The sequence below is a fragment of the Bombina bombina genome, chromosome 2 (genome assembly GCF_027579735.1).
Source record: "Bombina bombina isolate aBomBom1 chromosome 2, aBomBom1.pri, whole genome shotgun sequence".
In the NCBI taxonomy this organism is placed as follows: domain Eukaryota; kingdom Metazoa; phylum Chordata; class Amphibia; order Anura; family Bombinatoridae; genus Bombina; species Bombina bombina.
In genome coordinates, this window is record NC_069500.1 from 940,288,483 (window position 1) to 940,576,840 (window position 288,358).

At 40.4% G+C, this 288,358-nt stretch overlaps 1 protein-coding gene across 1 annotated transcript; it reads right to left on the reverse strand.

The window, feature by feature from the left end:
• Window positions 1-296: 296 nt before the first annotated feature.
• On the reverse strand, window positions 297-183,730 carry CCNI (cyclin I). Its single transcript, XM_053703414.1, has 7 exons — window positions 183,398-183,730; window positions 160,609-160,765; window positions 94,646-94,780; window positions 57,009-57,083; window positions 34,475-34,615; window positions 8,371-8,601; window positions 297-1,967 (listed from the first exon to the last, which is right to left on the reverse strand). Exons 2-7 carry the CDS (start codon window positions 160,720-160,722, stop codon window positions 1,512-1,514), a joined length of 1,152 nt encoding a protein of 383 aa, XP_053559389.1. The 5' UTR covers window positions 160,723-160,765; window positions 183,398-183,730; the 3' UTR covers window positions 297-1,511.
• Window positions 183,731-288,358: the final 104,628 nt, after the last annotated feature.

Here is a 288,358-nt window from a genome sequence, read left to right on the forward strand (position 1 = left end):
TTAAGTAATGGGTACCACCATTTTGGAACCTGTGTTTGGCTGCAGGTATCTGAAAGAGTTGCTGCACATGTGCAAACCATCAGCACTGGAATGCAGTAAAAGCTAGATTTCAACATGGCGGCACCCATGACTATAGGGAGACGGGGAACAACCTCAAAACTATGCTTATAAAATATATTTATTGTTAAAAGTCCCTTTAAGGTTTACAGTCCATTTAAGAAGTATCATTTATGCTTTAAATTGTGCTCTTACATCTCCTGATTGCAGTAAAGACAAAATAATAAAACAGAGTACAGTTTTGTTGGGGCAACTTTTTATTGTAACCAGCAGGACTATGTATGGGAGCATAGATTCCATTGGCCATGCCTTTCTCAGACTGTGCAAAGAGCTCTACAGAATATCATTAACATAGTAACAAGTTTACAGAAAATTAAACACACATGCTTAAACAATGTGTCTGCTAAATGCTAACTTCAAAAAACAGTATTATTTAAAGATGTGAACATGGGTAGAACTTTTTTCATGGCCAAAAACTTGTATAATTTTAATGATTTTTGCAAGTGATTCTAATGGTTAAAGCCCATGAATATATTGCAATAACTTGTTACAATTCCAAAGTGGATATTATTTATTAAACTATGGGTATGCTTGTTAACCCAAAATGACATTGTTATTGCAGATTTGCAGCTCAAATGATTTATTATTTTTCATATATAAAATCATGTCATTATTGTAGCCAATTCTACAATCCTTGTTTGTACAATAAAGTGCGGACAGGTTATGATCAGATATTTAACAAATACTACCCATATTTTTGAGAAGTGATTTTAAATAAGGTTAAAGTAATAGTTTCATAAGACCAAAACAGTAAAGTATTTGTTTTAAATGAATGAAACAATATAGATTACCTTATTATTATTATTATGAGAACGTTCTTTGATTATTTAGGAAGAATAAAAAAACATTTAGTTTTTAATTTAAGGTCAGTACAAACAGAAAAGGCAGAGAGATGTAAGATAGAGAGTTATGCAGAATCTAGAAAGACTGGAAAGAACACCGAAAGACAAATCTAAAATATAATAGCCTTGCACAAGGAATATCAAAGAGTACAGCTTACCGCAGAAACATCAAAATAAAACGATAGAACTGACAACACTAGAACTTAACAATTTTTTCTACCTTTTTTTGTTGCTGTTTTTGGCCGTTTTGATATTTTTTTTATGTACATTTTAGTTTTTTGTTGTTTTCATCTATTTTATTTATTTTTTTAATGACATAAAATGGAGCTAGGGTTTAGCAGCATGAGAAAACAGTTAGGATTTGTATTGCTCTATTCCAACCTAGTGAGGCATGGCCTTTAACCCATAGTGCATGGCACACAATACGGTTTTAACACCTTCAGGGCTGGAGAGGTCTGCAATGCACTGCACTGAAAGGTGACCTTCAGCACATGAAGATATCAAAAGGAATCTCATATGGCACCTGGTTTTGCCAATCAAAATAGTTGTATGCTACATGACAGATACAGCCTGTAATTGTGGGCATGGAGATATGGAGACATCTTGTCTTGATAGGCCACCACTACAACCCACTATCTCCACGCCCATAACCTCCCCAGTGCAATCTTCGTTGTATAGCCTCTTGATCCCATCATAGAACTCGTCCACTTCCATTACCTCCACCTTTCGCTTGGCGGAGGCTTGCTTGCAGCCAGTCGGAGCGGCAAGCCGTTGGTATAGGACAGTTGTTCCCTTGATGCGAGCTCCTGGTGTGCTTTTGCCCTGCTGGTTGACTCCGGGGCCTGATGAAGGGGAGGGGCGGAATCGAAACGCTCCTCTGTTACAGGTTACCAGGGTCTGCTTGAGGGGACAGTAGACATAAACAGCGTTGGGAGGCAAGGGAGCCAGCAAAGGAGAAAGGTGTCGTGCAGCAACATCCCGACAATGGAACAGCTGGGAGCTATCCATCTGTGGAACCAGAGAACATACATTTATGTAATAAAGTTGAGGTAAAATAAAAGTTGACACTGTTTGTACCTTAAAGTCCTAAGAGTGCAGTTACTTTGTTGCATGCTTACTGCACCCAGATTATATACTCCAAAAAGGGGGACTTGCACCAACACCTCAATAGTCATCAGCCAGGGTGTAAGGAAATGAAAATCATAATACATACAATGAAAAATGTGCACTCATTGGACTTTAAATAGTGTGGTAAAATGTATTATAGGTGACGTTTCAGAGCAAACATTCACCTTCATCAGCTCAACATGAAACAGTGAAGGTGCAAACAATTTAAAGACTAAACCCCCCCCCCCAATAAAAAAAAATGCGCCAAAATGGTTGTCATGACAACAGCCTCAAACTAAATCTGGTAAATTCATCATATAATTATGTGATCAAACATTATAAAGACATATATTACATCATATACAAGTGAATAAATATGTGTATATATAATCCAAGCATAGTCAATATCAATCCTAACAGATATGAACTCCACTACAAATTACAATATGTGCCTATTTACTTTCATCCACTAATTCCTATAATCCAATCATAAAAATGATAATATATATAGATCATATCATTATATCATATAAATAAAGCATACCTATAGTCATGATTAGGAAAATTTATGATCTGATAAACAAAAGATGCTGGAGGATTGCTGACAATACCATTGGTGTATTACTGGAGATCAGTTTGATGGATGACTGTGAGAATCCAGCTTGCCTGATTTGCGCCTTACACTTATTGGTGCAATATAAAATGTGACTGGATCTATTGATTTTCTATTATCTATTAGTCCTGATCCAACTGTACTTGGCCTTGTGGCCCCCTGTCTATTTTTGGCATCTGAACTATACTAAAAACTTAATTTTAAGATAACTTAGAATATTATTTGTATCCTTGCTCACAGAATAAAAAGCTGTAAGGCAATCAGGTTAACATGTGGAGCATACAGATGTTAGTCGCTGCATACTCGCTGCTCATGTGCTTGAGTGACAGTCCAGTATGTGCAAAGTTAGTGCACACCAATCAGCATCTCTGTATGCTCTGAAATCAGTTGTGGCGGATTAAATGGTAGAATAATAGCAGCATCATTTTCATTTAAATATGCTACAAAGTGGCAGAACAACCATATTCGCATGTGCAACTGAGCCCTAGAGGACCACCACTCTGGGGGGGGCCCATCAGGTGCGACTTGGCCCTGGAGTTCCGCCACTGTATGTATGTACGTACGTATATATATATTATATAGTATCTCACAAAAGTAAGTACACCCCTCACATTTTTGTAAATATTTCATTATATCTTTTCATGCGACAACACTGAAGAAATTACACTTTGCTACAATGTAAAGTAGTGAGTGTACAGCCTGTATAACAGTGTAAATTTGCTGTCCAATCAAAATAACTCAACACACAGCCATTAATGTCTAAACCGTTGACAACAAAAGTGAGTACACCCCTAAGTGGAAATGTCCAAATTGGGCCCAAAGTGTCAATATTTTGTGTGGCCACCTTTATTTTCCAGCACTGCCTTAACCCTCTTGGTCATGGAGTTCACCAGAGCTTTGCAGGTTGCCACTGGAGTCCTTTTCCACTCCTCCATGACAACATCATGGAGCTGGTGGATGTTAGAGACCTTGCGCTCCCCCACCTTCCGTTTGAGGATGCCCCACAGATGCTCAATAGGGTTTAGGTCTGGAGACATACTTAGCCAGTCCATCACCTTTACCCTCAGCTTCTTTAGCAAGGCAGTGGTCGTCTTGGAGGTGTGTTTGGGATCGTTATCATCTTGGAATACTGCCCTGCGGCCCAGTCTCCAAAGGGAGGGGATCATGCTCTGCTTCAGTATGTCACAGTACACGTTGGCACTCATGGTTCCCTCAATGAACTCTATCTCCCCAGTGCCGGCAGCACTCATGCAGGCCCAGACCATGACACTCCAACCACCATGCTTGACTGTTGCTGCCCCACACGCTTGACACCATCTGAACCAAATAAGTTTATCTTGGTCTCATCGGACCACAGGACATGGTTCCAGTAATCCATGTCCTTAGTCTCCTTATCTTGAGCAAACTGTTTGCAAGCTTTCTTGTGCATCATCTTTAGATGAGGCTTCCTTCTGGGACAACAGCCATGCAGACTAATTTGATGCAGTGTGCGGCTTATAGTCTGAGCACTGACAGGCTGGCTGCACTCATACGTCTATTTCCCAAAGACAACTTCTGGATATGACGCTGAACACGTGCACTCAACTTCTTTGGTCGACCATGGCGAGGTTTGTTCTGAGTGGAACCTGTCCTGTGAAACCGCTGTAAGGTCTTGCCCACCATGCTGCAGCTCAGTTTCAGGGTCTTGGCAATCTTGTTATAGCCTAGGCCATTTTTATGTAGAGCAACAATTCTTTTTTTCAGATCCTCAGAGTTCTTTGCCATGAGGTGCCATGTTGAACTTCCAGTGATCAGTATGAGAGAGTGTGAGAGCGATAACACCAAATTTAACAAAGCTGCTCCCCATTCACACCTGAGACCTTGTAACACTAACGAGTCACATGACACCGGGAGGGGAAATGGCTAATTGGGCCCAATTTGGACATTTCCACTTAGGGGTGTACTCACTTTTGTTGCCAATGGTTTAGACATTAATGGCTGTGTGCTGAGTTATTTTGAGGGGACAGCAAATTTACACTGTTATACAGGCTGTACACTCACTACTTTACATTGTAGCAAAGTGTCATTTCTCCAGTGTTGTCACATGAAAAGGTATAATAAAATATTTACAAAAATGTGAGGGGTGTACTCACTTTTGTGAGATACTGTGTATGTATATATATATATTATTATTTTTATTTATGCTTTATTTATTTATATGGAAATAGCAGGATATAGCGAGATAGTTAATGTATCTAGAGAAGTCAGCTAATAGTCATATGCAATGGATGTGAGATGTTATGGTGGCGTTGACAGCGGTGCAGTTTTTTGCCATTGATGTTGGGCGGGGTCCTCATTGATTCTTGCACCTGAGCCTTAAAGGACCAGTCAATGCAGTAGATTTGCATAATCAACAAATGCCTGATAAGAAGACAATGCAATAGCACTTAGTCTGAACTTCAAATGAGTAGTAGATTTTTGTTAAATAAATTGCAAAGTTATGTCTATTTCCACTCCCCCTGTATCATGTGACAGCCATCAGCCAATCACAAATGCATATACGTATATGCAGTGAATTCTTGCACATGCTCAGTAGGAGTTTGTGACTCAAAAAGTGTAAATATAAAAATACTGTGCACATTTTGTTAATTGAAGTAAATTGGAAAGTTGTTTAAAATTGCTGCTCTATCTGAATCTTTAAGTTTAATTTTGAGTTGAGTGTCCCTTTAAAGTTTCTAGGTACTCCCCTGGCTACAAAGATATTCAAAAAATGCTTGTGACAAATAGCCACATTCTTTTTTATGCTTTTATGCCCCTTCTAAATCTAAGTCGGTTCACAGGGACTCAGTCAATTTAATGGGACAGTAAAGTAAAAATTAAATGTGCATGATTCAGGTAGAGCATGTCATTTTAAACAACGACCCAATCTATTTTCAATTTTACTTAGTACTCTTGGGGCTAGATTAGAAGTGGAGCGCTAATTTAACGTGCGCCCGTGAAAGGGCAAATTTGCCCATTTACGAGCGCACGTTAAATAATCAGCCATTACAAGTAGCTGGTTAATACTACAGCAAGCTTGCTGTAGCACTTTGCGCTAAGCGGAATTAACCAGAGGTCAGACCTCTGGTTAATTAAAAAAATGTCCCCCAATTCCCCCCCCCCCCGCCAAAAAAAAGTGGACAGTTCCTTTATTTAAAGGGACAGTCTACACCCGTATTAACATTAGCCTATACCTTAGATCGAGTTCCTATTTTCCTAGCTCACCCCCTCTACCCTAATGAGTCTGCTTCACAAACTGAGGTATTCAAAATCAAAACTTTGATTCTAATCGTTAAAAATGGCAGACAAACTCCACCCATTCCCTTCTCCTGCTACCATGTACTCCCCTTCTCTTTGTATCTCATACTCGTTCACATATAACCACCTACGTAATTACCTTGTAAACACGCATGCTCCTATTTACGGAAGTGATATAGAGGAAGTCCGTCTGTGCTGCAGGAAAATAACTAAGCCGAGTGTTTTTTCATTCCTTTTTTGTTTTTTTGGTTCCTCAGAAGGTGCGCATGCGCTAAACAACGAAAGCGCGATCCTGTTTTTTAATCAGTGATCTAATTTTGATTGGAGTGTTTTAAAGTATAGAGTCTATGATGTAGTTAATAGGCGGAGCTGGTCTGCCATTTATAACGATTAGAATCAGAGTTTTGATTATGAATAACTCCGTTTGTGAAGCAGACTCGTTACGGTAGAGGGGGTGAGTTAGGACAATCTGAACTTTATCTAACGTATAGGCTAATGTTAATACGGGTGTAGACTGTCCCTTTAAATTGAAAATGAGCTTCTTTTTTTTCTTTAAATAACTACACGAAGCAGTTATAAGTGGTTAAAGTGAGGAGATGTGGGGGGGAAAACGTGCCTTTACATAGCGGTTTATGGGGACTGTGTTTTAAAACTGTAAATATATATGTATATGCTTATATACATATATATTTATGTGTAAATATGTGTATATACATATATAAACACATAAATATATGTGTATATACATATATAAACACAAATATATGTGTATATACATATATAAACACATAAATATATGTGTATATACATATATAAACACAAATATATGTGTATATACATATATAAACACATAAATATATATACATATATAAACACATAAATATATATACATAGATATATACATATATATATATATATATATATATATATATATATATATATATATATATAGAGAGAGAGAGAGAGAGATATTATTTTAAATATGCTGACCAACGTTACACTAAGTTCTTTGCCGTCCATCGGCATCAGAACAAAGGCTCCCATTGTAGCCTATGAAAGTGCCCTCTCATAAGTGCAAAGCTTCCATGCAATGCGTTTGCTTGGCGCTTTACTTGTAATACCAGCGCACATTTGCGTGCGCCGATATTAATGAGTGGAGCGCAAATATCGAGCTTGCGAAAGCACACTTACACTTGTAATCTCGCCATTGATATTCTTTGTTAAAGAGTAATTCTAGATAGGCTCAGGAGCGTGCATGTGTCAGCCATTTGGCAGCAGTGTTTGCAAAAATGTTTATTGTTATATTATTCATAGTTGCAAACTCTGCTGCCATAGTGTATATGTAACATTCTATGGCAGCAGTTTTGGATGTATAACAATGGTGATCCAGAGGGGGGATTTTGTTCAAGGTAAAAAGGCAAGCACAAGTTTGCAAGCACACAGCTAGATTAAAACTTACTCTTCCATTCTGATTTTAATCTAGCTGTGTGCTTGCAAGATACTGCCAGACTTTCTAAGTGTTGTGTTAATATTTTTGGTTTGTAGATTTCCCTATAGGCTTTGCACCTAGGCTTCTCTGGTCACCGAGAGCTGTGCAGATGTCTGTGAGTGCTGGTAGTTGAACATACTGGTTATCCCTCAATATATGTTGTAGAAACGGTATTAATTTGATTTTAATAAATATTGAGTTTTTAATCACTGTATTTCAGTGTACAACAGACATATTTCCAGCTACTTGAATGTAGATAATCATATTGGTTCTGGTATGCTGCGATCAGTGAGCTGGAGCACTGTGTATCTCCAGTGTGGATCTACCAGCACAACAAAGTGCTGCATAAAGACGCAAGTACCCTGTTTAATTTGCTTGATGTTGCTCACCTACTGCAAATGAGGGCCTCATTGGACCCCCATTTGTATAACATTTCCATAAACCCTAATACTGCTGCTAGATTACTTAAATCTAGCTTTAAATAGAGAATGTGATCTAATCCTATGTTGATGCCTGTCAGGAATGAAGCAATAGACTGCATAGTAGCTTTTATTCGGATGTTTACCTAGTTCCATTTGTCTTTATTAAAGGGACACTCAAGTCAAAATAAAACTTTCCTTATACAGATAGAGCACACCATTTTAGACAGCTTTCTAATTCACTTCTATATACGTAAATGCATTTTGTGATTGGCTTATTGCTATCACATGATGCAGTGGGAGGAAAATAGAACTAACTTTAAAATTTGTCAGAATGAATTCTACTACTCATTTGAAATTTAAACTAAGTGCTTTTTTATTGTGTATTTACTGAATATGTTATTCTACTGTGCTTAGTAGTTCTTTAAACACATTCTCTAATATACATGATAAACATTTTGGCTTTGTTGTCCCTTTACTAGAAGCCTAAAAGAAGACACTGCTTACCTGCGCAGTCTGGAGTAGCTTGATGGTAAGTGCGAGCCAATCAGGAAGCAGCATTTCCATGTTTAGGCTGAGAACAGCCAACGCCAGCATGGAACCCTTGAACTGCAGGAGCTCATAAGACGCCATACACTGAAGAAGTTGTTTAGTAAGCAGCGCCACGTGCAGTGATGGATTCATCTCTGGCAACCTGTCTAGTAACTCGGGGTTGGTAGTTAACGCCATAGCATGGAACTGATAAGAAATAAGACACATACACACGGTATTACAAGGGATTTTTAAATAAAGAAAAAAAAAAAGAAAAAAGACATTAAATTTTAGTATAAATTAGTGCTTTGCTTTGATGCTCACAAAACTCTGATGGCGACAGCCACGCTACTTAACCCCTAAATTAGGAAATGGCAGCCAACGTACAGGGTAAGTTGAACATTGTTAAAGGGTTAAAAATGCCACAATTTTTGATGCAGTATTAAAAGCAGCAGGATCTCTCTCCTTAGAACTTCATCCTTTTCTGCCAGCAAATAAATGCCTCTCTGGCAATCAGAAGGAAAAACAGAATTTATGTTTACCTGATAAATTTCTTTCTCCAACGGTGTGTCCGGTCCACGGCGTCATCCTTACTTGTGGGATATTCTCTTCCCCAACAGGAAATGGCAAAGAGCCCAGCAAAGCTGGTCACATGATCCCTCCTAGGCTCCGCCTACCCCAGTCATTCGACCGACGTTAAGGAGGAATATTTGCATAGGAGAAACCATATGGTACCGTGGTGACTGTAGTTAAAGAAAATAAAATATCAGACCTGATTAAAAAAACCAGGGCGGGCCGTGGACCGGACACACCGTTGGAGAAAGAAATTTATCAGGTAAACATAAATTCTGTTTTCTCCAACATAGGTGTGTCCGGTCCACGGCGTCATCCTTACTTGTGGGAACCAATACCAAAGCTTTAGGACACGGATGAAGGGAGGGAGCAAATCAGGTCACCTAAATGGAAGGCACCACGGCTTGCAAAACCTTTCTCCCAAAAATAGCCTCAGAAGAAGCAAAAGTATCAAACTTGTAAAATTTGGTAAAAGTGTGCAGTGAAGACCAAGTCGCTGCCCTACATATCTGATCAACAGAAGCCTCGTTCTTGAAGGCCCATGTGGAAGCCACAGCCCTAGTGGAATGAGCTGTGATTCTTTCGGGAGGCTGCCGTCCGGCAGTCTCGTAAGCCAATCTGATGATGCTTTTAATCCAAAAAGAGAGAGAGGTAGAAGTTGCTTTTTGACCTCTCCTTTTACCTGAATAAACAACAAACAAGGAAGATGTTTGTCTAAAATCCTTTGTAGCATCTAAATAGAATTTTAGAGCGCGAACAACATCCAAATTGTGCAACAAACGTTCCTTCTTTGAAACTGGTTTTGGACACAGAGAAGGTACGATAATCTCCTGGTTAATGTTTTTGTTAGAAACAACTTTTGGAAGAAAACCAGGTTTAGTACGTAAAACCACCTTATCTGCATGGAACACCAGATAAGGAGGAGAACACTGCAGAGCAGATAATTCTGAGACTCTTCTAGCAGAAGAAATCGCAACTAAAAACAAAACTTTCCAAGATAATAACTTAATATCAACGGAATGTAAGGGTTCAAACGGAACCCCCTGAAGAACTGAAAGAACTAAATTGAGACTCCAAGGAGGAGTCAAAGGTTTGTAAACAGGCTTGATTCTAACCAGAGCCTGAACAAAGGCTTGAACATCTGGCACAGCTGCCAGCTTTTTGTGAAGTAATACCGACAAGGCAGAAATCTGTCCCTTCAGGGAACTTGCAGATAATCCTTTTTCCAATCCTTCTTGAAGGAAGGATAGAATCCTAGGAATCTTAACCTTGTCCCAAGGGAATCCTTTAGATTCACACCAACAGATATATTTTTTCCAAATTTTGTGGTAAATCTTTCTAGTCACAGGCTTTCTGGCCTGAACAAGAGTATCGATCACAGAATCTGAGAATCCTCGCTTCGATAAAATCAAGCGTTCAATCTCCAAGCAGTCAGCTGGAGTGAAACCAGATTCGGATGTTCGAACGGACCCTGAACAAGAAGGTCTCGTCTCAAAGGTAGCTTCCAAGGTGGAGCCGATGACATATTCACCAGATCTGCATACCAAGTCCTGCGTGGCCACGCAGGAGCTATCAAGATCACCGACGCCCTCTCCTGCTTGATCCTGGCTATCAGCCTGGGAATGAGAGGAAATGGCGGGAACACATAAGCTAGATTGAAGGTCCAAGGTGCTACTAGTGCATCCACTAGAGCCGCCTTGGGATCCCTGGATCTGGCCCCGTAGCAAGGAACTTTGAAGTTCTGACGAGAGGCCATCAGATCCATGTCTGGAATGCCCCACAGGTGAGTGACTTGGGCAAAGATTTCCGGATGGAGTTCCCACTCCCCCGGATGCAATGTCTGACGACTCAGAAAATCCGCTTCCCAATTTTCCACTCCTGGGATGTGGATAGCAGACAGGTGGCAGGAGTGAGACTCCGCCCAAAGAATAATTTTGGTTACTTCTTCCATCGCTAGGGAACTCCTTGTTCCCCCCTGATGGTTGATGTACGCAACAGTCGTCATGTTGTCTGATTGAAACCGTATGAACCTGGTCCTCGCAAGCTGGGGCCAGGCCTGGAGAGCATTGAATATCGCTCTCAGTTCCAGAATATTTATCGGTAGAAGAGATTCTTCCCGAGACCAAAGACCCTGAGCTTTCAGGGATCCCCAGACCGCGCCCCAGCCTATCAGACTGGCGTCGGTCGTGACAATGACCCACTCTGGTCTGTGGAACATCATCCCTTGAGACAGATTGTCCAGGGACAGCCACCAACGGAGTGAGTCTCTGGTCCTCTGATTTACTTGTATCTTCGGAGACAAGTCTGTATAGTCCCCATTCCACTGACTGAGCATGCACAGTTGTAATGGTCTTAGATGAATGCGCGCAAAAGGAACTATGTCCATCGCCGCCACCATCAACCCGATCACTTCCATGCACTGAGCTATGGAAGGAAGAGGAACGGAATGAAGTATCCGACAAGAGTCCAGAAGCTTTGTTTTTCTGGCTTCTGTTAGAAAGATCCTCATTTGCAAGGAGTCTATAATTGTTCCCAAGAAGGGAACCCTTGTTGACGGGGATAGAGAACTCTTTTCCACGTTCACTTTCCAGCCGTGAGATCTGAGAAAGGCCAGGACAATGTCCGTGTGAGCCTTTGCTTGAGGAAGGGACGACGCTTGAATCAAAATGTCGTCCAGGTAAGGTACTACTGCAATGCCCCTTGGTCTTAGCACCGCTAGAAGGGACCCTAGTACCTTTGTGAAAATCCTTGGAGCAGTGGCTAATCCGAAAGGAAGCGCCACGAACTGGTAATGTTTGTCCAGAAATGCAAACCTTAGGAACCGATGATGTTCCTTGTGGATAGGAATATGTAGATACGCATCCTTTAAATCCACCGTGGTCATGAATTGACCTTCCTGGATGGAAGGAAGGATAGTTCGAATGGTTTCCATCTTGAACGATGGGACCTTGAGAAATTTGTTTAAGATCTTGAGATCTAGGATTGGTCTGAACGTTCCCTCTTTTTTGGGAACTATGAACAGATTGGAGTAGAACCCCATCCCTTGTTCTCTTAATGGAACAGGATGAATCACTCCCATTTTTAACAGGTCTTCTACACAATGTAAGAACGCCTGTCTTTTTATGTGGTCTGAAGACAACTGCGACCTGTGGAACCTCCCCCTTGGGGGAAGTCCCTTGAATTCCAGAAGATAACCCTGGGAGACTATTTCTAGCGCCCAAGGATCCAGAACATCTCTTGCCCAAGCCTGAGCGAAGAGAGAGAGTCTGCCCCCCACCAGATCCGGTCCCGGATCGGGGGCCAATATTTCATGCTGTCTTGGTAGCAGTGGCAGGTTTCTTGGCCTGCTTTCCCTTGTTCCAGCCTTGCATTGGTCTCCAAGCTGGCTTGGCCTGAGCAGTATTACCCTCTTGCTTAGAGGACGTAGCACCTTGGGCTGGTCCGTTTTTACGAAAGGGACGAAAATTAGGTCTATTTTTTGCCTTGAAAGGCCGATCCTGAGGAAGGGCGTGGCCCTTACCCCCAGTGATATCAGAGATAATCTCTTTCAAGTCAGGACCAAACAACGTTTTCCCCTTGAAAGGAATGTTTAGTAGCTTGTTCTTGGAAGACGCATCAGCCGACCAAGATTTCAACCAAAGCGCTCTGCGCGCCACAATAGCAAACCCAGAGTTCTTAGCCGCTAACTTAGCCAATTGCAAAGAGGCGTCTAGAGTGAAAGAATTAGCCAATTTGAGAGCATTGATTCTGTCCATAATCTCCTCATAAGGAGGAGAGTCACTATCGAGCACCTTAAGCAGTTCATCAAACCAGAAATATGCGGCAGTAGTGACAGGGACAATGCATGAAATGGGTTGTAGAAGGTAACCCTGCTGAACAAACATCCTTTTAAGCAAACCTTCTAATTTTTTATCCATAGGATCTTTGAAAGCACAACTATCCTCTATGGGAATAGTGGTGCGTTTGTTTAAAGTAGAAACCGCTCCCTCGACCTTGGGGACTGACTGCCATAAGTCCTTTCTGGGGTCGACCATAGGAAACAATTTTTTAAATATGGGGGGAGGGACGAAAGGAATACCGGGCCTTTCCCATTCTTTATTAACAATGTCCGCCACCCGCTTGGGTATAGGAAAAGCTTCTGGGAGCCCCGGCACCTCTAGGAACTTGTCCATTTTACATAGTTTCTCTGGGATGACTAAATTTTCACAATCATCCAGAGTGGATAATACCTCCTTAAGCAAAATGCGGAGATGTTCCAATTTAAATTTAAATGTAATCACATCAGATTCAGCCTGCTGAGAAATGTTCCCTAAATCAGTAATTTCTCCCTCAGACAAAACCTCCCTGGCCCCCTCAGATTGGGTTAGGGGCCCTTCAGAGATATTAATATCAGCGTCGTCATGCTCTTCAGTAACTAAAACAGAGCAGCCACGCTTACGCTGACAAGGGTTCATTTTGGCTAAAATGTTTTTGACAGAATTATCCATTACAGCCGTTAATTGTTGCATAGTAAGGAGTATTGGCGCGCTAGATGTACTAGGGGCCTCCTGAGTGGGCAAGACTCGTGTAGACGAAGGAGGGAATGATGCAGTACCATGCTTACTCCCCTCACTTGAGGAATCATCTTGGGCATCATTGTCATTATCACATAAATCACATTTATTTAAATGAATAGGAATTCTGGCTTCCCCACATTCAGAACACAGTCTATCTGGTAGTTCAGACATGTTAAACAGGCATAAACTTGATCAGAAAGTACAAAAAACGTTTTAAAATAAAACCGTTACTGTCACTTTAAATTTTAAACTGAACACACTTTATTACTGCAATTGCGAAAAAACATGAAGGAATTGTTCAAAATTCACCAAATTTTCACCACAGCGTCTTAAAGCCTTGAAAATATTGCACACCAATTTTGGAAGCTTTAACCCTTAAAATAACGGAACCGGAGCCGTTTTAAGCTTTAAACCCCTTTACAGTCCCTGGTATCTGCTTTGCTGAGACCCAACCAAACCCAAAGGGGAATACGATACCAAATGACGCCTTCAGAAGTCTTTTATAAGTATCAGAGCTCCTCTCACATGCGACTGCATGCCATGCCTCTCAAAAACAAGTGCGCAACACCGGCGCGAAAATGAGACTCTGCCTATGCTTTGGGAAAGCCCCTAAAGAATAAGGTGTCTAAAACAGTGCCTGCCGATATTATTATATCAAAATACCCAGATAAAATGATTCCTCAAGGCTAAATATGTGTTAATATCAATCGATTTAGCCCAGAAAAAGTCTACAGTTTAAATAAGCCCTTATGAAGCCCTTATTTACAATCGTAATAAACATGGCTTACCGGATCCCATAGGGAAAATGACAGCTTCCAGCATTACATCGTCTTGTTAGAATGTGTCATACCTCAAGCAGCAAGGGACTGCAAACTGTTCCCCCAACTGAAGTTAATTGCTCTCAACAGTCCTGTGTGGAACAGCCATGGATTTTAGTTACGGTTGCTAAAATCATTTTCCTCATACAAACAGAATTCTTCATCTCTTTTCTGTTTCTGAGTAAATAGTACGTACCAGCACTATTTGAAAATAACAAACTCTTGATTGAATAATGAAAAACTACAGTTAAACACTAAAAAACTCTAAGCCATCTCCGTGGAGATGTTGCCTGTACAACGGCAAAGAGAATGACTGGGGTAGGCGGAGCCTAGGAGGGATCATGTGACCAGCTTTGCTGGGCTCTTTGCCATTTCCTGTTGGGGAAGAGAATATCCCACAAGTAAGGATGACGCCGTGGACCGGACACACCTATGTTGGAGAAAAGGACATTTATGCTTACCTGATAAATTGATTTCTTCTACGATACGACGAGTCCACAGATTCATCCTTACTTGTGGGATATTATCCTCCTGCTAACAGGAAGAGGCAAAGAGCACCACAGCAGAGCTGTCTATATAGCTCCTCCCTTCTCTTCACCATTCGACCGAAAGTATAGGAAGAGAAAGGTGCAGAGGTGACTGAAGTTTTGAAAATAAAATAAATTCTGTCTTAAATAGACAGGGCGGGCCGTGGACTCATCGTATCGTAAAAGAAATCAATTTATCAAGTAAGCATAAATTTCCTTTTCTTCTACAAGATACGAAGAGTCCACGGATTCATCCTTACTTGTGGGATACAATACCAAAGCAACAGGACACGGATGAATGGGAGGGACAAGACAGATACCTAAACAGAAGGCACCACTGCTTGAAGAACCTTTCTCCCAAAAATAGCCCCCGAAGAAGCAAAAGTATCAAATTTAGAAAAAATATGAAAGGAGGACCAAGTCGCAGCCTTACAAATCTGTTCAACAGAAGCATCATTTTTAACAGCCCATGTGGAAGCCACACAGTAGAATGAGCCATCATTTTTTCAGGAGGCTCGTATGCCAGGCGGATGATGCTTTGCAGCCAAAAAGAAAGAGAGGTAGCCGTAGCTTTTTGACCCCTACGCTTTCCAGAATAAACAATGAATATAGAAGATGTTTGACGGAAATCCTTGGTCGCTTGTAAGTAAAACTTCAAGGCACGAACCACGTCCAAGTTATGTAACAGACGTTCCTTCTTAGACAAAGGATTAGGACACAAGGAAGGAACAACAATTTCCTGATTAATATTCTTATTTGAAACAACCTTAGGAAGGAATCCAGGTTTAGTCCGCAAAACCACCTTATCAGAATTAGGGTTGCACCGATACCGATACTAGTATCGGTATCGGTACCGATACCAAGTATTTGCATAAGTACTTGTACTCGTGCAAATGCACCGATACTTAAACCGATACCTCCACTTCCTACCCATGTGCTATCTTGTGGTGTTTTTTCAAACTGCATGTTCTCATTTCATTTTAAACTGGAGTGGAGACTAAACTAAAAATTGTTTACTACTGTTCTGCCAATACAAATTGCTGTTATTTGTATTATTGTAGGAGACATCACTGTACCTCGTTCAGACAAACCCCTGAAGAACTGGTCAATTAATAAACAGATTTCCAGCTCTGGCTAAAATGGCCCAAAAATATCTTTCTGCACCATGCAGTAGTGTGGAAAGTGAAAGACTCCATACAAATGTCAGATTGATGTTATATAACAGCCCTACAACCCAATTGCATCACCCCTTTAAATGTAATATTTTATTGTAATATTTTTTATTTATAAACATGTTCAGTGAACTTTGTGACAAATAAAACTTTTATTATTTCATAATGTCTTTTGAATTACAGCCCTTTACAATTATAAAGAAGGAATCTTAAATAATTAGTCTGTATTGTGCTTGGTAAACTGTCACATGACATTAAAAAAAATAAAGTATCGGTAATTGGTATCGGCGAGTATTTGAAAACAAGTATCGGTACTTGTACTCGGTCATAAAAAATGGTATCGGTGCAACCCTAATCAGAATGGAATATAAGATAAGGCGAATCACATTGTAACGCAGAAAGCTCAGAAACTCTTCGAGCAGAAGAGATAGCAACTAAGAACAAAACTTTCCAAGATAAAAGCTTAATATCTATGGAATGCATGGGTTCAAACGGAACCCCTTGAAGAACATTGAGAACTAAATTCAATCTCCATGGCGGAGCAATAGGTTTAAACACAGGCTTGATTCTGATTAAAGCCTGACAAAAAAACTGAACGTCTGGGACATCCGCCAGACGCTTGTATAGTAAAATTGACAAAGCAGAAATTTGTCCCTTTAATGAACTAGCTGATAATCCCTTATCCAATCCTTCTTGGAGAAAGGACAAGATCCTAGGAATCCTAACCCTACTCCATGAGTAGCCCTTGGATTCACACCAATAAAGATATTTACGCCATATCTTATGGTAAAGCTTTCTAGTGACAGGTTTTCGAGCCTGAATCAAAGTATCAATGACCGACTCAGAGAATCCCCGCTTAGATAAAATCAAGCGTTCAATCTCCAGGCAGTCAGCTGCAGAGAATTTAGATTTGGATGTTGGAACGGACCTTGAATGAGAAGGTCCCGTCTCAATGGAAGTTTCCACGGTGGCAGAGAGGACATGTCCACTAGATCCGCATACCAAGTCCTGCGTGGCCATGCAGGCGCTATTAGAATTACCGAAGCTCTCTCCTGTTTGATTCTTGCAATCACACAAGGCAGGAGAGGAAATGGTGGAAACACATAAGCCAGGTTGAACGACCAAGGTACTGCTAGAGCATCTATCAGTACAGCTTGGGGATCCCTTGACCTGGACCCGTAATGAGGAAGTTTGGCATTCTGACGAGATGCCATCAGATCCAATTCCGGTGTGCCCCATTGATGAATCAATGATGCAAACACCTCCGGATGGAGTTCCCATTCCCCCGGATGAAAAGTATGACGACTCAGAAAATCCTCTTCCCAGTTCTCTACTCCTGGGATATAGATTGCTGATAGATGGCAAGAGTGAGCCCCCGCCCATCGGATTATTTTTGAAACCTCTATCATCGCTAGAGAACTCCTTGTTCCCCCTTGATGATTGATATATGCTACAGTCGTGATATTGTCCGACTGGAATCTTATGAATTTGGCCAAAGCCAACTGAGGCCACGTCTGAAGCGCATTGAATATTGCTCTCAGTTCCAGAATATTGATTGGCAGTAGAGACTCCACCTGAGTCCAAACACCCTCAGCCTTCAGGGAATTCCAGACTGCACCCCAGCCCAAGAGACTGGCATCCGTCGTCACTATTACCCATGCTGGCCTGCGGTAGCACATTCCCTGGGACAGATGATCCTGTGACAACCACCAAAGAAGAGAATCTCTGGTCTCTTGATCCAGATTTATCTGAGGAGATAAATTTGCATAATCCCCATTCCACTGTCTGAGCATGCACAGCTGCAGTGGTCTAAGATGAAAGCGAGCAAACGGAACGATGTCCATTGCTGCTACCATTAAATCCAATGACCTCAATACACTGAGCCACTGATGGCCGAGGAATGGACTGAAGTGCTCGGCAAGTATTTAGAATCTTTTATTTTCTGACCTCTGTCAGAAATATTTTCATGTCTACCGAGTCTATCAGAGTTCCCAAGAATGGAACTCTTGTGAGTGGAACTAGTGAACTCTTTTCTATATTCACTTTCCAACCGTGTGTTCTTGCCAACACGATGTCCGTGTGAGATTTGGTCAGATGATAAGTTGACGCCTGGATCAAAATATCGTCCAGATAGGGCGCCACTGCTATGCCCTGCGGTCTGAGAACCGTTAGAAGGGACCCTAGCATCTTTGTCAAGATTCTCTGAGCTGTGGCCAACCCGAAAGGAAGGGCCACAAACTGATAATGTTCGTCCAGAAAGGCGAACCTTAGAAACTGATGATGATCCTTGTGGATAGGAATGTGAAGATACGCATCCTTCAGGTCCACGGTGGTCATATATTGACCCTCCTGGATCATTGGTAAAATTGTTCGTAAAGTCTCCATCTTGAACGACATTGTTTAGACATTTGAGATCTAAAATCGGTCTGAAAGTTCCCTCTTTTTTGGGAACCACGAACATATTTGAGTAAAACCCCTGTCCCTGTTCTAGTTTTGGAACTGGGCAAATTACTCCCATGGTATAGAGGTCTTTTACACAGCATAAGAACGCCTCTCTTTTTGTCTGGTCTACAGACAAACGTGAAAGATGAAATCTCCCTCTTGGGAGCAAGTCCTTGAATTCCAGCTGATATCCCTGGGTCACAATTTCCAATGCCAAAGGATCCTGAACATCCCTTGCCCAAGCCTGAGCAAAGAGAGAAAGTCTGCCCCCTACTAAAATCCGGTCCCGGATCGGGGGCTGCCCCTTCATGCTGTCTTGGTAGCAGCAGTGGGCTTCTTGACTTGTTTATTTTTATTCCAGGCCTGGTTAGGTCTCCAGACTGACTTGGATTGAGCAAAATTCCCTTCCTGCTTTGTGGAGGAAGAGGAAGCAGAGGGTCCTCCTTTAAAGTTTCGAAAGAAACTAAAATTATTTTGTTTACCCCTCATCTTAACAGACTTATCCTGAGGCAGCCATATCTTACAGAGTAAAAGAATTGGACGCACTAGAAGTACTTGGTGTCGCTTGAGTGGGCGTTAAAGGTTGTGACACTTGGGGAGAATTGGATGGCATATCCTGATGCTCTTCAGACTGAGAACCATCCTTAGAAATACTTTTATCACCTAAAATATGTTCTTTACAGTGTAAGGCCCTTTCAGTAGAAGGACACAATGTAAGAGGGGGTTCCACACTGGCTTCTAAACACATAGAGCATTGACTTTCCTCAATGTCAGACATGTTGAACAGGCTAGTAATAACCACAAAAGTCGTTAAACACTTTATTTATTGAGTAAAATTTTTTTTTGAAAAACGAATACTGCACCTTTAAGAATAAAAAAGCGCACAATTTTTCCAAATCTGCTTAAAAATTATAACAAACGTTCAATTTCAAGGTATTCCTATCCTAAATTGCAGTCGGATATTGCACCACAAGCAAGGGCAAATTAAACCTCCTAAATGATTAATTTAACACAAAACCGTTAATGAAAAAAAACTTAAACAAACCCCTGCACCTCGCCACAGCTGTGGCACCTACCTGCCCCCAGGGATCTGACAAACTGATCAATATCACGCCGGTAGACAATCACTCAGTTTGGGCCCAACCGAAGCTGAAGTTTGCTGTCCTTCTTGACAAACTAACTGCGCATCTGAGGCGCAAAAATTAGGCCCCACCCATCATGTACGATGTACTCTCAGCCTAAACAACCGCATGTAAAGAGGTGTAAAACTAGCCATGTGGATAAGCATGTGGAAGCCACTGCTCTGGTAGAATGAGCAGTAATTGATTCAGGAGGCTGCTGGCCAGCAGTCTCATAGGCCAGACGGATGATGCTTTTCAGCCAAAAGGAAAGAGAGGTTCTGACCTCTCCTCTTACCAGAATAGATGACAAACAATGAAGTTGTTTGTCTGAAATCCTTAGTTGCTTGTAAATAGAACTTTAAAGCACGAAGCACATCAAGATTGTGTAACAGACGTTCCTTCTTCGAAGAAGGATTAGGACACAGAGAAGGGACAACAATTTCCTGATTAATATTCTTATTAGACACAACCTTAGGAAGAAAAACTACCTTATCAGCGTGGAACACCAAATAAGGTGAGTCACACTGCAAAGCAGATAACTCTGAAACTCTTCCAGCAGAAGAGATAGCTACCAAAAACAAAACTTTCCAAGATAAAAGTTTAATATCTATGGAATATAAAGGTTCAAACGGAACCCCTTGCAGAACTGAAAGAACTAAATTCAGACTCCATGGTGGAGCCACAGGTCTATAAACAGGCTTGATTCTGACTAAAGCCTGACTAAACGCTTGAACGTCTGGTACCTCTGCCAGACGTTTGAGTAAAAGAATAGACAAAGCAGATATCTGTCCTTTAAGGAACTAGCTGATAATCCTTTCTCCAATCCTTCTTGGAGAAAGGACAATATCCTGGGAATCCTAATCTTACGCACCAACAAAGATATTTTCGCCAAATCTAATGGTAGATTTTCCTGGTGACAGGCTTTCTAGCCTGAATCAGGGTATCGATAACCGACTCAGAGAAACCACGCTTAGATAGAATTAGGCGTTCAATCTCCAAGCAGTCAGACGCAGAGAAATTAGATTTGGATGTTTGAAAGTACCTTGAAGTAGAAGGTCCTGCCTCATTGGCAGAGTCCATGGTGGAACGGATGACATGTCCACTAGGTCTGCATACCAAGTCCTGCGTGGCCACGCAGGCGCTATTAGAATCACTGACGCCCTCTCCTGCTTGATTCTGGCAACCAGACGAGGAAGGAGAGGAAATGGTGGAAACACATAGGCCAGATTGAAGAACCAAGGCGCTGCTAGAGCATCTATCAACACCGCCTGGGGATCCCGGGACCTGGACCCGTAAAGAGGAAGTTTGGCATTCTGACGGGACGCCATCAGATCCAATTCTGGAGTGCCCCATAGCTGAGTCCCACTCCCCCGGATGAAAAGACTTAGAAAATCCGCTTCCCAGTTGTCTACTCCTGGGATGTGAATTGCTGAGAGGTGGCAAGAGTGATATTTTGGTTACTTCCATCATTGCTAGGGGACTCCTTGTTGCCCCTTGATGGTTGATGTCAGCTACAGTCGTGATGTTGTCCGACTGAAATCTGATGAATTTGGCCGCAGCTAGCTGAGGCCATGCCTGAAGAGCGTTGAATATCGCCCTCAGTTCCAAAATGTTTATCGGGAGAAGAGCTTCTTCCCGAGACCATAAGCCCTGAGCTTTCAGGGAGTCCCAGACAGCACCACAGCCCAACAGACTGGCGTCGGTCGTTACGATGATCCACGCTGGTCTGCGGAAACACATTCCCTGAGACAGGTGATCCTGAGACAACCACCAGAGAAGAGAATCTCTGGTCCCCTGGTCCAACTGTATTTGAGGAGACAAATCTGCATAATCCCCATTCCACTGTTTGAGCATGCATAGTTGCAGTGGTCTGAGGTGTATCTGAGCAAAATGGACTATGTCCATTGCCGCTACCATTAGTCCGATTGTCTCCATGCACTGAGCTACAGACGGCCGAGGAATGGAATAAAGAGCTCGGCAAGCAGTTAAGAGTTTTAACTTCTGACCTCCGTCAGAAATATTTTCATTTCTACCGAGTCTATTAGTGTTCCTAGGAAGAGAACTCTTGTGAGGGGGGAGAGAGAACTCCTTTTGATGTTTACTTTCCACCCGTGAGACCTCAGAAAGGCCACTACGATTTCCGTGTGAGACTTGGATCTTTGGAAAGTTGACGCCTGAATTAAGATGTCGTCTAGATAAGGCGCCACTGCTATGCCCCGCTGTCTTAGCACCACCAGGAGGGACCCTAGTACCTTTGTGAAAATTCTGGGAGCAGTGGCCAACCCGAAAGGGAGAGCCACAAACTGAAAATGCTTGTCCAGAAAAGCAAACCAGAGAAACTGGTGATGATCTTTGTGGATAGGAATGTGTAGATACGCATCCTTTAGATCCACGGTAGTCATATATTGACCCTCCTGGATCATTGGTAATATTGTCCGAATGGTCTCCATCTTGAATGATGGGACTCTGAGGAATTTATTTAGAATTTTGAGATCCAGGATTGGTCTGAAAGTTCCTTCTTTTTTGGGAACCACAAACAGGTTTGAGTAAAACCCCAGCCCTTGTTCCGCAATTGGAACTGGGTGGATCACTCCCATTGTATCTAGGTCTTCTACACAGCGTAAGAACGCCTCTTTCTTTGTCGTGTCTGTAGACAGACGAGAAATATGGAACCTTCCCCTGGGAGGGGAGTCCTTGAATTCTAGAAGATATCCCTGGGATACAATCTCTAAGGCCCAGGGATCGTGTACGTCTCTTGCCCAGGCCTGAGCGAAGAGAGAGAGTCTGCCCCCTACTAGATCCGGTCCCGGATCGGGGGCTACCCCTTCATGCTGTCTTGGGGGCAGCTGCAGGCTTCTTGGCCTGTTTACCCTTGCTCCAGCCCTGGTAAGGTTTCCAGGCTGCCCTGGGTTGTGAAGTGTTACCCTCTTGCTTTGCAGCAGGGGAGGATGAAGCAAGACCGCTCCTGAAATTTGAAAGGAACGAAAATTATTTTGTTTGTTCTTTGTCTTAAAGGACTTGTCCTGAGGGAGAGCATGGCCTTTTCCCCCAGTAATTTCTGAGATAATCTCTTTCAATTCAGGCCCGAAAAGGGTCTTTCCTTTAAAAGGGATGTTCAGCAGTTTGAATTTTGACGACACATCGGCCGACCAGAACTTGAGCCATAGCGCCCTGCGCGCCAGAATGGCGAAACCTGAATTCTTTGCCACTAACTTAGCTAGTTGGAAAGCGGCATCTGTGATAAAAAAATTAGCCAGCTTAAGAGCCTTAATTCTGTTCATAATATCCTCATATGAGGTCTCCGTCTGGAGTGAATCTTCCAGCGCCTCGAACCAGAAAGCAGCTGCAGTAGTTACAGGAACAATGCACGCTATAGGTTGGAGAAAAAAACCTTGATGGACAAAAATTTTCTTAAGTAGACCCTCTAATTTTTTATCCATAGGGTCTTTAAAAGCACAACTGTCCTCAATTGGTATGGTTGTGCGTTTAGCAAGTGAAGAAACAGCCCCCTCCACCTTAGGGACCGTCTGCCACGAGTCCCGCGTGGTGTCACATATGGGGAACATTTTCTTAAAAACAGGAGGGGGAACAAACGGAATACCTGGTCTATCCCACTCCCTAGTTACTATATCCGTAATCCTCTTAGGGACCGGGAACACATCAGTGTAAACAGGAACTTCTAGGTACTTGTCCATTTTACACAATTTCTCTGGAACCACCAAAGGGTCACAGTCATCCAGAGTAACCAATACCTCCCTGAGTAATAAACGGAGGTGTTCTAGTTTAAATTTAAAAGCCAACGTATCTGAGTCTGTCTGAGGAGCAACCTTTCCCGAATCGGAAATTTCTCCCTCAGACAGCACCTCCCTCGCCCCCATTTCAGAGCGTTGTGAGTGTATATCGGATACGGCTACTATGCTATGCGTCAGAATGCTCATAATCTGTTCTTAAAACAGAGCTATCACGCTTTGCAGGTAACACGGGCAGCTTAGATAAAAATACTGAGAGGGTATTATCCATAACTGCCGCCAAATCTTGTAAGGTAAAAGAGTTAGACGCGCTAGAGGTGCTAGGCGTCGCTTGGGCGGGCGTAACTGGTTGTGACACTTGGGGAGAGGTCAACGGACTAACCTCATTACCTTCTGTCTGAGACTCATGTTAGGCCACATTTTTAAGTGCAACAATATGGTCTTTAAAATGTATAGACATATCAGTACACGTGGGACACATTTTGAGAGGGGGTTCCACCATGGCTTCTAAACACATTGAACAAGGATTTTCCTTGGTGACAGACATGTTTAACAGACTAGTAGTAAGACAAACAGGCTTAGAAATCACATTAATCAAGCAAAAAACACACTTTGCAAAAAACGTTACCGTGCCTTTAAGAAATAAAAAAGGTACACAATTTTCCAAAACAGTGAAAAATGCACCAAACTTTCTGAAATTTTCACAGTATGTACCTAAAGCATTGGTAAGATTGCACAACTAGCAAAAAAATCAATTAACCCCTTAATGCCCAAACCGGATCAATAGTAAGCTAACAGACCGGTTAAAACAAATTTAGCACCTTGCCAACAGACCGGTTAAAACAAATTTAGCACCTTGCCACAGCTCTGCTGTGGCCCTACCTTCCCTTAGGAGTCGGATTTATGGGGAAAAAGCTTCTTATGGGTCTTCAAACTGTAGCAGGAGCCACCAAGTGAACACAGCCTGAAGATCTAGTCAATCTAACTGCGCATCTGAGGCGCGAAATTAGGCCCCTCCCACCTTACTCCGGTGCTGTGAGGCCTAAAGAAACACTCCTAGGAGTTATAATATTAGCCATGTGGGTAACAACCCCTGAAAGAAACCCAAAGGGACCTTCTAAGTGTCTCAAAAAAGATATTTATAAGTAAAAACCGTTTGCCATAAAAAAGTGTCAACACATAAAATAGTGTCATCCAGCATAAATTAGCCCTGTCATGTAAGCTTGTAATTCCATACTTAGTCTCTGAATAAAGCTTACCCTTCCCTCATGGGGATCTTATCAGTCCTTTTCTAGCATTATCACAGTCTTGTCTAGAAATAAATGACTGAACATACCTTATTGCAGCCTAATCTGCAAACCGTTCCCCCTAACTGAAGTTTTCTTGTACTCCTCAGTCCTGTGTGGGAACAGCAGTGGATTTTAGTTACAACATGCTAAAATCATCTTCCTCTCTGCAGAAATCTTCATCCCTTTTCTGCTGGAGAGTAAATAGTACAAACCGGTACCATTTAAAAATAACAAACTTTTGCTTGTAGAACAAAAACTACAAATCTAACACCACATTCACTTTACCCTTCCAAGAGAGACCCTATTGCTTAGAGCCGGCAAAGAGAATGACTGGGGGGTGGAGCTAGAGGGGGAGCTATATGGATAGCTCTGCTGTGTGCTCTCTTTGCCACTTCCTGTTAGGAAGGAGAATATCCCACAAGTAAAGGATGAATCTGTGGACTGGATACACCTTACAAGAGAAAATTGTTATTGTTTAAAAAAATAATAGATCATCACTTTATTGCCCATTCCCCAGTATTGCATACCTCTATGACTACCTGTATCTGAGCCCCTGCAGACTGCCCCTTATCTCAGTGCTTTTTACGATCTTGCAATTTAGCCAATCAGTACTGGTTTTTGCATAACCAATATCATTCTCCACGGGAACAAGCACAATAGTATCTATATGACACACATCAACTAGCACTGTCTGGCTGTTTTGCAAGATTTAAAAAGCGCTGAGATAAGGGGTGACTTGCAGGGGCTTACAAACAGGCAAACTAGAAGTTATAAAGTATATTAATATAACAATGTTGGTTATGCAAAGCTGGGGAATGGGTAGTAAAGGCGTTATCTATCTTTTTAAACAAACAAAAATCAAGTAGACTGTCCCTTTAAATTTTAGTTTACGTTTTTGCATTAAATAAAGAGACATGATGTTTGAAAACAGATTTTATCCTTGAGGGAAGATAGTTGTAAGAACCGTACAATTTTCCTCTAAACCTTTCCATGTGTAAAGTTTTATTTTTCAATTGTACAAAATAAGACTGTTGCCATATCTGCCCACAGAGGATATTGATCTTACAATCTAAAAGCACGCTATTCTCTTTTTTTTACTCATGCATGAAGTCTGCGCTTTCATAGTCTGTGCTTACATGTAAAGATGGAGGTCTGAGACATTGAACTCTTAAACAAACAAAACCATTAGTCCACCAAAATATATCACAATCTACTAACGGCAATTTCTAAGTGTTAGCCAACATGAAACATGAAAAGTTAAAGAGACAAAAAAGACAATTTTTTTGATTTGATTTATCTAAAGAAAAAAAAATGGAATGTGCTGAATAATTGATCGTTTTTGTAGTTACAGCTGTGGTAGTCTTGCAAATTCCACCTCTATGGTTCATTGCATCATTGCAGCCCTTTGCTATGATAGAAATTTGCCTTTTGTGTTTTTTTTTAACCCCTTAAAGGGACAGTAAAGTCATAATTAGACATTCGTGATTTAGACAGAGCATACAATTTTTAAAAACTTTCCAATTTACTTCTTATTTAATTTGCTTCCTTCTCTTGTTATCCTTTGCTGAAAGGTTTATCTAGGTAAGCTCAGGAGCAGCAAAGAACCTAGGTTCTAGATGCTGATAGGTGGCTGCATATATAGTTCTCAGAGATCCATGCTCGGTTCCAGCACTTACTAGACCCCCAAAGCAGGCACAAGAGACAGGGACTTCGTTCAACACCTTTATATGTGTTAACACACACAGAGAAAACAAGGGCCTTGCCCAAACGTTTTGGCTCACACAAGAGCCTTTGCACATTATTGCAAACTGTCTCGTGACTGCATTGGGGTTCTAGTAAGCGCTGGAACCGAGCGTGGACCTCTATGAGAACTCTGTACATGGTAAACAACAGTGCACCGGGGTTGTTGCTCTGATGGTGTGTGCCGCTTAAAAACCAGTAGTGCATTGCTGCTCCTTCAACAAAATGATACCAAAAGAATGAAACAAATTTGATAATAGAAGTAAAATTTTTGGGGTTTCATGTCCCTTTAAAGACCAACGATGTACCCTGGTCTTTCTATGGGTTTTGCGTTACTAATAGTGCGGTCTCACTACCAGCGGCGAGAGGAGGGAGGGTATAATAGTGCCGTGGACCCGCGTTATTATATACAACAAAACCTTTAACAACCAGTGACGTACATGGTACGTCACGGTCATTAAGGGGTTAAATTATACTTTTTTAAATGTACTCTCTCTACTGCACTACTGGGAGCTAGCTGGTGATTGTTCAGCTAGCTCCCAGTAGTGCACTGTTGCTGAGGAGATGGCTTTAAAGTATACTGTAAAATTGTTTTTCCCTTAATGTATTTCCAATGACTTGTTATTCCAGCTGCAAAGTATATAAAATGTATAAGAAATTGCAGGTTTATTTGTGTATATGAAATAGCTGGTTTTGTGCTTTGAGACCACAGCCTATTTCGATGGGTTGAGCATGCAGGTGTGTACACACACACACACATGATTCCTTGTCTTATATTTGTCTGTAAACCAAAGCTCAATACTGGGGGCCTGATATTCAAAAGCTCATCAGCATGGAGAGAAATCATGCAAAATCTTTAGGATTTTGTTTAGAACTTATAGTGTAATGTAGGCGTCTCTCCTTTACTACAAGAACCCTGCATAGTATGATAACACAGAATTTATGCTTACCTGATAAATTACTTTCTCCAACGGTGTGTCCGGTCCACGGCGTCATCCATAACTTGTGGGAATATTCTCTTCCCCAACAGGAAATGGCAAAGAGCACAGCAAAAGCTGTCCATATAGTCCCTCCTAGGCTCCGCCCACCACAGTCATTCGACCGACGGACAGGAGAAAAAAACAGGAGAAACTATAGGGTGCCGTGGTGACTGTAGTTAAAGAAAGAAATTCATCAAACCTGATTAAAAAACCAGGGCGGGCCGTGGACCGGACACACCGTTGGAGAAAATAATTTATCAGGTAAGCATAAATTCTGTTTTCTCCAACATTGGTGTGTCCGGTCCACGGCGTCATCCATAACTTGTGGGAACCAATACCAAAGCTTTAGGACACGGATGAAGGGAGGGAGCCAATCAGGTTGCCTAAACGGAAGGCACCACGGCTTGCAAAACCTTTCTCCCAAAAATAGCCTCCGAAGAAGCAAAAGTATCAAATTTGTAGAATTTGGCAAAAGTGTGCAGGGAAGACCAAGTCGCTGCCTTACATATCTGATCAACAGAAGCCTCGTTCTTGAAGGCCCATGTGGAAGCCACAGCCCTAGTAGAGTGAGCTGTGATGCGTTCAGGAGGCTGCCGTCCGGCAGTCTCGTAAGCCAATCGGATGATGCTTTTCAGCCAAAAGGAAAGAGGTAGCAGTAGCTTTTTGACCTCTCCTCTTGCCAGAATAAACGACAAACAGAGAAGACGTTTGTCTGAAATCCTTTGTTGCTTCTAAATAGAACTTTAAAGCACAAACTACATCTAAATTGTGTAACAAACGTTCCTTCTTTGAAATTGGATTCGGACACAAAGAAGGCACAACTATTTCCTGGTTAATATTCTTGTTGGAAACAACCTTTGGAAGAAAACCAGGTTTAGTACGCAAAACAACCTTATCTGAATGGAACACCAGATAGGGCGGATTACACTGCAAAGCAGATAACTCAGAAACTCTTCTAGCAGAAGAAATAGCAACCAAAAACAGAACTTTCCAAGATAACATCTTGATATCTATGGAATGTAGAGGTTCAAACGGAACCCCTTGAAGAACTGAAAGAACTAAATTCAGACTCCAAGGAGGAGTCAAAGGCCTGTAAACAGGCTTGATCCTGACCAAAGCCTGAACAAAAGCTTGAACATCAGGCACAGCTGCCAGTCGTTTGTGTAATAAGACAGATAAAGCAGAAATCTGTCCCTTTAGAGAACTCGCTGATAATCCCTTATCCAAACCTTCTTGGAGAAAGGAAAGGATCCTAGGAATTTTGATCTTACTCTATGAGAATCCCTTGGATTCACACCAACAGATATATCTTTTCCATATTTTATGGTAAATCTTCCTAGTTACAGGTTTTCTGGCTTGTATCAGAGTATCTATTACAGAATCCGAGAACCCACGCTTAGATAAAATCAAGCGTTCAATTTCCAAGCCGTTAGCTGAAGGGAAACTAGATTTGGATGTTCGAATGGACCTTGTACTAGAAGATCCTGTCTCAAAGGTAGCTTCCATGGTGGAGCCGATGACATATTCACTAGGTCTGCATACCAAGTCCTGCGTGGCCACACAGGAGCTATCAAGATCACCGAGGCCCTCTCCTGCTTGATCCTGGCTACCAGCCTGGGAATGAGAGGAAACGGTGGAAACACATAAGCTAGGTTGAAGGTCCAAGGCGCTACTAATGCATCCACTAGAGTCGCCTTGGGATCCATGGATCTGGACCCGTAGCAAGGAACCTTGAAGTTCTGACAAGACGCCATCAGATCCATGTCTGGAATGCCCCATAATTGAGTCAACTGGGCAAAGATCTCCGGGTGGAGTTCCCACTCCCCCGGATGGAATGTCTGACGACTCAGATAATCCGCCTCCCAGTTTTCACACTCCTGGGATGTGGATCGCAGATAGGTGGCAGGAGTGATCCTCCGCCCATTTTATGATTTTGGTCACTTCTCTCATCGCCAGGGAACTCCTTGTTCCCCCCTGATGATTGATGTAAGCAACAGTCGTCATGTTGTCTGATTGGAATCTTATGAATCTGGCCTTTGCTAGTTGAGGCCAAGCACTGAGAGCATTGAATATCGCTCTCAGTTCCAGAATGTTTATCGGGAGAAGAGACTCTTCCCGAGACCATAGCCCCTGAGCTTTCAGGGAGTCCCAGACCGCGCCCCAGCCCACTAGACTGGCGTCAGTCGTGACGATGACCCACTCTGGTCTGCGGAAGCTCATTCCCTGGGACAGGTGGTCCTGAGTTAGCCACCAACGGAGTGAGTCTCTGGTCTTCTGATCTACTTGAATCACTGGAGACAAGTCTGTATAGTCCCCATTCCACTGTTTCACCATGCACAGTTGTAATGGTCTTAGATGAATTCGCGCAAAAGGAACTATGTCCATTGCTGCAACCATCAACCCTACTACTTCCATGCACTGAGCTATGGAAGGACGTGGAACAGAATGAAGAACTTGACAAGCGTTTAGAAGTTTTGACTTTCTGACATCTGTCAGGAAAATCTTCATTTCTAAAGAATCTATTATTGTTCCCAAGAAAGGAACTCTTGTCGACGGAGACAGGGAACTTTTTTCTATGTTCACTTTCCATCCGTGAGATCTGAGAAAGGCCAGAACGATGTCTGTGTGAGCCTTTGCCTTTGAAAGAGACGACGCTTGTATCAGAATGTCGTCCAAGTAAGGTGCCACTGCAATGCCCCTTGGTCTTAGAACCGCTAGAAGGGACCCGAGTACCTTTGTGAAAATTCTTGGAGCAGTGGCTAGCCCGAATGGGAGAGCCACAAACTGGTAATGTTTGTCCAGAAAGGCGAACCTTAGGAACTGATGATGATCTGTGTGGATAGGAATATGTAGATACGCATCCTTTAGATCCACGGTAGTCATAAATTGACCCTCCTGGTTTGTAGGTAAAATCGTTCGAATGGTTTCCATTTTGAACGATGGCACTCTGAGAAATTTGATTAGGATCTTTAAATCCAGAATTTGTCTGAAAGTTCCCTCCTTTTTGGGAACTACAAACAGGTTTGAGTAAAACCCCATTCCTTGATCCACGGTTGGAACTGGGTGTATCACTCCCATTTTTAGCAGGTCTTCTACACAATGTAAGAATGCCTGTCTCTTTATTTGGTTTGAAGATAAGTGAGACATGTGGAACCTTCCCCTTGGGGGTAGTTCCTTGAATTCCAGAAGATAACCCTGAGAAACTATTTCTAGTGCCCAGGGATCCTGAACATCTCTTGCCCAAGCCTGAGCGAAGAGAGAGAGTCTGCCCCCTACTAGATCCGGTCCCGGATCGGGGGCTACTCCTTCATTCTGTTTTGTTAGCAGCAGCAGGCTTCTTGGCCTGCTTACCCTTGTTCCAGCCTTGCATCGGTTTCCAAGCTGGTTTGGTTTGCGAAGCATTACCCTCTTGTCTAGAGGCTGCAGAGTTGGAGGCCGGTCCGTTCCTGAAATTGCGAAAGGAACGAAAATTAGACTTATTCTTGGCTTTGAAAGGCCTATCTTGTGGGAGGGCGTGGCCCTTACCCCCAGTGATGTCTGAGATAATCTCTTTCAATTCTGGCCCAAAGAGAGTTTTACCCTTGAAGGGGATATTAAGCAATTTTGTCTTGGAAGATACATCCGCTGACCAAGACTTTAGCCAGAGCGCTCTGCGCGCTACAATTGCAAACCCAGAATTTTTCGCCGCTAATCTAGCTAACTGCAAAGCGCCATCTAAAATAAAGGAGTTAGCTAACTTAAGTGCGTGAACTCTGTCCATAACCTCCTCATACGGAGTCTCTCTATTGAGCGACTTTTCTAGTTCCTCGAACCAGAACCACGCTGCTGTAGTGACAGGAATAATGCATGAAATAGGTTGCAGGAGGTAACCTTGCTGTACAAAAATCTTTTTAAGCAAACCCTCCAATTTTTTATCCATAGGATCTTTGAAAGCACAATTATCCTCGATAGGAATAGTAGTGCGCTTGGCTAGTGTAGAAACTGCCCCCTCGACCTTAGGGACTGTCTGCCATAAGTCCTTTCTGGGGTCGACCATAGGAAATAATTTCTTAAATATAGGAGGGGGAACAAAAGGTATGCCGGGCTTCTCCCACTCCTTATTCACTATGTCCGCCACCCGCTTGGGTATAGGAAAAGCGTTGGGGTGCACCGGAACCTCTAGAAACTTGTCCATCTTGCACAATTTTTCTGGAATGACCAGGTTGTCACAATCATCCAGAGTAGATAACACCTCCTTAAGCAGTGCGCGGAGATGCTCTAATTTAAATTTAAATGTCACAACATCAGGTTCTGCCTGTTGAGAAATTCTACCTGAATCTGAAATTTCCCCATCTGACAAAACCTCCCTCATGGCCCCTTCAGATTGGTGTGAGGGTATGACAGGGCAATTATCATCAGCGCCCTCCTGCTCTACAGTGTTTAAAACAGAGCAATCGCGCTTTCTCGGATATGCAGGCATTTTGGATAAAATATTTGCTATGGAGTTATGAATTACTGCCGTCAATTGTTGCATAGTAATAAGCATTGGCGCGCTAGAAGTACTAGGGGTCTCCTGCGTGGGCAAAACTGGTGTAGACACAGAAGGAGATGATGTAGAACTATGTCTACTCCCTTCATCTGATGAATCATCTTGGGCAACTTTACTATCTGTGGCGGTACTGTCCTTACTTTGTTTGGACGCTATGGCACAATTATCACACAATTTTGAAGGGGGAGACACATTGGCTTCCATACATACAGAACATAGCTTATCTGAAGGCACAGACATGTTAAACAGGCTTAAACTTGCGTGGGCAAAACTGGTGTAGACACAGAAGGAGATGATGTAGAACTATGTCTACTCCCTTCATCTGATGAATCATCTTGGGCAACTTTACTATCTGTGGCGGTACTGTCCTTACTTTGTTTGGACGCTATGGCACAATTATCACACAATTTTGAAGGGGGAGACACATTGGCTTCCATACATACAGAACATAGCTTATCTGAAGGCACAGACATGTTAAACAGGCTTAAACTTGTCAATAAAGTACAAAAACCGTTTTAAAACAAAACCGTTACTGTCTCTTTAAATTTTAAACAGGGCACACTTTATTACTGAATATGTGAAAAACTATGAAGGAATTGTTCAAATTTCAGACCTTTAACCCATAAAATGAGTTAACCGGAGCCGGTTATAGATTTAACCCCTCTACAGTCCCAGCTACAGCCTTTGCTGCGACTTTACCAAACCCAGGGGGGAATACGATACCAAATGAAGCCTTCTAGGAACCTTTCCAACTACTTTCAGACCCACACACATGCAGCTGCATGTCCTGCTCTCAAAAGTAATTGCGCAATAATGGCGCGTAAATGAGGCTCAGCCTACTACAGGGAAGGCCCTTCCTGACTGGAAAGGTGTCTAAACCAGTGCCTGGCGTAAAAAAACGTTCCCCAAAGTTTATAAGTGTGAATTTCAAGCATCAAGCTGTATAAAATGCCCAAATAAAGCAATCGATCTTGCCCATAAAAGTGTCTACCAGTTTTATAGCCCATATTAAGCCCTTTATTCTGTTTGAGACTAAGAAAATGGCTTACCGGTCCCTATGAGGGGAAATGACAGCCTTCCAGCATTACACAGTCTTGTTAGAAATATGGCTAGTCATACCTTAAGCAGAAAAGTCTGCTATTTCCCCCAACTGAAGTTATTTCATCTCAACAGTCCTATGTGGAAACGGCAAACGATTTTAGTTACTGCTGCTAAAATCATATTCCTCTCACAAACAGAACTCTTCATCTTTTTCTGTTTCAGAGTAAATAGTACATACCAGCACTATTTCAAAATAACAAACTCTTGATAGTAGAATAAAAAACTACAACTAAACACCACATACTCTTCACCATCTCCGTGGAGATGCTGCCTGTGCAACGGCAAAGAGAATGACTGGGGTGGGCGGAGCCTAGGAGGGACTATATGGACAGCTTTTGCTGTGCTCTTTGCCATTTCCTGTTGGGGAAGAGAATATTCCCACAAGTTATGGATGACGCCGTGGACCGGACACACCAATGTTGGAGAAATAGCTTTCAAATTAAAATTTGTGTTTCTACCAATTTTTTTTTTTAGGGACCTAGCCGTACTGACGAGATGTCTTAGATCATCTCACCTAAGCGGAGAGCTTTTGACCAGCAGGCCCTTAGAGAGAGAAATGGAAAATTATAATTGTATTAGTTATCACTAACCAGGAGTGTAATTTCTTCTGCTGGCTGAGTTTGAATTGCCTGTCAATAGCCTGGACTTAAGTATAGAAACTTTTAGAATAGGTGGGGACACCACAGGCTAAATCAGCTATTTCAAATGCCCAAATAAGGGTAAAGGAGCTACTTGTAAACCATTTAATATACTCCAGCAGGTAAAATAGATAATTAGGAACAAATTAAAGTGATTATAAACTTTAATGAATTAAAGCCCAGTATCAAAAAATAATCTTAAAAACAGGGGCACTTTACAAACATGATTATTTTTAAAAATACTTACCTTTGCATTATGGTAAAGATAACGCCGATCCTTCGCCTGCATCTCCTGCTTTCTTTAGCTTATGGATGACGAATCTGACATACTCCAATCGTTGCATGCCCCCTTTGGTGTCCTCGTGGGGCATGCAACGATTGGAGGAACCCGGATTAGTCTTCTATATGCTAAAGAAAGCAGGAGATGCGGGAGGAGGATCAGCATTATGTTTACCATAACACAAAGGTAAGTATTTAAAAAAATAAGCGTCTTTGTAAAATTTAATGAATTAAAGTGCTCCTGCTTTTAAGATTATTTTTTGATACTGGACATTAATTTATTAAAGTTTACAATCACTTTAAACGGGAGAAAAATTTGAGGTAAACTGTCCCTTTAACTAATGTGTTTAATCCCTGTGCATCGAGTAAACAAAGTTATATGCAAGCAACAGTGCAATAATGCATACACACACACACAAATTTATATATAATATTGAAGCTCTACTCCACGGCTCATACTATATTTTATATGTTGTAAGCAAAGTGTGTGGCTTAAATGAAAATAATAATCCCTATAAACCCTTGGGGAAAATGTAATTCTAATAAAAAACGGTACTTAATATTTACAATGTGCAGGAAATCCAGGGGCGTAGCTGTGTGAAGGTCCCAGTTGAGTTTGTCCAGAATGATCCTCTCCATCCTGAGGACTTCAGATGGAGAACAGCCACAAGAGCTGTCCTGTGTCAAGGTCCTGAGAACAGGAATCCGCTGGAACAGATAATTAGAGAGATTGGTTAATAAAAAAGTAAATTTATGCTTACCTGATAAATTAATTTCTTCTATGGTACAACGAGTCCACAGATTCATCCTTTACTTGTGGGATATTATCCTCCTGCTAACAGGAAGTGGCAAAGAGCACCACAGCAGAGCTGTCTATATAGCTTCTCCCTTAGCTCCACCACCCAGTCATTCGACCGAAGGTACAGGAAGAAAAAGGAGAAACTAAAAGGTGCAGAGGTGACTGAAGTTTAAAATAAAAAAAACATAATTTATGCTTACCTGATAAATTTATTTCTCTTGTAGTGTAGTCAGTCCACGGGTCATCCATTACTTATGGAATATATCTCTTCCTAACAGGAAGCTGCAAGAGGATCACCCAGCAGAGCTGCTATATAGCTCCTCCCCTCACATGTCATATTCAGTCATTCGACCAAAGCAGACGAGAAAGGAGAAACCATAGGGTGCAGTGGTGACTGGAGTTTAATTAAAATTTAGGTCTGCCTTAAAGACAGGGCGGGCCGTGGACTGACTACACTACAAGAGAAATAAATTTATCAGGTAAGCATAAATTATGTTTTCTCTTGTTAAGTGTAGTCAGTCCACGGGTCATCCATTACTTATGGGATACCAATACCAAAGCTAAAGTACACGGATGAAGGGAGGGACAAGGCAGGAACATTAAACAGAAGGAACCACTGCCTGAAGTACCTTTCTCCCAAAAATAGCCTCCGAAGAAGCAAAAGTGTCAAATTTGTAAAATTTTGAAAAGGTGTGAAGCGAAGACCAAGTCGCAGCCTTGCAAATCTGTTCAACAGAGGCCTCATTTTTAAAGGCCCAGGTGGAAGCCACAGCTCTAGTAGAATGAGCTGTAATCCTTTCAGGAGGCTGCTGTCCAGCAGTCTCATAGGCTAAACGTATTATGCTACAAAGCCAAAAAGAGAGAGGTAGCCGAAGCCTTTTGACCTCTTCTCTGTCCAGAGTAAACGACAAACAGGGAAGAAGTTTGACGAAAATCTTTAGTTGCCTGCAAATAGAACTTCAGGGCACGGACTACGTCCAAATTATGCAAAAGTCGTTCCTTCTTTGAAGAAGGGTTAGGACACAGTGATGGAACAACAATCTCTTGATTGATATTCCTGTTAGTAACTACCTTAGGTAAGAACCCAGGTTTAGTACGCAGAACTACCTTGTCTGAATGAAAAATCAGATAAGGAGAATCACAATGTAAGGCAGATAACTCAGAGACTCTTCGAGCCGAGGAAATAGCCATCAAAAACAAAACCTTCCAGGATAACAGCTTGATATCAATGGAATGAAGGGGTTCAAATGGAACGCCTTGAAGAACATTAAGAACTAAGTTTAAGCTCCACGGCGGAGCAAAAGTCTTAAACACAGGCTTAATCCTAGATAAAGCCTGACAAAAAGCCTGAACGTCTGGAACTTCAGCCAGACGTTTGTGTAGGAGAATAGACAGAGCAGAAATCTGTCCCTTTAACGAACTAGCAGATAAGCCCTTTTCTAAACACTCTTGTAGAAAGGACAATATCCTAGGAATCCTAACCTTACTCCATGAGTAACTCTTGGATTCGCACCAATATAAATATTTACGCCATATCTTATGGTAAATTTTTCTGGTAACAGGCTTCCTAGCCTGTATTAAGGTATCAATAACCGGCTCCGAGAAGCCACGCTTTGATAGAATCAAGCGTTCAATCTCCATGCAGTCAGCCTCAGAGAAATTAGATTTGGATGTTTGAAAGGACCCTGAATTAGAAGGTCCTGTCTCAGAGGTAGAGACCACGGTGGACAGGACGACATGTCCACTAGGTCTGCATACCAGGTCCTGCGTGGCAACGCAGGCGCTATCAGAATCACCAAAGCTCTCTCCTGTTTGATCTTGGCAATCAAACGAGGAAGCATCGGGAATGGTGGAAACACATAAGCCATGTTGAAGACCCAAGGGGCTGCCAGAGCATCTATCAGCACCGCTCCCGGGTCCCTGGACCTGGATCCGTAACAAGGAAGCTTGGCGTTCTGGCGGGATGCCATGAGATCCAGATCTGGTTTGCCCCAACGAAGAATCAGTTGAGCAAAGACCTCCGGATGAAGTTCCCACTCCCCCGGATGAAAAGTCTGGCGACTTAGAAAATCCGCCTCCCAGTTCTCTACGCCTGGGATGTAAATCGCTGACAGGTGGCAAGAGTGAGACTCTGCCCAGCGAATTATCTTTGAGACTTCCAACATCGCTAGGGAACTTCTGGTTCCCCCTTGATGGTTTATGTAAGCCACAGTCGTGATGTTGTCCGACTGAAATCTGATGAACCTCAGAGTTGCTAACTGAGGCCAAGCTAGGAGAGCATTGAATATTGCTCTTAATTCCAGAATATTTATTGGGAGGAGTTTCTCCTCCTGAGTCCATAATCCCTGAGCTTTCACGGAGTTCCAGACAGCGCCCCAGCCTAGAAGGCTGGCGTCTGTTGTTACAATCGTCCAATCTGGCCTGCGAAAGGTCATCCCCTTGGACAGATGTGGCCGAGAGAGCCACCATAGAAGAGAATCTCTGGTCTCTTGATCCAGACTTAGTAGGGGGGACAAATCTGAGTAATCCCCGTTCCACTGACTTAGCATGCACAATTGCAGCGGTCTGAGATGCAGGCGCGCAAATGGTACTATGTCCATTGCCGCTACCATTAAGCCGATTACTTCCATGCACTGAGCTACTGACGGGTGTGGAATGGAATGAAGTACACGGCAAGCATTTAGAAGTTTTGATAACCTGGCCTCTGTCAGGTAAATTTTCATCTCTACAGAATCTATAAGAGTCCCTAGAAAGGGAACTCTTGTAAGTGGTAATAGAGAACTCTTTTCCACGTTCACCTTCCACCCATGCGACCTCAGAAATGCCAGAACTATCTCTGTATGAGACTTGGCAGTTTGAAAACTTGACGCTTGTATCAGAATGTCGTCTAGGTACGGAGTCACCGCTATGCCTCGCGGTCTTAGTACCGCCAGAAGTGAGCCCAGAACTTTTGTAAAGATTCTTGGAGCCGTAGCTAATCCGAAGGGAAGAGCTACAAACTGGTAATGCCTGTCTAGGAAAGCAAATCTTAGGTACCGATAATGATCCTTGTGAATCGGTATGTGAAGGTAGGCATCCTTTAAATCCACTGTGGTCATGTACTGACCCTCTTGGATCATGGGAAGGATGGTTCGAATAGTTTCCATTTTGAATGATGGAACTCTTAGAAATTTGTTTAGGATTTTTAAGTCCAAGATTGGTCTGAAGGTTCCCTCTTTCTTGGGAACCACAAATAGATTTGAATAGAATCCCTGCCCGTGTTCCGTCCGCGGAACTGGGTGGATCACCCCCATTAGTAAAAGGTCTTGTACACAGCGTAGAAACACCTGTTTCTTTATTTGGTTTGTTGATAACCTTGAAAGATGAAATCTCCCTCGTGGAGGAGAAGTTTTGAAGTCCAGGAGATATCCCTGAGATATGATCTCCAACGCCCAGGGATCCTGGACATCTCTTGCCCAAGCCTGGGCGAAGAGAGAAAGTCTGCCCCCCACTAGATCCGTTTCCGGATAGGGGGCCCTCTCTTCATGCTGTCTTGGAGGCAGCAGCAGGTTTCTTGGCCTGCTTGCCCTTGTTCCAGGACTGGTTAACTTTCCAGCCCTGCCTGTAACGAGCAACAGCTCCTTCCTGTTTTGGAGAGGAGGAAGTTGATGCTGCTCCAGCCTTGAAGTTACAAAAGGCACGAAAAATAGACTGTTTGGCCTTTGATTTGTCCCTGTCCTGAGGTAGAGCATGGCCCTTACCTCCCGTGATGTCAGCTATAATTTCTTTCAAGCCGGGCCCGAATAAGGTCTGCCCTTTGAAAGGAATATTAAGCAATTTAGATTTAGAAGTCACGTCAGCTGACCAGGATTTAAGCCATAGCGCTCTGCGCGCTTGGATGGCGAATCCGGAGTTCTTAGCCGTAAGTTTGGTTAAATGTACGACGGCATCAGAAACAAATGTGTTAGCTAGCTTAAGTGCTTTAAGCTTGTTCATAATTTCATCCAATGGAGCTGTGCGAATGGCCTCTTCCAGAGACTCAAACCAGAATGCCGCCGCAGAAGTGACAGGCGCAATGCATGCAAGGGGCTGTAAGATAAAACCTTGTTGAACAAACATTTTCTTAAGGTAACCCTCTAATTTCTTATCCATTGGATCTGAAAAGGCACAACTATCCTCCACCAGGATAGTGGTACGCTTAGCTAAAGTAGAAACTGCTCCCTCCACCTTAGGGACCGTCTGCCATAAGTCTTGTGTGGTGGCGTCTATAGGAAACATTTTCCTAAATATGGGAGGAGGGGAAAAGGGCACACCAGGTCTATCCCACTCCTTGCTAATAATCTCTGTAAGCCTTTTAGGTATAGGAAACACGTCAGTACACACCGGTACCGCATAGTATCTATCCAACCTACATAATTTTTCTGGAATTACAACCGTGTTACAATCATTCAGAGCCGCTAATACCTCCCCTAGCAATATGCGGAGGTTCTCAAGCTTAAATTTAAAATTAGAAATCTCTGAATCCAGTCTCCCTGGATCAGATCCGTCACCCACAGAATGAAGCTCTCCGTCTTCACGTTCTGCAAACTGTGACGCAGTATCTGACATGGCTCTCACCTCATCCGCGCGCTCTGTCCTTAACCCAGAGCTATCGCGCTTGCCTCTTAATTCAGGCAATTTAGATAATACTTCTGTCATAACAGTAGCCATGTCTTGCAAAGTGATTTGTAAGGGCCTCCCTGATGTACTTGGCGCCACGCACCTCCTGAGCGGGAGGCGAAGGTACTGACACGTGAGGAGAGTTAGTCGGCATAACTTCCCCCTCGTTGTCTGGTGATAATTTCTTTGCATGTAAAGATTGACTTTTATTTAAAGTAGCATCAATGCAATTAGTACATACATTTCTATTGGGCTCCACATTGGCCTTTAAACATAGTGAACAAAGAGATTCATCTGTGTCAGACATGTTTAAACAGACTAGCAATGAGACTAGCAAGCTTGGAAATACTTTTCTAAATAAATTCAATATAAAAAACGCTACTGTGCCTTTAAGAAGCACAAAAAGCTGTCACAGTTGAAATAACAATGAACCAAAATAGTTATAGCAACCAATTTTTCACAGTAAATGTATTAAGTTAGCAAAGGATTGCACCCACCAGCAAATGGATGATTAACCCCTTAATACCCAAAAACGGATTAACAATTTAATAATTAACGTTTTTCTCACAGTCAAAACACACTGTCACAGGTCTGCTGTGACTGATTACCTCCCTCAAAATGAATTTTGAAGACCCCTGAGCTCTCTAGAGACGATCTGGATCATGGAGGATGAAGTAGACAGATTGTGACTGAATTTTTACTGCGCAAAAAAGCGCTAAAATAGGCCCCTCCCACTCATATTACAACAGTGGGGAAGCTCAGAAAACTGTTTCTATGCAGAAAACAAAGATGGCCATGTGGTAAAAATCATGCCCCAATAAGTTTTATCACCAAGTACCTCACAAAAAACGATTAACATGCCAGTAAACGTTTTAAACATACATTTGAAAAGTTATGAATTGTTATTAATAAGCCTGCTACCAGTCGCTTTTACTGCAGTTAAGGCTCATACATTATTTCAGTATTAACAGTATTTTCAGAGTCAATTCCATTCCTTAGAAAAATACATTCAGTGTACACACACTCATCAGCCTAATACCAGTCGCTATCACTGCATTTAAGGCTGAACTTACTTTACATTGGTATCAGCAGTATTTTCTCAGTCAATTCCATTCCTCAGAAAAATAATTACTGCACATACCTCATTTGCAGGGGGGGCCTGCATGCTATTCCCCTCCTCTGAAGTTACCTCACTCCTCAGATGAGAACAGCCAGTGGATCTTAGTTACGTCTGCTAAGATCATAGAAAACGCAGGCAGATTCTTCTTCTAATGCTGCCTGAGAATAAACAGCACACTCCGGTGCCATTTAAAATAACAAACTTTTGATTGTAGAAATAAACTAAGTTAAAAAACACCACAGACCTCTCACAGCGACCTATCTAGTTAGGCTGCAAGAGAATGACTGAATATGACATGTGAGGGGAGGAGCTATATAGCAGCTCTGCTGGGTGATCCACTTGCAGCTTCCTGTTAGGAAGAGATATATTCCATAAGTAATGGATGACCCGTGGACTGACTACACTTAACAAGAGAAATATAATCTGTCTTAAAATGACAGGGCGGGCCGCGGACTCGTCGTACCATAGAAGAAATTAATTTATCAGGTAAGCATAAATTTACTTTTCTTCTATAAGGTACGAAGAGTCCACGGATTCATCCTTTACTTGTGGGATACAATACTAAAGCTACAGGACACGGATGAACGGGAGGGACAAGACAGATGGTTAAACAGAAGGCACCACTGCTTGAAGAACTTTTCTGATAGCCCCTTCTCCAATCCTTCTTGGAGAAAGGACAAAATCCTAGGAATCCTGATCTTACTCCATGAGTAGCCTTTGGATTCGCACCAATAAAGATATTTACGCCATGTCTTATGATAAATTTTCCTAGTGACAGGCTTTTGAGCCTGAATCAAGGTATCTATGACCGACTCAGAGAAACCCTGCTTGGATAAAATCAAGCGTTCAATCTCCAAGCAGTCAGCCGCAGAGAAACTAGATTTGGATGCTGGAACGGACCTTGAATCAGAAGGTCCTGTCTCAGTGGCAGAGTCCATGGTGGAAGAGATGACATGTCCACCAGGTCTGCATACCAAGTCCTGCGTGGCCACGCAGGTGCTACCAAAATCACTGAGGCTCTCTCCAGTTTGATTCTGGCAATCAAACGAGGAAGGAGAGGAAATGGTGGAAACACATAAGCCAGGTTGAACGACCAGGGTACTGCTAGAGCATCTATCAGTACTGCCTGAGGATCCATTGACCTGGACCCGTAACAAGGAAGTTTGGCGTTCTGACGAGACGCCATCAGATCCAATTCTGGTGTGCCCCATTGCTGAATAAATTGTGCAAACACCTCCGGATGGAGTTCCTACTCCCCCCGGATGAAAAGTCTGACTACTTAGAAAATCCGCTTCCCAGTTCTCCACTCCTGGGATATAGATTGCTGATAGATGGCAAGAGTGAGTCTCTGCCCATCGAATTATTTTGGTAACCTCTATCATCTCTAGAGAACTCTTTGTTCCCCCATGATGATTGATATATGCTACAGTCGTGATATTGTCCGACTGGAATCTTATGAATCTGGCCGAAGCCAGCTGAGGCCACGCCTGAAGTGCGTTGAATATCGCTCTCAGTTCTAGAATATTTATTGGGAGGAGAGCCTCCTCCTGAGTCCACAAACCCTGTGCTTTCAGGGAATTCCAGACTGCACCCCGCCCAATAGGCTGGCATCCGTCGTCACTATGACCCAAGCTGGCCTGCGGAAACACATTCCCTGGGACAGATGATCCTGTGACAGCCACCAAAGAAGAGAGTCTCTGGTCTCTTGATCCAGATTTATCTGAGGAGATAAATCTGCATAATTGCCATTCCACTGATTGAGCATGCATAGTTGCAATGGTCTGAGATGCAAGCGAGCAAACGGAACTATGTCCATTGCCGCTACCATTAGACCGATTACCTCCATACACTGAGCCACTGACGGCCGAGGAATGGAATGAAGAGCACGTCAGGTGGTTAAAATCTTTGATATCCTGACATCCGTCAGAAAATTTTTCATGTCCACCGAATCTATCAGAGTTCCCCGGAATGGAACTCTTGTGAGAGGGATAAGTGAACTCTTTTTTATGTTCACCTTCCACCCGTGAGATCTTAGAAAAGCCAACACAATGTCCGTGTGAGATTTGGCTAGTTGGTAAGTCGACGCCTGAATTAATATATCGTCCAGATAAGGCGCCACTGCTATGCCCCGCGGCCTTAGAACCGCCAGAAGGGACCGTAGCACCTTTGTGAAAATTCTGGGAGCTGTGGCCAACCCGAAGGGAAGAGCCACAAACTGGTAATGCTTGTCCAGAAAGGCGAACCTGAGGAACTGGTGATGATCTTTGTGGATAGGGATGTGTAGATACGCATCCATTAAGTCCACGGTGGTCATATATTGACCCTCCTGGATCATTGGTAAAATAGTCCGATTGGTCTCCATCTTGAAGGATGGGACTCTGAGAAATTTGTTTAGGATCTTGATATCTAAAATCGGTCTGAAGGTTCCTTCTTTTTTGGGAACCACGAACAGATTGCAGTAAAACCCCTGCCCCTGTTCTGCTTTTGGAACTGGGCAGATTACCCTCATATTATATAGGTCTTCTACACAGTGTAAGAACGCCTCTCTTTTTGTCTGGTTTACAGACAACCGTGAAAGATTAAATCTCCCCCTTGGAGGAGAATCTTTGAATTCTAGAAGATACCCCTGGGTCACAATTTCTAATGCCTAACATCTCTTGCCCACGCCTGATCGAAGAGAGAAAGTCTGCCCCCCACTAGATCCAGTCCCGGATCGGGGGCTGCCCCTTCATGCCGTCTTGGTAGCAGCAGCGGGCTTCTTGGCCTGTTTACCTTTATTCCAGGTCTGGTTAGGTCTCCAGACTGACTTGGATTGAGCAAAATTCCCCTCCTGCTTTGTGGCAGGGGAGGGGGTAGCGGGACCACCTTTGAAGTTTCGAAAGGAACGAAAATTATTTTGTTTGGCCCTCATTCTATTTGTCTTATCCTGAGGAAGGGCATGGCTTTTCCTCCAGTGATGTCGGAAATGATCTCTTTCAGTTCAGGCCCGAATAGGGTCTTACCCTTGAAGGGAATAGCTAATAGCTTAGATTTTGATGACACATCAGCAGACCAGGACTTAAGCCATAATGCTCTACGCGCTAAAATGGCAAAACCCGAATTCTTTGCCGCTAATTTAGCCAGTTGAAAAGCGGCATCTGTAATAAAAGAATTAGCTAGCTTAAGAGCCTTAAAGGGACACTGTAACCAAAATTTTTCTTTCGTGATTCAGATTGAGCATGAAATTTTAAGCAACTTTCAAATTTACTCCTATTATCAAATTTTCTTCATTCTCTTGGTATCTTTATTTGAAATGCAAGAATGTAAGTTTAGATGCCGGCCCATTTTTGGTGAACAACCTGGGTTGTCCTTGCTGATTGGTGGATAAATTCATCCACCAATAAAAAAGTGCTGTCCAGAGTACTGAAACCAAAAAAAAGCTTAGATGCCTTCTTTTTCAAATAATGATAGCAAGAGAACGAAGAAAAATTGATAATAGGAGTAAATTAGAAAGTTGCTTAAAATTGCATGCTCTTTCTGAATTACAAAAGAAAAAATTTGGGTTTAGTGTCCCTTTAATTCTATCTAAAATATCATCCAATGGGGTCTCAACCTTAAGAGCCTCCTCAAAAGCCTCGAACCAAAAAGCAGCTGCAGTAGTTACAGGAACAATGCACGCTATAGGTTGCAGAAGAAAACCCTGATGAATAAATATTTTCTTTAGAAGACCCTCTAATTTTTTATCCATAGGATCTTTGAAAGCACAACTGTCCTCAATAGGTATAGTTTTACGCTTAGCTAGGGTAGAAATAGCTCCCTCCACCTTAGGGACCGTTTGCCACGAATCCCGAATGGTGTCAAATATGGGAAACATTTTCTTAAAAGTAGGAGGGGGAGAGAACGGAATGCCTGGTCTATCCCATTCCTTAGTAACAATGTCCGAAATCCTCTTAGGGACCGGAACAACATTAGTGTAAGTAGGAACCTCTAGATACCTATCCATTTTACACAATTTCTCTGGTGGAATTACAATAGGGTCACAATCATCCAGAGTCGCTAAAACCTCCCTGAGCAACAAGCGGAGGTGTTCAAGCTTAAACTTAAAAGCCGTCATATCTGAGTCTGTTTGAGGTAACATCTTTCCTGAATCAGAAAGCTCTCCCTCAGACAGCAATTCCCCCACCCCCAATTCAGAACATTGTGAGGGTACATCGGAGATGGCTAATAAAGCGTCAGAGGGCTCAGCATTTACTCTCATACCGGACCTACTGCGCTTCCCCTGCAAACCAGGCAGTTTAAATAATACCTCTGTGAGGGTAGTAGACATAACTGCGGCCATATCTTGCAGGGTGAAAGAATTAGACTCACTAGAAGTACTTGGCGTCACTTGTGCGGGCGTTAAATGTTGTGACACTTGGGGAGAAGTAGATGGCATAACTTGATTCTCTTCTGACTGAGAATCATCTTGAGACATACTTTTATCAACTTGCATTGCATAAACTTGCATTACAAGTTTAAGGCTCCAAGGAGGGGCAACAGACAAACACAGGCCTGACAAAAAGATTGCACATCTGGCACGTCCACCAGACGCTTATGTAGAAAAATAGAAAATTCAGAAACTGACCCTCTAGGGTACTGATAAACCCTTCTCTAAACCTTCCTGGAGAAAGGCCAAAATCCGAAGAATCCTGACCCTACTCCAAGAGTACCCCTTAAGAGTATTCCTTAAGATATATACGCTACACCTTATGGAAAAGCTGTCTAGAAACAGACTTTCGAGCCTGAATCATGGTCATAACGACCCACTCAGAAAAACCACGCATAGACAAAACTAAGCGTTCAATCTCAAAGCAGAACGGTTCAGAGAAACGAGATTTGAAAGAAAAAAGGAACCCTGATCCGAAGATCCTTCCTTAGAGACAGTCTCCAAAGTGGGAGATACAACATCTCCACTAGATCTGCAAACCAGACACTGCAAGGCCACACAGGGGCTAAGAAATCTGACCTTCATCAGAATCACTGACGCTCTCTCCTGAACCGAGTAATGACTTGTGGAAGAAGAACAAACGGCGGAAAAACAGGTACGCCAGTCTAAATCCCTCAGGGCTGTTAGACCATCTATCAGAGTGGTCTGAGGGTTTCTTGATCTTGAACCGTACTTTGGAAGATTGGCATTCTGCCAATACACATCCAATCCAACTCCAGCACCCCCCATTTGAAGGTTAAGCTGGAGAACATCTCTGGATGGAGTTACTACACCCCAGCATGAAAAATCTGTCTGCTCAGGAAATCCGCTTCCCAGAAGACCACTCCTGAAAGAGGTAGGCAGATAGACAGTAATAGTGAGCTTCTGCCCACAGAACAATCCAAGCCATTTCCTTCATGGCTAAGGAACTCTGAGTTCCTACCTGATGGTTTGAAACTGTAACCACAGAAGTTATGTTGTCTGACTGGAAACTTGATAAACCACTTTTCGTTCCTGGATGGAATTGAACTCAGCAAAAACAAACAAAAACAAAACAAGATGATCTCTGAATAAGAGCTTGCTTGTTGAAAGATGTCGCCTGAATCAATAACCAAGAACAGCGCTACAACAATTTCCCAAGACCTAATCACTGCTAAGAGAGCGCCCAGAACCTGATACATTCTGGGAGCTGTGGCAAGGTAAAATGGAACACAAACTGAAAAGAATTGCTAGAAAAGCAAATTCCAGAAACTTTACATGATTCCAGAAAATGGAAACATGAAAATACGCAGCCTTCAGGTCTATGGTAGCAATAAAATGACCCTCTTGAACTAATGAAGGACGGTACTCTATGAACTTTTCCTAGACACTGCAGGTCCAGAAAAAATAGGAAGTTCCTTATATTAGGGAACCAAGCCCATATCTAATAGAACCTTGGGCCCTATTCCTGTAGGAACCACACTCCCAGGGAAGAAAATGTCCTTACGCAATTCAAAAAAAAAAAAGCCTCTCTCTTATCAAATCAGCAGATAGACCTGAGAGGTGGGACCTGCCTCTGGGAGGAAGGTATTGAAAACCACTCAGAAACCTTGAGACACTATGGTCACAGCATATCCTCTGAAGGAAGCAGAGAAAATGAGCCTCCCCACTTGGTCTAATCCCAGATCAGAGCAAACACTTCAAACTGAGCTATACTCAGCTGCGGCTTGTTACTCAGACCCTTAGGTCTATTCTTCTTGACTATTGGTAGAAAAGACCCTTTTCCACTCGAAAATCAGAAATATTTCTGACAGACCAGGAACAAAAACAAAGTTTTACCCTTGTAAGGAAGCAGTAGAAAATTGAGCTGAGAGGGAATCCACAAACTACTATAGTCAACACGCCCTGCGGGCTAGAACAGCGAAACCAGAACCTGGTTCCCAGCTTAAAAAATGGAAGCATCAGGAAGAAAAGAATTGGTTAGCTCAAAAGCATTGATTCTGTCCTGAAACTCCAAGGAGGTCGCTACCATAATCCTAAAAAGGACAGCTATCCCTGACAGGGATCAAAATTCCTTTAGTCAGAGTAGAATTAGCTCTGTCTACTACAAGCTCTGTAAGACATGAATCTTTAATGGAGGCAATAGCAGGAAAACATAATCTTACAAACAGGAGACATGGAACGTTATCCCTGGCTTCTCCTGCTCCTGTGCAAAAAGAAAACTCCATTGCCCAGCTTGGAGCAGAACACTCTTTCACCGAAGAAGGAAAAGCATAGTAACTAAGGAGATTACTAGATATCCCTGAGTAGACAACGACAAAGTCTGAGTCAAACAAATAAGCCAAAACCTCCTTAAACAATACAGAAGTGCTCAAACTTAATCTGAAGGATACTACTTTAGCACCAGATGAAGGAATTATACTGTACAATCTGAGATTTTACTCTCAGAGGCTACAGACATATCCTCCTCATCATCACCAATGAGGTAGGGCAATCTGAGTAGCAGCAGAAACACTACTATCTGAATCTCTAAATCTTCCTCTTGAGATTTCCCTTTAGTAAAGGAAAATCAGATCAAGCTGCAGATGCCGCTGAAAATACCTGGGCTCCAATTTCTGCTGGAAAAAACTCCACCAGGAGATAACGAAGAACTGCAGGGCACTGCATGTGACGCCATAGAGGCTTGGGACGGTTATGGAGAATACTGTGGGTGGTATTGTCGGACAGTCTCATCCTAAGATACAAAAGGCTCAAGGGTAAACATTCTAACAATTATTCAGTACAGAATTGTATACCGAAACAATTTATGCAAATCAGCATGATGCAACAAAACATACACACCCATGCTGGCATACAAAAAGAACCCTGATACAGCCCCCAAGAGGGACTAAACACACCAGGAAGCTGAATCTAGAAAAAAAGTGAAAATAAAGATTTTACATTTAAAGCAGCACCGTCTCTTTAAATGGAATCCGTTTATCGCGTAATACTCAGAGAGAAAAACACAACACACTGGCCCTTTAATTAGACTAACAAATAATGGAGCTAAAACATTCCCCCTCTTCTCTCACTTCAACAGTAGTCCGTTAGCACAAAAGGTCTTTAGGAAGATAAAGACGGCTGGATACATAACAGCCGTAACAGATCTAAAGAGCAAACTACATGCTGTATTTACAAATGAACGCAGTCGATGCCGCTCTGGGGAAGAAGAGGGAGGAGCTGACCAGGCTGTAAGAAGCTTCCCAGCCGAACAGAAATACATAACAGAGCCACAAGCCGCAATGAAGCAATGCAGTGCGAAATTGGGCTAAAAGTAAATGCACACACAAAAATGCGCCCTAAATAAAAGGTACCAATGAGGCGGCTCTACCTTACAAGACCCTTAGGCTATGGAGGGAGTTAACATTAGCGGAGTCTTCTCTTCCGAATATAAAATAAACCAGAATCCGGCTCAGAAAGAACAAATGCTCCACAAGTGAAAATAAACAACCAGATGTATATTTTGTGCCTTGAGTAAACTAAAGGCCAATAAGAAATGAACCGCTTCCTGAGTTCCGGGGGAGGAGCGTGTGTGCAAGGCCAGGTGAGCACCTGCTCTCTGTTCCCCTGCAAGTCATTGGCGGTGGATCTTCGCGCCGAAAGCCTTAGACCTTGGGCGGCTTGCTTAGTCTAACCACTAGCACTACCGGAGCTCTAAAAGTGCATTTTCCATCGCACTTTGCTGTACAGCATAACGCTTGAAAAGACTGTCTTCTCCATATCGTTTCTCCTCAGTTTACCTGTCCTGGACTTCTAACCTATGAATTAGCCCCTTAAGTGCAAAGGTAAACAGCCGGTAATATTCTTCTCTCCCCCCCCCCCCCCCGGTGCTGGGTGAGGGGGGACTTAACTGTCTCCCCGGACTACACTTGATACTGCCAGGTCAGAGGCCATCTAGAACCTGCTGGACAAAGGGATAAGCACAAGCTCTCCTTCCCTTACGGGGACCAAGCAGAAACTTTCATTCACATCGCCCAGAAGTACCTGGGACTCGGACTGTCAGGTAGTTGCGGAGGTATATTTTAGTCGCACGGCTAATATCTCCTCGGCTCGCCACCTGCAACAACTGTGTTTCTTACCTACCAGCTGGGCCGGGTCCCTTGCCTGATCTCTTTTTGGAGGCTGCCACTCCTGCTTGGATCATCTCCCCCTCCCACCGGTGCTGCGAGAGGGGGATGTTGTTAGACTTGTCCACACTGCGAGCGGCAGCTAAACTCCCACGGGAGGATCTGGGTCTGTGTCCCTTTCTTGCACGAGCGGATTGCCTTTGCCTGGACCCCGGGCTACTGTTCCTGGATACAAGGGGACTTATCCTGCTTCTGCGTCCCGGAACTGCTGCTCTCATACCCGCACCACACGGGAGTTGCTGTCTTCGTGCTGGGTTTCTCTGGCGGGCTCTGTTTTGGAGCGGCTTGCTTGGCTTCTAGATGCGGAGGGTTGGTTGTTTTCTTCCCACGGTTTGCCGCGGTCGCTCGAGCCTGTCCTACTTTCTCCCCTCGCTGGTATGGTGAGCAGGGGTTTTCCTTGGCGGCTGGTCTGATAGTGCGTTGAGGATCCGGCTGAACGTCACTTCAAATCAGCTCTGCTTCTCCCCTTCCCAGGAGTGTCTTTTACTGCTGCTGAAATTCAAGACATCGTTGCTGTTTGGGAAGTGTCTGAACTTGCCTCTGTACTTCGGAGGCTCTGTCCTGCAACCAATACACCATAAGGGACGAGGAAACGCTTTACCTGTGTAACCAAATACTTTAACAGGTCCCTTGAACGATGTCTGTCTGCAAGTAACTCTTTATTTGTTATTACTGGGACTGTTTTTTATTATTCTTTTTTTTCTAGTTGATTAAGGCTGCTCTTTTTTCCTCTCCTACTTGCTATCATATAAGAGGAGTTTTTTTTCCTATGGTTCTGATATAATTGTGCAGATCATAAGTATTGAATATTAATTATTGGTCCTAAAATCTCTCTTATTTAGATCGAACCCAGGCATACTGTTATTACATCCCTTAGTAGGATTTATATAGTGAGAAGGGAAGAGAGGGAAAAAAGGGGAAAAAAAGAGAAGAGAGAAATCATTTATTTGCCTATTCATTTATTTCTTCTCATCTGATATTAGATGGTTTTTTGTTTTTGTTCTTTGGGGTTTTTTTTTTTTTTTTTTGCTTTGTCTCTAGCAGTCTGGGGGATACACACAGTTACAAGTTAAAACTGAGACTTTTCTCTTTTTCTATTACTTTTTTAAACTTTTAAATTTTTGCTGAAAAGTTTTTTCTTATTTTTCTTTTGATAAGCAGGAAACTGCAGTTAAAAGTTGCCTCTTTCAACCGAATCTAGTATATTTACAGAGCTAATCAAGTAATATATACTCTGTTCAGTCTGATTCATCAGGTCTTGCATGAATAAGATTTAGGTCTTGAAACAAATGTCTAGGCCTTTCCTTGCTCAACCTTGATCTAAACCCTCTTCTGATCCATTCACCGTCAAAATATTGGCTGTAATAGCCCCCCCTTTTTTTTCCATGGTAGGCTCTAATAACTGACTTAAAGTCTTTATTCACTTTTTACACCCCTTTTTTTTCCCCTCCCCCTATCACCCACTTCCTATCACTCCCCTCCCCCCCCCTTTTTTTTTTTCTCTCTTTTTCTTCTTTTCTCCCTCACCTTTTCTAAGCACCTCACCTATTTACTTCGAAGCACGTAACAATTTCACTTCTACTACGCACAATTTTTTAGGGTCCCATCCACCACTCCTTCACTTTCACTGAATAGTTCAGTGCACTGATCACCATTTAATTACCTTTTTTTCACTTATTAATCACATGGATAAATTCTTATCCACTCACGCAAAAACTTCACCTTCAGTTATGGCAGCCCGCCAAAGGGAAAGGAGGAATAAGAACATTCTTGAGACTTTGGCAGATATACACACTGCTACCCCTAATCCGTCACATGCAGGGGAGCCGTTGGATATCCAGGCTTTGGTCTCTAACATATCTGATGCTTTGACCCCTAAATTTGATTCCCTTAGGATTGAAATTAAACAGGACATTACCTTGTTGTCTAAAGAGGTTAGACAATTCTCTGCTAGACTTTCAGAAGTAGAGCAGAGAACTTCTGATGTAGAAGACCTGACACTGAGTCATAACACCAAGCTAGAAGTTATGAATACCACTCTTTTAAAAATCCAGGGTAAACTAGAGGATTTAGAAAATCGTTCTCGGAGGAACAATTTTAGAGTTATTGGGGTACCGGAAGAAAACCAATATGATGACTTAAACAAATTATTAACGGTTACCATACCCCAACTCTTAAATATTCCACACTCGCACCCACAAATTATAGTAGAAAGGGTACATCGGTTAGGCTCATATACAGCTGACAAAGAGCACACAAGAACTAGACCCAGGCCTATTATAGCCAAAGTACTAAATTTCCAGGATAAAGTTACACTTCTACACTACTACCGTAAAAATCAGCCCATTTATTTGGGAGAGGCAAAAATTATGATTTTTCAAGACTTTTCTGCAGAAACTGCTGCAAAAAGAAGAGAGTTGGCCCCAATATGTACTAGATTAATTAATCAGGGGATTAGAGCTACTATAATTTACCCAGCCAGATTGAAGATCATGGTAGATGATCAAACGCATTTTTTTGATTCATCCAAAGAGGCTGAGAAATTTTGTACCAAGACCCTCCCACTGGAAAATAGGGGCTTGACATGATTCCTTTTAATGTTTCTAATACTCATCTATTAGTAACTAACTATGTGTAGAAGATGGTCCAACATGCTAAGGGGTTATTACTTGTGTGGGGGTTTTTTTTTTTTTTGTTTTTTGTTTTTTTGTTTTTTATTGTGTTTTGTTGTCTTTTTTTCCCTTATTCTCTTAAATGGCAGATATTTTAGGCAAATTTAAGCTGACCTCTTGGATTATTGGGGGTATCACTTCTCCTATTAAGCGAAAAACAATAATCTCGCACTTAAAAAAAATAAATACTAACATTGCCTTCTTGCAAGAAACCCACCTAAAACCAGAAGAAGTTTTAAAACTTAAATTTTCTTGGGTTAAAGAAGTCCTTTCATCCCCTAGCAAACACAGGAAAGGTGGGGTTGCAATTTTGCTTGGGAAAAAATTAAATTATCAGGTTCTCCACACTAAAACAGATACAGAGGGGAGGTTTCTTCTGGTGAAGATCAAACTAGATAAGGTGCTATTTACACTCTAACATTTATGCTCCTAATGTTTTCAATCCTCTTTTCTGGGAAACACTCCAAACTAATATCATGGCATATGCGGAAGGTTATCTTATAGTAGGAGGGGATTTCAACATGGCACCACAATATCCCTTAGATAGGCTCAGACAAAACTCTTCTAGCCCAAAAACCAAAAGAGATAACCTAGAGTCAAAACTATTTAATAGACTTTTTCAGAATCTCAGAGTTAGAGATCTCTGGAGGTCACAGAACCCCGATACCAGAGACTTTACATGTCTCTCTAAAGCCCATAAGTCACTCTCAAGGATCGATATCTTCCTTGTGGATGAAAGGCTATGTAAATCAAAAATCATCTCTGGGATTCTCCCTATATGCATTTCAGACCATGCCCCCATCTTTCTTGATTTTCAGCTTAATGATTTTGCTCCTAGGAGTTTGCGGTTCCATTTCCCCGCGTATATGGCAACAGATTTTAAGTTTAAAACTTGGCTTGTTTCTAAGTTTGAAGAATATGCTCTTTTTAATCATGAATACTCTGATCGGCCTACCATATTCTGGGAAACGGCGAAAGCTGTCCTCAGAGGGGAGATTTTAGCCTATGTCATTAATAGGACAAAGAAAGTCAAACTAAGAGAAAAGGAAATCCTGAGGTCAGTGTCCAATGCATATAATAATCATTTAATAGAGAAATCACCGGCTAGTTGGGCAAGGTATACTTTAATGTTACAGGAAAGGGATTCCTTTCTACTATATAGGACCTCCCAGCAAGACCTGAGACTTCAGGCTAAACTATTCAGATATGGTAATAAAACCGGGAAATTCCTGGCAAGACTAGTTAAGAGGGATAAAGGTTCTTCTTTGATTCTTTCATTACAAGATAGAGGTAAAAATTTAACAACTTCAGAGGAACTCCTAAAGACCTTTTCAGATTATTACCAAGACCTTTATTCCCTCAAAAATTCTAACTACTCTGAGCGTGAAGATTTCTGGAGCAAAATCTTGCACCCAACACTTACACATGAAAAGACCAAAATTCTTAATTCTCCAATTTCGGAGCTTGAAGTATTTAAAGCAATTCAGGATCTTTCATTGAATAAAGCCTCAGGCCCAGATGCTCTCCCTAATGAGTTTTATAAGATATTATCTCCGGTAATTGTTTCTCACTTAACCTCATTATATAACGATATGTATATCAAGGGTAGTCAGCCCTCCTCCAGCTTTACTGCCTCCTATACTACTTTAATTCTAAAACAAGGGAAGGATCCTGAAAAAAAGGAATCATACAGGCCTATAGCCTTATTAAATACAGACTATAAAATATTCACCTCCATTTTAGCATCTAGGCTTCAGTCCCTTCTCCCTACCATCATACATAAGGATCAGGCTGGATTCATGTTCCAACGTAATTCTTCGGCTAAAATAAGAGAAGTTTTTCTCACCATCGATTATTTTAGAACTAGGGAGGGGTTGGGGGGTGGGGAGAGGGGGGACACCTCGGACTTAGCGATTATTGCAATAGATGCAGAAAAAGCTTTTGACTCAGTCCATTATGACCACTTATTCTATTCCCTTCAACGCTTTGGTCTGAATGGTAGTTTTCTCAAATGTATTACTAATTTATATAACTCTGCCTCTACAAGGATGTTAGTCAATGGATTGATTTCTTCGGATATACCCCTTAAAAGAGGTACCCGGCAGGGATGTCCCCTCTCCCCCCTCCTCTTCAACCTCTCCATCGAACCTTTTGCTATTTACGTCAGACATCATCTTGAAGGGATCAGGATAGGTAAGAAGGAAATGAAAATTGCTTTGTATGCGGATGATATCCTTATCTATATTAGAAACACCTATTCTAATATCCCAAAACTTCTTTCGACTATAGATCAGTTTGGATCCTTTTCCGGGTATAAGGTGAATACTACCAAATCTGAACTTATGTGGATTAAATACCCCAACAAGCCCCCGGTAAACATACCATTTAGGATTGTCTCCGAATCTTTTAGATATCTGGGTATTGTAATCTCTCCCGACCCTGACATGTGGTATCGTCTTAATATCTCACCGATATTAAATAAAATAAAGGAGAGTTTGAAGAATTGGCATAATCTCCCCTTATCTCTATCAGGCCGAATAGCTCTATATAAGATGGTCTGCCTTCCCAAATTTCTTTACGTTCTCCAAAACACTCCATTGATTCTTAAGAGAAATGATATTCTAAAGATCAATTCTGCTCTGAGTTACTTCATCTGGCAAAGTAAAAAACCCAGAATCTCATTAGCTAAACTTTCCCTCCCTAGAAAATTTGCAGGGCTGGCTTTACCAGATCTTAAAATTTATAATTATGCTTTTCTTGTGCGTCTAGTGATGGATTGGATTTTCAGTAAAGACTATGTCACAGATAACGAATTGGAAAAAAATGTAATTGCTCCATTCCTGCCTTCAGCAATAATCCATTGTAATTCTAGTGTACTACCTAATGAGGTGAAAAAAATGAGAACTATATTTAATCCGCTTCAGGTCTGGCGAAAAGTTACTAAATTAATGGATCTAGACTATGGGGTATCTAAATATATGCCATTAATAGGTAATCCACAATTTCAAGCAGGACTCCAAACATCACCCTTTCAAAGGTGGTCTATGCTAGGCCTACATAATGTTTTTCAATTATTAGATTCTGATAACAAGTGTATTAAAACGTTTAGTTCCCTTCGTGAGGAGTTCAATTTACCTCAAAAGGATTTTTACGCGTATCTACAAGCAAGACACTTTCTATTTGATCTAACAAATAAGTTCGGCTGGAATTGGACTTTAGGACACATGGAAAACTGGCTTGTGTTAGCCAAAAATGGACACATGTCAGTTTCCCCTTGCTATCAAACCTTGAGTTCTTTAAAGGGTACCATTAATTTGGAAAATATTTCTTCAAAATGGGCCACAGTTTTGTTTAGCTCTCCGCAGAACCATGTCAATACTGATTTCATTCAATATTCAATCTCTGCAGTAACACAAACTACTCTCTCCGCTACGTGGAGAGAATCTCATATCAAGCTACTTTTTATGACATATTTTACTCCTGATAAAGGTTTCAGATATGGAAATCTCAGCTTTCATACTTGTCCTAGATGTTCACTACTAGCGGCTAACCTTGTACATATGCTATGGGAGTGTCCAGGGATTAGACAATTCTGGCTTAAGTTACAATATTGGCTTAATAATAAATTGGGGATTTCCCCTCTGACATTAAAATTGACATATATATTGTTCCTTCAGTAGGACTCAAAAAATCAGCATGTAAACCATAGATTGGTTAACATGGCCATCTTAGCGGCTAGATACCTAATTTTTAAAAAATGGAAAAGCAAGAAGACCCCCAGTATTCCGGAGGTCAAGAATTGTCTGAAAAAACAATGTATCCTAGAGCAGGTCGATACCAACTTAACTGATGAACAAGACATTTCTGTATTCTTTTCAAAATGGTCATCTTTTATCAAAACCCTTTCCCCTAATGAAATTGATTATTTAATTTATCCATTTCGAAATTCTGAACTTGTACTGTTAAAGCTTTGGTAAACAGTTCTATGCCATTTATGTTCATTCATCTTATCTCCCTTTCTTTTTTTTTTTTTTTTTTTTTTTTTGTTTGTTTGTCCGTTTGTTTGGTTTTTTTTATGTTTGTGGATTTGTTTTGAGTTGAGGGGTGTCCCCCATATTGGGTTATGTGGAGCTACTAGAAAAAGTTAGAGGTTCTATTTTTTGCACATCGGGCAAAATCAGTTATCTGCCCTAGAGAAATTGTTGTTTCTTTTTTTTTTGTTTAAGACATGTTGGTATTTATTTATTTTTCTACTTTTTTGCTTTATCTGCAATGTCTGGATTTATTTGTACTATGCCTATTACGATACCAGATGTAATTAATTCATTTGTTTTGTATACTTATTTTGAACCTCAACAATAAAAAAAAAAAAAAAAAAAAAAAAAGAAATGAACCGCTTCCTATTGATGAAGGGAGTTAATTTACAATCTCCTGTCACATGCCTAACAGTGCCTGCATTCTTTAACAATCACTCAGGATTATGTAAAGTCCAATTAATAAATTGCAGAGAGCTCAACGACTCTGAAGTGCCAGCCTCCTAGCCCCAGAAGACAATAGGCACTTACTTGCATCTAGCCGTCCGGCAGGAGGACCGCTCACACAACGTGGAAGGACAACAACTCCTTACAGAGGTCTGTGAAACAGAAAGATCAGAGCAAACCTACTCAGGCTTTCTATACTAGGGCAGCAAACATGTTAGGAAAACTCAGTAAGGCCCACCTCACAAGTTCCTAACTGCTTTAAAGCCACCAATGCCCTACGGCTATATCCAATCTTGAGAGATAAAGTCAGAGCAAACCTACTCTGGCTTTCAAAATAATAAAATCTTAATTAAAGAGAAATAAATCCATTCTTCTTCAGTAACCAAAAACTTCACATCTTCCTTGTACTGAAGGCAAAGAAAATGACTGGGGGTTGTGGGAAGGGAAGTGATACTTAACAGCTTTGCTGTGGTGCTCTTTGCCTCCATCTGCTGGCCAGGAGTGATATTCCCAACAGTAATTGATGATCCCGTGGACTCGCTGTGTCATTAGAAAGAAACATTATTACAACTAGCATTATTTTAGTGTTAAGCGTTACTTTATAAACACATAAAACTTTTTTTTTTCCTTTTAGATAATTTTTCAAGTGAAATCTGGATTTTTAACACAATTCTGTACCTTTAAAAGCAAAATAAGCATGTGACAATATTGTCATTGATTTTATATTTCTACATGAAGCAATAGACAAATGTGAACTATAAATGCAACAGCAAAAATACAAAAGGTGACAAGCTGACTATACCTCATCCTCCTCTATGGTTTTGGCCGCAAGGAAGAAGCAGCTAATTGCAATGCACCGCAAGTATTTTGGACGGGCCTGACAAATAATAAAAAGACACAACAAAATAGTTATAGAGCTGTAAAACAGTTGTGTGTGAAGTAAAACTTTCTTCACAGAAATGCCAAGACACAAAAAATCACATGTAATAGTTATGACATCATCAGCATTGCGTGTCACTTTTTTTTTCTTTGTTAGAACAGTAGTTACCAATTCGCCTTTTCAAGAAACCTCTGTCAAGATGTGGTTTAAATTGCATTATATAATTCAGTAGATAAGCATTAGTAGGGAGTGCACCACTGGCTGATGAAAGGCAATTTGTTTCAAATTAAAGGGACATGAAACCCCAAATTTTTCTTTTAGGATTTAGGTAAAACATTCCATTTTAAACAACTTTCCAGTTTACTTCTATTATCAAATTTGTTTCATTCTCTTGGTACCATTTGTTGAAGGAGCAGCAATGTACTACTGGTTTCTAATTGAACACATGGGTGAGCAAATGACAATCGGTATATATATGCAGCCACCAATCAGCAGCTAGAACCTAGGTCATTTGCTGCTCCTGAGCTTACCTAGATAAATCATTCAGCAAACGATAACAAGAGAAGGAAGTCTCCATGTTTAAAGGGACATCATAGTCAAACTTGAAATGTGCATGAGTGCATTTTAGTTTTAAAGCAATGCATTTGCACACAGTATACTTGCATTAGCAAAAAAGCTCCTAGTAAAAGCTATCACTGTCTCAGGGGCATACTTAAATATGCTGTGAATGCTCAGTCTACGAGTTTTAAACACCATGTCTGTGCCTTATATGATGTAAAATATGTCAATTGTGACATGATTACATTCCACCGCTGGCTCTCTGAGTAGGCACAGTGTTTAAAGGGACATTCCAGCCTAAATTGGAATACACAGATGCATTTCATTGTTGAATAGAGGCATGTTTGCAATATACATGTATTGGCAAAATTGTTTCTTGTAAAAGCTATAGCAGTGTTAAGAGTGTAGTTACGTATGCTCCCTGAACAGCATTTAGAACACAGCACTTGCTAAGAGAACCTAAGGTGCTAGTATCATCTGGCAATGTTTCAATTTACATAAATACTGACTGACATACAAGCCCCCACTGGCTTTCTTAGCAGCTGCAGTATTTAAGATGCTGGTGCACTGGGAATATCTAGCTATGCTTCACATGCACCTGCAGAGAAAAATGCTAACACTAAAACAAACAGTGATAACTTTTACTAGAAGCATTTGCCATTATATGTTTATTGTACATTTGTTTCTGTCCAAAGATATAATTCATCTATGTGCGTTTCAGTTTTGACAGGAATGTCCCTTCAAATAAAGAAGTGCATCATGTGTGTGTATACCACTGAAACAGCTCTACTTGTGGTCAAAATTGAAATTTACAGTGGACTATAATGTCCCTTTAATCTAAGCAGGCCTTATTTGGTTAGTTTATAGTTTCAGCTTAATTCTACACATATAAGGATTCCAGGTGCTAACAGGAGAATATTCCTATCTTTAAAGGGATATGAAACAGTGCTCCTTTAGTTAAAAACAGAATTTATGTTTACCTGATAAATTACTTTCTCCAACGGTGTGTCCGGTCCACGGCGTCATCCTTACTTGTGGGATATTCTCTTCCCCAACAGGAAATGGCAAAGAGCCCAGCAAAGCTGGTCACATGATCCCTCCTAGGCTCCGCCTTCCCCAGTCATTCGACCGACGTAAAGGAGGAATATTTGCATAGGAGAAATCATATGATACCGTGGTGACTGTAGTTAAAGAAAATAAATTATCAGACCTGATTAAAAAAACCAGGGCGGGCCGTGGACCGGACACACCGTTGGAGAAAGTAATTTATCAGGTAAACATAAATTCTGTTTTCTCCAACATAGGTGTGTCCGGTCCACGGCGTCATCCTTACTTGTGGGAACCAATACCAAAGCTTTAGGACACGGATGAAGGGAGGGAGCAAATCAGGTCACCTAGATGGAAGGCACCACGGCTTGCAAAACCTTTCTCCCAAAAATAGCCTCAGAAGAAGCAAAAGTATCAAATTTGTAAAATTTAGAAAAAGTGTGCAGTGAAGACCAAGTCGCTGCCTTACATATCTGATCAACAGAAGCCTCGTTCTTGAAGGCCCATGTGGAAGCCACAGCTCTAGTGGAATGAGCTGTGATTCTTTCAGGAGGCTGCCGTCCGGCAGTCTCGTAAGCCAATCTGATGATGCTTTTAATCCAAAAAGAGAGAGAGGTAGAAGTTGCTTTTTGACCTCTCCTTTTACCAGAATAAACAACAAACAAAGAAGATGTTTGTCTAAAATCCTTTGTAGCATCTAAATAGAATTTTAGAGCACGAACTACATCCAAATTGTGCAACAAACGTTCCTTCTTTGAAACTGGATTCGGACACAAAGAAGGCACGACTATCTCCTGGTTAATGTTTTTGTTAGAAACAACTTTCGGAAGAAAACCAGGTTTAGTACGTAAAACCACCTTATCTGCATGGAACACCAGACAAGGGGGAGAACACTGCAGAGCAGATAATTCTGAAACTCTTCTAGCAGAAGAAATTGCAACCAGAAACAAAACTTTCCAAGATAATAACTTAATATCAACGGAATGTAAGGGTTCAAACGGAACCCCCTGAAGAACTGAAAGAACTAAATTGAGACTCCAAGGAGGAGTCAAAGGTTTGTAAACAGGCTTGATTCTAACCAGAGCCTGAACAAAGGCTTGAACATCTGGCACAGCTGCCAGCTTTTTGTGAAGTAACACAGACAAGGCAGAAATCTGTCCCTTCAAAGAACTTGCAGATAATCCTTTCTCCAAACCTTCTTGAAGAAAGGATAGAATCTTAGGAATTTTTACCTTGTCCCAAGGGAATCCTTTAGATTCACACCAACAGATATATTTTTTCCATATTTTGTGGTAGATTTTTCTAGTTACAGGCTTTCTGGCCTGAACAAGAGTATCAATGACAGAATCTGAGAACCCTCGCTTTGATAAGATCAAGCGTTCAATCTCCAAGCAGTCAGTTGGAGTGAGACCAGATTCGGATGTTCGAACGGACCTTGAACAAGAAGGTCTCGTCTCAAAGGTAGCTTCCATGGTGGAGCCGATGACATATTCACCAGGTCTGCATACCAAGTCCTGCGTGGCCACGCAGGAGCTATCAAGATCACCGATGCCCTCTCCTGATTGATCCTGGCTACCAGCCTGGGGATGAGAGGAAACGGCGGGAATACATAAGCTAGTTTGAAGGTCCAAGGTGCTACTAGTGCATCTACTAGAGTCGCCTTGGGATCCCTGGATCTGGACCCGTAGCAAGGAACCTTGAAGTTCTGACGAGAGGCCATCAGATCCATGTCTGGAATGCCCCACAATTGAGTAATTTGGGCAAAGATTTCCGGATGGAGTTCCCACTCCCCCGGATGAAATGTCTGACGACTCAGAAAATCCGCTTCCCAATTTTCCACTCCTGGGATGTGGATTGCAGACAAGTGGCAGGAGTGAGTCTCCGCCCATTGGATGATTTTGGTCACTTCTTCCATCGCCAGGGAACTCCTTGTTCCCCCCTGATGGTTGATGTACGCAACAGTCGTCATGTTGTCTGATTGAAACCGTATGAAATTGGCCTTTGCTAGCTGAGGCCAAGCCTTGAGAGCATTGAATATCGCTCTCAGTTCCAGAATATTTATCGGGAGAAGAGATTCTTCCCGAGACCAAAGACCCTGAGCTTTCAGGGGTCCCCAGACCGCGCCCCAGCCCACCAGACTGGCGTCGGTCGTGACAATGACCCACTCTGGTCTGCGGAAGCTCATCCCCTGTGACAGGTTGTCCAGGGACAGCCACCAACGGAGTGAATCTCTGGTCCTCTGATCTACTTGTATCGTCGGAGACAAGTCTGTATAGTCCCCATTCCACTGACTGAGCATGCACAGTTGTAATGGTCTTAGATGAATTCGCGCAAAAGGAACTATGCCCATTGCCGCTACCATCTCCGTGTGAGCCTTTGCTTGTGGAAGGGACGACGCTTGAATCAGAATGTCGTCCAAGTAAGGTACTACTGCAATGCCCCTTGGTCTTAGCACCGCTAGAAGGGACCCTAGTACCTTTGTGAAAATTCTTGGAGCAGTGGCTAATCCGAACGGAAGTGCCACAAACTGGTAATGCTTGTCCAGGAATGCGAACCTTAGGAACCGATGATGTTCCTTGTGGATAGGAATATGTAGATACGCATCCTTTAAATCCACCGTGGTCATGAATTGACCTTCCTGGATGGAAGGAAGAATTGTTCGAATGGTTTCCATTTTGAACGATGGAACCTTGAGAAACTTGTTTAGGATCTTGAGATCTAAGATTGGTCTGAATGTTCCCTCTTTTTTGGGAACTACGAACAGATTGGAGTAGAACCCCATCCCTTGTTCTCCTAATAGAACAGGATGAATCACTCCCATTTTTAACAGGTCTTCTACACAATGTAAGAATGCCTGTTTTTTTTTATGTGGTCTGAAGACAATTGAGACCTGTGGAACCTCCCCCTTGGGGGAAGCCCCTTGAATTCCAGAAGATAACCTTGGGAGACTATTTCTAGTGCCCAAGGATCCAGAACATCTCTTGCCCAAGCCTGAGCGAAGAGAGAGAGTCTGCCCCCCACCAGATCCGGTCCCGGATCGGGGGCCAACATCTCATGCTGTCTTGGTAGCAGTGGCAGGTTTCTTGGTCTGCTTTCCTTTGTTCCAGCCTTGCATTGGCCTCCAGGCTGGCTTGGCTTGAGAAGTATTACCCTCTTGCTTAGAGGACGTAGCACTTGGGGCTGGTCCGTTTCTGCGAAAGGGACGAAAATTAGGTTTATTTTTGGCTTTGAAAGACCTATCCTGAGGAAGGGCATGGCCCTTGCCCCCAGTGATATCAGAGATAATCTCTTTCAAGTCAGGGCCAAACAGCGTTTTCCCCTTGAAAGGAATGTTAAGCAATTTGTTCTTGGAAGACGCATCCGCTGACCAAGATTTTAGCCAAAGCGCTCTGCGCGCCACAATAGCAAAACCAGAATTTTTCGCCGCTAACCTAGCCAATTGCAAAGTGGCGTCTAGGGTGAAAGAATTAGCCAAGTTGAGAGCATGAATTCTGTCCATAATCTCCTCATAAGAAGAAGAATTATTATTGAGCGCCTTTTCTAGTTCATCGAACCAGAAACACGCTGCTGTAGTGACAGGAACAATGCATGAAATTGGTTGTAGAAGGTAACCTTGCTGAACAAACATCTTTTTAAGCAAACCTTCTAATTTTTTATCCATAGGATCTTTGAAAGCACAACTATCTTCTATGGGTATAGTGGTGCGTTTGTTTAGAGTAGAAACCGCCCCCTCGACCTTGGGGACTGTCTGCCATAAGTCCTTTCTGGGGTCGACCATAGGAAACAATTTTTTAAATATGGGGGGAGGGACGAAAGGTATACCGGGCCTTTCCCATTCTTTATTTACAATGTCCGCCACCCGCTTGGGTATAGGAAAAGCTTCGGGGGGCCCCGGGACCTCTAGGAACTTGTCCATTTTACATAATTTCTCTGGAATGACCAAATTCTCACAATCATCCAGAGTAGATAACACCTCCTTAAGCAGAGCGCGGAGATGTTCCAATTTAAATTTAAATGTAATCACATCAGGTTCAGCTTGTTGAGAAATTTTCCCTGAATCTGAAATTTCTCCCTCAGACAAAACCTCCCTGGCCCCCTCAGACTGGTGTAGGGGCACTTCAGAACCAATATCATCAGCGTCCTCATGCTCTTCAGTATTTTCTAAAACAGAGCAGTCGCGCTTTCGCTGATAAGTGGGCATTTTGGCTAAAATGTTTTTGATAGAATTATCCATTACAGCCGTTAATTGTTGCATAGTAAGGAGTATTGGCGCACTAGATGTACTAGGGGCCTCCTGTGTGGGCAAGACTGGTGTAGACGAAGGAGGGGATGATGCAGTACCATGCTTACTCCCCTCACTTGAGGAATCATCTTGGGCATCATTTTCTCTAAATTTTGTGTCACATAAATCACATCTATTTAAATGAGAAGGAACCTTGGCTTCCCCACATACAGAACACAGTCTATCTGGTAGTTCAGACATGTTAAACAGGCATAAACTTGATAACAAAGTACAAAAAACGTTTTAAAATAAAACCGTTACTGTCACTTTAAATTTTAAACTGAACACACTTTATTACTGCAAATGTGAAAAAGTATGAAGGAATTGTTCAAAATTCACCAAAATTTCACCACAGTGTCTTAAAGCCTTAAGAGTATTGCACACCAAATTTGGAAACTTTAACCCTTAAAATAACGGAACCGGAGCCGTTTTTATATTTAACCCCTTTACAGTCCCTGGTATCTGCTTTGCTGAGACCCAACCAAGCCCAAAGGGGAATACGATACCAAATGACGCCTTCAGAAAGTCTTTTCTATGTATCAGAGCTCCTCACACATGCATCTGCATGTCATGCTTCCCAAAAACAAGTGCGCAATAGAGGCGCGAAAATGAGACTCTGCCTATGATTAGGGAAAGCCCCTAGAGAATAAGGTGTCCAATACAGTGCCTGCCGGTTATTTTACATAGTTCCCAAGATTAAAATAATTCCTCAAGGCTATGGGGTATAAAATATGCTTATATATAAATCGTTTTAGCCCAGAAAATGTCTACAGTCTTAAAAGCCCTTGTGAAGCCCTTTTTTTCTTTATGTAATAAAAAATGGCTTACCGGATCCCATAGGGAAAATGACAGCTTCCAGCATTACATCGTCTTGTTAGAAATGTGTCATACCTCAAGCAGCAAAAGTCTGCTCACTGTTTCCCCCAACTGAAGTTAATTCCTCTCAACAGTCCTGTGTGGAAACAGCCATCGATTTTAGTAACGGTTGCTAAAATCATTTTCCTCTTACAAACAGAAATCTTCATCTCTTTTCTGTTTCAGAGTAAATAGTACATACCAGCACTATTTTAAAATAACAAACTCTTGATTGAATAATAAAAACTACAGTTAAACACTAAAAAACTCTAAGCCATCTCCGTGGAGATGTTGCCTGTACAACGGCAAAGAGAATGACTGGGGAAGGCGGAGCCTAGGAGGGATCATGTGGCCAGCTTTGCTGGGCTCTTTGCCATTTCCTGTTGGGGAAGAGAATATCCCACAAGTAAGGATGACGCCGTGGACCGGACACACCTATGTTGGAGAAATAAAACATGTTAAATCAAAGTTAGGGTGACCATATTGCCGCTTTAAAAGGGACAAATATGAAAAATACATATGTTAGGGCTGTTTCCAGGGCTGTTTAAAGAAATGTTTTTTATAAGAACTCTGGCATATGCATTTTACATATGTGTCCTTTTTCAAGCAGCAATATGGTCACCCTAATCAAAGTAAACATAAAAAGAAACAGATTGTTTTAAAAACGGCAAACAATTTACTTTTTTTTGCTAAATAAGCACTTCACAGTGTATATGTAGCCAGTGCCCATGGCTAAATAAGAAAGATTACATTACAGAAATTAGGTTTCATGGCCACATGATTTTTGCTTCAAAAGTCCTATACTGGACATGGGCAATAAATTAATTGTAGCTAGCAGATAGGTGTCTCCTAGCAGCACTTCAAAGGGAAAACTGCAATTCTACATTCTTGTAGAGACCACGGCCTCCTTTTGGGTTTGTGACAGGAAGTAATAGACACAGTGTTCTGTCAGAAGACCGAATTCATCAGACTAGGGAACTTTCCGTCAGCTGTCTGATAAAAAATATGCATTGCGCATGCGCTGCTCTTAGTCATAGCATTCCAATGCCACTATGTCACAGCCCATCAGAACAGTTAACGGAACAGCCGCACACACTAACAACATTTCTGTATTGAAAGTTCTGCAAGTGGGAAAGTAATAGGAATCAGCTGTAGTTTCCCCCTGTATCTCTGCTCAGATGTTGTACTGAGGGTCAATAGGTGGAGCTGTTACCTGAATTTATATCTGGAATGATGGAGACTTGGAAGTGGCAAAACAGCGGGAAGAAATATTGTTTCCGTATAGCTAAAACGTTTGTATGTTGGAATCCTGGATGAGTGTCTCATTTCTGACAGACACAAAGAGATTTTAATGCTGGAAAGTATTGGGGGAACGCAGAGTTTTTAAACTTACATTTTTTTCTTTAGGGAGTCTGTTCTATGTAAATTAATAGTAACATGGTACAGTAACATAAGTAGAGACATGGGAAATGAGGGTGTGGGAGAACAGTATAAAAGAGCAGTTTGTTTTTCTTTTCACTATTTTTTTGTTTTGTTAGAAGAAAAAACAAAGTCTCCATCATTCCAGATATAAATTCAGGTAACAGCTCCACCTATTGACCCTCGGTACAACATCCAAGCAGAGATACAGAGGGAAACTACAGCTGATTCCTATTACTTTCCCACTTGCAGCACTTTCAATGCAGAAATGCTGTTAGTGCGCATGGCTGTTGCATTAACTGTTCTGATGGGCTGTGACATAGTGGCATTGGAATGCTATGACTAAGAGCAGCGCATGCGCGGTGCATATTTTTTATCAGACAGCAGACAGAACGTCACTTCCGTTCGCTAGTCTGATGAATTCACTCTTCTGACAGAACAAGGGTACAAATAAAATTTTAAAAAAAGTAATAAAGGATAAAATCCTTTTCTAAAATAATGATAATGCATATTGCAATGACTTTTATTACGTATAACCCTCTCTTTAGTGCTTTTTTATTATGGCAATGAAACAGACTGTTTTATATCCCTTTAAATTACAATATAGGAGGTACAGCTTTGGGAGGCAGCTATTTATACCACAGATCTTTCACCGTGTACATTAAAGGGACAGTAAACACTTTTTAATTTAAAGACATTTCTTTTTTTCTTGCTATAGAATAATGTTAGATACATTTAATTATATTTTAAAACAAATTAACACTCTTACTGCAACTGTTTTTCATTTCTACCTCTTCCTCTACCTACCACTTGCCTTACTTGGGTGAGCCAATCTGGGCTTGAGTCAGCCACACCGTTCCTTCTAAGGTGTGCATGTGTGTGTGTCGGTGCGCACAGACCTTTACATTCCAACGCACACGGTTTGTTACAAGTGTGCACAGCACAAGAAGGAGTTTTATTATTGTTTTTAATGGGGATCTTTTTTTTTTTTTTGCACTAACCTACGCTATATTCCTTAACTAACCTGCACTAGATATTTAGCAGAGGAAGCATAGGAGATGGGTGGGATATGTGAGGCTGCCCTCTAAAAGGATTTACCGCCCTCGTCAGACTGTAGCTTGTAAGTGACTGACAGGACAGCATAGGATTTTGGAACCAGAGTTTGAGATCCCAGCTGCTAAGGTAAGGGAAGATGAACACTTGAAACACTGGGTGAGTGCAATATGAAATTTCTACTTTCACTTGGTCTGTTGTTGAAGTAGCTATCTGCTTCATGGTATAGCTAGATAGCATCATTTTGTTTTATTTAAAAAATATCACCTAGGAGATCTGCTACACATGCTTGATGTTGTCAGAGCTCTCACAGTTTCTGTGTGTGTTTAAAAAGTAAGATGACCAGACAACACCTCCATTAATGCACAGACAGGGAAGGCCAATCCCTTATAAGCAAATATTTAGAGTGAGTCCAGCCAATAATCAAAATAAAAATTACCTTTATTAATCCATGTGGGTCATGATACAGTCAGTCAGACAACCCTTCAAGCCATACAGGCCCTTAATCATGTCTGTGTCGCTCGGAACTTCATCTGACTGTATCTTGACTCACATGGATTCATAAAGGTCATTTTTATTTTTGGCTGGACTCACTCTATATGTGTTCCTTTCTGTGCATGTTTATTTGTAAGTGTATGTGAGTGTTTCTCTGCACAAATTTGTGTGTGTCTGTGAGTGTTTCTCTGCGTGAGTGTGTTTGTGTGAGTGAGAGTTTCTGTGTGAGAGAGATAGAATGTGTGATTGTTTCTGTGTGTGTGTTTGTGCATGAGAAAGTGCTTCTCTGTTTATGCGTGTGAGTCTGTGTTTGAGAGAGAGAGAGAGAGAGAGAGAGTGTTTCTGTGTGTGTGACTGAGAGAAAGTGTTTCTCTGTGTGAGTGAGTGCTTCTCTGTGTATGCGTGTGAGTAAAGAGAGTGTTTCTTTGTGCGAGTTAGAAGTTCTTCTGTGCGTATTTCTCTGTGTTAGTGTTTGCCTGTATGTGTGAGAGAGTGTGTTTGTGTGACTGTTGGTCTGTTTTTTCTTTGTGTGAATGTGGGGGTTTGTGAATTTTTAAGTGTTTCTCTAAGTATTTTTTACTACCTTTACAACATTTTCAAGTTTGACTACACTGAAGAATAAAGTGCGCACACATTTTAGTCACTTGCCAAATTTTTACACACACTGCTCATAAAAACATAATTTATGCTTACCTGATAAATTTATTTCTCTTGTAGTGTATCCAGTCCACGGATCATCCATTACTTGTGGGATATTCTCCTTCCCAACAGGAAGTTGCAAGAGGATCACCCACAGCAGAGCTGCTATATAGCTCCTCCCCTCACTGCCATAGCCAGTCATTCGACCGAAACAAGACGAGAAAGGAGAAACCATAGGGTGCAGTGGTGACTGTAGTTTAATTAAAATTTAGACCTACCTTAAAAGGACAGGGCGGGCCGTGGACTGGATACACTACAAGAGAAATAAATTTATCAGGTAAGCATAAATTATGTTTTCTCTTGTTAAGTGTATCCAGTCCACGGATCATCCATTACTTGTGGGATACCAATACCAAAGCTAAAGTACACGGATGATGGGAGGGACAAGGCAGGAACTTAAAACGGAAGGAACCACTGCCTGTAGAACCTTTCTCCCAAAAACAGCCTCCGAAAAAGTGTCAAATTTGTAAAATTTTGAAAAGGTGTGAAGCGAAGACCAAGTCGCAGCCTTGCAAATCTGTTCAACAGAGGCCTCATTTTTAAAGGCCCAGGTGGAAGCCACAGCTCTAGTAGAATGAGCTGTAATCCTTTCAGGGGGCTGCTGTCCAGCAGTCTCATAGGCTAAGCGTATTATGCTCCGAAGCCAAAAGGAGAGAGAGGTTGTCGAAGCTTTTTGACCTCTCCTCTGTCCAGAGTAAACGACAAACAGGGCAGATGTTTGACGAAAATCTTTAGTAGCCTGTAAGTAAAACTTCAAGGCACGGACTACGTCCAGATTATGCAAAAGACGTTCCTTCTTTGAAGAAGGATTAGGACACAATGATGGAACAACAATCTCTTGATTGATATTCCTGTTAGAAACCACCTTAGGTAAAAACCCAGGTTTGGTACGCAGAACTACCTTGTCTGAATGAAAAATCAGATAAGGAGAATCACAATGTAAGGCAGATAACTCAGAGATTCTTCGAGCCGAGGAAATAGCCATCAAAAACAGAACTTTCCAAGATAAAAGTTTAATATCAATGGAATGAAGGGGTTCAAACGGAACTCCCTGAAGAACTTTAAGAACCAAGTTTAAGCTCCACGGGGGAGCAACAGTTTTAAACACAGGCTTAATCCTAACCAAAGCCTGACAAAATGCCTGGACGTCTGGAACTTCTGCCAGACGCTTGTGCAAAAGAATAGACAGAGCAGAGATCTGTCCTTTTAAAGAACTAGCTGATAAGCCTTTGTCCAAACCCTCTTGGAGAAAGGACAATATCCTAGGAATCCTAACCTTACTCCATGAGTAACTCTTGGATTCACACCAATAAAGATATTTACGCCATATCTTATGGTAGATTTTCCTGGTGACAGGTTTCCGAGCCTGTATTAAGGTATCAATGACTGACTCGGAGAAGCCACGCCTTGATAGAATCAAGCATTCAATCTCCATGCAGTCAGTCTCAGAGAAATTAGATTTGGATGACTGAAAGGACCTTGTATTAGAAGGTCCTGCCTCAGAGGCAGAGTCCATGGTGGAAGAGATGACATGTCCACTAGGTCTGCATACCAGGTCCTGCGTGGCCACGCAGGCGCTATCAGAATCACTGATGCTCTCTCCTGTTTGATTTTGGCAATCAGTCGAGGGAGCAGAGGAAACGGTGGAAACACATAGGCCAGGTTGAAGAACCAAGGAGCTGCTAGAGCATCTATCAGCGTTGCTCCCGGGTCCCTGGACCTGGATCCGTAAACAAGGAAGCTTGGCGTTCTGGCGAGACGCCATGAGATCCAGTTCTGGTTTGCCCCAACGATGGACCAGTTGAGCAAACACCTCCGGATGGAGTTCCCACTCCCCCGGATGAAAAGTCTGACGACTTAGAAAATCCGCCTCCCAGTTCTTTACGCCTGGGATGTGGATTGCTGACAGGTGGCAAGAGTGAGACTCTGCCCAGCGAATTATCTTTGAGACTTCTAACATCGCTAGGGAACTCCTGGTTCCCCCTTGATGGTTGATGTAAGCCACAGTCGTGATGTTGTCCGACTGAAATCTGATGAACCTCAGTGTTGCTAACTGAGGCCAAGCTAGAAGAGCATTGAATATTGCTCTTAACTCCAGAATATTTATTGGGAGGAGTTTCTCCTCCTGAGTCCACGATCCCTGAGCCTTCAGGGAGTTCCAGACTGCGCCCCAACCTAGAAGGCTGGCATCTGTTGTTACAATCGTCCAATCTGGCCTGCGAAAGGTCATACCCTTGTACAGATGGACCCGAGAAAGCCACCAGAGAAGAGAATCTCTGGTCTCTTGATCCAGATTTAATAGAAGGGACAAATCTGAGTAATCCCCATTCCACTGACTTAGCATGCATAATTGCAGCGGTCTGAGATGCAGGCGCGCAAATGGCACTATGTCCATTGCCGCTACCATTAAGCCGATTACTTCCATGCACTGAGCCACTGACAGGCGTGGAATGGAATGAAGGACACGACAAGCATTTAGAAGTTTTGATAACCTGGACTCCGTCAGGTAAATTTTCATCTCTACAGAATCTATAAGAGTCCCTAGGAAGGAAACTCTTGTGAGTGGTGATAGAGAACTCTTTTCCACGTTCACTTTCCACCCATGCGACCTCTGAAATGCCAGAACTATCTCTGTATGAGACTTGGCAATTTGAAAGCTTGACGCCTGTATCAGGATGTCGTCTAGATACGGAGCCACCGCTATGCCTCGCGGTCTTAGAACCGCCAGAAGTGAGCCCAGAACCTTTGTAAAAATTCTCGGGGCAGTGGCCAACCCGAAGGGAAGACCTACAAATTGGTAATGCCTGTCTAGAAAGGCAAACCTTAGGAAACGATGATGATCTTTGTGAATCGGTATGTGAAGGTAGGCATCCTTTAAGTCCACTGTGGTCATGTACTGACCCTCTTGGATCATGGGTAGGATGGTCCGAATAGTTTCCATTTTGAATGATGGAACTCTGAGGAATTTGTTTAAGATCTTTAGATCCAAGATTGGTCTGAAGGTTCCCTCTTTCTTGAGAACCACAAACAGATTTGAATAAAATCCCTGTCCTTGTTCCGTCCGCGGAACTGGATGGATCACTCCCATTACTAGGAGGTCTTGCACACAGCTTAGGAATGCCTCTTTCTTTATCTGGTTTGCTGATAACTTTGAAAGATGAAAGCTCCCTTGTGGAGGAGAAGCTTTGAAGTCCAGAAGATATCCCTGAGATATGATCTCCAACGCCCAGGGATCCTGAACATCTCTTGCCCACGCCTGGGCGAAGAGAGAAAGTCTGCCCCCCACTAGATCCGTTTCCGGATAGGGGGCCGTTCCTTCATGCTGTCTTGGGGGCAGCAGCAGGCTTTCTGGCCTGCTTGCCCTTGTTCCAGGACTGGTTAGGTTTCCAGGCCTGTCTGGAATGAGCAACAGTTCCCTCTTGTTTTGAAGCGGAGGAAGTTGATGCTGCTCCTGCCTTGAAATTTCGAAAGGCATGAAAATTAGACTGTTTGGCCTTTGATTTGGCCCTGTCCTGAGGAAGGGTATGACCCTTGCCTCCAGTAATGTCAGCAATAATTTCCTTCAAGCCAGGCCCGAATAAGGTCTGCCCCTTGAAAGGAATGTTGAGTAATTTAGACTTTGAAGTCACGTCAGCTGACCAGGATTTAAGCCATAGCGCCCTACGCGCCTGGATGGCGAATCCGGAATTCTTAGCCGTTAGTTTAGTCAAATGAACAATGGCATCAGAAACAAATGAGTTAGCTAGCTTAAGCGTTCTAAGCTTGTCAATAATTTCATTCAATGGAGCTGTCTGGATGGCCTCTTCCAGGGCCTCAAACCAGAATGCCGCCGCAGCAGTGACAGGCGCAATGCATGCAAGGGGCTGTAAAATAAAACCTTGTTGAATAAACATTTTCTTAAGATAACCCTCCAATTTTTTATCCATTGGATCTGAAAAAGCACAACTGTCCTCAACCGGGATAGTGGTACACTTTGCTAAAGTAGAAACTGCTCCCTCCACCTTAGGGACTGTCTGCCATAAGTCCCGTGTAGTGGCGTCTATTGGAAACATTTTTCTAAATATAGGAGGTGGGGAAAAGGGCACACCGGGTCTATCCCACTCCTTGCTAATAATTTCTGTAAGCCTTTTAGGTATAGGAAAAACGTCAGTACACACCGGCACCGCATAGTATCTATCCAGCCTACACAATTTCTCTGGAATTGCAACTGTGTTACAGTCATTCAGAGCAGCTAATACCTCCGCAAGCAATACACGGAGGTTCTCAAGCTTAAATCTAAAATTAGAAATCTCTGAATCAGGTTTCCCCGAGTCAGAGATGTCACCCACAGACTGAAGCTCTCCGTCCTCATGTTCTGCATACTGTGACACAGTATCAGACATGGCTCTAACAGCATTTGCGTGCTCTGTATCTCTCCTAACCCCAGAGCTATCGTGCTTGCCTCTTAATTCAGGCAATCTAGATAATACCTCTGACAGGGTATTATTCATGATTGCAGCCATGTCCTGCAAGGTAATCGCTATGGGCGTCCCTGATGTAATTGGCGCCATATCAGCGTGCGTTCCCTGAGCGGGAGGCGAAGGGTCTGACACGTGGGGAGAGTTAGTCGGCATAACTTCCCCCTCGACAAAACCCTCTGGTGATAATTCTTTTATAGATAAAAACTGATCTTTACTGTTTAAGGTGAAATCAATACATTTAGTACACATTCTCCTATGGGGCTCCACCATGGCTTTCAAACATAATGAACAAGTAGGTTCCTCTGTGTCAGACATGTTTAAACAGACTAGCAATGAGACTAGCAAGCTTGGAAAACAGTTTAAAACAAGTTTACAAGCAATATAAAAAAACGTTACTGCGCCTTTAAGAAACACAAATTTTCCCAAATTTTGAAATAACAGTGAAAAAATGCAGTTACACTAACGAAATTTTTACAGTGTATGTAAACAGTTAGCAGAGCATTGCACCCACTTGCAAATGGATGATTAACCCCTTAATACCAAAAACGGAATAACAAATGACAAAAACGTTTTTTAAACAGTCACAACAACTGCCACAGCTCTACTGTGGCTTTTTACCTCCCTCAATACGACTTTTGAGCCCTTCAGAGAAGTCCTGGATCATGCAGGAAGAAGCTGGATGTCTGTGTCTGTAATTTTTTCTGTGCAAAAAAACGCTAAAATAGGCCCCTCCCACTCATATTACAACAGTGGGAAGCCTCAGGGAACTGTTTCTAGGCAAAATTCAAGACAGCCATGTGGAAAAAACTAGGCCCCAATAAGTTTTATCACCAAACATATGTAAAAAACGATTAAACATGCCAGCAAACGTTTTAAAATACACTTTTATAAGAGTATGTATCTCTATTAATAAGCCTGATACCAGTCGCTATCACTGCATTTAAGGCTTTACTTACATTACTTCGGTATCAGCAGCATTTTCTAGCAAATTCCATCCCTAGAAAAATATTTTAACTGCACATACCTTATTACAGGAAAACCTGCACGCTATTCCCCCTCTGAAGTTACCTCACTCCTCAGAATATGTGAGAACAGCAAAGGATCTTAGTTACTTCTGCTAAGATCATAGAAAACGCAGGCAGATTCTTCTTCTAAATACTGCCTGAGATAAACAGTACACTCCGGTACCATTTAAAAATAACAAACTTTTGATTGAAGAAATAAACTAAGTATAAAACACCACAGTCCTCTTTCGACCTCCATCTTAGTTGAGAGTTGCAAGAGAATGACTGGGTATGGCAGTGAGGGGAGGAGCTATATAGCAGCTCTGCTGTGGGTGATCCTCTTGCAACTTCCTGTTGGGAAGGAGAATATCCCACAAGTAATGGATGATCCGTGGACTGGATACACTTAACAAGAGAAAATTAGAGGGAACATTGGTCAGCAGAGAACAAGACTAGTCACGATCATTTAAGAAAATATCTTGAAATTTTAATATAAACGGTTTTAGTTATGCATAGTAAAAAAAAAGGGGCAATTTACTTTCATTATCTATTTTGCCCCCTTAAGTTTTATTTCTCTGTAGTGAAAAAGCACCCTACATACTTCTCAAGGCTAACACTGCTGCATATATTTCCCTAATTCCCTTTAACAAATAAGAACTGCAATACAATACACTTTATAATAACAATTTGACCATGGTTAGCCTTGTCAGCTGCAGTCTCAAGGCCAGATTGGCTCCTCCAAATAAGGCAAGTGGTGGGTGGAGTTTAGCTATAGGAAAACAACTACAGATAAAGTCAATGCCAATTTGTTTTTAAATATGTTTAGACTTGGTTAATATATTATTCTATAGAAAGACAACAGAACATATCTATGGATATAAAAACATAATTTATGTAAGAACTTACCTGATAAATTCATTTCCTTCATATTGACAAGTCCATGAGCCAGTGACGTATGGGATACACAATCCTACCAGGAGGGGCAAAGTTTCCCAAACCTGAAATAGCCTATAAATACACTCCTCACCACACCAACAATTCATTTTAACTAATAGCCAAGTAGTGGGGTGATAGAAAAAGGAGTAAAAAGCATCAAAAAAGGAACTGGAAATGTAATTGTGCTTTATACAAAAAAACATAACCACCATAAAAAGGGTGGGTCTCATGGACTCTTGCCAATATGAAAATTTATTTATCAGGTAAGTTCTTACATAAATTATGTTTTCTTTCATGTAATTGGCAGGAATCCATGAACTAGTGACATATGGGATATGAATACCCAAGAAGAGTCACTAGAGAGGGAGGGATAAAAATAAAAACAGCCATTTTCTACTGAAAAAATTAAATCCACATCCAAAAAAATAAGTATTTTTCTCATAATTGAAAAAACTTAAAATATAAGCACTAAAATAGCTGCCTGAAGAACCTTTCTACCAAAAACTGCTTCCGAAGAGGCAAATACACGAAACGGTAGAATTTAGTAAATGTATGCAAAGAAGACCAAGTTGCTGCTTTGCAAATCTGATCAACTGAAGCTTCATTCTTAAAAGCCCACGAAGTGGAAACTGATCTAGTAGAATGAGCTGTGATTCTCTGAGGCTGGGCCTGACCCGACTCCAAATAAGCCTGATGAATCAAAAGTTTTAACCAGGATGCCAAGGAAATGGCAGAAGCTTTCTGACCTTTTCTAGGACCAGAAAAGACAACAAATAGACTAGAAGTCTTCCTGAAATCTTTAGTAGCTTCAACATAATATTTCAATGCTCTTACAACATCCAGAGAATGTAAGGATCTCTCCAAAGAATTCTTAGGATTAGGACACAAAGAGGGAACAACAATTTCCCTATTAATGTTGTTAGAATTCACAACTTTAGGTAAAAATTTAAATGAAGTCCGCAAAACTGCCTTATCCTGATGAAAAATCAGAAAAGGAGACTCACAAGAAAGAGCAGATAATTCGGAAACTCTTCTAGCAGAAGAGATAGCCAAAAGGAACAACACTTTCCAAGAAAGTAGTTTAATATCCAAAGAATGCATAGGCTCAAAAGGGGGAGCCTGTAAAGCCTTCAAAACCAAATTAAGACTCCAAGGAGGAGATATTACTTTAATGACAGGCTTGATACGGACCAAAGCCTGCACAAAACAGTGAATATCAGGAAGCTTAATAATCTTTCTGTGAAATAAAACTGAAAGAGCAGAGATTTGTCCCTTCAAGGAACTTGCAGACAAACCTTTATTCAAACCATCCGAAAGGAACTGTAAAATTCTAGGAATTCTAAAAGAATGCCAGGAGAATTTATGAGAAGAATACCATGAAATATAAGTCTTCCAAACTCGATAATAAATCTCCCTAGAAACAGACTTACAAGCCTGTAACATAGTATAAATCACTGAGTCAGAGAAACCTCTATGACTAAGCATTAAGCGTTCAATTTCCATACCTTCAAAATTTAACGATTTGAGATCCTGATGGAAAAACGGTCCTTGAGACAGAAGGTCTGGTCTTAAAGGAAGTGGCCAAGGTTGGCAACTGGAAATCCGGACAAGATCCACATACCAGAACCTGTGAGGCCATGCTGGTGCTACCAGAAACACAAACAATTGTTCCATGATTATCTTGGAGATCACTCTTGGAAGAAGAACTAGAGGAGGGAAGATATAAGCAGGTTGGTAGAACCAAGGGTCTGCTAACGCATCCACCGACTCCGCCTGAGGATCCCTGGACCTGGACAAGTACCTGGTTTCTTGTTTAGATGGGAAGCCATCAGATCTATTTCTGGAAGACCCCACATCTGAACAATCTGAAAAAACACATCTGGATGGAGAGACCACTCCCCCAGATGTAAAGTCTGACGGCTGAGATAATCCGCTTCCCAATTGTCTACATCTGGGATTGACATATGCCACAGTTGTGATATTGTCTGTCTGAAAACAAATTAATGGTTCTCTCTTCAACAGAGGCCAAACCTGAAGAGCCCTGAAAATAGCACGGAGTTCTAAAATATTGATTGGTAACCTCGCCTCTTGAGGTTTCCAACCCCTTGTGCTGTCAGAGATCCCCAGACAGCTCCCCAACCTGAAAGACTTGCATCTGTTGTGATTACAGTCCAGGTTGGACGAACAAAATAGGCCCCTTGAACTATACGATGGTGGTCTAACCACCAAGTCAGAGAGAGTCGAACATTGGGATTTAAGAATATTAACGGTGATATATTTGTATAATCCCTGCACCATTGTTTCAGCATCCAAAGCTGGAGAGGTCTCATATGAAAACAAGCAAAGGGGATAGCGTCCGATGCTGCAGTCATGAGACCTAAAACTTCCATGCACATAGCCACTGAAGGGAATGATTGAGACTGAAGGTTCCGACAAGCTGAAATCAATTTTATTTGTCTCTTGTCTGTTAGGGACAGAGTCATGGACACTGAATCTATCTGGAAACCTAAAAGGTGACCCTTGTCTGAGGAGTCAAGGAACTTTTTGGTAAATTGATCCTGCAACCATGTCTTTGAAGAAACAACACTAGTTGATTCGTGTGAGATTCGGCAGAATGTAAAGACTGAGCTAGTACCAAGATATCATCCAAATAAGGAAACACTGCAATACCCTGTTCTCTGATTACAGAGAGTAGGGCACCAAGAACTTTTGAAAAAATTCTTGGAGCTGTCACTAGGCCAAATAGAAGGAGCGACAAATTGGTAATGCTTGTCTAGAAAAGAGAATCTCAGAAACCGATAGTGATCTGGATGAATAGGAATATGAAGATATGCATCCTGTAAGTCTATCGTGGACATATAATGACCTTGCTGAACAAAAGGCAGAATAGTCCTTATAGTCACCATTTTGAAAGTTGGCACTCTTACAAAACGATTCAAAATGTTCAGATCCAGAACTGGCCTGAATGAATTTTCTTTCTTTGGGACAATGAATAGATTTTAATAAAACCCCAGACTCTGTTCCTGAAACGGAACTGGTATGATTACCCCTGAAAGCTCTAGATCTGAAACACACTTCAGAAAAACCTGAGCCTTCACTGGATTTGCTGGAAGGCGTGAAAGAAAAAAACTTCTCACAGGAGGTCTTACTCTGAATCCTATTCGATACCCTTGAGTGACAATATTCTGAATCCAATGATTTTGGACAGAATCTGCCCAAATATTTTGGAAACATTTTAATCTGCCCCGGTCATGATACAATCATGTGGAGTAGTTGCTATCTGGATCGGCTACTCATCGTAAATTATAACAAGGGTGGTGTCTTTGACAAGGCAAAGAAGGTTTAGTTTAAGTATGCAGCAGAAAGACTTTTTGGTCAGAAATGCCCTGGGGACCAAAGCCATTAACATCCTGATCAGCAGCTCTCCACATATCTAAAGGAATTTGATAATAAGTAAGATATTGTGTTTCTATTACTTTTATGTCCCCTATTCTTTTTAAAGAATTGTAACTTTGCAATTGTATGTTATTTTGAATGTCTTTATAAATTTCGCACTGTGTAACCTGTGTTGATATTTTTGTTATTAAACACATAGAAAATCTCATTCTGTCTTTTGGGCTCTAATATCCAAATTCACACTCCTGTTTAGACAGGTTAAAGGCACGTTACAGAATTGTTAAATTGTGTGAGTTTTTGGGGGTTCCCAAAACGCCCCTTTAATTTAGACGTTTTGGTGGTGACAGAAATTATTAGACCAGTGTGGACAGTATTTGGGGGTTAACTTGGTGTCCCTTTTAAGGTCCTTTTGTAGAGTTGCAAGGTTAAGGAAACCAGAGCTGTGTGCCATTAACCCCTTTATGCCCACACCCCTCTATTGTGACATTGAGAAGGTTTGATTTGTCACAGTCCCCACCAGCTGAGCTGGAATGAGGGCCGCACCATCAGCAGACTTGGGGGCTGGCTTTGGTTTCTTAAAAGGCTTGGATTTATTCCAACTTGAAGAAGGTTTCCAATTGGAACCAGATTCTTTGGGGGAAGGATTTGGTTTGTTCCTTATTCTGTCGAAAAGAACAAAAATAATTAGAAGCTTTAGATTTACCCTTAGATCTTTTATCCTGAGGTAAAAAACTCCCTTCCCCCCAGTGACAGTTGAAATAATTGAATCCAACTGAGAACCAAATAAATTGTTACCATGGAAAGAAAGAGATAGTAATCAAGACTTAGATACCATGTCAGCATTACAATACGTGAGCCACAAAGCTATTCTAGCTAAAATAGCTAAAGGCATAGATTTAACATCAATTTTGATGATATAAGAAATAGCATCACATATAAAATGATTAGCATGTTGAAGCAAGCGATCAATGCTAGACAAATCAGGATCTGTTTCCTGTTGCGCTAAGCTTTCCATCCAGAAAGTTGATGCAGCTGCAACATCAGCCATATAAATGGCAGGCCTGAGAAGATAGCCAGAATATAAATAAGCTTTCCTTAGATAAGATTCAAGTTTTCTATCTAAAGGATCCTTAAAGGAAGTACTATCTTCCATAGGGATAGTAGTACGTTTGGCAAGAGTAGAAATAGCCCCATCAACTTTGGGGATTTTTTCCCAAAACTCCAATCTGACTGCTGGCAAAGGATACAACTTTTTAAACCTAGAAGAAGGAATAAAAGAAGTACCAGGCCTATTCCATTCCTTTGAAATCATATCACAAATAGCATCAGGAACTGGAAAAACCTCTGGAGTAACCACAGGAAGTTTATAAACAGAATTTAAACGTTTACTAGTTTTAGTTTCAAGAGGACTAGTTTCCTCAATATCCACAGTAATCAACACCTCTTTTAACAAGGAACGAATATACTCCATCTTAAAGAGATAAGTAGATATCTGAGGTAGGATCTTCTGAATCAGATAGATCCTCATCAGAGGAGGATAATTCAATATATTGTCGGTCATTTAAAATTTCATCAAATTTATGAGAAGTTTTAAAAGACCTTTTACGTTTATTAGAAGGCGGGATAGCAGACAAAGCTTTCTGAATCGCATCAGCAATAAAATCTTTTATATTCACAGGGATATCATGTACATTAGATGTTGAAGGAACAACAGGCATTGTACTAGTACTGATGGACACATTCTCTGCATGAAAAAGCTTATCATGACAACTATTACATACTACAGCTGGAGATATAATCTCCGCTAACTTACAACAGATACACTTATCTTTGGTAGAACTGTTATCAGGCAGCAGGGATCCAACAGTGGTTTCTGAGACAGGACCAGATTGAGACATCTTGCAAATGTAAGAGAAAAAACAACATATAACACAAAATTATCAATTTCCTTATATGGCAGTTTCAGGAATTGGAAAAAAACAGCATAGCCCTCTGAGCATAGAAAAAAGTCAAGAGGCATATCGGAAGTGGGGTTTAAATAATTAAATTATTTGGCGCCAAGTATGACGCACAACGCAAAATGAAATTTTGGGGCACTAACAACATCTGGAAATGACATAACTCACGTCATGGCAGACGCAACCTTGTGCAAGGAGACCTGGCATCAACTAAGACACTGGAAATGATGAATTTGCGTCATCGAATGTACCTTTGCGCCAAAAAAATTCTCGTGCCAAGAATGATGCGATAAATATCAGCATTTTGCGGCCTCACAAACCTAATTTTGCCCACAAAAATTTATGAAAAACAGTCAAGTTTGAATTAAAGACTATACCCCAGGTAAGAAAAAATAACTTCCTAAATATGTTTTCCCAATTTTTAAAATGAAAGTCTGCAAAAGGAAATATACATAAACCTGACTTATGGCAAATATAAGTACAATACATACAGTGGATATAAAAAGTCTACACACCCCTGTTAAAATGTCAGGTGAGACAAAGATAAATCATTTCAGAACTTTTTCCACCTTTAATGTGACCTATAAACTGTACAACTCAATTGAAAAAACAACTGAAATCTTTTAGGTAGAGGGAAGAAAAAATATAAAAATAAAATACTTTGTTGAAGCACCTTTTGATTTTATTACAGCACTCAGTCTTTTTGGGTATGAGTCTATCAGCATGGCACATTTTGACTTGGCAAGATTTGCCCACTCTTCTTTGCAAAAACACTCCAAATCCGTCAGATTGCAAGGGCATCTCCTGTGCTCAATCGGATTCAGGTCTGGGCTCTGGCTGGGCCATTCAAAAACTTTAATCTTCTTCTGGTGAAACCATTCCTTTGTTGATTTGGATGTATGCTTTGGGTCGTTGTCATGCTGAAAGATGAAATTCCTCTTCATGTTCAGCTTTCTAGCAGAAGCCTGAAGGTTTTGTGCCAATATTGTCTGGTATTTGGAACTGTTCATAATTCCCTCTAGCTTAACGAAGGCCCCAGTTCCAGCTGAAGAAAAACAGCCCAAAAGCATGATGCTGCCACCCCAATGCTTCACTGTGGGTATCGTGTCCTTTTGGTGATGTGCAGTGTTGTTTTTGCGACTAAGAAAATTTCAGAAAAGACCAACTAGAGCAGCTGAACTTTATTTGGGGTTAACCAGAGGCTCTTTAAATGATGACAGGTGTATGCTGACTCCTATTTAACAAGATTTTGAATGTGATTGCTCAATTCTGAACACAGCTACATCCCCAGTGCACACTTATGCAACCACATTATTTTATTTTATTTTTGTTTTCTTCCCTCCACCTAAAAGATTTGTTTGTTTTTCAATTGAGTGGTACAGTTTATAGGTCACAATTAAAAGGTGGAAAAAGTTCTGAAATGATTTATCTTTGTCTTATTTTTTTACATCACAGAAACCTGACTTTTTAACAGGGGTGTGTAGACTTTTTATATCCACTGTATATTTAAAACTTTATATTAATACATAAGTGCCAACCATAGCTGAGAATGTCTTAAGTAATAAAAACATACTTACCAGAAGACACCCATCCACATATAGCAGATAGCCAAACCAGTACTGGAACTGTTATCAGTAGAAGTAATGGAATATGAGAGTATATCGTCGATCTGAAAAAGGGAGGTAGGAGATGAATCTCTACGACCGATAACAGAGAACCCATGAAATAGACCCCCGTTAGGGAAATCATCATATTCAATAGGTGATACTCCCTTCACAACCCTCTGACATTCACTGTACTCTGAGAGGAATCAGGCTTCAAAATGCTGAGAAGCGCATATCAACGTAGAAATCTTAACACAAACTTACTTCACCACCTCCATAGGAGGCAAAGTTTGTAAAACTTAATTGTGGGTGTGGTGAGGGGTGTATTTATAGGCATTTGGAGGTTTGGGAAACTTTGCCCCTACTGGTAGGATTGTATATCCCATACGTCACTAGCTCATGGACTCTTACCAATTACATGAAAGAAACATTTTTTTTCTTTCATGACTCAGAGCATACATTTTTAACCATATTTTCCAATTAACTTCTATTACCAAATTTTCTTTGTTTTTTTGGAATCCTTTGTTAAAAAGCAGGAAGGTAAGCTCAGGAGGGTGCACATGTCTGAAGAACTAAATGGCAGTAGTTTTACAAGAATGTTATACATTAACAAGAGAACTAGGTGGAAGCACTTTTTCCTGTAATGTAGTACTCCAGACATGTGCAAGCTACCTATCTAGATATAGCTCTTCAACAAAACATGAGAATGAAGTAAATTTGATAATAAAAGTAAACAGGAAACTTTTTTTAAATTGCATGCTTCATGTTCTTTTAAAGTGAATGTAAATTTTCACAAATGAAAGCCCTGTTTTTAAAAAATCCAATTAAAAACGGGGACACTTTCATTCATGAACGTTTACATTGCAGCCATTTTTTTAAAATAGTTAGCTTTTATTCCTAGCAAGCGTGGAACACCCGAGCAGCGATTCCCCCGCCCTCAAGTCCTCTCTTCTTACGTCAGAAATGACGAAATCGGCTTCCTCCATTAACGGCTTACACCTCAGAGCAAACATTACCTGAGGCCACGCCGTGATTGGAGGAAGTCGGATTCGTAATTTCTGAAGTAAGAAGAGACAATTTGGAGGCGGAGGAATCGTTGCTCCGGTGTTTCAAGCTTGCAAGGAATAAAAGGTAAGTATTTTAAAACGCTGTAATATAAACTTTCATGAATGAAAGTGCCCCTGTTTTTAATAGTATTTTTAAAAACAGGGCTTTCATTCCTGAAAATTTACATTCACTTTAAGTTATTGTTAAATTATTTTTTTTTGCAGTTGTTATCTGTAAAAGTATATTACAAAGTTATTTTATTACGCATAACTAAACATTTTATTTTAAAAGCTCAAGGTGTTTACTGTCCCTTTAAATTGCATATCTGATAACAAAAAAGTGCTGCCACATAACTTCTACATATTGGTCCCTTACAATTAAATTTATATTTGATTCAATTTATTCCTCTATTTTTAGTGCTCTATAGTTTTGAGAATGAGATGATACAAAACCTTTTGAAAATGTTAGTTCTTACTCAATACTGGTTTTCCATTATCAGAACCTTATTATTTCATCATGTTACAGATTTCTGAGTCTGGTGATCACACAGTCGTAGAGATGCACATTTCGATTGTAAATTTCATAGTGTGACTTTGCTGATCTATAGTGTGATCTGGGGAACAGACCTCAAATAGTGTGTCACTCTGTCTCATATTAATAGTAGTTGATAATAGTTTATGTATTTGTGTTTAGCTTTTCTATAGACAAGAGAATCGGGTATTTAAAGGGACAGTTTACTCAAAAATGTTCTCCTCTTTAATTTGTTCCCAATGATCCACTTTACCTGCTGGAGTGTATTAAATTGTTTATAAGTATTTCCATTGCCCTTATATTGGCATTTGAAAAGGAAATTTATGCTTACCTGATAAATTGATTTCTACTATGATACGACGAGTCCATGGATTCATCCTTTACTTGTGGGATATTATCCTCCTGCTAACAGGAAGTGGCAAAGAGCACCAAAGCAGAGCTGTCTATATAGCTCCTCCCTTGACTCCACCCCCCAGTCATTCGACCGAAGGCATAGGAAGAAAAAGGAAAACTAAAAGGTGCAGAGGTGACTGAAGTTTTAAACCAAAAAGTATAATCTGTCTTAAATTGACATGGCGGGCCGTGGACTCGTATCATAGAAGAAATCAATTTATCAGGTAAGTATAAATTTCCTTTTCTTCTATAAGATACAACGAGTCCACGGATTCATCCTTTACTTGTGGGATATAATACCAAAGCTACAAGACACGGATGAACGGGAGGGACAAGACAGACACCTAAACAGAAGGCACCACTGCTTGAAGAACCTTTCTCCCAAAAATAGCCCCAGAAGAAGCAAAAGTATCAAATTTGTAAAATTTGGAAAAGGTATGAAGGGAAGACCAAGTTGCAGCCTTACAAATCTGTTCAACAGAAGCATCATTTTTAAAAGCCCATGTGGAAGCCACCGCTCTAGTAGAATGAGCTGTAATTCTTTCAGGAGGCTGCTGTCCATCAGTCTCGTATGCCAAACGGATGATGATTTTCAGCCAAAAAGAAAGAGAAGTAGCCGTAGCTTTTTGACCTCTATGCTTTCCAGAATAGACAACAAACAGAGAAGATGTTTGAAGGAAATCCTTGGTCACTTGCAAGTAAAACTTCAAAGCACAAACCACGTCCAAGTTATGTAACAGACGCTCCTTCTTAGAAGAAGGGTTAGGACACAGAAGAAACAACAATTTCCTGATTAATATTCTTATTTGAAACAACCTTAGGAAGGAATCTGGGTTTAGTACGCAAAACCACCTTATAAGCATGGAATATAAGATAAGGCGAGTCGCATTGTAACGCAGATAGCTCAGAAACTCTTCGAGCAGAAAAAATAGCAACTAAAAACAGAACTTTCCAAGATAAAAGTTTAATATCTATGGAATGCATGGGTTCAAACGGAACCCCTTGAAGAACATTAAGAACTAAATTCAAACTCAATGGCGGAGCAACAGGTTTAAACACAGGGACATCTGCCAGACGCTTGTGTAGCAAGATTGACAAAGCAGAAATCTGTCCCTTTAAGGAACTAGCTGATAACCCCTTCTCCAATCCTTCTTGGAGAAAGGACAAAATCCTAGGAATCCTGATCTTACTCCATGAGTAGCCTTTGGATTCGCACCAATAAAGATATTTACGCCATATCTTATGATAAATTTTCCTTGTGACAGGCTTCCGAGCCTGAACCAAGGTATCAATGACCGACTCAGAGAATCCCCGCTTAGATAAAATCAAGCGTTCAATCTCCAGGCAGTCAGCTGCAGAGAAACTAGATTTGGATGTTGGAACGGACCCTGAATGAGAAGGTCCTGTCTCAGAGGCAGTTTCCACGGTGGCAGAGATGACATTTCCACAAGGTCTGCATAACAGACGCTATCAATATTACCGAAGCCCTCTCCTGTTTCATTCTTGCAATCAGACGAGGTAGAAGAGGAAAAGGAAGAAACACATAAGCCAGGTTGAACAACCACAGTGCTGCTAGAGCATCTATCAGTACTGCTTGAGGATCCCTTGATCTGGACCCGTAACAAGGAAGTTTGGCATTCTGGCGAGATGCCATCAGACCCAATTCCAGTGCGCCCCATTGATGAATCAATTTTGCAAACACCTCCGGATGGAGCTCCCACTCCCCCGGATGAAAAGTCTGACGACTTAGAAAATCCGCTTCCCAGTTCTCCACTCCTGGGATATATATTGCTGATAGATGGCAAGAGTGAGTCTCTGCCCATTGAATTATTTTGGAAACTTCTATCATCGCTAGAGAACTCTTTGTTCCCCCTTGATGATTGATATATGCTACAGTCGTGATATTGTCCGACTGGAACCTTATGAATTTGGCCGAAGCCAGCTGAGGCCACGCTTGAAGTGCGTTGAATATCGCTCTCAGTTCCAGAATGTTTATTGGTAGTAAGGACTCCTCCTGAGTCCACACACCCTGAGCCTTCAGGGAATTCCAGACTGCACCCCAGCCCAAGAGGCTGGCGTCCGTCGTCGCTATGACCCATGCTGGCCTGCAGAAGCACATTCCCTGGGACAGATGATCCTGTGACAACCACCAGAGAAGAGAGTCTCTGGTCTCTAGATCCAGATTTATCCGCATAATCCCCATTCCACGGTCTGAGCATGCACAGCTGCAGTGGTCTGAGATGTAAGCGAGCAAACGGAACTATATTCATTGCCGCTACCATTAGTCCAATTACCTCCATACACTGAGCCACTGATGGCAGAGGAATGGAATGAAGTGCTCGGCAAGTGGTTAAGATCTTTAATTTTCTGACCTCCGTCAGAAAAATCTTCATGTCTACCGAGTCTATCAGAGTTCCTAGGAATGGAACCCTTGTCACAGGAACAAGTGAACTCTTTTTTTATGTTCACCTTCCACCCGTGAGTTCTTAGAAAAGCCAACACGATGTCCGTGTGAGATTTGGCTAGATGGTAAGTTGACGCCTGAATCAAAATATCGTCCAGATAGGGCGCAACTGCTATGCCCCGCGGCCTTAGAACCGCCAGAAGGGACCCTAGCACCTTTGTGAAAATTCTGGGAGCTGTGGCCAACCCGAAAGGAAGGGCCACAAACTGGTAAGGATCTTTGTGGATAGGAATGTGAAGCTACGCATCCTTCAAATCCACGGTGGTCATATATTGACCCTCCTGGATCATTGGTAAAATTGTTTGTATAGTCTATAGAAAATTTTTAGAGTTTTGAGATCTAAAATCGGTCTGAAAGTTCCCTCTTTTTTGGGAACCACGAACAGATTGGAGTAAAATCCCTGCCCTTGTTCTACTTTTGGAACTGAGCAGATTACACCCATGGTATATAGGTCTTCTACACAGCGAAAGAACACCTCTCTTTTTGTCTGGTTTACAGACAAACGTGAAAGATGAAATCTCCCCCGGGTCACAATTACCCCTGGGTCACAATTCCTAATTCCCAGGAATCCTGAAAGTCTCTTGCCCAAGCCTGAGCGAAGAGAGAAAGTCTGTCCCCTACTAGATCCGGTCCCGGATCGAGGGCTGCCCCTTCATGCTGTCTTGGTAGCAGCAGCGGGCTTCTTGGCCTGTTTACCTTTATTCCAGGTCTGGTTAGGTCTCCAGACTGACTTGATTTGAGCAAAGTTCCCCTCCTGCTTGGAGGCGGATGAGGAAGTAGAGGGACCGCCTTTAAAGTTTCAAAAGGAACGAAAATTATTCTGTTTGGTCCTCATTTTAAACATCTTGTCCTGAGGAAGGGCACGACCTTTACCTCCAGTAATGTCAGAAATTATCTCCTTTAGTTCAGGCCCGAATAGGGTCTTACCCTTAAAGGGAATAGCTAAAAGCTTAGATTTAGATGACACATCAGCAGACCATGACTTAAGCCATAACGCTCTATGCGCTAAAATGGCAAAGCCTGCATTCTTAGCCGCTAATTTAGCCATTTGGAAAGCGGCATCTGTAATAAAAGAATTTGCTAGCTTGAGAGCCTTAATTCTATCCAAAATGTCATCTAATGGGGTCTCAATCTTAAGAGACTCCTCTAGAGCCTCAAACCAAAAAGCTGCTGCAGTAGTTACTGGAACAATGCACGCTATAGGTTGCAGAAGAAAACCCTGATGAATAAACAACTTCTTTAGAAGCCCTTCTAATTTTTTATCCATAGAATCTTTGAAAGCACAACTGTCCTCGATAGGTATAGTTGTATGCTTAGCCAGGGTAGAAATAGCTCCCTCCACCTTAGGGACCGTCTGCCACGAATCCCGAATGGTGTCAGATATGGGAAACATTTTCTTAAAAGTAGGAGGGGGAGAGAACGGAATGCCTGGTCTATCCCATTCCTTAGTAACAATGTCCGAAATTCTTCTAGGGACTGGAAAAACATTAGTGTAAGTAGGGACCTCTAGATATTTATCCATTTTACACAGTTTCTCTGGCGGGATGACAATCAGGTCACAATCATCCAGAGTCGCTAAAACCTCCCTGAGTAACATGCGGAGGTGTTCAAGCTTAAACTTATAGGCCGTCACATCTGAGTCTGTTTGAAGGAACATCTTTCCTGAATCAGAAACCTCTCCCTCAGACAGCAATTCCTCCACCCCCAAATCAGAACACTGTGAGGGTACATCGGAGATGGCCAATAAAGCATCAGAGGGCTCAGCATTTACTCTAATACTGGACCTACTGCACTTACCCTGTAAACCAGGCAGTTTAGATAATACCTCTGTAAGAGTAGTAGACATAACTGCAACCATATCGTGCAGGGTGAAAGAATTAGACACACTAGAAGTACTTGACGTCGCTTGTGCTGGCATTAAAGGTTGTGACACTTGGGGAGAAGTAGATGGCATAACCTGATTCTCTTCTGACCGAGAATCATCCTGAGACATACTTTTATCAGCTAAAATATGCTCTTTGCAATGTAAGGCCCTTTCAGTACATGAGGGACACATTTGAAGTGGGGGTTCCACAATGGCTTCTAAACACATAGAACATCGGCTTTCCTCAATGTCAGACATGTAAACACAGGCTAGTAATGAACACAAACAGGCTTGAAAACACTTTATTTTGTGAAAAAAATATCTGAAAAAACGGTACTGCGCCTTTAAGAGAAAAAAAAGCATACAAATTTTCCAAAACAGCTTTAAAACAATAAAATTATCTCAATTTTTTTATAAAATGTATCCCAACTTGTCAGCTAAGATTGCCCCACAAGGAAAGGAATACTTAACCCTTAAGAACCAAAAACGTTATACCAAAAACGTTATAGCTACACAAAAACACCCCCTGCTGTGGCGCCTACCTGCCCTCAGGGGTCTGCAGAATCGGATTAACCCTTCGATTAGGCCCAAACTTTCCTGAAAGGCCCACCGGAGTTTGAGCTTGCTCCTTGCATGGGAAATACAACTGTGCAACTGAGGCACGAAATAGGCCCCGCCCATCTAACTTGATGTCTCACAGCCTTAACAATAACCGCACCAGATCGGTCTAAAACCTAGCCATGTGGGTTCATATACCCATCTAAATGAAGCCATGTGTACCCTCGATTGTTAAATAAATTGAAAACGTTTGCCACAAAAAAACCTTATATTAACTCCCAACAAAGAATCGTTTGCCCACAAACATCATGTCATCAGTGTTAAACATATTTTACAGCCCAACATACAGGTCCAGTAATACCCCTCTCTATACATTAGGATTACTGCTTACCCTTTCCCTCATGGGGATACTGTCAGCAAATTCTGAAATAACACAGTCTCTTCAGAAAAAAATGACTGAACATACCTCAATGCTTGTAACACGAAAAACGTTCCTCACACTGAAGTTTCTTAAGTACTCCTCAGCCATTCTGTGGGAACTACTCTGGATCTTAGTAACAACTGCTAAGATCATCAGTCTCCAGGCAGAAATCTTCATCCATCTGCTGCCTGGGAAGAAATAGCACTCGCCGGTACCATTTAAAATAAAAAAAGTCTTGCTTGAAGAAAATAAAAAACAGAATTTATGTTTACCTGATAAATTACTTTCTCCAACGGTGTGTCCGGTCCACGGCGTCATCCTTACTTGTGGGATATTCTCCTCCCCAACAGGAAATGGCAAAGAGCCCAGCAAAGCTGGTCACATGATCCCTCCTAGGCTCCGCCTTCCCCAGTCATTCGACCGACGTAAAGGAGGAAAATTTGCATAGGAGAAACCATATGATACCGTGGTGACTGTAGTTAAAGAAAATAAATTATCAGACCTGATTAAAAAACCAGGGCGGGCCGTGGACCGGACACACCGTTGGAGAAAGTAATTTATCAGGTAAACATAAATTCTGTTTTCTCCAACATAGGTGTGTCCGGTCCACGGCGTCATCCTTACTTGTGGGAACCAATACCAAAGCTTTAGGACACGGATGAAGGGAGGGAGCAAATCAGGTCACCTAGATGGAAGGCACCACGGCTTGCAAAACCTTTCTCCCAAAAATAGCCTCAGAAGAAGCAAAAGTATCAAATTTGTAAAATTTTGTAAAAGTGTGCAGTGAAGACCAAGTCGCTGCCTTACATATCTGATCAACAGAAGCCTCGTTCTTGAAGGCCCATGTGGAAGCCACAGCCCTAGTGGAATGAGCTGTGATTCTTTCAGGAGGCTGCCGTCCGGCAGTCTCGTAAGCCAATCTGATGATGCTTTTAATCCAAAAAGAGAGAGAGGTAGAAGTTGCTTTTTGACCTCTCCTTTTACCAGAATAAACAACAAACAAAGAAGATGTTTGTCTAAAATCCTTTGTAGCATCTAAATAGAATTTTAGAGCACGAACTACATCCAAATTGTGCAACAAACGTTCCTTCTTTGAAACTGGATTCGGACACAAAGAAGGCACGACTATCTCCTGGTTAATGTTTTTGTTAGAAACAACTTTCGGAAGAAAACCAGGTTTAGTACGTAAAACCACCTTATCTGCATGGAACACCAGATAAGGGGGAGAACACTGCAGAGCAGATAATTCTGAAACTCTTCTAGCAGAAGAAATTGCAACCAGAAACAAAACTTTCCAAGATAATAACTTAATATCAACGGAATGTAAGGGTTCAAACGGAACCCCCTGAAGAACTGAAAGAACTAAATTGAGACTCCAAGGAGGAGTCAAAGGTTTGTAAACAGGCTTGATTCTAACCAGAGCCTGAACAAAGGCTTGAACATCTGGCACAGCTGCCAGCTTTTTGTGAAGTAACACAGACAAGGCAGAAATCTGTCCCTTCAAAGAACTTGCAGATAATCCTTTCTCCAAACCTTCTTGAAGAAAGGATAGAATCTTAGGAATTTTTACCTTGTCCCAAGGGAATCCTTTAGATTCACACCAACAGATATATTTTTTCCATATTTTGTGGTAGATTTTTCTAGTTACAGGCTTTCTGGCCTGAACAAGAGTATCAATGACAGAATCTGAGAACCCTCGCTTTGATAAGATCAAGCGTTCAATCTCCAAGCAGTCAGTTGGAGTGAGACCAGATTCGGATGTTCGAACGGACCTTGAACAAGAAGGTCTCGTCTCAAAGGTAGCTTCCATGGTGGAGCCGATGACATATTCACCAGGTCTGCATACCAAGTCCTGCGTGGCCACGCAGGAGCTATCAAGATCACCGATGCCCTCTCCTGATTGATCCTGGCTACCAGCCTGGGGATGAGAGGAAACGGCGGGAATACATAAGCTAGTTTGAAGGTCCAAGGTGCTACTAGTGCATCCACTAGAGTCGCCTTGGGATCCCTGGATCTGGACCCGTAGCAAGGAACCTTGAAGTTCTGACGAGAGGCCATCAGATCCATGTCTGGAATGCCCCACAATTGAGTAATTTGGGCAAAGATTTCCGGATGGAGTTCCCACTCCCCTGGATGAAATGTCTGACGACTCAGAAAATCCGCTTCCCAATTTTCCACTCCTGGGATGTGGATTGCAGACAAGTGGCAGGAGTGAGTCTCCGCCCATTGGATGATTTTGGTCACTTCTTCCATCGCCAGGGAACTCCTTGTTCCCCCCTGATGGTTGATGTACGCAACAGTCGTCATGTTGTCTGATTGAAACCGTATGAACTTGGCCTTTGCTAGCTGAGGCCAAGCCTTGAGAGCATTGAATATCGCTCTCAGTTCCAGAATATTTATCGGGAGAAGAGATTCTTCCCGAGACCAAAGACCCTGAGCTTTCAGGGGTCCCCAGACCGCGCCCCAGCCCACCAGACTGGCGTCGGTCGTGACAATGACCCACTCTGGTCTGCGGAAGCTCATCCCCTGTGACAGGTTGTCCAGGGACAGCCACCAACGGAGTGAATCTCTGGTCCTCTGATCTACTTGTATCGTCGGAGACAAGTCTGTATAGTCCCCATTCCACTGACTGAGCATGCACAGTTGTAATGGTCTTAGATGAATTCGCGCAAAAGGAACTATGTCCATTGCCGCTACCATCAAACCTATTACTTCCATGCACTGCGCTATGGAAGGAAGAGGAACAGAATGAAGTATTTGACAAGAGTTTAGAAGTTTTGATTTTCTGGCCTCTGTCAGAAAAATCCTCATTTCTAAGGAGTCTATTATTGTTCCCAAGAAGGGAACCCTTGTTGACGGAGATAGCGAACTTTTTTCTACGTTCACTTACCACCCGTGAGATCTGAGAAAGGCCAGGACAACGTCCGTGTGAGCCTTTGCTTGTGGAAGGGACGACGCTTGAATCAGAATGTCGTCCAAGTAAGGTACTACTGCAATGCCCCTTGGTCTTAGCACCGCTAGAAGGGACCCTAGTACCTTTGTGAAAATTCTTGGAGCAGTGGCTAATCCGAACGGAAGTGCCACAAACTGGTAATGCTTGTCCAGGAATGCGAACCTTAGGAACCGATGATGTTCCTTGTGGATAGGAATATGTAGATACGCATCCTTTAAATCCACCGTGGTCATGAATTGACCTTCCTGGATGGAAGGAAGAATTGTTCGAATGGTTTCCATTTTGAACGATGGAACCTTGAGAAACTTGTTTAGGATCTTGAGATCTAAGATTGGTCTGAATGTTCCTTCTTTTTTGGGAACTACGAACAGATTGGAGTAGAACCCCATCCCTTGTTCTCCTAATGGAACAGGATGAATCACTCCCATTTTTAACAGGTCTTCTACACAATGTAAGAATGCCTGTTTTTTTATGTGGTCTGAAGACAATTGAGACCTGTGGAACCTCCCCTTTGGGGGAAGCCCCTTGAATTCCAGAAGATAACCTTGGGAGACTATTTCTAGTGCCCAAGGATCCAGAACATCTCTTGCCCAAGCCTGAGCGAAGAGAGAGAGTCTGCCTCCCACCAGATCCGGTCCCGGATCGGGGGCCAACATCTCATGCTGTCTTGGTAGCAGTGGCAGGTTTCTTGGCCTGCTTTCCTTTTTTCCAGCCTTGCATTGGCCTCCAGGCTGGCTTGGCTTGAGAAGTATTACCCTCTTGCTTAGAGGACGTAGCACTTGGGGCTGGTCCGTTTCTGCGAAAGGGACGAAAATTAGGTTTATTTTTGAAAGACCTATCCTGAGGAAGGGCGTGGCCCTTGCCCCCAGTGATATCAGAGATAATCTCTTTCAAGTCAGGGCCAAACAGCGTTTTCCCCTTGAAAGGAATGTTAAGCAATTTGTTCTTGGAAGACGCATCCGCTGACCAAGATTTTAGCCAAAGCGCTTTGCGCGCCACAATAGCAAAACCAGAATTTTTCGCCGCTAACCTAGCCAATTGCAAAGTGGCGTCTAGGGTGAAAGAATTAGCCAAGTTGAGAGCATGAATTCTGTCCATAATCTCCTCATAAGAAGAAGAATTATTATTGAGCGCCTTTTCTAGTTCATCGAACCAGAAACACGCTGCTGTAGTGACAGGAACAATGCATGAAATTGGTTGTAGAAGGTAACCTTGCTGAACAAACATCTTTTTAAGCAAACCTTCTAATTTTTTATACATAGGATCTTTGAAAGCACAACTATCTTCTATGGGTATAGTGGTGCGTTTGTTTAGAGTAGAAACCGCCCCCTCGACCTTGGGGACTGTCTGCCATAAGTCCTTTCTGGGGTCGACCATAGGAAACAATTTTTTAAATATGGGGGGAGGGACGAAAGGTATACCGGGCCTTTCCCATTCTTTATTTACAATGTCCGCCACCCGCTTGGGTATAGGAAAAGCTTCGGGGGGCCCCGGGACCTCTAGGAACTTGTCCATTTTACATAGTTTCTCTGGAATGACCAAATTCTCACAATCATCCAGAGTAGATAACACCTCCTTAAGCAGAGCGCGGAGATGTTCCAATTTAAATTTAAATGTAATCACATCAGGTTCAGCTTGTTGAGAAATGTTCCCTGAATCTGAAATTTCTCCCTCAGACAAAACCTCCCTAGCCCCCTCAGACTGGTGTAGGGGCACTTCAGAACCAATATCATCATCGTCCTCGTGCTCTTCAGTATTTTCTAAAACAGAGCAGTCGCGCTTTCGCTGATAAGTGGGCATTTTGGCTAAAATGTTTTTGATAGAATTATCCATTACAGCCGTTAATTGTTGCATAGTAAGGAGTATTGGCGCACTAGATGTACTAGGGGCCTCCTGTGTGGGCAAGACTGGTGTAGACGAAGGAGGGGATGATGCAGTACCATGCTTACTCCCCTCACTTGAGGAATCATCTTGGGCATCATTTTCTCTAAATTTTGTGTCACATAAATCACATCTATTTAAATGAGAAGGAACCTTGGCTTCCCCACATTCAGAACACAGTCTATCTGGTAGTTCAGACATGTTAAACAGGCATAAACTTGATAACAAAGTACAAAAAACGTTTTAAAATTAAACCGTTACTGTCACTTTAAATTTTAAACTGAACACACTTTATTACTGCAATTGTGAAAAAGTATGAAGGAATTGTTCAAAATTCACCAAAATTTCACCACAGTGTCTTAAAGCCTTAAAAGTATTGCACACCAAATTTGGAAGCTTTAACCCTTAAAATAACGGAACCGGAGCCGTTTTTATAATTAACCCCTTTACAGTCCCTGGTATCTGCTTTGCTGAGACCCAACCAAGCCCAAAGGGGAATACGATACCAAATGACGCCTTCAGAAAGTCTTTTCTATGTATCAGAGCTCCTCACACATGCATCTGCATGTCATGCTTCCCAAAAACAAGTGCGCAATAGAGGCGCGAAAATGAGACTCTGCCTATGATTAGGGAAAGCCCCTAGAGCATAAGGTGTCCAATACAGTGCCTGCCGGTTATTTTTACATAATTCCCAAGATTAAAATAATTCCTCAAGGCTATGGAGTATAAAATATGCTTATATATAAATCGATTTAGCCCAGAAAATGTCTACAGTCTTAAAAGCCCTTGTGAAGCCCTTTTTTTCTTTCTGTAGTAAAAATGGCTTACCGGATCCCATAGGGAAAATGACAGCTTCCAGCATTACATCGTCTTGTTAGAATGTGTCATACCTCAAGCAGCAAAAGTCTGCTCACTGTTCCCCCAACTGAAGTTAATTCCTCTCAACAGTCCTGTGTGGAAACAGCCATCGATTTTAGTAACGGTTGCTAAAATCATTTTCCTCTTACAAACAGAAATCTTCATCTCTTTTCTGTTTCAGAGTAAATAGTACATACCAGCACTATTTTAAAATAACAAACTCTTGATTGAATAATAAAAACTACAGTTAAACACTAAAAAACTCTAAGCCATCTCCGTGGAGATGTTGCCTGTACAACGGCAAAGAGAATGACTGGGGAAGGCGGAGCCTAGGAGGGATCATGTGACCAGCTTTGCTGGGCTCTTTGCCATTTCCTGTTGGGGAGGAGAATATCCCACAAGTAAGGATGACGCCGTGGACCGGACACACCTATGTTGGAGAAACTAACATTTTATCACCTCTTTCACTTTACCCTTCCTATTACTTAGAGTAGGCACAGAGAATGACTGGAGGGTGGAGTCAAGGGAGGAGCTATATAGACAGCTCTGCTGTGGTGCTCTTTGCCACCTCCTGTTAGCAGGAGGATAATATCCCACAAGAAAAAGGATGAATCCGTGGACTCGTCGTATCTTATAGAAGAAAAAAAGTATTTGGAAACACATTAAAGGAATAACACTTTTATAGTATACTGTCACTTTAAGCTTATTGGTTTTTAACAGCATTCAGAATCTAGGTTTCTGATATAAACCTATGCACATGAACAATTGCTGACTACTGCAATTCAACTGTTAGACATGCAAATAATAGTAGATATGTGGTTACCTTTACTGTAGCCAAGAAACGATCCAAAAGACTGATGGCCAGAGCAAGGGTTTCTGGGTAAACAAGGAACTGGCACTTCAGCTCAGCCAGCCAAAGGATTACTTCATCTCGCTGTTCTGGAGAAATAGCTGCATCCTGTAAAAGCAAAATAAATATGATGTAATATACACTATGCTTTATTGCGATCATGCCAAATATGTATTTATACAAAGTAAAGAATGGATATAGTAGATCCAGCAAATAACGCTTTAAAAAATGAAAAAAAGGGACCGGTAAACATTTTGGTTTGTGTAATATTACTTAATTTACTGAAAACTAAAGTTGAAAAATTGTAATTACTTAAAGGAACATTAAAGTAAAAATAGAACTTTTATGAAGCAAAAGAGCATTCAGTTTTAAGAGACTTTGGAATTTACTTCTTTTAACACATTTTGAACATTCTTTTTATATACACACTCCTACTGAGCATGTGCGCAAGTCCTTAAGGTATACGTATACTAGTGTGTGATTGGCTGATGATATGGGGGCTGACAAATAGGGGGGATAAATTTGTCAGAAAACATATCTGTTTATTTGAAATTCAGAGTAATTGTTATTGCATTGTGTTTTTAGTATGCACATGTTAATTATGTAATCCTACTGTATTTAGTTGTCCAATTAAAAGGGACACAAAAGTCAAAATTAAACTTGCATGATTCAGATAGAGCATGTCATTGTGAGAAACATTTCAATTTAGTTCTATTAACAAATTTGCTTCATTCTTTTAGTATCCTTTGTTGAAAATCATACCTATGTCGGCACAGAAGCAACAGTGCACTACTGGGAGCTAGCTGGTGATTTGAGGGTATGTACATATGCCTCTTGTCAATGCCCCCCAGATGCTTTCAGCTAGCTCCCAGTAGTGCTGCAAATTCTCGACACTTAGCAACACATTCACAAGGCCATATTCACTTATCAAATTCATCAGCTAAGAGGATTGGATCAATCCCAAATAACACTTTTCAACTTCTTACCTAGTAGCCCAAACAAAGGTTTTAAATCTACCATTAGTTTTGCACATGGGCAAAACACACTGAACTTACCTGCCACCATATTAGATGGCAATAGGAAGCAATGCTACCAAACAGATACAAACTTTAACTACTCAAAGTTAAAAAATAATAAGCACTTTTACACTAATAAAAATTAACCAAATTAATAACCAAACACACATGCCCACTAAACTGATAATGCCCCTGTCCAAAGAAAGACATACACACAATTGCAATACAATTTTTAAACATTTGGAGCCACCATAATTTTGTGGGCAGTTATCTCATCTATAATGAGATCTTGCCACACTTTAAGAATGTCACATTCCAACAAAATGTCAGAAGTAACATTATGGAATGTAGGATCAGGACTAATTCCTGAATGGCCTACCAGGATGTCAGGAGAGTTCCCTGTGGGCTGCAGCAACTGGGGCTGGAAAGCTACAATTTAAAAGGGTGATTAATGGATGCAATTGGGTTGTAGGGTACCTATATAACAACAATTTAAATACAAAATAATAGAATATAATTCTAATATAAAATATTTAGGGAAGGAGTATCCCAGTAATCCCCTTTTATAAAAATGGGGTGTACACATTATACTGAGTCAACATAAAACAGGGCTGGTCTACAAATTTTCTAGGGTTGCACTGATTAGGACTATGGTTATGTCTAACTGGACACCAGACCAGAGCTGCTTAGTGGAGAGGTAAGCTGAACAGGTATATATATATATATATATATATATATATATATATATATATATATATATATATATATATATATATATATATATATATATATAAAAATTCAAATACAGAGCCCACTTCACTACCTTTCAGTCAATGAGCAAAGAATAAATGTATATTATATTTATCACAAGTTTAAATTTATTTTTGTAACCTTTTAAATTTTTAAAAACATTTATGACACCTTTAAAGGGACACTGAACCCAAATTTTTCTTTTGTGATTCAGATAGAGCATGACATTTTAAGCAACTTTCTAACTTACTCCTATTATCAAATTTTCTTCATTCTCTTGGTATCTTTATTTGAAATGCACAAATGTAAGTTTAGATGCCGACCCATTTTTGGTGAACAACTTGGGTTGTCCTTGCTGATTGGTGGATAAATTCATCCACAATAAAAAAAAGTGCTATCCAGAGTTCTGAACCAAAAAAAAAAAGCTTAGGTGCCTTCTTTTTCAAATAAAGATAGCAAGAGAACGAACACAAATTGATTATAGGAATAAATTAGAAAGTTGCTTAAAATTGCATGCTCTATCTGAATCACAAAAGAAAAAAATTTGGGTTCAGTGTCCCTTTAATTGCTCTTCTTTCATATTGATAATATATTTGTATGTATATCTTTTCCATTTATATTATGCACTCTTGGGTACATACTAAAATCACACAAAATGTAAAAATATGCTATAGGCAGTGTTTCTATCTCATGACCCACGCTATATTTGTTATGCGTTATGTTTTTTATTTAGAAAAATGCTGTTTCAACTATCTAAGTTTAGGCAAACAGGAAACAGCTGCTAACCGAACATTTATTTTTTCCAAAAATCATTGCAAAAAAAAAATAAAATTCTACAGCTTCATGCAGTTTTCACCATGGTATAAAAAAACATAATTTATGCTTACCTGATAAATTCCTTTCTTCTGTAGTGTGATCAGTCCACGGGTCATCATTACTTCTGGGATATTACTCCTCCCCAACAGGAAGTGCAAGAGGATTCACCCAGCAGAGCTGCATATAGCTCCTCCCCTCTACGTCACTCCCAGTCATTCGACCAAGGACCAACGAGAAAGGAAAAGCCAAGGGTGAAGTGGTGACTGGAGTATAAATTAAAAAATATTTACCTGCCTTAAAAACAGGGCGGGCCGTGGACTGATCACACTACAGAAGAAAGGAATTTATCAGGTAAGCATAAATTATGTTTTCTTCTGTTAAGTGTGATCAGTCCACGGGTCATCATTACTTCTGGGATACCAATACCAAAGCAAAAGTACACGGATGACGGGAGGGATAGGCAGGCTCTTTATACAGAAGGAACCACTGCCTGAAGAACCTTTCTCCCAAAAATAGCCTCCGATGAAGCAAAAGTGTCAAATTTGTAAAATTTGGAAAAAGTATGAAGCGAAGACCAAGTTGCAGCCTTGCAAATCTGTTCAACAGAGGCCTCATTCTTGAAGGCCCAAGTGGAAGCCACAGCTCTAGTAGAATGAGCTGTAATTCTTTCAGGAGGCTGCTGTCCAGCAGTCTCATAAGCTAAACGAATTATGCTACGAAGCCAAAAAGAAAGAGAGGTAGCGGAAGCTTTTTGACCTCTCCTCTGCCCAGAGTAAATGACAAACAGAGAAGACGTTTGTCGAAATTCCTTAGTTGCCTGTAAGTAAAATTTTAGAGCACGGACTACATCCAGGTTGTGCAGTAGACGTTCCTTCTTTGAAGAAGGATTTGGGCATAAAGAAGGAACAACAATCTCTTGATTGATATTCCTGTTAGTAACTACCTTAGGTAAGAACCCAGGTTTAGTACGCAGGACTACCTTATCCGAATGAAAAATCAAATAAGGAGAATCACAATGTAAGGCTGATAATTCAGAGACTCTTCGAGCCGAGGAAATAGCCATTAAAAATAGAACTTTCCAAGATAACAACTTTATATCAATGGAATGAAGGGGTTCAAACGGAACGCCCTGTAAAACATTAAGAACAAGGTTTAAACTCCATGGTGGAGCAACAGTTTTAAACACAGGCTTAATCCTGGCCAAAGCCTGACAAAAAGCCTGGACGTCAGGAACTTCTGACAGACGTTTGTGTAACAGAATGGACAGAGCTGAGATCTGTCCCTTTAATGAACTAGCAGATAAACCCTTTTCTAAACCTTCTTGTAGAAAAGACAATATCCTAGGAATCCTAACCTTACTCCAAGAGTAACCTTTGGATTCACACCAATATAGGTATTTACGCCATATCTTATGGTAAATCTTTCTGGTAACAGGTTTCCTAGCCTGTATTAAGGTATCAATAACTGACTCAGAAAACTCACGTCTTGATAAAATCAAGCGTTCAATTTCCAAGCAGTCAGCTTCAGAGAAGTTAGATTTTGATGTTTGAAGGGACCCTGTATCAGAAGGTCCTGTTTCAGAGGTAGAGACCAAGGTGGACAGGATGACAAGTCCACCAGGTCTGCATACCAAGTCCTGCGTGGCCACGCAGGTGCTATTAGAATCACTGATGCTCTCTCTTGTTTGATTCTGGCAATCAATCGAGGAAGTAACGGGAAGGGTGGAAACACGTAAGCCATCCTGAAGTCCCAAGGTGCTGTCAGAGCATCTATCAGGACTGCTCCTGGATCCCTGGATCTGGACCCGTAACGAGGAAGCTTGGCGTTCTGTCGAGACGCCATGAGATCTATCTCTGGTTTGCCCCAACGTCGAAGTATTTGGGCAAAGACCTCCGGATGAAGTTCCCACTCCCCCGGATGAAAAGTCTGACGACTTAAGAAATCCGCCTCCCAGTTCTCCACTCCCGGGATGTGGATTGCTGACAGGTGGCAAGAGTGAGACTCTGCCCAGCGAATTATCTTTGATACTTCCATCATAGCTAGGGAGCTTCTTGTCCCTCCCTGATGGTTGATGTAAGCTACAGTCGTGATGTTGTCCGACTGAAACCTGATGAACCCCCGAGTTGTCAACTGGGGCCAAGCCAGGAGGGCATTGAGAACTGCTCTCAATTCCAGAATGTTTATTGGCAGGAGACTCTCCTCCTGACTCCATTGTCCCTGAGCCTTCAGAGAATTCCAGACGGCACCCCAACCTAGAAGGCTGGCGTCTGTTGTTACAATTGTCCAGTCTGGTCTGCTGAATGGCATCCCCCTGGACAGATGTGGCCGAGAAAGCCACCATAGAAGAGAATTTCTGGTCTCTTGATCCAGATTCAGAGAAGGGGATAAGTCTGAGTAATCCCCATTCCACTGACTTAGCATGCACAGTTGCAGTGGTCTGAGGTGTAAGCGTGCAAAGGGTACTATGTCCATTGCCGCTACCATTAAGCCGATTACCTCCATGCATTGAGCCACTGACGGGTGTTGAATGGAATGAAGGGTGCGGCAAGCACTTTGAAGTCTTGTTAGCCTGTCCTCTGTCAGGTAAATCTTCATTTCTACAGAATCTATAAGAGTCCCCAGGAAGGGAACTCTTGTGAGTGGAACGAGTGAACTTTTCTTTTCGTTCACCTTCCATGCATGTGACCTTAGAAATGCCAGCACTAACTCTGTATGAGACTTGGCAGTTTGAAAGCTTGAAGCTTGTATCAGAATGTCGTCTAGGTATGGAGCTACCGAGATTCCCCGCGGTCTTAGTACCGCCAGAAGAGCACCCAGAACCTTTGTGAAGATTCTTGGAGCTGTAGCCAATCCGAATGGAAGAGCCACAAACTGGTAATGCCTGTCTAGGAAGGCAAACCTTAGGTACCGATAATGATCTTTGTGAATCGGTATGTGAAGGTAAGCATCTTTTAAATCTACAGTGGTCATGTACTGACCCTCTTGGATCATAGGTAAAATTGTCCGAATAGTCTCCATCTTGAACGATGGAACTCTTAGGAATTTGTTTAGGATCTTTAAGTCCAGGATTGGTCTGAAAGTTCCCTCTTTTTTGGGAACCACAAACAGATTTGAGTAAAACCCCTGTCCCTGTTCCGATCGTGGAACTGGATGGATTACTCCCATTAACAAGAGCTCTTGTACGCAGCGTAGAAACGCCTCTTTCTTTGTCTGGATTGTTGACAATCTTGACAGATGAAATCTCTCTCTTGGAGGAGAGTATTTGAAGTCCAGAAGGTATCCCTGAGATATTATCTCTAGCGCCCAGGGATCCTGAACATCTCTTGCCCAAGCCTGGGCGAAGAGAGAAAGTCTGCCCCCCACTAGATCCGATCCCGGATCGGGGGCCCTCAATTCATGCTGTTTTAGGGGCAGCAGCAGGTTTCCTAGTCTGCTTGCCCTTGTTCCAGGACTGGTTAGGTTTCCAGCCTTGTCTGTAGCGAGCAACAGCTCCTTCCTGTTTTGGTGCAGAGGAAGTTGATGCTGCTCCTGCTTTGAAATTACGAAAGGAACGAAAATTAGACTGTCTAGTCTTGGCTTTGTCCTGAGGCAGGGCATGGCCTTTACCTCCTGTAATGTCAGCGATAATCTCTTTCAACCCGGGCCCGAATAAGGTCTGCCCTTTGAAAGGTATATTAAGCAATTTAGACTTAGAAGTAACATCAGCTGACCAGGATTTTAGCCACAGCGCCCTGCGTGCCTGAATGGCGAATCCTGAATTCTTCGCCGTAAGTTTAGTAAGATGTACTACGGCCTCCGAAATGAAAGAATTAGCTAGTTTAAGGACTCTAAGCCTGTCCGTAATGTCGTCCAGAGTAGCTGAACCAATGTTCTCTTCCAGAGACTCAATCCAGAATGCCGCTGCAGCCGTGATCGGCGCAATGCATGCAAGGGGTTGCAATATAAAACCTTGTTGAACAAACATTTTCTTAAGGTAACCCTCTAATTTTTTATCCATTGGATCTGAAAAAGCACAGCTATCCTCCACCGGGATAGTGGTACGCTTAGCTAAGGTAGAAACTGCTCCCTCCACCTTAGGGACCGTTTGCCATAAGTCCCTTGTGGTGGCGTCTATTGGAAACATTTTTCTAAATATCGGAGGGGGTGAGAACGGCACACCGGTTCTATCCCACTCCTTAGTAACAATTTCAGAAAGTCTCTTAGGTATAGGAAAAACCTCAGTACTCGTCGGTACCGCAAAATATTTATCCAACCTACACATTTTCTCTGGTATTGCAACTGTGTTACAATCATTCAGAGCCGCTAACACCTCCCCTAGTAATATACGGAGGTTTTCCAGTTTAAATTTAAAATTTGAAATATCTGAATCCAGTCTGTTTGGATCAGAACCGTCACCCACAGAATGAAGCTCTCCGTCCTCATGTTCTGCCACCTGTGACGCAGTGTCTGACATGGCCCTAATATTATCAGCGCACTCTGTTCTCACCCCAGAGTGATCACGCTTACCTCTTAGCTCTGGTAATTTAGCCAAAACCTCAGTCATAACAGTAGCCATATCCTGTAATGTGATTTGTAATGGCCGCCCAGATGTACTCGGCGCTACAATATCACGCACCTCCCTCTGAGCGGGAGATGTAGGTACTGACACGTGAGGCGAGTTAGTCGGCATAACTCTCCCCTCGTTGTTTGGTGAAATTTGTTCAATTTGTACAGATTGACTTTTATTTAAAGTAGCATCAATACAGTTAGTACATAAATTTCTATTGGGCTCCACTTTGGCATTGCAACAAATGACACAGGTATCATCCTCTGAATCAGACATGTTTAACACACTAGCAAATAAACTTGTAACTTGGAAATACAATTCAATTAGAATAATATTAAAACGTGCTGTGCCTTTAAGAAGCACAGAAGATCTATGACAGTTGAAAATTAATAAATTGAAACAGTTATAGCCTCAATCCTTGTAAATAACACAACTTTAGCAAAGGTTTAATCCCATTAGCAAAGATAACAAATTCTGAAAGCAGGAAACAAATTACAGAATAAACGTTTTTTATCTCAGTCAAACTATAATTCTCACAGCTCTGCTGAGAGAAATTACCTCCCTCAAAATAAGTTTTGAAGACCCCTGAGCTCTGTAGAGATGAACCGGATCATGCAGGGAATACAATGAGTTGCTGACTGAAATATTTGATGTGTAGTAAAAGCGCCAAAAAACGGCCCCTCCCCCTCACACACAGCAGTGAGGGAGAACAGAAACTGTCAGAAAACAGATTAAGCAACTGCCAAGTGGAAAAATAGTGCCCAAACATTTATTCACTCAGTACCTCAGTAAATGAAAACGATTTTACATTCCAGCAAAAACGTTAAACATAATCTCTAGTTATTAAACAGCTTTATGTATTTCTTACAGTGTAATTCTAGTGAAGTACCATTCCCCAGAATACTGAAGTGTAAAGTATACATACATGACATTATATCGGTATGGCAGGATTTTCTCATCAATTCCATTGTCAGAAAATAAAAACTGCTACATACCTCTATGCAGATTCATCTGCCCGCTGTCCCCTGATCTGAAGTTTACCTCTCCTCAGATGGCCGAGAAACAGCAATATGATCTTAACTACTCCGGCTAAAATCATAACAAAAACTCTGGTAGATTCTTCTTCAAACTCTGCCAGAGAGATAATAACACACTCCGGTGCTATTTTAAAATAACAAACTTTTGATTGAAGATATAAAACTAAGTATAATCACCATAGTCCTCTCACACATCCTATCTAGTCGTTGGGTGCAAGAGAATGACTGGGAGTGACGTAGAGGGGAGGAGCTATATGCAGCTCTGCTGGGTGAATCCTCTTGCACTTCCTGTTGGGGAGGAGTAATATCCCAGAAGTAATGATGACCCGTGGACTGATCACACTTAACAGAAGAAACCTCAACTAAATAAAAAAGGTCTTGTAAAAAAAAAAATACAAAAAAAAAAGGTGCAAAGGTGTTTTAAGACTTTCTTTATTATTATAATTTTAAACAAGCAGGTATAAAGAGTATTGTATATAGCATGTGTTTAATTAAATGATTACCAAACTATTTGTTTTTTGTCACACTATTGTTTTTTTAAAGGGTAAATAAAGAGCTTTACATTGCGTACAAATAGCTCATTTTACTTTATTTTGGCATTTGAAATAGCTAAGTTTGCCTGTGTTATCCCTACTGAAATGCTCTATAGTTAGGGACACTCAAGTCAAAATAAACTTTTATGATTTAGAAAGAGCATGCAGTTTTAATACTTCCATTATCAAATTTTGCACAGTCTTTTTATATTCACACTTTTTGGGGAACAAGATCCTACTGAGAATGTGCACAAGCTTACAGGATATACATATACTAGTCTTTGATTGGCTAATGTCTGTCACATGATAAAAGGGGCCGGCAAATGGGAGAGAGAAAATAATTTGGCAGAAAAAAAAAATCCTTTAATTTAATATATTTTTTTATTTTTAAAAAACATTGACTTGTTTTTGGCCACAAAAAAGGCCTTTTTTTCCCCAAGCATTGTTTCCCCACACTGAAGGACCTGAGATAAACTAGCTGAATTGTCTGCCACACAAACTACTCATGGAAGAGTACCACAGGGAAAAAATCAAGTTGTTACTAGAAGTCTTTCACCGAATTTTGATGGCCTACATTGTGTAAAAAATGGAGGTTTGTTTAGCTATAAAGTTACAATGCTTAATAAATCACCAAATTTAAATATATATATATATATATATATATATATATATATATATATATATATATATATATATATATATATATATATATATATATATATATATATATCTCAAGCACACCATATGAAGATGTGTAGCTCATAAAAAAGGATGACCAATCAAAAATGTCTATTTCAGGAGAATTTTGTTTTTAATCTAAGACTTTTGAGTTTTGCTCAGGAGGATGATAAAAAGCACTACCTAAATTTCAGAAAAATAAAAAAATGGTAAGGCAACCTGGATTTATATATTTGACCCATTAAAGGGACATTTAACCAACATTTCTTTTGTGATTTAGATAAGAGTGTACAATTTTTAAACAACCAATTTACTTCTCTTATCTAATTTGATTTCTTCTTTTGGTATCATTTGTTGAAAAACAAACCTAGGTAGGCTCTGGTGTTGGGAGCTAGCTGCTGATTGGTGGTTGCACATATATGCCTGTTGTCATTGGCTTACAAATGTACTCAGCTAACTCCCAGCACTGCATTGCTGCTCCTTCAATAAAGGATAGCTAGAGAATTAAGCAAAATTGACAAAAGAAGTAAATTGGAAAGTTGTTTAAAATGGTATGTTCTATCTGAATCATGAAAGAAAATTATTGGGTTTTGTGTCCCTAGTTTTAAGGTTACAAATCATATTTTTACTGCAGAATTCACATCTGCAATTGCTGTTACATCCTCATTCTGCTTTGTTTGGCTTCCCTAACAACATGTAACTATTTTGTGAAACTAAGTGAGCCTGAGAGCTGTCTGTAATGCCAAATCAATCAACAATGTCAGGTTTTCACTTGGGAAATAAGCAAACATATCATGATTAAAGGCTACATTTGTTGTGTTAACCTGAATATTTTCCATTTCCTTTTTTTTCACATATAAAATCAGGGCTTAATAAAAAATGCTCAAAATCTAGAAGCCATTCCAAAATATTTAAAATTCTGGACTTGCACAGAAGAGGTTAAATCACTGCATTGCGGCACATACAGAAGTGACTTAACACTTGGTTGTCCAGAACATAGAAAGGGCAATCAAGTGACTATATTACTGCTAAATAACATTTCAGTGTCTTATGGAAGGCTAAAACAGCAGTATAACCGTTGATTGCCCAGAACATACTGGCAATACAAGGGACAGCTCATTGTTGTGCAGCACACTTACAGAAGTAATTAAAGGGACAGTATACTGTAAAATAGTTTTTTCGCTTAAAGGGACATTATACACTCATTTTTTCTTTGCATAAATGTTTTGTAGATAATCTATTTATATAGCCCATAAAGTTTTTTTTTTAAATTAATGTATAGTTTTGCTTATTTTTAAATAACATTGCTCTGATTTTCAGACTCCTAACCAAGCCCCAAAGTTTTATGTGAATACCGTCAGCTACCTTCTCCAGCTTGTTCCTGTTTGTGTAAAGGGTCTTTTCATATGCAAAAGAAGGGGGAGGGGGGAGTGTCTTATTTGCCACTTGCAGTGGGCTTTCCAGCTACCTTTTCAACAGAGCCAAACTGACAGCTTCTAAGTAAGTTTTTAAACAGTTTTATACTGGATTTTTATATCCGTATCTGTGCATCTTATTCTTTATAGTAGTGTCTATTACATGCAGTTATATGAAAATGAGTGTATACTGTCCCTTTAATTTGTTTCCAAGTGCTTTTTTTTTTTTACCAACTGCAGAGTATAAAATGTATGAGAATTTGATTTTTAAGGTTTATTTGTGTATATGAAATAGCCAATTTTGTGTTTTAAAGCCACAACCTAATAAAATGGGTTGAGCTTGTAGGTATAATCAGGGATCTAATTACGTTATCACATTTTGTAGATAACATGCTTCTTTATCTTATATCTGTCCAATATATCCAATACTTGGAGAGAACAATTGTAAATTAACATTTTATTATCTTACCTCTTCTATACCACACTGAGAGTAATTTCTTCTGTTGGCTGTGTTTACACAGCTTATCTACAGCTTGGACCTAAGGCCAGAAAATTTCAGAATATGTGAGGATACCAGTCTAAATAAACTATTTCAAATGGCAATATAAGGGTAATGGAAAAATAATTTAATACACTCCAGCAGGTAAAGTGGATCATCAGGAACAAATGGGGGGGGGGGGGATTTTCGAGTAAAGTGTCCCTTTAAACCAGTGATTTCCCAAAAAGCTTGTTCCTGTGATTTGACCCTTACTTCCTTGGTTTAGCTGTGCGCTGCATACAGCTCCTCTTAGCACTCTGATAGTGGAGTTGAATGGAAGAGCAGTAAGCCTGGGTGTTACTGAGTTCCTCCTCTTTACCACCACTGAGGTTAGTTATCACTGATTAGGAGGACTCCATTTATGATAGTGATTAAATAGTTAATCTGGAAAAGAATCAGAACTGCTTTAATAACTGACACTGCCAAACTTACAGTGGGGAGCGAGAAGTACCATTTTCTTGCAGCCAGAAGAGGCAGCATGGGGGGAGGTCCATGATTGCGAATGAGGTGGTGTTGGAGGTTTCAGTAAGAGTAATCTGGAGGTGTCTGAGGGGTTAATTCAATGAAAAGGACCATTTTGTTGACACATGATGTAAAGTCTTAAAGGGACATAAAAGTGCAAAAGGAAAATGGTTTAACGTATTAGAGCAGTTTATTGTTGCACAATTTCTTGCATATAGCTATGAGGTTAAGCCCTACAAATAGCTGAATACGTCTGGTGAGTCAAAGATAAGAGGCATATGTGCATAGCCACAAATCACCAGCTAGCTCCAAGTAGTGCATTGCTGCTCCTGAGCCTACCTAGGTATGTGTTTTCAACAAAAGATACCAAAGGAACAAAGCCAATTTGATAATAGAAGTAAGTTAAAGTCTCAAAATTGCATGCTCTATATGAATCCTAAAATAATTACTTTACTTTCATGTCCATTTGCCAGCTGTCAGAGAAATCACAGTGGAAAAAAGTGTTTGGTGTAAAATAGCTGCCATTATTCATTTCAGGCTGCTGCAATACAGCAATCAGCTACTCAATTGCTGAAAGCCCCAATTTATTGGGAAAGGGTTGATGCTATGAAGATACAGATATTATTTACTGTTTGCATAGAATCCAGCCCAGATGGCTCATAGGCCGACTCCCATGCCAGTGACAAGCCCCATATGCATTAAATAAATCTTAAAGGGACATTATACACATTTTTTCTTTGCATACATTTTTTGTAGATGATCTATTTATATAGTCCATGAAGTTTTTTTTTTTTTTAAATGTATAGTTATGCTTATTTTTAAATAACATTGCTCTGATTTTCAGACTCCTAACCAAACCCCAAATTTGTATGTGAATACAGTCAGCTACCTACTCCAGCTTGCTCCTGTTTGTGTAAAGGGTCTTTTCATATGCAAAAGAAGGGGGAGGGGGGTTTGTCTTAGTTCCCACTTGCAGTGGGCTTTCCAGCTACCTTTTCAACAGAGCTAAACTGAGAGCTCCTAAGTAAGTTTTTAAACCATTTTATACTGGATTTTTATATCAGTATCTGTGCAACTTATTCTTTTATAGTAGTGTCTATTACATGCAGTTATATGAAAATGAGTGTATACTGTCCCTTTAAATGCAAATAAAAAAAAGCAAAGCTGTCTTTAATATCACTTACAATTGGATTAAACCTCTGTTATTCTATGGGTACAATGTGAAATTCTGATTAAAGGGACAGTCTACCATAGAATTGTTATTGTTTAAAAAGATAGATAATCCCTTTATAACTCATTCCCCAGTTTTGCATAACCAACACAGTTATATTAATATACTTTTTACCTCTGTGATTACCTTGTATCTAGGAACCTTCTTCCAGCCCCCTGATCACATGACTGTGACTGTTTATTATCTATTGTCTTAAATTTAGCATTGTTTTGTGCTAAATCTTAAATAACTTTCTGTGTCTGAACACAGTGTTATCTATATGGCCCACGTGTACTTTCTGTCTCTTTGTGTTGAAAACAGAATTTATGCTTACCTGATAAATTACTTTCTCCAACGGTGTGTCCGGTCCACGGCGTCATCCATAACTTGTGGGAATATTCTCTTCCCCAACAGGAAATGGCAAAGAGCACAGCAAAAGCTGTCCATATAGTCCCTCCCAGGCTCCGCCCCCCAGTCATTCGACCGACTGTTAGGAGAAAAAAGGAGAAACTATAGGGTGCCGTGGTGACTGTAGTGTATAGAGAAAGAAATTTTTCAAACCTGATTAAAAAACCAGGGCGGGCCGTGGACCGGACACACCGTTGGAGAAAGTAATTTATCAGGTAAGCATAAATTCTATTTTCTCCAACATTGGTGTGTCCGGTCCACGGCGTCATTCATAACTTGTGGGAACCAATACCAAAGCTTTAGGACACGGATGAAGGGAGGGAGCAAATCAGGTTACCTAAACAGAAGGCACCACGGCTTGCAAAACCTTTCTCCCAAAAATAGCCTCCGAAGAAGCAAAAGTATCAAATTTGTAGAATTTGGCAAAAGTGTGCAGAGAAGACCAAGTCGCTGCCTTACATATCTGATCAACAGAAGCCTCGTTCTTGAAGGCCCATGTGGAAGCCACAGCCCTAGTAGAGTGAGCTGTGATTCGTTCAGGAGGCTGCCGTCCGGCAGTCTCATAAGCCAATCGGATAATGCTTTTCAGCCAGAAAGAAAGAGAGGTAGCAGTAGCTTTTTGTCCTCTCCTCTTACCAGAGTAAACGACAAACAAAGATGAGGTTTGTCTAAAATCTTTTGTTGCTTCTAAATAGAACTTTAAAGCACGAACTACATCTAAATTGTGTAACAAACGTTCCTTCTTTGAAACTGGATTCGGACACAGAGAAGGAACAACTATTTCCTGGTTAATATTCTTGTTGGAAACAACTTTTGGAAGAAAACCAGGCTTAGTACGCAAAACGACCTTATCTGAATGGAACACCAGATAGGGTGGATCACACTGCAAAGTAGATAATTCAGAAACTCTTCTAGCAGAAGAAATAGCAACCAAAAACAGAACTTTCCAAGATAGTAACTTGATATCTATGGAATGTAAAGGTTCAAACGGAACCCCTTGAAGAACTGAAAGAACTAAATTTAGACTCCAAGGAGGAGTCATGGGTCTGTAAACAGGCTTGACTCTGACCAAAGCCTGTACAAAAGCTTGTACATCTGGCACAGCAGCCAGTCGTTTGTGTAACAAGACAGATAAAGCAGAAATCTGTCCTTTTAGAGAACTCGCTGACAACCCTTTATCCAAACCTTCTTGGAGAAAGGAGAGTATCTTAGGAATTTTAATCTTACTCCAGGAGAATCCCTTGGATTCACACCAACAGATATATCTTTTCCATATTTTATGGTAAATCTTTCTAGTCACAGGTTTTCTGGCTTGGACCAGAGTATCTATCACTGAATCTGAAAACCCGCGCTTGGATAAGATCAAGCGTTCAATTTCCAAGCAGTTAGCTGGAGAGAAACTAGATTTGGATGTTCGAATGGACCTTGTACTAGAAGATCCTGTCTCAAAGGTAGCTTCCATGGTGGAGCCGATGACATATTCACCAGGTCTGCATACCAAGTCCTGCGTGGCCACGCAGGAGCTATCAGAATCACTGAGGCCTTCTCCTGTTTGATCCTGGCTACAAGCCTGGGAAGGAGAGGGAACGGTGGAAACGCATAAGCTAGGTTGAACGACCAAGGCGCCACTAATGCATCCACTAGAGTCGCCTTGGGATCCCTGGATCTAGACCCGTAGCAAGGAACCTTGAAGTTCTGACGAGACGCCATCAGATCCATGTCTGGAATGCCCCATAATTGAGTCAACTGGGCAAACACCTCCGGGTGAAGTTCCCACTCCCCCGGATGAAAAGTCTGACGACTCAGATAATCCGCCTCCCAGTTGTCTACTCCTGGGATGTGGATTGCAGATAGGTGGCAGGAGTGATCCTCCGCCCATTTGATGATTTTGGACACCTCTCTCATCGCCAAGGAACTCCTTGTTCCCCCTTGATGGTTGATGTAAGCTACAGTCGTCATGTTGTCTGACTGGAATCTTATGAATCCGGCCTTCGCTAGTTGAGGCCAAGCCTGGAGAGCATTGAATATCGCTCTCAGTTCCAGAATGTTTATCGGGAGAAGAGACTCTTCCCGAGACCATAGACCCTGAGCTTTCAGAGAATCCCAGACCGCGCCCCAGCCTAATAGACTGGCGTCGGTCGTGACAATGACCCACTCTGGTCTGCGGAAACTCATTCCCTGGGACAGGTGATCCTGGGTCAACCACCAACGGAGTGAGTCTCTGGTCAACTGGTCTACTTGAATCATTGGAGACAAGTCTGTATAGTCCCCATTCCACTGCTTGAGCATGCACAGTGGTAATGGTCTTAGATGAATTCGAGCAAAAGGAACTATGTCCATTGCTGCAACCATCAACCCTACTACTTCCATGCACTGAGCTATGGAAGGCTGCAGAATAGAGTGAAGAACTTGACAAGCGTTTAGAAGCTTTGACTTTCTGACTTCTGTCAGGAAGATCTTCATTTTTAAAGAATCTATTATCGTTCCCAAGAAGGGAACTCATGTCGACGGAGACAGTGAACTCTTTTCTACGTTCACCTTCCACCCGTGAGATCTGAGAAAGGCTAGAACAATGTCTGTATGAGCCTTTGCTTTGGAAAGAGACGACGCTTGGATTAGAATGTCGTCCAGGTAAGGTGCTACTGCAATACCCCTTGGTCTTAGAACCGCTAGAAGGGACCCTAGCACCTTTGTGAAAATCCTTGGAGCAGTGGCTAGCCCGAATGGGAGAGCCACGAACTGGTAATGCTTGTCCAGAAAGGCGAACCTTAGGAACTGATGATGATCTTTGTGGATAGGAATATGTAGATACGCATCCTTTAAATCCACGGTAGTCATAAATTGACCCTCCTGGATTGTAGGTAAAATTGTTCGAATGGTTTCCATTTTGAACGATGGAACTCTGAGAAATTTGTTTAGAATTTTTAAATCCAGAATTGGTCTGAAAGTTCCCTCTTTTTTGGGAACTACAAACAGATATGAGTAAAACCCCTGACCTTGTTCCACAGTTGGAACTGGGTGTATCACTCCCATCTTTAACAGGTCTTCTACACAATGTAAGAATGCCTGTCTCTTTATTTGGTTTGAAGATAAGTGAGACATGTGGAACCTTCCCCTTGGGGGTAGATCCTTGAATTCTAGAAGATACCCCTGAGAGACTATTTCTAGTGCCCAGGGATCCTGAACATCTCTTGTCCAAGCCTGAGCGAAGAGAGAGAGTCTGCCCCCTACTAGATCCGGTCCCGGATCGGGGGCTACCCCTTCATGCTGTTTTGGTAGAAGCAGCAGGCTTCTTGGCCTGTTTACCCTTGTTCCAGCCTTGCATTGGTTTCCAAGCTGGTTTAGTCTGGGAAGCGTTACCCTCTTGTCTAGAGGCTGCCGAGTTGGAAGCCGGTCTGTTCCTGAAATTGCGAAAGGAACGAAAATTGGACTTATTCTTAGCCTTGAAAGGTTTATCTTGTGGGAGGGCATGGCCCTTTCCCCCAGTGATGTCTGAAATAATCTCTTTCAATTCTGGCCCAAAAAGGGTCTTACCTTTGAAAGGGATATTAAGCAATTTTGTCTTGGAAGATACATCCGCCGACTAAGACTTTAGCCAGAGCGCTCTGCGCGCCACAATTGCAAACCCTGAATTTTTCGCCGCTAACCTCGCTAACTGCAAAGCGGCGTCTAAAATAAAGGAATTAGCTAACTTAAGTGCATGAATTCTGTCCATGACTTCCTCATACGGAGTCTCCCTACTGAGCGACTTTTCCAGTTCCTCGAACCAGAACCACGCCGCTGTAGTGACAGGAATAATGCACGAAATAGGTTGAAGGAGGTAACCTTGCTGTACAAAAATCTTTTTAAGCAAACCTTCCAATTTTTTATCCATAGGATCTTTGAAAGCACAATTGTCCTCAATAGGAATGGTCGTGCGCTTGGCTAGAGTAGAAACTGCCCCCTCGACCTTAGGGACTGTTTGCCATAAGTCCTTCCTGGGGTCGCCTGCGCGGGCATAACTGGTATAGACACAGAAGGAGATGATGTAGAACTATGTCTACTTCCTTCATCTGAGGAATCATCCTGGGCAACTTTACTATTTGTGACAGTACTGTCCTTACTTTGTTTGGACGCTATGGCACAATTATCACACATATTTGAAGGGGGAACCACATTGGCTTCCATACATACAGAACATGATCTATCTGAAGGTACAGACATGTTAAACAGGCTTAAACTGGTTAATAAAGCACAAAAACCGTTTTAAAACAAAACCGTTACTGTCTCTTTAAATGTTAAACAGGGCACACTTTATTACTGAATATGTGAAAAACTATGAAGGAATTATCCAATCTTTACCAAATTTTCACCACAGTGTCTTAATGCATTCAAAGTATTGCACCCCAATTTTCAACCCTTAAAATGTGGAAACCGGAGCCGTTTACAATTTTAACCCCCTTACAGTCCCAGCCACAGCCTTTGCTGCGACTTCACCAATCCCAGGGGGGCATACGATACCAAATGAAGCCTTCTAGGAATGTTTTCAGTGGATTCCAGACCCTCACACATGCAGCTGCATGTACTGTTCTCAAAAGTAACTGCGCAGTAATGGCGCGAAAATGAGGCTCTGCCTACTACAGAGAAAGGCCCTTCCTGACTGGGAAGGTGTCTTAACAAGTGCCTGGCGCTAAAAACGTTCCCCTATGTTATAAACGTGTGAAATTCAACTTCAAACTGCAAATAATTCTTAAATAAAGCAATCGATTTAGCCCTTAAAAAAGTGTCTACCAGTTTATAGCCCATAATAAGCCCTTTATTCTGTTTGAGACTAAGAAAATGGCTTACCGATCCCCATGAGGGAAAAATGACAGCCTTCCAGCATTACACAGTCTTGTTAGAAAAATGGCTAGTCATACCTTGAGCAGAAAAGTCTGCCAACTGTTCCCCCAACTGAAGTTCTCTCATCTCAACAGTCCTGTGTGGGAACAGCAATCGATTTTAGTTACTGCTGCTAAAATCATACTCCTCTTTTAAACAGAACTCTTCATCTCTTTCTGTTTCAGAGTAAATAGTGCATACCAGCACTATTTTAAAATAACAAACTCTTGATAGAAGAATAAAAAACTACAACTAAACACCACATACTCTTCACCATCTCCGTGGAGATGCTACTTGTTCAGAGCGGCAAAGAGAATGACTGGGGGGGCGGAGCCTGGGAGGGACTATATGGACAGCTTTTGCTGTGCTCTTTGCCATTTCCTGTTGGGGAAGAGAATATTCCCACAAGTTATGGATGACGCCGTGGACCGGACACACCAATGTTGGAGAAAAGAGATTTAAAAAGCATGTTATAAGAGGCAGCCCTCAAAGGCTTAGAAATTAGCATATGAGCCTACCTATGTTTAGTTTAAACTAAGAATACCAAGAGAAAAAAGCAAATTTGATGATAAAAGTAAATTGGAAAGTTGATTAAAATTAAAAGTCCTGTCTGAATAATGAAAGTTTAATTTATACTAGACTGTCCCTTTAATAACAATTGTGAACTAAACAATTTGTCTACTGATTTTGCCTGGGTATGTTTGTAACTTAGATATGGGTCACATATCAGCAATGAAGAGCTGTAGGCTATTTCCCTTGATCTGCATGGAATGGAGAAAGGCTGGCAGCTTCAAGAATGGAAAATGACTTAAGTCTAAAATGTAAAACCTCAACAGTCTTTTCCCTGGATTAAGCAGGCATAATAAACGTTTCACAATGATTATTACTGCAAACAAGAGTGACTGTGCGTCTTGTACAGAGAAAATAGCAAAGTTCACCCAAATACACCAGCTTAAAAAAAATATTCTAAAGCGAAGATATCTACTTACTTGGCTAATATAACATTTCACAAGGGAAGACAGCACCTCACTCCAAGTTATGGGGCAAGGAAAAGGGCTAAGCCAGACCCCAGCATCATAGTCCATTTTCAAGAAGATTTCCAGCCTCCAAATAGTAAATAAAAAAACTTTATTTATACAGTGTCCATAATTGCTGCATTATGGACCCTGTATAAATACAGTACAGGTTTTTTTATTTACTATTTGGAGGCTGGAAATCTTCTTGAAAATTGACTAATATAAAATAGTTTAAAACAGATTATGGTTTCATTAAAACGGAAGAATAAACACAAAATAAAATGTTTACTGAAGTATAGTAATAAAATGCGTTGTACATTCATTATGTACTTTACTGCTTTTCTTTACAAGAAACAGTAAACACCTTAAGATTTTTAAATAAAATGTTTCGTTATTAGTAATGAAACAACTTTGCTAAGTTTTTTCATTATTTATTTTGCCCCCTTGTCATGTAATTTAGCTCTGAAAATTGAGCAATTTCTATTCTTCAGAACTTGCAATGCACTCTGCTGACTTCTCAAGGCTAACTCTGCTACATATATGTCCCTAATTAGCTTTATCAAATAGCAGCTGCAAAACTATTACCTTTATACAAACTTTATGACCATGGCTATGTTGTCTGTGGACTAAAGCCCAGATTGGCTCCTCCAAATAAGGCAAATAGTGGGTGGAGTTTGGCTATTAAAATCTAATTGCAGTACAAATTATGTTAATTTGGTTTAAAAACATTAAGACCTGGCTGATATGTTATTCTATAGCAACAATACAGATATGTCTTGTAATTACAGTGTTTACTGTCCCTTTAATTTAGTTTTGCAAATATTGCTTATTCCAGTCCCCCCTGAGAGGCTTCAGTTTTCGCAATCCTTTTGCTCATTTAAAGGGATTTTATGAGATTGTAATTAAAAATGTTTATGTGTAGTTAAAAAAATAACTTTCCATTATACTTTTATTGTCTTCATTACTTATTGTATCCCCTTTTCGTACAATTTAACCTTGAAAATAGTTGGTTTTCTAAATTCCACAGAATTTGTATAAAGTAATGGACGCTGACATGTTTGAACTTCAGTTTTCCCTCTCTCCTGCTGAGAACAATTTTGATACAGTGCCAGCTAAGGGTAGTGAAAAGCATCAGTCGACCAGCGCCGTCAACACCCAATGTTTGTTTTAGAGTCCAGAGACTATTAAGATTTAGTAAAGAATTTGCTTCTATCCAGTGTAGTGCTCCTGTATAGCCTATGGGGCCTATCTATCAAGCTCCGAACGGAGCTTGATGGCCCGTGTTTCTGGCAAATCTTCAGACTCGCCAGAAACACGAGTTATAGAGCAGCGGTCACAAATACCACTGCTCCATAACCCTGTCCGCCTGCTCTGAGCAGGCGGACAGGAATCGCCGCAATTCAACCCGATCGAGTACGATCGGGTTGATTGACACTCCCCGCAGGGGGCACCGTTGCACCAGCAGCTCTTGTGAGCTGCTGGTGCAATGCTGAATACGGAGAGCGTATTGCTCTCCGCATTCAGCGATGTCTTGCGGACCTGATTCACACTGTCGGATCAGGCCTGCAAGACATTTGTTAAATTGGCCTCTATGTTTGTAGCCAAGTAGCTTGTTAGCATACAGGTGTGGAGGATTGTGTGCTATTAATACAGAGGACAGTTGGGGACAGATATAAAACCGGCAATAAAAGGAGAATAAGCAATATGAGACTGTTCAAATAAGCCTTGTTTGTCTGATTTACATGTGTCCCTTATTGTCCTCAGCAGGAAAGATAGCCAAGGGGAAACAGGTTAAAACATTGTGGCACCCATTACTTTCTTTGAATACATTATTATGTCTAGCATGTGCTTACTGTTTGATATCCCTTTAAATATAGCCTCTGAGATATATATATATATATATATATATATATAGCTACAGCAGATGAGACCAAGTAAACATACTATATAAGCTTTTTCAATGGACACATTTGCACATTGTGCTGAGAAAAGTAATTTAATATAATTTTACAGCATTTATTATGTTTACTACCCTTTGGTCAATTGGCCTCAGTACTCCAAAGGACATTGTACTTAGGGGTTGATTTATCAAGCTGTGGCGGACAGGGGCGCACATATGCAGCCCTGTCTGCCGCAGCTCACCTCCTGGTGGGCTGAATTTCATGAGTGCTATTTTGCGCTTGCATGCAATTCCGCCTCCTGCCGTGCACAGCCTATCATTTGTGGGCAAGAGCTGTCAATCTCCCCGGTCTGATGACCGCTGCTTGCTAAATACCGACTGCAGGTTCTCTTGTGAGAACCTGCAGTTGTAGTGGGGGGAAGCCTGCCGAAGGCTTTGATAAAATCGACCCCTTAATGTCTGTTACTGAAAGAGCAACATTTAAACAAGTAGGTATCGTTTTTACCTGAAAAAAATATAAAGTAAAAAAGTCTCAGTGATCATTAGCAGAAATTATCAACCAATGAGCATTAATAGGAAGTACCTATCATTCAATGAGCAGTTGTAGGAAGTGCATAACTGAAACAGCTGCATTATGTCCATTTAAATAAAATAAAAGAGAAACTTTAAAGATGGTTTCATGCTGCTTATTCATATTGATGACTGAAAATAGCAGTACAAAGTCCTTTTAAAGGGACAGTAAGCGCCTTACGATTTTTCTAAAACATGTTTAGTTATGCATAATGAAACAACTTTGCTATATACTTATTATTATTTAACTTGAACCCTATTATTGTAATTTATATCTATAAAATTTAACAATTTCTAATTCTAAGAAATTGAAATGCACCCTGTTATCAAGGCCAACTCTGCTACTTATCTTTTCCTAATTGGCTTTATCAGATAACAACTGAAAAACTAATGTATTTTATACTAACTTTATGACCGTGGCTAGCCTTGGTGTCTGTGGACAAAAGCCCACATTGGCTCCCCTAAATAAGATAAGTGGCGGGAGGAGTTTGGCTGTTAAATAAATTTAAAGGAATAGTAAACCCCGAAATTTTCTTTTATGATTCAGATAGAACATACAATTTTAAACAACTTTCCAATTTAATTCTATTATCAAATTTTCTTCATTCTCTTGTTATCCATTGCTGAAGGGACAGCATTGCACTACTGACAGGAAGCTGAAAATATCTATTTAGCCAATCACAAAAGACAAATGTGTGCAGGCACCAATTAGCAGCAGCTCCCACTAGTGTATGATATGTGCATATTCATTTTTTAACAAGGGATACTAAGAGAACGAAGCACATTTGAAAATAGAAGTTAATTTAAAAGTGTCTTAAAATTGCATGCTCTATCTGAATCATGCAAGTTTAATTTTGACTTTCCTATCCCTTTAAGTAAAAATTATGTTACTTTGTTTTAAAAATGTTTAGACTTGGCTGACACGTTATTCTACAGCAATAATTACAAGGTGTTTATTGCCCCTTTAATTGCTGATATGCACTATGTGCTCATGTGACCATGCAACCACAAGTTGCTTCCTAACCTCTCTGCCATCTTAAAGGAAGCAGAATATAAACTGAACAGGGTGATTGAAAGCCTCATCTTTTGTGATTAGCTGTGTGAGAAAAGTTGGATTGCCGCCAGTAAGCGTAGGCAGACAGGTTCCCTGCCTGGTAACATTATCCGCCCGCTGCTATATAAATGGGGCCCTATATATTTTGTAAATGGTGTCTGAAACTGCAGGCACATGACCTTATGCCTTCCATATGCCCGTGGAGTCAATTATGAAAGAAGCATATTCTTTTGCTCATAAAATACAACTATAAGTAATATTCTATTAATTTATTTATTTTTACATTGCTCTTACATGACTGCCAGGCATCTAAGCCAAGTCATAATGGCTTCAAGAATGGGTGCTTTCCTAAAAGGTGAAGTGTGGCCTGCAGCATCTGGTTTTACACAGTCTGACTGGCTGCTAAGTCCTCATAATCAATGTCTCCAAACAGACCAGGAACAGCACACATTTCTGGTACATCTTATTTTAGCATTACTTGGATTATAAATAAAATCATTTCTTGCTTCAATTTTTTTAGCAAAACAACCAACCGACCTGACTATTCTTCCTTAGCAGAAGGTTCCGTTTATTTTTATTCGCCAGCAAGAAACTATATGCTGCAATGACCCAGCAAGCTGAGTCCCTCATCAGATTATGCTTGGAAATATCTACTGAGCATACATTACTAAATAATGTCAAGGAAATAAAGGTTTTGTGCTAAAATAAGTACAAAAAAAAAAAAAAAAAAAAAAAAGGACATTCACTTTCCCTTATGAATAAGATTGCTGTCTCATGCGCACACCCTTTTAAAAATAGAAGAGGTATTACAATGCATAAATGTGAAACAATCATGAAAGAAAACAAATGGAATGTGCGTTCTTGATAAGGACGACTTATAACCTACAAGAGCCAGTCAAAATTCTGGGTTAGATGCTAGATTAAGAGAAAGTAAAAGCCGTACTCTAAGGGCCTGCCAATGCCATATCAACAGTATGTCTGTACAATTTCCATAGGAAGCACTTCAGTTGAAGCAAGGGTTTTTAAAAAGGAAAGGGTTTAGGATATTTCTGATAAAATATATTCTTTAAAAGTGGCCGGGCTTCGTTTTTGTCATGACATTTTTTTAAATTAGTCAACTTTTTCTTCCTATTTTTGCACACTTATTGACACTATTACATGTATTATATGTCTATATAATCAGTAAGCCAATGATAACAGGCATATAAATGCAGCCACCAATCAGCAGCTGGCACCCAGCTCCTGAGCCTACCTAGGTATGCTTTTCAAAGGATACTAAAAGAACGAAGCAAATTAAATAATAGAAGTAAATTGGAAAAAAAAGGTTTACAACGGTGTGCTCTAGCTGAATTATCAAAGAAATGTTTTTGGATTTTATGTCCTTTTTTAAATATCATCAAGAAAAAGGATGAAAACAAAACTTTATTACTTTTTTTTTTTTTACAGCTTTGTTTGCATGAAAGCAACTCCAGCGATAATTCCCTTATCGCTCAGGCACAAATGTTTGCGCTCCACTTGTAATCTAGCCCTTAAAGGACCAGTCAATACAGTAGATTTGCATAATCAACAAATGAATGATAAGAAGACAATGCACTAGCACTTAGTCTGAACTTAAAGGGATACTCAATCAAGTCAAAATGAAACTTCATAATTCAGATAGAGCAGCAAATTTTAAACAACTTTCCAATTTACTTCCATTAACAAAATGTGCTCAGTCTTTTTATATCTACACTTTTTGAGTCACCAACTCTTACTGAGCATGTGCAAGAATTCACAGAATATACGTATATGCATTTGTCATTGGCTGATGACTGTCACATGATATAGGGGGAGTGGAAATAGACATAACTGCAATTTATTTAACAATAATCTACTACTCATTTGAAGTTCAGACTAAGTACTATTGCATTGTCTTCTTATCATGCATTTGTTGATTATGCAAATCTACTGTGTTGACTGGTCCTTTAAAATGAGTAGTAGATTTTTAAAAAATAAATTGCAAAGTTATGTCTGTTTCCACTCCCCCTGTATCATGTGACAGCCATCAGCCAATCATAAATGCATATACGTATATGCTGTAAATTCTTGCACATGCTCAGTAGGAGCTGGTGACTCAAAAAGTGTAAATATAAAAAGACTGTGCACATTTTGTTAATAGAAGTAAATTGGAAAGTTGTTTAAAATTGCATGCACTATCTGAGTCATGTAAGTTTAATTTTGACTTGATTGTCCCTTTAATGTCTTTATAACTAGGAAAGAGTTATACCAACAGTCAGTCTGTCTGCTAGCTGGGAGCAAGGTTAATAGAGACTTCCCATAACAAGAAACACAAAAACGCAAATATCAAATTTTCCCCTTGCAATCACAAATCAGAAAACAAAACAAAAAAACTATACATTTAAGGAACTTTGCCTTTGTAAATAGTATAATAATGGTACTGGACACATAAAGGTTGCACATTTCATAGAGGTGTCTAAAGCCAACCTAGCAGCAAATATATTATAGAGTACTTCAGAGTAGATAAAGCCAGGGATGACAACTGTTTATGAAACATTGAAGCCAGCTAGAATATTGCAGAGCCAGAAATTAATCATTTGTAGGACCCAAAGAAGGCTTTGTTTATAAATAGATTGTACCAAAACTTAGTGGTCACGGCTCTCTGTCTCCAGATATTTACCACGGCCTGAACAACACTCACTAGTAATCCTAATTACATTATGTATGCTGTATCATAAAAGGAATATTATTATTTGCCACAATACAAACTCTATATCATCTTAAAGGTGTTATATATATATTATATATACACACACATATACACTTTTACTCACAAATGACATACTCTAAATCCATTAGAATGTGTAATTTTTTCTTGGGCCTAGATAACTATATGTGATTAACCTCATGCAAATGTTTAAATACACAGTTAAAGCCAAGCTCAGGAGCAACAAGCCTTGCAGCTTAGTAGCAGAGCACAGCTGGGGATTGGAGGGTCATGACTCCCCTTCTGATTAACAAACAGGTCAGATTCTGCTTAGGGGTTAAACATATAGGGCCAGATTACAAGTTGAGCAGAAAAAATGCTTCCGCGACAGCAATATTTGTGCTCAATTTAGCAATACCAGCGAACGCAAATGTGCGCTGGTATTACAAGTGAGGTGCAATGCGAATGTGGCCTCGCACTCACATTGCACAGAAGCTTTGCGCTCACAAGTCAACACCAGAGGTCTGTTAGAGTAATGCAACAGCATGCGTCAAGCATGTTAGTAAGCAGACAGTAACAGGGCAGAAAACAGAAAAACTGTAATCCAAGGCACTGCGGTAAAAGTTCAAAGCAAGCAGCATGTAAAGAGGGCAAAGCGATGCAGCGGAAGCACAGAGTCAACAAATTCGGAACAGGAGCCAAACCAATGCTTCATAAAGGGTCAACCAAGGTAATCAGACATATATCAGTCCGTGGTCCCTTTAAAACTCCTCTGTCCCTCTGTGCAAACAGTACCAGTGTAGTGTACCTCCAGCAAGCATACTCACAGCACTAAGCATAGGACTCGTAGTCCCTTCATGGAAGTATCACAGTCCCAGGATATAGATCATGTCTGCCCAGCATAAGTGGATCAGTACTTTACCAGCTTGACACAGTATGGATGACCTCCGGAACAAGTGTAACAGGGCATCGAACGCTCAGCTGATCACCTACGCGCATTTCACCCCCATGCACCCGTCAGCGCAGGGCTTAGTCAGGGTGAGTCCTATGCTTGGTGCTGTGAGTATGCTTGCTGGCGGTACACTACACTGATACTGTTTGTACAGAGGGACAGAGGAGTTTTAAAGGGACCACAGACTGATGGATGCCTGATTACGTTGGTTGGCCCTTTATGAAGCATTGGTTTGGCTCCTGTTCCAAATTTTTTTACTCTGTGCTTCCGCGGCATCACTTTGCCCTCTTTACATGCTGCTTGCTTTGAACTTTTACCACAGTGCCTTGGATTACAGTTTTTCTGCCCTGTTACTTTCTGCTTACTAACATGCTTGACACATACTGTTGCATCACTCTAACCTATAGCAGTGACCTCCGGTGTTGACTTTCTCATCTTTACTTGAAGTGCACATAGATCCCAACTATATACACATATTAACACATAAATACATATGTATATAAGCATATACATATATATTTACTGAAAACACACAGTTCTTATTGACTGCAATGAAAAAGCAACAACCGCCACTTTTAACCCCTTATAACTGATTTTTGCAGTTATATTTAAAAAATATATATATATTTTAAAATATATTATTTTATTATATAAAAAAAGAATGTCACTAAATTGTAGGGGCTATTGAGGAACATTTAGAAAATTAAGAAAATTTAGAAAATTAACCAGAGATCAGATATCTGGTTAATTTTCTGAGCACTAATTGCTACAGCGAGCTCTCTGTAGTAACAACCAGCCACTTGTAATTTGCCAGTTTACGGGCGTGCAACAAATTTGCGCTCCACTTGTATTCTAGCCCATAGTTATCTAGCGTTAGTGATACATGCTTTAACAGATTATACTATGTCATTTTTGCATTGGAATATCCATTTAAGTGTAATTTCTAAACTAGAACGTTTACATAAATTGATATTATTCAAAATTGTGTTTTGTTTTGCTTTTTAGGAAAGTGGCAGATCCCCTATGATGTATTAATACTAAATAAGAGAGTGTCAATGTTTTAATGTGGTGCCATTTGACCAGCACAATTAAAACATAATTTATGCTTACCTGATAAATTCCTTTCTTCTGTAGTGTGATCAGTCCACGGGTCATCATTACTTGTGGGATATTAACTGCTCCCCTACAGGAAGTGCAAGAGGATTCACCCAGCAGAGTTGCTATATAGCTCCTCCCCTCTACGTCACCTCCAGTCATTCGACCAAGGACCAACGAGAAAGGAGAAGCCAAGGGTGTAGTGGTGACTGGAGTATAATTTAAAAAATATTTACCTGCCTTAAAAAACAGGGCGGGCCGTGGACTGATCACACTACAGAAGAAAGGAATTTATCAGGTAAGCATAAATTATGTTTTCTTCTGTTAAGTGTGATCAGTCCACGGGTCATCATTACTTGTGGGATACCAATACCAAAGCAAAAGTACACGGATGACGGGAGGGATAGGCAGGCTCTTTATACAGAAGGAACCACTGCCTGAAGAACCTTTCTCCCAAAAATAGCCTCCGAGGAAGCAAAAGTGTCAAATTTGTAAAATTTGGAAAAAGTATGAAGCGAAGACCAAGTTGCAGCCTTGCAAATCTGTTCAACAGAGGCCTCATTCTTAAAGGCCCAAGTGGAAGCCACAGCTCTAGTGGAATGAGCTGTAATTCTTTCAGGAGGCTGCTGTCCAGCAGTCTCATAAGCTAAACGAATTATGCTACGAAGCCAAAAAGAGAGAGAGGTAGCAGAAGCTTTTTGACCTCTCCTCTGACCAGAGTAAACGACAAACAGGTCGAAGTATTTGGGCAAAGACCTCTGGATGAAGTTCCCACTCCCCCGGATGAAAAGTCTGACGACTTAAGAAATCCGCCTCCCAGTTCTCCACTCCCGGGATGTGGATTGCAGACAGGTGGCAAGAGTGAGACTCTGCCCAGCGAATTATCTTCAATACTTCCATCATTGCTAGGGAGCTTCTTGTCCCTCCCTGATGGTTGATATAAGCTACAGTCGTGATGTTGTCCGACTGGAACCTGATGAACCCCCGAGTTGCTAACTGGGGCCAAGCCAGCCATAGTCCTCTCACACATCCTATCTAGTCGTTGGGTGCAAGAGAATGACTGGGGGTGACGTAGAGGGGAGGAGCTATATAGCAACTCTGCTGGGTGAATCCTCTTGCACTTCCTGTAGGGGAGCAGTTAATATCCCACAAGTAATGATGACCCGTGGACTGATCACACTTAACAGAAGAAATATAAATAACTAAAAAAGTAAAAGCACAACATGCCTGGAGGTTACCACAAAGAAGTCTAAAATTCATAATTTTAGAGAAACTGGTCCAAAAGATAGACCCTTGCGCAAAATACATCTGAAATTAATGTCAGGTTTGTGGTGCCAATAAACCCCAGTTTCAAGTTACTTAGAATGGACACAAAAAAAAAAAAAAAGTTTAAAAGTCTTTCTAAATAAAATATAAAATTTGCATTAAAAGAATGGCTAGTTAAAGGGACAGTAAACACCAGATTTTTTTTACATCAAATGTTTATTCATAATGAAACAACTTTGCAATATACGTTCATTATTTATTCTGCTCCCTTTTAAATGTAATTTAGCTTTGAAAATTGAGCAATTTCTAATTCTCAGAATTTGAAATACACCCTGCTGACTTTTCAAGGGCAACACTGCTACATACAGTTGTGCTCATAAATTTACATACCTTGGCAGAATTTATAATTTCTTGGCCATTTTTCAGAGAATATGAATGATAACACAAAATATTTTCTTTCACTCATGGCTAGTGTTTGGCTGAAGCCATTTATTATCAATCAACTGTGTTTACTCTTTTAAATCATAATGACAACAGAAACTACCCAAATGACCATTTCCACTTCTTGATTAGAGTTTGAACACTGCTGATTTGCATTCTCAATTCCTTGGATATCTTTTTATATCCCTTTCCTGTTTTATACAGTTCAACTACCTTTTCCTGCAGATCCTTTGACAATTATTTTGCTTTCCCCATGACTCAGAATCCAGAAACATCAGTGCAGCACTGGATGAAAGATGCAAGGGTCTGTCAGGAGTCCAGAAACGTATTGACCTTTTATACACACACACTAATTACAAGCAAACAGATCACAGGTGAGGATGGCTACCTTTAATAGCCATTCAAACCCCTTTGTGGCAACTTGCATGCATGTTATAAGGCCAAAATCACCAGGGTATGTAGTATGTAAACTTTTGATCAGGGTCATTTGGGTAGTTTCTGTTGTCATTATGATTTAAAAATAGTAAACACAGTTGATTGATAATAAATGGCTTCAGCCAAACACTAACCATGAGTGAAAGAAAAGTTTGTGTGTTATCATTCATATTCTCTGAAAAATGGCCAAGAAATCAAATTCTGCCAGGGTATGTAAACTTATGAGCACAACTGTATCTGCTCCTAATTAGCTTTATCAGATAACTACAAAACAAACAATTTTATACTAACTTTATATAACTAGCCTTGTTGTCTGCAGACTTAAGCCCAGATTGGCTCCTCCAAATAAGGTAAATGGGGGGTGGAGTTTGACTACTGAAAACTAATTGCAGTAAAAAGGAAGTTACTTTGTTTTAAAAATGTTCAGACTTGGCTGATTTGTTATTCTATAGCAACACCACAGAAATGTCTTGTAATTATAAGGTGTCTACTGTCCCTTTAAACCTGGATGCTGATCCTAGTAAACATTATTTTTAATATTTAATTTCTAGTAAAACAATTTCTTGCGGTCTTCACCAGCACTACAATTACAATATTCACCACTCTCAACATTAACACGAGGCACACAAAAAAACAAGTAATGTCAAAGCAAAAATACAAGTTTAATGGAAGCACTATGGATGCCACACAAGCAATATTAATGCCCCAAAGCAATAGGTACTAAATAAAAAAAAAATACATGTTCTAAAAATTTAGACTATTAAAAAAAATTAGACTGTCCCTTTAAACAAAAACTGCTGTCTAAAATTCCTCATTTTTCCCAAGTTATATTATAATAAAGTATTTATTCTTCAAAACTGATTGAAAAAAGGGAAGTTGTTACAGACTTATTTTATTGCACCAGATGTTTAATCTTACTGTTTCATCAATTCAACCTTGCACACTTTGACCAGTTATATAAAATCTTTATTAGAGATTTCCAAGGTCACTAAGCAATATTGGAAGCAAGTACTTCTGCTTTTCAAGCCAGTAGACTTAAAGGGAAATGAAGTGCAATATTTATTTCCCTATAAATTAATTCATTGCATTAATCAAAATAAACTAACAGTTTAATATGCATTATTTATTTTGCATGCTTTTGCTATAGAATATCACTGGAGATTGTGCTTTTTTCCCATTACCAAGACTGACTGGAGCTAAAAATCTTTAAACTAAGGGGCCGATTGGACCATGATGCCCCCGTTTCCGCGTGAGCCTTCAGGCTCGCCAGAAACAGCAGTTAAGAAGCAGCGGTCTTAAGACCACTGCTCCTTAACTTGTCTGCCTGTTCTGAGGCTGCAGACATCAATTCGCCAGATCACATAAGATCGGGTTGATTGACACCCCCTGCTAGCGATTGGCTACGAATCTGCAGGGGGCGGCATTGCACAAGCAGTTCACCAGAGCGGATCATGTCGGACAGACCGTTAATAAAATCGGCCCCTATGTGTGCTGTTAAACACTGCACAGAGACTGCTTAGAGCAGTGCACAAACTCATTTACAGCCATCCCTAAATAGTTACGATAAAGTGAAATAAGATAAACAGACTCACCAGGGTTTTCAAGGGATTTATTCTCAATTTGCAAAATTATGTACATTGTTTCAAAAAAGTGTTAGTGTTAAATGTTTTTAAAATGTTTAATTGTATAGTAGGACTTATTACTGATATACACAAACCAATGTTAATATCCAATTAACTCATTTATTTTGTGTTAGATTGAACATATAACCAAAAGGAATAAATTGCTCTTAAAGGGACAGTAAAGTCAAAATTAAATTTTTATGATTTGGAAAGAGCATACAATGTTAAACAACGTTTCAATTTACTTCTGTTATTAAATGTGCTTTGTTCTCTTTGTATCTTTTATTGAAGAGTAAAAATAGGTAGACTCATAAGAGCTCAAGAGTATGCATGTGTCTTTAGTACTCTACAGTATCAGTGTTTTGCAACAATGTATAACAAAGCTACAAATAATGTTGCAAAACACTGCTGCTATAGAGTACTAAAGACACGTGCACACTCCTGAGCTCTTATCAGCCTACCTAGTTGTACTCTTCTCTAAAAGATACCAAGAGAATAAAGCAAATTTTAATAACAGAAGTAAATTGCATGCTCTATCTGAATCATGAAAGTTTAATTGTAACTTTACTGTCCCTTTAAATGAGAAGCATTTTTTTTACATTCACATAAGTGCATTTGACACAGATTTGCTTGATTCTGTGTAAAACTGGAAAACATTTTGTAGGCTAAATGCACAATATACAGATTAGGGAGATCAGATTATAGTAATCAGCTGGAAAAGCATTCATTAGGTATACTGTGTAATTATTTACTTATACACAGACTATGTCAATTGATGCTGAGACCACCTCATTTGATGACTCACATCTATTTAGATATATTGTAAGCACAAACATTATTTGGACAATATAATGCAAACAACAAATCCAGAGACAACGTACATTACTGGAAACCTGACACACCCACACACTGAAGTGTTCACACAAGATGTGCTTTCTGGTATCTGTATAAATATATAGACCTCCACCAGATGTTGCACAAACCAGGGTTTAGATGGACCTCATTAGCAGGACACTATGTAAGTATCAATCTGTTTTTCCCTCTTATCTGTGTCAATCATACTGCTTGTTGCCTTTATGTCCTGATAACATACAAAATATAGCTCCAAGCATATAAAACGGATTTGACTTTGCTGGGGGTATAAAAATAAAAAAAATATTTAGTAGGATATCTAATAATGTTGCTAAGAGCTTACCTCTTGCCTCATGGACATAAAGGGGTCTATGTATTACTGTGCAGACGGACATGATACGATGTAGCGTATCATGTCCTCTGCAAATCAATAAATGCCGACAGCATGCACTGTCGGCATTTATCATTCCACCAGCAGTTCTTGTGAACTGCTGGTGCAATGCCGACCTCCTGCAGATTCGCGGCCAGGGGGTGTCAATCAACCCGATCGTATTCGATCGGATGATTTCTGTCCGCCGCCTCAGAACAGGCAGACAGGATATGGAGCAGTGTTTTTTATCAAGCTCCGTAGGGAGCTTGATAAATTGACCCCAAAGACTGAAAAGCAACAAACCTTCTCAAACTCCGCAGAGAAATAACACAAGTTTGGATTCTAGAATCAAGGCCCGATTGAGAGGACAAAAGTTCCATTTTGAGGAAAACTTAACAATTGCGCTTTGTGTTTTTCTTCAATTATATATTTAGACCTCCACCAGCCTTAGCATAGATTTAGAATCAGAAGGGCCTCCCTAACAGTGTCCAGCAGGCTGAATATATATGGCCTTGGCGATTCCTCATAATGGTGGGTTGGCATTATGCACTAATAACATGCAAACACCTTGAGATTTGTATATAAAATGTTTACTAATGCACAAAGAAACAAGGTTACAATACATTTGTATTATTTATTTTGCCCTTTTTCATGTAATTTTGTTCTAAACATTGAGGATTTTCGAATTCTCAGAAACTGAAACACACCTTGCTAACTTATCAAGGTTAACCTTGCTACCTATCTGTCCCTAATTGGCTTCAGCAGATAAGAACAAGAAAACAATGCACTTTATAGCAACAATATTACCGTGGTTAGCTTTGTTGACTCGGCCCCTCCAAATAAGGCAAATGGTGAGGGCAGTTTGGCTGATATGTTATTCTATAGCAACACAACAAAAATGTCTTGTAACTACAGGATGTTTACTGTCCCTTTAAGTCACAAATTAAAGAAACATATAGTAGGTAGATAATAGAAACATCTATTAGACCCAAGTCATCTGAAAGCTATAACACTCTTACAGGAGTACTTCAATAGTTCTCTATATGTAATTACACTGTTCTGCCTTTGTTGTTCTTATAGGTCTATCATACATAATAACTGATGAATCCACATCATCTTTAAGTGTAACAACATCCTACAATTAACCCTTTAAGGACACAGCTTTCAGTTTGCTCAATTGATTTATGACGGAAAAATTCCATCATATGTCCTTAAGAGTTTAAGCCCCTCTTGATATAATTACTCACTGGGTCTTCTACCTAACTACTACTAAACAAATCTTTTCTATCACCTACAGTCCAGGGGCCCCATCCAATATGCAGTGTCGCCCGCAGAAGCCGGTGACGCCAGATTTTGTGTGGGTTTGGTATCACATATACGGCGTAACATAGAAGTTACCCTCGTATATTTCTGCCTTCGCCCGTAGTTTTTTGCCCCGTAGACTGATATAGAAATCACGCGCAATTTGGTATCCAATATACAGCGTAAGGACTTACATGGCAAAAATGGAGAAATCTTACTCCATTTTCACCTCGCCACAAAATGCAGGCGTAGCAAGCCTTGCGCTGAGTATTGGAGCCCCGTAACTCCCTAAACTGCCTGCAAAATAAAACCTAACGCATGCGCAATGTCTATCTACCTGTCACCCGCAATCTCCCACCACAATACCTAATAAAGTGTTTAACCCCTAAACTGCCGCTCCCGGACCCCGCCGCCACCTACATTAAATGTATTACCCCCTAATCTGACCCCCCTACACCGCCGCCACCTACATTAAATATATTAACCCCTAATCTGACCCTCCTACACCGCCGCCACCTATATTAAATTTATTAACCCCTAATCTGACCCCGTACACCGCCGCCACCTATATTAAATTTATTAACCCCTAATCTGACCCCCCTACACCGCCGCCACCTATATTAAATTTATTAACCCCTAATCTGACCCCCCTACACCGCCGCCACCTATATTAAATTTATTAACCCCTAATTTGATCCCCCTACACCGCCGCCACCTATATTAAATATATTACCCCTAAACCTAAGTCTAACCCTAACACCCCCTAACTTAATTATTATTTAAATAAATCTAAATAATATTAATATTATTAACTAAATTATTCCTATTTAAAACTAAATACCTATAAAATAAACCCTATTATAGCTACAATATAATTAATAATTACATTGTAGCTATTTTAGGGTTTATATTTATTTTACAGGTAACTTTGCATTTATTTTAACTAGGTACAATAGCTATTAAATAGTTAATAACTATTTAATAGCTACCTAGTTAAAATAATTACAAAATTACATGTAAAATAAATCCTAACCTAAGTTACAAATACACTTAACACTACACTATCAATAAATTAATTAAATAAACTACAATTATCTAAACTAAAATACAATTAAATAAACTAAACTATATTACAAAAAAAACACTAAATTACAAAAAATAAAAAAATATTACAAGAATTTTAAGCTAATTACACCTAATCTAAGCCCCCTAATAAAATAAAAAAGCCCCCCAAGATAATAAAATTTCCCTACCCTAAACTAAATTACAAATAGCCTTTTGCGGGGCATTGCCCCAAAGTAATCAGCTCTATTACCAGCCCTTAAAAGGGCCTTTTGCGGGGCATTGCCCCAAAGTAATCAGCTCTTTTACCTGTAAAAAAAAAGAACAATACCCCCCCCCCATTACAACCCACCACCCACACACCCCTACTCTAAAACCCACCCGATCCCCCCTTAAAAAAACCTAAGTCTAACCCCCAAGTGGTCCTTAACTGTCCTGAAGACCGGCAGAGAAGGTCCTGTTCCAGGCGGTGAAGTCTTCTTCCAAGCGCGACCTCTTCTTCTTCCAGGAACCAGCCGGCGCGGAGCGGAGGAGTTGAAGACCGATGACCGCAGAGCTGAAGACCGTCGACTCTGGAACTGAAGATCGGCAACGCTGGAACTGAAGACCGCAGAGCCATGGAGCGTGGAGGATCCTCTTCATACGATCTCCGCCGTACACTGAATAGGAATTCAAGGTACGCGATTAAAAATGGCGTCCCTTGAATTCCTATTGGCTGATTTGAGCCTTCAAATCAGCCAATCGGATGAGAGCTACTGTAATTCTATTGGCTGATTTGAATAGACATAATAATTTAGTTAATAATATTAATATTATTTAGATTTATTTAAATAATAATGAAGTTAGGGGGGTGTTAGGGTTAGACTTAGGTTTAGGGGGTAATACATTTAATATAGGTGGCGGCGGTGTAGGGGGGTCAGATTAGGGGGTAATATATTTAATATAGGTGGCGGCGGTGAAGGGGGGTCAGATTAGGGGGTAATACATTTAATATAGGTGGCGGCGGGGTCCGGGAGTGGCAGTTTAGGGGTTAATACTAGGATAGGTTTATTGCGGTGTGGGCTATGGCGGTTTAGGGGTTAATAATTAGGCTTATTGCGTTGTGGGGGGTTGTCGGTCTAGGGGTTAATACATTTATTGTTAGGAGTGAGAGGGGGGATTGCGGATAGAGGGGTATACATGTCAGGCTATTTTTGGGAGGCGTGTTAGACAGTTATGGGAGAATTAAAAGTTTAGTACGTTTTTGTAGGCGACCGCAGTTTCTAAAGTGCCGTAAGTCACTGGCGACTCCAGAAATTTGTACTTACGCTTATTTCTGAACATCGCTAGTTTGTCCAACTTACGGCACTTTACCAACTGCCGGCGGGGTATATTGGATACCCCAATGTGCGAGGTGAAACTACGGGTGGCTCGGGTTTCCTCGCTTGCGCCGAAAAGTACGCCCTATATCGGATCGCGCCCCAGGTATTTATTATGTAGAATGGTGCTTAGCAATAAAAAAAATGTTTTTAAAAAACGTACAAAAAAAAGAGATGACTAGTAAGAATCACTGTAGCCACACACCTCTGTAATAATTTGGCAACTGGCATTATATGTACTCATGGTCAGGAAGAAGTTTAAGATATGGATTATTGTTTGGTTTTTTTTAGAGCTATCTTCATGTTATTCCTACCGAGTTTCCACTGCATCTATGTCTCTGAGTGGTGACAATGTAGTAATTATGGTTAGGAATAGATTAAAACTCATCCATTGGCATCCAACATGGTAACAGGGGTTTGCATTCCCAAGACATTCTCACTTGCAATATTAATACATAGGCAACATTGCTTGAGTCACGGAAACATCATGGATGAAAAATTTGAAGCTAACACAGTGTCCCCATTGACATAATGTAAAATGATGGCAGTGAACGCCACACAAGAGTTGTACGGATTACCATCTTTTTTGTAAGGATCACCAGTCTTTTGGGAATGACCATTAAAGACAACATGTGACTTTGAAAATCCCCACCCCAAGACTTTATGGACAATTGCCACTACAAGTGCATTACAGATGGAGTTTATATTCAGCAATCATTAACAATATTCACAACTAGGAAGCAGTATGCACCAGGTGGCTTTGAGAAACCTGGCTTTGAGAAACCTGTAGTAGTGAGTAGATCTCATTAAAGTGAAGGTAAACTTGAGCGTACTTGCTCAAGTCATAGGAACACAAATTACAAAACAGAAAAAAACATATTTGCAAGAGGTCAGCTGCCAAGTATGGCCAGCTGGTAAGAAAAATATTGAAATTAAAATATTTTATCTTGACTGAACATTCTTATCTGGTCTATATGTACACTAACGTCAATATATATTTTAGCTAGATAGAGCTAATACCATGCTTGGATAAGATATAAAAACTGGCAGTGATGTTGGCTTCTGGTATCAGAGATTTGTGAACAGACTATTGATAAGTATTTAGTTGTTAAATATTATTTTTTATCTATTTTATATTATCTTAAAAAAAAACAAGAACAAGAAAGTCTGAATGCTGACAATATACTGTTACTATATATATGCCAAATTTATAGCCTTGGTACTTGGCAGACCTGCTTGTATATTCTAATCAAATCAACCTGGTAATATTTACTCACCGTAACGCTCTAGCATCGCACAATAAGAAATGGAAAAATGTTTTACCAGTGAAGGAAAAAATCTATTTGTATTAGTGAAACCGCTCTTAATAACTTAAATTATGCTTACCTGATCATTTTCTTTTCTTCAGATTGAAAGAGTCCACAGCTGCATTCATTACTTTTGGGAAATAAGAACCTGGCCATCAGGAAAAGACAACCCAGCCAAAGGCTTAAATACTCCTCCCACTTCCCTCATCCCCCAGTCATTCTGCCGAGAAACAAGGAACAGTAGAAGAAATACCAAGGTGAAAAGGTGCTAGAAGAATAAAAAATAAGAGACGCCCCACAGAAAAATTACGGGTGGGGAGCCGTGTACTCTTTTCATCTGAAGAAAAGAAAATTATCAGGTAAGCATAATTAAGGTTTTTCTTCATTAATGGAAAGAGTCCACAGCTGCATTCATTATCTTTGGGAAAACAATACCCAAGCTATAGAGGAAACTGAATGCAAAAATGTGAGGGTACAATAGGCGGCCCATTCTGAGGGCACCAGGCCTGAAAAAAAACAAAACCCAATCAAACCCCGCTTAGTCGGAGCCGGGCAAAAAAAAAAAAAAAATAGAAGGAAAAGGCCCCAAGGACACTGACCCGCAGATAGTACGAAAGCCTAACTAGAGACCGCAAGCAGACTCACTGAGCCAACACTCCTCCAGGAGAACACTCGCCCAGCAGTCGGTCCCCACACAACCCTTACTAGTAAAGTACCAAAAATACCAAAAGGGAGAGAACAAGGATAAGCCAAAGCGATACCCAAAAGGTACAGCAAATCCAAAAAGGGAAAAACTCCTTTCCAAGGAAGGCCAAGTCCACAGAGACCAGAATGGATTCTGAGAATAAGGGGAGACGACGCCCAACCCAAAAGGAGATACCAGGCATCATCAAGGAAAAGAAACATCTCCCAAACCTCGTGCAACAGCACCGAAAAAGACACCTGAAGACAAAGTCCTCAAAGCTTCAGAACTCAGAGACTGAGCCAACAGAATTACAAGTAGCAAACTCAGAAATAAACATCTGAGTCCAGTAACACGCTGCCATCCGTAGGAAGACACGGAGAAAACACTATCCATAAGGAAGAAGTGGCCGCAAAAAAAACAGATTGCCCAACCTTCAAGACAGAGGACACACTCCAGGCAATCTAGGCCACCAAGCTTACTCACAGATCTCAAAGGGGGAGAGACACAGAACCTCTAAAAGGAAAAAAAGGTCCACTGTAACACCTAAGACCTGAGGATGACCACAGATCTCAGATTCTACACCTAGCCGGACCAGCCAAAGAAAAGTGCGGAAGAATGGACACAACCACTTCAACCAAAGACAATCGAAAAGGCGTGAGACCCAAGGAGATCTAGCAAAGCCACCCGACTAAGTCTCAATGCGAAGCCAGCAGCTCCCCAGATGGAAAGGAACAACTCAAAGAGAAGACCAATCCCCGAACCAGATAAAACATCTGTTCAAAACTCCCGAACACAGGAGAGGCCCCTAAAAAGGAACCACACCTCCGTAAGGAGGACAACGAGCCACCTGAAAGGAGAGCATTGATAACACCTGCCAATAAGACAGGAAGTCGTAGGAAGAACCAAGAGGACACAAGGCCACGTCACTGACGAACACGGAAGAACCCCTTAAAACACGATCGTCCTAGCACACATACTAGGCACAAAAGGACAGCTGAGCAACCGCAAACCTTCCGTTTGCTAGGCAGGAAAGCCTACCATCAGGTCACGTTATTTGGCAGTCCCAAGGGAACCGTATCATCCGGCACAAGACAAGCCCCAAGGAGCCCCGGCTCTCAGTAAATCTGGCCAAGTTGTAAAACAGAACAGCCAGAACAAGGGCTAAGCCCAAGTACCCCAGAAACTGGAACCCCCAGGCCAGTCCTAGGATCATAAGGTCCGGTAACATCCCACAGCGGGATCCACAAAGAGTAAACACAGAGTAAAATCCTTGACAACCGGAAGATCAGCATAAGAAGCCTGGGCCCCACCAATGTTTAGATTAAACATCTTCCAGGAACATAAATCCCTCGTCTGATATCAAAAACAGATCTCCCAGGGAAAAATCCAGAATAACCCGGATAACAAGAGCAAGAAGCCCTTGCAGGTCCCAAACCAAAGGGAAGAGACCACCCCTTGCAGAAGCCCAGCACTCCAAAGAGCCAGGGCCATAAAAGGACACTAGAGCTAACAGGTGTCCAAGCAATATGAACATGACTGTGCTTGAAAAGTGCAGCTAATCCCCCTTAAGGGACACACGGTGCTGCTCATTTTATCAACCTCAAAAGGAGGACAGGCTGAGTAGACGTTTCCGGGGATCGAACTAGCAACCCTCGGTGTGCTACAGTACAGATTAGCCACAGAGCATTAGTATGCTTAGTTAGCTGTCCAGCTAGCCACAAGTCCAGACACAAGGGAAATAGTGAGGACAAGTCACCCGAACAGAGCAACATCACGCCTCCACATCACCTCAGATTCTAAGTCAGAGTACAGTAAAACATGGGTTTGGATGCCACCTGGATGGCAATACCTGAACCATATAAGTGGAAAACCACTAGGACCTCTTCTATCCCAAGAAAGAGATGCAGAGCATTCCCAACACCGGGAAAGGACCCCTAACCGGAGCCCAAAAGGACCTCACTGTCTAATGTCCTGAAAAAGGAACAACCAACTCCCGAAGGGAATCTAAGTCCCCCGAAGGCGACCCATCCACAAGGAGAAACGGACAATCCAAGAGGTCTCAATGAAGAAGAGAACCACTAAAGGAACAAGTCCAAAAAGGACAATTTCCTAAAGCAGCACCACCCCCACCAGCAGAAAGAGGCGATAAACCCTCTAATTTTCCCACCACGTGGGAAGGAATAGGTTCCGAGGGTATCGGAAACAACAGAGAGTGACGCAGCAAAATCCACTGACCCAGTCACCAGAGAGACGGCTATTTAGGACTGAAACAATCCTGAGAGTCGCACAGACCCGCAAGTCCTCTTAAAAAATGCTTAGCTGAAACCTGTAAAACAAATAACTGGAAACATAATAATGTTAAGAGCACTCGGCACCCCAACCTGACCAGCAAGGTATATTAGGCGCCACGTGTCTGAATAAGCCGGGAGACAGAAGATCTGAACCCAAGCAGGACCAACCTGCAACCAGGGTCATAACTGCCAAGCTGGCTAAATTCATCCTAAGAGAGGGAAGAAGAAAAACAGACAAACATGGGACTAACGTGTCCCGAACAACTTCCGTAGAAGCAAACATCGAGTATCAATCCCAGAGAAAGTTCCCATAGGAAACATTAGAATGAAAATAAAAATAAAATTAATCCTAACCGGATAAAATAAAATGACAGGCAACCTGAGGGTTAACACACAAGAAGAACAGAAAGGTCAGCAGGACCAGGCTAACGGAAACCCTGTTCTTCCAACAAAACTGGAAAGGATCTCGATAACAAGACTTAAAGGAGATAACTTCATCCCCCCATGTCTAACGAGGTGAGCCATTGGAAGGGGGAGACTGATGAGTCCCATAACCGAGAAGGATAGGGTCCCCAAACAGCTCAAAAACTTGTCTGAGAAGAACACAAAGCCAAGCTAGCCTGTAACGAAAAGCACAACACTCAGGAACAGTTACACCCGCAGGGAACTGCACATGCCCTCCTGAGGCCGAGAGACCTGGGGCAATCGGGCACGAGCACAATCGCAAATAAACATTTGGACTTTGTAGACGCGCAAAAGCACCAAAAGCATGTAAAAGCAAAAATGTGCCACAACCTCCAGGGGGAACAATAACCTGGGTTACCCGCATGTGTAGTAGTAGGGAGAGGTAGGGAACTCGCCTCCTGGAGGACAGGGCCCCCTGAGGCATACGGCTCAGCAGTCCCTTGAATCCCCGAGCCTGAGGGACAAGACGCTCTAGAGCGGCCTAAAGAACATATAATACAAAAAAACATAATTTATGTAAGAACTTACCTGATAAATTCATTTATTTCATATTAGCAAGAGTCCATGAGCTAGTGACGTATGGGATATACATTCCTACCAGGAGGGGCAAAGTTTCCCAAACCTCAAAATGCCTATAAATACACCCCTCACCACACCCACAAATCAGTTTAACGCATAGCCAAGAAGTGGGGTGATAAGACAAAAGTGCGAAAGCATAAAAAATAAGGATTTGGAATAATTGTGCTTTATACAAAAAAATCATAACCACCACAAAAAAGGGTGGGCCTCATGGACTCTTGCTAATATGAAAGAAATGAATTTATCAGGTAAGTTCTTACATAAATTATGTTTTCTTTCATGTAATTAGCAAGAGTCCATGAGCTAGTGACGTATGGGATAATGAATACCCAAGATGTGGATCTTCCACGCAAGAGTCACTAGAGAGGGAGGGATAAAATAAAGACAGCCAATTCCGCTGAAAATAATCCACACCCAAAATAAAGTTTAAATCTTATAATGAAAAAAAATGAAATTATAAGCAGAAGAATCAAACTGAAACAGCTGCCTGAAGTACTTTTCTACCAAAAACTGCTTCAGAAGAAGAAAACACATCAAAATGGTAGAATTTAGTAAAAGTATGCAAAGAAGACCAAGTTGCTGCTTTGCAAATCTGATCAACCGAAGCTTCATTCCTAAACGCCCAGGAAGTAGAAACTGACCTAGTAGAATGAGCTGTAATCCTTTGAGGCAGAGTTTTACCCGACTCGACATAAGCATGATGAATCAAAGACTTTAACCAAGACGCCAAAGAAATGGCAGAGGCCTTCTGACCTTTCCTAGAACCGGAAAAGATAACAAATAAATAGACTAGAAGTCTTTCGGAAATTTTTAGTAGCTTCAACATAATATTTCAAAGCTCTAACTACACCCAAAGAATGCAACAATCTTTCCTTAGAATTCTTAGGATTAGGACACAATGAAGGAACCACAATTTCTCTACTAATGTTGTTAGAATTCACAACCTTAGGCAAAAATTTAAAAGAAGTTCGCAACACCGCCTTATCCTGATGAAAAATCAGAAAAGGAGACTCACAAGAAAGAGCAGATAAATCAGAAACTCTTCTAGCAGAAGAGATGGCCAAAAGAAACAAAACTTTTCAAGAAAGTAATAATGTCCAGCGAATGCATAGGTTCAAACGGAGGAGCTTGAAGAGCCCCCAGAACCAAATTCAAACTCCAAGGAGGAGAAATTGACTTAATAACAGGTTTTATACAAACCAAAGCTTGTACAAAACAATGAATATCAGGAAGACTAGCAATCTTTCTGTGAAAAAGAACAGAAAGAGCAGAGATTTGTCCTCAAGGAACTTGCAGACAAACCTTTATCCAAACCATCCTGAAGAAACTGTAAAATTCTAGGAATTCTAAAAGAATGCCAAGAAAAATGATGAGAAAAACACCAAGAAATGTAAATCTTCCAGACTCGATAATATATCTTCCTAGATACAGATTTACGAGCCTGTAACATAGTATTAATCAGAGAGTCAGAGAAACCTCTATGACTGAGAATCAAGCGTTCAATCTCCATACCTTCAAATTTAAGGATTTGAGATCCTGATGGAAAAAAGGACCTTGAGATAGAAGGTCTGGTCTTAACGGAAGAGTCCACGGTTGGCAAGTGGCCATCCGGACAAGATCCGCATACCAAAACCTGTGAAGCCATGCTGGAGCCACCAGCAGAACAAACGAGCACTCCTTTAGAATTTTGGAAATTACTCTTGGAAGAAGAACTAGAGGCGGAAAGATATAGGCAGGATGATACTTCCAAGGAAGTGACAATGCATCCACTGCCTCCGCCTGAGGATCCCTGGATCTAGACAGATACCTGGGAAGCTTCTTGTTTAGATGAGAATCCATCAGATCTATTTCTGGAAGTCCCCATATTTGAAGAATCTGAAGAAATACCTCTGGGTGAAGAGACCATTCGCCCGGATGTAACGTTTGGCGACTGAGATAATCCGCTTCCCAATTGTCTATACCTGGGATATTAGACAGGAGCTGGATTCCGCCCATACCAGAATTTGAGATACTTCTTTCATAGCCAGAGGACTGCGAGTCCCTCCTTGATGTTTGACATATGCCACAGTTGTGACATTGTCCGTCTGAAAACAAATGAACGACTCTCTTTAGAAGAGGCCATGACTGAAGAGCTCTGAAAATTACACGGAGTTCCAAAATATTGATTGGTAATCTCACCTCCTGAGATTCCCAAACCCCTTGTGCTGTCAGAGACCCCCAAACAGCTCCCCAACCTGTCAGACTTGCATCTGTTGAAATCACAGTCCAGGTTGGAAGAACAAAAGAAGCCCCCTGAACTAAACAATGGTGGTCTGTCCACCACATCAGAGAGTGTCTTACAATCGGTTTTAAATATATTAATTGAGATATCTTTGTATAATCCCTGCACCACTGGTTCAGCATACAGAGCTGAAGAGGTCGCATGTGAAAACGAGCAAAGGGGACCGCGTCCAATGCAGCAGTCATAAGACCTAGAATTTCCATGCATAAGGCTACCGAAGGGAAAGATTGAGACTGAAGGTTTCGACAAGCTGAAACCAATTCCAGACGTCTCTTGTCCGTCAGAGACAGAGTCAAGGACACTAAATCTATAAGGAAACCTAAAAAGGTTACCCTTGTCCGAGGAATCAACAAACTTTTTGGTAAATTGATCCTCCAACCATGTTCTAGAAGAAACAACACTCATAAAAGAATGGAAAGGTTCTTTCTAGTGAAAATGAGCAAAGGGAATTGAATCCAATGCTGTGGCCATAAGACCTAAAACTTCTATGCATATATAGCAACTGAAGGAAATAATAGAGACTAAAGGTACCGACAGACGGAACCCAATAAAATTATCCCTTGTCTGATAGAGACAAAGACAGTGACACAAACTATCTGGAAACCTAAAAAAGGTGACCCTTGTGAGAGGAATCAAGAGCTTTTGAAAAAAAGATCCTTTAACTATGTCCTGAAGAGCAAGTGAATCATATGGGATTCCGCATCCTCAGAAAATAATCTGAATGAAAACAGAAAAATGGAAATATGCATTTATTGTATCTAATGAAAACAAATGATGCTATCAATGACCATAAAAAGGCAAAATAGTTCGAATAAAACTCCAAAACCCGGTTCCTAAAAAAGGAACTGGAAGAAATACCCCAGAAGATTCCAGGTCTGAGCAGCACTTGAACCCCATGGGTGCCCAGCCATGCTTCAACAGTACCCAAAATATATAGGACAGAAACACACTTAAAGAAAGTGTTAGCCTTACTGGAATAAAATCAAAGAAATTTGGACAAAATAAAACCAAATAAATTTCAAAGAAATCTTAACCTGCCTCTTACCAGCCAAGCTGGAATACGGCACGTACATCGCAATATTAGGGAGCTGATTTCGAACTCCAATTATAAACATGTTACTTGGGAAAGAACTCAGGAATTCGTTCCTTAATAAGAACAACCAAACTAGTATAAGCTTAAAGTTTTAGTCTTAGAACTCAATCTTGAAGCCCAGAGTAACAGTTAAGAATTGAATCCAATTATAAAACAAATAATTGATTATCTTAGAACAAAAGAAATATGGATTTTTTTATTTTTTTTTTAAATCACAAAATTCTTCTAGCTAAAATAGCTAAAGACAGATTAACCCTCATTTGCGAAAATATTCAATAAAATGAAGACACAAATGAAATTATTAGCATGATAGTCCAGTTAAAGAGACCAGTCAATACAGTGGACTTGCATAATCAATAAATGCAAAACAACAAGACAAATGCAACAGCACCTAGTCTAGTAAATGTTGTCCCTTTAACAATGCTAAAATAAATCATAATCTGATACTTGATCTTAAAGTAACAGAAAAAATGAAGCAATTGCAATATCCAAATAAATCACAGGACCAAGAAAAGTACCTGAAACTAAATAATTTTCCATAAATAAGATACAACTATCCAAAGGAAAATAAATACTATTTTGCTATAGAAACAATAGCATAATTAGTAGAAGTAGAGATAGCCCCAATAAATTGGAGAACGCTCTAAATTGGATTTAACAGCTGGCAAAGAATATAGTTTAAAACCTTTGAAGAAGGAATAAAATAAAATTCTCAGCCTATTCCATTCCCTAGTATGGGGAATTGGAAAGAAAACCTCTGAAAACACAGAAGAATAAATAGGCAGAAATAGTGTCAGCTAGTCTTAAAGAACTAGTTACCTTAATATCCAAAATAATCAACACCTTTTCAACAAAGAACAAATGTACTTTAATAATAGAAAAATAATAAAAAAAGTAGATTTGTTAGTGTCAATATCTGATGAAGAAAATTTCTGAAAGAGAAAAAACATCATCAGAGAAGGATAAATCAGTATGTTGTTGGTCATTTGAAACTTCAATAATTAAAAAAGAAGTGAAAAAGACCTAAAAATTTTATTAGAAGGCATGAAGTCAGACAAAGCCTTTAAAATAGAATCAGAAAAAAAATTCTTATAAATCTTCTAAATATTTCTTGTACATAAGATGTAAGAATGGAAATATATAAAGCATAAATACTAATGGATTCTGCATGTAAAAGTATATCATAATAACTTATTACAAACCATAGCTAAAGATAAACATTTATAACATTTAAAATAAATGAACTTAGCTTTGGTAGAACTGAAACTCAGTTAAGCGGTTTTTCCAGAAGTGGCTTCTGATTCAGGGTCAATCTGAGACATCTTGCAATATGTAATAGAAAAAACAACATATAAAGCAAAATTGATCAAATTCCTTAAATGACAGTTTCAGGAATGGGAAAAAAATGCCAATGAACAAGCTTCTAGCAACCAGAAGCAATAAATAATGAGACTTAAATATTGTGGAGACAACAATGACGCTCGAATTTTTTAGCGCCAAAAAAGCCGCCCACATTATTTGGTGCCTAAATGCTTTTGGCCACATCCGGTATCGCCGACATTTTTTGGCGCAAAAACGTCAAAATAAATGACGCAACTTCCGGCGACACGTATGACGCCGGAAATGACAAGAAAATTTTTGCGCCAAGAAAGTCCGCGCCAAGAATGATGCAATAAAATGAAGCATTTTCAGCCCCCGCGAGCCTAACAGCCCACAGGAAAAAAGTCAAATTTTAAGGTAAGAAAAAATTGATTAATTCATATGCATTATCCCAAATATGAAACGGACTGTCTGAAATAAGGAACGTTGAACATCCTGAATCAAGGCAAATAAATGTTTAAACACATATATTTAGAACTTTATATAAAAGTGCCCAACCATAGTTTAGAGTGTCACAGAAAATAAGACTTACTTACCCCAGGACACTCATCTACATGTAGTAGAAAGCCAAACCAGTACTGAAACGAGAATCAGTAGAGGTAATGGTATATCTAAGAGTATATCGTCGATCTGAAAAAGGAGGTAAGAGATGAATCTCTACGACCGATAACAGAGAACCTATGAAATAGACCCCGTAGAAGGAGATCATTGAATTCAAATAGGCAATACTCTCTTCACATCCCTCTGACATTCACTGCACGCTGAGAGGAAAACCGTGCTCCAACCTGCTGCAGAGCGCATATCAACGTAGAATCTAGCACAAACTTACTTCACCACCTCCACAGGAGGCAAAGTTTGTAAAACTGATTTGTGGGTGTGGTGAGGGGTGTATTTATAGGCATTTTGAGGTTTGGGAAACTTTGCCCCTCCTGGTAGGAATGTATATCCCATACGTCACTAGCTCATGGACTCTTGCTAATTACATGAAAGAAAAAGAGAGCGCCTCATGGTGCAGACCAGTGCGATATTCAACGGTAACAATATGCAGATTCAGACTACTCACATGTAGTGAAGCACTAGATGTGCACAACTAGCAAGCCGGATCCAAAGAGTCGTCCGGCAGACTCACACCCACACAGCAGCAACAACGGTCCTCGACAACTAGTGCAGGATTCCAAAGGTCCGACCAATGCTAGAGGTGCAGCAGACTATTGGTGCAGGCAGCAGCAGGATACAAGCAGACAAAAAGTGTAGCACTTTTTATATATCTTCACTGCTGCACTTATTGTCTGCTTGTATCCTGCTGCTGCCTGCACCAATAGTCTGCTGCACCTCCAGCATTGGTCGGACCTTTGGAATTCTGCACTGGTTGTCGAGGACTTGTATTAAAACACTGAAATGCACTGATGCACATTTAAAATTTTTTTTTTTTTTTTTTATTAATATTTTTTATTGAGGTATAATTTTTGGCAAATACACAAAGTATAACAACATTATATAAGCACATACCAGATATAAGTTACATATTGAAATTACATATGCAATATACTGTGTCGACTGTGTCATGTAGCCAATAATATTCATAGTTGCTGTAAGAAAAGACACATATATAAAAACTAGATTCATGGGTATATCCATTAGATAGTCAGGCTCTAGTAAACAAGCGTAATATAACTGCTTTAACCAAATATATTCTGAAGTAACATGGTTTATCATACAAGAGACACAGTAGAACTGCGCAAGTAATGGACAACATCTGTGATATCCATGCCATGAAGCCATCAAAGCTTATAATTGCTTCAACAGGATGCCAACATTAAAGTTAAACCTCCTAATCCACCTAGAAAGGCCACTCTTGGGCCCTACACCATATGTAGTAAATAACACTTACAGAAGGTTACCTTAACTAAAAGAGACCACTTGTGGGTCCCATTATCTGAACCTCATATTTTAAAATTTGCTTTACTATATGTTTGTAACAAAGGGGAAATAAGGAATTTTCCTAACAGGGATAGTGGTTAACCTGGGGGGTTTAAGCACGTGAAAGCCCGTCTTGGGGTTTACTAGAAATAACAATTATTTGTAGTAAGAGATATAATTGTGTATATATATACAGGCTAAACAATCATATACCTAATAAGTAGTTGAAGCGTGCAATGTGAGAGAAATTTATGTTAAGTATGTACAGTATATTTTATGAGCGAAGATGGGGCAATGATATAATTGAGAACCTTGACCAAATATACTAATAGAACAATACATAGCTTCTGACTGGGACCTATTAGCGAGCCAGACATCTCAGGAATAAAGTTAAGTGCAAGCCGCCCTATAATTATATGACTTTTAGGATCACGCCATCCCGGCCGCAGACAGCGAGACCCCCTGACATAACGGTTTGCAAACCTAAGGTAGCTGGAAACATCACAATAGGCTATTACTGAAACAAGATTATTGCTTCTAAACAAATACAATTTTACATGGTTATCATATGAATAGTATGCGAATAAGTGGGAGCCAGATACTCATTTCCCAACTATAGCAGGTAGCTAGCATAAACAGAAACAGGGGAATACACAGGTATAGGAGGCCAACAGTTCGTTATCTTAGCTCTTGCCATCATCTAATAACTAGAAAAAACAGTGCTAAACTGTTTAGGTACATTCAATTGCATACACAACTGGATATGGATATACATCGCTTTTAAACCTGTGCTGTCAGGTAATTGATAGCAGAGAGACCACCACAACCAGATTAAGCTAAAGTCCTAGGTATTTAGTAGACAGTCTAAATGGTTGCGAATGTTCAAACAAGGCAGGAGTTTTGCGGGGAGTTCTCTGCTCACCTCTGTTAGTCCATGCCAATGCAGTGATCTAACCCACACCTGTCCGTGGTATCATAATATAGACTCTGTGGTGTACAGGGCCGTGAGACAAGCTTGAACAAACCTGCATGTGTGTCTGGAGATTGCTTCTCACATCGATCATTGTTACACTTGAACTCTTTAGCCAGATGGCCTCTATGCTGCACAACTCAGTAATGAAATTACAGACTGCGGTAGACACTGGCCCCGGTCCGGATAATACCTGTTTAGTGAGCGGTGAGTCATTATACCGGACCTCTTGTTCCTTCTGGACATAGCGGCTCGTGCATGATGAGCCTGAATTGGCAGCTTGGTAAGTTGGAGCAGCGGTATTTGTTGCAGCTAATTTTCCAGAGCTCTCAATGCCAGTCAGCCCCAACTCTCTCACCCGGCGGTGTCCTTTATGTAAGGGTTTATCCATCTGCTTCTTCTCCGGTGAGTTACTGTTCGTGACAGGCTCACAACTTAACGGCACCATACTCACAATGGTCGAGCTGTTCTGTTGAACCATAGCTCCGTCATTTCTCCAGGCTGCATCTACCTCTCTCCCCAGACGTATAAAGTGATTGCTTAAAAGTTGTGTGATCTGAGAAAGCAGGGTAGCTCCCCCAGGCTCCATTTGGAACAGTTGGTTACTGGATCCCCGCTAAAAGTAGGTAGAAATATTATTCTTGTTGCAGTGACTAGTGAGGTAGCACTGCGTCTTAACGGCAGGCCCACAGAGGGTACCCGCCGGGGGGGTCAAGATGATGGTACCAGACCTCAGCGTAGTGTAGGAGTCCGGGTAGGATTATGAAAATCTGTAGCCACGAGGTGGAAAAGGTGTTGGGAAAATTGCCGCCGCTCATGCAGAATCAGAATAAAGCCCCGATCAAAATTCAAAGGAATAGCACCTAGAGTGAAATTTGGCTTTCGCCAGCTGTTAGCAAAAAGTCCAGGGTTTGTTCAGAGCGTTTCTCAGAGTTCAGTTCTGTAGTGGTCAATATATAAAGTAATATATAGTGTAATCAGGATCAGAGCAGCAAGGGTATGCGACCAGTCTCCCGGGCTCCGGACTCCGCCCCCCCACATTTAAATTTTGACTATTAATTTCCCTTTATTTCTTGTCTGTAGAAAAACATACTTAAAGGAATAGTCTAGTCAAAATTAAACTTTCATGATTCAGATAGAGCATGCATTTTTAAGCAACTTGCTAATTTACTTCTATTACATATATTTTTTCGTTCTCTTGGTATCTTTATTTGAAAAAAGCAAGAATGTAAGCATAGGAGTCGGCCCATTTTTGGTTCAGCACCTTGGTAGCGCTTTCTGATTGGTGTCTAAATGTAGCCACCAATCATCAAGCACTACCCAGGTACTGAACCAAAAATGGGTCGGCTCCTAAGCTTTACATTTAAATAAAGATAGATACCAAGAGAACGAAGAAACAAAGAAAAATTGCCCTCCTGAGGCCGAGAGACCTGTGGCAATCGGGCACGAACACAATCGCAAATAAACATTTGGACTTTGTAGACACGCAAAAGCATGTAAAAGCAAAAATGTGCCACAACCTCCGGGGGGAAAAATAACCTGGGTTACCCGCATGTGTAGTAGTAGGGAGCGGTAGGGAACTCACCTCCCGGTGGACAGGGCCCCCCCGAGGCGTACGGCTCAGCAGTCCCTTGAATCCCCGAGTGACAAGGCACTCTAGAACGGCCTAAAGAACATATAATACAAAAAATAGAGAGCGCCTCATGGTGCAGACCAGTGCGATATTCAACGGTAACAATATGCAGATTCAGACTACTCACATGTAGTGAAGCACTAGATGTGCACAACTAGCAAGCTGGATCCAAAGAGTCTAAGCATAGGAGTCGGCCCATTTTTGGTTCAGCACCTTGGTAGCGTTTTCTGATTGGTGTCTAAATGTAGCCACCAATCATCAAGCACTACCCAGGTACTGAACCAAAAATGGGTCGGCTTCTAAGCTTCACATTTAAATAAAGATACCAATAGAATGAAGAAAAATTTATAATAGGAGTAAATTAGAAAGTTGCTTAAAATTTCATGCTCTGATTCATGAAAGTTTAATTTTGACTAGACTATCCCTTTAAATCAGAGCTCCCTCTGGAACACTCTCCCTCGTCTTGTCAGGCTTTGCCCTAATCTTTCTTCTTTTAAATGCTCCCTGAAGACTTTTCTGTTCAGAGAAGCCTACCACCAAACTCAGTAATAAATTAATTTCACTTACCTAACATTTCCCTCATATAACTCTGCATTAACATCTTTCTTGCAGTCCTCGCCTCCTGTTTCTCAACCTCCTACCCTTCTAGATTGTAGAATAGGGGCCTCAATTCCTCCTGTATGTGTTTGTAAAAATGTGTCCTGTCTCTTACAAGTTTTATATCATAGTTTTCTTTAAATGAATTGTACCCATGGACAGCGCTTCATAAATAAAGTAAAATAATAATAAAATTAAGCTTCAAAATAAATATAATAAGAACCATAACTGTAATGAAAAAAACTTGGTATAGCATTAATACTTCTCTTAAAATTATAAAGCTCCTAAGAGGTTTTGATGAATTAAAAATCCATAATCCTACTTTAATAACAAGATATGTGGCCAAGGAATGAAGTATTAATCCATGTGGGAAACAAAAGAACAAAAAAAACTTGGATCCCTTATAAAGTCCTCCAGTCTGCAAAAGATCAAACAAAAGAACAGAGGACAGACACAGGAGATTGCTGGCTTCATGGCATAGCACAAGCAATCTTTCTGCTGAATAATCAATGAGAGTTTAGGCTGCATTTTGCACTAGTTTGGCACTAGCTGTGCATAAATAATATGCTTGCTGATGATTTGCATGTCTCAATCAGGTAACACAGGGGCCAGCAACCTTGGGCCTTCAGATGTTTTGCAACTACATTTCCCATGATACTGAGACACTCTTTAGGCTGTCTGAGCATCATGGGAATTGTAGTTCCAAAACATCTGGGACCCAAAGTTGCTGACCCCTCGGGTAACAATATCATACACACTACAATATCAATTCAACATCTCACTTGGATAGAGTATTACCACTCCCAACTAGCATCTTGCAGGGCTGTCACTGATTGGAAGCTCTGTCCTGTTGTCTCTACTACAACTTTTAACCATATTTCAATAAAAAAAATTCTAGAACCATGTAAACCTTACCCTAAAATGCACAAACCAGACCCACATGTTTGAAAGCCCCACCAATACTGCCCATATAGACCGCTCATTATATATATATGTGACTGATCAACACTAAAACAGGACCCTTCACACTCGATTCTTTTTTTAAATGAGATTTTGACTTTACAAACAGGTTTTTATTAAATTTAGGCCAATGTCGGTGGATATGGTGTATGAAACTTGTGAATAAGCACTTAGAGCACTAGATTATAAGTGGAGGACAAAAAAAGTAAATTTATGCTTACCTGATAAATTAATTTATTTTACGATATGACGAGTCCACGGATTTCATCCTTACTTGTGGGATATTAATCTCCTGCTAACAGGAAGTGGCAAAGAGCACCACAGTAGAGCTGTATATATAGCTCCTCCCTTCCCTCCACCCCCCAGTCTTTCGACAGAAGGTTTAGGAAGAGAAAGAAAAAGCCAAAGGTGCAGAGGTGACTGAAGTTTACAAAAAATAAGTATAAAATAAATCTGTCTTAAAAGAACAGGGTGGGCCGTGGACTTGTCATATCGTAAAAGAAATTAATTTATCAGGTAAGCATAAATTTACTTTTCTTAACAAAGATATGACGAGTCCTCGGATTTCATCCTTACTTGTGAAATACCAATACCAAAGCTATAGGACACGGATGAAACGGGAGGGACAAGACAGAGACCTAAATGGAAGGCACCACTGCTTGAAGAACTTTTCTCCCAAAAACAGCCTCAGAAGAAGCAAAAGTATCAAATTTGGAAAATTTGGAAAAAGTATGAAGAGACGACCAAGTCGCAGCCTTGCAAATCTGCTCAACAGAAGCATCATTTTTAAAAGCCCATGTGGAAGCCACAGGCCTAGTAGAATGAGCCGTAATTCTTTCAGGAGGCTGCTGTCCAGCAGTCTCATATGCCAGGCGGATGATACTCCTCAGTCAAAAAGAAAGAGAGGTAGCCGTAGCTTTCTGACCCCTACGCTTTCCAGAATAAACAATAAATAATGAAGATGATTGACGGAAATCCTTAGTTGCCTGCAAGTAAAACTTCAAGGCACGGAACACGTCCAGATTATGTAACAGACGCTCCTCCTTAGTAGAAGGATTAGGACACAAGGAAGGAACAACAATTTCCTGATTAATAACCTTAGGAAGGAATCCAGGTTTGGTACGCAAAACCACCTTATCAGAATGAAATATAAGATAAGGCGAATCACATTGTAACGCTGAAAGCTCAGAAACTCTACGAGCTGAAGAAATATAGCAACCAAAAACAAAACTTTCCAAGATAATAATTTAATATCTATGGAATGCATGGGTCCAAACGGAACCCCTTGATTAACTCTAAGAACTAAATTCAAACTCCAGGGAGGAGTAATTGGTCTAAATACAGGCTTAATTCTGGTTAGAGCCTGACAAAAAGACTGAACATCTGGAACATCTGCCAAACGTTTGTGTAGCAAAATTGACAAAGCAGAAATCTGTCCCTTTAAGGAACTCGCTGATAACCCTTTCTCCAATCCTTGGAGAAAAGACAGAATCTTGGGAATCCTAACTTTACTCCATGAAGTAGCCCTTGGATTCACACCAAAAAAGATATTTACACCATATCTTCTGATAGATCTTTCTCACTTTACCTCTTCCTAGTACTAACACAGGCAAAGAGAATGACTGGGGGTGGAGGGAAGGGAGGAGCTATATATATACAGCTCTGCTGTGGTGCTCTTTGCCACCTCCTGTTAGCAGGAGGTTAATATCCCACAAGTAAGGATAAAATCCGTGGACTCGTCATATCTTTGTAAAAGAAATAATGGTGCTAGTGTGCGTTAATATCACTCAAATGCAATCAATGGTTCATAAGTCAAGTTATCTTTTAATGCCTAAGTGATAGTCTAGGACAGTTATAGTTAACCTTGGCACCCCTGATGTTTCAGAACTACATTTTCTGTGATGCTCAACTAGATTGCAGGGTACCTAAGCATCATGGGAAATGTAGTGCCAAAAAATATTGGGTGCCAAGGTTAGCCATCATTGGTCTAGTACATGCTTACATCTGCATGTTGTATAGCACATGTGCACTAAATCCCACATCAAATGGACTTATATTTCTATGGTGGTGCACAGTAAAATTCATTTTGGAATCAGAAATCGTTTTGAGAGCTAAGCCGTTGGTGTACTAAGCTAAGGGTGCACAAGCAGTGGCGTTCTGTTTACAAAGATAACAAGCACAACACTTAAAGGGACATACAACCCAAAATATATCTTTCATGATTCAGACAGTGCATACAATTTTAAACAACTTTACTTTTATTATCTAATTTGATTTGTTCTTTTGATATTCTTTGTTGAAAAGCATACCAATGTAGGCTCAGGAGCGGGGAGCTAGATGCTGATTTGTAGCTGAATATATATATATGTCTCTTCTAATGGGCTTACCAATGTGTTCATCTAGCTACCAGTAGTGCATTGCTGCTCCTTCAATTAAGGATACCAAAAAAATGAAGCAGAATTTAAAATAGAAGTAAATTGGAAAGTTGTTATAAATTGTATTCCCTATCTGTATCATAAAAGAATAATTTTGTGTTTTATGTCCCTTTAAAGATACATTAGAGTCAAAATTAAACTTTCTTCCGTGATTCAGATAGAGCATGCAATGTTAAGCAACTTTCTAATTTACTCCTATTATCAATTTTTCTTTGTTCTCTTGCTATCTTTATTTGCATCTAAGTTGTTTTTTGGTTCAGTAGGCTGGACAGCGCTTGTTTATTGGTCGGTTAAATTAATCCACCAATCAACAAGAACAACCCAGGTTGTTCACCAAAAATGGGCCGGCATCTAAACTTACATTCTTGCTTTTCAAATAAAGATTACAAGAGAATGAAGAAAATGTGATAATAGGAGTAAATTAGAAAGTTGATTAAAATTGCACGCTTTATCTGAATCACAAAAGAATAAATTTGGGTTCAGTGTTCCTTTAACCATCCAGTGGTAATAGCAGATTTATTCTGGGCAAGTAGGTAATCTTACAGCAAGACATTCTGAAATGCCATCTTTCAGCTGAAACAAACAAAAAATAAATTAAAAACGTCACATTCTTGTATGGCTACCCCTATACATTGTACACAAGTACAAGATGGTGATAGTGCTCATTTAAACATCCACAAAATTGATTATTTGAACATAATATAATGTTTAAATGTATTTATTGCTCTTAAAGTGAATGTAAATTTTGATGCTTAAAAATTCGATTAAAAACAGGGGCACTTTAATTCATCAAAATTTACATTTCACTCCTGTTGTGAAAAAATACTTACCTTTAAACTTGACAGCAGCTCCAGCTTCCTCCACCCGTCACAAAGCCTCTTCCTGGGTTTAAAATGAGGAATCCGGCTTCCTCCAATCATGGCGTTGAATCAGACACTGATTCCCCCGGGGGGAAGCCGTGATTGGAGGATGACCTATCCAAGAATGGACCTGCCGCCTTTCCTGTAAAAATCTTATTCCCTACACTAGATCCAACGTTATCGCCAACAATAAAACTATTTTTAAAAGGAATAGTGTTCATTTTATAGTAAGGATTTAGACATTTGGCACCTTAATGTGAGACTGTGATGTGTCTCATTCTGCAGGAAACCTGACACTTTCCAGGAATTCATTATACAGAGCTGGTGCGATCATTGCCCAAAGGTAAAACACAATAAGTGCACTGAACAGAACATATCACACAAACTGCACAGAGAGGGTATGAGGGGAACATTGTGTTCCTCTACTGCTCAGTAAGTTCAGTTTCAGAAACGTAATGGGTTTTGTGCCTTGAAAGGACAGTTGAGATGTGCTCTTGTACAAACTGTCTTGTCCATTCTTGTGCAAATCAATGGAATTTTCCAAAGTTGCGTAACTTTGTCACAGGCTGTATCCAGTTGCACTTGTGACAATACTGTAAATGATTTTCACACTATAAAAGATGTACAATTTTAATAACTCATTAGTTCTCCCAAATTGAAATCTTTGTTTTATTTTGAAGTAGACCAAGCTCAAAACTTGATTCAGTGTCTGGAAAATAGTTCATTTAGCAGAATAAATACTGACAGAATGGAGCTTTCCCTGAGGAATATGGTTTATAAACCCTGCAATTAAAGGGAGATTAAACATTTTGAGATGGTAAAATAAAATGATAAATTGTATATTTAAAAGAAACTCTGCAATATACTTTAATTATTTATATTGTCCCCTTTTCCTGTAATTCCATTCTGAAATTGTGAGCATTTCAGTTCCTGTTAGAAATGGAAGTGCAGAATACTGTTGTATTCCACACAGGCATTGGGTGCACACTGTAGTGACCTATTTATAACTGTCCCTAATTGGCCACAGCAAAGAAGGTAACCTAAGTTACAAGATGGCAGCTCCCATTGTTTTATAGACACTAAAACGTTACACTTATTTTTCAAAAAATTTAAACTAAAGAAACTTTAAAAAATACATTTACATGTTATTCTCAGACAAATCTTTGAATGCATCATTCTATCTAGCATTTATTTAGTGTTTAATGTCCCTTTAAAGGGATATAAACGTGCAAAACAGAAATACTGTGTGTACAGTTAGAGCATTTTTAATCCTGCACTATTTTTTTGCATAAAAGCCTCGTAATAAAAAAACTGAAGTTTTTTAATAGATTATGCCAGACATCATGAAATTTGCTTTTTTCTCTTGGTATTCTTAGGTTAAACTAAACATAGGTAGGCTCATATGCTAATTTCTAAGCCTTTGAGGGCTGCCTCTTATCACATGCTTTTTAAATCTCTTTTCAACACAAAGAGACAGAAAGTACACGTGGGCCATATAGATAACACTGTGTTCAGGCACAGGGGGTTACTTAAGATTTAGCACAAAACAATGCTAAATGCAAGACAATAGATAATAAATAAAAATAAATATAAATAAATAAACAGTCACAGTCATATGATCAGGGGGTTGGAAAGAGGTTCCTAGATACAAGGTAATCACAGAGGTAAAAAGTGTATTAATATAACTGTGTTGGTTATGCAAAACTGGGGGATGGGTAATAAAGGGATTATCTGTCTTTTAAAACAATAACAATTCTATGGTAAACTGTCTCTTTAACACAGCTTGGCCTTGAGGCCAAAAACTTTCAGGATGGGTGGGTATACCACAGGCTAAATAAACCATTGCAAATGCCAATATAAGTGTAATGGAAATACTTGTAAACAATTTATTATACTCCAACAGGTAAAGTGGATAACTGGTAACAAATTAAAGGGGAGACATGTTTTGAGTAAACTGTCCCTTTAAGCTATCAGCAGCAGCTTAAGTTAAATCATCATAATATGTATACATTTTAAAAGGACGTTATTACATAGTATATAAATGCTGGTTATAGTGGTGTATTCAAAGCAAAAATTAAAGGGACATAAAGCTGAAAAATGTATTTCATGATTCAGATGAGCAGCGCCTTGAGACCCTTACGAGTGATTAGCCGCGCTTTACAAGTACCCAATACATACATACATACATATAGAGTATAAGATTTAAAAAAGAAAAAAAAAAAAACAGAATTTATGCTTACCTGATAAATTACTTTCTCCAACGGTGTGTCCGGTCCACGGCGTCATCCTTACTTGTGGGATATCTCCTCCCCAACAGGAAATGGCAAAGAGTCCCAGCAAAGCTGGCCACACAGTCCCCCCCCAGGCTCCGCCCACCCCAGTCATTCGACCGACGGACAGGAGGAAATATATATAGGAGAAACCATATGGTACCGTGGTGACTGTAGTTAGAGAAAATAATTCATCAGACCTGATTAAAAAACCAGGGCGGGCCATGGACCGGACACACCGTTGGAGAAAGTAATTTATCAGGTAAGCATAAATTCTGTTTTCTCCAACATTGGTGTGTCCGGTCCACGGCGTCATCCTTACTTGTGGGAACCAATACCAAAGCTTTAGGACACGGATGAAGGGAGGGAGCAAATCAGGTTACCTAAACGGAAGGCACCACAGCTTGCAAAAACTTTCTCCCAAAAATAGCCTCCGAAGAAGCAAAAGTATCAAATTTGTAAAATTTGGCAAAAGTGTGCAGTGAAGACCAAGTCGCTGCCTTACATATCTGGTCAACAGAAGCCTCGTTCTTGAAGGCCCATGTGGAAGCCACAGCTCTAGTGGAGTGAGCTGTGATTCTTTCAGGAGGCTGCCGTCCGGCAGTCTCATAAGCCAATCGGATGATGCTTTTAAGCCAAAAGGAAAGAGAGGTAGAAGTTGATTTTTGACCTCTCCTTTTACCAGAATAAACAACAAACAAGGAAGAAGTTTGTCTGAAATCTTTTGTAGCCTCTAAATAGAATTTTAGAGCACGGACTACGTCCAAATTGTGTAACAAACGTTCCTTCTTTGAAACTGGATTCGGACATAAAGAAGGAACAACTATCTCCTGATTAATATTTTTGTTAGAAACAACCTTAGGAAGAAAACCAGGCTTAGTACGCAAAACCACCTTATCTGCATGGAACACCAGATAGGGCGGAGAACACTGCAGAGCAGATAACTCTGAAACTCTTCTAGCAGAAGAAATTGCAACCAAAAACAAAACTTTCCAAGATAGTAACTTAATATCTATGGAATGTAAAGGTTCAAACGGAACCCCTTGAAGAACTGAAAGAACTAGATTTAGACTCCAGGGAGGAGTCAAAGGTCTGTAAACAGGCTTGATCCTAACCAGAGCCTGAACAAATGCTTGAACATCTGGCACAGTTGCCAGTCTTTTGTGTAGTAAGACAGATAAAGCAGAGATCTGTCCCTTTAGAGAACTTGCAGATAATCCTTTCTCCAAACCGTCTTGTAGAAAGGAGAGAATCTTAGGAATTTTTATCTTATTCCATGGGAATCCTTTGGATTCACACCAACAGATATATCTTTTCCATATTTTATGGTAAATCTTTCCAGTTACCGGTTTTCTGGCCTGAACCAGAGTATCTATCACAGAATCTGAAAACCCACGCTTCGATAGAATCAAGCGTTCAATCTCCAAGCCGTCAGCTGGAGGGAGACCAGATTTGGATGTTCGAATGGACCCTGAAAAAGAAGGTCCTGTCTCAAAGGTAGCTTCCATGGTGGAACCGATGACATATTCACCAGGTCTGCATACCAAGTCCTGCGTGGCCACGCAGGAGCTATCAAGATCACAGAGGCCCTCTCCTGATTGATCCTGGCTACCAGCCTGGGAATGAGAGGAAACGGTGGAAATACATAAGCTAGGTTGAAGGTCCAAGGTGCTACTAGTGCATCTACTAGAGTCGCCTTGGGATCCCTGGATCTGGACCCGTAGCAAGGAACCTTGAAGTTCTGACGAGACGCCATCAGATCCATGTCTGGAATGCCCCATAATTGGGTTATTTGGGCAAAGATCTCCGGGTGGAGTTCCCACTCCCCCGGATGGAATGTCTGACGACTCAGAAAATCCGCCTCCCAGTTTTCCACACCTGGGATGTGGATCGCAGACAGGTGGCAGGAGTGATCCTCCCATTGAATTATTTTGGTCACTTCTTTCATCGCCAGGGAACTCCTTGTTCCCTCCTGATGATTGATATACGCAACGGTCGTCATGTTGTCTGATTGGAACCTTATGAATCTGGCCTCTGCTAGTTGAGGCCAAGCCCTGAGAGCATTGAATATCGCTCTCAGTTCCAGAATGTTTATCGGGAGAAGAGACTCTTCCCGAGACCATAGACCCTGAGCTTTCAGGGATTCCCAGACCGCGCCCCAGTCTTCTGATCTACTTGAATCATTGGAGACAAGTCTGTATAATCCCCATTCCACTGTTTGAGCATGCACAGTTGTAATGGTCTTAGATGAATTCGTGCAAAAGGAACTATGTCCATTGCTGCAACCATCAACCCTACTACTTCCATGCACTGCGCTTTGGAAGGACGAGGAACAGAATGAAGAGCTTGACAAGAGCTTAGAAGTTTTGATTTTCTGACCTCTCTCAGAAAAATCCTCATTTCTAAGGAATCTATTATTGTTCCCAAGAAGGGAACTCTTGTCGACGGAGACAGAGAACTTTTTTCTATGTTCACCTTCCATCCGTGTGATCTGAGAAAGGCCAGAACGATGTCTGTATGAGCCTTTGCTTTTGACAGGGACGACGCTTGTATTAGAATGTCGTCCAAGTAAGGTACTACTGCAATGCCCCTCGGTCTTAGAACCGCTAGAAGGGACCCTAGCACCTTTGTGAAAATCCTTGGAGCAGTGGCTAACCCGAATGGGAGGGCCACAAACTGGTAATGCTTGTCCAGAAAAGCGAACCTTAGGAACTGATGATGTTCTTTGTGGATAGGAATATGTAGGTACGCATCCTTTAGATCCACGGTAGTCATAAATTGACTTTCCTGGATAGTGGGTAGAATCGTTCGAATGGTTTCCATCTTGAACGATGGTACCCTGAGAAATTTGTTTAGGATCTTCAAATCCAAAATTGGTCTGAAAGTTCCCTCTTTTTTGGGAACTACGAACAGATTGGAATAAAATCCCATTCCTTGTTCCTTTATTGGAACTGGGTGTATCACTCCCATCTTTAACAGGTCTTCTACACAATGTAAGAATGCCTGTCTCTTTATTTGGTTTGAGAATAAGTGAGACATGTGGAACCTTCCCCTTGGGGGTAGTTCCTTGAATTCCAGGAGATATCCTTGAGAAACTATTTCTAGCGCCCAGGGATCCTGAACATCTCTTGCCCAAGCCTGAGCAAAGAGAGAGAGTCTGCCCCCCACTAGATCCGGTCCCGGATCGGGGGCTACTCCTTCATGCTGTTTTGTTAGCAGCGGCAGGCTTCTTGGCCTGATTACCCTTGTTCCAGCCTTGCATCGGTTTCCAGGCTGGTTTGGGTTGTGAGGCATTACCCTCTTGCTTAGAGGATGCAGAATTAGAGGCCGGTCCGTTCCTGAAATTGCGAAAGGAACGAAAATTAGACTTATTTTTAGCCTTGAAAGACCTATCTTGTGGAAGGGCGTGGCCCTTTCCCCCAGTGATGTCTGAAATAATCTCTTTCAATTCTGGTCCAAATAGAGTTTTACCTTTGAAAGGGATGTTAAGCAATTTTGTCTTGGATGACACATCCGCTGACCAAGACTTTAGCCAAAGCGCTCTGCGCGCCACGATAGCAAACCCTGAATTTTTCGCCGCTAATCTAGCTAATTGCAAAGCGGCCTCTAAAATAAAAGAATTAGCCAACTTAAGTGCGTGAACTCTGTCCATAACCTCCTCATATGGAGTCTCTCTACTGAGCGACTTTTCTAGTTCCTCGAACCAGAACCACGCTGCTGTAGTGACAGGAACAATGCACGAAATGGGTTGTAGAAGGTAACCTTGCTGTACAAAAATCTTTTTAAGCAAACCTTCCAATTTTTTATCCATAGGATCTTTGAAAGCACAACTATCTTCGATAGGAATAGTAGTGCGTTTGTTTAGAGTAGAAACTGCCCCCTCGACCTTAGGGACTGTCTGCCATAAGTCCTTTCTGGGGTCGACCATAGGAAATAATTTCTTAAATATAGGGGGGGGAACAAAAGGTATGCCGGGCTTTTCCCACTCCTTATTTACTATGTCCGCCACCCGCTTGGGTATAGGAAAAGCGTCGGGGTGCACCGGAACCTCTAGGAACTTGTCCATCTTACATAATTTCTCTGGAATGACCAAGTTGTCACAATCATCCAGAGTAGATAACACCTCCTTAAGCAGTGCGCGGAGATGTTCTAATTTAAATTTAAATGTCACAACATCAGGTTCAGCTTGTTGAGAAATTTTTCCTGAATCTGAAATTTCTCCATCTGACAAAACCTCCCTCATGGCCCCTTCAGATTGGTGTGAGGATATGACAGAACAATTATCATCAGCGCCCTCCTGCTCTTCAGTGTTTAAAACAGAGCAATCGCGCTTTCTCTGATAAGTAGGCATTTTGGATAAAATATTTGCTATGGAGTTATCCATTACAGCCGTTAATTGTTGCATGGTAATAAGTATTGGCGCACTAGATGTACTAGGGGCCTCCTGCGTGGGCAAAACTGGTGTAGACACAGTAGGAGATGATGTAGTATCATGTTTACTCCCCTCATCTGAGGAATCATCTTGGGCAATTTCATTATCTGTGGCAGTACTGTCCTTACTTTGTTTGGACGATATGGCACAATTATCACATAAATTTAAATGGGGAGACACATTGGCTTTCATACATATAGAACATAGCTTATCTGAAGGTACAGACATGTTAAACAGGCTTAAACTTGTCAACAAAGCACAAAAAAAAAAAAAACGTTTTAAAACAAAACCGTTACTGTCTCTTTAAATTTTAAACAGAAAACACTTTATTACTGAATATGTGAAAAAGTATGAAGGAATTGTTCAAAAATTACCAAAATTTCACCACAGTGTCTTAAAGCATTAATAGTATTGCACACCAAATTTCAGAGCTTTAACCCTTAAAATAACGGAACCGGAGCCGTTTATAAATTTAACCCCTATACAGTCCCAGCTATAGTCTTTGCTGAGACCCAACCAAGCCCAGAGGGGAATACGATACCAATAGACGCCTTCTAGAAGCTTTTCCAGCAATTTTTAGATCCTCACACATGCATCTGCATGCCCTGCTCTCAAAAAACAACTGTGCAGTAATGGCGCGAAAATGAGGCTCAGTCTACAACTTGGAAGGCCCCCTGACTGGAAAAAGGTGTCTAACACAGTGCCTGCCGTTTAATAAACGTTCCCCAAGTTTATAAATGCAAATTGTCAGCATAAATATGAATAAAATGCCCAAATAAAGCAATCGATTTAGCCCATAAAAATGTCTACCAGTTTTTTAGCCCATAATAAGCCCTTTATTCTGTTTGTTTGACTAAGAAAATGGCTTACCGGTCCCCATGAGGGGAAATGACAGCCTTCCAGCATTACATCGTCTTGTTAGAAATATGGCTAGTCATATCTTAAGCAGAAAAGTCTGCTAACTGCTTCCCCCAACTGAAGTTACTTCATCTCAACAGTCCTATGTGGAAACAGCAATCGATTTTAGTTACTGTCTGCTAAAATCATCTTCCTCTCACAAACAGAAATCTTCATCCTTTTCTGTTTCAGAGTAAATAGTACATACCAGCACTATTTTAAAATAACAAACACTTGATAGAAGAATAAAAACTACATTTAAACACCAAAAAACTCTTAACCATCTCTGTGGAGATGTTGCCTGTGCAACGGCAAAGAGAATGACTGGGGTGGGCGGAGCCTGGGGGGGACTGTGTGGCCAGCTTTGCTGGGACTCTTTGCCATTTCCTGTTGGGGAGGAGATATCCCACAAGTAAGGATGACGCCGTGGACCGGACACACCAATGTTGGAGAAATCTGATTTACTTCTATTACATTTACTTTGTTCTCCTTGTATCCTTTGTTGAAAAAGCAGGTAGGAAGGTTCACCAGACTTGAGAAATAAATGGCAGCAGCGTTATAACTCTGTTATACATTTGGAAGAACAGTAGGTGGCAGCAGTGTTTCCTGTCCTGTACTGCTCTGGAAATATGCACACTACGAGGTATATTTATCATAGTGCAAGCGAACATGATACAATGTAGTGTATCATGTCCACTGCACATCGATAAATCGCATATGCTGTCGGCATTTATCATTGCGCCCGCAGTTCTAGTAAATTGCTGGTGCAATGCCGCCCCCTGCAGATTCACGGCCAATCGGCCGCTAGCAAGGGGTGTCAATCAACCCAATCGTATTCAATAGGGTAGATTTCTGTCCGCTGCCTCAGAGCAGGCAGACAAGTTATGGAGCATACGGAGCTTGATAAATCGGCACCTACATCTCTAAATATCTCTTCAACAAAGAATACAATGAGATCAGATTTTATCATAGAGGCATATTGAAAACTTTGTTTTAAAACTGTATGCTCTGAATCATAAAAGAAAAAAATGGTTGTTTTCATGTCCCTGTAATTTGAGAATATGAAGATATGTTTTTCATTATTTAAGAAATACTTTTAGTATCTACTTTAATTGCTATAATGTAAAGGGGACCGCCATGTTTAAACCTATCTAATCTATCTGAGAACAATTAGGGATAGATAACATATACACACAATAGCCGAGTGTAGAATATTGCAATGTTAAGGTAACCATTTAACATGATGGTAAATCCTAGCATTTCTGAAACACTATGATTTACCAGTGCTACAAATAAAAGGGGTCTTTCAGTCATGAAGTATAAAATACTTCATGTTGAAAGTTCCTTTATTTGCCTGCAGCATATGCCGCACTGAGCGCCTCAGCAGAATGCTATTTTATCAATGAGGTGATGTTAGCCAATAGCAAGCTATGAATTTGCATAATGCCGATTGGCCCGCATTGCTATTGGCTAAGAGGTGGAAACGTCACCTCATTGAAAAAATAGTGTTCTGCTGTGGGAGGCCTGAGGTGCTCAGCGTGACATAAGATGCACAATCTCAAAGGGTAAGACAATCATTTGCAAGTACAAAGATTTCAATGCTGGTTTATTGATTAGTTTCAGTAGTATCACAGGAAGGGGATTTTCAATAAATTCAACAAAGAAAGTTACTAAAACTTTCCAGACTTCCCAGAGTTGTTAGCTATCATACCACGTAGCATAGGGGTAGAGCAATAGACTTAGATAGCAGTTATTTTGTGCATGATAGATATAAGATTTCAAGACATTAGGGCCAGATTGCAAGTGGCGTGCTAACAGTTTGCGCGCTACGGGTGTAGTGCTCGTATTACAAGGTTAAAGTAAACATGATCGCTTGAGCGCAATTGAAGTTAAAGCTTGTCGGGTTAGCAGAACCTGGGAGCTCTGGTTAACTTTTTTGCGAAACATGAGTCACAAAACAGATCAAAAATACATTTAAAAGTACAGTTACACTGATAACACTATAAAAATTATTTTTAAAAAATGCACAAAAAAGTTATGAGCTCAAAGATATGAGGTCTCGGGTGTTAGGGGGAAAAAATACAGACAAAGGGCTTGTGAAATATTCAAATTCAAATATTTAGAAAATTAAGGGCTGCATATAAATGTATGGGTATTAAATCACACAAATAATATATTTCCTAAAAACATCCAGAGTCAGATTTAGCTAACATTGCAGGATATACTATGTTTTCCACTCCAAAGAGCCTACCTAGGTATGCTTATCCACACAGGCTATCAAGAGAACAAAGTACATTTTAAAATAGAGGTAAAATGAAAAAACTATCAAAACTGCAAGTTCTATCTGAACCATAAAAGTTTAAATTTGACTTTCATGTTTTGCTAAGCATATAACTTACTGCTTTAATAGTGTGCCCTTACCCAGTAAAACTACATTTGTTAAAATGTAATCTTATCATATAAAATGTCAGCACGCCCTTATCAAGGTGATTGACCAATGTCAGCAATGCATACAGCTGTAATACTAAATTTGTTAAAATGTAACTTTATCCCATAAGTGTCCAAAACACATTAAAAAACTAACAATACACAATGAAGTGAAAAAGTACTTACCTGGTTGGTTGGCATCTTGTGCACGTACACCTTCCACATCTGGGCTTCCCTAGAGACTGCCCTTTCTAGAAGAAAGGACAGTCTCTGGCTCTCCAGGGGACCTGAGTACTTCATGGTACCCCTTGGATACGCCTGCCACCCAACCGGATACAGCTACCTGCAAAACAAAAACAATATGCACTGGTGAAAAAGGAACACAGATGTGGATATCCGACTATTTTTTTTTTTATTTCACTGGAAGCTGTAAATCGTAGATTTTATGCATGCACTTCTTTTCCATTCTCTGCTCACACTATTGGGTCTAAGCTTCTTCACTCCATTTAAGGTACAGTAAACCACAATTTTTTCTTTCATGATTTCGATAGAACATACAATTTTAAACAAGTTTCCAATTTACTTCTATTATCAAATTTGCTTCATTCTCTTAGTATCATTTGCTGAAGGAACAGTATTGCACTACTGGCATATAGATGAACAAATCTAGTTAGACAATCACAAGAGACAAACGTGTGTAGACAACAATCAGCAGCTAGCTCCCACTAGTGTAGGATATGTGCAGATTTTTTTCAACAAGGGAAATCAAGAGAACAAAGCACATTTTAAAATATAAGTGAATTGAAAAGTGTCTTAAAATTACATGCGCTATCTGAATCATGCAAGTTTAATTTTGACTTTCCTATTCCTTTAAATGAAATGGATACATACAATGTTTTAGCCCAATGCGTAATAATATCAACATAGGCTAAGAAATACGACACAAATCCGGTCCATTTAAAATTTTTACAATAAAGCCTTAAATACTTTTTATGTCATTTTAAAAAAAGGAAATTTATGCTTACCTGATAAATTGATTTCTTCTAAGATACGACGAGTCCACGGATTCATCCTTTACGTGTGGGGTATTGTCCTCCTGCTAACAGGAAGTGGCAAAGAGCACCACAGCAGAGCTGTCTATATAGCTCCTCCCTTGACTCCACCCCCCAGTCATTTGACCGAAGGTATAGGAAGAAGAAGGTGAAACAAAAAGGTGCAGAGGTGATTGAAGTTTAAAAAAAATATATATAATCTGTCTTAAATTGACAGGGCGGGCCGTGGACTCGTCGTATCTTAGAAGAAATCAATTTATCAGGTAAGCATAAATTTCCTTTTCTTCTATAAGATACGACGAGTCCACAGATTCATCCTTTACTTGTGGGATACAATACCAAAGCTACAGGACACGGATGAACGGGAGGGACAACATAGATACCTAAACAGAAGGCACCACTACTTGAAGAACTTTTCTCCCAAAAATAGCCTCAGAAGAAGCAAAAGTATCAAATTTGTAAAATTTAGAAAAAGTATGAGGGGAAGACCAAGTCGCATCCTTACAAATCTGTTCAACAGAAGCATCATTTTTAAAAGCCCATGTGGAAGCCACCGCTCTAGTAGAATGAGCTGTAATTTTTTCAGGAGGCTGCTGTCCAGCAGTCTCGTATGCCAAACGGATGATGCTTTTCAGCCAAAAAGAAAGAGAGGTAGCCGTAGCTTTTTTACCTCTACGCTTTCCAGAATAGACAACAAACAGAGAAGATGTTTGACGGAAATCCTTGGTCGCTTGCAAGTAAAACTTCAAGGCAAGAACCACGTCCAAGTTATGTAACAGACGCTGCTTCTTAGAAGAAGGGTTAGGACACAGAGAAGGAACAACAATTTCCTGATTAATGCTTGTGTAAGATTGACAAAGCAGAAATCTGTCCCTTTAAGGAACTAGCTGATAACCCCTTTTCCAATCCTTCTTGGAGAAAGCACAAAATCCTAGGAATCCTGATCTTACTCCATGAGTAGCCTTTGGATTCGCACCAATAAAGATATTTACGCCATATCTTATGGTAAATTTTCCTAGTGTCAGGCTTTCAAACCTGAATCAAGGTATGAATGACAGACTCAGAGAATCCCCGCTTAGATAAAATCAAGCGTTCAATCTCCAGGCAGTCAGCTGCAGAGAAACTAGATTTGGATGATGGAACGGACCCTGAATGAGAAGGTCCTGTCTCAGTGGCAATTTCCACAGTGGCAGAGATGACATTTCCACAAGGTCTGCATACCAAGTCCTGCGTGGCCACGCAGGCGCTATCAATATTACCGAAGCCCTCTCCTGTCTGATTCTGGCAATCAGACGAGGTAGGAGAGGAAAAGGAGGAAACACATAAGCCAGGTTGAACGACCACGGTACTGCTAGAACATCTATCAGTACTGCTTGAGGATCCCTTGATCTGGACCCATAACAAGGAAGTTTGGCCATCTGACGAGATGCCATCAGATCCAATTCCGGTGTGCCCCATTGATGAATCAATTTTGCAAACACCTCCGGATGGAGCTCCCACTCCCCCGGATGAAAAGTCCGACGACTTAGAAAATCCGCTTCCCACTCCTGGGATATATATTGCTGATAGATGGCAAGAGTGAGTCTCTGCCCATTGAATTATTTTGGAAACCTCTATCATCGCTAGAGAACTCTTTGTTCCCCCTTGATGATTGATATATGCTACAGTCGTGATATTGTCCGACTGGAATCTTATGAATTTGGCCGAAGCCAGCTGAGGCCACGCTTGAAGCGCGTTGAATATCGCTCTCAGTTCCAGAATATTTATTGGTAGTAGTGACTCCTCCTGAGTCCACACACCCTGAGCCTTCAGGGAATTCCAGACTGCACCCCAGCCCAAGAGGCTGGCGTCTGTCGTCACTATGACCCATGCTGGCCTGTGGAAGCACATTCCCTGGGACAGATGATCCTGTGAAAACCACCAATGAAGAGAGTCTCTGGTCTCTAGATCCAGATCTATCCGCGGAAATAAATCTGCATAATCCCCATTCCACTGTTTGAACATGCACAACTGCAGTGGTCTGAGATGTAAGCGAGCTAACGGAACCATGTCCATTGCCGCTACCATTAGTCCAATTACCTCCATACACTGAGCCACTGATGGCCGAGGAATGGAATGAAGTGCTCGGCAAGTGGTTAAGATCTTTGATTTTCTGACCTCCGTCAGAAAAATTTTCATGTCTACCGAGTCTATCAGAGTTCCTAGAAATGGAACTCTCTTGTCAGAGGAACAAGTGAACTCTTTTTTATGTTCACCTTCCACCCGTGAGTCCTTAGAAAAGCCAACACGATGTCCGTGTGAGATTTGGCTAGATGATAAGTTGACGCCTGAATCAAAATATCGTCCAGATAGGGCGCCACTGCTATGCCCCGCGGACTTAGGACCGCCAGAAGGGACCCTAGCACCTTTGTGAAAATTCTGGGAGCTATGGCCAACCCAAAAGGAAGAGCCACAAACTGGTAATGTTTGTCCAGGAAGGCGAACCTGAGGAACTGGTGATGATCTTTGTGGATAGGAATGTGAAGATACACATCCTTCAAATCCACGGTAGTCATATATTGACCCTCCTGGATCATTGGTAAAATTGTTCGTATGGTCTCCATCTTAAACGATGGGACTCTGAGAAATTTGTTTAGAGTTTTGAGATCTAAAATCGGTCTGAACATTCCCTCTTTTTTGGGAACCACGAACAGATTGGAGTAAAACCCCTGCCCTTGTTCTAATTTTGGAACTGGGCAGATTACACCCATGGTATATAGCTCTTCTACACAGCGTAAGAACGCCTCTCTTTTTGACTGGTTTACAGACAAACGTGAAAGATGAAATCTCCCCCTTGGGAGAGAATCCATGAATTCTAGACGATACCCCTGGGTCACAATTGCTAATGCCCAGGAATCCTGAACGTCTCTTGCCCAAGCCTGAGCAAAGAGAGAAAGTCTGCCCCCTACTATATCCGGTCCCGGATCGGGGGCTGCCCCTTCATGCTGTTTTGGTAGCAGCCGCGGGCTTCTTGGCCTGTTTACCTTTATTCCAGGTCTGGTTAGGTCTCTAGACTGACTTGGATTGAGCAAAGTTCCCCTCCTGCTTGGAGGCGGATGAGGAAGTAGAGGGACCGCCGTTAAAGTTTCGAAAGGAACGAAAATGATTCTGTTTGGTCCTCATTTTAAAGGGAATAGCTAAAAGCTTGGATTTAGATGACACATCAGCAGACCATGACTTAAGCCATAACGCTCTACGCGCTAAAGTGGCAAAGCCTGCATTCTTACCTGCTAATTTAGCCATTTGGAAAGCTGCGTCTGTGATAAAAGAATGTGCTAGCTTGAGAGCCTTAATTCTATCCAAAACATCATCTAATGGGGTCTCAACCTTAAGAGACTCCTCTAGAGCCTCAAACCAAAAAGCTGCTGCAGTAGTTACTGGAACAATGCACGCTATAGGTTGCAGAAGAAAACCCTGATGAATAAACAACTTCTTTAGAAGCCCTTCTAATTTTTTATCCATAGGATCTTTGAAAGCACAACTGTCCTCAATAGGTATAGTTGTACGCTTAGCAAGGGTAGAAATAGTTCCCTCCACCTTAGGGACCGTCTGCCACGAATCTCGAATGGTGTCAGATATGGGAAACATTTTCTTAAAAGTAGGAGGGGGAGAGAACGGAATGCCTGGTCTATCCCATTCCTTAGTAACAATGTCCGAAATTCTTCTAGGGACTGGAAAAACATTAGTGTAAGTAGGGACCTCTAGATATTTATCCATTTTACACAGTTTCTCTGGCGGGATGACAATAGGGTCACAATCATCCAGAGTCGCTAAGACCTCCCTGAGTAACAAGCGGAGGTGTTCAAGCTTAAATTTAAAGGCCGTCACATCTGAGTCTGTTTGAGGGAACATCTTTCCTGAATCAGAAAGCTCTCCCTCAGACAGCAATTCCCCCACCCCCAAATCAGAACACTGTGAGGGTACATCGGAGATGGCCAATAAAGCATCAAAGGGCTCAGCATTTACTCTAATACCTGACCTGCTGCGCTTACCCTGTAAACCTGGCAGTTTAGATAATTCAGATTCAAAGAGTATTCCAGCCACCAAGTTTTCTTAAAAGACCTTTATTTCACATAGGGTCCCAAACAAACAGTTACAACGTTTCAAGCCACACCAGGCTCTTAATCATGTATAATTAGATACACAGGTGTATGCCTTATATACCCTTACCTATTATTCTACATCCTGTGTTAGAATCCAACTGCACAACAGTGCCATCTTGTGGATGCAATAATTCAATGCAACTCCAAATTCAACACAGGAGGTAAATAAACACATAGATAAAATCACTTAAAAAGACATATACAACCAAGTAAAAAATTAAAAAAGAGGAACAATGCATAGCAAAATTATTCCAATCAACTGATGTTATTTATGTTGTCAATAGAGAAAGGGATTTTTATCTTAATACATTATCACAGATTTTATCAGAGAAAAAGACTCCAGTCGAAATCTTTGTTCATACCCTTTGGCTTCATGCATTCTAGTTTATATACGTAGAACATCTCTCTCATTTTTAATAGTCGTTCCCTATCTCCACCCCTTCTAGGCCTATCTACTTGTTCAATAATTTGAAACCTAAGTTGGCTGATATTATGACCCATAGAGAGGAAGTGAGAGGAAACTGGCGCCTCTTTATTCTTGCATCTAATATTAGATTTGTGTTCAGTTATCCTCTCCCTTACCTCTCTACAGGTCTCGCCAATATAAATTTTATGATAAATATATCCCAACTTGCCAGCTAAGATTGCACCACAAGAAAAGGAATACTTAACCCTTAAGGACAAAAAACGTTATACCAAAAACGTTATAATTTAGCAAAAAAAAAAAAAAACCTGCACCTCGCCACAGCCCTGCTGTGGCGCCTACCTGCCCTCAGGGGTCTGCAAAATCGGATTAACCCTTCGATTAGGCCCAAACTTTCCTGAAAGGCCCACCGGAGCTGGAGCTTGCTGCTTGCATGGAGAATACAACTGCGCAACTGAGGCGCGAAAATAGGCCCTGCCCATCTACCTCAATGTCTCACAGCCTTAAACAATAACCGCACCAGAGCGGTCTAAAAAACCTAGCCATGTGTGTTTATATACCCAAGTCTAAATGAAGCCATGTGTATCCTCCATTGCCAAAATAAATGAAACGTTTGTCCACAAAAAACGTTATATTATCTCCCATCATAGAATCGTTTGCCCACAAACATCATGTTATCAGTGTCAACCATTTTTTACAGCCCAACATACAGGTCCAGTAATACCCTTCTCTATACATTAGGATTACTGCTTACCCCTTCCCTCATGGGGATACTGTCAGCCAATTCTGAAATAACACAGTCTCTCCAGAAAAAAATGCCTGAACAAACCTCAATGCTTGTAGCATGAAAAACGTTCCTCACACTGAAGTTTCTTAAGTACTCCTCAGCCATTCTGTGGGAACTACTCTGGATCTTAGTAACAACTGCTAAGATCATCAGTCTCCAGGCAGAAATCTTCATCTATCTGCTGCCTGGGAAAAAATAGCACTCACCGGTACCATTTAAAATAAAAAAAGTCTTGCTTCAAGAAAATAAAAACTAACATTTTATCACCTCTTTCACTTTACCCTTCCTATTACTTAGAGTAGGCAAAGAGAATGACTGGGGGGTGGAGTCAAGAGAGGAGCTATATAGACAGCTATCTTATAGAAGAAAAGGAAATTTATGCTTACCTGATAAATTGATTTCTTCTAAGATACGACGAGTCCACGGCCCGCCCTGTCAATTTAAGACAGATTATATATATTTTTTTTTTAAACTTCAATCACCTCTGCACCTTTTTGTTTCACCTTCTTCTTCCTATACCTTCGGTCAAATGACTGGGGGGTGGAGTCAAGGGAGGAGCTATATAGACAGCTCTGCTGTGGTGCTCTTTGCCACTTCCTGTTAGCAGGAGGACAATATCCCACAAGTAAAGGATGAATCCGTGGACTCGTCGTATCTTAGAAGAAATCAATTTATCAGGTAAGCATAAATTTCCTTTTTTTAAAATGACATAAAAAGTATTTAAGGCTTTATTGTAAAAATTTTAAATGGACCGGATTTGTGTCGTATTTCTTAGCCTATGTTGATATTATTACGCATTGGGCTAAAACATTGTATGTATCCATTTCATTTAAAGGAATAGGAAAGTCAAAATTAAACTTGCATGATTCAGATAGTTATGTCAATGTATTATTTCCTAAAATAAATCTCCCTTTACCATCACTTACCTTATGCATCATCCACCCTACTTGGCTGGTATTTTTTATTCTGTCAGAACCAGAGCGCTGCAGCCAATCATAAGTTGTAATGCTCTGCCTGTTGGAATGAGGCAGAGCATTGCGTTCTCTCAGCCACTGCACAACTGACCTGACTGTGTACAGATTGACTGAAGGCTGCGTGACTGTGCACCTTCAGTCTCAATAGAAGCAATAATTGCATCTTCTGATTGGCTGTATGCTCTCCTTCAGGAAGAGCAATAAAACTGTTTGCCTAGTAGGGAGGAGGCTACATACGGTAATATTCTATCAAAGTGATGGTAAATCCAAACGTTTTAAAAACACTAGGATTTACCATCACTAAAAATAAACTGGACTTTCAGTCATGAGTTTGTAAAAAAAAAAAAAAAAAAAGTGCTAAACTTACCCTGTCTGTGCTAGCGGCTGCTGGCTAAAGTCAGCGCCTCCGGCCGTCCACGGCACAGCACACTTTTCTCAATGAGATGACATCTCCACCTCTTAACCAATAGCCATGCTAGTATACAGAACACAGTCAGATGACTAGAACGACAATTGGTTTGGAGATTACTTTTATTTTTTACAGGACATGAAAGGTTTTTATTTAGACATTTTAATATGTCCACTTTTGTTTGTTTGATCTAAAAGATATATTTTAAAATTCATTCCTGTCCTGAATAAATACTGCTTTCTATCAGGCTTGGAGAGCCATGTCACACAACAATAGTGGTGTTGTTCTTATCAGCCAGGAGTATTAGTAGGAAGTGGACAACTGTGCACAAAGGCTATTTAAAAAGGGACAATAACCACCCTAAGATTTTTATATACAATGTTTAGTTATGCATATTCTGTAGAAAGGAAACAGAGGCGCCACAATGACCTAGTATCACCAAAACAAAGGGTAATATGAATGATGCAAGTAATGTACTCACAAGCGTGATGCACCCAATGGTGCTGATGGGGCAGGCTGGAACTTTACAGTAATCAAGCTCACTGTGTCCAACCGACTGTGATCCAAGGCCAAAAGCTCCTTAGAAAGTTCCCCCGAATACCTATGTAGGGATGAAGAGCAAAACAACCATAGCCCAGTACAGCAAATACAGGGACAAAAAGGTATGGAGTAATTGCACTTACAGAAAGGAAAGCACCTCCAGGTGTAATAAAGGCAAGCTGGAACTTCACAGCCAAAGATGAATAGCCTGAGGAAACAGCCCTACAGAGGCTGAGAAACGCGTTGCTTGTTTTAATAAATATAATGTATTTTATTTACACTTGCTGCTGTGGTGGAATCTGTTACATTCTTTTTGGAGAGATTGGAGCATATCCAGTCCTTTGCTGTGGAGATCAGTCAGCTGGGCGGCTGTGAAGTCCCAGTTTGCCTTTATTACACCTGGAGGTGCTTTCCTTTCTGTAAGTGCAATTACTCCATACCTTTTTGTCCCTGTATTTGCTGTACTGGGCTATGTTTTTTTTGCTCTTCATCCCTACATAGGTATTTGGGGCACTTTTTAAGGAGCTTTTTGCCTTGGATCACAGTCGGTTGGACACAGTGAGCTTGATTACTGTAAAGTTCCAGCCTGCCCCATCAGCACCATTGGGTGCATCACGCTTGTGAGTACATTACTTGCATCATTCATATTACCCTTTGTTTTAGTGGTACTAATCCATTATGGTGCCTCTGTTTCCTTTTTGCAGATCATCTTTCACCAGGATTTGATCGTCCTTTGACAGAGAGCTGCCTCATTTTGGATGATATGGACTTTGTTTGTTGTGTATTTGTTTTATTGATAGATGCTTTATTATTAGGTAGAAAGCGCCCCCTATGGGATAAATTGGTACTTTTATCTCATTTATAATCAGTTATGCATATTGCAACTGCTTTGCAATAGGTTCCTTATTTGTTTTGCTCCCTTTTTATGTAATTTAGCTCTGAAAATATAGTAAATTCTAATAGTCTGAACTTGAAATGTACCCTACTGACCTTTCAAGGCTTACTCTGGTAGATATATGCCCCTAATTGGCTTTAACTGATAACAAATAAAAATAAATTAATTTTATATTAAATTTATGACAGTGGTTAGGCTGGTAGTCTGCTGACTAAAGCCCAGATTGGCTCCTCTAAATAAGGCAAATGGTAGGTGAAGTTTGGCTATTTAAAAATAAATTGCAGAAAAAGGATGTTTGAAACATTAAGGGCTAGATAACAAGTGGAGCGCTATTTTAACATGCACCCGTAAATGGGCAAATTTGCCCGTTAACGGGCGCAGGTTAAATAACCATCCATCACAAGTGGCTGGTAAATGCTCCCATGAGCGCATTCCCCTTAGCGCAATTAACCAGAGGTTAGACCTCTGGTTTATGACAAAAATGTGCCCCATTGCCCCCCAAATAAAGTGGACAGTTCTTTGACAAAAATAAAAAATATGAGCACTTTTCTTTTTCTTTTTTTTAATAAAAAACTGCATGTTATAAGAGGTTAAATAAAGGTGAACTGCCTTTACATAGATGTGAATGGGGACTGTGTTTTTACTGTAAATATATATGTATATGCCTATTTACATATATATTTATGTGTTTATATGTGTATATACGCATATAAACACATAAATATATAAGCATATACATATATATTTTTTATTTTGCTGCACCCCCTGCACTGTGTCTAACGGCATGAGACCGAGGCCCCCATTGGAACCTATGGAAGTGCTCTTGTGATGCCGACAGATTTAACATTGCACAAGCATTTCTTGTGAAATGCTTGTGCAATGCCGTCCCCTGCACATTCACGGCTAATCGGCCACTAGCAAGGGGTGTCAATCATCCCTATCGGATCTGATTGCAGTCACAAGTTAACATGAAACCCAATTTTTTTATTTCACTATTCAGATAGAGGATACAATTTTAAACACATTTCTAATTTACTTTTATTATCTAATTTGTTTTATTCTCTTGGTATCATTTGTTGAAGGAGCAGCAAAGCACTAATGGTTTCTAACTGATCATATGGGTGAGCAAATCACAATCAATATATATATGCAGCTACCAATCAACAGCTAGAACCTAGGTTCTCTGCTGCTCTTGAACTTGCCTAGATAAACCTTTCAGCAAAGGATAACAAGAGAAGGAAGCAAATTAAATAATAGAAGTAAATTGTAAAGCTGTTTAAAATTGCATTCTCTATTTGAATCATGAAAGAACATTTTTGGGTTTCATGTCCCTTTAAGGAGCAGCAGTCTTATGACCGCTGCTTCTTAACTTATGTTTCCGGCGAGCCAGAAACTTTGGGCGGAGAAAGCAGCATCCGCTGCTTATTAAATCTCTCCCTTTGTATCTACTTCTGTTTTTGACAGATTTGTATCAGTGACACTGGACTCAAATGACACATGAAATTCATACAACTGTATTCGTTGTGTACTTCCTGCTAAAGTTTATTAGCGGTTAGGTACAAATACTAATGGTAAGCCGCATGAGCCCTGGCAGACCTCCCTCCATTTAATAGCTCATTGTCCTGAATGTCTGTGACTACCTCTGCCCCATCCACGGTACACTCTGCCCCACCAATGGCAGCTCAACCCCTACCACCACATTACCTGCCCACACATCCATGAGTTTCCTGACCTCCCCATCCCAGGAAAGCCTCCAGGAAAGGTAGGGAGGTAGGTAAACAGGAAGTACCTATCAGCCAATTAAATATTCACAAGCCATAGTGCATCATTGGTCTCTCTACTACCCCCTGTGGATACCTGTGGTATAGATATAATTGGTTGAATTAATTATTTTATGAAAATGAAAGAAGGTAGCACAATGCCCTGCTACATAAATGTACATGTTCTAAACTTCAGAACAAATTTCTTTTTATACAAAGGAAAATATTTGTAAAGTAATATTCTGTAAAGCCTGATACATGAAAGCTCTTAAAGGGACATAAAAGCCAAACATTTTCTTTCATGATTTAGAGTATACAATTTTAAACAGCTTTCCCAATTTCTTCTATTATTAAAATGTCTTTGTTTTTTGTTATCCTTTGTTGAAAAGCAGGAAGGTAAGTTTAGGCGTGTGCACGTGTCTGCAGTTCTATATGGCAGCAGTTTTTCAACAATGTTATATATGAGAAAGAGCACTAGATGGCAGCACTATTTCCTGTGTTTTGTAGGGTCCCCGGCATGTGTACACTACCTATTTAGACATCTCTTCAACAAAGAATAACAAGAGAACAAAGCAAATTTTATACTGGAAGTAAACTGGAAGCTTTTTAAAATTGTATTCTCTTCTATCTGAATCATTAAAGAAAAATAATTCATGTCCCTTTAAAAACAAAAACGCGTAGAGCGGAGCAAACTAAGTAAGTATTGTCCTGATGTTCTGGTCGCTATTGTGTCATGATTTATAATATAGTAAAGACAAGACGATGGTCCATTATTAGGTGTCCAAAGATTGGTGGATGTTACCCTCTCCCCCACCTTCCCCTTCCCCTGTTCCCCCACTAGCTCGAGCTAGTATGGTTTTATATAAAAAATGTTAATGCATATTGAAGTTTGATGTGTAACACCTGGAAATCTCTAAAAGGTTCTTAACCTTATGGCCTCTATTTAACAAAGTCTGGCGGACCTGATCCGCCAGACCTCGCTGAATACGGAGAGCAATACGCTCGCCGTATTCAGAATTGCACCAGCAGCTCACAAGAGCTGTTGGTGCAACGCCGCCCCCTGCAGACTCGCGGCCAATGGGCCGCCAGCAGGGAGGTGTCAATCAACCCAATCATACTCGATCGGGTTGAATTCCGGCGATGTCTGTCCGCCTGCTCAGAGCAGACGGACAGGGTTATGGAGCAGCGGTCTTTGTGACCACTGCTTCATAACTGCTGTTTCTGGCGAGTCTGCAGGCTCGCCAGAAACACGGGGCATCAAGCTCCATTCGGAGCTTGATAGATAGGCCCCTATGTCTTTTGACTCAGGGAATTATATTACACTCTGTGATGTATGTGATTTATGATGAATGTGATTTATAATGTATTTTTGTGCTTCAATAAAAAAAAAAAAACTTTAAACATAAAAACAAAAACACTGATATAATAATGCTAGTTTACTCTTGACAGTCATAAATAAATAAAATATGAAATGTGATACATAGACTGCAGCCTGTTGTTATGTATCTAAGTGCGAATCAGAAAATCACAAGATTGCTATGTGATTTCCGTCTCTCTGCAGCCGGGCAGTACTGATAAAAAATAAAAAAAGTGTAAATTTGTTTTGCACAAATATGCTGTATTACAACTGTTTCTTCAAATGGTTGTTTTATTTAAGTCCTAACTCGCCACAAAAACATATCAATATTAGACCTGTTTTACAAATGCAAGTAGATTACACTGTTCCTAGTTCATTAAAGGGACAGTCAACACTTCCGTTAACATTATTTGAGATAGAAATATAAGAACCGAAGATCCGCCTGCACTATACCCCTTCTGCCATGCCGCCCTGCTTCTGTAGTAATCACTTTCGCTAACTTGTCTAATAGCGGGTAAATATGGCAGCCGGACTCCCCCCACCGTTACGTAGCTGCCTTCTTCTTCAAATGATCATCAAATCACAATCCAGTCCTCGGACAGAAATTGCAAGCGAAAGACAAAACATTCTTGATAAAGGCACTCACAGTGCTGAAACGCGTAGATAGGAAGCTGTGGAGTCTGTTTACACTTTCCATTGTCACCCATCATCTATCGATAGTACCCAGGAAAGATCCAGGAAGATCAAGGTAACCATTGTCCATTCTTTCAACGGAACAGCCGAACGGCAACTAGAAAGGATTCAGTGCTGTCACAAGACAGTGAAGCAGCTGTGAGTACTTCCGCCACGCATTTACACACATACGCTGGCCGGGGAGCGCAGCTAATAAGCCTGTCATACAGCTGAAGATTCACATTGAACATTTTATAACTATCACATTGATAAAATATTCTTAAATAAGAAAATTTGTCACTTTCTTGCAAAGAAGCTAATTTAAAGAAATTCACGTATCTACTAGTTCACTTAACAAAGAACTATCTATCACTTGCACTTTAACACAGTACGGCAGAACAGCAGATTGCCCTGTCTTTCACTCACTTCAACTCACGGAGCTCAACTCAGTACACGCAATAGGAATTTGCCTACACACTTTCTACGGGACTATTTCATTCATTCACAAAGGATACCCTAACTCACCAGTTTTAAATCACATACGGACATTATCGGAGAAATTACAAGCCAATTATTTCAGTCTCATTTACTTACAGGAGGCTTAGTATTGCACCTTATCTAAGTGATATTATATCGCTGAACCGTCATAGTGAATTAATAGCGTTTGAATTGTAAATCTATGTTGCTAATTTTTCTTCATCATTTAATTTAGTTGTGGCCACAACTTACTATTGTTATTTATTATTGCTTTTTATTAAACTAGCTGATATTATATTGTATTATACATATTGAGATATTTTTATTTAAACTATTTTAGCTATTGTTGGTTCTCTCAGCTGTTTACACAGCGCCTCTCTTACACCCAAGTTTTTGTTGACCTAACCTATGAACCAATAAAACCTTTATGCTTATTAAGACCTGCGAGTGCCTCTTCTTTACTTGAGAAGGTTCTACCTATCTACCATAGAGTGCACCCAGGCATTACAAACTAACAGTGAGTGCTTGGATCCATCAACTAATATATATATATATATATATATATATATATATATATATATATATATATATATATATATATATATATATATATATACACACATACATACATATACATACAGTATAGACACATTATATATATATATATATATATATATATACATATACACACACACACACACACATTGGAGCCCTTTGCAGTCAAGTTGATGAAAACATGTAAAAGCATATTTATGCAGTATTCACGTTTAACCCATTAACAACCACAGCACTTTTCCATTTTCTGTCCGTTTGGGACCAAGGCTATTTTTACATTTTTGCGGTGTTTGTGTTTAGCTGTAATTTTCCTCTTACTCATTTACTGTACCCACACATATTATATACCGTTTTTCCCGCCATTAAATGGACTTTCTAAAGATACCATTATTTTCATCATATCTTATAAGTTACTATAAAATTTTTTTTATAAAATATGAGGAAAAAATGGGGGGAAAAAAAAACACATTTTCTAACTTTGACCCCCAAAATCTGTTACACATCTACAACCACCAAAAAACACCCATGCTAAATAGTTTCTAAATTTTGTCCTGAGTTTAGAAATACTCAATGTTTACATGTTCTTTGCTTTTTTTGCAAGTTATAGGGCAATAAATACAAGTAGCGCTAGTTACATTGGGACACTGATATCTTTCAGGAATCCCTGAATATCCCTTGACATGTATATATTTTTTTAGAAGACATCTTAAAGTATTGATCTAGGCCCATTTTGGTATATTTCATGCCACCATTTCACCGCCAAATGCGATCAAATAAAAAAAAATTGTTCACTTTTTCACAATTTTTTTTCACAAACTTTAGGTTTCTCACTGAGATTATTTACAAACAACTTGTGCAATTATGGCACAAATGGTTGTAAATGCTTTTCTAGGATCCCCTTTGTTCAGAAATAGCAGACATATATGGATTTGGCGTTGCTTTTTGGTAATTAGAAGGCCGCTAAATGCCACTGCGCACCACACGTGTATTATGCCCAGCAGTGAAGGGGTTAATTAAGGCCCATGTAGGGTTAATTTTAGCTTTAGTGTAGTGTAGTAGACAACCCCAAGTATTGATCTAGGCCCATTTTGGTATATTTCATGCCACCATTTCACCGCCAAATGCGATCAAATTGAAAAAAAAAAAACTTTACATTTTTCACAATTTTAGGTTTCTCACTGAAATTATTTACAAACAGCTTGTGCAATTATGGGACAAATGGTTTTAAATACTTCTCTGGGATCCCCTTTGTTCAGAAATAGCAGACATATATGGCTTTGGCGTTGCCTTTTGGTAATTAGAAGGCCGCTAAATGCCGCTGCGCATCACACGTGTATTATGGCTAGCAGTGAAGCAGTTAAAGTGAAGGTCAATTTTAACTAACTGCACAGCACCCATGTAAACATTATCAAATAACTATTAAAGTCGCTAACATATTTTTTTTAAAAAGTATATGAATTTATAGTAAAATATATATATATATAATACCGCCGTTTCTTATTTGTACTCCTCCCCCGCTCCACTTCCTTCTTTGCATCTAATGACGTAGCGAGCATATCAACAAGCTCACCGCGTCACTTCAAAGCTCGTGCACAACACCGGGTTCAGAATGCGCATGCGTATTTTAACCGCATTTGCGCATGCGTAGAAATTTTCAGTACGTAGCACTGTTAGATTGTATTTACACAAATGTAAACTTGGATCCATACTTTGGAACGCAATAGTGTAAATCGCTTTCTCTGTCTAATTCTAATTTTTCTCTGTCTAATGACTAAATCAATGTAACGAATGAAGACATACAGCGCAATACGCATGCGCATATCATGCACGAGCATGAAGACGATGACGATAGCCCCGGTTACACGCATGCGCAATAGTGATTGATGACGCGGGTAAAAAGGGGCAGGACGCCCCGGGGGAAGAAAAGTAATTGGCTCTAGGATGTAGAAAACCTGTCAATCAATTGAGGGAAAATATCGGGCGGACAATTACGGTAATACGGAGGGTAATTGTAAATTAAAAATTTAAATGACAAGAATATTTTTCAAGCTATTGATGAATGAACATCATACTGATTTCACATGTAAAGTCTCAAACTGTAAACAAGAGCGTTGGACTTGACCTTCACTTTAATTAGGTAGCTTGTAGGGAGCTTGCAGGGTTAATTTTAGCTTTAGTGTAGAGATAACTTTTTACTTTCAACTTGTAATATGAGTGCTACCCGATGGGCGCAAAAATCTTACTTCTAGCGGAGTTAGCGTGTGAGCGGGAGCGCAAAATACCGCTCCACTTGTAATCTGGCCCACAGTTTTTACATGGGTTGGCGCATTTCATTTAGAGACAAAAAAGTCAAAACTGAAATTCACACAAATATATTTTAGTGTAGGGTAGATGCATTTATGCAGTATGCATGTAATAAAAGTTAGCGTTGTTTCAGTCATAGCTTTAACCAAGCATGGAGCATATGTACATATGTCTTGCGCTTCTTCATTCAAACACTGCACCTGCTCAGAAGGAATATATTATATTGGTGATACTTTTTTTGCCTTTGGTGGTGAGTGTATGTCCCTAAGCAAGAGTATTGTCTGAATGGCGGTGTATGGTGCATATGTACATATGCTCCATGCACAATAATATCTATTACTGATAATAATGAAAACCTTATATAAAAAGCACTATCATTACATATGAATTGGCGAAAATGCTTCTTTTCAAAACTGAAAAACACTGAGGTGCACTTAAAAGGACAGTCAAAACCAAAATTGCTATTGTTTTAAAAGATAGATAACGCCTTTACTACCCATTCCCCAGCTTTGTACAACCAACATTATTATATTAATATACTTTATAACATTTAAACCTCTAAATTCCAGCCTCTTTCTAAGCCACTACATCTTATCACATGCTTTTTTATTTACTTTTCACAGCAGGAGACTACTAGTTCATGTGGGCCATATAGATAACAATGTGCATGACACTGCACTTATTGGCTACAATGCAAGTCAATAGATAATAAATAAATAAATAGCCCTGAGATAAGGGGGCTGTCAGAAGATGCTTAGATACAAGGTAATCACAGCTGTAAAAAGTATATTAATATAACAGTGTTGGTTATGCAAAACTGGGGAATGGGTAATAAAGGGATTATCTTTTTTTTTTTTTTTTTTTTTTTAACAACAAACATTTTGGAGTTGAATTACCCTTTAAGCTTTGTGTTTTAAGTCCCTGTATGTCTGTTCTGAAAATGTAGATCTTAATTGAATTTGTATGCTAGTTCTTCAATGCTGTGTCTAAAGCAGTGGAAAAATAATAAACACCTCCAATGAGATGCATCCTGTTATTCTACAAAGCCCTACAGATCCTCCAGCTAGAATAGCCTGATAGCCCCACAGAATAACAACTAAATTATAATGGATTCTCACTTCATGCTTAGTGAATCTAGGCTAGTGATGTTCTAAGGAACACCCTATATATTTCTGAATCATCTCATGCTTAATGAATCTAGGCTAGTGACGTTCTAAGGAAGACCCTATATATTTCTGAATCATCTCAATTTTCTGTAAAGTATTGTGTGGGTTTGTAGTTTAAGATATTACATGAAAAATATGATCCCTTGTTATAACATGTACATGGGTTAACAGTCTATAATACTGTACACTTTCTTGTCTCATACTCCATTTAAAAAGAGCACAAACACTATACACTGTACTGTACAAGTACACACCTAAACATAATAATAATAATAAGACAGTAAATGTAATCTAGCATCTAGAAGAGGGCATTTTAATAAGTATTAGGGGTTTTTTTTTGCCTTTTTATGTGAAAATTATTACTTTTAAAATATGAGCTACACTAATATTTGTATACTAAGATATGTAGAATAATAAATAGCTATTAGCCAAAAAGTCAAATTCTAATATAGTTAGCTCCCTGGTTTATAGGATTTTTCAATGCCTGCCTTAAAAAAACAATAAAGTCAAATGAACCTTTCATGATTCAGATATAACATGTAATTTTAAACAACTTTGAAATTTACTTCTGATATCAACACGAGAGCCCTATATGTGCAGCCAACAATGAGCAGCTAACTCCCAGTAGAGCAATTATGCTCCTGAGCTTACCTAGGTATGCTTTTCAACAAAGGATACCAAGAAAAAAAAGTATGGGCTTTCCAATTTCAGACTCCAGACATAAAGGGACAGTCAAAATTCTTATTAATGTTCCATTAATAAGAATGTTGACTGCCCTTTATGTATGGCAGTCTTTAGTGACACCACAGATAAAGATACTTTAAAGGGACATGAAATCCAAAAAAAATCTTTCATGATTCAGACAGAGAATACAATTTTAAAAATGTTTTCCTATTTACTTTGTTCTTTTGTTATTCTTTGTTGAAGAGATATCTAGATAGATAGCGTGCACATGTCTGGAGCACTTCATGACAGGAAATAGTGTTGCCATTTAGTGCTCTTGCTAATGAATAACTTTTTTTTAGCTTTTATTGAGGACAAATAGATTTACACACACTCATTTTCATTTTTTTTATTATATAGTGTGTTTATCCATAGTGTGATTTGTAGGAGACCTAGGGGCGGACATGATCCGCTGTAGCAGATCATGTCCACCGCACATCAATAGATGCAGACAGCATACGCTGTCGGAATTTATCATTGCACAAGCATTTCTTGTGAAATGCTTGTGCAATGCCGCCCCCTGCACATTCGCAGCCATTCGGCCGCTAGCAGAGGGTGTCAATCACCCCAATCGTATCCGATCGGGCTGATTGCTGTCCTCCGCCTCAGAGGTGGCGGACTAGTTAAGGAGCAGCAGTCTTATGACCGCTGCTTCTTAACTCCTGATTCGGGCGAGCCTAAAGGCTCGCACGGATTTAGAAACATACAGGCCTTGATAAATCGGCCCCCTAGTGTGACTTGACAGCTCTGCATTTGTTTATAGGGACATAAAACCCAAACATTTACTTTCATAATTAGATAGAGCCTACAATACTAAACAACTTTCCAATTTACTTCTATTATCAAGTTTTCTTGTTATCCTTTGTTGAAAAGCAGTAAGGTAAGTTTAGGCATGTGCATGTATCTACAGCACTATTTGGCAGCAGCTTGGCAACAATGTTATTCATTAAAGGCAAGGTGGTATATAGAGAAACCAACCAAAAGGAGGCGCAACAAATTGACAAATTTCTGATAATCTAAATTCTATGCTAAGAAATCTGCAAAAAGATTAAATTTGTCATTTGAAGGGTCATAATGTGTCATAACATTTTATTGCTGCACTGTTGCTTGCTTTAGCCTAATGTTAATACATGCAAAAGGGTTAAATACATAAAATAAGCTCCAGAGAAGCAATGCAATACTGGGAGATAGCTGAACACATCTGGTGAGTCAATGACAAGAGGCATACGTAGCCACCAATCACTGGCTAGCTCCCAGAAGTGCATTGCTGTTCCTGAGCCTATCTAGGTAAGCTGTTCAACAAAGTCCACCAAAAGAACAAAGAATATTTGATAACAGAAGTATATTAAAAGTCTCTTAGAACTGTATACTCTGTCTGAACCTGGAAAGTTTAATATTGGCCTTTATTTCCCTTTAATATAGTTCTTGAATACTAAAAACACTATAATATTAAAGAAATAACCTTAAAGGGATTTTCCAGCCAAAATTGGAAACCGCATGGGTGCATTTCGGTATTGAACAGAAGCAATTTTGTAATATACATGCATTAGCAAAAATGCTTCTAATAAAAGCTATAGCTGTTTCAAAAGTGTAATTAAGTATGCACCGTGCATCAGCATTTTAAACACAGGACTTGCTCAGAGAGCCTAAAGGTGCTTGTACCATACGGTAGAGACTCAATTTGTTCATTGCTGACATGATACAAACCCCAGTGATGATCTGAGCAGCTGCATTATTTAAAATGTGGGTGCGTTGACAATATCTAGATATGCTTTACATGTCCGTGCAGAAAAAAAAATGTTAGCACTAAAATAGTGATAAGTTTTACTAGAAGCATTTTTGCGAATACGTGTATATTGCAAATCTGTTTCTATTTAAAGATGTCATTAATCTATGTCCCTTTAACCCCTTGGCGACCGAGGACGTGTCAGGCACGTCCTACAAAGGGTGTCAGTTAATGACCAAGGACGTGCCTGGAACGTCCTCTGGGGTTTCAAGCTCTGGAAGCGATCCTGATCGCTTCCAGCAGCTTTTAGGGTATTGCAGCGATGTCTCAATATTGAGGCATCGTGCAATACCCTTTTTTAAGCAAACAGGTACAGAGAGAGCCACTCTGTGGCCCTCTCTGCATCGGCCAGCGATGGTGCCCATCATTGGTGGCGTAGGAGGGATATGAGGGAGGCGGGTGGGTGGCCCATCGCTGGAGAGGAGTTACAGATCCGGGAGTGAATGGCAGAAAGTGCGTGCGAGAGAGAGGAGGCCCGCTCCTGTTACCTATTTAAACAGCATGTTGATGGAGGGAGAAGGAAGAAGGGAGAGGGAGGGAGAAATAAGTGCTGGGGAAAGGGATCTGGGAGGGGGGGGGAGTATTGAGGGGGGCAGCTACACTACATAAAAATTGGGGTTTTATTATATTTATATATAAAAAAGGACAGCTGCCAGTACCCAAGATGGCAGCAAATAGGTAGAGGGGGGACGGTTAGAGAGCTGTTTGGGGGGGGGGGGGGATCAGGGAAGATGGGGGCTTAGGGTGGATCCTACACTGCAGAAAATATAATTTAAAAAAAAAAAAAAAAAAAACCTTTTATTTTAGTACTGGCAGACTTTCTGCCAGTACTTAAAATGGATAAAATGGCAGTGACAATTGTGGGGTGGGGGAGGGAAGGTGGCTGTTTGAGGGGGGTCGGATTTGTGTCAGGTGGGAGGATGATCTCTACACTAAAGCTAAAATTCACCCTACAAGCTACCTAATTAACCCCCTCACTGCTGGGCATAATACAAGTGTGGTGCACAGCGGCATTTAGCGGCCTTCTAATTACCAAAAAGTAATGCCAAAGCCATATGTCTGCTATTTCTGAACAAGTTGTGAAAAAGTTAACGATTTTTATTATTTGATGGCATTTGGCGGTGAAATGGTGGCATGAAATATACCAAAATGGGCCTAGATCAATACTTTGGGTTGTCTACTAAAAAATATATATATATACACATGTGAAGGGATATTCAGGGATTCCTGACAGATATCAGTGTCCCAATGTAACTAGCGCTAATTTTGAAAAAAAAAATGTTTTGTAAATAGTAAAGTGCTACTTGTATTTATTGCCCTATAACTTGCAAAAAAAGCAAAGAACATGTAAACATTGGGTATTTCTAAACTCAGGACAAAATTTAGAAACTATTTAGCATTGGTGTTTTTTGGTGGTTGTAGATGTGTAACAGATTTTGGGGGTCAAAGTTAGAAAAAGTGTGTTTTTTTCCATTTTTTTCCAACATATTTTATAAAAATAAATCATAGTAAATTATAAGATATGATGAAAATAATGGTATCTTTAGAAAGTCCATTTAATGGCGAGAAAAATGGTATATAATATGTGTGGTTACAGTAAATGAGAAAGAGGAAAATTACAGCTAAACACAAACACTGCAGAAAAATGTAAAAATAGCCCTGGTTCCAAACGGTAAGAAAATTAAAAAAGTGCTGTGGGTCACTAAGGGTTTAAAGGATAGGAAAGGCAAAATTAAACTTTCATGATATAGCATGTTATTTTAAGACACTTTTATATTCACTTATATTTTCAAATGTACTTTCTTCTCTTGGTATCCATTGTTGAAACATAACATATGCATAGCTTACACTAGTGATAGCTAGCTGGTGATTGGTGCCTGCAAACATTTGTCTATTGTGATTGGTATCTCTCAGTAGTGCATTGCTTCTCCTTTAGCAAAGGATATCCAGGGAATGAAGTAGATTCGATAATAGAAGTAAAATAGAAAGTTGTTTAAAATAGTTTATTTTATCTAAATACTGAAAGCAAAAAAAAATTGGGATTTTCTGCTCCACTGTATACTACTGGATTTTTTTTAACGGAATGTCCTATTATAGTGCCTAGCTTTCTAATTTGCAAGTAATCGTTGAGCAAATGATAATCACATGCCCCTCTAGAAACCAGGTTTTTGTACAGGTGTGGGGGGCTCTATCTAACCCACAGAGGTGGGCATGATACCCCATTTTGAAAACACCCTCAGTATTTTCTAACATAATAACTTTGCAATAATAAAATAACTGCACTTCCAAAAACCTGAGTGAAGATGGTGCAGCTGTTACAGGCAAAGCAAATAGCTAATTTAAAGGTCATATTATAAAACTATATTATTAAACACATAAATAGCATAACTACTGCATGATGTGTACAATTAATGAATGCACAGGTTAAAAATATGTCACAAATGACCCACACCCTGAATGCCCTGTCGTGAAATACAGCTTGTGAGCAAGTGAAAATGACTCTATAATGACCTATGTAATGCTGCTGTCAAGTAGATACAGAGTTAAGGGGGTGTGAGATGGTGTTTTTCAGATGACGTCACTTTATTTATGGGTTCTTATCTACTGAACCTTAGCCCTGAAACGGCAGGTCTGTCTATGGCTTCACAATCTATGTATGTAGCCCCCCCTTAAACTATAATGGAAAAAGACCTATAACCTTGAATACAAAGAAGAACATTAATACATGAAAAATAAATACGATATAATACATTTTACATATATTTTAGCAAAAAAAAATATAATAAATACTGGCATAAGCATTTTATTATTATAACGTAAAAGTATTAACATAGTAAACACGAATGTGATTATCATTTTAATGGGAACCATAGAAAACACACACATACATTAAAAAAATGGTGATCATTAATGCTATGATAGAGTCTATTTTATGTTATCGCATAAACTTACCTCCCCCGCAAAGCTGTAGGTTTCACTGTTGCATTTGGAGATTATCCGGTCCATTAAAACATAAAAATAAAAAATAATATATTTTATAAAATAGAACCCTCCATGTATTTATATGAATATTTGTCCTCCCTGTTCCAGGAGGCAGGAGGGGCTCATGATTCCAGCCTCTCCTAATAAGATTTTCTTGTTCTAATTGTGTAAATTCGTTTTAATTTTGGGGGAGGAGAGGAATGGAAGGTGAATAGGGGGAAATCAGAAGAATAAAGAAAAAAAAAGAGAAAAAGGAAGAGAGGACTACTTTACTTCCTAAGGGGGTGGGGAGGGAAAGAAGGGCCGGTAGAAGGAGGAGGAAGGATATATACAGTACCTCCTTCTTCAGCAGTTCAGTGCTAGTGCTGGAAAGGTTAAGGCAGTGCAGTTCTGTGCCAAGGGGTGGGGGCAGACAGACACAGACGTTCAGTTGTTTGTGTAGGTAGCCAATGTTGGAATTATTGTTAGTGAATACGATACCACTTCCAAAGAACAAACAGACGTTACAGTTAAGGTGTGTTTGAAAGAAGGCACTAGCTAGTAGCTAATCAGTTGAGTTAGTTGTAGCTGCTGTACTATTTTTAATATTATTATCATCACCGTAATAATTACAAGCATTATGATGTGTTAATCGTACAGTATTTTTTTAAAAGATGCTTAAATATACAAATACCAAATTGCTGAGCTATGTTTTCCTGTGCGCTGACTATGTAATTTTATTTTCCCCATATTTTTACGTTTATAAATTGTGTGTGTGTATACATATGTATATATATATATACAGTATACAGTATGTGTGTGTATAAATATATATATGTAAAGGTTTAGTTTAGCGTCCCAAATTCGGAAGGTACCACATCCCGCCGTAGGGGGTGGGGATCATGGATAGGTTCCCAGCTGCGGTTGCGGAGCCCGGGAACGATATTGGAACAGATCGTTGCGGCACCCGGGAACGATATTGGCAAAGAGCAATCTGTTCCGATACCTGCCCCCAGCGCCGCAACGGTAAATGTGGAGTTGATTGCTTGTTTCCAATATCATTCCCGAGCGTTGCAACGCTCTGTTCCAATATCGTTCCCAGGCGCCACAATCGCCACTGGGATCCTACCAGTGCCCCCCCCCCCCCCACAGTGGGATGTGGTACTTTCCGAATTTGGGATGCTACACCAAAATGGGCCTCGATCAATACCTTGGGTTGTCTGTTTAAAAAAACTATATAGTTTTGATAGGTAAATAAATAAAAAAAACAAGGCTCTATTTCTGTTTAAATGGAGCGATAGCATAAACGCTAAAAATTCTACAGTATTTTGGGCAGGTTCTTTTCTGAAATTCCCGATAGCAAGGGGTTAAAAAAAACCTGCAAAATGTAAAGCTCCTGCAGTCTGTATATTAAACACGATACAGCTGTCAAAAATCCAGCAATGCCACTTATGTGTAAGTGTGCACTGCTTCTGTCATAGTGTGCAAAAATAACTAAATTCCAAGATGGAGGCACCCAGAATGAAGATGTTGAGCTTCACCGACTGTCAACTGCAATAGAATAAGAGAACGGTTTTAAAGACAGCTCCAGTGACAGGAGAAAATACAATAAAATGCTGCATAGTAACTATGAAACCAAAGAAGGGAACAGGAGCGCAAACGTGATTCAAGTGAGTTTATTAAAACCGCATATATTTATACTGTATATAGCGCAAGGAAAAATCTGCACTTACAAGATACAAAGTATAAACAGGCACATAAGGTAAAACAGACAAACAGGAACAAAATGTTTTGACCGGATACTTTCACCGAGACCCACCAGGTAACCTCTGGGCGCCAACACCTCTGGCCTGTTTCGAATGAGTATGATTGCGTGTCTCAATAACACACACAGATATATGGAACTTCAACCCTTTTCCCCCGTTTTGCGAACGGGCTTTCTCAAGAGGACAGGTACACCTTTGGGATTCTCTATTCATTTGCTGGTTGTGACAATACTCTAGTCGATTCAGGCTCCCTTTTACGGTGAGAGACGCTGTTTTATTCTGTTCACCTACCTCACTCAACTATTGGACTTATGTGGTGAATAATACACCGGACTTTATTAGCAGCTCCTTGTTATTTTTAGGAGCTTCAAATCACTGGTTTCTTTGTTATATTTGTATTTTTACACAATTTTCAATATTGCTATTTAGATTAGTATTTACAGTATATCATACATTCTGTTCAACACGTTTGTCAGGGGATCTTAGTTCAGAAAGTTCTTTTTTGGTTTTTGCATAGGAACTATGCTATTGCAGTTATGCCCTGAATTTTAGTGTCCCTTTAAGAATATAGGAGACCCACATAGGCAAAACTTGGTCTATCCGAGAGTTGCCTCTAAACTAGTATAGAAAAAATATGTAAATAAAGACTTTTTTTTATGGTTTGGTAATATTTAATTTGGGTAGACACTGTGGGGCCGATTTATAAAGAGTCGGACGGACATGATCCGCTGTAGCGATCATGTCTGCCCAACATCGCTGAATGCCGACAGCATACGTTGTCGGCATTTATCATTGCACAAGCAGTTCTGGTGAACTGCTTGTCAATGCCGCCCCCTGCAGATTCGCGGCCCATTGGCCGCTAGCAGGGGGTGTCAATCAACCCGATCGTATGTGATCTGGCTGATTGCTGTACGCCGCCTCAGAAGTGGCATACGAGTTAAGGAGCAGCGGTCTTAAGACCGCTGCTTCTTAACTCCTGTTTTCGACGAGCCTGAAAGCTCACGCGGAAACAGATGTATCTGGCCACATTCGGGGCATGATCAATCGGCCCCTATTACTTATGCAAAAAGATTTATTAAAGGTTTCTGAAACAAATCCTATATACTTCAATTGCAAACCTTGTACAGAAAAATCTCACTAAGCTTTTGCACTGGAGTAAAAAAAAAACTTGAAAGACACAGTCTATTTAAATCAGTGCACTGTTCACAACTAACTTCTTGGTTATGTTTATAAAGTTAAGCAAATTGTATGTTGTGAGGAATATAGTCTCACCTGGGAAAACATGCTTTGTATACTATATTGGTCATGGTACCATGTGTTCTGTTAATTATACTTGAATGGTTTAACATGAACAAGAAGTGTATACCATGTTATCTCCAAGCTCATCACATCCATCCCAACTGTTTCAGAACCAGCAGGACTGTCCTGATATCAGATTGAAACCATGTAGGCTAAAAGTGTTAATTTCAATGCCAATTTTTTATTTAGATTTAGCCACAGTCCTTTAAAGGATTACTTTCTGTTATAATTTTTAAGCTAAACAACTAACATATTAAAGTTAATAAACATTAATTAAAACCTACTGACCTATATTTTCTCCAAAACGAAGTTTCATAACGTTCTAAAAGTTATATCTTTTATTCGCCGATGATGTCACGTTATCCTGCCCACTATTTTCAGCACTGCATGTTCAAAATAATTAAACCAATTTTGAAACCTAGGTATTGTAAACGGATTGGTACAGAGCAAAGGATACCCACGGAGTGGGTTTGGAAAACAATTAAATTTGCAGACAAGATTTCTGATATACGGTAGAGATATGTTATTGAAATGCTATTGATAAAAAGCGTATTTGGGGTAGTTAGTTAGTAACAGGCATAGAAAATATTTACTTACAGTGGCCCTTTAACTATGTTGCACTTGAATTTTAGTCACATTTTTGTTTTCTCAACATTTTTACATTTAGTCTATTAAAAAAAAGTTGAATTAAACTAAAACTTTAATGCCCCATAAGCATTAAAGGGACAGTCAAGTCCAAAAAAACTTTCATGATTTAAATAGGGAATGTAATTTTAAACAACTTCCCAATCTACTTTTATCACCAATTTTGCTTTGTCCTCTTGGTATTCTTAGTTGAAAGCTAAACTTAGAAGGTTCATATGCTAATTTCTTAGACCTTGAAGACTGCATTTTGACCACTAGAGGGCATTAGTTCATGTTTTTTATATAAATAACATTGAGCTCATGCACGTGGAGTGACCTAGCAGTGAGCACTGATTGGCTAAATTCCAAGTCTGTCAAAAGAACTGAAATAAGGGGGCAGTCAGCAGAAGCTTAGATACAAGGTAATTACAGAGGTAAAACGTATATTAATATAACTGTGTTGGTTATGCAAAACTGGGGAATGGGTAATAAAGGAATTATCTTTCTTTTTAAACAACAAAAATTCTGGTGTTGACTGTCCCTTTAATCAATCAGAATGAACCAGCATTGCAAAATACATTCATGATTAGTTTTGATGACTGTAAAAATTGTGCTTGATCCACTCTTCATAGAGAGGCTGAAGCTCAGATTCTGTATTTATGTACACAGAAAATTGCCTGACCAAGCTTAAAGGGGCATGAAACACATTTTCTCTCATGATTCAGATAGAGCATGCAATTTTAAAGAACTTTTCAGTTTAATTCTATTATCAATTTGACTTCATTCTTGTGATATCCTGTGTTGAAGGAGCAGCAATGCAGAATGGGAGGGAGCTGAACACATTGATAAACCAATAAGAAAAAGCATGTATCTGCAGCCACCAATCAGCAGGTAACACCAAGCTCCTGAGCCTACCTAGGTATGCTTTTCAAACAAAGAGAACAAAGCAAATTAGATCATAGAAACACATTGGAACGTTTAAGATTATATGCTGTATCTGAATCATGAAAGAAACATTTTGGGTTTCATGTCCCTTTCAAATATTACACAGTGATTGCTTAGAGCAGTATGCAAAACCACTTACAGTTAGTCCTAATTAGCCATAATCAAGGGAGATATTATTGAGTTCCCTTTTAAAATGTATTTAAACAAGAATGCATTTATCAAATTTGAGACATATATTCACTATAACTTCCTGCTAAAATGATGTAACTATAGTTTTTTTGATTAGACTCTATCTAAAAAGGTTTGCAAATACACTATTAGTGGCATCATTTCACAGTGTCGGTTCTAATATTTAACTTATAACCTTCCTTTTATTTAACTCATAACAAACAAATAAACAGACAACATTTTGGGACAACAAGGCTTGGATTGCTTTTATTAAAACGATACAAAAACATCAGGCATAACTTTTTACTAAGTATTACTAATACTAATAACACATGCTAGATGGTCAGTGGCCCAGGTAAGCTGGAACACAACAGAGCCTAGCTACTATGGCCTCAGCATAGGAAACATTATTTCTGAGCTGTTTGGACAACTGCACATTTATGGAAAAATATTCCAAGGCTTGGTCCTGGGGACGAAACAACCACCTAGATGAGGTGTCAGACTCCAAACCATGTGGATCAGGAACAGTGAGTAATATAGCATACTAGAACCTGAGGAGACAAAATCTACCGTATTTGGACTTACCAAAATGGGTCAATTGACCTTTTGGAAGTTATTGACCAGATACCAGCATCTAGACATTGGCATTCAGCAGCTTCATTAGCTGCCGAATGGTTGAAGTAGGTGGCCACTCATTGACTTCAGCAGCAAAATCGCTACACTAAGGTCTGGATTTGCACAGATTTTGGTGTAGTGATCTTTCACAAGCATAAATCCAGCTCCGAAAAGGGACAAAGTCATTGAGCGGCCATCTACTTCTGCACTCTGCAGCTAACGAGACTACCGAATGCACATGACTCTACTACCATCCCTACAGAAGCTGTATACCGTCTGTCAACCACAGGGGAAGGAGGGAGGGCAGGGAAGCTTTTGATCCAGTGGTACAAAGAGGCTGAGGGATCAGTAAACACTTTATAAATGCAGTTAAAGGGACAGTACACTGTAAAATTGTTTTTCCATTAATGTATTTTAAATGACTTGTTATACCAAGTGCAGAGTATAAAATATTTGAGAAACTCCATTTTCATGCTTATTTATGTATATGAAGTAGCTGATTGTGTGCTTTGAAACCACAGCCTAATACAATGGGTTGAACTTAAAGGTGATATCAGATCTCATTATGTTCAAAGTTTGTGTAAACAGACTTGCTTCCTTATCTTTTATTTGGCTGGAACACCAAAGCTCAATACATAGAGAGAACAATGGAAAATTATCATTTTAATACTTAACTATCCTGCATCCCACTGAGAGTGTAATCTCTTCTGCTGGCTGTGTATACTTAGGCTATTCAATAGCCTATACTCCAGTATTAATTTGTTCAGTATAGGTGGCGATACCACAGGCTAAATCAGCTATTTCAAATGCTGAAATAGGAGTAAAGGAGCTACTTGTAACCAATTTAATACACTCTAGCAGGTTAAAAGGATCATTTGGAATAATTTAAAGGGGAGAACATTTTTGGGTGAACTGTCCCTTTAAGCAAAGGAAACCCAGGTCTATAGATGATATTCATTATAATCACTTATACTCAAGATTTTGAGATTTTGTTGAGTACTTTTGCCAGTTTACTAAGGTTCTTGCAGATTTTGTAAAGGGATTTTAATCCGTCATTTTGATGGGCAAAATATATAAAGAAATATATCTTGCAGGTAAAAGATTATTGATTAAACATGTATATGTGATATAGGCTTACTAAACATAGGAACATCAATAAAAAGTATATTTCAAAATATTTTCTTTTAGATAAAACAATGGCAATAATTACAGTATCTGCTTAAAGGGCCAGTAAACGTACCAAATAATGTTATATACAGTAATTCCACACATAGTGCAGAATTATATAACATTAGCTTAGCGCTAGCTTTATAAAACAAAGGGCTGCATAGATATTTACCTAAGAGAATTACTTTTACAGAACGCTGCTCCTTGCTCTACTGAGCGGGTCTGGTTTTTTTTTTCAGAAGCGCATCGTGGCATGCTGTCTACTCACAGCCATCCCTACCCCGCCATTAAACTTAATCTAGCTCGCTCCTGTTCTGGTCTATTAGCGCGAGCGAGCTAGATTGAGTTTAATGGCAGGGTCGGGCCGGCTGTGAATAGACAGCGTGCCACGATGCTCTTCAGAAAAAACAGACCCGCTCAGTAGAGCAAGGAGCGGCGTTCTGTAAAAGTTATTTTCCTAGGTAAATATCTATGCAGCCCTTTGTTTTATAAAGCTAGCGCTAAGCTAATGTTCTATAATTCTGCACTATATGCAGAATTATATAACATCATTTGGTACGTTTACTGGCCCTTTAAATGTAATTTCTAGAAGTGCATTTCAGCATTTGTTTACTGAATGAATGCTGAAAATGACCATGGTGTGCAGCATTTGGCTCTTTTCGGTGGCTGGTTACATTTGTAAAAAATCGCAACACACAAATATCTGGATTTGCACAAATGACGAAATCCACATGCCCAGTAATTTCTCTGAGAAAATATAATTCAAGATCATTACTTTCCTTTCTTTGGACTGGTATGGAATCATTTGCAGTTATAATTATTGTTTTTATTGTTTGTGAAAACTTTTCAGGGCTTTTAGCGTGGTGGCGTTGCCAGTGTTTTACGCAGCCTTTATAGTTAAGTAAATGTCCCAGATTCCAGAACATGTTTGTACTAATATCTTGTGGAAAACATTTGCCACAACATTGCGACTACTGGACAATTTAAAGAGATATGTGCCCGCCCTTTGTTACTGTCACTAGTTGCGAGTGAGTCCCTATTATAATTAGTGGAGCAGCAACTATTTCATAACTGCATACCTTGCAATATTTGCTAGATGACTTTTGGGAAGTGGGAGGTAAAAAGCTTGCAGCAATGGTCCAATGGTAATTTGTATGAAGGGCTACATACTGGATGGACAGGGTCACGGACAGAAGAGCAAGGTTACAGGTGGTATATGGGCACAGCTGGTCATTCCATGGACTTGTCTCTTCTGGTTTTGGGCGGGGCTTTGTTAGTCTTGGGCCACACCGTGTGCTTGGGCGAACCACTGATAATTTTTTGAAAAAGCTCTGGCAAAACAGCCGTCAGACATGTGGCTGCTGAGGTATGTCTGAATAATTTGTGTTCACTTTAATTTTGTTATACTTTGATCACCCTAGTGTCCATCCGGAGTAAGACTGTAGCCCTTGAACCTTTTTGTGATAATAACTGTCACCTAGATTACAAGTTTTGCATTAAAGGCTGTGCGGTACTAATGAGCAGTTTATGCTCTGCGCTCACTTACAGACAGCGCTGGTATTACAGGTTTTTACAAACCAGACAAGAAGTGAGCATTGAGCAAAATTTTGCTCATTACCGCACTCCAATACCAGCGCTGCTTACGTTAACGGTGAGCTGGTGTAACATGCTCGTGCACGATTTCCCCATAGGAATCAACAGGAATCAACAGGGAGAGCCGGGTGAAAAAAGTCTAACACCTGCAAAAAAGCAGCGTAAAACTCCTTAACGCAGCCCCATTGATTCCTATGGGGAAATAAAATTTACGTTTACACCTAACACCCTAACATGAACCCCGAGTCTAAACACCCCTAATCTTACACTTATTAACCCCTAATCTGCCGCCCCTGACATCGCCGACACCTACATTATATTATTAACCACTAATCTGCCGCTCCAGACACCGCCGCAACCAACATTAGGGCAATGCCCTGCAAAAGGGCCTTTTGCAGGGCATTGCCCTAAAGTAATCAGCTCTTTTACCCTTAAAAAAACTTAACACTAACCCCTTGAAGATCACCTTACCGGGAGAAGTCGTCATCCAACCGGGCCGAATTCCTCAACAAAGCCGGGGGAAGTCTTCACCCAAGCCGGGCGAAGTGGTCCTCCAGATGGGCATCTTCTATCTTCATCCATCCGGCGCGGAGCGGGTCCATCTTCAAGACCTCCAACGCGGAGCATCCTCTTCAATCGACGGCTAACACAGAATGAAGGTACCTTTAAGTGACGTCATCCAAGATGGCGTCCCTTCAATTCCGATTGGCTGATAGAATTCTATCAGCTAATCGGAATTAGGTCGAAAAAATCCTATTGGCTGATGCAATCAGCCAATAGAATGCAAGCTCAATCCTATTGGCTAATTGGATCAGCCAATAGGATTGAATTTCAATCCTATTGGCTGATTGCATCAGCCAATAGGATTTTTTCTACCTTAATTCCGATTGGCTGTTAGAATTCTATCAGCCAATCGGAATTGAAGGGACGCCATCTTGGATGACGTCACTTAAAGGTGCCTTCATTCTGTGTTAGCCGTCGATTGAAGAGGATGCTCCGCGTCGGATGTCTTGAAAATGGACCCGCTCCACGCCGGATGGATGAAGATAGAAGATGCCGTCTAGATGAAGACTTCTGCCCGTCTGGAGGACCACTTTGCCTGGCTTGGATGAAGACTTCTCCGGCTTCGTTGAGGACTTTGGCCCAGTTGGATGAAGACTTCTCCCGGTAAGGTGATCTTCAAGGGGTTAGTGTTTTTTTAAGGTGGTATTGGGTGGGTTTTAGAGTAGGGTTGGTTGTGTGGGTGGTGGGTTTTAATGTTGGGGGGATTTGAAATTTTTTTTACAGGTAAAAGAGCTGATTATTTTGGGGCAATGCCCCGCAAAAGGCCCTTTTAAGGGCTATTTGTAATTTAGTTTAGGGTAGGGCTTTTTTTATTTTGGGGGGGCTTTTTTATTTTGTTAGGGGGATTAGATTAGGTGTAATTAGTTTAAAAATATTGTAATTTGTTTATTATTTTCTGTAATTTAGTGTTTGTTTTTTTGTACTTTAATTTTATTCATTGTATTTAATTTAGGGAATTAATTTAATTATAGTGTAGTGTTAGGTGTAATTGTAACTTAGGTTAGGTTTTATTTTACAGGTACTTTTTGTGTTTATTTTAGCTAGGTAGTTATTAAATAGCTAATAACTATTCTACCTAGTTAAAATAAATACAAACTTGCCTGTAAAATAAAAATAAACCCAAAGCTAGCTACAATGTAACTATTAGTTATATTGTAGCTAGCTTAGGGTTTATTTTATAGGTAAGTATTTAGTTTTAAATAGGAATTATTTAGTTAATGATAGGAATTTTATTTAGATTTATTGTAATTATATTTAAGTTGGGGGGTTTAGGGGTTAATAACTTTAGTATAGTGGCGGCGATGTTAGGGATGGCAGATTAGGGGTTAATAATATTTAACTAATGTTTGCGAGGTGGGAGTGCAGCGGTTTAGGGGTTAATATATTTATTCTAGTGGCGGCTATGTCCGGTTCGGCAGATTAGGGGTTAAAAATTTAATTTTAGTGTTTGAGATGCGGGAGGGCCTCGGTTTAGGGTTTAATAGGTAGTTTATGGGTGTTAGTGTACTTTTTAGCACTTTAGTTAAGAGTTTTATGCTACGGCGTTGTACCATAAAACTCTTAACTACTGACTTTAAAATGCAGTACCAGTCTTGACAGGAGAGGGTGTACCGCTCACTTTTTGTCAGACTCGTAATACCGGCGCTATGCAAGTCCCATTGAAACAATAGGATACGCAATTTACGTAAGTGGATTTGCAGTATTTCCAAGTCTGGCCAAAAAAGTCAGCGGTACACCTGTACCTGCAAGACTCTTAATACCAGCGGGCGTTAAAAAGCAGCGTTAGGACCCGCCCAACGCTACTTTTTAAGTCTAACGCAAAACTCGTAATCTAGCCGTGTGGTAATTCATTCTGTTAAAGTATATATGTATTAAGCCCAACTATTACCCACATTTGTGGGGCTCACCTAATCATAGTGGTAATTACTACAGGGATCTTTTTTACTCGCAGAGTGTGCTACAATGAGCTTCTCAGTTGTAGGCCAGTTACCCAGTTGAAGTGGACTATTATGTTTGTACATTTTGAAATTTGATCCATTTGCATGGAATATTCATTGATATTCTCAGACACCCCAGCAGTCCTGATTTGTTTTTTTGTTCTATATACTTTATAAATGTTTTTAAGGAGGGCATGTGTATACACAATTTTAAAATCTGGGTGAATTAAAGTTACATTTTATTTTTTTCTCTTTTATTTTTTTGTCTCATCTACATGTACTATTTGCACTGCTATTTAGCGTTAACAAGTGTGTTTCTTTTTTCTTTTCTTTTTGATACCATTAACTTTATATGCGCCAGGCACCCCCCCCCCCCCCCACGTCTCATTTGCATTGTATGAATGAGACAATTTGGGCTGAATTAATACTGATATAGGACTATTTTCTTGTACTCAGGACCTCTTTTTTCTGTATTATTTAGTATAATCCAGCCTCTGACCTTACCGTACGTCACAAATATATATGATTTTATATATATATAGGTATATATATTTATAAATATCTGTTTAAAAATACTTAGAACATATCCCTCTATATGAAGAACATTGAAATGTGAAATATTTACAATAAAACAGTTAAACACTTTATTAAATATGAATATTGCAGATATATAATTTTTCATGTTTTCAGCTTGACTGCAAAGGGCTACAATTGACATATATATATGTATGCATATGTATTCATGTGTTTATATGTATATATGTCTGTAAATACATACCGTTTATACACACATATTAATACATATGTTCACACATATATACATATATATGTGTGTTATGTGTAAAGTTAGGTATTGGATAATCCTAGGTTTACCCGGGTAAAACGAACATTACCCAAGCGGCTGTGGGTAAAGCCTGATGTATGATCATAAATCAATTGAGGAGAAAATGGCTAATACAATATATTGCAGAAGCCATGCGATCCGTGGGTCAAGAGCCAGCTTGTGTCAACTTCTATATCTCTCCTCCAGTATCCGTGTAACGCTCCTGTGCTCCATGCTACTCCCAGTCTTTGGCCCTGGGTGATGACGTCCCAGTCAGATGACCCTCATGTGTCACAGCCCGTGTCCTGGGCTATAAATAACTGGGGAAATAATGATAATCCAAAAAAGAGAAAGGAGGTATCCAGCCAGGAATCCAATGAAACACAAAACAATTATTAAATCATTTAAAAGCAGCAGAGGTTAAAAAACACATCGAAAAAGTGGTGGCGGCATCCCGGGTCTAACGCGTTTCAGCTGAGAGCCGTACTCATAGACCTATGGTCTGCCGCTACCTAAGCACAAATATATACCATTCATAAACAGAATTTAATTAATAACATGTACCATCACTAATAAGTGTATATTTATTTACATCCAATTCATAGTTATACTATTGATATATAATAGTGATTTTCGTTGTTATATTATTCAGACTCGCTGCATATATCCAGAGTAATTGAGCAGAATCTATAAGAATCAATATTAGTTGATCCATATTCGTAAACTATATGTATACACTTTGTAAACTATGTGTATACACTTTGTATTATGTCTATATACTGAATGTCCCTGACTATCTTTAGACTGTGCATTATATATTCCAATATGATAGTATACATACTATGTATCACAATAATATTTACAGAATGTCTATAATAGAGTAAAAATATATAAATCCCAAGTGTGAGCTGATATGTAGATTAGACTTATGGTAACAAAAGCAACAGTTTATTGTGCTCTGTTTTACATCCAACGGTGTTTCAATGCCAAAAGTTAATCAGATCAAACTTGGAATTTAGGCCCTTCGGCATTCTAGTCTTCAAACGAAAGATCCAATACACTTCACTTTTACTTAGTTGTCTGTCTAAATCTCCACCTCTTTGATTCACACTAACCTTTTCTATAATCGTCCAACGAAATTAATCAACAAAAGAAAATCAAGAGAATTAAGTAATGTTTCTTCAAATAAGTAGATTTGAAAGTTAACATCATGCTCAGTGCAATCCATTTAAGATTAATTTTGAATTTATTTTTCTTTTAAAATGATGCTATATATATCAAACATGAAATGAGATATCATAACATCAACAATGTGATTAAAATCAAAATAAAACATTGTGTAACATCTAATTTTAAGTGCTCAAAAGGACACAAAGGGCTCCATGTACTAAGCTGTCTGCGAGGTCTTCGTCACTATTTCCGTCTAAATTTCTGCGTGCGGATCAATAACCGTATGTACTATCCCACGAATCCATTGAAAACCTTATATTAACAAACGTCGAGCGAACTTGTCCGCAAATCTTGAATTCTCGTCTTTTTTGTAGCTAGAAAATACTCGCTCGACATAAATCTCGCACAAAACAGTAATTACTAAACTATCTATTTATACGCTCGTGAATTTATCCGCACCTACCTCGTTAAAAATCCCTCGCCAGCTAATAGGTGGCGAGCACCATAATAAACAATAGGGTCTATCAGATCAACGCCTACAACTGATTTAAAAGAGGTGTACAATTGAATGGTTACTCACTTTTGATCCTGTTAGCCATTATGGAGACACTTCTTCAACTTTATATTAAGCTATATTAAGCTATACAAAAATCTAGCAGTAATCTGCATTGATTTAACGTAATCAAAATTGACGCACCAAAAAAATTGATTTGACAAAATATCTTTACAAGATAGATATTTGGATAAAACAACTCTAATGGATAATTACAATATGATCATCATTCAATTTAAATAATAGTAATTCGATAAATGTTTTACCTCTTAGGTCGCTATCACAATCATCTGTGATTCCGACGATTACTTCTGGGCCTAGACGCTGCACCAGTCTCTGCTCGTAATCATTAAGATCAGCGACATAAGCTGTTCCACCTCCGGTAGCACGAGTTGAATTTTTTTCTTTTGCCAATTTGGCTTTTGCAAATCATTTGATGTCGTTGTACCGTTTTTTGATTTGGTCAACGTCCTTTTCCCCAGGTCCCTGAGCACTGACAGCATCACTTATCCGGGTCCATATACTTTTTTTACGGATACTAGAAGTTTGCTTCGCACGGCAACCAAATAAATAGTCATACGAGTCTAGCACCATATCGACAAGAACCAGGTTCTGCTGATGTGAAAAGTGGGGATTCTTCTATTTGGACTGTGAATCAAATCGAGAAGTAGCCATACTTAATTTATCGATAAGAATAACAGTCAGTAAAGCTTCAAGGTCTTGAAATATGCAGTCTGAAAAACTTTATAAAATCGAGTTTATATAGTGCTGCAATATGTTCCCGCGACAAAGCTGACGTTTCTGACACCTTGCAGTCACGTGGGACAAACATGACTGACAGGTTGTAAGCGATTAATAGTACATTCGCAAATAGCGAGGCGTCATATGTATGAATCATTCGCCAGTGCTCGATGCGGATTAGACGCGCCTTTTTTTTGGATAGTTTTTAGTACATATGGCAGGCGGGCAACATCTCGCTAGCTGCGAGTTCAAGCGAGTCGAGAAGACACGTTGTCGGCGAAAAAATTGATGCTTTAGTACATGGAGCCCAAAGAAAAAATTGTAGAAGAGACTGCAATGTTTTTTTTTTCCAATTTACTTCTGTTATCAAATTAACTTTGTTCTTGGTATCCTTTGTTATACCTAGCGAATCTCAGGAGCAGCAATGAACTACTGGAAGCTTACTGGTGATTGGTGGTAGTTACACACATGTGCCTCTTGTTATTGGCTCACCAGATGTGTTCAGTTAGCACCCAGTAGCGCATTGCTGCTCTGGAACTGACGTTAAAGGAAAGTCTTCTCCAGAATTGTTATTGTTTAAAAAGGTAGATAATCCCTTTAATACCCATTACCCAACACAGTTATATAAATACACCTTTTACCTCTGTGATTACCTTGTATCTAAGCCTCTGCAGACTGCCCTTTTATTTCGGTTCTGACTCATAAATAACTCCACAGGAGTGAGCACAATGTAATCTATATGGCACACATGAACTAGCACTGTCTAGCAGTGAACATCTGTCAAAATGCACTGTGATAAGAGGCGGCCTTCAAGAGCTTAGAAATTAGCATATGAGCCTAATTAGGTTTAGCTTTCAACAAAGACTACCAAGAGAACAAAGCAAATTTGATGAAAACAGTAAATTGGAAAGATCTTTAAAATTGCATGCCCTATCTGAAGCTTGAAAGTTTAATTTTTGACTTGACAGTCCCTTTAACTATGGTCTCCATGTACAAAACAGAGAATGCTTCTAGGGGGCAGAGGTCATCCAACCCCTGCTTCTTACCCTCTCTGCCACCTCTGAGTTGGCAGATATGAATCAGAACAATCATGCGTGAGCAGGGGGTGGTGCTTGTGTAATAGCACATGAACCAAGAGATCAAGTATAGTTAAGCGCTAAGAGCGAAGGTTGAAGAGGAGATAGGTAATAATATAGGAAAATATATAATTGGCAAAGATGCAGTGAGTGTGGTCAAATAATTTTTTTTTTTTAAATATATGTATGATTATTGGTGCACAATATGTATACAAAAATATGCTAAGAAATGAAATAAAGTGGAGGATGCTAGTAGATACAATAAAAACAATTTATTAAAATATATCAAGCGAAGTGCAAATGCAACAAATTAGACAAATGTATCTAAAAGTATAGGGACGTCTCCCTTACTCGTTACTATTAGTAACACTCTTAAAATGTAAAATTCTTAAAAAAGTAAAGAAAGGAATTATTTCCGTATTCGATTACTTGCGTTTTTAGCAAACAGTGGGGCAATGTTGCCTGAGATGTCCAATATAGCAATGAGGTAACTGGTGGATATAAGGTCGAGTTGTTGGCTACTCGGCGTTACCAAATGCTAATGAGAGCGCCTTTTTTATGGTTCTTACGTTACCGTTGTGACGTCACTGATGTTGGTTGCGTGTAACGTTACTATAGTTACCCCTGTACAGCAAAAGATCGTGGAAGTCCTGGGGGGTATGTATAGTATTGGCGGTCAGAATTAATGGCTTTGATGTAAGGGTATGTGACCCTCAAGTAATGTGAACTGTGCGGTCGCAAATGTAGCGACTTAGGATACGACTGGTTGCCTTGGTAACTAATGGCAGCTGGTGAGTTCTTTTGTAAAGATAACTTGGCAGTCGTGTAAAAATGACTAGTTAGACTATTAAATCTTTGCGGTCGTTTAAAAACAGCTAAAAACGACTGAGTGTCTTTGTAGTGAAGAAACTTGGCGGTCGCTAAGTAGCGACTAAGGGATCCTTCTTCTTTGCGGTAGTTTGTAACGTCTTAGGTGTTCCTATGTGTTTGTGACCAGGCACAAAAAACATACAATAGAACGTCTTCCAGGGTGCAATATTGGGGTCCTTCTTCTTTGCGGTCGTTAGTAACGACTCAGGTGTTCCTAGGCACAAAAACATACAATACAAGTAAAAGTCTTCAAAGGTGCAATATTTGATAAATATTGATAGATTCAAATAAACAAAGGCTAACAGCAATTAGCACAGTGTCTCAGTCAACGCGTTTCGCCCGTGGGCTTTATCAAGACCGCAAAGATTTATTAGTCTAACTAGTCGTTTTTACACGACCGCCAAGTTATCTTTACGAAAGAACTCACCAGCTGTCATTAGTTACCAAGGCAACCAGTCGTATCCTAAGTCGCTACATTTGCGACCGCACAGTTCACATTACTTGAGGGTCACATACCCTTACATCAAAGCCATTAATTCTGACCGCCAATACTATACATACCCCCCCAGGACTTCCACAATCTTTTGCTGTACAGGGGTAACTATAGTAACGTTACACGCAACCAACATCAGTGACGTCACAACGGTAACGTAAGAACCATAAAAAAGGCGCTCTCATTAGCATTTGGTAACGCCGAGTAGCCAACAACTCGACCTTATATCCACCAGTTACCTCATTGCTATATTGGACATCTCAGGCAACATTGCCCCACTGTTTGCTAAAAACGCAAGTAATCGAATACGGAAATAATTCCTTTCTTTACTTTTTTAAGAATTTTACATTTTAAGAGTGTTACTAATAGTAACGAGTAAGGGAGACGTCCCTATACTTTTAGATACATTTGTCTAATTTGTTGCATTTGCACTTCGCTTGATATATTTTAATAAATTGTTTTTATTGTATCTACTAGCATCCTCCACTTTATTTCATTTCTTAAAATTTTATTTGACCACACTGCATCTTTGCCAATTATATATTTTCCTATATTATTACCTATCTCCTCTTCAACCTTCGCTCTTAGCGCTTAACTATACTTGATCTCTTTGTTCTAACTTTCTGTTTTTTCCTGGAGGGGAAATACATAGTTAAGCTAGGTTGTATTCTATAGCGCATATAATTTTATTTTCAATAGCACATGAAGGCAGCAGACGTACTCAGTGCCTGCCACCCGTTTTTGACAAAGCCATCCAGACAGGTTCCCAAGTCGGGAACTTTTTCTGCCAACAGCTTTGGACATGGGGACCTATGTTTTTAACCCCTTTGCATTGGTTAAGTTCATTTTTATGTTTGATTGCCAGTGCAGAGAGCAATTTCTAATGCATTAGAGCTTTTTCTTTTTGCACTTTTATGCCCCTTTAAAGTGACATAACTCACCTCTTGAAGTCTGTTCTGGAGAAGCAATGCACTATGGTTCAGAGCTAAACAAGGCTGCTGAGCCAATCGTGCATATTGTATGTGTATAGCTGCCAATCACCTGCGGTTTTCAAATCAGAATTGACAGTCTGGCACTGACTTTATGGGCAGTTATAGGAAAGAAAATGCACTCACACAGTATTTTCTTATTACATGTTAATGTCCCTTTAACAAATGTATCCTGTATTAATGATGATGCTAATATTGTAATCATTATTTTCTTATATTTTCTCTCTTGTATGTAGAAATCTCATGTGCTCATGTGTTGAGACAAAGGTTAGAGAGCTCTGTAATAGATAGTCACTCTGTGCAGTTCAGTTACCCTGATTAGTAGATTCTCATTCATCACTTCTAGCGCCAACTCACTGATAAAGAAGAGAATAGACAGTAGTACACTAGGAATCCAATAAGCTCTTATGTAAGACACATTTCTCCTATTCCGGGAAAGCATATGCACAAAAATGTGTTATCTTAAAATATGAACACCTAGATTTAGAGTTTGGCGTTAGCCGTCAAAAGCAGCGTTAAGGGGTCCTAACGCTGCTTTTTACCGCCCGCTGGTATTTAAAGTCAGGCAGGAAAGGGTCTAACGCTCACTTCCACACCGCAACTCCAGGCTACCGCAGATCCCCTTACGCCAATTGCGTATCCTATCTTTTCAATGGGATCTGCCTAACACCGGTATTTGGAGTCTTGGGAGAAGTGATCGGTAGAGCCTCTACCAACAAGACTCCTACTGCCAAAAAAAGTCAGTAGTTAAGAGCTTTATGGGCTAACGCATGAATATAAAGCTCTTAACTACTGTGCTACAAAGTACACTAACACCCATAAACTACCTATGTACCCCTAAACCGAGGCCCCCCCACATCGCCTCCACTATAATAAAAAAATTTAACCCCTAATCTGCCGACCGGACACCGCTGCCACCTACATTATACCTATAAACCCCCTAATCTGCTGCCCATAGCATCGCCGACCCCTATATTATATTCATTAACCCCTAATCTGCCCCCCCCAACATCGTCGCTACCTAACTACACTTATTAACCCCTAATCTGCCAACCGGACCTTGCCGCCACTATAATAAATGTATAAACCCCTAAACCGCCGTACTCCCGCCTTGCAAACACTAGAATAAATAGTATTAACCCCTAATCTGCCCTCCCTAACATCGCCGACACCTACCTACAATTATTAACCCCTAATTTCCCACCCGCACCGTCGCTGCTACTATAATAAAGTTATTAACCCCTAAACTTAACTCTAACCCTAACCCTAACACCCCCCTAACATAAATATAATTTAAGTGAAACGAAATAATATTCCTAAAATTAACTAAATTAATCCTATTTAAAACTAAATACTTACCTATTAAATAAACCCTAATATAGCTACAATATAACTAATAATTACATTGTAGCTATTTTAGGATTTATATTTATTAAGGATATATATATATATATATATATATATATATATATATATATATATATTAGGGCTGTGCGATATGGGTGTAAAACAAATTGTGATTTAAACCCCCCAAAAACAATTGCGATTGAATCGCGATTTTAACATCAGCACCCCCTGTAACCCCATGAGCCCCCCTCTGTAACCTACATAAGCCCCATCATCTCCCACTGTAAACGCACAAAATTACCTGTAAAATAAATCCTAACCTAAGTTACAAATATACCTAACACTACACTATCATTAAATTAATTAAATAAATTACCTACAATTAGCTAAATTAAAATAGAATAAAATAATCTATTCTAAAATACAAAAACAAACAAACACTAAATTACAAAAAATAAAAAAGAATTACAAGAAGTTTAAACTAATTACACCTAATCTAAGCCCCCTAATAAAATAAAAAATCCCCCCCAAAAAAAAAATGCCCTACCCTATTCTAAACTACCAATATAATCAGCTCTGTTACCAGCCCTTAAAAGGGCTTTTTGCGGGGCATTGCCCCAAAGTAATCAGCTCTTTTACCTGAAAATAAAAATACAATACCCCCCCAACATTACAACCCACCACCCACATACCCCTACTCTAACCCACCCAAACCCCCCTTAAAAAAACCTATCGCTAACCCCCTGAAGATCATCCTACCTTGAGTCGTCTTCACCCAGCCGAGCCGAATTCTTCATCCAAGGTGCTCAGAGGAGGTCCTTGATCCGGTAGAAGTCTTCATCCAAGCGGGACAAGAAGAGGTCCTCCATCCAGTAGAAGTGTTCATCCAGGCGGCGTCTTCAATCTTCATCCATCCGGAGCAGAGCGGAGCCATCTTCAAAGGAGCCGACGTGGAGCCATCCTCTTCAACCAACAACTTCCCGACGAATGAAGGTTCCTTTAAGAGACGTCATCCAAGATGGCGTCCCTTCAATTCCGATTGGCTGAATTCTATCAGCCAATCGGAATTAAGGTAGAAAAAAATCTGATTGGCTGATGCAATCAGCCAATCAGATTGAAGTTCAATCCGATTGGCTGATCCAGTATTGAACGCATTCTATTGGCTGATCGGAACAGAATATTTAAACTTCTTGTAATTCTTTTTATTTTTTGTAATTTAGTGTTTGTTTGTTTTTTTTGTATTATAGAATAGTTTATTTTATTGTATTTTAATTTAGCTAATTGTAGGTAATTTATTTAATTAATTTAATGATAGTGTAGTGTTAGGTGTATTTGTAACTTAGGTTAGGATTTATTTTACAGGTAATTTTGTACTTATTTTAACTAGGTAGCTATTAAATAGATATTAACTATTTAATAGCTATTGTACCTAGTTAAAATAAATACAAAGTTGCCTGTAAAATAAATATAAATCCTAAAATAGCTACAATGTAATTATTAGTTATATTGTAGCTATATTAGGGTTTATTTTATAGGTAAGTATTTAGTTTTAAATAGGAATATTATAGTTAATTTTAGGAATATTATTTTGTTTCATTTAAATTATATTTATGTTAGGGGGTGTTAGGGTTAGAGTTAGGTTTATGGGTTAATAACTTTATTATAGTAGCGGCGACGGTGCGGGCGGGAGATTAGGGTTTAATACTATTTATTCTAGTGTTTGCGAGGCGGGAGTGCGGCGGTTTAGGGGTTAATACATTTATTATAGTGGCGGCGGGGTCTGGTCAGCAGATTAGTGGTTAATAAGTGTAGGTAAGGTAGCGGCGACATTGGGGGGGCAGATTAGGGGTTAATAAACATAATATAGGGGTCGGCAGTGTTAGGGGCAGCAGATTAAGGGTTCATAGGGATAATGTAGGTTGCGGCGGTGTCCGGAGCGGCAGATTAGGGGTTAATAATATAATGCAGGTGTCAGCGATAGCGGGGGCGGCAGATTAGGGGTTAATAAGTGTAAGGTTAGGGGTGTTTAGACTCGGGGTTCATGTTAGGGTGTTAGGTGTAGACTTAGAGAGTGTTTCCCCATAGGAAACAATGGGGCTGCGTTAGGAGCTGAACGCTGCTTTTTTGCAGGTGTTAGGTTTTTTTTCAGCCCAAACTGCCCCATTGTTTCCTATGGGGATATTGTGCACGAGCACGTTTTTCCATCTTACTGCTACTGTAAGCAACAATGGTATTGAGGGTTGAAGTGGAGCTAAATTAGGCTCAACGCTCCCTTTTCTGAGCCTAACGCAGCCCCTCAGACAACTCTAAATAACAGCGTTGTTTTAAGGGTGCGCTGGGAAAAAATCAGCGTTAGCTATGCGGGTTTTTATCGACAAAACTCTAAATCTAGCCGATAGTTGATAGGTTTCACAGCAGAACATAGAAACTAAACATAATTATCTCACTGTGAAATGTGGTGAATCTAGGCAAAAAAAACTTTTTAAAAATAAGTATGGACAAGATGGGTAGTCCACATAGTTTTCTCTAACTCCTAATTTATTACCTCTATAAAGTGTGACTGAAGCCATTCCTGGGCTGATATAGCTATCACACAAAAATACTTATTCCAATTGCAAGGGAAAGCAGTGTGTTTGGACTTTCCAGAAGAGTACCATGGGTAGGGTGACCATATTTCCACTTTAAAAAGGGACACATATGAAAAATACATATGTCAGAGTTCTTATACAAACCATTTCTGTAAAACAGCCCTGACATATGTATTTTTTTTATATATGTCCCTTTTTAAAGTGGCAATATGGTCACCCTAACCATGGGACTTTAAAAAAAAAAGTAAATATGCCCTTTTAAAATAGAATTATTATTTTTTTTAAACTGTTTCCTTAAAGGGACGTTCTAATGAAATAATAAAATGCATTCATATGTAAGGGCATTTTATTATTAAACAAATGCTTATTGCAGACTATCTATTTATCCCCACCAACATGTAGTTAAAATCATGCTCAGGAGCCATAATAGATTGCCACTCCTAAGCAGGACACAGCCAATGATACAGGGCTTTCAAATGCACCAATCACAGTCTGTGGTTCAGGAAGAGCAAGGCGGAATGTACCTGCTTAGTACATTTATATATTATATACTGTATGTGTTTAACCCCTTTGCAGGGGTTAAAAAACATACGGCTAGATTACGAGTTTTGCGTTATGAGGGGTGCGGTGCTAACTTGTACGTTATTGTCACCACTCACTTCCCTACAGCGCTGGTATTACAGGTTTTCATAAACCCGGCGTTATTAGGCAAGAACTGAGCGTAGAGTAAAATTGTGCTCCATACCACACTCCAATACCAGCGCAGCTGAAAGCCGCGGTGAGCTGGTTTTACATGCTCGTGCATGATTTCCCCATATACATCAATGGGGAGAGCCGGCTGAAAAAAAGCCTAACACCTGCAAAAAAGCAGCGTAAAGCTCCGTAACGCAGCCCCATTGATTCCTATGGGGAAACACATTTTATGTTTACACCTAACACCCTAACATGAACCCCAAGTCTAAACACCCCTAATCTTACACTTATTAACCCCTAATCTGCTGCCCCCGACATCGCCGCCACCTACATTATATTTATTAACCCCTAATCTGCCTCCCCGACATCGCCGACACCTACATTATACTTATTAACCCCTAATCTGCTGCCCCCAACATCGCCGACACCTACATTATACTTATTAACCCCTAATCTCCCGTCCCCAATGTTGCCGCAACCTACCTACACTTATTAACCCCTAATCTGCCGCCCCCAACGTCGCTGCCACTATACTAAATTTATTAACCCCTAACCTAAGTCTAACCATAACACCCCCTAACTTAAATATAATTAAAATAAATATAAATAAAATCTACTTTCATTACCTAAATAATTCCTATTTAAAACTAAATACTTACCTGTAAAATAAACCCTAAGCTAGCTACAATATAACTAATAGTTACATTGTAGCTATCTTAGGGTTTATTTTTATTTTACAGGCAAGTTTGTATTTATTTTAACTAGGTAGAATAGTTACTAAATAGTTATTAACTATTTACTAAATACCTAGCTAAAATAAATACAAATTTACCTGTAAAATAAAACCTAACCTGTCTTACACTAAAACCTAACCTTACACTACAATTAAATAAATTACATAAATTAAATACAATTAGCTAAATTACAAAAAAAACAAACACTAAATTACAGAAAATAAAAAAAGAAATTATCAGATATTTAAACTAATTACACCTAATCTAATAGCCCTATCAAAATAAAAAAAAGCCTCCCCAAAATAAAAAAAAAAACCCTAGCCTAAACTAAACTACCAATAGCCCTTAAAAGGGCCTTTTGCGGGGCATTGCCCCAAAGAAATCAGCTCTTTTATTTGTAAAAAAAAATACAAACAACCCCAAAACAGTAAAACCCACCACCCACACAACCAACCCCCCAAATTAAATCCTAACTAAAAAAACCTAAGCTCTCCATTGCACTGAAAAGGGCATTTGGATGGGCATTTCCATTAAAACGACATTTAGCTCTTTTTCAGTCCAAAAGCCCTAATCTAAAAATAAAACCCACCCAATAAACCCTTAAAAAAACCTAACACTAACCCCCGAAGATCCACTTACAGTTTTAAGACCGGACATCCATCCTCAACAATTGCACTAGAATGCCCATTTTTGGCCAGATTGCGAGTGGAGTGCTAACAGTTATGTGCAAGCAATAAAGAGTTTACCGCAGCTGTTTGCACTAGTCGAGTTTACCACTGGTATAACAAGTTGAAAGTAAACTTGATCGCTTGAAAGCAACCGTGATTTACGCTAAGATGAATACTGCGTCCTTAGAGCTCTGGTTACCTGTTTAGCAAAACAAAAAGTGTCCCAAAACACATAAAAAATACTTTACAGAGTACAAATATACTCATAATAACACTATCTAATAAAAAAATATTAATACAAAATATTGCACAAAAAAGTTATAAGGGCTCAAAGATACGAGGTCTCAGGTGTTAAACATAGACATACATACATATACCTGTCTAAAGATGTATATGTATGTGTATATAAATATATATATGTGTGTAGAGATGTATTTATATCTGTATACAGTATATGTATTTACAGACATATAAACACATAAATACATGTATAGACATATATATATATAAGTGCATTGGAGCCCTTTGCAGTTAAGTAGATTAAAACATTTAAAAGCATATTTATGTAATATTCATATTTAATAGTGTTATACTGTATACTGTAAATATTTCACATTACAATGTTCTGCACATAGGGGAATATGTTCTAAATATTTTAAAAATATATATTCTTATATATACAGTATCTTTACATATCTATACCTATATATACCATCTATATATATATATATATATATTTATATATATAGGTATAGATATATATTGTACAAAAAAACATCAGATATATGTAGAAATATGTATTTATGAACATATTCTTCTATGTGAAGAACATTGGAATGGGAAATATTCATATTTTAATGTCAGGTTAGCGCACATGAGAATATGCTATCAGGTTTGTGCGCGAGTTGGGTGTTAGTTGTTTTTTCCACTTTTTTTTGCTTCATTGACTTCTGTGGGGGAATACATAAATGCACACGCATTTTTCTTTCTTACTTCGGCTTTTTGTGCATGTCGGGTTAGCGTGCATGCGAAAAGAGTTTACTTTCAACTCATAATACGAGCGCAAAAAAATAGCTCTCCACTCTTAATCTGGCCCTTAATATTTTAGGGACTTTTATGTCCCTTTAAAATATGCTCTGTAAGGATTGGAACTAAGAAACAATGTTGTAAATAACACAGCACTCGGCAGATAAACATGATAGGAAAGGTTGGAATCAACCCCTATGTGTTTAAAGGGACAGTCAACACAAAAAATTTTATTGTTTAAAAAGACAGATAATGCTTTTACTACCTATTCCCGAGCTTTGCACAACCAACATTGTTATATTTATATACTTTATAACCTTAAAGCCTTTAATTTTCTGTCTGTTTCTAAGCCACTAAAGACCCTGATCACATGTTTTTTTATTAGCTTTTCACAACAGGGGAGTGCTAGTTCATGTGGGCCATATAGAGAACATTGTGCTCATGCCTGTGGGTTGTGCACATCACAGCACTAATTGGATAAAATGTAAGTCAATAGATAATAAATAAAAAGTCATGTGATCAGGGGGCTGTCAGAAGATGCTTAGATACAAGGTAATCACAGAGGTAAAAAGTATATTAATATAACCGTGTTGGTTATGCAAAACTCGGGAATCGGTAATAAACGGATTATCTGTCTTTTTAAACAATAAAAAAATTTGAGTTAACTGTCACTTTAACCCATGCAAATGGGTTAAATAAGTATTTAAAGTCATTTCCAGTGCAACAGTGCACTACTGAGAGCTAGCTGAACACATCTGGTGGGCCAATTATACATACAGGTATGTATATAGCCAGTAATTACCAGCTAGCTCCCAGTAGTGCATTACTATTCCTGAGCCTACCAAGATAGACTTTTTAACAAAGGATGCCACAATTGTAAAGTAAATTTGATAACAGAAGTAAATTGAAAAGTCTTTTTAAATGACATGCTCTATCTGAACCATTAACGTTTTATTTTTGGCCCTGAAAGGTGTTTATTTAGAGTTTCAAGCGAAATGAAAGTACATGTTTGTAAAACACTGCTCCTTGGGATAGAAACTCACTGGTTGATAAGGAAATCTCACATAGTTCTATTAGTGGACAGTAACATGCTCTACAAGCAAAATAAAAAAAGTGTTTTTTTCTTTTTTTTTATAACCTCAGTATAGGGATATTAGTTTTGCAAAAGACAGATGCGAAAAAGAGTTTTAATGTCCCTTTAAGAAAAGAAGAACAATGGGAATTGGTAATATTTTTCCTTCTGCGGAAGGATTACAAATATGCAGAGCTGTGAGATGTTTATGATGTCAGCTTCCCTCTGTATGTTGTAGAAAGACGGAGCTACCAGTGACAGACACACCCCTCAATGAAGCAAGCTGAGTCTGACACAGTCCTCACAAAGAGCAACCTATTGTCCTGTCAGCTGAAGAAGGGGGTGTGTCTGCTCAGCCAATGATGTCCTGCCATGCACAAAACCATGCCCACCCACCACTCAGGTTACAGTATCACAACACTAAAATGTAGAACATTGTTAACCCATTTCATGCCTTTGTTTACAAATGATTAGAAATGTAATGTAATGTTTTAAATATTAGAGAAAACTATGGTTTAGCATTCTAACTGATTAACTTGGGCACTTAACATTATTTTAAATGCATAAATTAGTGGGAGAACTGAATACACCTCTGAAATGATTATTTAAGTTTCAGCATTCAGGGTGCAATATGGGAGTAATATTTTGGGTATCAAATGTCCTCTTATTCCCATAGGTCTTACTTCTTCACCAGACACAGTTCACAGCACTATTCATAACAAGTTGATATATTGCAGTTTACATCAATGCTAATATATTTTTTAAGAGAGTGCTACATTTCTAACAATGAGCTGAAAAGAGATTTGATAATGCAAAGTAATTACTCTAAAGCTTTAGAGAATTTTTGTTATTGCATAAATGCTTGTGTGTAAATGTGTTTAAACTCTGCAAATGGGTAAATACATAATTAATCTGCTGCTGAGCCACTGCCAAACCCTGAACATGATGCAGAAGGGGATTTTGCTGCTATGTGCGTATGCCACTCTAGGTTGGCTCCGAGAATACATTAAACTAAGCAAACATTAAAGGGACACTGTACCCATATTTTTTCTTTTGTGATTCAGATGGAGCATGCAATTTTAAGCAACTTTCTAATTTACTCCTATTATCAATTTTTCTTCATTCTCTTGGTATGTTTATTTGAAAAGCAAGAATGTAAGTTTAGATGCCGGCCCATTTTTGGTGAACAACCTGGGTTTTCCTTGCTGATTGGACAGCACCAATAAACCAGTGCTGTCCATGGTTCTGAAACCAAACATTTGCTGGCTCCTTAGCTTAGATGCCTTCTTTTTCAAATAAACGCCTAGATTTAGAGTTTTGTCGGTAAAGACCCGCGTAGCTAACGCAGCTTTTTTTCCCAACGCACCCTTAAGACAACGCTGGTATTTAGAGTTGTCTGAGGGGCCGCGTTAGGCTCCAAAAAGGGTGCATTGAGCCGAATGTACCGCCACTTCAACCCTCAATACCAGCGTTGCTTACGGTAGCGGTAAGCTGGCAAAACGTGCTCGTGCACGATTCCACCATAGGAAACAATGGGGCAATTTGGGATGAAAAAAAAACTAACACCTGCAAAAAAGCAGCGTTAAGCTCCCAACACAGGCCCATTGTTTCCTAAGGGGAAACACTCTCTAAGTCTACACCTAACACCCTAACATGAACCCCGAGTCTAAACACCCCTAACCTTACACTTATTAACCCCTAATCTGCCGCCCCCGCTATCGCTGACACCTGCATTATATTATTAACCCCTAATCTGCCGCTCCGTACACCGCCGCAAACTACATTATCCCTATGTACCCCTAATCTGCTGCCCCTAACACCGCCGACACCTATATTATATTTATTAACCCCTAATCTGCCCCCCCCCCAGCGTCGCCGCTACCTTATCTACACTTATTAACCCCTAATCTGCCGACCGGACCTTGCCGCTACTCTAATAAAGTTATTAACCCCTAAACCGCCGCACTCCCGCCTCCCAAACCCTATAATAAATAGTATTAACCCCTAATCTGCCGATCGGACCTCACCGCTACTCTAATAAATGTATTAACCCCTAAAGCTAAATCTAACCCTAACCCTAACACCCCCCTAAATTAAATATAATTTTAATCTAACAAAATAAATTAAATCTTATTAACTAAGTATTCCTATTTAAAACTAAATACTTACCTGTAAAATAAACCCTAATATAGCTACAATATAACAAATAATTATATTGTAGCTATTTTAGGATTTATATTTATTTTACAAGCAACTTTGTATTTATTTTAACTAGGTACAATAGCTATTTAATTATAAAATTACCTGTAAAATAAATCCTAACCTAAGTTACAATTAAACCTAACACTACACTATCAATAAATTAATTAAATTAATTACCTACAATTACATACAATTAAATAAACTAAACTAAATTACAAAAACAAACAAACACTAAATTACAAAAAATAAAAAAAGATTACAAGAATATTAGGCTAATTACACCTACTCTAAGCCCCCTAATAAAATAAAAAAGCCCCCCAAAATAATAAAGGTCCCTACCCTATTCTAAATTAAAAAGTAACCAGCTCTTTTACCAGCCCTTAAAAGGGCTTTTTGCGGGGCATGCCCCAAAGTAATCAGCTCTTTTGCCTGTAAAAAAAAATACAACCCCCCCAACATTAAAACCCACCACCTACATACCCCTACTCTAACCCAAACCCCCTTAAATAAACCTAACACTACCCCCTGAAGATCTCCCTTGAGATCTTCAGGGGGGTAGCCGTGTTCACCCAGCCAGGCACCGATGGACCAAAGTAGGACATCCGGAGCGGTAGAAGTCTTCATCCTATCCGGGCTGAAGAGGACATCCGGACCGGCAGACATCTTCATCCAAGCGGCATCTTCTATCTTTATCCATCCGACGAGGAGCGACTCCATCTTCAAGACCTCCGGCGTGGAACATCCTTCTTCCCCGACGATCGGAACAGCCAATAGAATGCAAGCTCAATCTGATTGGCTGATTGGATCAGCCAATCGGATTGAACTTGAATCTGATTGTCTGATTCAATCAGCCAATCAGATTTTTCCTACCTTAATTCCGATTGGCTGATAGAATCCTATCAGCCAATCAGAATTCGAGGGACGCCATCTTGGATGACGTCATTTAAAGGAACCGTCATTCGTCGTCTAGTCGTCGGGGAAGAAGGATGTTCCGCGCTGGAGGTCTTGAAGATGGAGCCGCTCCTCGTCGGATGGATGAAGATAGAAGAGGCCACTTGGATGAAGATGTCTGCCGGTCCGGATGTCCTCTTCTGCCCGGATAGGATGAAGACTTCTGCCGCACCGGATGTCCTCTTTTGGTGCATCGGAGCCCGGCTGGGTGAACACGGCTCAAGGTAGGGAGATCTTCAGGGGGGTAGTGTTAGGTTTTTTTAAGGGGGGTTTGGGTTAGAGTAGGGGTATGTGGGAGGTGGGTTTTAATGTTGGGGGGGTTGTATTTTTTTTACAGGCAAAAGAGCTGATTACTTTGGGGCATGCCCCGCAAAAAGCCCTTTTAAGGGCTGGTAAAAGAGCTGGTTACTTTTTAATTTAGAATAGGGTAGGGACCACTGTTCCCTCTAAGACCAGTTTTTTGTTCGGCCCAGCAGTGAAACAGTTAATCAAGTAACCACACCCAGCAATTAGCAAACATTGCACAATGCAGACTCGAAGGTATGGTTCTCTTATTAACTGTTTCACTTCTGGGCCGCACACAAAGCTGGCCTTAGAGGGAACACTGGTAGGGACCTTTATTATTTTGGGGGGCTTTTTATTTTATTAGGGGGCTTAGAGTAGGTGTAATTAGCCTAATATTCTTGTAATCTTTTTTTATTTTTTGTAATTTAGTGTTCTGTTTTGTTTTGTAATTTAGTTTAGTTTATTTAATTGTATGTAATTGTAGGTAATTTATTTAATTAATTTATTGATAGTGTAGTGTTAGGTTTAATTGTAACTTAGGTTAGGATTTATTTTACAGGTAATTTTGCAATTATTTTAACTAGGTAGCTCTTAAATAATAAATAACTATTTAATAGCTATTGTACCTAGTTAAAATAAATACAAAGTTGCCTGTAAAATAAATATAAATCCTAAAATAGCTACAATATAATTATTAGTTATATTGTAGCTATATTAGGGTTTATTTTACAGGTAAGTGTTTAGTTTTAAATAGGAATACTTTAGTTAATAAGATTTAATTTATTTTGTTAGATTAAAATTATATTTAACTTAGGGGGGTGTTAGGGTTAGGGTTAGACTTAGCTTTAGAGGTTAATACATTTATTAGAGTAGCGGCGAGGTCCGGTCGGCAGATTAGGGGTTAATACTTGAAGTTAGGTGTCGGCGATGTTAGGGAGGGCAGATTAGGGGTTAATACTATTTATTATAGGGTTTGCGAGGCAGGAGTGCAGGGGTTTAGGGGTTAATACATTTATTATAGTGGCGGCGAGGTCCGGTCGGCAGATTAGGGGTTAATAAGTGTAGGTAAGGTAGTGGCGACTTTGGGGGGGCAGATTAGGGGTTAATAAATATAATATAGGGGTCGGCGATGTAAGGGGCAGCAGATTAGGGGTTCATATGGATAATGTAGGTTGCGGCGATGTGTGGTCGGCAGATTAGGGGGTTAAAAATATTTATCATAGTGGCGGCGATGTGGGGGGACCTCGGTTTAGGGGTACATAGGTAGTTTATGGGTGTTTGTGTACTTTAGAGCACAGTAGTTAAGAGGTTTATAAACCGACGTTAGCCCATAAAACTCTTAACTACTGACTTTTTTTGGAGTTAGGAGTCTTGTCGGTAGAAGCTCTACCGCTCACTTCAGCCAAGACTCCAAATACCAGCGTTAGGAAGATACCATTGAAAAGATAGGATACGCAATTGGCGTAACAGGATCTGCGGTATGGAAAAGTCGCGGCTTGAAAGTGAGCGTTAGACCCTTTCCTGCCTGACTCTAAATACCAGCGGGCAGCCAAAAGCAGCGTTAGGAGCCCTTAACGCTGCTTTTGACGGCTAACGCAGAACTCTAAATCTAGGTGAAAGATAGCAAGAGAAGGAAGAATAATTGATAATAGAAGTACATTAGAAAGTTGCTTAAAAGTGCATGCTCTATCTGAATCATGAAAGAAAAAATTTGGGTTCAGTGTCCCTTTAACTATCGCCTAGATTACGAGTTTTGCACTAAACAGGGTATGCGAAAATAATGCCAAAAAAGAGAGTGTTAGAAAAAAAACTAAACCTGAAGTGCATAATGGTGATCGCCGTAACGCATCCCCATTGATGTCTATGGGGGAAAGAAAGTTACGTTTAAACCTAACACCCTAAATATACCAAAATGGGCCTAAATCAATACTTTGGGTTGTCTACTAAAAAAAACAGAATTTATGCTTACCTGATAAATTACTTTCTCCAACGGTGTGTCCGGTCCACGGCGTCATCCTTGTGGGAATATCTCTTCCCCAACAGGAAATGGCAAAGAGTCCCAGCAAAGCTGGCCATATAGTCCCTCCTAGGCTCCGCCCACCCCAGTCATTCGACCGACGGACAGGAGGAAACAATAGGAGAAACCACAGGGTGCCGTGGTGACTGTAGTTAGAGAAAATAATTCATCAAACCTGATTAAAAAAAAAACCAGGGCGGGCCGTGGACCGGACACACCGTTGGAGAAAGTAATTTATCAGGTAAGCATAAATTCTGTTTTCTCCAACATTGGTGTGTCCGGTCCACGGCGTCATCCTTACTTGTGGGAACCAATACCAAAGCTTTAGGACACGGATGAAGGGAGGGAGCAAATCAGGTTACCTAAATGGAAGGCACCACGGCTTGCAAAACCTTTCTCCCAAAAATAGCCTCTGAAGAAGCAAAAGTATCAAATTTGTAAAATTTGCCAAAAGTGTGCAGTGAAGACCAAGTCGCTGCCTTACATATCTGATCAACAGAAGCCTCGTTCTTGAAGGCCCATGTGGAAGCCACAGCCCTAGTGGAGTGAGCTGTGATTCTTTCAGGAGGCTGCCGTCCGGCAGTCTCATAAGCCAATCGGATGATGCTTTTAAGCCAAAAGGAAAGAGAGGTAGAAGTTGCTTTTTGACCTCTCCTTTTACCAGAATAGACGACAAACAGAGAAGATGTTTGTCTGAACTCCTTTGTAGCTTCTAAATAGAATTTTAGAGCACGGACTACATCTAAATTGTGTAGCAAACGTTCCTTCTTTGAAACTGGATTCGGACACAAAGAAGGTACAACTATCTCCTGGTTAATATTTTTGTTGGAAACAACCTTTGGAAGAAAACCAGGCTTAGTACGCAAAACAACCTTATCTGAATGGAACACCAGATAGGGCGGAGTTCACTGCAGAGCAGATAACTCAGAAACTCTTCTAGCAGAAGAAATAGCAACCAAAAACAAAACTTTCCAAGATAACAACTTAATATCTATGCAATGTAAAGGTTCAAACGGAACCCCTTGAAGAACTGAAAGAACTAGATTTAAACTCCAGGGAGGAGTCAAAGGTCTGTAAACAGGCTTGATCCTAACCAGAGCCTGAACAAATGCTTGAACATCTGGCACAGCTGGCAGTCATTTGTGTAGTAAGACAGATAAAGCAGAAATCTGTCCCTTTAGAGAACTCGCAGATAATCCTTTATCCAAACCTTCTTGTAGAAAGGAAAGGATCTTAGGAATTTTTATCTTATTCCATGGGAATCCCTTGGATTCACACCAGCAGATATATCTTTTCCATATTTTATGGTAAATTTTTCTAGTTACCGGTTTTCTGGCTTGAACCAGAGTATCTATCACAGAATCTGAAAACCCACGCTTTGATAGAATCAAGCGTTCAATCTCCATGCCGCCAGCTGGAGGGAGACCAGATTTGGATGTTCGAATGGACCCTGTACAAGAAGGTCCTGTCTCAAAGGTAGCTTCCATGGTGGAGCCGATGACATATTCACCAGGTCTGCATACCAAGTCCTGCGTGGCCACGCAGGAGCTATCAAGATCACCGAGGCCCTCTCCTGCTTGATCCTGGCTACCAGCCTGGGAATGAGAGGAAACGGTGGAAACACATAAGCTAGGTTGAAGGTCCAAGGTGCTACTAGTGCATCCAATAGAGTCGCCTTGGGATCCCTGGATCTGGACCCGTAGCAAGGAACCTTGAAGTTCTGACGAGATGCCATCAGATCCATATCTGCAATGCCCCATAATTGCGTCAACTGGGCAAAGATCTCCGGGTGGAGTTCCCACTCCCCCGGATGGAATGTCTGACGACTCAAGTAATCCGCTTCCCAGTTTTCCAAACCTGGGATGTGGATCGCAGATAGGTGGCAGGAGTGATCCTCCGCCCATTGTATTATTTTGGTCACTTCTTTCATCGCCAGGGAACTCCTTGTCCCCCCCTGATGATTGATATAAGCAACAGTCGTCATGTTGTCTGATTGGAATCTTATGAATCTGGCCTTTGCTAGCTGAGGCCAAGCCCTGAGAGCATTGAATATCGCTCTTAGTTCCAGAATGTTTATCGGGAGAAGAGACTCTTCCCGAGACCATAGTCCCTGAGCTTTCAGGGGTTCCCAGACCGCGCCCCAGCCCACTAGACTGGCGTCGGTCGTGACGATGACCCACTCTGGTCTGCGGAAGCTCATTCCCTGGGATAGGTGGTCCAGGGTTAGCCACCAACGGAGTGAATCTCTGGTCTTCTGATCTACTTGAATCACTGGAGACAGGTCTGTATAGTCCCCATTCCACTGTTTCAGCATGCACAGTTGTAATGGTCTTAGATGAATTTGCGCAAAAGGAACTATGTCCATTGCTGCAACCATCAACCCTACTACTTCCATGCACTGAGCTATGGAAGGACGTGGAACAGAATGAAGAACTTGACAAGCGTTTAGAAGTTTTGACTTTCTGACATCTGTCAGGAAAATCCTCATTTCTAAAGAATCTATTATTGTCCCCAAGAAGGGAACTCTTGTCGACGGAGACAGAGAACTTTTTTCTATGTTCACCTTCCATCCGTGAGATCTGAGAAAGGCCAGAACGATGTCTGTATGAGCCTTTGCCTTTGAAAGGGACGACGCTTGTATTAGAATGTCGTCCAAGTATGGTACTACTGCAATGCCCCTCGGTCTAAGAACCGCTAGAAGGGACCCGAGTACCTTTGTGAAAATCCTTGGAGCAGTGGCTAACCCGAATGGGAGGGCCACAAACTGGTAATGTTTGTCCAGAAAGGCGAACCTTAGGAACTGATGATGTTCTTTGTGGATAGGAATATGTAGGTACGCATCCTTTAGATCCACGGTAGTCATAAATTGACCTTCCTGGATTGTAGGTAGAATCGTTCGAATGGTTTCCATTTTGAACGATGGTACTCTGAGAAATTTGTTTAGGATTTTTAAATCCAGAATTGGTCTGAAGGTTCCCTCTTTTTTGGGAACTACGAACAGATTTTAGTAAAATCCCATTCCTGGGTGTATCACTCCCATCTTTAACAGGTCTTCTACACAATGTAAGAATGCCTGTCTCTTTATTTGGTTTGAGGATAAATGAGAGATGTGAAACCTTCCCCTTGGGGGTAGTTCCTTGAATTCCAGAAGATAACCCTGAGAAACTATTTCTAGCGTCCAGGGATCCTGAACATCTCTTGCCCAAGCCTGAGCAAAGAGAGAGAGTCTGCCCCCCACTAGATCCGGTCCCGGATCGGGGGCTACTCCTTCATGCTGTTTTGTTAGCAGCAGCAGGCTTCTTGGCCTGCTTACCCTTGTTCCAGCCTTGCATCGGTTTCCAGGCTGGTTTGGTCTGTGAAGCATTACCCTCTTGCTTAGAGGATGCAGAATTAGCGGCCGGTCCGTTCCTGAAATTACGAAAGGAACGAAAATTAGACTTATTCTTGGCTTTGAAAGGCCTATCTTGTGGGAGGGCGTGGCCCTTTCCCCCAGTGATGTCTGAGATAATCTCTTTCAATTCTGGCCCAAAGAGAGTTTTACCCTTGAAGGGGATATTAAGCAATTTTGTCTTGGATGATACATCCGCATACCAAGACTTTAGCCAAAGCGCTCTGCGCGCCACAATTGCAAACCCTGAATTTTTCGCCGCTAATCTAGCTAATTGCAAAGCGGCATCTAAAATAAAAGAATTAGCCAACTTAAGTGCGTGAACTCTGTCCATAACCTCCTCATATGGAGTCTCTCTACTGAGCGACTTTTCTAGTTCCTCGAACCAGAACCACGCTGCTGTAGTGACAGGAACAATGCACGAAATGGGTTGCAGAAGGTAACCTTGCTGTACAAAAATATTTTTAAGCAAACCCTCCAATTTTTTATCCATAGGATCTTTGAAAGCACAATTATCCTCAATAGGAATAGTAGTGCGCTTGTTTAGAGTAGAAACTGCCCCCTCGACCTTAGGGACTGTCTGCCATAAGTCCCTTCTGGGGTCGACCATAGGAAATAATTTCTTAAATATAGGAGGGGGGACAAAAGGTATGCCGGGCTTCTCCCACTCCTTATTCACTATGTCCGCCACCCGCTTGGGTATAGGAAAAGCGTCGGGGTGCACCGGAACCTCTAGGAACTTGTCCATCTTGCATAATTTTTCTGGAATGACCAGGTTGTCACAATCATCCAGAGTAGATAACACCTCCTTAAGCAGTGCGCGGAGATGCTCTAATTTAAATTTAAATGTCACAACATCAGGTTCAGCCTGTTGAGAAATTTTTCCTGAATCTGAAATTTCCCCATCTGACAAAACCTCCCTCATGGCCTCTTCACATTGGTGTGAGGGTATGACAGAGCAATTATCATCAGCGCCCTCCTGCTCTTCAGTGTTTAAAACAGAGCAATCGCGCTTTCTCTGATATGCAGGCATTTTGGATAAAATATTTGCTATGGAGTTATCCATTACTGCCGTCAATTGTTGCATAGTAATAAGCATTGGTGCGCTAGAAGTACTAGGGGCCTCCTGCGTGGGCAAAACTGGTATAGACACAGAAGGAGATGATGTAGAATCATGTCTACTCCCTTCATCTGATTAATCATCTTGGGCAACTTCATTATCTGTGGCAGTACTGTCCTTACTTTGTTTGGACGCTATGGCACAATTATCACACAATTTTGAAGGGGGAGACACATTTACTTTCATACATATAGAACATAGCTTATCTGAAGGTACAGACATGTTAAACAGGCTTAAACTTGTCAATCAAGCACAAAAACCGTTTTTAAATTTTAAACAGAGCACACTTTATTACTGAATATGTGAAAAAATATGAAGGAATTGTTCAAAATTTACCAAAATTTCACCACAGTGTCTTAAAGCATTCAAAGTATTGCACAACAATTTTCAGAGCTTTAACCCTTAAAATAACGAAACCGGAGCCGGTTACAGTTTTAACCCCTCTACAGTCCCAGCTACAGCCTTTGCTGCGACTTTACCAAACCCAGGGGGGAATACGATACCAAATGAAGCCTTCTAGGAACTTTTCCAACTACTTTCAGATCCTCACACATGCATCTCCATGTCTTGCTCTCAAAAGTAACTGCGCAGTAATGGCGCGAAAATGAGGCTCAGCCTACAACTGGGAAGGCCCTTCCTGACTGGAAAAGGTGTCTAACACAGTGCCTGACGTTAAAAAACGTTCCCCAAGTTTATAAGTGTGAATTACCAGCATAAACATGTATAAAATGCCCAAATAAAGCAATCGATTTTGCCCATAAAAGTGTCTACCAGTTTTATAGCCCATATTAAGCCCTTTATTCTGTTGAGACTAAGAAAATGGCTTACCGGTCCCCATGAGGGGAAATGACAGCCTTCCAGCATTACACAGTCTTGTTAGAAATATGGCTAGTCATACCTTAAGCAGAAAAGTCTGCTAACTGTTTCCCCCAACTGAAGTTACTTCATCTCAACAGTCCTATGTGGAAACAGCAAACGATTTTAGTTACTGTCTGCTAAAATCATCTTCCTCTCACAAACAGAATTCTTCATCTTTTTCTGTTTCAGAGTAAATAGTACATACCAGCACTATTTTAAAATAACAAACTCTTGATAGTAGAATAAAAAACTACAACTAAACACCACATACTCTTAACCATCTCCGTGGAGATGTTGCCTGTGCAACGGCAAAGAGAATGACTGGGGTGGGCGGAGCCTAGGAGGGACTATATGGCCAGCTTTGCTGGGACTCTTTGCCATTTCCTGTTGGGGAAGAGATATTCCCACAAGTAAGGATGACGCCGTGGACCGGACACACCAATGTTGGAGAAATATATATAGTTTTGATAGGTAAACATAAAAAAGTCTCTATTTCTGTTTAAATGTAGTGATGGCAAAAATGCTAAAAATGCTCTGGTCTTTTGTGGAAGTTTTTGTCTGAAATGCCCGGTCCTTAAGGGGTTAATAAATCGATACCCTGTACGTTAACAAACCTCTAGAATTTCTCCAATGGCCATTTAATAGTATTTGATATAGTTGCAAGCTGAAAGACTGTTTGTAAATAGCCATAAAAAGTTTAACAGTTGGCCGAAAAGCCCTTCCAAGGACTTGTCAGGTGCCTTGAGGTGCAGAATATGATAAGCCAAAAATGGTCTCAAAGTAGTTAAAAAGTAAGAAGAAAAAGTATTGTTATGGCGAAGCAGTTTTTACTATATATGGCACACATGAACTAGCGCTGTCTAGCTGTGAAAAACTGTCAAAATGCAAAGGCAGTCTTCAAGGGCTTAGAAATTTGCATATGAGCAAAGCAAATTTGATGATAAAAGTAAATTGGAAAGTTGTTTAAAATTGCATGCTCTATCTGGATCATGAAAGTTTAATTTTGACTTAGTGTCCCTTTAAGATAGATTGTGCTAAAATTAGTGTATCAATTATGCAGTATGTTGTAGCACTGCCTATGAACCAAAGGGTTAAAATATACATTCTTTAGACTATCTCACTCATATATGCTTACAGACAGATACACCTACTGAAGAACACTCTCTCACACTGCCATTCTCATAAAGAGGAAATGTAAAATTTTCACAGACCCATTTATAATAACTTACTCAAGATTAGTCATACTAACTAGGAAAAATACATTCACCTAATTATACAGAGACATAAACACACACCTATGTACTCAGGTATGCCTGCTCCTATATACTCTGCTCACTCATTCAGATTTTTACACTAGGACCTGATGATAAAAGGATCAGCAGGTCTGCAGAGAAATGCCCATTTCACTCTTGCCAGTCTTACAAAGCTCATGCCGGGCTAAATGTTATGAGAAAGTAAACTGACCCTTGCTGTACAGACGAGTGGTTTTGTGCCTTCCATAGGAAAGTATAGTGCTTACTGCTTTTGAACATTCTGAGGACATCACTAGTGAAAATTAAGCTCAGCCGTGTGAAGGGGGTATGTTTTCAAAACATGTTTGCACAACATATATTGTGAATATAAAAATGGTTTCTGTTTTGTAATAGTTCAAATAATCTATATGGAGTAAATGCAGTATATATATATATATATTTCTTACAATTGTACTTCTCGCCACTGAAAGAGTGGTGAGGCCGCGAGACAGATATATTTGAAACTGGCCATCTACGCTAGCGTGTATTATTTAGAATATTAGAACATACCTGCAACGTTTCCCCATTGTTATATAGTTTACTCCCATAAAAAGCCCATAAAACACCTACATATTCGCTATGTATGAAATGACCATTATTAATAAAAAAACAAAAACCCTTAATCTATATGAGCTGAGCGTTTTGACTATATTGTACATAGTGGCCTAGATTTGGAGTTCGGCGGTAGCCGTCAAAACCAGCGTTAGAGGCTCCTAACGCTGGTTTTAGGCTACCGCCGGTATTTGGAGTCAGTGATTAAAGGGTCTAACGCTCACTTTTCAGCCGCGACTTTTCCATACCGCAGATCCCCTTACGTCAATTGCGTATCCTATCTTTTCAATGGGATCTTTCTAACGCTGGTATTTAGAGTCGTTTCTGAAGTGAGCGTTAGAGCTCTAACGACAAAACTCCAGCCGCCTGAAAATAGCAGGAGTTAAGAGCTTTCTGGCTAACGCCGGTTCATAAAGCTCTTAACTACTGTACCCTAAAGTACACTAACACCCATAAACTACCTATGTACCCCTAAACCGAGCTCCCCCCACATCGCCGCCACTCGATTAAAATTTTTAACCCCTAATCTGCCGACCGCCACCTACGTTATACTTATGTACCCCTAATCTGCTGCCCCTAACCCCGCCGACCCCTGTATTACATTTATTAACCCCTAACCTGCCCCCCACATGCATCTCCATGTCTTGCTCTCAAAAGTAACTGCGCAGTAATGGCGCGAAAATGAGGCTCAGCCTACAACTGGGAAGGCCCTTCCTGACTGGAAAAGGTGTCTAACACAGTGCCTGACGTTAAAAAACGTTCCCCAAGTTTATAAGTGTGAATTACCAGCATAAACATGTATAAAATGCCCAAATAAAGCAATCGATTTTGCCCATAAAAGTGTCTACCAGTTTTATAGCCCATATTAAGCCCTTTATTCTGTTGAGACTAAGAAAATGGCTTACCGGTCCCCATGAGGGGAAATGACAGCCTTCCAGCATTACACAGTCTTGTTAGAAATATGGCTAGTCATACCTTAAGCAGAAAAGTCTGCTAACTGTTTCCCCCAACTGAAGTTACTTCATCTCAACAGTCCTATGTGGAAACAGCAAACGATTTTAGTTACTGTCTGCTAAAATCATCTTCCTCTCACAAACAGAATTCTTCATCTTTTTCTGTTTCAGAGTAAATAGTACATACCAGCACTATTTTAAAATAACAAACTCTTGATAGTAGAATAAAAAACTACAACTAAACACCACATACTCTTAACCATCTCCGTGGAGATGTTGCCTGTGCAACGGCAAAGAGAATGACTGGGGTGGGCGGAGCCTAGGAGGGACTATATGGCCAGCTTTGCTGGGACTCTTTGCCATTTCCTGTTGGGGAAGAGATATTCCCACAAGTAAGGATGACGCCGTGGACCGGACACACCAATGTTGGAGAAATATATATAGTTTTGATAGGTAAACATAAAAAAGTCTCTATTTCTGTTTAAATGTAGTGATGGCAAAAATGCTAAAAATGCTCTGGTCTTTTGTGGAAGTTTTTGTCTGAAATGCCCGGTCCTTAAGGGGTTAATAAATCGATACCCTGTACGTTAACAAACCTCTAGAATTTCTCCAATGGCCATTTAATAGTATTTGATATAGTTGCAAGCTGAAAGACTGTTTGTAAATAGCCATAAAAAGTTTAACAGTTGGCCGAAAAGCCCTTCCAAGGACTTGTCAGGTGCCTTGAGGTGCAGAATATGATAAGCCAAAAATGGTCTCAAAGTAGTTAAAAAGTAAGAAGAAAAAGTATTGTTATGGCGAAGCAGTTTTTACTATATATGGCACACATGAACTAGCGCTGTCTAGCTGTGAAAAACTGTCAAAATGCAAAGGCAGTCTTCAAGGGCTTAGAAATTTGCATATGAGCAAAGCAAATTTGATGATAAAAGTAAATTGGAAAGTTGTTTAAAATTGCATGCTCTATCTGGATCATGAAAGTTTAATTTTGACTTAGTGTCCCTTTAAGATAGATTGTGCTAAAATTAGTGTATCAATTATGCAGTATGTTGTAGCACTGCCTATGAACCAAAGGGTTAAAATATACATTCTTTAGACTATCTCACTCATATATGCTTACAGACAGATACACCTACTGAAGAACACTCTCTCACACTGCCATTCTCATAAAGAGGAAATGTAAAATTTTCACAGACCCATTTATAATAACTTACTCAAGATTAGTCATACTAACTAGGAAAAATACATTCACCTAATTATACAGAGACATAAACACACACCTATGTACTCAGGTATGCCTGCTCCTATATACTCTGCTCACTCATTCAGATTTTTACACTAGGACCTGATGATAAAAGGATCAGCAGGTCTGCAGAGAAATGCCCATTTCACTCTTGCCAGTCTTACAAAGCTCATGCCGGGCTAAATGTTATGAGAAAGTAAACTGACCCTTGCTGTACAGACGAGTGGTTTTGTGCCTTCCATAGGAAAGTATAGTGCTTACTGCTTTTGAACATTCTGAGGACATCACTAGTGAAAATTAAGCTCAGCCGTGTGAAGGGGGTATGTTTTCAAAACATGTTTGCACAACATATATTGTGAATATAAAAATGGTTTCTGTTTTGTAATAGTTCAAATAATCTATATGGAGTAAATGCAGTATATATATATATATATTTCTTACAATTGTACTTCTCGCCACTGAAAGAGTGGTGAGGCCGCGAGACAGATATATTTGAAACTGGCCATCTACGCTAGCGTGTATTATTTAGAATATTAGAACATACCTGCAACGTTTCCCCATTGTTATATAGTTTACTCCCATAAAAAGCCCATAAAACACCTACATATTCGCTATGTATGAAATGACCATTATTAATAAAAAAACAAAAACCCTTAATCTATATGAGCTGAGCGTTTTGACTATATTGTACATAGTGGCCTAGATTTGGAGTTCGGCGGTAGCCGTCAAAACCAGCGTTAGAGGCTCCTAACGCTGGTTTTAGGCTACCGCCGGTATTTGGAGTCAGTGATTAAAGGGTCTAACGCTCACTTTTCAGCCGCGACTTTTCCATACCGCAGATCCCCTTACGTCAATTGCGTATCCTATCTTTTCAATGGGATCTTTCTAACGCTGGTATTTAGAGTCGTTTCTGAAGTGAGCGTTAGAGCTCTAACGACAAAACTCCAGCCGCCTGAAAATAGCAGGAGTTAAGAGCTTTCTGGCTAACGCCGGTTCATAAAGCTCTTAACTACTGTACCCTAAAGTACACTAACACCCATAAACTACCTATGTACCCCTAAACCGAGCTCCCCCCACATCGCCGCCACTCGATTAAAATTTTTAACCCCTAATCTGCCGACCGCCACCTACGTTATACTTATGTACCCCTAATCTGCTGCCCCTAACCCCGCCGACCCCTGTATTACATTTATTAACCCCTAACCTGCCCCCCACAACGTCGCCGCCAGCTACTTAAAATAATTAACCCCTAATCTTCCGACCGCAAAGCGCCGCCACCTACGTTATCCCTATGTACCCCTAATCTGCTACCCCTAACACCGCCGACCCCTATATTATATTTATTAACCCCTAATCTGCCCCCCTCAACGTCGCCGACACCTGCCTACACTTATTAACCCCTAATCTGCCGAGCGGACCTGAGCGCTACTATAATAAAGTTATTAACCCCTAACCCGCCTCACTAACCCTATCATAAATAGTATTAACCCCCTAATCTGCCCTCCCTAACATCGCCGACACCTAACTTCAATTATTAACCCCTAATCTGCCGAGCGGAGCTCACCGCTATTCTAATAAATTGATTAACCCCTAAAGCTAAGTCTAACCCTAACACTAACACCCCCCTAACTTAAATATAATTTACATCTAACGAAATAAATTAACTCTTATTAAATAAATGATTCCTATTTAAAGCTAAATACTTACCTGTAAAATAAATCCTAATATAGCTACAATATAAATTATAATTATATTATAGCTATTTTAGGATTAATATTTATTTTACAGGCAACTTGGTATTTATTTTAACTAGGTACAATAGCTATTAAATAGTTAAGAACTATTTAATAGTTACCTAGTTAAAATAATAACAAATTTACCTGTAAAATAAATCCTAACCTAAGATATAATTAAACCTAACACTACCCTATCAATAAAATAATTAAATAAACTACCTACAATTACCTACAATTAACCTAACACTACACTATCAATAAATTAATTAAACACAATTCCTACAAATAAATACAATTAAATAAACTAGCTAAAGTACAAAAAATAAAAAAGAACTAAGTTACAAAAAATAAAAAAATATTTACAAACATAAGAAAAATATTACAACAATTTTAAACTAATTACACCTACTCTAAGCCCCCTAATAAAATAACAAAGCCCCCCAAAATAAAAAATTCCCTACCCTATTCTAAATTAAAAAAGTTACAAGCTCTTTTACCTTACCAGCCCTGAACAGGGCCCTTTGCGGGGCATGCCCCAAGAATTTCAGCTCTTTTGCCTGTAAAAGAATAAATACAATACCCCCCCCCAACATTACAACCCACCACCCACATACCCCTAATCTAACCCAAACCCCCCTTAAATAAACCTAACACTAAGCCCCTGAAGATCTTCCTACCTTGTCTTCACCATCCAGGTATCACCGATCCGTCCTGGCTCCAACATCTTCATCCAACCCAAGCGGGGGTTGGCGATCCATCATCCGGTGCTGAAGAGGTCCAGAAGAGGCTCCAAAGTCTTCCTCCTATCCGGCAAGAAGAGGACATCCGGACCGGCAAACATCTTCTCCAAGCGGCATCTTCGATCTTCTTCCATCCGGTGCGGAGCGGGTCCATCTTGAAGCAGGCGACGCGGATCCATCCTCTTCTTCCGTTGTCTCCCGACTAATGACGGTTCCTTTAAGGGACGTCATCCAAGATGGCGTCCCTCGAATTCCGATTGGCTGATAGGATTCTATCAGCCAATCGGAATTAAGGTAGGAATTTTCTGATTGGCTGATGGAATCAGCCAATCAGAATCAAGTTCAATCCTATTGGCTGATCCAATCAGCCAATCAGATTGAGCTTGCATTCTATTGGCTGATCGGAACAGCCAATAGAATGCGAGCTCAATCTGATTGGCTGATTGGATCAGCCAATCGGATTGAACTTGATTCTGATTGGCTGATTCCATCAGCCAATCAGAAAATTCCTACCTTAATTCCGATTGGCTGATAGAATCCTATCAGCCAATCGGAATTCGAGGGACGCCATCTTGGATGACGTCCCTTAAAGGAACCGTCATTAGTCGGGAGACAACGGAAGAAGAGGATGGATCCGCGTCGCCTGCTTCAAGATGGACCCGCTCCGCACCGGATGGAAGAAGATCGAAGATGCCGCTTGGAGAAGATGTTTGCCAGTCCGGATGTCCTCTTCTTGCCGGATAGGAGGAAGACTTTGGAGCCTCTTCTGGACCTCTTTAGCACCGGATGATGGATCGCCAACCCCCGCTTGGGTTGGATGAAGATGTTGGAGCCAGGACGGATCGGTGATACCTGGATGGTGAAGACAAGGTAGGAAGATCTTCAGGGGCTTAGTGTTAGGTTTATTTAAGGGGGGTTTGGGTTAGATTAGGGGTATGTGGGTGGTGGGTTGTAATGTTGGGGGGGGGGGTATTGTATTTATTCTTTTACAGGCAAAAGAGCTGAAATTCTTGGGGCATGCCCCGCAAAGGGCCCTGTTCAGGGCTGGTAAGGTAAAAGAGCTTGTAACTTTTTTAATTTAGAATAGGGTAGGGAATTTTTTATTTTGGGGGGCTTTGTTATTTTATTAGGGGGCTTAGAGTAGGTGTAATTAGTTTAAAATTGTTGTAATATTTTTCTTATGTTTGTAAATATTTTTTTATTTTTTGTAACTTAGTTCTTTTTTATTTTTTGTACTTTAGCTAGTTTATTTAATTGTATTTATTTGTAGGAATTGTGTTTAATTAATTTATTGATAGTGTAGTGTTAGGTTAATTGTAGGTAATTGTAGGTAGTTTATTTAATTATTTTATTGATAGGGTAGTGTTAGGTTTAATTATATCTTAGGTTAGGATTTATTTTACAGGTAAATTTGTTATTATTTTAACTAGGTAACTATTAAATAGTTCTTAACTATTTAATAGCTATTGTACCTAGTTAAAATAAATACCAAGTTGCCTGTAAAATAAATATTAATCCTAAAATAGCTATAATATAATTATAATTTATATTGTAGCTATATTAGGATTTATTTTACAGGTAAGTATTTAGCTTTAAATAGGAATCATTTATTTAAAAAGAGTTAATTTATTTCGTTAGATGTAAATTATATTTAAGTTAGGGGGGTGTTAGTGTTAGGGTTAGACTTAGCTTTAGGGGTTAATCAATTTATTAGAATAGCGGTGAGCTCCGCTCGGCAGATTAGGGGTTAATAATTGAAGGTAGGTGTCGGCGATGTTAGGGAGGGCAGATTAGGGGTTAATACTATTTATGATAGGGTTAGTGAGGCGGATTAGGGGTTAATAACTTTATTATAGTAGCGCTCAGGTCCGCTCGGCAGATTAGGGGTTAATAAGTGTAGGCAGGTGTCGGCGACGTTGAGGGGGGCAGATTAGGGGTTAATAAATATAATATAGGGGTCGGCGATGTTAGGGCAGCAGATTAGGGGTACATAGGGATAACGTAGGTTGCGGCGGTTTACGGAGCGGCAGATTAGGGGTTAAAAAAAATATGCAGGGGTCAGCGATAGCGGGGCGGCAGATTAGGGGTTAATAAGTGTAAGGTTAGGGGTGTTTAGACTCGGGGTACATGTTAGAGTGTTAGGTGCAGACGTAGGAAGTGTTCCCCATAGGAAACAATGGGGCTGCGTTAGGAGCTGAACGCTGCTTTTTTGCAGGTGTTAGGTTTTTTTTCAGCTCAAACAGCCCCATTGTTTTCTATGGGAGAATCGTGCACGAGCACGTTTTTGAGGCTGGCCGCGTCCGTAAGCAACTCTGGTATCGAGAGTTGCATTTGCGGTAAAAATGCTCTACGCTCCTTTTTTGGAGCCTAACGCAGCATTTGTTTGAACTCTCGATACCAGAGTTAATTTTATGGTGCGGCCAGAAAAAAGCCCGCGGAGCGTTAACAGCCCTTTTACCGCCAAACTCCAAATCTAGGCCAGTGTGAGTTATATTTATGTGTTATACTGTAAAATAATTTATTATGTATTGTACTTTAACTAAGTTTCATCTAGATTACGAGTTTTGTGTTACGGCTTTTAACGCTGAAAAAAAGGCAATTTCAGCGTAAAAGCAGTAACACAGCTATTGCGAGTCGTGTCGGTATAACTATACCGCAAGCATTTTAGCCTGTAACGCAACGTCCATCCCACACTCAAAAAAATGATGTTTTTGTGTGGGATTTTCATAGCGCCGGTATTATAGGTTGCACGGTGAGGCTAAAATGCTTGCATTACAGCCTATACCGACACGATCCATACAGCCATCTGAAACCAGTAGTTATGAGTTTTGTGTAACAAAAATGTTTCACAAAACTCATAACTAAACTGTTACAAAGTACACTAACACCTATAAACTACCTATTAACCTCTAAACCACTGCTCTCCCGTATCACAAACACTATATTAAAGCTATTAACCCCTAATCTGCCGCCCACCCACATCGCGACTATTAAATAAATTTATTAACCCCCTAATCTGCCACTCCCGACATCGCCGACACTAATAGAAAGTATTAACCCCTATTCCGCTGCTCCCCGACATCACGCCACTATAATAAAACTATTAACCCCTATTCCGCCACCACTAAATAAACCTATTAACCCCTAAACCTCCGGCCTCCCACATCTCTGCAACTAAATAAACCTATTAACCCCTAAACCTCCGGCCTCCCACATCTTCGCCACTAAATAAACCTATTAACCCCTAAACCACCGGCTCTCCACAAAGCAAAACACTAAATTAAGCTATTAACCCCTAAACCTAACACCCCCCTAACTTTAAATTAAAATTACAATATAACTATATTTAAAAAAATAAAAACTTACCTGTGAAATAACATTAAACTATAAATTAACCTAACCTTACTATTCTAATAAAATAAAAAATACTACCAATTAAAAATACTAAAATTACAAATGTAAAAAAACCTATACTACGAAAAAATTAAAAAAATCTAAAATTACAAAAAATAATAAACACTAAATTACGAAAAATAAAAAACAGCTTACAAAAAATAATAAACGAAATTATCAAAAATAAAAGCTACCCATTGCCCCTAAAGGGTCATTTGTATGGGCATTCAGCTCTTTTTCATTGCCCTTAAAGGTGCATTTAGCTCTTTTTCAAAAGCCCAAAGCACTAATCTAAAAAACAAAAACACACCCCAAAAAATAAAAAAAATACCTAACACTAACCCCAGAATATCTACTCATGGTTGCTGAAGTCCGGACATCCAGGCGGCAAGAAGTCTTCATCCAGGTGGCGACATCTTCATCCATCACGGGGGAGTCTTCTACCTTCATCTTGGCAGTGCGGAGCAGCAAAGACATCCAGCGTGGAGCGTCCTCTTCATACGGTCCCTGCCGTAAACAGAAGCTTCAATGCAAGGTAGCCGTTTCAAAACGGCGTACCTTGCATTCCTATTGGCTGATTTGATTCTTCAAATTCAAATCAGCCAATAGGATGAGAGCTTATCTGCAGCACAATCTCCTACTGAACATGTGCAAGAGCTCACAGTGTATACTTTAGTAAGTCTGTAATTGGCTGATGGCTGTCACATGATACAGTGGGGAGGTAAATTAAGCAATATTTAAAAATATCTACTGATAATTTGAAAATCAGAGGAACAGCTAATTCATTATCTTTTTATTGGGCATTTGTGGGTTATACAATTCTACTGTATTTTAAACCCTCTCTGCACATGGTGATACTGCTTTGAACATTCTGCCACTGGTAGAGAACCCTGGCCTCCAACAGTGAAGTGTACTTAAACACCTGTTTGCAAGACTTCTTTCTAACAGTGATCAGATAACTTTATAACATTTCACCTGCGATCTTGATTGTGATGCGGATACCTTTAGAACATGCTTTTGTAATAATGTTTTTATCAGCGGGCACTCAAGCACATGTGTCACACCTGTTCTCAGAAATGCTTCAGTGCAAACTTTTAGTCATTGTCATTCATATTTTCTCATGCATGGTTATTAAAATGTATATAATTACACATAATAGCTCAATAATGTGATAATACAATTTTTACTTCATTTTTTTATTTCAATACCTCAAAGCTTCTCGAAAAGCTAGTATATGTACGTCTATCCCATTTCCTTACACTAAACTCCCTCCTTGACCCACTGCAATCTGGATTTTGACCTACTTACAGCAAAATCCAAAGGTCACTTCTCTCTGCTTATTCTCCTGGATCTGTCTGCAGCCTTTGATACTGTCGACCACCCACTTTTGCTCCAAACCCTCCAATCCTTCGGTGTAGCCTTCTCTGCCCCGTTACCACTTTCTGTTGGGGTACTTGTAACGGTACCAACCGGATACCAAGGGTTAACACCAGGGAACAATGTCCTACATAGGGAATCAGCAGTTCACAACCCAGCCAGTTTTCAGGTTTAAACAGAATGTCTTTTATTAAGGCTCATATGCCCAGTATTTATGCAGGTCTGACCCCCCCCAGAAGGGGGGTTGAAAGAATGTTGTACATTAGATGAAGGGAACACACCCTTGACATGATACAATAGATTTACCTTGCTGAAGCTGATAACAATTTAAACACAAGATACATTTGGCTTTTCTTATCACCTAAGCATTTGCTCTCTGAGGGTGATTAAACAATGGACTGTGTATTAATAACATTAATGACAGTGCACAATAGTTGAGGCTAAAGCTGAACACAGTTAACTCTTTCAGTGCTGACAGAAGGGTCTGTCACATCTACATAGCACAATATACAGCCTATAGACAAGCTTTCTTACGTTATAGTCCAGAAGTGGCTAGGTTTGCCACAATGCTCCCCCAGAACCAAGCCGGCATACACAGTCTGATCCCAACGGATCGGCTTGGGGATGTCCGGGGCAACTTTCGGCTCAAGTAAGCTACGGGGTGTTCTCCGCCATCTGCTCCAACTTGGCTCAGTACTGCCCCCACCCCAAACATGGAAGCGTCTCTTCCCAGAGGGACTGGGCTTGGGTAGTCACAGGGTTAACATCAGCGGGATCCATGGGAGCATAGGCAGAAACAAGGGGGGCCAAGTCATTTCCAAGGAGAACATCAGCAGGTAAGTCCTTCTTGACCCCCACATTCACAAGTCTAGCGCCCACTCCCCAATCCAAATGTACCCTGGCAACAGGTAGGCGGAACACAGTGCCCCCTGCTACCCTCACAGCCATAGTGTCTCCAGTGTGCTGTTTCTCAGACACCAAGTTCTCTTGAAGCAAGGTCATGGTAGCACCAGTATCCCGTAGACCACTGACCTCCTTCCCATTCACTTTAACCCGCTGCCGGTTATTCCGGTGGGCAGCTTGCACGGGGTCTGCTTCATGTAGGCTGCCCCAGCATTCTGGCGCCTCTACGTAGCGGGCCGCAGGCTGAGGATTATGTGGGATTCCGCCGGCGGGTCTTCTCCAGGACTGTGCTTGATTTGCTGCGTTTAGGGGACACTCTGGTCTTTTGTGCCCTAGTCGCTTACATCCAAAGCACCGAATAGGTTGTGAGTAGCCCCGCGAATTGAACCGGGCTCTCTGAGGGTAGTTCGTGGCCGGAGGCCGCGTAGTATAGCGGTGCGCCGGGGGCTGGTAACTGGCCGCTGCTGGGGTGACTGGGGGTCTGTACTCCACTCTAGCAGTGGGCAATCGGTATACCGCTCCCCCTGCTCCTCGTACTGCCACGGATCCGCCCGTGTGTACTGTATCCGGCACCAAATGGGGAGCTATCAGGGTGAAAGTAGCTCCCGAATCCCGAAGTCCCTGGACCTCCTTCCCCTCTACGGTCCCCAGCTGGCGGGGATGTTGCCAGTTATCGGCGGCCCGGACCGACATCACCTCATGCAGAATTCCCAGGGGTTCCTCGGCTTGGGTGCTCAACACCTCATGAGCGGCTGGCTCCGTTTGGTAATGGTGAGCAGCCGCCCTTGGGGCCTGGTTCTGTCTGACCTGGTTCCAAGCTTGTCTGCTCCGATTTTGGGTGCACTCACGTGCCATATGTCCCCACTGCTTGCAGGTGTGGCATTGTATATTCGCCCGTCCGTTGTTAGGCTGTAGTCCATGGTGCCTCCTGGCATCAAAATGCTGGTCTGCTAATCTGGCTGCTTCGGTTAAGGTGAGGGGTTTTCGATCTCTCACCCATTCTTGGGCTTCTGGGGACAAGCCGTTAAAGAATTGCTCCAACAGCATCAGTTGTCGCAATTCTTCCATGGTGGTAGCTTGGCTGGCCTGTATCCACCCTTGAGATGCTTGATCCAGCTTGTGGGCCCACTCTGCATGTGAATCTCTTTCTGGCTTGCGCAGGCCTCTAAACTTGCGCCGGTATGCCTCTGAGGTAATGGCATATCTTTCCAAGATCGCTCTCTTCACTTTAGCGTAATCCTTGCTGTCCTCCCTGGGTACAGCGCGATACGCTTCCGCTGCCCTACCGGCTAGCTTGCCTGCTAGCACCGGCACCCATACGGACTGCTCCAAATCATGTAACTCGCACAGTCTCTCAAAATCCTGTAAATACCCATCGATCTCATCCTTCTCCTCACAAAACATTTTAAATGCATGGTATGGGATTTTAGGTCTTACTGGGTTGCTGAGTGCGTCCAAAATGGATTCTGCTCGGGAGGATGCATTCCGCGGACTGTGTGCCATCACGTACTCCTGCACATCTGCCATTACCACGGATAGCATATCCCGTGGTACAGGTTGGGGTAAAAATTCCAGCCTGGTCCTCATTTCCCTCTGGTATAGGGTCTCCTCCATGGCTGCTGGAGGCGTAGCGCTGCGAGCTCTGTCTCCCTCCATCAGCTCAGCAATTAATATAGCCTTGGGTTTGCTGCTGCCTATCTTTCCCCTGGCTTCTAGCAGTTCCTTTAACGTTTGTCTCTTTAGCTTAGAATAATCCATCTCCATTCACTTCGGTCCCTGGTACTCCTTCCATCTTAGTCAGTATTGTAGTAATCCCCCTCTTCCTGAGGTTACTGGCTTGTGTAGTTGCTCTTCTGGGCGATAAGGTTCATTCCGTCGCTTGCCACCAATTGTAACGGTACCAACCGGATACCAAGGGTTAACACCAGGGAACAATGTCCTACATAGGGAATCAGCAGTTCACAACCCAGCCAGTTTTCAGGTTTAAACAGAATGTCTTTTATTAAGGCTCATATGCCCAGTATTTATGCAGGTCTGACCCCCCCCAGAAGGGGGGTTGAAAGAATGTTGTACATTAGATGAAGGGAACACACCCTTGACATGATACAATAGATTTACCTTGCTTAAGCTGATAACAATTTAAACACAAGATACATTTGGCTTTTCTTATCACCTAAGCATTTGCTCTCTGAGGGTGATTAAACAATGGACTGTGTATTAATAACATTAATGACAGTGCACAATAGTTGAGGCTAAAGCTGAACACAGTTAACTCTTTCAGTGCTGACAGAAGGGTCTGTCACATCTACATAGCACAATATACAGCCTATAGACAAGCTTTCTTACGTTATAGTCCAGAAGTGGCTAGGTTTGCCACAGTACTGCTAGGCTCTGTCCTTCGTCTCCTTCTCTTCTCAATCTCCACATCATCTTTAGGTTCCTTAATAAAGTCTCATGGGTTTCAAGAACATTTGTATGCTGATGACACCCAAATCTACATCTCTGCACCAGACTTATCTTCTTCCTTGCAAAACCGTGTCACTAACTATCTTTCTCATATCTCATCTTGGATGTCCTCTCACTACCTTAAGCTAAATCTCTCCAAAACTGATCTCCTTATTTTCCCCCCTTCTTCAAAAGTCTCCACCCCAACTTCTCTATAACTGTCGATAACTCCATTATTACCCCTACCCCACATGCTCGATGTCTTGGGGTCATACTTGACTCACATCTTTCTTTCACTCCTCACATTCATTCCTTGGCTAAAGCCTGCCACTTCCACCTTAAAAACATCTCTAAAATTAGACATTTCCTTTCAACACAACTAAGATTCTAATCCACTCTCGCATCCTTTCCCGCCTCGATTACTGCAACTCCATCCTCTCTGGTCTCCTTAGCTGCCACCTAGCTCCTTTACAATCCATAATGAATGCCTCTGCCAGGCTCATTTTCCTTACACGTCATTCTTCATCTGCTGCACCTCTCTGCCAATCCCTTCACTGGCTTCCTTTGCCTCAAGGCTTAAACACTCACTCTGACAAACAAAGCCCTCAACTGCACTGTTCCCCCCTATTATTATTATTCTTTATTTATAATAACAAGCGCTGTTCATAGGTAACACAGATAAAAGGACAGTACAATATGAGACACCAGACAAAATTTAACAAACAAATACAGGAGGAATTGGGAGCCCTGTTCCCATGGGAACTTACAATCTAAATGGGTAGGAGGTGAGAAACAGGAGGTGGGGATTGCAAAGGTGGGAATGATGTTAGTGTGAAGTAGATGAGGGCAACTATTAGGCAAGTGGAATTCATTAGTTAATGATTTGGTTATAGGTTTCACTGAACAAGAAAGTCTTTAGGGAGCGTTTAAAGGAGGAGAGGTTGGGGGGAAAGTCTGACAGCACGAGGAAGTGCGTTCCAGAGGATTGGTGCCGCACAAGAGAAGTCCTGTAGTCTAGCATGAGAGGAGGTGATGGTAGAAGAGGCAAGGAGTAGATCGTTGTTGGATCTTAGGGGACGGGCTGGAGTATATTTGTTGATGAGTGAGGACAGGTATGGGGGGCTGCATTGGTAAGGGCTTTGTAGGTCAGAGTGAGAATTTTGAATTTAATTCTGCTGTGAATGGGGAGCCAGTGAAGGGACTCACAGAGGGGTGCGGCAGATACAGAGCATCAGGAGAGGTGGATTAGCCTAGCAGAGGCATTTAGGATAGATTGAAGAGGGGAGAGGCGGGAGAGAGGAAGGCCAGTTAGTAAGTTGTTACAGTAGTCAAGCCGGGAAATTACTAGGGAATGGATTAGCTGTTTAGTAGTTTTAGCACTCAGAAAAGGACGAATTTTGGAGATATTGCGTAGGTGGTTGCTACAGGATGAAGAGAGCGATTGGATGTGGGGTATGAAGGACAGATTGGAGTCGAGTGTAACTCCAAGGCAGCGGACTTGGGGTGATGGGGAGATAGTGGTGTCACCGACAGTGATAGTAAAGTTAGAAGCTGGAGTAGAATTAGTTGGGGGGATTAGAAGAAGCTCAGTCTTGAACATGTTGATTTTTAGGTGGTGAGAGGCCATCCAGGAAGAAATGCCAGATAAGCAGTCGCTGATGTGGGAAAGGACAGAAGGAGAGAGTCCAGGGGTGGATAGGTAGATCTGAGTATCATCAGCATAGAGGTGATAGTTGAAGCCATAGCTACTAATAAGTTTACCCAGTGAGGAAGTATAAATAGAGAAGAGTAGAGGGCCTAGAACAGAGCCTTGAGGTACTCCAACAGACAGAGGCAATGGAGAGGATGAGTCGCCAGCAAATGAGACAGAAAAGGACCTATTAGAGAGATAAGAGTGGATCCAGGAGAGGGCAATGTCACAGAGCCCAAAGGAGCTGAGAGTCCGTTGGAGGAGGGGATGGTCAACAGTGTCAAAGGCAGCAGACAGGTCAATTAAGATAAGTATAGAATAGTGGCCATTGTTTTTAGCAGAAAAAATATCGTTAGTAACCTTGGTGAGGGCAGTCTCAGTTGAGTGTTGGGGACGGAAGCCAGATTGCAGGGGGTCAAGCAATGAGTTGGAGGATAGGAAGTGTGTTAGGCAATCGAAAACTAGTTTTTCCAGGACTTTAGAAGCTAGCGGAAGTAGTGATATGGGGCGGTAGTTTGCAGGAGAATTGGGGTTGAGGGAGGGTTTTTTGAGGATGGGGGTGACCTTTGCATGTTTGAAGGATGATGGAAATGAACCAGTAGTAAGGCATCGGTTGAATATGTGAGTAAGAGCTGGGGTGAGGGTAGAGGACATAGAAGGTATTAGATGTGAAGAGATAGGGTCAAGGGGGCATGTAGTGAGGTGTGAGGAAGATATTAGGGAACTCACTTCATTCTCAGTGGTTGGGGGGAAGGTACTGAGAGTGTTGGAGGGGGTGACCGGGGGCGGAGATGAAAGGTTGCAGTCTTGTGGTGGGATGTTGCTTCTGATGGTAAGTGTTTTGTTGAAAAAGTAGTCTGCCAAGTCTTGAGCACTAAAGTCAGATGAGGGTGGTGGTGCAGGTGGATAGAGGAGAGTGTTGAAAGTGGAGAAGAGACGTTTAGAGTTTGAGGAGTGAGACGATATGAGAGAAGAGAAGTAGTTTTGCTTGGCTAAGTGAAGGGCAGAGGCGTAAGAATAAAGAATGAACTTATAGTGTAGGAAATCGGGTTCAGAGCGGGATTTCCTCAGGCACGTTCAGCAGCACGGGAGCATTTTTGTAGATAGCATGATTGCTGAGAGTGCCAGGGCTGGAGCTGATGACGTGGGGTTTTGCGTATTTGTGGAGGAGCAAGGGTGTCGAGTGCAGAGGAGAGAGTATTGTTATAGTGGCTTGTAGCAAGGTCAGGGTAGGATACCGTGGAGGTGTGGTGAAAGGGGTTTTTGAATAAGGTTAGAAAGTTGGAGAGGATCCACAGTGTGCAGATTTCTACAGGTGCAGAGGCGGGGTAGAAATAGGTTTAGCCTGTACATTGAGATTATAGGTGAGCAGATGGTGGTTTGAGATGGGAAATGGGCGACAGGTGACATCAGAAGGGGAGCAGAGGTAGGAGAATACCAGATCAAGAGAGTGTCCGTCACGGTGAGTAGGGAATAGGGTGGATTGTGAAAGACTAAAGGAGTTTGTGAGTGAGAAAAGTTTAGAGGCAATAGGGGTAGATGGGTTATCAATGGGGATGCTGAAGTCCCCTAAGATTAGCGTAAGTGTATTTGTAGAGAGAAAGTGAAAAAGGCAGGCAGCAAAGTTGTTGAGGAATTGGGAGATTGGTCCAAGGGGGCGATAGATAACTGCCACCTTGAGGGAGAGGGGGGAGAAAATGCGGATGCAATGGACTTCAAAGGAGGAGAAGGAGAGAGATGGATGAAGATGGAGGTGCTGATAGGAGCAGGAAGGGGACAGTAAGATTCCAACACCGCCACCATGTCTCTCACCTGGCCTAGGTGTGTGGCTAAAGTGGAGACCGCCGTGCGTTAGAGCAGCAATGGAAGCAGTGTCAGAGTAAGAAAGCCAGGTTTCAGTAATTGCTATAAGATTGAAAGCGTTAGAAATGAACAGGTCGTGAACAGTTGTAAGTTTGTTACAGACAGAGCGTGCATTCCAGAGGGCACAAGAAAAGAGGGGATAACCGCTGTGGGTTAATGGAGATGAGAATTTTGGGATTGCGTGACCTTGAGTTTGCATTGTGGGGGACTGAGCGAGAGTTTAAGGGGCCCATTTATCAAAGGGCTTGCGGACCTGATCCGACACTGCGGATCAGGTCCGCAAGACCTCGCTAAATGCGGAGAGCAATACGCTCTCCACATTTAACATTGCACCAGCAGCTCACAAGAGCTGCTGGTGCAACGCCGCCCCCTGCTGACTCGCGGCCAATCGGCCGCCAGCAGGGAGCTGTCAATCAACCCGATCGTATTCGATCGGGTTGATTTCCGGCGGTTCCTGTCCGCCTGCTCAGAGCAGGCGGACAGGGTTATGAAGCAGCGGTCTTTAGACCGCTGCTTCATAACTTGTGTTTCTGGCGAGTCTGAAGACTCGCCAGAAACACGGCCCTTCAAGCTCCATACGGAGCTTGATAAATGGGCCTGTTAGAGTGTGGTGATTGCTGCAGGGCCAGGGTTAGGAGAGATGTCACCAGAAGCAAGCAGTAGTAGCAGTGAGAGTGACAGAAGGTGAGAGTGAGACTTGTAGGAGCGCGTATGACTAGACACAGGAGAGTTAGATGGGGAAGTATTGCTAAGGAAACAGAGTAGTTCATGAGAGGACAGCATAGGGGATGAGAGGAGGGAGGGAGAGATTAGGATAGTGTGGGGATTATTGATGTTATAAGGGCATGCAGTGAGTTTTAGGAAGATGACAGACAGAAAGATCAGAAAGGACATAGAGAGCATTGTGTATGTGTATAGTTAGTAAGGATTACCTGTTAGTGGGGTCTGCAGTTTCCCCTTCAGTTTCTAAACTCCATTTCTTAACTCGGCCACTTTGAATCTCAGAGCCAGCTCTCAGCTGTATATAGTAGTAAAATTAGGGTTGGAATGATTTGATTCAAGGCAGCTGTGTTACAAGTAGACTAGTTAGGTAGACTGGAGTTACACACTTGTAAATTAGATGGGGGGGGGGGGGGTGAGCAAATGGCTGGGGGATGCACACAAATTATACAATGGAGCTGATAACAATTATACAGAAAAAAATATAAATTCAGACATCAGAGGAAATGCATACCAGTATATTGAAAAAAACATTAAAGGGACGTGGGCTAACAACCAGGGCAAGAAATGCAGAGAAGGAAATGCATACCTGTGGAGAGATGAGATGATGAATAGTTAGAACAATGCTTTATGTTGTTAGTAGAGCATTCTAGATGATAGCATTATGGATTTAACTCCATTTCTTAAAGGATTCCTTTCTGTTATAATTTTTAAGCTAAACAACTAACATATTAAAGTTAATAAACATTAATTAAAACCTACTGACCTATATTTTCTCCAAAACGAAGTTTCATAACGTTCTAAAAGTTATATCTTTTATTCGCTGATGATGTCACGTTATCCTGCCCACTATTTTCAGCACTGCGTGTTCAAAATACTTAAACCAATAACTTTGTGTTTAAAGCGCCATTTTGAAACCTAGGTATTGAAAACGGATTGGTACAGAGCAAAGGATACCCACGGAGTGGGTTTGGAAAACAATTAAATTTGCAGACAAGATTTCTGATATACGGTAGAGATATGTTAATGAAATGCTATTGATAAAAAGCATATTTGGGGTAGTTAGTTAGTAACAGGCATAGAAAATATTTACTTACAGTGGGCCTTTAACTCGGCCACTTATAATTCAGAGCCACTTTGAATCTCAGAGCCAGCTCTCAGCTGTATATAGTAGTAAAATTAGGGTTGGAATGATTTGATTCAAGGCAGCTGTGTTACAAGTAGACTAGTTAGGTAGACTGGAGTTACACACTTGTAAATTAGATGGGGGGGGGTGAGCAAATGGCTAGGGGATGCACACAAATTATACAATGGAGCTGATAACAATTATACAGAAAAAAATATAAATTCAGACATCAGAGGAAATGCATAACAGTATATTGAAAAAACATTAAAGGGACGTGGGCTAACAACCAGGGCAAGAAATGCAGAGAAGGAAATGCATACCAGTATATTGAAAAAAACATTAAAGGGACGTGGGCTAACAACCAGGGCAAGAAATGCAGAGAAGGAAATGCATTCCAGTATATTGAAAAAACATTAAAGGGACGTGGGCTAACAACCAGGGCAAGAAATGCAGAGAAGGAAATGCATACCAGTATATTGAAAAATCATTAAAGGGACGTGGGCTAACAACCAGGGCAAGAAATGCAGAGAAGGAAATGCATACCTGTATACTGAAAAAACATTAAAGGGACGTGGGCTAACAACCAGGGCAAGAAATGCAGAGAAGGAAATGCATACCAGTATATTGAAAAAAACATTAAAGGGACGTAGGCTAACAACCAGGGCAAGAAATGCAGAGAAGGAAATGCATACCAGTATATTTAAAAAACATTAAAGGGACGTGGGCTAACAACCAGGGCAAGAAATGCAGAGAAGGAAATGCATACCTGTATACTGAAAAAACATTAAAGGGACATGGGCTAACAACCAGGGCAAGAAATGCAGAGAAGGAAATGCATACCTGTGGAGAGATGAGATGATGAATAGTTATAACAATGCTTCATGTTGTTAGTAGAGCATTCTAGATGATAGTATTATGGATTTAACTCAATTTCTTAACTCTGCCACTTATAATTCGGAGCCACTTTGAATCTCAGAGCCAAGGCCTCAGAGCCAGCTCTCAGCTGTATATAGTAGTAAAATTAGGGTTGGACCTTGTCTCCAGATACTCTTCCTCCCGACCCCTTCGCTCTGCCCACAATCTCCTACTCTCCTCCTCTCTTGTTACCTCCTCAAATTCCCGTTTACAAGACTTCTCCAGACTTGCTTCCATCTTGTGCAACTCTCTGCCTCGCTCCACAAGACTCTCCCCTAGTTTTGAAAGCTTCAAGCACTCCCTTAAAGACTCTACTATTAAGGGATGCATACAACCTACACTAACCCTTTCCTAACTCCACTGCTATCTCCTTGAACCCCTTAGCATGTAAGCCTATGAGCCCAGCTGTTTGTAGATCACCCGCAAGAGTGGATTACAACAGTGCAACTCTCGGCAGGAACCTCTACCCATTTGACCCCCTATAAATGTTACCTTGTATACCGCCTATGTTTATAGCGCTGCGGAATCTGTTGGCGCTCTACAAATACTTGATTCTTTTTTTTTAGATGATTTTTTAATTAGGATTTTTTGTGACTCCCTGTGTAATGAATGCATATCCTTCACATACTTAAATGCGGGGAACACCCCTTTGTGAAATACGCTGTTACTGAGGTAAAAACTGCCTTAAGAGAATTTCAAAGTAGGGCATCACAATATTGGCGAAATTTCTTACAGACGATTGGAGACACATTAAAGCACCAAGCAATAATATAGAGCAATGCAGCCATAGCAAATATGTAAAGCTCCTGCTTTGTATCATTCTAGGGTAGTTGTGTTCAGCATCAAGGCAGAGAAATCCGTGGATGCAGATCGTCTGTATGGAAAAGACACTAATTCACAATACACTCAGGCCGGTGCAGGCGGAAGCAGCAATCTCCCAATGCTGAATGCAAAATACAAACGAATACTGCCGCACTCAAGCGCTTTTTAAAAACTAAAAAGCTTTGTTCCAGAAAAAACTTTCAAAATGAAGATATACACATGGAGGTAATCTCACTCTGTACTAGTTACCTTCATGTGTATATCTTCATTTTAGAAGTTGTTCTGGAATAAAGTTGTATTGTTTTTAAATAACGCTTCAGTGTGGCAGTATTCTTTTGTAGTTGTGTTCAGCAGTTTAAGGTCCCTTGATTGTAGAGACCAGGGGTCCATTTATTAAGCAGCCGATGCTGCTTCGGAGGCCCATGATCGTTTCAGGTCCGTTTGAAACAGAAGTTAAGAAGCAGTGGTCGTAAGACGGCTGCTCCTTAACTTCTCCGCCACCTTTTAGGGGGCGGCATTGCACAAGCATTTCACCAAAAATGCTTGTGCATTGTTAAATGCTGACAGCATATGCTGTCTACATTTAGCGAGGTCGATTGGACATGATTTGCTACAGCGAATCATGTCTGCTCGCTTCTTAATAAATATACCCCCATGTCTAAGACCAGGTTCTAGTAGCCCCTGGTTGGGGTATAGCCATGGTTTTAAATACCAGATTACTTATATACAGTATATATATATTTACTTATCAAGGCTTAAGTATGGTTACAGAAAAACATAAAACACATTGTAGCAGCTAAGAAACAGAATATATAAGAAGTTACAGATGTGGTTATCATTCTGTAGTAAACAATGTTCTAGTTGAGAATTTTCTTTTAAAAAAAAATATAGCTAACTATCGGCTCGATTTAGAGTTTTGTCGCTAACGTTGGCTTTTTTCTGGCCGCACCATAAAAATAACTCTGGTATTGAGAGTCCACAGAATGGCTGCATTAGGCTCCAAAAAAGGAGCGTAGAGCATATTTAACGCCACTGCAACTCTCGATACCAGAGTTGCTTACGGACGCGGCCAGCCTCAAAAACGTGCTCGTGCACGATTCCCCCATAGGAAACAATGGGGCTGTTTGAGCTGAAAAAAAACCTAACACCTGCAAAAAAGCTGCGTTCAGCTCCTAACGCAGCCCCATTGTTTGCTATGGAGAAACACTTCCTACGTCTGCACCTAACACTCTAACATGTACCCCGAGTCTAAACACCCCTAACCTTACACTTATTAACCCCTAATCTGCCGCCCCCACTATCGCTGACCCCTGCATATTATTATTAACCTCTAATCTGCCGCTCCGTAAACCGCCGCTACTTACATTATCCCTATGTACCCCTAATCTGCTGCCCCTAACAGCGCCGACACCTATATTATATTTATTAACCCCTAATCTGCCCCCCACAACGTCGCCTCCACCTGCCTACACTTATTAACCCCTAATCTGCCGACCGGACCTGAGCGCTACTATCACTAACCCTATAATAAATAGTATTAACCCCTAATCTGCCCTCCCTAACATCGCCGACACCTAACTTCAAACATTAACCCCTAATCTGCCGACTGGAGCTCACCGCTATTCTAATAAATGTATTAACCCCTAAAGCTAAGTCTAACCCTAACACTAACACCCCCCTAAGTTAAATATAATTTACATCTAACGAAATTAATTATCTCTTATTAAATAAATTATTCCTATTTAAAGCTAAATACTTACCTGTAAAATAAATCCTAATATAGCTACATTATAAATTATAATTATATTATAGCTATTTTAGGATTAATATTTATTTTACAGGTAACTTTGTAATTATTTTAACCAGATACAATAGCTATTAAATAGTTAATAACTATTTAATAGTTACCTAGTTAAAATAATTACAAAATTACCTGTAAAATAAATCCTAACCTAAGTTACAATTAAACCTAACACTACACTATCAATAAATAAATTAAATAAAATACCTACAATTACCTACAATTAAACCTAACACTACACTATCAATACATTAATTAAATACAATATCTACAAATAACTACAATGAAATAAACTAACTAAAGTACAAAAAATAAAAAAGAACTAAGTTACAAAAAATAAAAAAATATTTACAAACATAAGGAAAATCTTACAACAATTTTAAACTAATTACACCTACTCTAAGCCCCCTAATAAAATAACAAAGCCCCCCAAAATAAAAAATGCTCTACCCTATTCTAAATTACTAAAGTTCAAAACTCTTTTACCTTACCAGCCCTGAACAGGGCTCTTTGCGGGGCATGCCCCAAAGAATTCAGCTCTTTTGCCTGTAAAAAAAAACATACAATACCCCCCCCCAACATTACAACCCACCACCCACATACCCCTAATCTAACCCAAACCCCCCTTAAATAAACCTAACACTAAGCCCCTGAAGATCATCCTACCTTGTCTTCACCATACCAGGTTCACCGATCCGACCTGGCTCCAAAATCTTCATCCAACCCAAGTGGGGGCTGGCGATCCATCATCCGGCGGCTGAAGAGGTCCAGAAGAGGCTCCAAAGTCTTCATCCTATCCGGGAAGAAGAGTAGATCCGGACCGGCAACCATCATCTTCCAAGCGGCATCTATCTATCTTCATCCGATGAGGACCGGCTCCATCCTGAAGACCTCCACCGCGGACCCATCTTCATCCGGCGACGTCCAACTGAAGAATGACGGTTCCTTTAAGGGACGTCATCCAAGATGGCGTCCCTCGAATTCCGATTGGCTGATAGGATTCTATCAGCCAATCGGAATTAAGGTAGGAATATTCTGATTGGCTGATGGAATCAGCCATTTAGAATCAAGTTCAATCCGATTGGCTGATCCAATCAGCCAATCAGATTGAGCTCGCATTCTATTGGCTGTTCCGATCAGCCAATAGAATGCGAGCTCAATCTGATTGGCTGATTGGATCAGCCAATCGGATTGATCTTGATTCTGATTGGCTGATTCCATCAGCCAATCAGAATATTCCTACCTTAATTCCGATTGGCTGATAGAATCCTATCAGCCAATCGGAATTCGAGGGACGCCATCTTGGATGACGTCCCTTAAAGGAACCGTCATTCTTCAGTTGGACGTCGCCGGATGAAGATGGGTCCGCGGTGGAGGTCTTCAGGATGGAGCCGGTCCTCATCGGATGAAGATAGAAGATGCCGCTTGGAAGATGATGGTTGCCGGTCCGGATCTACTCTTCTTCCCGGATAGGATGAAGATTTTGGAGCCTCTTCTGGACCTCTTCAGCCGCCGGATGATGGATCGCCAGCCCCCGCTTGGGTTGGATGAAGATTTTGGAGCCAGGACGGATCGGTGAACCTGGTATGGTGAAGACAAGGTAGGATGATCTTCAGGGGCTTAGTGTTAGGTTTATTTAAGGGGGGTTTGGGTTAGATTAGGGGTATGTGGGTGGTGGGTTGTAATGTTGGGGGGGGGGTATTGTATGTTTTTTTTACAGGCAAAAGAGCTGAATTCTTTGGCCCCGCAAAGGGCCCTGTTCAGGGCTGGTAAGGTAAAAGAGCTTTGAACTTTAGTAATTTAGAATAGGGTAGGGCATTTTTTATTTTGGGGGGCTTTGTTATTTTATTAGGGGGCTTAGAGTAGGTGTAATTAGTTTAAAATTGTTGTAAGATTTTCCTTATGTTTGTAAATATTTTTTTATTTTTTGTAACTTAGTTCTTTTTTATTTTTTGTACTTTAGTTAGTTTATTTCATTGTAGTTATTTGTAGGTATTGTATTTAATTAATGTATTGATAGTGTAGTGTTAGGTTTAATTGTAGGTAATTGTAGGTATTTTATTTAATTTATTTATTGATAGTGTAGTGTTAGGTTTAATTGTAACTTAGGTTAGGATTTATTTTACAGGTAATTTTGTAATTATTTTAACTATTTTAGCTATTAAATAGTTCTTAACTATTTAATAGCTATTGTACCTGGTTAAAATAAATACAAAGTTACCTGTAAAATAAATATTAATTCTAAAATAGCTATAATATAATTATAATTTATATTGTAGCTATATTAGGATTTATTTTACAGGTAAGTATTTAGCTTTAAATAGGAATAATTTATTTAATAAGAGTTAATTTATTTCGTTAGATTTAAATTATATTTAAGTTAGGGGTTAATAAATTTATTAGAATAGCGGTGAGCTCCAGTCGGCAGATTAGGGGTTAATGTTTGAAGTTAGGTGTCGGCGATGTTAGGGAGGGCAGATTAGGGGTTAATACTATTTATTATAGGGTTAGTGAGGCGGATTAGGGGTTAATAACTTTATTATGATAGCGGTGCGGTCCGCTCGGCAGATTAGGGGTTAATAAGTGTAGGCAGGTGGAGGCGACGTTGTGGGGGGCAGATTAGGGGTTAATAAATATAATATAGGGGTCGGCGGTGTTAGGGGCAGCAGATTAGGGGTACATAGCTATAATGTAGGTGGCGGCTCTTTGCGGTCGGCAGATTAGGGGTTAATTATTGTAGGTAGCTGGCTGCGACGTTGTGGGGGCAGGTTAGGGGTTAATAAATATAATATAGGGGTCGGCGGTGTTAGGGGCAGCAGATTAGGGGTACATAAGGATAACGTAGGTGGCGGTCGGCAGATTAGGGGTTAAAAAAATTAAATCGAGTGGCGGCGATGTGGGGGGGCCTCGGTTTAGGGGTACATAGGTAGTTTATGGGTGTTAGTGTACTTTAGAGTACAGTAGTTAAGAGCTTTATGAACCGGCGTTAGCCCAGAAAGCTCTTAACTACTGACTTTTTTCTGGGGCTGGAGTTTTGTCGTTAGATTTCTAACGCTCACTTCAGCCACGACTCTAAATACCGGCGTTAGAAAAATCCCATTGAAAAGATAGGATACGCAATTGACGTAAGGGGATCTGCGGTATGGAAAAGTCGCGGCTGAAAAGTGAGCGTTAGACCCTTTTTTGAGTGACTCCAAATACCGGAGGTAGCCTAAAACCAGCGTTAGGAGCCTCTAACGCTGGTTTTCACGGCTACCGCCAAACTCCAAATCTAGGCCTATGACTTAACAAACTAAAAATGGTAACTAACTAACCAAAAAACAAACCATTAATAATTAACTGAGATCGCACAGCAGTAGTAGATTACTTTTAAGTCCACAGGTCTAATTAACCTAGTTTTTTGTTTTGTTATTGAATGTGTTATTTTATTGAGGTTCACCAAGCATAGTATATGATATTACAGAGCTTCTATACAAATTGTCAAGAAGATACAGTGCCCTCCACAAATATTGGTAAATATGAGCAAAAAAGGCTGTGAAAAATATTCTTGTTGCCTTTATTGTTTAACCTTTTGATCTTTTGTTCAAAAAACACACAAAAATACTCTGCTCTTATGGATATCAAACAATTGCAAACTCAACACAGGTTTATCCAAAAAAAAAAATCTATATTCTAACTTCTGCTCTTTGCACGTGTCAGGTTAATGCGCAAGTGAAAAATATTTACTCTCAACTTGTAATATGCACGCTACCTGACACGCACAAAGAGCAGAAGTCAAGCAGTGTTAGCGTGTGTGCAGGAGCAGTAATTACCGCTCCACTCGTAATCTAGCTCTATATGTGTTCAGTTGATCATAAATTGTATATGATATGTGTGTGTGAGAATTAGGCCCCGATGGTCATACCCACCACAAGTATCTATCCTGTTAACCCCTATACTGCCACATACCCACCGCAAGTACCCATCTAAACTATTAACCGCTATACTGCCACTAGCCCATCACAAGTACCGAAACTATTAACCCCTATACCACCACTAGCCCACGGCAAGTACCCTACACTATTAACCCCAAGACTGCCACAACCCCCAACGCAAACTAACCTTACTCTACCTAACACTTAACCTCCCCCCTCTAAACTAAACCCCCTAAGTTACTTGGGGGAAAAAATCTAAGTTACAGAAAATAAAAAAAACAGTATGCAAAATAAAAAAAAACACACCATTATACCTAACACTAACCTACATGCCCTATAAAAACTAAAACCCAACCAAAACAAAATAAAACCTAACACTAAATTTAAATTACAATAGCCATTAAAAGTGCCTTTTGTGGGACATTGCCCTAAAGTAAATGCAGCTCTTTTACATTTAAATAAATTACACCCCCCCCCCCTCTACAATAGTAACCCCCAAAATAATAAAGGCTAACTACAAAACCTATCCTAAAATTTAAATTTAAAATAAAAAATCCTATTCTTTAAAATAAAAAAAACACCCGAAGAAAGCCCTAACTAAACCCAAAGTTTAAACTCACCATCGCAAAAATCCAGCTCCTCTTGATCCTACGTTGGACCATCTTCATCCAAGCACCGAGGGCCCATATTACAATGCATCATTTTAAACATGAATATTTATGTGTAGGGCCTTAGCTTCTACAGTTAGTATTGGTTTATGGCAGTGTAGGGGATAATGTTTAAATGATATGCATAGTCATGTACAATGCATATTCTTTATTGTATATATTGATAGAGTAAAAGGTATTTAAAGGGATAGGAAAGTCAAAATTAAACTTGCATGATTCAGATAGAGCATGTCATTTTAAGACACTTTTAAATGAACTTCTATTTTCTCTTGTTAAAAAATGAATATGCACATATCATACACTAGTGGGAGCTCATGCTAATTGGTGCCTGCACACATTTGTCTCCTGTGATTGGCTAAATTTATATGTTCAGCTTCCTGTCAGTAGTGCAATGCTGTCCCTTCAGCAATGGATAACAAGAGAATGAAGAAAAATTGATAATATAATTAAATTGGAAAGTTGTTTAAAATTGTATGTTCTATCTGAATCATAAAAGAAAATTTTGGGGTTTACTATCCCTTTAATGTTGCTTCCTTTTATTTTAGTCATAAACATATTTTTAAATATATATTTATATTTGAAATAATAAGCACAGCAAGCAACAATAAATCAATTTTAAGATGTATAAAATACTTATGATGATGCATATTTTGTCAAGGAGATGTGCTAAATGCCGAAGGGCTGGCAAAACCTCGTCAGCCCAGCTGTGCTCCTGGAACTGAGTGCTTCTTAAAAGGGGTGCTGATTAAGCAGTGTGCAGGGGATCAAGTTGCCCTTTTAGTATATTGTCAGCAATTTGATGAGGTACCTGGGGATACCACACCGTATTGAAAAGTCCCCCATTCCTCCTAGAAGGTAGCGCCCTCAAAGAAGTAGTATCCCCAGGTGCCTCATCAAATTGCTGACAACATACTAAAAGGGCGACTTCAAATAGGGCCAACCCCCTGGCCGCAGCAAAATGCTGACGAGCAGCGATGTCGGCGATACAGGGGGAGACTTAACTCTCCTATTGACTTCTATGGGAGACACATTGCTACTCGCCGGCCCTACTCAGACACGCCCCTTTCCTTTGAAGTCGATCTTTTGAATGTCGGGGAGTTAGTGTAAGTGTGTGAGTCTGTGTGTGAGTCTAGATGTTTGTGTGTCTGTGTGGGTATAAGAGTGTGTCTGAGATAATGTTTGTGTGTGTTTTGAAAGATTGTGAGAGAGAGAGTGTGTGTGTGAGAGTGTTAATGTCTATGTGCGAGTACGAGTTTATGTATTATGTACTATTATGTGTTATTATCTTTACATTTTCAAATTTGACTACTCTTAAGAATAAAGTGCGCACACATTTTAGTCACTTGGCCAAAAATTGCACAGGTGAATTTTTTGCGCACTGTGCTAAAAAAAAAAAGGAACATTGACTTCATTAGCTTTTTTTTTATTATTGCATTCACATTTTATACTATTTAATTACAACTAATTTACAAAATACAGTGACAGATGGACTTTATTTTTTTTGTAAATCAAACTTGTATATTATACTAAGTTTTGTGGTATGGTTAAAGTGTCAGTAAACAATATTGTTATCCCTTTCACATAGAATCATAGCATTTCGTTTTAAAATGGAACTTTTTTTTAAAAAAAATAAATAAAGTGTTTAGAAATGAAGTTATAGGGCATTGATAACTTATCTGTTATAACCGTTGATCAAGTCTTCATTCTCTGCCCAGCAAGCCGCTCCTGCTATGGGAGTTTTCATTTATTTCAAATTACGGGTTAATAAATATAATGTAGGTGTTGGCGATGTTAAGGGCACTAGATTAGGGGTTCATAGGTATATTGTAGGTGGCGGCAATGTCCGGTCGGCAGATTAGGGGTTAAATAATTTATTCTAGTGTTTGCAATGTGGGGGGCCTCGGTTTAGGGGTTCATAGGTAGTTTATGGGTGTTTGTGTACTTTGTAGCACTCTAGCTTTATGTTCCGACGTTAGCCCATAAAACTCTTAACTACTGACTTTTATATGCGGTAGGAGTCTTGGAAGGAGAGGCTGTACCGCTCACTTCTTCCAAGACTTGTTATACCAGTGTTAGCAATAGGGTACGCAATTGACGTAAAGGGATTTGCGGTATGGAAAAGTCGCTGAAAAAAAGTGAGCGGTACACCTGTACCTGCCAAACTTGTAATACCAGCGGGCGTTAAAAAGCAGCGTTAGGACCCCTTTACGCTGCTTTTTAAAGCTAACGCAGAACTCGTAATCTAGGCGTTAGTGTTTGAGTGTAAGTCTTATATTTGTTACCTTTTCAGGTTTTATAAAAATCTTATATTTGTATTATCAATATTAATAACAGTTTTTATGTATGGAAAAAAGGGGGAAAAGACTGACATATGAAAAAATAATATACTGTATCATTGGGGAGAAATCTGCACTTTAATTGCCCTTGAAAAATTCTAAAATATAGTTTCTAGCCCTGTTTTCAGTCATATACATTTTGTACATGCTGTAATATGAATAATTTTTGACAGATTTGAATTAGAGTAAAATGAACACACAAGTATACAAGTGATCTAATTTGACATTAATCATACATGTATGACGTGCACTTAGTGTTAAAATATAACCCTCACAGCTGTGTCATGAAATTATATTTTTAGGCTGGTTATCTCATAGACAGATAAGTCCCTTAAAACACCTTTGATCAAGAAAAGCTGGTACAATTATTCTTTTGTGCATTAAATGATTCATGATCTGCAAAGTGACTTTCCATTATGTTAGGAACTCTCACCCTTGTACTGACCTTGCTGAGTTGTGTTAGGTCAATGTATGCCTTGAAGCTCTGTTTGTTTTCTGGGCTGTAAACTTGTTACATACCTGTTTGTGCTAAACACCAATGAGGGTTTGTGTCTGTATTCAAGTTTTGTACTGCCTGTGTATATGTATGTGTGACATATGCATATGTAAGTGTTTGTGTGTGTTCTGATTTATTTAACAATTCATTTTAATATATTTTTTTAAATTGAAAAATAATTAAAAATAGAGGAGTTGCTTAATCAACAACGGCTAGATTACAAGTTTTGTCGGTAAAAACTTGTGGAGCTAACGCTCCTTTTTATTCCAGCGCTCACTTTAAACAATGGTGGTATTACAAGTTTTCTGAATGGCTGCGTTAGCCTCAGAAAAGTGAGCGTTGAGCAAATTTAGCGCCACTTCTCCCTGTAATACCAGCGTTGCTTACGGTAGCGGTAAGCTGGCAAAACGTGCTCGTGCATGATTTCCCCATAGGAAACAATGGGGCAGAATCGGCTTAAAAATAACCTAACACCTGCAAAAAAGCAGTGTTCAGCTCCTAACGCAGCCCCATTGTTTCCTATGGGAAAACACTTTCTAAGTCTACACCTAACACCCTAACATGAACCCCGAGTCTAAACACCCCTAACCTTACACTTATTAACCCCTAATCTGCCCCCCCTGACATCGCCGACACCTGCATAATATTATTAACCCCTAATCTGCCGCTCCATAAACTGCCGCCACCTACATTATACCTATGAACCCCTAATCTGCTGCCCCTAACATCGCTGACACCTATATTGTATTTATTAACCCCTAATCTGCCGCCCCCAACGTCGCCACCACCTACCTACAATTATTAACCCCTAATATGCCGACCGGACCTCGCCGCCACTATAATAAATGTATTAACCCCTAAACCGCCGCACTCCCGCCCCGCAAAAACAATAAAATACATTTTTTAACCCCTAATCTGCCCTCCCTAACATCGCCGCCACCTACCTACAATTATTAACCCCTAATCTGCTGCCCCCAATGTCGCTGCTACTATAATAAAGTTATTAACCCCTAAACCTAAGTCTAACCCTAACCCTAACACCCCCCTAAGTTAAATCTATTTTTAATAAATCTAAATAAAATTACTATAATTAAATAAATTATTCCTATTTAAAACTAAATACTTACCTATAAAATAAACCATAAGATAGCTACAATATAACTAATAGTTACATTGTAGGTATTTTAGGATTTATATTTATTTTACAGGCAACTTTGTATTTATTTTAATTAGGTACAATAGTTATTAAATAGTTAATAACTATTTAATAGCTATCTAGTTAAAATAATTACAAAATTACCTTTAAAATAAATCCTAACCTAAGTTACAAATACACCTAACACTACACTATCAATAATTTAATTAAATAAATTAACTACAATTATCTAAACTAAAATACAATTAAATAAACTAAACTATATTACAAAAACAAACACTAAATTACAAAAAAAAATATTACAAGAAGTTTAATCTAATTACACCTAATCTAATCCCCCTAATAAAATAAAAAAGCCCCCCAAAATAATAAAATTCCCTATCCTAAACTAAATTACAAAGTAATCAGCTCTTTTACCAGCCCTTAAAAGGGCTTTTTGCGGGGCATTGCCCCAATCAGCTCTTTTACCTGTAAAAAAAAAGAAATACAATGCCCCCCCAACATTACAACCCATCACCCACACACTCCTACTCTAAAACCCACCGATCCCCCCTTAAAAAAACCTAACACTACCCCATTGAAGATCACCCTACCTTGAGCCGTGTTCACCCAGCCGGGCACCGATGGGGCAGAAGAGGACATCCGGACCGGCAGACATCTTCATCCAGGCGGCATCTTCTATTTTCATCCTTCCGGAGCGGAATGGAGCCATCTTCTATCCAGCCGACGCGGAGCCATCCTCTTCTTCCGATGTCCTAACGAAGAATGACGGTTCCTTTAAATGGCGTCATCCAAGATGGCATCCCTCAAATTCCGATTGGCTGATAGGATTCTATCAGCCAATCGGAATTAAGGTAGGAAAAATCCGATTGGTTGATTTAATCAGCCAATCGGATTGAAGTTCAAACCGATTGGCTGATTGGATCAGCCAATAGAATTGACGTTGCATTCTATTGGCTGATCCAATCAACCAATCGGATTGAACTTCAATCTGATTGGCTGATTAAATCAACCAATCAGAATTTTCCTACCTTAATTACGATTGGCTGATAGAATCCTATCAGCCAATCGGAATTCGAGGGACGCCATCTTGGATGACGTCATTTAAAGGAACCTTCATTCATCGTTAGTCGTCGGAAAGAAGAGGATGCTCCGCGTCGGATGTCTTGAAGATGGACCCGCTCCGCGCCGTATGGATGAAGATAGAAGATGCCGCTTGGATGAAGACTTCTGCTGAATGGAGGACCTCTTCTGCCCCAATCGGATGAAGACTTCTGGCCGGATCGGATGAAGACTTGTGCCGGTCTGGATGTCCTCTTCTGCCCCATCGTTGCCCGGCTGGCTGAAGACGGCTCAAGGTAGGGTGATCTTCAATGGGTTAGTGTTAGTTTTTTTAAGGGGGGATCGGGTGGGTTTTAGAGTAGAGGTGTGTGGGTGGTGGGTTGTAATGTTGGGGGGGTATTGTATTTCTTTTTTTTACAGGTAAAAGAGCTGATTACTTTGGGGCAAATGCCCAGCAAAAAAGCTCTTGTAATATGTTTTTTTTTTTAATTTAGTGTTTGTTTGTTTTTGTAATATAGTTTAGTTTATTTAATTGTATTTTATTTTAGATATTTGTAGTTAATTTATTTAATTAATTTATTGATAGTGTAGTGATAGGTGTATTTGTAACTTAGGTTAGGATTTATTTTACAGGTAATTTTGTAATTATTTGAACTAGGTAGCTATTAAATAGTTATTAACTATTTAATAGCTATATTGTACCTAGTTAAAATAAAAACAAAGTTGCCTGTAAAATAAATATAAATCCTAAAATAGCTACAATGTAACTATTAGTTATATTGTAGCTATATTAGGGTTTATTTTATAGGTAAGTATTTAGTTTTAAATAGGATTAATTTATTTAATTGTAGTAATTTTATTTAGATTTAATTAAATTATATTTAACTTAGGGGGTGTTAGGGTTAGACTTAGGTTTAGGGGTTAATAACTTTATTATAGTAGCAGCGACGTTGGGGGCGGGAGATTAGGGGTTAATAATTGTAGATAGGTGGCGGCGATGTTAGGGATGGCAGATTAGGGGTTAATAAAATTTATTATAGTGTTTGCGAGGTGGGAGTGTGGCGGTTTTTAATACATTTATTATAGTGGCGGTGATGTCCGGGTCGGCAGATTAGGGGTTAATAAGTGTAGGTAGGTGGCGGTGACGTTGGGGGCGGCAGATTAGGGGTTAATAAATATAATGTAGGTGTCGGCGATGTTAGGGGCAGCAGATTAGGGGTTTATAGGTATAATGTAGGTGGCGGCGATGTCCGGTCGGCAGATTAGGGGTTAAATAATTTTATTATAGTGTATGCGATGTGGGGGGGCCTCTGTTTAGGGGTTCATAGGTAGTTTATGGGTGTTAGTGTACTTTGTAGCACTGTAGTCAAGAGCTTTATGTTCCGGCGTTAGCCCATAAAACTCTTAACTACTGACTTTTATATGTGGTAGGAGTCTTGGAGGTAGATGCTGTACTGCCTGCGATAATTACTCTCAGATTGAAGTGGAGAGACTTAGCTTAGGAAACGAGCGGACAGCCTGGAAGTCCGCTCCGACATCTTATGGGCACACACAAGACAACAACCGAACTTCAGAGCAGCTGTGAGAGAGCTGCGTCTCATACCCGAATTGCCGGGAAGACCTCTATACGTAATGGAAGTGGAAGCTGATTGCTGCCGTGTGGGGGAAGTTGTTTTGGCGCACGCCACCATCTTTCAAGGGCGCATCTTCCGGAGGGCCTGAACTGTGGCTGAGACCTTAGCATCCCTGCAGCACAAGTGCTCCCATGGATATAGGTGAGAGACACGCTTATCCCTTCAACAGGTGACTAAAGCCTACACAGACCCAATATACCATACAATCATGGTCAACATACTTTCAGCTGAGAAGGCTCCATAAGGCCTAGCAGCCTAATCACGCTCTAGAACATTTTATCAGCAAAGTCATAGTTCCTTCCAGCCTTATACAGGAAGTTTTCAGCTTTTACAAACTAGTGGCTCACCCAGAAACATTTCACACTGGGGACTAGTACCAGCATAAAATATACCTCCCATATCTCAGCTACTTAAGTTTAACCCTTGCCTAATCCCAGGCCTACTGTTACATAAACAGATTATTTTAACAGCAACATCTGTCTGACACTCAGTTTTCCTATCCTCAAACAAATGAATTACAATATCTATCTCTCATCGGAGTGTCTCCAGCCACCTACCTGATCGCCTTAAAGGGACATGCCACCCACATTTTTTCTTTTATGATTTAGAAAGAGAATGCAATTTTAAACATCTTTCTAATTTACTTATATTATCTAATTTGTTTTATTCTCTTGATATTCTTTGATGAAAAGCATATCTAGATATGCTCACTAGCTGCTGATTGGTTGCTGCACATAGAAGCCTCGTGTGATTGGCTCACCATGTGCATTGCTTTTTCTTCAACTAAGGATATTTAAAAAATGAAGCAAAATAAATAAAGGAAGTAAATTGTAATGTTGTTTAAATTTCTATTCTCTATCTGAATCATGAAAGAAAGATTTTGGGTTTAGTGGCCCTTTAAGGTGCTCACACTTTCATTTTTATTTTATTTTATTTTATTTTTTTTTTTAAATATATTTTTTATTGAAGAATATATGTACGGATTACAAATACAAAACTTGCACAATAAAGCAATATACATAGTAAACAGATTCCATATTAAGTTTGCTGTATTAAAGCAGGTCTAGTAGAAGAGAAAATATGACTGTCCATGTGTAGATCCATAAGACTATTTCACGGAATATAATAGGACATAAAATCCGTTATAGATCTTCTCCTCTTAAAAGTCCATAGAGAAGGAATGCAAAACACAAAAAGAAAGGAAAAACAAAAGAAAAAAAAGAGAAAAAACAAAAGGAAAAAAAAAAACAACAACAACATAATACAACATAACAATGAACCTATGATTGCATAAAATGATACAGTTTATGCTTTTTGTGAATATCCTTATAATAAGGCTGTCAAAGTGATAGGAGAAGAAAAAGATAGGAAGGGTAAGGGAAAAGAAAGAGGTAAAGTAATGAGGGGGAGGAGGGGGGCACATTACTGAGGAACGAGGTATAGGGGGGAGGGAAAACACTTCCCTCTCGTAGGGGTGTCCACCAGTCTATTATGCTATTCTTGTAGGAGCACATGATTATTAAATAGATGGGAGTTTATATATTACCCTGGGCTCCTATAAAAGATTCCCAATAGAACTTAACGTCATAGTACCTATTTAGTGTTTTCTTTCTAAAGTAAACATACTCCTCCTGGGATATGAGTGTTGTAGTAGCCCGAACCCAATCTGCTCTAGAGGGGGAAGTAGGTGACTTCCATTTTCTAGCTATTAGATTCCTGGCACTATTTAAACCGATTGTCAGGAGAGTCCATCTGATATTACATATTTCCTGGGGTCTAAAGTTTAATAAAGCAGTCACAGGTGTCAGCAGAAAAGATGAATCTATAATAGTCTGGAAATCGATCTCCAATTGCGACCAAAATGGTCTTAGTTTATAACATTGCCACCAAATATGTGCCATGGACCCTTTCTTCCCACATCCCCTCCAGCATCTATCTTCGGCATTGGGGTACATGTATCTCAAGCGCTCTGGCGTTAAATACCAACGCGTCAATAACTTGTGGTTGAGTTCTAACATCTGTGGTGATGCCGAGGACTTACGAGTATTAAAAAATATATTTTCCCATTCTTGCACAGATAAGGAGATCCCTAACTGTGCCTGCCAACTCCTAGTGTATGGTGGAAGGGTATCATTCAGTGTCTCCTCCAGCAGACATCTAGAAATAGACAGTGTGCCCTTAGGGAGAGTTTCAGATAGGCATAGCCTCTCAAATCTCGTTGGGGGCCGCAGCAGAGATGTTTTGTGTTTAGAGTTATGGATCATGTGTTGTAACTGAGCGTATTTCAGCCAGGATGAGTAGCTTCCCCCAGCTATTTCCTTTAAATCTTGCCTATGCTTTAGGGCGCCATTGATAGTTAGTTTTATAAATGGTATGGTATATCCTAGTTCGCCCCGGGTATTATTAAGTGGTTCCAAGCCCCCTAGAAACTCAGCATTATATGAGATTGGAGACAGAGGAGATACTCTAGAGGAGATACCGAGGTTGGAGTCCCTCAGGGAATCCCAATTATCAAAGATATGCGAGTACAGTTCTGACACTCTAACTACAGGTGATCTAAGGCCTGGGGAAATCCAACATAATGCGCTTAGAGACGGAGAACTTAAGAGGTGTGAGTCTAATGTTGTCCATGCTTTAGTCTCCAATTTACCATGCCACTCCAGGACACGTTGGAGTGTTACCGCATTATAGTACCTTTCCACTTTGGGAACCCCCATACCTCCGCTTCCTAATGGCCTATTCAAGATTTTTTTGTTTATGCGGGGTTTAATTTTCCCCCATATGAACTGATTCAATTCAGCTTGGACATTAGATAAAAAGGATCTAGGAAGGTGTATGGGGACTGTCTGTAGGATATATAGTATCTGTGGCAATATGGTCATTTTAACTGCTTGTATTCTGCCCCACCATGTCAGGGGTTTGTCTCGCCATATTCTTAAGTCTGCTTTCAGCTTATTCAGTAAAGGTGTGTAATTTCTGTGGAACAATTGTGTCGTGGTGGAGGTCAATTCTATACCCAGATATCTAATCTGTAGGAGTTGTAATTTGTATGGACATATATCCTTCAATTGCATAAATTGATCTTTCTGCATATTGATGTTAAGGATTTCAGATTTCTGCGGGTTTATCTTAAAATTTGAGAGCTCACCAAATTTTTCGAACTCAAATAATAAATGGGGGAGTGACGTAAATGGGGATGTCATAGAGATTAATACGTCATCCGCATATAATGTAAGTTTGTATTCATTAGGGCCTATTTTCACACCACAAATTTTTTCGTTTTTTCTAACATGTGTCGCCAAACCATCCATAGACAGCGCAAACAGGAGTGGAGACAATGGGCACCCCTGCCTCGTCCCACTGTATATTTGAAAACTATCTGACATGGAACCATTAGCTTTCACTCTTGCAGTGGGGGTTTTATAAACACTAAAAATTCTATCTATTATTTTATCACCAAACCCAAACCTCACAAAGCATGCCCTAAGGAACCCCCAGTTTAGGCGATCGAAAGCCTTTTCGGCATCTGTTGAGATAAGAATTGTAGGCTCCCTAGTCCTATTTACATGTTCAATGAGGTGTAATGTCCGTATGGTATTGTCCCTGGCCTCCCTGCCAGGGACAAAGCCAGATTGGTCGACATGTATGAGCTTAGGTAATATAGTATTTATTCTCTTGGCTAGAATCTTTGTGAAAATCTTGATATCCGAATTAAGTAGCGATATAGGCCTATAGTTTTCTACAATAGTATTATCTTTCCCCTGTTTTGGTAAAACTGAAATATGGGCCTCCAAAATGCGGTTCGGCCAAACAGCCCCTTTTTCTATGGCAGCGAATAGCTCGGTGAGGTGTGGGACTAGTATCTGTTTAAACTGTTTATAATAGACATTAGAGAAGCCGTCTGGCCCTGGACTCTTGTGTAGTAGTAAGCTATTAATTGCGGATAATACTTCTTGTTGTGTGATTGGATTTTCCAGTTCTCTGGCTATCTCTGATGGTATAGTGGGAAGGTCTACTTCATTTAAATAAGCTATATAGTCCTCGAAACCACTCGAGGATGTTGATGTTGGAAGGTCGTACAATTTTTGATAGTATGTTTTAAAACAATCAACTATGCTAACTGAGTCCTGGAGGAGCTCTCCTTCGGGTGAGCGGATTTTATGTATATATGAATTATTTCTTTTTGTGCGCAGCAATCTTGCTAAAAGAGTACCTGCTTTGTTTGATTCTGCATAATATAGCTTCTTTAGAAAAAACGCCTTGTCCTGCGCTTCTTTGTATATTAAGTGGTTAAGATGTCCTCTAGCTTGTTGTAATTGTTTACTAAGTAACAGGTCTTGGGGGTTCTGTTTATGTTGAGTTTCATATAATCGTAATGTGTTTATGGCCTCCATGTAAGCAGTTCGATATTGTTTTTGGAGTGTAGCTTTTTGTTTGATTAATTCACCCCTCAACACCGCTTTATGTGCTTCCCACATATTAATAGGGGATGTTTGATGAGATTGATTAAAGCTAAAGAATTCCCCTAAGGCTGCTGTGATTTTGTTTAATATTATCGGTTTGTGAAGTAGTGTCTCATCTAGCCTCCATGTATAAGGTGTGTGTGCTCTCTCTTGCCACTTTAACTCAATACTTACTGCTGCATGGTCAGACCAACTAGTATGTTCTATATTTGAGTCCGAAATTAAACTGTATGTAAGCTGGTCAATAAAAAAGTAATCTATACGGGAGTAGCTTTTATGAGGATAAGAATAAAACGTATAATTTCTTTGCCCTGGATGACCGGTTCTCCATACATCTATTAATGACAGTTTCCTCAAATTCGCACAGATACTGCGAATTGACATAGGGGATACGTGGCTACGCCCAGTCGAGCTGTCTTTATCTGGTTCTAGAGCTACATTAAGATCCCCTGCTAAAATCAGCGCACCTTCTTGTACTGCCAACACTGAGTTTGTGAGTTTCTGAAAATGACTGCCTATTGTTTGGAGCGTAAACATTAACTAACGTAATAGGCCTATGGTACAATTTGCCTACCAGTATAATCCATCTACCCTCGGAATCCTCTACTTTATGCTGTAACTGAAAAGGGGTTTGTCTATGAAATAGAATGCCTACTCCATTTTTCTTCTTCATATGTGAGGCAAAAAACCCCAAGGGGAATTCCTTATTATGAAAGCGAGGCACATTATCTTTAGCAAAATGTGTCTCCTGAACAAACACTACTCCTCCTGACAATTTTTTGAAACTGGACAATGCTACAGACCTTTTAGTAGGGGAGTTTAACCCTTTTGCATTCTGGGAGATCAATTTAATCTTGGCATTAGCCATCAGTGCTGAGAGGGGTGTGGGATTTCACTATATAATCTGTCATGTAGTCAGGCCAAGTAATAACATACCTGTATGTAGTTGCTGGGGTTATCCGTCCGTGTCCTGCTATCGGTATTGTACTTTGCGGTGGAGGGGGTAGTAGAAAGACAAAAGAGGGTGAAAAGGGGAAAGGAGAAAGAGAGATAAGGCATTCACACTGCTCATTAGGTTCTTGAAAAAACTGCAAAAAGAAAAAAACATTAGCGTTCATGAAAACTTTCTGAATAACATACCAAAACATGTCAATATACGAATACCTCGTGAGAAACCGCCTACATTTGGGGCTCTCACTTTGAGTTACATTAATAAAAGGGGGGATCATGTCACGCAAATTTGGTGACATAACAACCTATGAATATATATATAATTGAAAAAGAGAAAGGAAAAGGGAAAGGAATCCCCTCCCCCTCCCTCCTCTCAAACAGAATTGCAACCATAAATTACTTGAAAATTGAAATATAACATTACGTCTAATAAACTAGTAGGCATACAAATAAGAGAAACATGGCATATAACTATAAAATGAATCTTAAATGAGTGTCCTTCTTGTAAGTCCTTTATTTACTAGAAACACAAAGTAGCAAATAGAAAATACTGCAACCTCTATTCCTGTCTTCCAGGTTCAGGTAGGATTTCTCAATGTAGTAATTGGGACAGGTCCCACTTCTTGATTCTTATTCCTCTGTTTCCTGACCACTTTGCTCCAGCCAGCATGAGATGGTCTTGGCAGCTGTTCCAATGCATCTTCGTTATTTACTGTTCCTGCTTTCAGACTTGGTAGAGTAGGTTTCGATATCCCTAGCTGTTCGCAGAAGTTGTCAATGTCTTCTTGTGATTTATATATGGCCACAGTGCTTCCTTTGATTACCTTCAGGCAAAAGGGAAAACCCCACCTATATGGGATCTTCAAGTCTCTCAGATGCAAAGTAAGGTACCTTGCCTCCTTTCTTTTAGAAAGCGTCATGGGGCTTAGGTCGGCAAAGAATTGGATAACGTTACCTTCAAAGGATACAGGATGCTTTTTCCTGGCTGCGGATAGAATGTTTTCTTTGTCCCTGAAACTGGAAAATTGAATTACTATGTCACGGGGCGGTGCATTCTCTTTTGGTACTGGTCGCAGGGCGCTATGGTATCTATCCATAGGGAACTCAATCTCCTCTTTATCATCTGATATAAAATTGTACAGTCTCTGTAAGTAAGGGAGAAGCTGTCCTGACTGAACTGTCTCAGGAACGCCTCGTAGTCTGACATTTTGACGCCGGCCCCTATTATCCAGGTCCTCAACTTGTTCTTGGAGCTGTTCTATTAGATTTTGCTGATGTGAGGACTGCCTGACTTGTTGGTCAAGATATTTGTTGGTCAATTCAGCGTCTTCTTCCAGTACAGCTATTCTGTTGCCAATTTCATTCACATCTTTCTTAACCTCTGCTATGCTGGATTTGATGATCTGACTCATTTGTGCAATTAAGGCCGTAAAGTCTTCCTTAGATGGTAGTAAACGGAGGTCAGCCCTGGTTAGAGGTGTCTGTGTCTCAACGTCCATTTCTGGGTCTGCAATATCCTGCGCAGTATCTTGTGCAGTATCCTCCTCTCCCCTAGCTTCCATAGTAGTTGTGTCAGTAAGCTTAAAAAAATTATGCATTTTGGGATTTGGAGTACTCACATTCTTGACAGATTTATCTGCTCTGGGCAGTCGTTTAGATGTCATATTTAGAGCTGTCAGGGTATATGTTAATAGGTAACCATATAGAGCCGGTATTATTACTATGGGTATAACAGGCCAGATTATTATCTTTATGTTGCGATGCCGCCGTGGGCTTAGTTATACTCTATTTCCTCCTGTTTCCTCTTTCTTAGGGGGCCAGACTCAGTATGTGCAGACTCCTAAAGCGGGAGCCTGTTTATTTGCAGCCCGGTGGAGATATGTACAGTTTTATTCTAAAATTATGCCATGCTTCTCTGCTGAACAGGCCAAGATGGCGTCATGCGCGCCCTGTAAGTGCAGTACAAAGTGCAGTGTAATGTCCCGGTACCTGTTCTGGCGTTAACTGAAAAAGCCGGCCATGAGTCAAATTGCGTGTTGGTCAGCGATAAAACATCCAGGCAGCACACATCTGCCTCTGATTCTCCCGGCACTCGTGCACTTCGTCAGGGGTAGCGTGGGGAGGCTGCTCCTAGAATTCTGTGCAGATATAGTGAAAAGTCCGCAGCAGCCTCTCCCGCCACTCCGCTCTATAAACCCCTAGTCTCTGTGTGCCTTCCGATCGTTGTTTGAGCTTATGTCTAACATATAGGTCGCAGGTGCCATATGTTGTGGTTGTTAATCTGTCGGAGCTCTCCTCTCACACGACCATCTTAGGCGCTGGTCGGCCCACACTTTCATTTTGACTTATGCCTACACGTACTAAGAGTACAATGTCACACTCCACTAAAAAGAAAAACAAACCACAATTTCCTCTTAAAAAGACGGTGATGGACCACTTTAACACTATCACTCCTGACTTACAATCTGAACCTGAACATCCAGATTCTACTAGATCTGAGCCAGCAGATCTCACAGCTTCCATCATGCAAGACATTCATCAAACTCCTATGGTGGCTGTAACCCCAACCCTTATACTTGACTCCTTGAAATCTATCTTGGACTCTCATCACGCATCATTTTTGGCTAAACTTGCTGCTTCAACAGTGGAATTGAAAAAAGAATTATCCTCTACCAACGAACGTATAGACACTCTAGAAAGGAAATAAGGAGACCTTGCAACTGAACAGGCTAACGTCCTGAATTTCACACAACATCTATTGGACTATCTTGATACCGTGGAGGACAAGGTAGCTGACATTGACAGATCTCGGCGCAACAACCTCAGGATCCGAGGAGTGCGTGAATCTGTTACTCTCTCAGATCTTCCATCGTTTCTCAAAGAGCACTTCCAGTTACCACTGAGTCAGAGGATACACTTGACGGTGCACATCGCTCACTTAAACCTAAAGGTCTCCCAGACAGTCAGCGCAATGTCATAGTCAGGCTACACTATTTCACCTATAAGGAGAGAATCCAGAGAGCGCATTTCCGAAGACCTTCTCTCCCAGACATGTTCCAGAACCTGCAAATCTTCCCCGACCTTTGTATGCGAACTCGGCAACAACGGTAAACTTTCTCAGAAATTACTCTTGCCTTAAGGAAAATTAAGATTAGATATAGGTGGGGTTACCCCATCAAGTTGCTAATCTTTAAAGACAACCAAATGTTCACAGTAATGAAAGCATCCCAAAGAATGGAACTCTTGCAATCTTGGAATTTACCCAGGGATCAACCTACCAATCCACAGAAGCAGTCACGCCAGCTGAAGGCTACTGCCCAAGATTGGTCAGCCTTTCCACAATGCCACAGATCCAGTTCTCCCAGCACTTAGTGAAAAAATTGGATAAACAAAACTACTCTTGTAAAAAATGGACCTTTGCTTTACTGAGGACTAGAGACCTCCATTCGCTGCTTACATGGGACTATCTGATAAGTATACTCTATTGCTTGTCTCCTCTATCCCCTAACATAGGGAATAGGCCTTGTTATTTATGTTGTCACTGTTCCACTGTATACAGTTTGTGATTCAGAAATTTGAGCTAGTTAATTGTGTTCCAGAATTTGCCTCATGATCTTGGGTCCCCTCGGGGGGAGCGCCCAGAAACTAGTCAACCTCGGCCGAGGACGGCCTACTACGCTCGACCATCTCTGCGTGAGGTGCCACCACTCACTCCTGGCTGCTCCCCTATGACCTATGACCCCTATGGCTCCTGAGCTTACAGGATAGCTTTTAGTTTGCACTATTCATGAAGGTATAATTCAATGCTATGATCATAAGTTATCAATAGATTGAGAATGTTTTCATTTGTTTTTGGTTCTCTCTTAATCTATGGTTCCAAATGTTTATGTGTTTAATGTAATTGCCTTGTTACCCTTATATATTCAGAAATACTGATGAAGAGGTCATAACAATAAAACTACAATCATAAAAGCAGATACTTAACTACACACTATACCTTCAAATGGTCTTCATGACCTTCCACATAAAGCCTCTTATATTTCTACAACTATTACTTCACATAATTCACTACACATAACCCAGTAAGAACCACATCACATTCAACTCAATCCTCACCCTCATAAACTTCAAGAACACCAATACATAACTACGTCAAGAGGAGAGGTTATAGAGATTGAATAGCATATACTTGTGCACAACTTCTATTGTTTGGACCATTACCAAGTTTATATACTAAACTTATGCATGTGCTCACTGATTTTGGCCTCTAGGCCTCCATGGTTTGAATACTTCATTATTGATTTATTTTGGACATAGTCTTTATATTAAATATAAGTTATGATTGGTCTCCACATTCAATCACGATCACCACATAACAGATTGACACTTTTATTTACTTGTGCTCATAACTACCAATGCAATATATATGTATATTGTGTGGGGTCTAATCCGATTGCTTGGAGTCACTTTCCAACCTTCCAATCCCGTTTTGACACATAACACGTCACTCAGATGGGCGTACACTGTAGCTGACGCTAATGACACTCCTTGTAATATCCTATCACAATTATGGACCGATATTTTCACAAGGTCCCCCCCCCTTTATTTCCGTTATATTTTAGATATACACGTTCTTTCGAACAGTTTATAACATGGAGTCATTAGTCATTGATTTTTCACAGTGAATTTTGATTAGTTTATGCTGACTCAAAGTAAGTATGACACTCACTGAATCATTTATACACAAATCGGACATGTAGCATCTGGAGCAAACACTATGTGGTTTAAGAATCTGATTTATACAGTATCTTATCTGATATTACACTTATATTGCCATTTTACCTCATTAGAGGGTCACAATACAGATGATCTCTCACCCATTATCACTATTTAGCTTGACCAGATATATTCTGAATTATTTATAGAAAGCATGTGTGGCATTTTTTGATAGCGGTTTTTGATAGCAATACTTTTTCTTTTGTGTATAGTAACAAATGTATTTTGTATGCTCAATCTATACTGTCAATTTATTATAATAATTAGTCATGTTGATGTCTCTGATTGGTTATACTTTGTTACCAATGAATTACGCCACACATGAAGTGTTTACTCTGGTTACCATGACATGTATAATTGGTGAACACCTACACCAGGTGTTGCTCATTATGTTTAATACTTAGTATGGTTTATATAGCAAGTGTTTGCTATACTTTTTATATTAAGCCTGATGAAACAACCATTCCTTGGTTGAGAAACGCGTTGCATGGTTTTATATTTTTTATTTAAGTACGTTTTTACTTACTACTTGCTGCCATACTCTTATTTTATTGACCTCTCCATTGATGTACAATATTTTGGGATTAACCATCTGAGCCCTTGAAGTACTCTGAAGTATCCAGATACACCGGAGGTCAGTCTGCTGGGTGACTGCTTTAATCCCAGCCTGCTATATTTGCACCAAGAGGGGTGCTCTACCACATGTGAGTGCAACTTAATTCTTATTAGTATCCTCTGGTGAGTTATACAGTACTAGGCCATATTGGCGTTTTTGTTCTTCCACCTCATTTAGAGATTGCTGCTCATATACCAGAGGCCAGTCTGCTGGGTGACTGTTTGAACCCAGCCTGCTTCATTTGCACTGAAGGGGTGCTCCACTAAATGTGAGTGCAATATATAACACATGATTTTCCATCTACAGGGAGTGCAGAATTATTAGGCAAATGAGTATTTTGACCACATCATCCTCTTTATGCATGTTGTCTTACTCCAAGCTGTATAGGCTCGAAAGCCTACTACCAATTAAGCATATTAGGTGATGTGCAGCTCTGTAATGAGAAGGGGTGTGGTCTAATGACATCAACACCCTATATCAGGTGTGCATAATTATTAGGCAACTTCCTTTCCTTTGGCAAAATGGGTCAAAAGAAGGACTTGACAGGCTCAGAAAAGTAAAAAATAGTGAGATATCTTGCAGAGGGATACAGCACTCTTAAAATTGCAAAGCTTCTGAAGCGTGATCATCGAACAATCAAGCGTTTCATTCAAAATAGTCAACAGGGTCGCAAGAAGCGTGTGGAAAAACCAAGGCGCAAAATAACTGCCCATGAACTGAGAAAAGTCAAGCGTGCAGCTGCCAAGATGCCACTTGCCACCAGTTTGGCCATATTTCAGAGCTGCAACATCACTGGAGTGCCCAAAAGCACAAGGTGTGCAATACTCAGAGACATGGCCAAGGTAAGAAAGGCTGAAAGACGACCACCACTGAACAAGACACACAAGCTGAAACGTCAAGACTGGGCCAAGAAATATCTCAAGACTGATTTTTCAAAGGTTTTATGGACTCAAGAAATGAGAGTGAGTCTTGATAGGCCAGATGGATGGGCCCGTGGCTGGATTGGTAAAGGGCAGAGAGCTCCAGTCCGACTCAGACGCCAGCAAGGTGGAGGTGGAGTACTGGTTTGGGCTGGTATCATCAAACATGAGCTTGTGGGGCCTTTTCGGGTTGAGGATGGAGTCAAGCTCAACTCCCAGTCCTACTGCCAGTTTCTGGAAGACACCTTCTTCAAGCAGTGGTACAGGAAGAAGTCTGCATCCTTCAAGAAAAACATGATTTTCATGCAGGACAATGCTCCATCACACGCGTCCAAGTACTCCACAGCGTGGCTGGCAAGAAAGGGTATAAAAGAAGAAAATCTAATGACATGGCCTCCTTGTTCACCTGATCTGAACCCCATTGAGAACCTGTGGTCCATCATCAAATGTGAGATTTACAAGGAGGGAAAACAGTACACCTCTCTGAACAGTGTCTGGGAGGCTGTGGTTGCTGCTGCACGCAATGTTGATGGTGAACAGATCAAAACACTGACAGAATCCATGTATGGCAGGCTTTTGAGTGTCCTTGCAAAGAAAGGTGGCTATATTGGTCACTGATTTGTTTTTGTTTTGTTTTTGAATGTCAGAAATGTATATTTGTGAATGTTGAGATGTTATATTGGTTTCACTGGTAAAAATAAATAATTGAAATGGGTATATATTTGTTTTTTGTTAAGTTGCCTAATAATTATGCACAGTAATAGTCACCTGCACACACAGATATCCCCCTAAAATAGCTATAACTAAAAACAAACTAAAAACTACTTCCAAAACTATTCAGCTTTGATATTAATTAGTTTTTTGGGTTCATTGAGAACATGGTTGTTGTTCAATAATAAAATTAATCCTCAAAAATACAACTTGCCTAATAATTCTGCACTCCCTGTAGTTATGCAATACTAGGCCATGTGGTGCATCTGTCTTCCTATACTTTTCACAGATTGCTGAACCTGGATCGAGGCCTTGATCCTTCTACAGATAGCTGCCTGTACCTGCTAATTTAATTGTTCCTGAGGAATATAGTAATATTAATTTCTCATCACAAGGGACTTTGGTATATTTGTTTGTTGATACACTGTATTACAATATGTTGCATTGTTTAAAATCAGATAGGTTTAATTATTTCCTATAAAACATTGTAGTTTATTCTGTGATACATACCACCTGTTTGGATATTGACCAAGGGCGCCCCCTATATTTAAATTTTTGAATACTGTATGATGCTTTTGAGATATAAATGTTTTTTGTCTTGTTTTTCTATTGATTAAGAATTCCAAGACTAACACTCACCCTGCAAACTATTGATTCCCATGTATTTGTTGATAGAGACCAATGTACCATTCATTCGAACACTGCACAACTCTAATTATTGTTCTTGCCTATTAGACAGGTAAAACGGCCCTCCCATCTGTCCGATCCTTACCCCTTCTCCTACTCCCCCCTTCTATCCCTCAGGCGACCTAGCCCTCCCTTGTAAAAATTCAACAATTGACATAAGTGTCTCTACACTTAACCACTACATCCACCACCCCTGCTAATGAGCCTCTTCCTTAGAGAGGACTACCAACACGGTTTATCTTAACAATACCGCACCCTTTACCACCCACTTAATTATAGCCCTCTATAAAAAAGAGTCTATCTTATAACTCACTCTCATTCTTCTTCCCTTTTTTTTTTCTTCTTCTTTCTTTCTCCCCAACATCATGACCTTGTCGTGCACTTCCCACAATGTTAGGGGTCTTAACACCCCTAATAAAAGAAGTAGACTTTACGCTATCTCTTGCATTCCAAATCACAAGTGGCATTCCTGCAAGAGATGCACTGGGTTGCAGGATCCCCTATACCTCTATAATCAAAACACTACCCAATCGTGGAGGCTGCGTCCTAAGTAGGAAAATCTAGAGGAGTAGCGATTCTGAATTATAAAAATATCCAATATGAAAAAATTAAGTAATTCTTAGACCCCAAAGGGTGATTTATTATTATCAATTGCAAGCTAGACAATGTCCCCTTTACCCTTGCGTGTTACAATAGCCCAAACACAGGACAGTTTAAAGCACTTAGAAAGTTTCTACCTGTCAGAACATAGAACAAAAAACCTCCAATTTGCTGGGGACTTCAACATGCTTCCAGACTCCACCATGGATGGATAGACGCTCTCCTAACCATAAGCCTTGCGACCCTCTCACACTCAGAGCTGCTAAGCAGTTTTCTGCCCTCCTTGCCCAGTACAACCTCTTTGATATATGGCACACCTTCCATCCCATCTCTAGAGACTATTCCTACTACTCCTATGTCCATAATACCTACTCAAGAATTGATTTTATCTTCTGTGAACCGTATATCCTAGACTGTGTACAGTCTATACATATACCTAGCTGCACCTGGTCTGATCACTCTCCCATACAGATGGTGCTCAGCTCCCCCATCACAATGTCCTCCAGTCCCTCATGGAAAATGCCAGAGTTCCTTCTCACCTCTCCCATCACTGTCAACCACCTGCAAGAAGAAATCAAACATTTCCTACTGATAAACGACATGGGCTCTGTCAGTGACTCCTGTCTCTGGGGTGTCTTCAAGGCATACATTAAGGGTGTGTTCATTAAACTGAAATCCGAACATTAAAAAACCCAAGGTGGATCACTAGCACAATTACACATACAATTGCGACACCTAACCTCCAAGCATATGAACACGCTAAACCTTAACATACTTGCACAAATAGAAACAGTTAAAACACAAATTGAATCCCACGAAACTAAAAGACTTAAAACCCAAATACAAACATTAAAACAAACCTACTATGCTAAAGGTAATAAGGCCAACCGACTATTGGCTAACAAACTTAGACAGCGCACAGCACAGGCCCGTATCCCCTACATCAAAACTCCAGACTGTTCAGTACGCTTACCAGCTGACATAGGCAAAGCGTTTGCTGAATACTATTCTAATCTGTACAACCTAGAAAACTCCCCAGACATCTCAATCAGAATTTTCTTAACTCTCTATCTCTCCCGACCTTCACAGATGAGCAAAAATCATTTTTGGACTCCCCTTTTAGCATAAAAGAAGTGTCCCAAGTCATCAAATCCCTGAAACCCCACAAAGCACCAGGCCCAGACGGATACACAGGCCTTTTTTATAAAATATTTCAACCACTTATCGCTCCAATACTTACTCAGGTATTCTTAGAGGCAATTCCTAGAAGCTACCACAGTGACAATCCTGAAGCCAGGAAAAACTCCTAACGTTTGTGCACATTTTCGCCCTATATCCCTAATTAACACAGATATTAAACTATTGGCTAAACTCTTGGCCACATTCTCCCCTCACTAATAGACTGGGACCAAGTCAGTTTCACACCAGGGAGGGAGGGTCCAGACAATACCAGGCGTATTCTCAATATCTATTCCTAAGCCAAACGGACAGGGATTCCCTGCACCACTAAAGCCCTCAATGCCGAAAAGGTTTTCGACCGGGTAAATTGGCAATACCTATTTGAGGTCCTAACTAAATTTGGGTTCCCCGCACAATATTTCACAAGCATTAAGGCACTATACTCATCCCCCTCCGCATCCGTACGAGGTTTAGGTCTCCATTCTCCCTCCTTTCCCATTACCAATGGGACAAGACAGGGGCGCCCCTTGTCCACCCTTATATTTGCACTGATTATGGAGCCCCTGGCAGAGGCAATTAGAATAAGTACAGACATAAAAGGGGTGGAAATCTCGGGCACACTACAAAAAAACGGCGCTCTTCACCGACGACCTTACTATTTTCCAAGGTGACCCTTCTAACTCTCTCCCTGGCCAAGTTAGTTATTACAAATTAAATGTAAGCAAAACAGATGCCTATACCATAAATGTTCCTGACAGAGAACTCCTAGAGCTTAAGAGGACTTACACGTTCAACTGGTCACAACAACGGATCAAGCATCTGGGAGTCTATTTATCCTGTAACATCTCCATGATTGAATCTAACTTTTACCCACTCCAACAATTCCAAAAACACACAGAGAGTTGGAAGTCCCCTGCATTTCTTGGCTGGGCAGGATTGCTGCCTTCAAGATGACTTTCTTACCCAAACTTACCTACCTTTTTTCGAACCATTCCCATTCCTATACCTAAGTCCCTTATTGGGAAATTCCAGCAAATCTGCAACCTCTTCATTTGGAAAAATAAACATCCAAGGGTGGCAACAAGAATATTGCAACAACCACTTCTAAGTGGGGGTGCTGGCGCCCCGAAATTAGATTATTACCATGAAGCTGCTAGATTAGCTCACATACTTCCCTGCAATGCTGAGTGCTCTAAAAGCAAATGGTGGACCCTTGAACATGCTACCTTACCCAAACCACTACTTCTTCCTGACCTCCTTTGCCTCCCTAGACACGTGAGGACTTCCTTTGATATCCCAAACCTTATAATCTTATTTACCCTATGTTTCTGGGACAAAATCCATATACTCCCACAAATTGCTCCACACCCCTCACCAGCCCACTAACTTTCTGGCCTGCTTAAAGCCTTTAAAGACTCACACCATTCTATATGGGTCAAATGCATTGCTGACCTTTTTCCCAATGGACGGTTAATCACTCTATCACAGTTCTGCTCTACTAACAACCCCAAACAACTTTTAAGATTTAAGTTTTGACGATTACACAGCTTACTATACTCATGGTATAGTATCATTCTTGATCTTACCTTAAGAGCATTAACTAATTGGGAAAAGAGATGGGCCACTGCTAAAAGAATCCTAAGAGCACTATCAATATCATACTGGGATCTACTTAACTCACCCATATTTCATAAATCAGCTGGCGTCATCTCATGAGAGAGAGCTGACCAAGTTCTAGGCTGACCAAAACTAGTGGTCGAAAGCAATATTACTTACCAAATAAGCTCTTCACTGCATCTCCCTTTTGGAGCTGCATCTTAAAGTTCGTACCAACTGGCATCTCACCCTGCTGAGGCTTTTCAAAATTTCACCTCTCAATTCCCCCCTGTGTTGGAGGGAGTGTGGTATGGTGGGAGCGTCAGCTTACATATTGTGGGAATGTCTGGTGCTATCGCCCTTCTGGAATCTGCTTTCACATAAATGCGCTAGCTTAGACCCTCTAATGTGGAACTATCCACAATCCATCCTTTTTCTTATAGGCATTAAGTCCCCTCTATCCATTAAAAGCTTGCTTTGTATCTACTTGTACACTGCAGTAAAGCTGTCAATTGCCAGACTCTGGAAATAAACCAGCCCCTCTACATGGAGAGAAGCTTCTAAAACAATGAGTTACTTAGAAAGTATGGAGTGCCCAATCTTTACCCACAACAATAAACTAGATTTACACTGTCAAGCCTGGGCCGAATGGAAAAAGATAAAATAAACTGAGGGGGCCTTGGGTGGGGGAGCTCCCCCACTTAAGCACAGATATGTGATGTGTGGGCCTTTTCCATGTTTTTTTGTTCTTTTCTTTTTTTTTGCCCTCTTTCCCCTTGTTTCCTCCTCTCCTCCTCCTCAGACTGAAAACTCTCCCCTAATATACGGGTTTCTCATATTACTCCTATATTGTAACTAAACATGTACGCATCTCTTTATGAATAACAAATTGTCTTCTGTATCATTTTTATCAGGTTGCTGCGCAACCTCTACAGTTGACTTCTGATGTGTACTGATATCACTACTTATCGATGTATAAGTTACATGTATTTACTATTGCAATGCTTAAACTTTTTCTCCAATAAAAAAATATTGAAGAAAAAAAAAAAGACAATTCAATAGCACTTTTAATTTAAAATGGAAAGTTGATTTCAAATTTTAAAATTGACTTCAATTTGTTGGCCCCTGTTGACAACTATCAACTAATAACAAACTAGGGCCCAGATTACGAGTTTTGCGTTAGAGGCTATGCAGTGCTAACAAGCAGTTTTCCCTCACCGCTCACTTACCTGCAGTGCTGGTATTCCGAGTTTTCAGAAACCCGGCGTTAAAAGGCAAGAAGTGAGCGTTGAGCAAAATTGAGCTCCTTACCGCGCTTCAATACCAGCGCTGCTTAAGTCAGCGGTGAACTGGTCGTACGTGCTCGTGCACGATTTCCCCATAGGAATCAACGGGGAGAGCCGGCTGAGAAAAAGTCTAACACCTGCAAAAAAGCAGCGTAAATCTCACTAACACAGCACCATTGAATCCTATTGGAAAATAAAATTTATGTCTACACCTAACACCCAAACATGAACCACGAGTCTAAACACCCCTAATCTTACACTTGTTAACCCTAATCTGCCACTCCCGACATCGCCGACACCTACATTATAATTATTAACCCCTAATCTGCCGTTCCGGACACCGCTGCCACCTACATTATTAACCCCTAATCTGCTGCCCCCAACATCGCTGACCCCTACATACTATTTATTAACCCCTAATCTGCAGCCCCCAATAGTTACATTGTATCTAGTTTAGGGTTTATTTTTATTTTACAGGCAAGTACCTGTAAAATAAAACCTAACCTAAGTTACATGAACACTTAACACTACACTATAATTAAATAAATTAACTAAATTAAATAAAAAAGTTTACAGACTGAGAGAGTAGAAAATATTGCTGTATATTAATATTCGGTGCTACCCTTGAATGATAATTTGAAAAAGCAAACCAGAAAGAAGAGTTATTAGGACATATGTAAATGTCCCAAGAAAGCAAGGGAAATAAAAGCACACAAAATATATTTTTTGAAAAAATCCAATTTCTTTATTTAAATCTCCCACCTCACATTCAGTGGTTAATCTGTTCCACCGGGCTGCGGTAGTTAGAGCAACATCTTACAATTAAAAATAAAACTTCAAGGTCTACGTAAAGCTAACAAAGTATCTTATTCCCTATGCATACGTATGCAAACTAAAGATGTCTCAAGTTCTCAACATATAGGATAACATATGTAACGAAATATACACAATGTCTAAATACAGTACACTTATATATTATCCTAAGATGTCAAGCTAACAGCATACTGCAAATAAACACAATAACAGCTTAACAGTCCATGTTCCCACAGTAGATATAAATGATGGCTATTGTAAACCATATAGTGGTGAGTCACGGAAGGTATCGGTATGTGAAAGACCGCAACAAAACCTGCTGCTCACTAGGTCAATTACCGACACACAGCTTATATGAATGTAAAACAGTACTTATCTTTTCCTCCTTCAAAGTATAATTGCGATGGGGCTTTTTTCTTCTTTACTGATCCGTGATTCCTCGGCGTGTGACATAACCCCCAGTGGGGGTGGCCAGCTCGTCACTGCAACTCCAATTGGTTCCTAGTACCTGAATCTGTATCTATTGGTCCAGGAGAATCCAAAGGAGAATTAGCCAATCGCACCTCTGTATATCCTTGTCAGGACGTCCAAGATAGATACCAAGCTGTATTGCTGACATGAGACAGTACTTTGCACACTTTAGTAGTTAAACACCACTTCTGTTAGCTATCCTCAAGCTTCAATGTCGATTCACAGGCATATCATCCATGCGCTATTGTTTCAGCGCAGATTCTCAGTTCACAGACTTGTCCTGTTACTTTGATTATTTTCAGAAACAGCAGTAGAAGCTTGATTAAATGCTGGAATAAGACTTCAGCTTTAACGTATCACCAGAAAGACCCCAGAAAGTTGTTAACTTTTTCCAAGGTACTGTACACATAGTGCCAACGCACGTTTCACCCCCCTCCAGAGCATGTGTCCCAGGGGTTCGTCAGGGCATTCTGAGTCCACACCGGACATCCTCTTTATAGGGCATACCTGATTGTTCACAGGTGATTCTCCTACACAGTCTCGCCTACTTTTTGTCTAGAGAGCTGTGTCCTGTGTATAGTCAGGAGCCCTTAAAGGGATATTTACATTCAATTTGATTTTAACATTTGTTTCAAATTTTATTTTCAATTGTGCAAAAATAATATTTCTTAGTTATAGAGCAAAAACATTCTTAAGTCTAACCTTCATTCCTAGGTATCACCTTGGCTCTGCTTGCACAGAGAAAATTGCTCTAAAATAGATGGCAAACATCCTGTCAGAGATATTATGCTTATAGAAAGCTTATGTATTCCAATTTATCATTTAGACCTACTGGTAACCTTGTGCCCAGCCTATATATCCATTTAATCTCTTTCTGTAAAAGAACTTTATCATTGTTACCTCCTCGTCCGTTCGTGATCCCTTTATCAATGATTATAAATTTTAGGGAATCCACATTGCCATTGTGCTTATCACAGAAATGTCTAGCAACATTTGTGTCTCTAGAATGGAGGATGTCATCTCTGTGCTCTTGTACCCGGTCCTTCACCATCCTCTTGGTTTTACCAACGTAAAAGACCGGACACGAGCACCGCAAGAGATAAATCACCCCCTCAGACTTACAATTAAAAAAGAATCTTATGTCAAAAACCTTATTTTCTTGCACAGAGAATTGTTTAGTGCTATCCATGTGGGCACAGTAAACACAGTGCCCACATGGGTAGCTACCCTTTATTCCCTTGTCCTTACGTAGCCAGTCCGCATCTGATAAACTGACTTTTTACCAGCTTGTCTCGCAGGCTTTGTGCCTTTCTAGCTGCCATTTGGGGTATATCTCCTATACTATTTCTCACTTTCTCATCCAAAGTGAGAATGTGCCAATTCCTTTTCATAGCTAACCTGATATTCTCCCATTGATCATTATACTTAGAGATAAATCTAATCTGATCTCCCTCAGTTCTTGTCCTATCTCCATATAATAAATCATCCCTTGATATTCTTCTAGTCTCCATTTGGGGTCATGGGAATCTGATATCTTTGAACAACATGTCAGCACTTTTGATGAGAAAGTGCTGATGTGGGTAAGGTATGTGGACGATGTTCTTGTCTTGTGGGATGGAACAGTAGAGGAATTTAATATCTTTGTTTCCATACTTAACCACAATGACAGGAACATCTTCCTCACATCAGAAACGAATGCAAGGGAGTTGAATTTCCTAGACATAACCCTGAAAAAAGAAGGTTTGAAAATAGTGACTGAGAACTATCGGAAGAAGAATGGCACTAATAGTATTCTCCATGCTAACAGTAGCCATCCTAATCATTTGATAAAAGGAATACCATATGGGCAGTTCCTCCGTTTAAGAAGGAACTCCTTCTCCCTTTCAAAATTTGATACTCATGCTCAGCAAATGAAGGAGAGATTCCTTAAAAGGGGATACTCAAATAAATGCCTGAAAAAATCACTTTGGAAGGCTAGAAGAATATCAAGGGATGATTTATTATATGGAGATAGGACAAGAACTGAGGGAGATCAGATTAGCTTTATCTCTAAGTATAATGATCAATGGGAGAATATCAGGTTAGCTATGAAAAGGAATTGGCACATTCTCACTTTGGATGAGAAAGTGAGAAATAGTATAGGAGATATACCCCAAATGGCAGCTAGAAAGGCACAAAGCCTGCGAGACAAGCTGGTAAAAAGTCAGTTTATTAGAGGTCCCTCTGATGCGGACTGGCTACGTAAGGACAAGGGAATAAAGGGTAGCTACCCATGTGGGCACTGTGTTTACTGTGCCCACATGGATAGCACTAAACAGTTCTCTGTGCAAGAAAATAAGTTTTTTGACATAAGATTCTTTTTTAATTGTAAGTCTGAGGGGGTGATTTATCTCTTGCGGTGCTCGTGCCCGGTCTTTTACGTTGGTAAAACCAAGAGGATGGTGAAGGACCGGGTACAAGAGCACAGAGATGACATCCTCCATTCTAGAGACACAAATGTTGCTAGACATTTCTGTGATAAGCACAATGGCAATGTGGATTCCCTAAAATTTATAATCATTGATAAAGGGATCACGAACGGACGAGGAGGCAACAATGATAAAGTTCTTTTACAGAAAGAGACTAAATGGATATATAGGCTGGGCACAAGGTTACCAGTAGGTCTAAATGATTAATTGGAATACATAAGCTTTCTATAAGAGAGCATAATATCTCTGACAGGATGTTTGCCATCTATTTTAGAGCAATTTTCTCTGTGCAAGCAGAGCCAAGGTGATACCTAGGAATGAAGGTTAGACTTAAGAATGTTTTTGCTCTATAACTAAGAAATATTATTTTTGCACAATTGAAAATAAAATTTGAAACAAATGTTAAAATCAAATTGAATGTAAATATCCCTTTAAGGGCTCCTGACTATACACAGGACACAGCTCTCTAGACAAAAAGTAGGCGAGACTGTGTAGGAGAATCACCTGTGAACAATCAGGTATGCCCTATAAAGAAGATGTCCGGTGTGGATTCAGAATGCCCTGACCAACCCCTGGGACACATGCTCTGGAGGGGGGTGAAACGTGCGTTGGCACTATGTGTACAGTACCTTGGAAAAAGTTAACAACTTTCTGGGGTCTTTCTGGTGATACGTTAAAGCTGAAGTTTATTTGCAGTATGTTATGCTGTTAGCTTGACATCTTAGGATAATATATAAGTGTCCTGTATTTAGACATTGTGTATATTTCGTTACATATGTTATCCTATATGTTGAGACATCTTTAGTTTGCATACGTATGCATAGGGAATAAGATACTTTGTTAGCTTTACGTAGACCTTGAAGTTTTATTTTTAATTGTAAGATGTTGCTCTAACTACCGCAGCCCGGTGGAACAGATTAACCACTGAATGTGAGGTGGGAGATTTAAATAAAGAAATTGGATTTTTTCAAAAAATATATTTCGTGTGCTTTTATTTCCCTTGCTTTCTTGGGACATTTACATATGTCCTAATAACTCTTCTTTCTGGTTTGCTTTTTCAAATTATCATTCAAGGGTAGCACCGAATATTAATATACAGCAATATTTTCTACTCTCTCAGTCTGTAAACTTTTTTGTATAATTTTGTGAGGATATAACTTAGAGGATTCTATTGTCCTCTTCTTTGAGATTGCAGTAGATTGCTGTAGGAGCGATTGGAGCTCCTGTATATGTCCCACATTCTAATCTGTTTTTTTCTAACTGCGGTAGAAAGATGGCATACACCCTGTCAGATGATCTGTGGGAGGCAGATCTAAAAGATTCTCTAGCTAATGACATGATTAGTGGCAATGAAGAGACTAGTGAAGAAGTTGTAACTATTTTTAGTGCCTTTAGGAGATATAGGTATCTCCTAAATAGACAACTAAAAATTAAAGCAGAAAACGCCAGCTTAGCCAACTACATTGATAAGAATATAATTCCTAGAGGACTTAGACTTTCGTTAGATCCAGGGGCAAATACCAGGGAGGATGAGGAAGGGGATTCCTTTGGGGAGGAATGGAATGATAAACTCTCCTCAACCTCCCTGGACCTAATGGAAATGATGATAAAAAGAAATAATAAGAGATTAGAAAAGGTTAAAGGTGAAGCTGAGAAAGCTTTAACAAAAGTAAATTCCTTTTGAAAAACTAAATGGGGAAACAAGTACAAATATATCAAAATTGAAAATTGATATTAAGTCTAGGAAGTATCGAAAACTCAGAAGAGACCAGGAGGACTATAAAAATGGCAGAGTCTATGTGTACAAATCACAGAAGGGCACATATGATTCAGGGACTGATATATCAGACTCTGAAGCAGGGATTTCAAAAAAACCTATCGGGTATGGATCAAAGAGAAGGAGGAGAAAGAATAGAAGGGGGAAAAAGGAAAAGATCCATATGGGACAGTAGTAAAAGAGAAACGATATCCAACCAGACAGATAAGGGGGAGAGGAGAACAATATGTCCAGAGCAGGGGGAGATTCAGAGGGAGGGGAACACGCAGGGGATATTAGTGAACCCCAGAGAGGAAGAACTCCAAATAGTGAACCTCTCCTCATTTCCCCTGAACCTGGCTCATGTTGAACTCCTCAAAAAAGGCCTGTCTTTCTGTCCCACAGCAAAATTAGATAGGTTTGAGGTTATTAAAGACCTCCACCTTTTTGCTAGAAAAATAGTACTATCAGTAATTATGAGAGCGAAATCAGACAGTACCTGCAATTTAGACCTAAGTGTCAGGTTAGGAAATATCCAGAAGTAGACCCAAATGCAAGGGCGAACTTAAACAACACCCTTGCACTCTGAGTTTAATCCAGGACGTGACCCCACGACAACCTCCAAAAAACAAAGTACTCACGATATGGAGCAGGGTTAGCCTGTGCCAAAGTAATTCATGATATCAGCCAGATAGACTTCTGAATAAGGAACTGGTTTCAGGAAATGCCTTCCACAGAATCAGGAGAGCAGGGATAGTCACTTATACTCAGACAGAAGAAGGGTAAAACAGGAAACAGTTAATAATGCAGGAGTAGGTCATTTGTTATCAGGCAGTCTGAAGGTTAACACTGTGTAGACAGTCTTTGCAGAATATGCAACAGGTAATCAGGCAGTTTGAGGATTAACACTGAGTAGACAGTCTTTGCAGAGTATGCAACAGGTAATCAGGCAGTTTGAGAGTTAACACTGTGTAGACAGTCTTTGCAGAGTATGCAACAGGTAATCAGGCAGTTTGAGAGTTAACACTGTGTAGACAGTCTTTGCAGAGTATGCAACAGGTAATCAGGCAGTTTGAGGGTTAACACTGTGTTGTCAGAACTTGCAGTGATAGCAACAGGTAAGCTGGTAGTTTGAAGGTTAACACAGATTAATCAGTACTTGTGGAGATTGGCAACAGGATATCCAGCAGTTTGAAGGTTTACACTGAATAATTGTATTTGCAGAGTTTGGAAACAGGTAAACATGCAGATTGAAGGATTCACAGAAATAACAGTATTTGAATAGTTTGCACTACACAGAGTAGTCTGAATATGCAGGGTTTGCAGCCGGTAAACAGGAAGTTTGAAAGTTTCACAAAACAAACAGTACTTGCATTGTTTGGAGACAGGTATTCAGGAGGTTGAAGGTTAATCCAGCATAGTAAGTCCTTGAAGAGATTGGCAACAGAAAAGCAGCAGTTAGAGAGATTCCTCAGCGAAATCCTAACAGAAGCCTAAAAGTTAACAAACAAACAGACACTGGAGAAACAGGAAGCCAGAATAAAAAGCCTGGTTGTTACATCATCAGGAAGGGGTGGCTCAGACACCTGTCCATCAAGCACACAGAGAGGACTGCAGAGCTTCCCAGCAGCTGAGCGTGACAGTGCCCCCTCCTCAAGGACCCCTCCGGGGGACCCGACCGGGCCTGGCAGGGTATTTCTTGTGAAAAGACTTGACAAGTGCTGGAGCATGAACATGAGAGGCCGGTTCCCAAGATCGTTCAGAGATAGGATAACCCTTCCAATGGACCAGGTAGTACAGCCGATTGCCCCGTAGCTTGGAATAGAGAATCTGGCTGACTTCAAACTCAGAAGTTCCCTCTACGGAAAGTGGAGGAGGTGGTTTACTCTTGATAGAGTACCGATTGTAGATGACTTGCTTGAATAGGGAGACATGAAACACTGGATGGATCTTGAGAGTCTTGGGTAAGGCCAGGCGGTATGCAGAAGAACAAACTGTGGAAACAATTCGAAAAGGTCCAATGTACTTAGGACCCAACTTGGTACAAGGTTGTTTTAGACGTATGAATCTGGTGGATAAAAATACTCTGTCTCCAGTACGAAGTAAAGGAGCCTTGCACCTTCTGCGATCAGCATATTTCTTATGTCTTAAGGAAGAAGAGAGTAGATTTTGATGAATGAGTTGCCAGTGATTACTGAGATTTTTCACTATACGATCTGCTCCAGGGACTTCAGTAGAACTGGTAATCATAGGAAAGGTTCTAGGTTCAAATCCATAAGCTGCCTTAAAGGGAGAGGTCTGTAATGAGGCGTTATAACGTGAGTTGTGAGCTTATTCCGCCAAAGGCAATAACTGAGACCAGTTGGAGTGGTGATGGTCTACATAATGTCTTAGAAAAGATTCCAAGGCTTGATTTACACGCTCAGTCTGTCCGTTGGATTGAGAATGGTGTGCAGTAGAAAGTGATATGTTGATTCTGAAGTGTTTACAAAAAGACCTCCAAAATTTGGAAACAAATTGGACTCCACGATCTGAGACTATGTCAGTGGGAAAACCATGTAAACGAGATATATGTAGAACAAAGAGTTCAGAAAGTCTTTGAGCTGTAGGCAAGCCTGGAAGAGGTATGAAGTGAGCAGACTTGGAGAACCGATCCACCACTACCCAAATGGTCGTATTTCCAGCAGAAACAGGAAGATCTGTAACAAAGTCCATGGATAAGTGAGACCAAGGGTAATGAGGAATAGGAAGAGGGTGTAATAGACCAAACGGTCGATGAGACGATTGTTTGTTCGAAGCACAAGAACTACAAGCAGCAATATAATCCTTAACATCCCTCCTCATAGTGGACCACCAAACATGCTGCTTCAGTTTCCACAATGTATTGGTTATTCCCGGATGACCTGCTGAAATGTTGTCATGAGCCCAACGTAGAAGCTGAAGACGTAATCCTTTGGGTACATACAGGATACCAGAAGGTAGTTTGCAAGAAGATGGTACCCGGACTTGAGCAGCATGTAAAGCCTGTACTGGAAAAGAGGATACTTGAGCCAAAACTTTGACTGGACGTAGTATAGGTTCTGAATCCAATGGAGAAGGTTCAGAAGATTGGAACTGCCTAGATAAAGCATCTGCCTTGGAATTTTTTGAACCAGGAACATAGGAAAGTACAAAATTAAACCTGGAGAAGAACAAGGCCCACCGAGCCTGACGAGGATTGAGATGTGTAGCTGTTTGGAGGTATAAAAGATTCTTGTGATCTGTCAGAATGAAAAAAGGTTGACTGGTACCCTCAAACCAATGCCTCCATTCATCCAAAGCTAATTTTATAGCCAAAAGCTCCTTATTGCCCACATCATAATTTAACTCGGGAGGATTTAATTTTTTTGAAAAGAACGCCACAGGATGTATCTTGCTGGTAGTCGGATCACGTTGGGAGAGAACAGCTCCAGCTGCTATAGAGGAAGCGTCAACCTCCAAAATAAACTGGAAATCAGGAATTGGATGACTGAGAAGAGGTGCAGAAGAAAATGCTTATTTTAGCGTTTCAAAAGCCTGTACTGCCGAAGAGGACCAGTTCTTACAATTTTGCCCTTTCTTAGTAAGAGAAGTGAGTGGAGATGTGATGTCAGCAAAATTCTTTATAAACTTTCTATAGTAATTGGCAAAGCCAAGAAACCTCTGCAGGGATTTGAGAGTAGTTGGTCTGGGCCAGTCCTTGATAGCCGACAGTTTAGCAGGATCCATCTCAAAACCTGATTCAGAAATGATATACCCCAAAAAGGGGATGGAACTCTGATGAAAAGAGCATTTCTCCAATTTAGCGAACAGGGAATTGTCTCGTAACCTCTGAAGAACCAGTCTTACATGATGTACACGTTCCTGTAATGTTTTTGAATAGATTAGAATGTCATCGAGGTAAATGATAACAAATTGATTTAGATAATCGCTGAAGATTTCGTTAACAAAGTGCTGAAATACTGCTGGTGCATTGCACAATCCAAATGGCATTACTAGATACTCATAGTGACCAAATCTAGTGTTAAATGCCGTCTTCCATTCGTCTCCTTTACGGATTCTGACCAGATTGTAGGCCCCACGGAGATCTAAATTGGAAAAAATAGAAGCACCTTGAAGACGATCGAATAACTCAGAAATGAGCGGCAAAGGATAGCTGTTTTTGACAGTAATCTGATTCAAGGCTCGATAATCAATACAGGGACGAAGACCTCCATCTTTTTTCCCAATGAAGAAAAAACCTGCACCCACAGGTGAAGAGGAAGGACGAATGAATCCTCTGGCTAAGTTGTCCTTTATGTATTCCTCAAGAGAGACATTTTCTTGACGAGAGAGGGGATAGGTCCTTCCCTTAGGTAGAGGAGCCCCTGAATACAATTCGATAGGACAGTCAAATATCCGGTGTGGAGGTAACATCTCAGCCTCTTTTTTAGAAAACACATCACTAAAGGCATGATAGTAATTGGGCAATGATTCAGGAACTTCCACCATAGCTACGACAGGACAGGATGGTTTAGAGGGATTTTACAGGCAATGTTTGAAACAGGTAGTTCCCCAGGAAATAAGTTCTCCTTTAGACCATGAGAAAACTGGATCATGAAGCTGCAACCAAGGTAACCCCAGAATCAATGGTATGTGGGGAGAAGAGATGACATCAAAACGAATAATTTCAGAATGAAGTATGCCCACAGTCAAAAGAAGAGGAATGGTAGAATGTTTTATGATACCAGTACCTAGAGGCTGTCCACTGACAGTAGTTACCTTAATTAACTGTTTCTTGGCTTGAAGAGGAATCCTGAGAGAGTCAGCAAAGTTTGAATCAATGAATACTCCAGCAGCTCCAGAATTGATGAGAGCTTGAGCTCGAAACTTGGTGTTTCCAAAAGAGATAGTTACAGGAACAAAAAGTTTAGAATTGAGGGAAGCCATGGGATTCTGGCTTAACTCTGTCCCTCTATCAAAAGTTAAGCCTTGGCTTTTACTGTCCGGATAGGACAGCCCTTCAGTAAATGTCCTTTGGTACCACAATACAGACATAACCCAAGAGTACGCCTTCTATGGCGTTCAGCTTCTGACAATTTAATACCTACTTCCATGGGTTCCACAGACTCAGGAGATTGGGAATTATTATTAGAAAGACTTGAGGTTCGAATAGGAGGACGAAATGAAGATTTAACAAAGGATCTCCGATTCCTATCTCTCTCCTGAAGACGTTCAGAATGCCGGGTGTCAAGAGTAATACATAAATTGATAAGACCCTCCAATGAATCGGGGAGTTCCCGAAATACTAGTTCATCCTTAAGGCGTTCACAAAGTCCTTTGCGAAAGGCTGCCCGTAAGGCTCCATGGTTCCAATCAGTTTCTGCGGCTAAAGTCCTGAATTCAATAGCATATTGAGCTACCGAAAGGGATCCCTGTCTCAGATCCAACAATCCTGCCTCAGCAGCTGCAGACCTCCCAGGCTTGTCAAAAACAGAAGAAAAAATGGACACAAATAATTCCACATCCTGTAGTAATGGATCATTCTTCTCTAAAAGAGGGGACACCCAGGCTAGAGCCTTACCCTTCAAGAGAGAAATAATAAAGGTGATTTTGGAAGTAGAATTGGAAAAAACTTGAGGATTGTTTCTGAAGTGTAAACGACACTGATTAAGGAATCCACGGCATTCTTTAGGATTACCGTCATATTTATCCGGAAGTGGGATTCGTGGTATATTCTGTCCAACAGTTTGAGGTGGATTAAAGACAGCATTGGTGCTAGTAGCAGTGGCAGCAGGAGTCACCGTCGCTTGAGAAGGAGCAGAGAGGTTATGTAGCAGAGCAGTAATCTGGTCAAGCTTGGAATCCAAAGATTGCAAATGAGCAGAATGATTTCCTAGAAGTTGCCCTTGTAGAGCCACAGCCCTGAATAACTCGTCAGGGTCCATATTATGGTCCGTTTGTACTGTCAGGTTAGGAAATATCCAGAAGTAGACCCAAATGCAAGGGCGAACTTAAACAACACCCTTGCACTCTGAGTTTAATCCAGGACGTGACCCCACGACAACCTCCAAAAAACAAAGTACTCACGATATGGAGCAGGGTTAGCCTGTGCCAAAGTAATTCATGATATCAGCCAGATAGACTTCTGAATAAGGAACTGGTTTCAGGAAATGCCTTCCACAGAATCAGGAGAGCAGGGATAGTCACTTATACTCAGACAGAAGAAGGGTAAAACAGGAAACAGTTAATAATGCAGGAGTAGGTCATTTGTTATCAGGCAGTCTGAAGGTTAACACTGTGTAGACAGTCTTTGCAGAATATGCAACAGGTAATCAGGCGGTTTGAGGGTTAACACTGAGTAGACAGTCTTTGCAGAGTATGCAACAGGTAATCAGGCAGTTTGAGAGTTAACACTGTGTAGACAGTCTTTGCAGAGTATGCAACAGGTAATCAGGCAGTTTGAGAGTTAAAACTGTGTAGACAGTCTTTGCAGAGTATGCAACAGGTAATCAGGCTGTTTGAGGGTTAACACTGTGTTGTCAGAACTTGCAGTGATAGCAACAGGTAAGCTGGTAGTTTGAAGGTTAACACAGATTAATCAGTACTTGTGGAGATTGGCAACAGGATATCCAGCAGTTTGAAGGTTTACACTGAATAATTGTATTTGCAGAGTTTGGAAACAGGTAAACATGCAGATTGAAGGATTCACAGAAATAACAGTATTTGAATAGTTTGCACTACACAGAGTAGTCTGAATGAATATGCAGGGTTTGCAGCAGGTAAACAGGAAGTTTGAAAGTTTCACAAAACAAACAGTACTTGCATTGTTTGGAGACAGGTATTCAGGAGGTTGAAGGTTAATCCAGCATAGTAAGTCCTTGAAGAGATTGGCAACATAAAAGCAGCAGTTAGAGAGATTCCTCAGCGAAATCCTAACAGAAGCCTAAAAGTTAACAAACAAACGGACACTGGAGAAACAGGAAGCCAGAATAAAAAGCCTGGTTGTGACATCATCAGGAAGGGGTGGCTCAGACGCCTGTCAATCAAGCACACAGAGAGGACTGCAGAGCTTCCCAGCAGCTGAGCGTGACACTAAGAGACCAAATGGCCCTTAGAGATTTGGAGTCACTCCTGGCTGAAAATGAGCAGGAACTCTCTCAAGAGAACTTACCTAGCACAAGTACAAAAGAACAGAAACACATATTTAAACCTAAGTCAGAATTTATGCCTTCTCTATCTTTGGTTCCAGCTGTCAATTTGTTTGTGAAAAAAATGGAAAAAGAGATTGAAAATCTAACATCACGACAGGAAAGTGACAATTTGGAACCTAGAGAGAGAAAGGCATTAAAAGAACTGATGTTGGCTAGGGGCTTGGTGATCAAGCCCGCGGATAAGGGGAGGGGGATCTGGTAATACTTGATGAACATTTATATGTCAATGAAGTCAAGCGTCAACTTCATGATAAGAACCAGTATGAAAAGCTAGGTAGTAACCCACTTGCACATATTCAAAATTCTCTTTTTAGGATACTCAATGATGCTAGAAGTAAGGGAACAATCAGCCAAAATGAGTTTAAGTTTATATATCCTAAATTTCCCGTCATGCCAGTATTTTATATACTGCCGAAATTGCATAAAAACATGCAATGTCCCCCTGGAAGACCGATTGTTTCGGGGATCGGCAGTATAACCGAAAAAATTGGGGAGTATGTGGATAAACATCTGCGCCCTTTCCTTTTAACATTGACATCATATGTTAAGGATACAACAGATTTATTGAGAAAATTGGATGGTGTGGTAGTGAGTGAAAAAACCATCCTAGCTTCTTTAGATGTGGAGAGCCTTTACTCTTCCATTCCCCATAATGTGGGCTTAACAGCCATTAAAAGATTCCTTGAAACGAGGGGTCCAGCCTATACAGAACATACAGAATTTATGATGGTGCTTTTGGAGTTCATCTTAAAAAATAATGTTTTTTCTTTTGATGGACAGGTGTTCCGCCAAATACGTGGAACTGCAATGGGGGCAGTTTGTGCCCCCACTTATGCATGTCTCCATTTGGGGTCATGGGAATCTGATATCTTTGAACAACATGTCAGCACTTTTGATGAGAAAGTGCTGATGTGGGTAAGGTGTGTGGACAATGTTCTTGTCTTGTGGGATGGAACAGTAGAGGAATTTAATATCTTTGTTTCCATACTTAACCACAATGACAGGAACATCTTCCTCACATCAGAAACGAATGCAAGGGAGTTGAATTTCCTAGACATAACCCTGAAAAAAGAAGGTTTGAAAATAGTGACTGAGAACTATCGGAAGAAGAATGGCACTAATAGTATTCTCCATGCTAACAGTAGCCATCCTAATCATTTGATAAAAGGAATACCATATGGGCAGTTCCTCCGTTTAAGAAGGAACTGCTCCTCCCTTTCAAAATTTGATACTCATGCTCAGCAAATGAAGGAGAGATTCCTTAAAAGGGGATACTCAAATAAATGCCTGAAAAAATCACTTTGGAAGGCTAGAAGAATATCAAGGGATGATTTATTATATGGAGATGGGACAAGAACTGAGGGAGATCAGATTAGATTTATCTCTAAGTATAATTATCAATGGGAGAATATCAGGTTAGCTATGAAAAGGAATTGGCACATTATCACTTTGGATGAGAAAGTGAGAAATAGTATAGGAGATATACCCCAAATGGCAGCTAGAAAGGCACAAAGCCTGCGAGACAAGCTGGTAAAAAGTCAGTTTATCAGAGGTCCCTCTGATGCGGACTGGCTACGTAAGGACAAGGGAATAAAGGGTAGCTACCCATGTGGGCACTGTGTTTACTGTGCCCACATGGATAGCACTAAACAATTCTCTGTGCAAGAAAATAAGGTTTTTGACATAAGATTCTTTTTTAATTGTAAGTCTGAGGGGGTGATTTATCTCTTGCGGTGCTTGTGCCCGATCTTTTACGTTGGTAAAACCAAGAGGATGGTGAAGGACCGGGTACAAGAGCACAGAGATGACATCCTCCATTCTAGAGACACAAATGTTGCTAGACATTTCTGTGATAAGCACAATGGCAATGTGGATTCCCTAAAATTTATAATCATTGATAAAGGGATCACGAACGGACGAGGAGGCAACAATGATAAAGTTCTTTTACAGAAAGAGATTAAATGGATATATAGGCTGGGCACAAGGTTACCAGTAGGTCTAAATGATAAATTGAATACATAAGCTTTCTATAAGAGAGCATAATATCTCTGACAGAATGTTTGCCATCTATTTTAGAGCAATTTTCTCTGTGCAAGCAGAGCCAAGGTGATACCTAGGAATGAAGGTTAGACTTAAGAATGTTTTTGCTCTATAACTAAGAAATATTATTTTTGCACAATTGAAAATAAAATTTGAAACAAATGTTTAAATCAAATTGAATGTAAATATCCCTTTAAGGGCTCCTGACTATACACAGGACACAGCTCTCTAGACAAAAAGTAGGCGAGACTGTGTAGGAGAATCACCTGTGAACAATCAGGTATGCCCTATAAAGAGGATGTCCGGTGTGGACTCAGAATGCCCTGACGAACCCCTGGGACACATGCTCTGGAGGGGGGTGAAACGTGCGTTGGCACTATGTGTACAGTACCTTGGAAAAAGTTAACAACTTTCTGGGGTCTTTCTGGTGATACGTTAAAGCTGAAGTCTTATTCCAGCATTTAATCAAGCTTCTACTGCTGTTTCTGAAAATAATCAAAGTAACAGGACAAGTCTGTGAACTGAGAATCTGCGCTGAAACAATAGCGCATAGATGAAATGCCTGTGAATCGACATTGAAGCTTGAGGATAGCTAACAGAAGTGGTGTTTAACTACTAAAGTGTGCAAAGTACTGTCTCATGTCAGCAATACAGCTTGGTATCTATCTTGGACGTCCTGACAAGGATATACAGAGGTGCGATTGGCTAATTCTCCTTTGGATTCTCCTGGACCAATAGATACAGATTCAGGTACTAGGAACCAATTGGAGTTGCAGTGACGAGCTGGCCACCCCCACTGGGGGTTACGTCACACGCCGAGGAATCACGGATCAGTAAAGAAGAAAAAAGCCCCATCGCAATTATACTTTGAAGGAGGAAAAGATAAGTACTGTTTTACATTCATATAAGCTGTGTGTCGGTAATTGACCTAGTGAGCAGCAGGTTTTGTTGCGGTCTTTCACATACCGATACCTTCCGTGACTCACCACTATATGGTTTACAATAGCCATCATTTATATCTACTGTGGGAACATGGACTGTTAAGCTGTTATTGTGTTTATTTGCAGTATGTTATGCTGTTAGCTTGACATCTTAGGATAATATATAAGTGTCCTGTATTTAGACATTGTGTATATTTCGTTACATATGTTATCCTATATGTTGAGACATCTTTAGTTTGCATATGTATGCATAGGGAATAAGATACTTTGTTAGCTTTACGTAGACCTTGA

Coding starts and splice junctions, on each gene's coding strand:
- CCNI (XM_053703414.1), bottom strand. CDS start 160,722: ATGAAGTACTCAGGTCCCCTGGAGAGCCAGAGACTGTCCTTTCTTCTA. Junction 94,781..160,608: donor ACAAGATGCCAACCAACCAG/GTAAGTACTTTT, acceptor TTGCTTTTACAG/GATGCAGCTATTTCTCCAGA. Junction 1,968..8,370: donor AGCTACTCCAGACTGCGCAG/GTAAGCAGTGTC, acceptor CTGGTTCCACAG/ATGGATAGCTCCCAGCTGTT.